The sequence below is a fragment of the Antedon bifida genome, chromosome 9 (assembly GCF_963402885.1).
Source record: "Antedon bifida chromosome 9, ecAntBifi1.1, whole genome shotgun sequence".
NCBI classification, from domain to species: domain Eukaryota; kingdom Metazoa; phylum Echinodermata; class Crinoidea; order Comatulida; family Antedonidae; genus Antedon; species Antedon bifida.
The window spans coordinates 5,279,442-5,539,349 of NC_136234.1; the positions used below are offsets into that span (position 1 = coordinate 5,279,442).

A 259,908-nucleotide genomic window follows, 5' to 3' on the forward strand; every position below is an offset into this window, starting at 1 on the left:
AATGCATACCAAGCATACATATATATAGGTATATGGCTATGCAAGTAGCATGTACAACAACATAGTATAAAACATTTTATAATTATCTAAACGACTGCATGATACAACACTATACACATCATTACCATATATGGTGTTATGTGTTTTTGGGGAGTAGAAATTTAACTACAAAGAATGTCAGCTCAATCCACCTGTAATTTGCATATTAAATTATGTATTAGTTCATCTGAAAATAAAGAACCAGTAAGAACTACCATACGTATTGTAAAAATTATTGTGGTTTTTATATGCGTATGCTAGTTTTAATGGTTCGGGTGGTTAGGTCTTACTATGTTTCTTCACGTAGGCCAGTTCTGAGCATCTTTAAGCAGAGGATAACGAAGCGTGAACGTCAAGCGACGCCAGTAGGTCATAATACAATTTGGCTAAATTAATTTTAAGCTTCGAAAAATAGCATGACTTACGTATTACGTATGACCTGAAAAAATTAAATAAATCAAAAAAAGTTAGAAATAAAGAACAAGCATTTTCAAAGCATTAAAACACAATGCATTTTTTAAAACTTAAAATTATTTATTTTTATAGGCATGGCACTATTAATATACAATAAAAAATGATATCCAAAAACATTTATAATAATATAATGTATATTATTTTATTGAACTCTTCGGCGCCACCAAATCTCAGCCTACCGTCCACATACCCACAGACAGGGTAGGTGCGTCGCACATCTTCCAATAAATTGATTAAGTTTGCTTTATAAAATTACAAACAAACAATACAAACAATAATAGCAAACAATAATAATGACCGTGTGATGCAATTTAAATAAAAAGTATTTCGAAACATTTTGATTTTGTGTGTTCACGTGTTTTAAAAGCAATTTAAATCACCCGCTATTGTCAACACCGTCTGCAGCAATCTACTTACGTCATCGGCTGTTTTAACGGTCAAGGAGTTTAATGAAAAACGCTCTCAAAACAAGATACTAGAATAGTTGTCACGTAATGTTTATTTCCACGGTGCAAACCGGGCCTCCATTACAAACCCACGATACATGATGCCTTTTAAACTGTTTATTACCTAATGTGTTCAGAGTTTTTCGAATAAACCGATAGATATTGAGTAAATTATATAGGCCTACACATATATTTATACTATTGGGAACGCTTTATTTGCTTTGTATACAATGTATGTACCTACCGACTGGCGACTCCATCAGCGCACGCCCTCCTCCGCTGCTTACTTACAAGATAATGACGCACAGTCATTGGTTTACTTATTCAAATTAACTCTGCTGTCGTCGACGGAATCGGTATTCAACACACCTGGATGCATGCCTAAGAAGGACACGTGACATGTTATGACGTAAATAATTTGCATCATAAGGTAATCTTGGATTTGGGTATGTGGGTTCATAATATCGCTTTATATATATATATATATATCGCCTACACTCGTCCACCGCTCTTGTGGACATTAGACGCCTACCAATTGTACTGTTGGGAAATTTAACAAATGCGCTTTTATTTCTTATTAAATCGTATTGCTGGAATAATGGGCCTCCTCTAACATAAATAATAATAATACCACCTGCTATAAATAATCAGCAGATTATCGGTACTGTATCTGCTTACGAAGTATCATAGGAACATTTGGTAATATAACATCACATGTGTTTCACATGTATCTAGTAGTATCCTAACCCTTAACCTAAACTGACATGATATAGGCACCACATGAGTGAGATGCTGTATTACCAAATATTCCTTTGATACTTCGGAAATAGATAGTATGTGTATGTGGAGATAGCACTGTGAATCCACTGGGGACTGGGTGAAATAATAGAGTTGGCCTACTACGATTTACATTACAACATAAAAATATTATAGTTATTAATAACATAGAGATATTATATATTATAGTGATTTATTTCCCATTTATTTTACATCTATATATAACATCTTTTAGACGAGTCTGTGTAATGGTCTATCCTATTCCTACCAACTCCCTACAAGAGATACACTTTGATTCTGTATCAAACACTGTTATAACATGTAGAAGCTGTGTAACCAATGTTCTTTGCAAGTATAATGGTAAATGTTATTTCTCAAGATTGTTAATGGAAGAAGCAGCCTAGAGTTAATTAAGATGTTTACAGAGTGTTCATGAAAAGTACAAACACAAGAAAGCTACATAAGATAATCAATACTACCAATTTAAAACAGACATTATGTTTTATATTGTAAACTGAACGTTGATCATTCAACTTGAAGCTAATGTTTGGTTTGACAGACAAGATGCACTTAAACATCACAGTCCTATTATTAGAACAGAAACAGAATCAATAGGTACAACTTTGTCATATTAGTTTTACATTTACGCTTGGCATTACTTCTTCTGATGAGCACGAACCGAGTTTTCTGTTTACCAAAATGTTTGATGACCTAGATGTATTTTATATTTATTCTGTTGGGCGTAATATTTCTTTACAATTTAAATGCATACCGGGCCTACATTCAGGGGTTCGATCCACGGGTAGTAACGGTTGGGGTCTCGCTACACCTCCACTCCGGCCTCTTTGACAGCTAAAATGACATTATGAACTACTTTTTGATATCTATATCACTACCATATTTGGGCATATCACTACCATATTTGGGCACATCACACATGTGTTGTCAAACTAGTTTGATAGTGTAGACAGAGCTTTACAGACTGATAAATAAAGAAATGTGTATAGCGCTCACTACGGTGTCAAAGTTAGAAACCAATTATATTTTGTTTACTCCACAGCAATCGCCTTAATGCCTGTGATAATGTATGTATCAGCCGGAATACGGATTTAATAAGATGATGATATTAATGATGATGATGATAATTTGATTGTGACGTATACAAATAATTCCCAGTATGCAGACTGCAAGAATAGGCCTATAGGCCTACATCCAGAGTTTAATTATGATAATGACGTTGCAATGATCTGATAATCATGTTGATTATTGATAACGAGTTGACATTAATATGATACTTATTATGACATTTCAACAGCAGCGTTTCCTACGTCCGAGAATTCTACTTTATAAGACAATTAAATATGTTTTTATCAAACGCAACAAGCGAAGACGTATTAACCGGATTTCGAACAATGTGCTTCAACATCGCACAGTCGGCATTAACACCTGCAGAGGAAATCTACTACTTTTTTTCAAACACGCGCACTTTTTAAAATAATTTGCATCGTTTATCATAAAAGCAATAGGATTAATAACTAACACGAATAATGAAATGTTAATTACACATTGACATTTCAATAAAGCATGAAAACTGTTGATAAAACAGCCGAAATGTCTACGAGACGATCTCATCTTCACCTACTTTCTTTTATGACGTAACGAACTTAATAATACCAAGACTAAACTATGGCTATGAGGATGAGCAATGTTCATAATGATACTAATAATCATGAAAATGATTGATTATATTTATTATTAAATTATTTAGCAGCATTGTTATTAACCTTTTTATTTTAGATCATGAAAAGACTAAATTTAATTTACGCCAAGAAAGAAAAATCGTCATCATTTTCATGTTACGGTATAGTGAGTCCTCAATCGATAGTAATCAGGTAAAAATTAACTACGCATGCGTGAGCAGGCGCGTTACCATGAATACGGTAATTATTAGTAATATTTCTATAGAAAACCGATTTCTATATGTTGGAAGCCTAGTATAGTGTTTGAATACGTTTATACCATTGCTGTGCTTTACCTATGGTGCCCGTGCGCCATTCTTTCTTATACCAATCTGACGTCGTAAAGATATTATATTGAAACATTTATTAAATTGGAATACGTCTACAGAAACAAGATGCAAACGCCGAAATCATTTTGGAATTATTTTTGCGACATTTGGCTGAGACAAAAATGACAATGTTTGCTATGTTATACGGACACTAATGTGAATCAGTCAACATGCCAGGATCGAGAAGGGGCTTAGTGGCCCCACAAAATACATTCTTGGAAAATATTATCAAACGTTCTGCCGCACAACGTAAGTGATCATTTTATATTTAGTAGGCCTGTTTTTTTACTGAACGAAATAAAATAGACGTCTATACAATAAACAAGTCTAAAATAAAATAGGCACTGTATAAGCTAAATTTGAGGTTTAGAAAAATGGCGCGAAACACCAGACTAAATGTATGCGTTATAGGCCTATACAACAAAAATAATAATGTTTCGCTTGTGGAATCGCACCGTGAATGGATTAATAAAACGGATTTGTTTTAATCATGTTCCGGAATAAAAGGAAGATATCTTGAGAGATTTTCTTTTATGCATAACCTTGATACAAAAAAGGTAGGCCTAAGTAATGAGACAACACGACATCGCAATTAGGCGCTAACGTACAACAATCATGATAATTAGGCCCAATCTAAAATGTTCGATAAACCAGTACAGGAGAACTACATCTTCCCTCATCCTCCTCCGGCTGTCACTCTCCAAACGAGGCCTACACATTTTAATTCACCAACTTAATTCGGATACATATTTTCACGTTCATATTTAATTTATATTACGGTATGCAATTACTACATTACTACACGTATAATGTTAAATTATAATATTGGCAAATTATTTATATTTTTTTCAATTTTCTGTCATATCGTCAGAAAATAACAAGAAGTATGTTGTAAGTATGTACTCGATCGCACAACAATTTTCCATCTTCTGTGATTTCACGGACGGTATATACGGTAACAGTTATAGCGTGAAAGTATATTTTGCTAATTTTACAAATTTAGTTAAGAAAAATTAAAGCTAAATTAATATTTTAAAAATAATAACGGATGGATGAATATTAACTAAGTGCAACACGAGAACATTCGTTAAAAAACACAAAAAAGTCCAAAATAAGTATTTTCAACTCGCCCTGGACGCGTGTTCCATAAACATCTACGCGAAGTTAGACCTAGGTCTATACATTTTGTAATAATATAAAGAACACAGAAATTAGACAAATAATATATGAGTTTTAACTGTTTATGATAGACCTAAGTGTACAAAGAAGGCGCTTGATACAGAAGATGGTTAATTGTTAATATGAATTTATAAAAAGCGGGAGACAAAATATGAAATACAATACAAAAACAATACTGTTTCATAATTTAAATTGTAATATGCTAAGATATAAAATTTGGATGTTATGAACGTGAAAGATAGGCTATAAGACAATGATTGTATAACGGCGTAGAAGTTAACACGCGTGGAGTATAAATTTCCTTAGGTCTTAAATGTCATTTCGTTTAACCATTCAATTTGTTTATTCTCTTATGTTTTGTCGATTAAATTGTACTATATCATTTTACATTGTGTATGCATAAAGATGCATAATATATTATTAAAATAAGTATAACACCCAACGTTGTGCAATCGTGTCACAATCGGCTACCGTAACACATCTTGTCAGATGTATGCCATTAGTCACGGTTCTATGAGGCAAAAAAAGCTATACGAAACTGTTACAAGTTTTACCTGGCTACCAGATCACGTATACAACATGTTAACGCGACGTACACCTACAAAACATCCGAAAGAAATCACTCGTAAACTTGTAAGATGCTTTTTTGTGTTACAGCTTTCGCACACGGACGAATAGATTTTGGCTAATAATTGTTTCAATCTTCACACACGAACAAAAACCATTTCTTGGTAATAATTCTTATAGTTAAAAATATCGTTTATAAAAGTATGTCGGTGTTGTACAGCGACACTACTTTCAAAAAGTCGACGCGCGCGTACTAAAATCGGGATTATTATTATTATAAATGTTTCACCGCGCGCGTACTATTTAATAAATGTGTATCATTATCAATATTTCAACGCGCGCGTAGCCTATTTACATATGTATCATCATAATCAATTTTTCAACGCGCGCGTACTAAATTCGGTATCATTTTTTTCAACGGGCGTGCTATAGTATTGTCTTTTCTAACGAACGGACTGTGTGGTTATAGGTTTACAAACGCTCGTCCAATAAATTAATTGAATTAATTACTGTTATTTTAAACTTTGTCCTTCGCTTTTGCTTTAAAGACTGTGATGAATTTATGAATGTAAATGAATGAAATCTAAATTTCGAATATTAGAATGAAATTACTGTCAAACTGCTTGGCCTCTATGGTTTAACAACGACACCGGAAGCTGTATGTTACTGTCTTTGGTAGCCAACATCTTCCAATAATCTTATTTAAGATTCAAAACAAAATATTTTGTGTGATCGGTAACAAATTAGATAATCAAGAGCCAGTTCTTATTTGATGAATTTGTCATTCTCGGTTTTTCTTTTGATTGAACTTAATTTGCTTTTGAAATTTGATCTCAACTTACAAAAAAATTCTAAAGAGCCGCATGAAAACTTCACAGAAATATAAATGGGTAATAGACGTTTTATGCAATGTGATAGCAGCCAACAAAGCAGCCGTGTCAAATGATGTAATGGCCAATTTACACAGACGAGCGGTAACGGTAAGCGGAAAACCGCGTAGCTTGTCCCGCGTAGAATCTGTATCTGAGCGGGTTTCCGCTCAATCGCCGCCCGTCCGCGTTTTGTGTAAATGGTCATAGGAAATAACAGATTCTATTTTTATTTTTTGCTTACCGCTTACCGTTACCGATCATCTGTGTAAATTGGCCTTTAGTAGTATTATTATATCTCTAAGCTCTTGACTATACTGGGATGAGTGTTTGAAACAATCCACATTGAAAAACAAAGCTATTCAGACATTGCGGTTTTTGGTTGTATTTATTTCTTTCACTCGAATTGGACGTCAAATTGTCAAATATTCTCAATTTGTTTGATCATAAACATTTCACAAATACACAATCACAAAGAATAAAACATTAATGAAAATATATAATATATTATTCAGTACATTATGATACTAATAAAATCTTCTCTTTAAATATTTTAAGTTTACAAACTGATTTAAAATTCATGACCTTTTGGCTTACGTTATTACAAATAAACACGAACATAAATCATTATCATTTATAGAAATACTCCATCAGATTTCCACAACATATCCTACATTTTTTAAATATTCAAAAAAGTAATGCTCATATTTGATATAAATATTTGATCGCGAGTAACATTTATTGCCTGTTAAAATATGTATAACTTACAAAAATAGCGCAATCAAACATTTTGTTATCAGAAAATAAACAGTTTATTTGAAATATCAAACTAATTTAAAATTAATAGTATTCAAATACGGTATAAAAAATGTATTCTCGATTCATGAAGGGCATCTGATTGTCATCTGGTGGCGGTAACATCAAGACACTGTTTGCTGGTGACATGTAGTACCGTTGTAGAATTTGTATCAGGGCAACTTTACCAACAACAAATAGCTACATTAATTATAAAGCCATTTATACCGTCATGAAGAGTTTGACGCGCGCGTCAAATACTGATACTGTTTTAACACGCGCGCGTACAAATACGGATACTGTTTTTGCACGCGCGCGTACAAATACGGATACTGTTATTACACGCGCGCGTAAACTGTTATCCTGTCTGTGTTGTCACTTCGGCCTCAGTTATAGTCTGTCTGTAATTACAAGCATCAATGTTTGCGCCTTACTTGCTTTCACATTAATGAGTATGTATATAAAATACGATCACCATTAACAAGTTGAACAAGACCCAATGTAACCGAAGACAAAGTTAAACAATGTTAAAACAATGTCATGTCGTCATGTCACTTGTACTTTCAATGGTCATTTTATAGGAGTGGACATCAGGTTTTGAATTAGGAAGATTGAAATTGAACGAGTACAAAGCAGCCGCTTATTTTACGAAGTGTAGATAGAATAATTTAATAAATTAGGCGTTGTTTGTGTTTTTACACGTAAGTGGATATTCTACAAATCTGTGTAAATATCACGTAACAAAAACTAGGCGTGATGTGAGATTGTGATTTAGTTATTGTTACATGATTATAATCACTAATTATGATGAGTTTTGATTAAGATAACACATAGTCGTCTGACGTAAGCCTAAGACAAGTAATTTGACCAATCGCCATTCACCGCAAATTACTTTCGTTGTCCATCGCGCGGTGATTGGTCAAATTACTTTCGTTGTCCATCGCGCGGTGATTGGTCAAATTACTTGCGTTGCGCTTACGTCCAAATGGGAAACAAGCTTTAGATAAAGTTTCCTATTCGTGGTGGATATTGTTCGTCGGTTTGAATATAGTTTGTCTATTATAATTTAGAAGGTAAAGTAATTATTTTAGTAATATGAGCCTGCTAAATCAATCCAAGATAACGTTCTAGAAGTAGGCCCTACACTTGTGCTTTCCAATGATCGTTAACAGAAATTTCCGTTTCATCAGTCTTTTCCACCTGACGGCCATCCTTTGATGAACTCGTTGAGCTAATGTTTAAAATTACTTCTAAAAATAGAACACTTTTTTTTGTTCAATGGAGCTAGAGAAGTACAGTCAACCAAAACCATTGTTATGATGTATAATTTTCTCAAAATGTCAAATGAAATAATCATCATAATTATGATTAGTAGGCCTAGAACTTTAACATTTATTTTACTTGCTTCACCCCCGTCTTTCCTTTCTCGGATCTCTCTATTAATGGAATGGTTATTAATGTAGATGGAGAATTACTGCAAAGTGTTTAGGCCAGGAGGCTCTGAAGTTTATTAATATTATTAACATTAGTCCCAACAGAACAGTTCTAGGCCTAGATCTTTGGAATCATACTGTAGCTAATGTTTTATAGTTACTTCAGTACAGTTCTAGGCCTAGATCTTTGGAATCATACTGTAGCTAATGTTCTATAGTTACTTCAGAACAGTTCTAGGCCTAGATCTTTGGAATCATACTGTAGCTTATGTTCTATAGTTACTTCAGAACAGTTCTAGGCCTAGATCTTTGGAATCATACTGTAGCTTATGTTCTATAGTTACTTCAGAATAGTTCTAGGCCTAGATCTTTGGAATCATACTGTAGTCAATGTTCTATAGTTACCTTAGTGTACACAAGGACATCTGAAGTTCAATATGCAAAGCCCATGAGGTTTGCATTAAATCTACGAATAAATTTAAAGTAATAGTAATTAAGTCGCATTTACTTAAGCAATTATTTAGAAAGAAGAAGCCACAAGCGACACCTTTTGCGAATAAAAAACCCCTTGCTAATTTGAACTCACAAACGGTTAGACCTAATCGATTATTAGAGATATAAATGTAATTCGTTCGATCTTCTGTTCTTACTGAGTTGAGAACCATTTATCTAAAAGACAGACAGCAGACACAATTAATACTGTAGTAAGTTTATTGTCGCTAGACATGATACAGAGGGAAAATCATCACATGATGGACACAACATTTGCTACTTTATCAAATATTGTTTAGTATCAAGGCGACTCAATTGAATTCATGGCAGTATACATTATTATCACGATTAACAAAATCTGCATATACAGTATTCATCGGACTCCTTATGAAAATCATTCGTTTTTATCCAGCCTGAGCATAATATTAATATATTAATAGAACATCACTTTAAAATCTTCTAGCACTTACAACCAAACAAAGGATTTCCTTTGAAAGGCGATGTTCATAAAAATTAATACCAGTAGTGTTACAATATAGGTGTTCAATTTCACGTTAATTTCCATATACTCATTTGTGGCAACAGTGGGTTGTTACAAAGATTCTATAAGATCAATATATCTTTATTTAACTCGTAATAAGCACGCTCATATACCATCAATTAGTTTATTAGCATCAATATTCTCAACGCTTTTATCTGCATCAGGTTGTGTCTTTTTTAACAATTGCACACGTAGTCTACGAGTCAAGTCTTTTAACTTGAAAGATCGACATTTCAATTCTTACTATTCATTGTTGTCGCAAAGGTTAGCAACAAAACAACCGCTCTTCTCTTGTTTGCACATTGGTAGTTCAGTTTGCAACTAGACCTACAAAATCCTAGTTTTTCTACTACAATAAAAACATGTAGTACTGTGTGTAAACTCAACATGTTCTAGATAAAATGTTAATTTTGAAAATCACTCTTTGAGATTGAAATAATCGTATTTACGTATGCTTGTGAAGGATTGAATCCCGATTGGATTCTCAAAATGTTAAGTCTGAAAATCAGTCTTTAAAATTGAAATAATCGTATTTACGTATGCCTGTGAAGGATTGAATCCCGATCGGAATCTCCCGAATCTTAAGTCTGAAAATATCATTCTTTGAGATTGAAATAATCGTATTTACGTATGCTTGTGAAGGACTGAATCCCGTCTTTGCAATGTACTTTTCCTTTTAAAACACATTATTTTAAAAAGAATATTTATTTAAAGACTATATATAGATAGTACAGTAGTGGACAACCCAAGGACAACTACTAAGTGTTTATTGATAAAGCCCACTAGTCATACTTACGATAATTAAAAAATAAAGTGAATTAATTTGTGTCATAATGATGGTAATGCTAATTTTATTTCCTCTTGCGTCATCGTATATTTTACTGCTGTTACACCTCTGCACTGTGGAATTATATTTCCAGTATCATAGGGAGGTTCTGTAATACAGCGTCACATATAGGCCTATATCACATGTAGCGCCTGTATTGTTAAGGTTATGGTTAGGCTTACTCTATATACCAGGATTATTTATAACGATAAAATCAATTCAAAATTAAAAATCGATTGTACAAACAAATCGAAAGAAAATCTATATGAATGCGTTCTAACGCGATTTGATTTCCATTGCGTCTTCATGGAGTAGATACTGTGTGTATTAATACGTATCGATTATAATAATAAGTATCGATTATACGTGCACGTATCGATTATTTTATTATGCAGGGATCAGTATTTGTCATGTTAAAACAAATACAAATACATCATACTTATAAATACCGTAAACCGTTTTCTATAATACGATCGATTATTGTACACGTATCGATTGCGTTATTATTATACGTACTGTAGGCCTATCGATTATTATAGGCGTATCAATTATTCGAATCAATGGCGAATCTTGAGAGATAGATGTCACGAACTTACTTCAAAATTTAAAATTCCAACAGAATTACTATAACAAATGTTGACATCTAAAAATAAAAAGATTTATCAAGATTTAAATTGAACGGCAATTGCCTCGGGATCAGAAATATATCGATAGCATTAAATATAGATAGAATATCTTGAAGTTATCAAATTCCAGATTTTCAGTCAGAAAAAGCACTGCAATATCATGTTCAAACGTATGGATCCATGTGAATATACGTAGTCGTCTGCAGTATATCTACTTTATTTTCGATGGTATGTCTATAATATGCTCAGACAAAAAAAAACTCTTTCAATTAAACAAACAAAATGAAAAAATACAAGTTGATACAATAAAGAGTATACCCAAAAATATGTTTGTAAGCATGCGTACAATACGAAGTACCATGGTTATCAGTACGCGTACGCCCGCGTAAATAAGAAGTAGCCATGATTACCGGTATCAACGTGTATACACGCGCGTACAATAAGAAGTAACCATGATTACCGGTAGAAATGTGTGTACACGCGTGTACAATGAGAAGTACAGCTGTACGCGCGCGTATAACTTGTGTTTCAGAGGAAATCAAGTTTGAAACTTCTCACATAGAGATTACACTATATTAACTATAGACTGATAACATTCGTTGGTCAAAACATTCAGATTGTTTTTAAAGGCTTGAAATAGGTGCAATACAATTAGGCCTACATAACATTTAACGTAAAAGTGTAATGTTTACATAGCATTCAGAATGCAAGTCACACCAAACGTTGAGTGGCATACTTTACTAATGTCAACAAGTCTCCACATTGATAATATTAACGCTAAAGGATCGATATGATTTATTATATCGAAGTAATGGAAAATCACCAACTCATTAATTGTATGATTCTACATTGACGTATTATAATTTTAAAATATTTTAGTTTGTAGGCCAAAGGAATACGCTACAAACACTTAAGATACATAAGCCGGGTATATCCAATAGAGAATAGTCAATAATAATTGAAGTTGCACAAACGGTTGGTATAGTTTGGAAACACGGTACAGGGTTTAACAGAAGAGTAACAAAAGAGCGAAAATAATAAAAAATACAAATGTAAGGAATATAGGTTCACCAAATAATGTATGCAAAGATGTATAGCTTTCCACTTTAATAAATTCGGGTGTGGTTTAAAAACCAGCAAGACGTTCATGGAACCCGACCATTTTACATCCACAACAAAAACTTGCTGATGTTATTCCAAACATTTGAATGCCAATTTAATGTACCTAAATGTGTCCAGTATAAGCAACCGTGATACAGAATCACATGTGATACACATGAGATGTGTATTACGGAGTTTGCATGATACTTGGGACAAAATTACCAACACGGAGATGCAGCTGATAAACGGGTGATTTGCATGATGTATTAAGCTCTATCTACACTATCACTGTCACTTTATGTGATGTGCCCATATCTGAACATGATGATGTCACATCACTACCATATTTGGGCATATTACTAGCATACTTTGGTACATCACATTTTTCCTCAAACTAGTTTGATAGTGTAAACAGAGCTTAACATGGTTGTTTGTTTAGAAGCATGCGATGTGTTGCTGCAGTGTTTCAACAAGCAATGAATCTGAACATTGCTTCTCTCTATTCTTGTCTCTATTCTTATTTCTTTGGTTACATCATTTTCATCGTCGTCATTTCTAACTCTTTAAATGTAAACTGCTTTTTAATTCATTGCCGTTGCCTCGAAGCAATACTATTAAATACGTTGTTTTTTTTTCAAAATGCCATATTAAAAATTATATAAATAATAACTGTCAAATTGTTGTTGACATGCTACAAATTGGAATTCGTTTTCAGTCAAACCTGTGTGCATAATACTAGTTTCTTTAAAACTTAAAAAAAAAAATACTTATTTTCTTTTATTCTACGCATGCCCTTATTTATCCTGGATGGAAGCTGGGCATGACAGGGAACGGGTTCGGCTTGGGGAGGCCTTCGTCCTGCAGTGAGCTGACAATGACTGAAATGATGATGATACCCTAATAGTCACTACTGAACGATCCACCACTGCTCACAAAGCAATAGAATACACTTTTTAGAAAGTAAAACCATGTCTACACTATCAAACTTTATGTGACAAAAATGTGACGTGCCCATATATGGACATGATGATGTCATATCACTATCATATTTGGGCATATCACTACTACACTTTTTTTGTCAGATAAGGTTGCAATATAGTTTCAGACAAAAATGACCTTAGACCTTCTCATATTAATAATAATTTCAATTACTCGAATATCAAAATCACGTATAGTGATCATTATTCACCATATATTTTTACACCATTTTCATTAAGTTTATACTAATTTAAGACAATATCAATTTTGAACACTATGGTAACGCACCCACTTGTGCGTCGCAATTGTGTCTGTAACCATAGTGATTGTAAACGCATAAAGTAATATCTTACTATCTATTAATTTTAGACTATTATTTTTATGACGTTGATTCTTTCCTTATACTTAAATATAATTATCAATCATTGTTCTATCATTTATGTTATCGTATTTTAGAATAGTATTTCTGAACAAAAATCGAAAAAGCGTGGTTCCTCACACAAAGCTTTCTCTTACGTCATCATCGTGCTTACGAACTTAAGTGTACACTTTTTGTTTTTGCAATATATTTTAATCTATTTTACCCACAACAAATACAATACTATTAATCAATTCATTTTGTGCTATTATGCTTGCTCACGTGGGTTAAAGTCACCTTACGAGTACTGTATCTACTATATTATATATACAGTCGAACCCTTCCTTTAGGACACTCCCATTCAAGAGACACACCTATTATGGGTTAATACAATATGTTTTAACACTACATCCGAGCCCTATAAAAGGAATACCAGGGAACTGTTAAGGTCCGAAGGTGTACCCTTAATAGGTGTTCTACTGTATCTGCATTGTCTGCATTCTTTGTACAATGCTATGCGCGTGTAAAAATTGAGAGATGATAGCTTGTACGCGCGCTTTTTGGTGGCGCGCGTACAGTAAGTGAGGATATGTTCTTATTTTAAGAACAATGTGTATACACATACATAGCGTGACAGAACATATTCAGCAAATCTGTGTGAAAAGAATAATAAAAGGAGCAGTTTGACTTAATCACGCTTCATGAAAGATGATTCGGATAGCAATTTGGTGACGTACGATCGGCTGTTACTAGGCAACGAAACGCGAAGGGAAGAAATCTGCATAGTGGTTGTAAATGGTTTGAGGAAAGGATTTTACCATTCGTGATTACACATACAAAATGAGATAACTGAGAACGAATGGAATTGCTTTATACATTAATAGCATAAAACTAGGCCTGTCCGTCATTTGCGTTATTTCACTAAGCAGATGTCAGTTAAAGAAATAATAATTTCAGTGAACGAATATGATATGTATAGATTCATATTTCTCTATTAATCATTGAGAAGTATGTTTGTTGGTATTGATAGCGAACGGCACCTGTTTTTGATACATAAACAACGCAGGTTGGTTAAAATTAAAAGTGTATACATAATACATAATACAATATCGGTTTGTGTGCAAATTGCCTTCCTGTGTTAGCATGCTTATCATGTACGGTAATTACTACTCATACATATTCATATAAATATAATTCTCATGCATATTCATGAATGTAACTGTTATTATCATATCATTATAATATTGTGCATTGTAATAGTAAACGCGCTACTTTTGGTAATTCTGATTATGACAATTATAATATATCATCATCATTACTTGCGACATGATGCTTTTAATTATTTCATGGACAGGGAGGATGCTGTTGCGGTTGATAAAGCTCTGTCTACACTATCAAACCTGACAGAAGAATGTGATGTGCCCATATATGGACATGATCATTTCATATCACTACCATATTTGGGCACACAAACTAGTTTGATAGTGTAGACAGAGCTTAAGAAATAGTCCTATTACGTGACCATGATGTTTACATTCACTGAATAATAAAGAACATACTCAAACTTTATCAACAGTCGTTGAGAGACTACTTTGTGAATGTACAAGAAAACAGAAACCGTATAGTTGATAGCAATCAAGCATTTAATGAGCAGTGTAAAGGCTTTTGCTTTATTTCATAAAAAATACAGATTTCTTTTTCGTTTGAATACATTTGACAGAGCCTCTTACCTCTTTACTTGGTTTCATAGAAATGAGTTAAATAATTGCATTTAAAGTCCATTGCTATAACATCTAGCAACAATCAAAAAGTCGATTTATACGAATAGAAACCGAATCCTACGAGAAAAGATGATAGTTGTGTTAACACATTCGATAGAATTAGAATTTGCTTGGTGTCTTGTCGACGTCATCATGTGAGGATAATGGTGTGGTTTAAGCGGACATTTGATACTTAGAAATTAACAAGTTTTTATTTATTAGAAAATAATCTATTGTTAGATATTTTGATGTTTTGGCATAGGCCTATATCGGTGAAAAACAATTTAGAAGCGGTGATATTCAACGCTTTGTGAATAACAAATAAATCATCAATAAGTTAATTAATTACTAAATTGAATTAATGTTTTTAAATTTGACGTGTTTGCTATTGTCGTGGGACACCACCGCGCAACATACATGAATATCATCTTTTGTCGTGTGTAACTGACGTTATTATAGCATCACGTTATTATCAATAGAACAGAACGTCGAAAAATAATCTGTATTTAAGTTGAATAAATTATTACCTGTACATGTTAACGATGTATCGCTAAACAAAAGGTGTGAAAAAACATCGCCTGTGGCTAATGACGGGCCACAAAATTCGACATGTAATGATGTCAACACGAATTAGTACGCTCACACAAAATAAGGTAATTATTAGGTTTGCTCATGCGCCATTAACATACGCAAGTGTGTGTACCGAAAGTAATTTTATAAATGTTGATATTATATATCGAGCTATTTATAGTAGATAATTCTTATATCGATTTTCTTTGATATTATGTGTAGTTAGAATTACAAATAAATGTCCCTCAACAGTCACACGTGTGTGTTGAAAATTGTTATTCATACGTCAGTAACACTTTCAGCAGACGAAAAAACAGTAACGCGCCCGTACAATTGTAGATAATCACATCACTCAAACATTAACGCGCGCGTACAATTGTAGATAATCACATCATTCAAACATTAACGCGCGCGTACAATTGTAGATAATCATATCACTCAAACATTAACGCGCGCGTACAATTGATGATCATGTCACTCAAACATTAACGCGCGCGTATAATCGTGGATGATTATGTCACTCAAACATTAACTCGCGCGTATAATTGTGGTTAATCATAGCACTATTTTAATCTTTGGACAAAATTTACATTGAAAGCTAAGGGTCATATAGGATCTTTTTTTTTTTTATGATTTTGATTTTTCTCAGTTAATTTAATATTGTTAGACAGTCTTAAGTAATAGGAACAGCTTCCGTTGCATTGCTGACAGTAGGTTCGCCTTATTCTAGGGCACTCTATTAAATGCCAAATGTACGGTGACTCAATATACATTATTGATAAAATGGAGCTGCATTTCCCTATGTTAAACTATAGTCTCTTATGTTAACTATGAACACAACATTGGGGTCAAATGAAATATAAGGAAAATTTTACTTAAACTGGGCATATTTCCTCACTTTCCATAAGAAATAAATGTCTTACTAGGTATTGGAAGAATTATTTTATTAAATCATACTACAAAATGAAGGAGGGAAAACTAAGTTGTCTGTTTCTGTACCAATCCCACATACAACATTTATGTATGTATAAACATTAGTATTTATTATTGTTATTATTATTTCAGTGACATAGGCCTAAACGAAAAAAAAAAGCAGACTTTATGGTAGGTGTGCGATTAGCTGAGCTCGCCTTTCGTTCCCCTTCTGTGCATAACATTTACAAAATAACCAAGAAAATAGTCAATTAATTAATCATAGAATGCTGGATTATACATTTTGTTTCAAGAAGTCTCAAAATACTGTATTTTAGAGAGATGGGTTGTATGCTTCTTCTTCGTGAAAACATACCATGTCTTCATCTCGAACTAGATATATCTAGTCATTTATTCATTATTCTTACAAGTATACATCTTTAGAAATTACTTGTGTTTTCTTTCTAAACAAAATTGAAATCGTACTGACGGAAAAGGTTTTACAGAATTTGGTTATATATTTTAAAATATTGATCTAAAAATAATCATTCAATACAACTTCTTAAAAGCTGAACGTAACATTTTATTTGTCTCAGTTCTTTTTCTTTCTATGAAATCCTTTGGGCCTACCAAGATAGCATTCTAAAGCATCCGTCCTGTTGTGAGTCAATGTCAGTAGACATTTCCATACATCGATTCAGTATTATAATTTCTAATGCAAAAACGTTTACATCTTTCCGGTGGAGTGCCGTTATAAATGCACATCGGTGAAATATCTATTTTATCGAGTCATGTTTGTAAAAAAGCAATGCAATCATAATGTCAATGTCTAATTTCATTTGAAAGTTGTACATTTTTTTTGCTAAACTTAGCTGATCAATGGTCAAGTAAAATCTGAATTTCTATTACCAGGTATCAATATTTTTCTTTCTTCTTTCTTTTTACAAATAGGGTTGGTTTAATATACCAAAAATCCACATTGCTTTTTACGCGCGTATAAACGATGATATCAATACGTTTTGTACGCGCGCGTATACTCTGTCCTTAGGCGGATTCTCTCAAACAATTTACGCATTACATGACTAGTATAAAGTCATGGTTTTTCATACGAGCTGTTAATTACAAATAAAAAGTATTCTGAATGTGTATATTTTTACAGGCAAAAAAACCAGGATTAGTTTGTGAGATGAACTGTGCATGCAGGCCTATATTATTTTGTTTATACCTCACGAAGTTTGTAATCAAACTTTGAATGACGCAGCTAACACGAAATCATGTCATTAATAATCACATTTTACTTGCAAAGGGGATTTAAGATTATGTCTTAGAGATTATGTAAATCGCAATATCATCATCATCATCGTCATCATTATATCATCATCGCCTCTAAAGCCTGTTTTCACAGGCGAATTTATTCGCGCGCGAACCAAACATTTCTAACTTTGATCATTGGAGCAGAACTACATGCTCTCCCTGCTGATTGGTTGCGTATTGCTTAGATTCACATACAAGATTAATTTTAAGATGATTTAACTTATAATCACGAAGGACACTTCGGTTTAACGTCCCACACTTTTTTTCTTTTTTTCTAAACACTATAATATAATTTGCAACGAAAAATGAGACGAATGAAATTTGACCAAAAGCTGCGAAGCAGTATGCTACTAATAGCTCTGTCTGTATGTGACAAAATAATGTGATGTGCCCATATATGGACATGATGATGTCATATCACTACCATATTTGAGCATATTACTACCATATTTAGGCACATCACACTTGTTTTTTGTCAAACTAGTTCGATAGTGTAAACAGAGCTTTATAATAGCTATAGCTGATCACTATTTCTTGTTGACAATAAAGTGATTATACTAACATATTTATAATCCCTCACCATAGATTAATAATATAGAAATTAATTAAGAGATACCGTCTCCGCCATCATAAGATATCTACATCAATTATTACGTGTATCTAGAGTATACAATATTTCTGTTTGTCGGTGTCCTTTCATTATTATTTAATAATTCACCGTTACAAATCATTCGACAAAGTAATTCAAAAATACTTATTATTATAAAATTGTTTTTTAATGCCAAGGCCAAACATCAAGAATGGGGCGTTTGGGATATATGAACACAATCAATGTTGCTGATGGTAACGGACGGTTGGTTATAGAGAAATAATGATTCTGCAGTCGTTGAAAAAAAAATGAAATGTTGAAAAAATAATAATAACGAAAATTAGAATAAAATAAGCTAACTTTCTCTTGATAACTACATTAATCACTGATGATTTGTAAAACGAAGGAACAGCAGATTTTGTCGATGACTATTGCGCGATACGCAACGCTCATTTAAAAAAAAGTCTAGGCCTACGGTATACTACTAGTAGAGATCAACGGGACGGGCATCAGTTGCATTCATTTTTTATTTACTCCATATTCTACAGCCCTAAAAGTCTAACATTACCAAACTTCGAATTCAGTCTCATTTTCTCACAGTGTTCCACAAATACACGAAGCTCTATAAATATCGCATATTGGAAAAAAGTTTGCGTTTACGTGGAAAGAGATTTAATATATGGTAAAATGATAATCACAGTAGTTTTGCACTGAATATCGACGGAATAATCAGTCTTTATTGAACCCCCATTCGCTCTGATCACTCAAGCAAAATCAACATCGATCTGTATTAGTATAATACCAGACAACATCTCGAGTGTTACTAAAAATAGATTCCGTAATTAACTAAGATGTTTCTAAGAATAGCTCGGCTTTTTGATAATAAGACTACGCGCGCGTACAAATGTTGATAATACGCACGCGTGCGAAATACGCGCGCGTTTACTTTGTTTGGCTGTTTAAGGTGGTTTTATAATTAATCATCTGACTTGAAGAGTAAAATTGAATCATATCATGCTAGTTTAAAATTATCTATTATTATTCTGATATTTTAATTACTACAGTGTACTATATTATTTTATATTTTAACATTTCTTTTACGCCATTGGATACTGTAGTTTGATTTCGATTCGCACTACACAGACGGCTCCTCACGACATTTTAGAAAATGGATAATTACTTTCGTTGCAGTATTTAACTCACTCACAACCTAAACAAAATAAAAGCTTTATTGTTGAATTTGTATCATTAGTTCAATTATTATACCTGTCTTAAATGACAAACGTACATGATGATGATGATGATGAAAATACTGGAATGCTACTGCAGTGGCAGTTGAGCAATATTACTTAATTATTTATTAGATTCAAAGGAGTCTGATAATGATACCTTACCAGGACCATTCACAAAGTAAGTAATGAATTACATTGATCTATGTACTGAATAACGTACATGTATTAGCTTTCTAGTTCCATTCGATAATAATAATAATTGTGCTGGATTTCCATCAGGTTTACTTATTGACTGCGTTTCCATGGAAACACATTGGCGTCACTTGCTACCACGGACGACGTCTCAAAAAGCCTCGGTAGCGAAAGTTGAAGTAAAAACTAAATCCCGGACGAATACACGAATACGGTTCCCGAAGGGAGGTTATGAAGATGCTAATTGGTTATGGCGCGTGATTATAACGAATAAATACACTTCATTGCTATCGTCTGCCTGGAATAAACCAACACGATTTCGGTTCGGTCTTTACTAAACGTGATTATATAACGAATGGCTACTTTATTCTTATCATTGCCTCCAACACATTTTAAACCAAGACGACATTTCGGTAGACGTGATTTAAATAGAGCGATTACACTTTATTTTATAATCGTTGCCTCGAACACGATTTCATTTCTGTCGTCAGTGTCTTATAGAACCTCCAATTTCTACGATTTATCAATGCTTTAATACTTATTTATTGTTAGTAGGCCTACGTCTTTTTCTTTTATTTACATATACTGTTTAAGTATACTTAATTTAGTCTATTTTTCCTCTTTCTAACGGAGTTATGATGCGTCTATTACAAGGTTATTGATCAAACTGTATACAGTACTTGTGCAATTTGAAAAAAATAAATAAAATTACCAAAATACATAATTCTAAGTAAGATTAAACCAATGCAATATAATAATTACGATTACGATTCAGGGCTAACGTGATCGGTATCGTTAACGTCATTGCTATCGGTATCGTTAACGTGATTACTATCGGTATCGTTAACGTTATTGCTATCGGTATCGTTGTCGTTATTTTCATTTAAATATAATACAGCTCTATTTAACAATTTATTTCATTTAGGCTTTATTTCTTATTTTATCATTGTCATTGTTGTTGACGTTATTGATGTTGGCAGTTGTTGACAAATATCTTATCTCTCGTGTCGTCTTTAATATATTACGTAATTATTTAACTAAAAATAAGCAAACTATATAAAGCTCTGTCTACACTATCAAACCTTATGACAACAAAAAAGTGATGTCCCCATACATGGACATGATGATGTCATATTACTACCATATTTAAGTATATCACTACCATATTTGGGCACATCACACTTTTTGTCAAACTAGATAGTGTAGACAGAGCTTTAAGTATACATTCAATAGCTTCCTTACTTTATCTATAAATAAATTTTACAATTCGGATGAAAACTTGATAAAGTAATTACTATTTTAAAATCTCTTGCTTTTCGCTGCTAAGTCGTCGAAAGCCGATCGGATTTAGCAACAGTACTTTCATATGTCGTATAACAATGTTATGCTGTAGGTTATACACTATATAAATTACAAGCTTGTTACGCTATGTCCATCTATTAGGCTCAGTATAGTCCCTTCAGGTTCAGAAGAACGACATTACGACAGCCTTAATCCCTTCTAAATGTACTGACTTGATCAGTCGGATAATCCCGAAGGATTTAGATATAATCCATAAGCTTGGTTTCACACTGAAAACACGACTTGTTTTATTATAGAAAGAAAGTAATACATTGTCTAATGGTAACATTTGTGATGCATACAGCGTAAAAAGGCTAACATGACATTACAACGCTTCGCCAACAGAGCGTTTCCAGTTTATGCAGAAATATACAATAGTATTAAACATAATATTATTGTATTTATTTTCACCCGATTCTTCTTATTGTATCTCCAAATTATCTGTAGAGTATCATATGAAAATTCTGTAATACACTGTCACATATGCTTCACATGTGACCCCGTTCAAATAAGACTTAGTTTATGCTTATTACCAAGATACAGGCTTCACATGTGATTTATATGCGACACTGTATTACATAATTTGACTGATGATACTGGACAAATTACAGTACCGAGAAAAGACAAATTATATAGTCTGAAAAAACCTCGATTATATATTATAACTAAAAATGTGTGCATGATATCGCCCTAATTCTGATTTTCGATAGAAGAGATAGACATTGTTGGAGGAGTTAATGCTTCACAATGATTCCAGATTTATTACATTATTATACAGACACACCTCAAGCATAAAAATGAAAAACAATTATAGAATTGTTATTGATATACACGAGTGGATATTGGTACTCTTTCTATTAATTTTCATCCAATTGAAATTTACTTTGATATGTATTATCAGAGTGAATAATTGCGTATAGTGTGTACATCACTCGTTGCACGAGTTGTTAAATTATAATTTATTATAACAAAATCAGGTCGATAAAAAATAAATTACTAAAACTGCGAAAAGTGATTAATGAATAATTTTGCTAAAAGGAGGAATATTCTGGAATTCGTGGAACACATTATTTAATTATTAATACGAATACTATTTTCGTATGGTTAAATTTACGCGTTAGAGAATAAATTAATCAATGAAAATTGTAAACAATTCTATAAGTTTATAACATTGTATTTTAACTGTTTTGATACGTTTAGGTTATTATTATTAAATCGAATTAAAAAAAATACTAATTTCAGTTTTAATTTAAAGATATTTAATTAATTTTAAAATTTTAAAAATGAAAGATAAAACTTAATATTATACATTGACTCGCGCGTTGAAACATTGATAGTAACATTTCCGCTTTAGTACGCGCGCGTTGAAACATTGATAGCTACAGTACCTCTTTAGTACGCGCGCGTTGAAACATTGATAGTAATAGTACCGCTTTAGTACGCGCGCGTTGAAACATTGATAGTAACAGTACCTCTTTAGTACGCGCACGTTGAAACATTGATAGTAACTGTACCGCTTTGGAACGCGCGCGTTGAATCTCCGCGGGGGTGTCACTGACACTATTGCATTAAGGCTTTCTTGCATACATTTAATGATGCATGACTTTTGTTGTTATTTCGACATGAAGTTGGTGACGACATGATTGTCGGGAGTTTTATGACAAATTATGAAAATATGATAAATTCTTTTGAAGGATTCTGTTAGGCCTGTCTATTTTTTGATGTTATAAAGAACGCAGATGAAACAAACATCTATACTCTTCTTTCTTTGGTGTCTTTTCATATTAGACTGTTTACCCATGAGTCTCATAATTGGATTTTCTAAGCGAAATTATCCTCTAAAACATCATTTTTAAGAAAAACTGATTTTCCTGTCTCTATTTTTGAATCCAATAAGAAATTAATTAAATCCCGGAGCTACCATAATCTCATAAAATATGTCCGTCATTTGTGTTTTATTCTTAATACTGGTTGCAAATGTTGGATATTTCGAGGGACACGGCCAGCCTCACACGTTATATACATATCTTTTGGATAAAAACTGACGGATTTGTAAGAAAGTGTTGGGCAATGTTAATGTTAATACAAACCCGCGAACTTTAAGAGCAAATTATATCGCTACAATTTAAAGGCAAGAACTTTAGGCGCAAACAAAATCGATTTAACATTTTAAATAAAATGTAATCTTTACGATTTAAAAAGAACTACACCCTCTCAATCAGATAAGCATGAAACATATAGTTTTAAAGTAGGCCTACAATTAGATAGATAAGTATAACTAATATTGCAATAGTGAAACAATATTTCTTAGGTCTATTTCATTATAAAACAATTATTTATGCCTATTACAAATTAAGTATTACCAATGTCAACATAATGTGTCTATAAAGTGATAAGAAAATTATCTACACAGCTGACAAGGTCAAACCCAATCAACATCTAATTTTATGTGGTTCATAAATATATAGGCCTAAGCAACATACAAAACACGGATAATTACATTTACAAATAGGAATGATTTCAAGATTATGTAAGATAATCTGTTGTGTTTGTCGCGCGTTGGAATGTTGTAATAAAAGTACCATTTTTTGTACGCGCACGTTGAAACATTGATAGTAACAGTACCGCTTTGGTACGCGTGCGTACCACAGAGTACCAATTATTGATATCAATATTGTGGAAAATGTTTCTGTTCATATGTTTGGTGTCCGATATGTAGGCATAATGTATATTGTCTTGGGAATTAATCAAGATTTTATGTAATATGTTATTTTAGTGGTCTGGAAGATGGGAGGGGTAGGCCTAAGATGGCGGGGGGGGGGGGGACACTGTTTCCAATCTCTTATCAATATGGGATGCCTGATTTGGCGTTGATGGTGTCACCTGAAATACGAAGCTAAATATATATAAACATATCACTAAACTTGGTACTAAAAGTAATTACTTTCAACAATAATTGACTCTAAATGAAATAAAATATTCCAGCACGTTTTTAAAATTGCAAATTGACACGGTTCACATACTGTGATAACTATTAATTTGCTTTATGTGTGATGCAATTTACTTCACTAACTTCACAAAATAAGATCCATACACTTAATGTTCATTGTTTTAAATGTTGGCCTGTTTATCAAAGCTACAATGTGCTGACTATAAAATATTGATACTGAATCACTCTCTCAATAATCGTTAAATTGAAGAGATTGATAAACGATACAATCAATTCCCTTCGAATGTTCACATTTAGATATTGTATTTCAGTAAATGACTATACGCCAGAATTCCGAATTACCGAAATTCAGAATAATTTCTGGTTATTCTGGTAAACGAATAAACGGAATTCCGAATTAATGAAGTTTCGAATTACCGGAGTTCCGAATAAACAGAATTCCGAATTAACGGAATTACGAATAAACAGAATTCCGAGTTAACGGAATTCCGAATAAACAAAATTCCGAATAAACAGAATTCCGAATAAACAGAATTTCGAATTGCCGGATTTCCTCCAATTAAACAGAATTCCGAATTAACATTCTAAAAACATTCAAACTGTACATTAAAATAAAACGTAATGGCATGGCATAATAATTTCAATAGTAAATATTATCGTGACACACGGTCGGATTCGGACCACCACCTCAGGCTTACATGTTGAGCGTCTACCCAACTAGATCACAGGTTTTTTAAAAAACGACTAAAAGAAGACTACAGCCAATGCCCTACAATAATTTATAGCATTTTAGGCCGTATTAATTCGGTGTATAGATTGAACGGACTTATGTTTAATATCTGTAAATGCACTAACTGAATTTCTGACTTATAATGTGGTCTCCACTTCAAAATCTACGCCTCCAAGCTGGCTTCTTTTAAAAGCCACAACTTGGTGACTGCACTGGAAAAATTAATGTAAACACGTATAACACAGCTTACATTCATAATGAATATAAATGTAGCATGCTTAACATTCAAAAACATATATTAATGTGTTTGTAATGAATAAGGTATTCAATAACGCCGAATGTTCATTATGATGAACTATAACACTTAGGCCTACATTATTTACTCTAGAAATGCTTTGCACACAACTCAGGCCTACATTTCAAAGATAATAAAATTTGCATGTGTTTTAATGAATATTCGATAAGTTCTAATAATATATGTCATATGTTTATAAAATGAACTTTAACAATTAAACCTACATTTTGAACTCTGTAACGTCTAGATGCACAAATAGACATAATAATATAAACATCTAAAACGTATTACTAAGAATTTACTTATATTGTCATTATGATATTGATTATATTTGGTCTTTTTTCCTATCTCTATTGTTTGAGACTTTTTAAATAAACTTACAAAGAAATAAATGAGGAACAGTTATTATAATTGTATTGAAAATGACTTTGAACAACGTCGTTTCATTCAAAGCATTTCATTCAAAACATTTCATTCACATATCGCGTCATAAAATTCACGTCATCGAAATGTTGCGTACACGGCGTGTAGGGGATTGGCCTAATTTTCCTACTGTATGCTTCGGTATTGTGTGGTAGGGTAACTAGTTCCTGTACAGCTGAGTTCTATATTTTATCAGGAATTGAACCCGGGTCTTTCTGTATGATAATCAAGTGTCTAAAGCTCTGTCTACACTATCAAACTAGTTTGACAAAATGTATTATAAGGTCAAATATGGTAGTGATATGACGTCATATATGGGCACATCAAATTTTTTTTTCATATAAAGTTTGATAGTGTAGGTACGGGTAGAACTTTATACTAAAATCGTCTATAAACATTGCATTGCAACATTAGTGATTAATGTCACTTTTTACACGCCATATTAGTGGAATACGAATTCGAAAACGTATCCTAAAGGCTGTCTTATACGTTATGTTTTTAACTATGCTAATCTTAATTTTGTTTTTACTTTGTGTATTCTATTGTGTAATTTCCAAGAAGAAGAATGAAACACACACATCCTTTATCAGTTTCCATAGCAACCATAAACAAACACCACAGTGAGCGTGATTACGAATATTAATCATTTTATAGATAATTTCATTTCAGATGACGTACCATAAAATTATTGAATTAAAATATTACTCAGCCATATATGACCACCAACATAAACATAATTTAGGAACAGTAATAATGAAAGAATATGTATATATACGGGGAGTTGTTGGTTATTGCTTGTGTTTGGGTGGAGTGAATTTAGGAATATTTAAAAAAACTGTACGATACAGTACACAATACTGTACTCAAACCACCATTGGGCACGGATCCAGGATTTTTAAATAGGCAACATGATGTCCTAACATTTGAAATATAATTTCCAAAATGTAGGTACCCAATCCCTCAACCCCCCCTTGGATCGTCGAAAATCTCCCCAGTGGTTAGGTGACGCGTAAAGGCCAATTTACACAGACGAGCGGTAACGGTAATAGAATCTATGTTACTCCTTATGAACATTTACACACACCGCGCGGAGCGGACGGGCGGGTTTCCGCTCAGGATAGATACAGATTCTACTCGGGACACATTGGATAATTAGTTACCTTAACCTTAGGACGACGACGACTTAATGGTGATAAAGTGTTCTTTTATACTATCATTAAGAAGTATTACAGCTATCGACAAGATTATTACTTTATATAAGAATTATCGACTTCATTCTTAGAATGTGACGTCATAAGTTGTTAAGGCAGACTTTAAATCTTGTCGCCGGTTGTGGGCTGAAGTTAACCAATGCTCGTCCATAATGTATGGTGTATACTTACAACGCCAACATTTACAGAAGGCGTAAATTGACTCAGAGGTTAATCAGTATTACAAACTGCGCACATTCAAACAGCTGAAGAGCTTACGTGCGCATGAGCAGTTTTCACGTATTGAGAACACCGCGACGTCAAACGCAAACGCCGGAAACTCGTCCCATCCAGCCGTCGCCGCGATTATATATTTAAACGCAAGAATACTGATATAAACCTAGGGTTAGTGTACACTGCTGGCGGTCATTGCTTTCAATTTGTTTTTCCCAATGAACAAATGTTAGACTGTGTGATTCCTACTATTGTACATCATAAGACTACTACAGGCTACAATTACAACATAATCGACGTCACGTTATTCAACCAAGCGGAACATTAACGCGCGCGCGTGCATAAGTACGGTACATACCGTACCGTACTTATGCACGCGCGCGCGTTGATGTTCCGCTTGGTGGAATAACGTCACAGGTTTGTTTGAAGATATAATATAAAATATGATTTGTGTATTTTACTCTAGGCTACGTTAAATCAAAATGTAGTTTCTTTCATTCGGAGTAAAGGATTGACCATACTAGACTAAACCACTCAATATCCTAACAAGGCCTCCTAAATGACCGAACAGACGCCTGTCTGATATATTCACTAGGACTAATTAGAAAGCGAACGTTTTAGTGAACATTTTACCAATTAGCCTGTCACTGTTTACAATAACTTGATTTTAATCTTCTCGCTTCTTACACCTTGATTAAGTGTCATTCTGACGACTTCTAAAGAACACTCAAATTTACATTACTCTTAACATTATTAATTAGCAATGTTTATTATTTAAATAACGGGCTATGTCAGCATGTGTTTGGAAGCTTCGATGATTCGCAAAATGGAGAACAAAATGCATAAACTAACAGGGTTGCCAACGTTCATTTTTAATCGTTGTCGTAATCTCTGTTCTGTATGGCGCGCGTATCGTGCCCTGGTAACAACAACAGACACTCGACACAATCGCGTATACTCATCATTTTGTGTACGCACGCGTTAATGTATTGTTTGTTGTGGTTTCCACTGATGTATTGCCAACTGTATTAGCTATGACAAGACTGATTATGTAACTATTTCTTTTCCCTGACTCAAGGTTCGTTTTCACACGGCACACGTGATTTGGATTTATATACAGAACGATCTGTAATTATCCTGACACTTCCCTATGTTGCGAGCTAGATCGATTCGTGTTATTCATTCTGTACCTGTACTATACAGTGTGAACAGAGATCATGTCATCTTTTCTCACGTATTCAAATGAAGTTCATTTTAAGTGTTGATACTGTACTTCTTAATTAAGATTCTCTTTGACTATGACAAATCGACGTTATTTTTTTTTATCGTAGCACAGTTTGGTGTGATGATGTGCTTGATGATAAAAGACAAAAACTCTACATTGAGGCGCGCGCGTACAAAAACTCTGCAATTATCCATCATCAATTTCACGCGCGCGTAACACTGTCGGTACCTTCTAAAGAAATAACTCGTATGCCTTGATGATGAAAGACAACAATTCTACATTGAGGCGCGCGCGTAAAAAACTCATCAATTTTACGCGCGCGTAAAATTGTCGGTCCTTCTAAAGAATTAACTTGTAAGCCTATACGTCCATCCTGTTGGTGAACGTGCGCGTGGCCTTGTCATCAGATTTCTTATTCTCACCTCGATTCCTTCTCAAACTCGATCGATGAAATCTTGCGATTCAAAGCCGTTGGTTAATCGGAGACGTTATTAACGCAGTCATTAATAATCATTACGTAATGTTTGTATAATTATGTTTCGTGAGTTCCATTTGTAAATGTCTGGTCAATATTGCCAGCGAGTGTATCAATTTCTATTAAAGCCGCGGCTGTTGTGTGAGTGATGGTCTTGCACGTTGTAAATTATTATTTAGTTCTGATATCTGTTTTTTTAAACATAAATAGGCTAATATAAGCATGTTTTCTGGTTAAAGAAACAGACATTTTTATTTGAAACCATTAACTTACCAACAAAAATATGCGTAAGTACCCAGTGGAATTCAATGTATTTAATTTTGTGATGTAAGTTCTTGGTCTTAATACATAATTATGCCACCAAAATGTACAAAATAATTTTGTTAACTTTGTGTGAACCTTAAAAATAAAACATGAATCCTCTTCACATACGTTTAATCTATAGTAGTATTGTTACACATTGTGTGCAGGTGATATCTATTATTTGAATGATCAATGTCACGTGGTATTAATATCTGAGCAAATGACGTCAGGTGCGAAAGTTCATCGAACCAACATCGACATTTTTTGTCGTTTGACATGGAGGAACTTGTGTCCGGTTTTTTTTTGCCGTCGTTTATTATTGACGACGACCCGAAAATTCTGCATTTATAATTGTTTGCCGTCGTCGTACGATGACGACGACGCGAAATAGAATTGTACGTAGTTTTAGACTCGGTTATAACGACACAAGAAGTGTTAAAGGTCAATTTACACAGACGAGAGGTAACGGTAAGCGGAAAACCGCGTAGCTTGTCCCGAGTAGAATCTGTATCTATCCTGAGCGGAAACCGCCCGTCCGCTCCGCGTTGTGTGTAAATGGTCATAAGAAATTAACATAGATTCTATATTTTTCTTACCGTTACCGCTCATCTGTGTAAATTGGCCTTTATTGCATGTAGTAGTTTATTTGAATTTGTTAATCGGAATAACTCGCTTTGAGAATTGTTACTATCTATAGATTGCTAACTGGAATTAGACCGTGTTATGCCATATCCACACCTATTTGAAGGTGATACTACATCGCGCGCTCATATCACTCCGAAGGCTGTCAAATTAATTCGAATTTAATCCCAGTGGGAGTGATAAAAAATGAATTCAATTGATACTCGGCAATAAACATTGTTTTATAGAATGGAGAATTTGAAAAATAAAATTTGAGGGTATTTGAAAAATAATATTTTCTCTCATTATTGCTTGGGATGTTTTATAAATGAAACGTGTGTGAATTCAATTACTTACTACAGTGTTATTATTTTTTAAATATAGAGATCACATTGTTTTTAATATATCTAAAGCCTTGTCTACACTATAAAACTTTATGTGATAAAAAAAATGTGATGTGCCCATAAATGGACATGATGATGTCATATCACTACCATTGGGGACATCACACTTTTTTGTCAAAATAGTTTGATAGTGTAGACAGAGCTTTAGGTTTTTTCATAATAGTCCTTGTTATTTGTTTATTCTCATTACCTCGTCCTCTTGACAAGACGATTTGCCGTTGGTTTTTGGTAAACGAACCAACGTGGGCAAACAGACCACAGGCCTAGCTGTTCCCTTCATGATGGGCCCTATATACAACAAGGCCGTGCTCAAGTTAGTGTATACCGACCAACCGACCGACCGACCGACCGACATAGTGAGCTGTAGAGTCGCGTTGCACGCGACGCGACCAAAAACCCAATATATACTTTCAGGTTTTTACTTTTTTCTAAACGTTTCTCTTTTTCTTCTTAATTTACAGACAGCAGCTTTGTACTTGGAAATATTCAAGTGGTGGACTATCCAATAGTGTACATAAATGAAGGGTTTTGTAAGATTTCTGGCTACAACCGAGCAGATGTCCTGCATCAAAACTGCTCCTGTAGCTTCATGTTCGGAGAACTTACCGACAAAGAAACTATTAAGAAAATCGAAAAATGCTTGGAAAATTTCGAAACAATGCAATCAGAAATATTATTATATCAGAAAAATAGTAAGTATTATATATTGTAAAGCTCGGTCAAACTATCAAACTATTTTGACAAAAAAAGTGTGATGTACCCAAATATGGTAGTGATACACCCAAATATGGTAGTAATATGACATCTTCATGTCTATATAAGACCACATCACAAGTTGTTGTCACATAAAGTTTGATAGTGTAGACAAGACTTTACGGTTAACTTTTCAAAGAAATTCAAGTTTCGCTTCTATTTTTCAGTGTATTTTTTGCAAATATATATCAAAATATCTTTGCTGTCATTACCACATTATGAAAATTGCCAGAAAATTGTTCCTTTTCACCCAAAAATGATATAGCTTTTGTACACTTTTAATTTCAGGAACGCCTCTTTGGGTCATGACTCAAATTTCACCAATCAAGGACGAGAATGACCAAGTTGTATTGATTCTATGCACGTTTAAGGATATAACGGCGTTGAAGCAGCCGATTGAAGATGATAGTGTTCGAGGTAACAATTATATTAATAACTGTATTACAGATGCATTGTCTTAAGACTTGCGCTTTCAATCCCGTAAAATTATCACTAAATATTGTCCACAGTTGGTTATATAATTATACTGTAAAACAACTGTTTGGTGAGACTAGATTGTTGTTCTTCATCGGCTCACTAGAGTCGATGTCGCATCGTCTTTCGGAGAAGACGTTACTTTAATAGCCATAAGTAACACGATGCTGTTTAAACAGGTGGCGACAAAACTGTCTTCCCTAAAGCCACATAAGTTCTTTTTAGGTCGCGCCTCCTCCTCTAGATCATAACTAATATATTTCATCTACACTCAAAATTATAAATCTTCACCGACGAAAACATAATTAACCTAAAGACAAAATATAATATACCAATAAAGAACACGGTAAAGTACCAAATTCGGTAGTTTTCTGTAAAATCATTCTGATAATACACAGGCATACTATGTAAAGTCATCACCGAAGCACAAATGTCTTTTGGGACAACAATATTCAGGGGAAATCCCTATTAAAGCGTGGTTCCCACTAGCGACGCAACGCAAGGACGTAAAGCAACGCAAGTGAATTGACCAATCACAAGCGATGGCTTATTATGTCTGGTCCAAAAGTGTTTCTTAATAGGGCTTCTATAATGTATAATATTTGAAAGAATGGGATGGGTCTTTGTGTCCTATTTCAAGAACAAAAAAAACATATTGTGAAAAATTTCATTAATCAAAAAAGAAAAAAATGACGTAATAAAACGACCTCTTACACCAACTAATTTGTGACCTACCTTGACATTTGACCTTATTGCGCAGTTAATATATGCACCACATTGGTCAAAGACCGGAGAGTAGCGTTGTTCTGCGCGTGTATATTAAAAAGCAATTGTTATTAAATTGTTATAAGTAAATCGATATTTTATCTTTTAGATATTGTATTAAAGATATTACGTTATCGTTTGTAGCGATCAGTTTTAACATTTTTGTTGTTACTGCGCAAATAAAGATGTTTAATCGCAGACTATATTCGGAGCGATCGTTTTTTATCGCAATGAACAAACAAAATTAATCGAAAATATCAAAATCATTAAATTCGTTGCTATGGTAATTAGTTTATAATGATGCATATATAGTTGATGATATTATGTATTTCAAAACTGTCTGACATTCAAAGCAATTACTTTTTAAAGGTAACAGGGTACAAGATGTATATAATATATTCTTTTTTTTTTATGAGATATGTACAGTATGTGTTGCAATAGCATGGACCAGTAGGACATTGACAACTCGATATATATTGTTAAAAAATCTATATTATATTATTACTGTATTCAATTTCTGTATAGATAAAACATTATAAAACATCAATAAAGAATTTATTATTTGTATTACTCACAATAACACTAAGCCTTGGTGATAAAACGGCCTTAAGCTCTGTCCACACTATCAAACTAGTTTGACAAAACAAATGTGTGATGTGCCCAAATATGGTAGTGATATGACGTCATCGTGTCCATATATAGGCGCATCACATTTGTTTTGACACATAAAGTTTGATAGTGTAGACAGAGCTTTAGAATAAACGTAATAAAGGAAAGAAAGATTCATAATGGGAATGATTATTATTCCTCTTATGCTAGATATATTAATTTAATGCTAAATATTAACATAGTAAAACCTTAAATATTGACGTTTTAACTTATTGAATTTTTGATCGCTTGAGAACTGTCAAAAAAGTTTTAGCTTTGATAGAGGGCGCAAATCTTTAAAAAAAATACCTATTGAATATTCATAATAAAGTTTCACAAATTTGCATATCTTCCAAAGTATGGTAGGCCTATAGCTTACTTTCATTTCAGTATTTTTTGGATAATCTTTTTATTTTATAATTATCATAAACTTTATTTATTTACGAGACTTATTTTAACTATGTACAAATCATGTATAATTGTTGTTTGAGAGCCTAGGCCTATATTCAATTCAATTCAATTCAATTTGCTTTTATTTCGTCCTACTGCAGCACAAACAAGTATAAATATAAATTTATGATGTAAACTTTTTTTTTTAAAGCGGGAATGGGGCGGTTTGCCCGGTTAGCTAGAAGTGTAACTCGAAGCCGATCTGTTCTCAATCAAGTATCACAACATTTGCCAAAGGTTGATGTGGTAAACAAGGCACAAATCACTCAGATATCACACGTACGTGTAGCACATGTTATAATACGTTAATCTCTGTCTGCACTATAAAACAAGCTTGAGAAAAAAAGGTGTGATGTGCCCAAATATGGTAGTGATGGCATCATCATGTTCATGTATGGATGCATCACATTTTTTTGTCACATAGAGTTTGATAGTTTAGACAGAGATTTACAATATATACAATATTATTATGGTAGTAGTTGCGTGGTGAGGGTGTGAATGATACCCAGTGGTTGTGGTAATGGTATAAAATGGTTGTGTAGTGGTATATTGGTTGCCACTTGGTTGTGGCCAGTGGTTGTCAAAGATGACACGCAGTGTTGGTGGCTGTTTATCGGAGATTTATACGGTTTGGTGCATTGTGGTACAGTCGCATGGTGTGGTAAACCCGGTAACCGTTTGTAATGGTAATGGTTGTTTTGTTGGTAATAGTGATGACGTGACAATGACGTGGGTGACGGTGTATGTTTAAAAAGGTCCATTAAAGAATATCTTTTATTAAAGTATACCTCAGATGGTTACCTAATTAATTAAGATACTGTATTCTTTTTTTTTTTTTTTTTTTACTGATATAATGTACGTAACGGCTAATTAAGATTAGCCTAAGTGTTGTATTATTATTATTATTTGTATTTGTATGTTTACTTGTATAATGTAAAGAGGGACTACAGCGACAGGCCCATCGGGCCTTTTGTAGTCTCTCGACTATATATATTATATGCTAACCATTGTTAATGTTATGCTAAAATATGGTCAATAAATGTTTCTTGAATTGAATTGGTATGAATACTTATTATACGATTTAATTACAATTATATATTGGAATTAAATCTGTGGCGTTAAAAAGGTGATACTTTTGAATTCACAAAATCTTTCTTGTCGTATTTGTTTTCAATTTTATGAAACATAAAAATGAGAAATTGTAGTTATATTTCCGTTCTTCAATTCAAAATGTAAGTTGATATGAGGATCGTATACGCTAAAATATTGAGGCAATAATCAAACAAATCGAAGTCCTGTTTGCATAAATGAATATTAGTGGCCAGAGGGCGTTCTGTAGATAGGTTAATGTAAAATATGTTTAATTACATCAATTATACAGTAACAATTTGAATTTTAAACGAGTTTTGGTATTGACAAAAACATTTATTGTCGTAATTTAGGTTATGTACATTAAAAAATAAAATTGCATCAATTAATGATGATGAATGATGATAACGATAATGGCGCTGTTGATGATGATGATGATGATGAAGATGATAATGATGATGATAATGATGATGATGATGATGATGATAATGATGATGATGATGATGATAATGATAATGATGATGATGATGATAATGATGATGATGATAATGATGATAATGATGATGATGATAATAATGATGAAGATGATGGTGATGTTGATGAAGATGATGGTGATGATGATGGTGATGTTGATGAATATGATGGTGATGATGATGGTGTTATTGTTGTTGATGATGATGAAAATGATGATGATGATGATGATGAAGATGATGGTGAAAATGATGATGATAATGTCAAGTCAAGTCATGATGAAGATGATGTGTATGTGTATGATGTTATTTACGTTAATAACTATGTTGATGAGTTTGATAATTGATGGTGGATGTGATAACGATTTTATGATTGTGACGAGGATGATAATCATTTTTATTTAAATTTATTATTTATAATAATTCATATAATTTCATTTTCTTTCCTTCATTCAAGATGATGAACATGGACGCCGATATTTTACCGCAATACAGACTGGAAGCGCCTAAAACACCGCCACACATCATTTTACACTACTGTACATTCAAAACTATATGGGACTGGATAATACTAGTTCTAACGTTTTACACCGCCGTTGCAGTGCCTTTAAATGTCGCCTTTCAGTCCAAGTCCACGGGAGAATACGTCGTGTTAGTCATAGACGGCATTGTGGATATAGTCTTTTTCATAGATGTTATATTAAACTTTCATACAACTTTTGTCGGCCCTGGTGGTGAGGTTGTTTCCGATCCAAAGATTATTCGTATGAACTATTTGAAATCGTGGTTTATTATTGACCTGTTGTCATGTCTACCGTATGACGTCATCAACGCGTTTGAAGATTCAGTAAGTTGATTATAAATTGATTGATTAGTAATTATCACAAAGTGTATGATCTATTGCAGTTGCACGGATCAATTAAAGGGATGGGTATAGAACTGACGAACTAAACTAAAGCTAGTTATTACTTGATGAATATATTGATTGGCAATATCCGATGTACCCTTACACATTCAGAACACATAGCACTGCGCTGCAGTAAATGACGCCATTAGTCACATATCACATTATCACACCAACTAAAGTATAAAAAAGTAAGACAGATATGAAGAAACAGAAAATAACGAAAAAAAGTAGAAAATTTACTGGATTTCATTATCATGTAAGAAAATATCTAAGATTAATGAATGGATAAAAGTGGTGGTAAACCACAAAAGAGAGAGCAAAAACACAAATTCTAAAACAAGACAATATTATATAAACACTTAGCATGCACTGCTGATCCTACAAAGGAATAAAAATCTCATTGACCAAACAATACCGTATTACTGACAATATAGCGTACGCACATGAGTTATGTTTTGATGGTGAGAAGATGGGTTTTACTCGCACGTGACGCCTGTATGTTAAATACGATTTAGTTAGGCGTTTGGCCTATGGTAGTCTGGGTTCCAGAAGGAGTTTTGACTTAATATTAGTAAAAAGATAATATTTTGGCACATATGGCGTTTCATACGTATACTACTTGAGCTTGTATTTTCAGACAAAACTCGAAACGTCGACTGGTGGACTAACATAAAATAGACAATACATACAGACTTGGGGCAAGTCTAGGCCTATGGTACAGTCGTCAAATGAATTTGCCTATATGATACTGTACAAATTATAGCACAGGGTTTTAAAAACAATATTTGCCAATCGCTACATTAGATAACCGGCTATGCAATACATAGCATATCTTACGTATTTTACGTTTAGGTATAGCCTTTCTCCCTATAACCACCACGATTGAAATGTTAAGGTTCAGCAAGTCATGAATCATTGTCATTTTTAAAGAAGAAAAACAGTACCGAAAATCTGACGTATCCCTTCTATAGTTGTCGAATTTGATAAAATTGTAAATTGGCGTAAACGAAGCGAGGCGATAATTTTGTTCCCGCGCTTTTTGTAATGTCTGGAGGTGCTTTTTCCTTAATCGGCTGCCATCAGTCGTCCGAAGAGACGAAAACATTCGAAATGTATACCCTGGAGTTATGACAACTCACTTTTGCAATTCTTGTTAAAAACAAAGTACACATTCATCTACTTAATTGCCATTATGTAAACAGTAATGATTGTATCCCAGCGGGCTTTGAAAAGGTTACGTGGTTATGGGTAGTAATTGTGGTTATGGGTAATATTTTGGTTTCAAATGAAGAGTGACAATTTAGCCAATATAAGACCCAAGGCTTAAAACGTGGGAGATTGTCACACATTCATAACATATTGCGTGAATATTGTTAAGATGTTATGATTGACCCTAACTAATAAACAGTAAACTGCTGGGACTCCTGTCAGAAAAATATCGTTTATTAAACAAAAACTACAATTGATTTTGATATATTACTCCCACTGGTTGCGCTCGCCCTTCAGATTGAATGTCAAACGGGTAGGTTTGTTAGCAGAAATTAGTATCAAACGGAAACCAATGTAATGCGTCGTCTTTTAGTATTAGTAATCGCTAATAACATGCGGGATAATTTGTCTATACAAAATTAGATTTTCGGTACTGTATCTATATTTGTCCAGTATATATTATAGACAGATTCCGTGATACAGAATCAACACATGCAAAGTCTAACCCTTAATCTAACCCTATGATACAGGCATCACAGATGCTGCATTATTGCATTTGCTTCTATGATAAACTGATACAAATTGTGTGGAGATAGGCCTACAGAACTGAGAATCGGGCGACACAAACGTGTTAGTGTGTAAACTTTCGTCTAGAAACTAAAGAACACACGATCCTGTAAATTCATGTAATTATACTATACTGTAATACTGTAACAACTGAACTACATTTGAAATTCCAAATAACACATTTGTTAATGCTGACCAAAGCTGTGTTTCCTTAGCAACCGGTCGATATCACCTTGCGGATAATCTTAATAATGCTTTCTTGACTCTATACAATTCACAGACGGTCTTAATTACAATTTGATATTGGAGGTTATCATTAACATAAGGTCAGATTTAACAAAATGTTGACAATGTTAATAATACACGTTTACACGTGATAATTAATATTAATCGAGGGTTATTGGAGGTTGAAGGTAACATAAGGTCAAAGGTCGAATTTAACAAAATGTTGACAATGTTACTAACACACGTTTACACGTGATAATTAATGTTAATCAAGGGTGATTGGAGGTTGAAGGTAACATAAGGTCAAATGTCAAATTTAACATTGTTGACAATATTACTAATACGCATTTAGGCCTACACGTGATAATTAATATTAATCGAGGGTTATAGGAGGTTAACGTAATGTCAAAGGTTAAATTTACCAAAACTTCACCAATCATGACGATAGTAATTGGTATGATATCAATGACGAAAAGATAAATGACGATGATACTAATAATTAAATACAGTATGTAACATAAGGTCAAAGTTTACATTTACCAAACTTCGCCAATCATGACGATAGCAATTGGTATGATATCAATAATGAAACGATATTGATAATGACGATGATCAAAATAATTGAATACTGTATTGAATTAACAAATTGTCTTCAGTCCATGCTGAGATTCACTAACACTTTACTTCACAAAGGTCAAAGTTGAATGCTTTTGGCGACGATAATCATTCTTTTCAAAGTTTAAATATCAAATATCAACAGCAACTTGTCTTAAATTAATAACATCGATTATTCTAAAAGTAACTATTCATACATCATATTAAATAAATTATTCATCGATAGATAATTAATCAACGCGCGGATGTTTTAATGAATATTGTCTGCGGCGCGTTAGGCTGCATTACGAATGCTGATGGCGCTGTTCTAACCAAAAATAGTAAAATATACATATGCCATCATTAATTCAATTATAAATTTGATTTTATTAATTCAATTTTAAATTTGTTTTTAATAATTCATTTATAATTTTGTTTTATTTATAAATATATAAATATATAAATTATAAATTTGTTTTTTGTTTACAATTTATGCAAAATAAAATCTTCTTTGGGTGTGGAATCACAAAGTAGACGCGCGCGTAACACGGAATCAATCGCGCGCGTCGAAGATGTGTCAAATGTTAAATGTATTATTCTTGGTCCTCAAGCTTAATTGGAAGCTGAGGAAAATTGGATTAGCCCCTCCACGGACCCACGGCAGCAGTGCCGCGCCTACCAGATTAGCATTTTCAACTTTATTATACAAATTATAAATGATTTTTATACGCGGAATTAACGTAAATTATGAACTAAAACTGCGTATAAACAACATGCCATAACGTCAATCTTTATTTTTTTTTTTCAGAATATCAGTAACATTTTTAGTGCCCTAAAAGTGGTGAGACTATTGAGACTCGGTCGAGTCATACGCAAACTGGACCACTACATAGAATACGGCACAGCCTTACTTATACTCCTTATGTTATCATTTACACTTATCGGGCACTGGTTTGCCTGCCTTTGGTTCACCATTGGGTTCAAAGAAAGGAACAATACCGCAGCCTGGCTTCACAAGCTCACGACTGACCTGAACATTGAGCTCACTGAAGACCAGAACCAGAACCTAGTAGCACCTACGATAGGGATGGCTTATGTCTCATCTTTATATTATACGCTTAGCAGTCTCACTTCGGTAGGATTTGGAAATATTTTTGCTACAACTGCTGCGGAAAAATTATTTACAATTATAATGATGATCGTTGGATGTAAGTATTGTTTTCTTCTAATATTAAATTACCAATATTTTTCATCTCTGATTTGTTTTCTTATTTTATTTGTTTCTAATATTTTATAACATTATCTTTGTATTGATGTTTACGCATCTTATCTATAAGATAATTTTTATTTCAGTAAAGGATTGAATAAAATAGAACTCAACGATTCAAGGGAAACCCGATTCAGGGGACATCGATATTAGGGAACACTCTCATGTGAAACGAAAGAAATAAAATAAATATATGTTTAGCACTATACGGCCAATCAGTTTTCCAGGGGACATCCCTATTAAGGGCACAATTTGTTTGGTAACGTCAATTAATTGGGCGCGGGGTTCTACTGTAAATAACACTCTGAACTGAGCATGTCACATCATACATTTGTTTTATATTTACCCAGACGAACTGAAAGTCTGCATTAACACAGTAACGAAGTAGATTTGCTTTCAATCCGTTAAAAAGCTGCTATTGACTTCAATCGCGATTTCCATCAATCAATTTACATATTTTGAAAGTACTGTATACAAAACCTTGAATATGCATACTAATCTCAGTAATTTGAAAGTACACGCGCTTCTCTGCGTTGGTAACCCGGGATACCGGTTTATATCCGGGATAATATGATTGTTTAAATAGAAAATGGTAAAATCAATAAAATATCAAACATTATTGAATAGTAATCAGACTTGGAGACTATTACTGTACTTATTTTTACCGGAATTTAGAACGTGTCTTTAGAAGAAAACAAATCTATAGAAAAGTGGAATATTTCTTGATCAGCGAACAAACTATATAATAAAATAGAACTTCTAAAAAGGTGGGGGTGGGGGGGCACCTTCGAGTGATACTATTAATATTGTCAGAGAGAGGTCGCAGGTCCGAATCTAGGAGGAGGCATTTAATTTTATCACACGATTAATTTATGGGAATATATCCGATGTGAGCTAAGTTACGCGTGTTGCTGAAAATCTACCGTATTGTTTAAATCTATGTTAATATTTCTTTCTTCGTTTAGTAATGTCATTTCTATATAAATCGCTATTATAAACATATGATTATTGTTATTATATATTATGATTTCGACAACAATGAAAACGCATGCTATTTAGAATGTCTAAAAGCAAATCTCGTAATAATATTCTTAACACCACAGAGAACTTAAAGCTGCTTTGTTGAGCCAACTTGTAGAATTAGTTTTACGTGACTCTATCATGTGTTATTAAAAGCTTCGAATTCATAATTCCAGAAAGAATTAAGGTGTTCACCTAAATACTCAATATATTACAACCAGCTATAAAAACACCATTTTCAATTTTCTGATGTTCTTTCAAGTGGAAATTGAATTTTCCATTTACTTATGAAACTGACCAATAAAAGATGTTTTCATTCTAAAAATGAGGATTTATGTGTTTCGGCCGACCTACATCTGAAGCCTCCAAGTTGAACAATGAATTGTGAAATAATATAAACAATCGATAAAGATACTGGCATATGCTGTAGAATTCCTATATCAAGGGAACACCTTCGGGACCGAACGTGTGTTCCAGGAATAGGTATTGGCCATAGTGTTAAAGAACACATCTCTCTTCACAAGTAGGTGTCTCCTTAGTGTCTAACAGTAATACTGTCTAAACCATTATGTTAAAACTAGACGAAATATAAGTCAATGAATTCAAGAGAAGTACAGTATTATTAATCAAATCAAAACAATTTGAAAACACTTAAATTTAAGAGAGGCGTCTAATTGTGTATACATGAAAAATAGTAATATTTTAAACAATATATTAGTTTTTGAGTTGTCACTAATACTGGCCGCGAGCTTTTGTTTCGAAACAGATCTGTACTTTCAGAGCGACCGAAGCAGATTCGTACCAGCACAACACGGCAGTACGACCGCGTTGAGCTAACGAACCTAAATGACGAAATTCGGACGCACTGCGTCTTATCGTGCCGAAACCGAGCCGAACATAACAGAGCTAGTTTGGTACAACTTGACTATTGCACGCGCAACGCGATTGCGTCACACGCGGGCTTTAATAATCAGATCTTTTCCCAAATTTACAAGCTTGCCACCTGAAAGAATATTGACGGAGTGGCAACACTAGTCACGTGGTTAATTCCGTGACCTTTGGAAGAAAGGTTAATAAAAGTCTAACCTTTATCCGCGTATAGTTCTCGAGGCCATTAGAACGATATTAAGACGGAGTGCACCTACAAACACCTCGCAAATTCGCAAATCTTTCTCACGGGCTTTTGTTAGAAAGTTAGTGGGATTGTGTTGTTCGTGAATCAATATACGCCTACGCGCAGCTGTAGCCGTTCGTGTCTAATTTGTTGGACTTATTGAATATACCAACTGCCTTTTTAATATCTCATCATCGTCTGACAATATATGTCTCATTTTCTTTTATGCGTTGTCTAGTAAAATTTCTTATAACACATTTTTACATGCCAATTAAAATTCTGAGAGCTTTTTGTTCTCTCTATTGTATTTTTTAGAATAGCTTAACATCATATGTAATTTCTTACGTTTACATCTGCGTTGAAAACATAATAGCTATTCTTCTGTACAGAGACATAGATAAACTACAGACGCATGCCTACGTTTGAAAAAGTAAAGCTCTCATCACTTGACCAATCATCTGTCGCTTGTGATTGGTCAATTCACTTGCGTTGTGCGCCTACGTCATTGCGTCCCATCTATGTGGAAATAAGACTTGTCCAATGATATGACGCGAAATTCCGAGTACAAAACAAAAACACCTAGCCTACATAATAGACATTTCTACAGTATTTACTTTGAATTGAATTACTTTTTCCTATAGAAAGCATTCTGTCTAACAGTTAACGTAATAGACTATACCAACTCATATCATCATGTTATATACATTTCTGTGTTTTTCTAGCGCTATTATATGCCACTATCTTCGGAACAGTTACCACGATTTTTCAACAATTTACATCAGCAACTGTTCGGTATCACGAGAATTTGAAAAACGTGCGAGAGTTCATGAAATTACATCAGGTTGACAAGGCTCTGAGTGAGCGGGTTATTGACTATACGGTGTCCACTTGGTCGATCACGAAGGGAACCGATTCGAAAAGGGTAAGTTGGATTGATCATCATGACATCATCAATGACCAGAAAATGATCCAGTCTTTTCAATTGATTACAATATAACATTTCGCAAAACTAAGCAAATTTCCCCCCTGATTTTTGGTATTTAAGACAGGACCACAATGCAAAACAGGTTTTCTTTTACCTGATTGTGTAATCCTGTATAAATATGTTAAATAAATGTTAAATCAATTAATCAATCAATCAATCAATCAATCAATCAATCAACACCTTAATTCTACTATAATTGTTTTCGTAGATTCTCGAGTTTTGCCCGAAAGACATGAAAGCCGATCTATGCGTGCATTTGAATCGGACAGTTTTCAGTGGCCATCCTGCCTTCCGATTGGCCAGTGAAGGTTGTCTGCGCGCGTTAGCCATCAACTTTACCATGAACCACAGTGCCCCCGGTGATCTGCTGATACACACTGGTGAAAGTATTGATATATTGTACTTTGTTGTTTCTGGCACGCTGGAAGTTATCCAGGATGAAGATATTGTTGCAATTTTAGGTAAGTTGTCAATGTTCCGTCTCATATCAAGCTTGGTTCCCACTTGGGTGAGCCAATCACAACCAACAATTCAGATGATCCATCGCGTCGCGATTGGTCAAATTACTTGCGGCGCGCTTACGTCATTGAATTATGTCCGAGTGGGAATCAAGCTTATTATCGAATTTCATACCATTATTTAAAATGATTCAAATCATTTTTTAGGGTACGGTTTAAAATGTGGTTTTCCGCTCCATATTGAGGTTTACTATACACTCAGGGAAAAGTGAAATAACACTATTCCCTGCTATTCTTTACTTTAAAAAAAAATTAGGCCTTAATGTAATGAAAAAACGCATTAGAATGAAATAAAATGTTGCCAGTGTACAAATTATATAAAGCATTAGTAAATTACTGCTGTGAGAAAACGGCGGGAATAATTTTATCGCGTATAGTCTGCAAACTATACAGTGCTGTTTCGGTGGAGTTTTACTCGTCCTTCCTTTTATTTTTTTAGTGTTATCAACTTTTGAAGGTATGATTTTAAAATGCGAATTTAGAATAATAGTTATTTATCATTACAGCAAGCGGCGATGTTTTTGGTGACTACTTTTGGCGGGAAGACCTGTTAGGACAATCGGCAGCCAACGTCAAAGCACTGACGTACTGCAATCTTCATAGCATCAAGCGGGAAGATCTGTTAGACGTTCTAGACTTCTACTCTGGCTTTGCAAAAACATTCGACAGAAATATGGTTCTTACATACAATCTACGGAATAGGGTAAGCTCAACATATAATCGTCAATGGGGAGCTTTCGATTTGGGAGATGTATTGTGCGCATTGGGACGTACGTGCTTTCTCACTAAATTCGTCGACACCGTTTTGGCGGGTTTTTTTTTAAGGCGACGACCAACGACACGATATGCGCAAGACATAGGTCGTCGCACAAATCCAAAGCTCTCTTGTAAGGAAACCCAAATTCGGAACGCACGCGCACGCAAAATGTGTATCTCTAAAGCTCTGTCTACACTATCAAACTTTATGTTACAAAAAAATGTGATGTGCTCATATATGGATAGTACGATGATGTCATATCACTACCATATTTGGGAACATGGCACTTTTTTGGTCAAACTAGTTTGATAGTGTAGACAGAGCCTTAGTGGCGTCTTTGACGTCGATGTTGCGTGAATGTGATTTAAATGGCAATAAAATATCAATACATTCATTCTGTTAAATCGTCTTATCCTTTACAAAGTACAGATTTGTGAATTTATTTTTAGTAAGTGTTAATGTAGAACATTATTCATGTTCAATGCAATTGATTCAGAGGAAATCAATATTGAAATCCTTGATAAATGTTGGCGATTTAAACTGAATGCTAAACCTTTTAAGATTGCCGCGTGAACTATACATAATAAAAATGTTTCTTAAAAAACAGAACATTAATAATCATAAATAAAATTGCATTTATCACTACCTACCTTTACCTAAATGTAATACCGAAACTAATTTTGCCTAAACATGATGGAGTAACAAATACTATGTTGTAAAACTACTATATATTTGTTTTTTTTACAGCGAATATTTAGACGAATTGCGGAGGTTAAAGCAGAACAAGAATCAGCGCTAAAAAGGAAAAATGATCCACCAATTGATAAAATTCTAGCACGAAAAGCTTTTACCAAATTTCGAAAACCAGAAAAACCAGCAGAAACGCCGCCGCCGCCTGCAGCAGTAGTACCACAAAACCAGTCCACTGCAGAAAGGGGAGAAGCCACGCCAAAAACAGACGGTGCCGGTGGAGAGATGCTTGGAAAGCTTTATCAAAAAGGGTCAAAATGGGTGGATGCGAACGGGAAAACCAAGTTTGTGCGCATGCCTGACGCAAAGAAACCTAGGCGGGACGATTCGGCAGACGATCCCGCTAAACTAGGTATATTTACACGTAAATCAAATTTACGAAAGACTGAATCCGGAGATAGTGGAATATTAAGGAGTGAACAAAAATTAGATGAAATTGGTAGAACTGAAAGTAAAGACAGTCCGTTGAGCACCTCAACGACTGACCATCAAGTACTTACAAGTTTATTAGAAATTAAAGTTGAACTGAAAGAAGAAATTGAAGCCTTAAGCGTCAAGATGTCACGCTTGGATGATCAAATTGCTGACATCATTAGATACTTTTCGCCTGATAGCTCACCGTATAATTCTAATTCGCCGAGCTCAAGTAGTTCTCGCGTAGGTTCTTTGAATGAAGTGTGTGAACAGGACTATGTAACTGCAAAATTACCGACTCTACTTCACGTCCAAGAGAAACGTAATGAACATGATAATATTGTTACAAAATGTACGAATGAGAAGGAAGCCGAAGCGAAATACAAAGGTGGCAGGAGTCCAAGCGGAGGAAGCGCGAAAGCGTTAGCTATGGCAAAGAAACAACCAAAAGCGCCAAAGAGTTCATCGCCAAAACAGGTACAAACGGGTGGACCTACACCTGTTGAAAGCCCTGCATTTAATAACAGTATGTACGGTGAAGAGGACACAGCTGATCTTGATGATATTGAATCACCACCAACCGCCGAAGAAACGCCTCAATTTTAAATACACATTTTCCAATATATAGGCCTATCTTTTATATAAAATGTATTAATTTGGTTTAAACTTAAAATACACTATAAACATTAATGTAATTTTGCCACCAAAAAAGAACTTCTACACCCGACTCCACAGCTGTCACTAGACGTTATACATTTCTGCAAATATAAAACGAGATATTTTCATGACAAGGTATTTAATACAGCTAGACTCGTATCTAGATGACTTGCAATAGTCGGTTAGAATTTATCTTGTGACAGTTGCAGAATCGAGTGGCTTATGATATGTTTCTATTTAAAGGCTTAAATGCATAATTAATTAATAATTAATAATGTTTTATAATTAAAACTGTTGCGCGCCGCCGACGCGTCGGCTCACTATGCTTTGAACTGAGCAATAAGAAACGCGTTACGTCCCAAGAAAACGTCAATAGGAAACGTTTTCAGTACAGAATACAATGTTCTGCAAAAAAATGGTTTGAAGCATGTGTGATCAGTAACTGTACATAAACGAATTATAATAACAATGCATCTATTAAATACAATACATTTATATTTACCATGGAACATACAAATCATCCTCAATGGGTTTATAATATTATTTGTTCCAGACAGACAATTATCAAGAATACAAATTATCGTGGCTTGGCTTACACGCATTTCGTCAATTACTTATAATAAACTGGGGGAGCACATATTAATATTACATATTTCATAATGCACTATTGATCCATTAGACTACAAAACAACACTTAAGGCAACTTTACAATGTAATGAGATAGTTATTAAGATATCAAATTAATAATAATATCCAAAACAGCCAATATTTCACAAATTCTGTTCTCTTTTCATCACGATTAGTATCTATAAATTCGATTCAAATTATTGAATTCAAATTAATTTTTTATTTCTATTATTTTTTTACTCACTTTATTATATTCGATCAATATCATATATTTTTACAATTAAACACGTATACTTTACGTAGACGAGAATGTTATAATTTCGATTGACATACTCAATTGTTTTCTACACCCTTTTTCTTTCTTTTACTGTTGAATACAAACTTGTTTCACAATCAAGTAATTTGACCAATCACGACGCAATGGGTTGAACTGCCGCTTGTGATTGGTTAACTCACTTGCGTTGCGCGTACCAACTTGCGTTGCGTCCACCAATGGAAACCGAACTTAATCAAGCTTACGCAGTGCTTACAGTTTAGTGTTTATTCTATTGAAAATGGATCTCCTGCTAATATTTCGTTTAATAATGATAAATAATGGGCGCTTTTAATCACAATCGACCAAAATAATAACCAGAATAGGAACAAAAGAGGGATATTAAGATTTACGTATGTAGTCTTGTTTTAATTGCCAGACACTTCGTTTCCTTTCTGTACGAACAAACTCAACGTCAGTGAAATCTATTAAAGCTATATCATATTTCAGTTGAGCACACCGTACGTATAAACCAGTGGCCGCTGTCGTCTGAAAAGACAAATGCTACTGACAATAGAATGTGTTTGCTATTTCCGCGTTTCTTGGTGATGAATGCGCGTTCTTGTGACGTAACATGGAGACGGTTCGATAACATAATAAGAAATGATTATGATCCGGACTCTATTATTTATTTTATTATTAAGCTAAAACATTAAAGTTTGGAAATTATCGATCCGTAAGATTTTAATTATTCAAAGAGGAGTGTTATAATTACTCAGGTGGTATTTCTTTATTAATCAAACAATATATTAAGCTTACTATATTTCACATCGATATAATGGTTACTTCTATTATTAATATAATTCGTAAAATTTGGTGGAAAATGGAGAAGATAGTTGTCATAATAAACCTAATTCTGTATCCAAAGCTACTTTGTTCGATAATCTAGCAATTTATATACTTTAACAAATATATCTATATGCCTGTGTTTATATCAAAATAGCAAAATTCTTATTTAAAATGAGGATTTAATGTAATGTGTAAATTATATAAATATAAATGTGCAGTTCCAAGATATTGTAAATGGCACGTGTAAATATTTCTTAAACTCGCATAAATATACGAAATAGTGTGTACATATTTACGTATACGCTAATTGTACTATAGAATATTTAATAATTTATCAATTTTTAATCTATTTATCTTAAATTATTTTTGTATGATAACCATTCCAACGGTCAAAGATATGTTTAAACTGTGCAAGTTACGGTATGTGTCCGAATTTCTCGGTCTCTTCAAATTGCTTTGTAAATAATTTATTATAAGCCATCAATATATATTATATTTATTGATATTATTATCGATAACTACTATATAACAATTGAGATCATTTTTTGTGAGATTGCACACATATTTTAATAGTATTAAGGTTTAATTTTATAATTTCATGGCGTCACATGACGTCAGTGACAAAACGAAAAGATAAAAAGTTTTGCACGCGGCAAATTTAAACGATTACGAAAATATACCTTTTTGTACGCATATCATCCGAACGCGCGCGTAAAAACCGTGTCTTGGTCACTGTCGAAAATGCGTCCTTTTAAATTTGCACTCACAACATGGTCTAGCCTATTACACTTATTCTTGTTATTACAAACTTAAATATCTACATTGTGCAACACTATAACGAGAGGCTGTGCAATGGTTGGCTGCCTTTTAAAGATTGGTTCCCACTAGGATGCAACGCAAGTTGAGTTGACCAATGACAAGCAACAATTCGAATAATTCATCGATTGTGATTGGTCAAATCACTTACGTTGTGTTGTGGAAACCAAGCTTTAACATTGTAATTAACAATTTTTCACATGTGTACATTATCTATGCAGGAACACATGCAATGATAATAATTTTATATATTAAAATATCAGTATGGTTACTTGACCCCTGACCTTTCAGTGTAAAAAGAGGTTGAAAGAAAAAACATGGTGATTATAAAAGTTAAACTAATGTGTATTCTGTGTTCACAATCAGTTTATATCACGTGATTCTTGTTTAATTGGTTGAGCAAGAACATTTGTAGCACAATAATAAATATTGATTTTTTGTTTTAAACAAGTTTGCAAATCGTACATGCTAAGACAAAGATGTTTAATATTAACTACAATGTCGAGAATTTTAATTTTGAGTACCTTTATTAATTTGACCAAATATTACGCAATACTTCATCAAAGTTTTAAACAGCGCCATTATCGTCTGTAAGTTTTTCTAAAAAAAGACGGTGTGTTTGGTTGTCATTCTTTTAAAGATTGATGTTTAAACTTTACCGGTTGTGGGCGTTTTTTAAATTATTATTTAAGTTAAATAAGTTATAATCACAAATAACAAACATTTTGTCCACTTATAACGAAACACAATGCCTATAGTAGATGGTAAAGAATATACGAATCTGGGGTAGAGTATAAATACGATTTGTTCTTAATTTGCTATTATTAGGTTGTGGTGGATATATCACATCACTTAAAGGCATACTACGAGATTTAACGAACACGGAAATATTGAGGTGATTCAACGTATACCGTTTATTTTAAACGGTTCGTTGGTTCACAAACTTGTGCAATTGTAATTCTTATTCTTATTACCGTATTAAACAAGAAAACTTACTAATTTCCGTCTTGTAGCATGAATGATCGTTTTATTATTATTTATTTTATCATTTATATTATTAACAATGCGTTTAGATTGTGCAAAATACTATATTGGCATCATGAGGTATTTATGCTCAATTATCACCATCAAGATGAACTGTAAATCCGCTTGTGACATTACGCGCGCGTACAAATTAATGTTTGTTCTCGGGATAGGCCTTTATAATGCGCTTATTCGACACTGTATGGATTTGACATACAAACTAACATTACTAACATGCGTACATTAATACATTGTGTTTCTTTCTGTTGTTCCCGCTATTGTTGTTTACAACTCATGTTCATTTTTTTTTAATCTTGCATGAATCTGTATGATTACCACAACATATCTTTTTTCCCTAAATTATTTAATTACATTCCATTAATTATTAATAAATACTAAATATTTCCTTCCAATTAAGGTATGGAACGCCGACTAACGCAAAAGGATTGCGCGACAGCTTCCAATTAAGGACCATTAATTTTAGGGTCAGAAAGATATGGAACGCCGACTAACACAAAACGATTGTGCGACAATGTTACGAACTACCTTCAAATTCGTAAGTTAAAAAGGTAAAATAAATAAAGATAGGCCTATGAGGAAAACACAATAATTACTGTCGTTAATGTTTCTAAAAACATTTTGATAACTTTCATAATCGCCCTAAAAGTACAGAACGAGCAAGAAATAACATTAAAATAACACGATATTGGCTCATTATTATATAACAATAGAATCGTGATGTTGTACATGTTCTCCTACTACGTACGTCATTCTAAGAACTAATCAATACAATCCAACGCGTAACCAATCGTTATCATTGGTTAAATATGTTTACATTATGTTGTTGTCCTAGCAACGCCGGTTAACAACGATTGGACATAGAATGTTTGAATGATGCTAAAATAATAACAGTCAAGGAGAAACATTCATTTTCTTTAAAGATAGAAAAAAGTTCGAGAAAGCAATAAACCAATAATCCCTCTTTAAAGATATTGGTGGTACAATGTTGTTTTAAATTATCTTCTAAATGTTACGGTGAAAGTGATTAATGTTAAAAATGGATTCCAATGTTATGTTAAAGATGTATTGTACCTCAAAAACATGAAAAATAATTAATTAATAAAATCAGACTTTATTAGGCCATTTTGCAGTTTTAATAAAATTATTCACTTCTTCTGTAAAAATCATTGTCTGATAGAAAATTTAAGTATTTTTTGCTTTAAATTACATTTTTTCAGGTAAATCATTTTTTTCCGACCCAGTTTTTTGGTCAAAGTGAATAAATATTACGTGACATTAAAATGGCATATTCAACAAAAAATTGGAGAAAAAAAATTTGTAGGGGGACAATATAATATCTTTAATGTAACACAACAAAAGTTTATGATGGGATAGACGGCGGGCATTTTTAAACAGCGCCATGAACGTTCAGTTATTGTTACTGTGGAGATTTTTTCTTCTTTTTTTTCTACAGATTAATATTTCTTTCAGAGAACCAGTTTACATTAATGAAATAAAACCGCTGCTGGACCCCCTCCACCCTTTTTTTGGGAATGGAACGAACGAGGGGCCGTACTACTACGTCTCACGGCGACTGCGCTAGCAACTCCATTCAATGGACACTTCTATTAAAGGGACAATTTCGCGTGAAACATGGAGCGCTGTATATAATGTTTGTAACACTGCCAAGCCCTAATCAGGAGACACCCCTATTAAGGAGACACTTTTCTGGAGGGATTCTGTAGGGGTTCTACTGTATGTCGCATTCTTTATCGCAACAGTTACTTAATTGTACCAGGGGCTTGTACAATTTGTTTACCCTAGATACGCACTAATAAAACATAACCGATGATGCACATTTAAAAGGCTAATAGCACTTAACTATACGCCCTAGATACTTAAGTCTGAAAGAAAAACATTTTACAATTATCTTTTACAACCACCACGCTCCTTCGGATCGATAATAAGACAGATAATATATTCTGACGCCAAAATTACAATTTCTTATATTCTAATGGAAATTGGATCATAGTTCTCATAAGTACCTTGTAGGCTTTCAATACCTTTTATTTAAGTTAAAATATACCAGATGGTGGGACGAGGTTGGGGAAAACCCCGGCAATAATTATCGATTAATTCAAACTAAGGCTTGGTTCCTACTAGGACACAACGCAAAGACGTCTAAACATTGGTTTCCACTAGAACGCAACGCCAGCGAATTGACCAATCAAGCGACAGTTCGAATAATCCATCGATTCTGATTGTTCGATTCATTGCGTTGTGGTTTAAATTCCTGCGTTGCGTCATAAGAACCACACTTTAACAGACACTAGAGGGTTAGAGGAAAGCTAGTTGCATGGTTGGATGGTTATTGCTTTTGCATCCCAGTCCGAAGTAAAGGGTTCGAACCCCGTTGGTTTTTGTACACATTATAGATTGATTAAAAAGTTAGGTTCAGTTTATATTAATTTGGATTGGTTCCCACTAGGACGCAACGTGGTGTAAGCAACAACGCCAGCGAATTGACCAACCACAAGTGACAGTTCCAATAATCTATCGCTTCTGATTGGTCGATTCGTTGCGTTGTGCTTTTTATCCCTGCACATCCCTGCACGTCCTAAGAACCAAGCTTTTGCATGGCTGAATGGTTACTGTTTTGGCATCCCAGTCGGAAGTAAATGGTTCGAATTCCGTCGGTTGTTTTTGTATACATAATAGCGGGTTATTAGGTTTTGGATGAAACAGCTCAGCAGTGTATTGTCTATAGACACTGTACGAGAATCTTCTCATAAATAATATGGCAAACTTATTTTAAAATGTTGGAAGTACAATGAACCTAATGAATAACGTGTACTTACTTATAAGGTATTAATTATGAGTTTATTGAATGATTCTTATTATAAGAGCTTAGGTAATTACACGTTAAAAATCCATCAACTTGTGGTAAATGTATACTATTACTGCATTCAATTTATCTATTGAAATATACATATAAATCGATATGGGTTGCCAAGGGAGCCGTCCACAACTGAATAATTCGTGTTCAACCATTTTAAATAGAAATAGAAATTCATGTCATCGGTTTTGAAGGTTAACGCTTGTTGGTGAAATTTTCGAATTGACCAATCAAAAGCGATAGTTTGAATAATCCATCGTTTTTGATTGGTCGATTCGCTTGCATTGCGGATTACGTCATTGCGTTGCGTTCTAGTGGGAACCAAGCATTATCACTGATAGGTAACATTTGAGCACTAATGGATATTTTTTGGTAAATGTTTAAACATTACTTATTTATGCATCGTTTACTAGACTAGTGTGAAAAATACAAATAAGGATTTACAAAATTAATTATCATTATAAATTAAACGAAACTTAGACTAATTAAAGGATTGTATCATATTATTATAAGAAAAAACATTTTTAAGGTAATCTTTAACAATAACAGTAGGCCTACCCCAGACATGGCTCGAAATATTTCCACACATTTTTAAAAAGGCAACAACAGAGGTAGCCAGCACTGCTGTAATCAGCCGGACATGTTATAGGCTACCTTCATCATTATTTTAAATATTATTAAATTTAACCAGAGTGTGAAGAAAATGAACACGGTTATATATATATTTCTGTAGGTTTATGTCATCTAAAAACACACAAATGCACAAAACGAAAAGTAAGTAGGTGAAAGAATGGACGGATGGATATTATGGATGGAGAAAATAGATAAATCCATAATATCGATAAAATCGATAAAATATATGTATAGAGAGATAGCCTGTAGACAGACAAATAATATAGGCCTAAACATAGAAATTAGATATTACAGTGTCTACAAATAGGGTGAAATTCAATACACAACACAAGAAACCAATATCGGTCGTCGTACCAACAAACATTTACTCGTCGGGCCATGATAATCAATCTATTTTGTTATTCCTACACTACTGGTTATATCGCTTGCTTCTTCATTAGACAAATTGGCTTGGGATTGATGACGTAAAGAAGGCTCACGTGACCTTGATCTTCGGGTTATATGAGGCTATAACCAACAAAGTCATTGTACGCTAATTAAAATGAGACTTTGGGAACAGTGGGATTGGTTTCAGCAGATGAGGATGACTCAAATAACAAATTGATGGAAATTATAAATTATTCAGTAATACATATACATTGTTTCTCTCCTTCATTAATTCAATATTTTACTTAATACAATTAATTATCAGTATATTAAACGAAACTTCGGATTTTATTATATAAGAAAAAAATATCTTTAAGGTAATCGTAAACAGGCCTCCTAATATACACATCTGACAAAAAACAATTCTTGGACGCAACGCAAGGACGTTTTGACCAACCAGAAGCCTACAGAAGTAGACAAACATAACATTTAACATAACAACTTCTGAAACTGGTAATGGTGGTTCAAGTAGGCCTACCTGTCTACATAGAGGCCCCTGTGGTAGCCATTGACGTAAAGTTGGCATTTAGAGTAATGCTACTTTTAGGTGGACACCATATTTAATATGGGAGACTGACATACCACAATAAAAAAAAATCCGTCGAATTCGTATAGAGATATACAAACAAAAATCATGGAATTGAAAATATAAACTTTCTAAAAAATTTTAAAATTTCGTTTAGATTTTCAAAACTGAAAATCGGGTGTATTTTCCAGAATTAGACATCATGTTTTCAATTTCACTGTAAGAATGGATGGTGATCGATACGCCATCTTATTTGTTTTTCTATTTTTTCAGCGCGTGTTGAATTCTTAAGTTGATTTTATTTAATGATGTGTTGCTTTAGTGACTGTGTACAGGTTACGGCACCCATGGGAAGCAGTATCTTCCTATTAACTAACATTAATGAATAAATAACGTATTATACTGATCGTTAAATGCCTTTCTGTCGTCGATTCCATTTGATTAGTTTGTTCAATTTTCTTCAGTCCGAGCGACCTGTGAACAAGACACTGACTTGAAATAAGCGGTGCCACTTAAGTATCATATGTATCGGACCGTGTTACACTCAAATTAAATCACCCAAAAGGGAGCATGTATTACCCCAAATGGTTCCACATCATACCTTAAGGATCAATCAGAATGAATCGTTAAAACAACAAATAATCATTTACAATATGAAACAAATCTTCAATTTCCAATAAACTATACAGAAATGGCGTAATTATTAATAAATAAACTCATTCGTTCTGCTTCATAATTTTTGGAAATACTCAATTAAATTTTCATCAACTAATGTGGTTAGCATAATTGCAACTGATTCGTAATGCAATAGTAATGATGCTCTAAGCTGCCGGTTTTTTTTCTATGTTTAGAGAGATAAAAATGACATGCCGATGGGAAGAATAAAACATGGTAATAAACCAAAGAAGAGATAATACACCAAGGCAATATGTGTTTGGGAAAAAAGGAAGGGAGAGGAAGATGGAGATTTGATGAGTGTGATTGTGTGTGTGTTTTTTTTATTTCTTGGCACATAGCCAATGATTGGCAAGTGTGAAAAGGCACTGTTCCCACATAGGTGGCAATCCATTAGAGTTTCAGAATACATTCGTTAAGCTCTGTCTACACTATCAAACTTTAGGTGACAACAAATTTGAAGTGCCCATATATGGACACGATGATGTCATATCACTACCATATTTGGGCACATCACACTTTTTCGTCAAACTAGTTTCATGGTGTGGACAGAGCTTTAGATTAATCATAAATAGTAATATCACGACAACTTGATGAGGGTTTAAATTATGATTATCATAGAAATATTTGGGAATGGGTTCTTTCATTTCCAAACCTCGTTGACAACATAACCATACTGATAAAGTTGACATCATATCAAACACAAATATACGTTCTTGTTGTATATAATTTAATTGATGATCGAATATAAAAATAGCGTCTTTCTAATAAATTATAGTCATGCTTAAAAAAGTATTTGAAGTAGCATCATGCATCGAACGTACTTCTACGTTCTCACATATAAGTCGCTCATATCGCAAAGAATCGCGTGAATAAACTTGGCAGTTTCAAAAGCAAATTTTACGGTTCCAGTAAGCCTCGTCTTATACTCGAGAATAACATTTTTCTTCCTTTCCGAGCCACAACCAACAGAGACAGCATATCTGCAGTTCAGTCAAAAGCTGTAACCTTTTCAATCCTGGCAAGAACATGCTTATAGACAGTGTGACAGAGTTAAATGGATAAATTTGACGCCACAATCCTCCTCTGACAAGAAGGTACTACTCATCGAGAGTAGCCAATTTGTAGTAGTTTTGTTTGATACTGCAAAAAACCTAAATAGGCATCATCGTGGTTTTGCAGGCAGTTCAGGGACAACACCAGAGAATAAAATGAAATTGGTGACAGGTACAGTTTTGAGATCTTCTCACGGTGAACTTCTTGCACTTTCTAGAGCAAGCAGCAACAGAGGAACGGAAAAGTTGGTTGGTTTTGCAAAAATGGGGTAGCTTTTAGACGATAGGTTATTTTCAGGAGTCAAACTTCGATTAGAGAAAGCTATTTTTTTGGCTCCTTTTCACATATATACTGTATATGTATATGTGAATAAGTTTTATATTGCATATTTCATAACATTTACTGCGAAGAAATGTTGGTTTTGGAAGATGCATCTTCTAATAAAATGTGTACCATACATAAAAACAGGAGAATCCACAAAGAAAGTTAATCCAAGTGCAAAAGATGAGTTGCTAACTTTCGCTATCATTGTAAAAAAAATCAGCTTGTTCAGATCGCGAGTAAAAAACTGCACCAACACGTAGCATTAAAAATAGAAAGATTCTAGCAAATTAAATATCAGTTAACAAATGAGTGCAGAAAAAGTGCAATTCAAATATTGGTTAATAATATTTCTTTTCACAAAAATATTTTTTACCACAAATCCGATGGCATTCCAAAATGAGTTGTATCATACAGTAGTAAAGAAGCAGCAGCACCAATGGACCAATAGGAAAACCTGAAAGGAGAAAATGAATATTCATAAGGTCATTTGACCTTTAACCATCTTATTCTAAAGATTGGTTCCCATTTGGGCGCAACAGAACAACGTAGGCACAGTGCAAGTGATTTGACCAATCAGTAGTGACAATTCTGATGATACATCGTGTCGTTATTGGTCAAATGGCTTACAGTGGGTTTACGTCCTTGTGTTGCGTCCAAGTTGGAACCAAGCTTTACCATCAGCATATCATAATATTTATGTGATAACTATATCATTTATTTCCTTATTTGGACATCTACATGGATTGATGACACATTATTACCATATATGGACAATTATGTCTATATAAGGTAGTAGAGCAAACTCATACCATTACCATTATATAGAAACTTCATGATTATATAAGGCAAATAGTTGTAAAATGTCCTGGAACATAATCTTAATAACTTCACAATCTCTTTTTAAAACATATTCTATTATATAATAAAACCAAAGTTTAGTTATATACATGAACTATGCTTTCCTCATTTTTCAGATAAACACATCAAGGGTAAAAAAGCATCTTAATCACAGTTCGAAAGGATTTCCTCTTTTCCTCTAACTAATGTGCTGGCTTATTGGTTTTTTACAAAACAAAATATAGCAAGAAGTATCGCTACTGAGGGATTATTGGTAAGCATTAACGGAAAGAAGATTTCATAGCGTGTCGTAAAACTCGCTAACTAAGACAGGGTCTTGACAGATAATCAATTGTACATAGCAGAGTTTTCAAAAAACAAATTGGTACAATTTTCAAAGACGGAATTTAATGCATTATTAAAAAGAAAATTATAAAATTAATGGTAAATTGATTTTTCCTTTTATACCCATCTATGACAGGTTAATAGACCCTGGCTAATTAAAGTTAATAAGCAACGATTTATTTATTAGATAATCACACTCTGAATAGACATGGGAAGGCAGACAAGACATTTCCGGATGTACAATCTAAATTAATCATTATTATATTTAATAATATAAAGCTGAAATATAAAAACTTTCATTTTTGTGCCCTAGGGAAAACCTATTACCCTAATTTAATAATTTGTTGATATAATTTATATAAACATTTTACTTGGCATCTTAAGGGCAAACCCATTACCTAGATTGAAAATTGATACATTGATACAACATTTTTCTTTCTATTAAAAAAGAATTTTGAAAAGATTCACTATCAATGAATTTTAACTCAGAACTTGGAAATTCTCTGAACAAATAATTCTTGAAAAAAAAATTGTTGAATATGCCATTTTAATGTTACATAATAGTTATCCACTTTGACCAAAAATTGGACCGAAAAAAAACATTAATTACCTGAAAAAAATGTAATTTAAAGCAAGAAATAGTCAAATTGTCTTTATTTTGTCATTTTATAAGTGAATTTCAAATAATTTACAACCTAAAACATCATTTTCTTCTCTATTCCCACTCAAACATTATTAAAAAAAACACCTAATAAAATAAAACTAATATCGCAAAAGCATACAATCTCCAGGCACCTTTATTACAATCCCAAGGCACTTTATTAAAATCCCCAGGCACAGTTTTTACTAGGATGGGAAATAAATTGATTTATAATAAAGAAATACTCACTGGTAATAATCAGCCGTTCAAAGTATATATAGCCCATACTGATACCAGATAGGAATAGAAGATTGGCAAGACTAAGGGCAATATATCCAGGCACTGAAAATACAGCAGTCACACGCCGCAAAGTAGCACCACTTAGATTCAATTTCTGAAATGTACAAGAAAAAGATTATAAAATAAGTTATTAGAAATAATATCCTCTGTTTTTCCAACATGAAATATCCTGAGTCTGAAAATACAGAAAAGCAAAAAGAATAGCAAAAAAACATATTATTTATTTTTGTGCTTTGTTAGACAATAGCCAGGTCTAAAAATACATTGCAAACTACATCCAGGGGCCGAAAATTACAAACAACATCCAGGGGCCGAAAATTGCGAACAACATCTAGGGGCTGAAAATTACAAGCAACATCTAGGGTCTGAAAATTACAAACAACATCCAGGGGCTGAAAATACATTGCAACCAACATCCAGGGGCTGAAAATTACAAACAACATCCAGGGGCTGAAAATCACAAACAACATCCAGGGGCCAAAAATTACAAACAACATCAAGGGGCTGAAAATGCATGGCAAAGAACATCCAGGGGCTACAAATGCATTACAAACAAACATTTAATTAACTTTATGTAAACAATGATGATAATTAGATTTCTTTAAAAGGCATACATCATTATTCCATTGTAAAATATTCAGTCAATCTGTATTTTTATGATTTAATAATATTGAATATACTTATACATTATGTGTGTAATGGACCTACAAAGTTTATTCTAAAATAAAAAAGATCTAATCTAAAAACAAATTGTAATAGCTTCATATCCATAAAGTGTGAAATTTAAATAAATCAAATCCAGTTAAATTCAAAATTGGAAACAATTTCACAGAAAATAATTTCTCACATTATAAATCATGTCTGTACATAATTCAAAATAGATTTCAAAAATTAGAAATAAACCTAGAAACTCTAAAATTGATCCTTCTGTCCAACATTAACCAATATAATCCTTTATTTAAATTAAACTAAAGCGATCATGTAACAAAAAAAAACCCCAAAATTTATTTAAAATAAATGTTCAACATATTAACGTTTTACAAATTGGAAACATTTAAGAGCTTTTTTAAGCTAATAATTTCCTTACATGTAAAGATGCAATAAAAATTGTAGGTATAATTGAGAAAGAAGATGACAAATTGTGCGAGAAGCCATCTTCTTCTGTCCTTGAGTAACGTAATTTATCAACAATCTCTTTTCACCCAGGAGTAGAAGTGGGTACTTGAGCTTCTTCATTATGCTGTAAATTATCTTAAAGCGCTTTCAGGAAATTGTAATTAATTTAATTAAAATTATTAATATGTAGAATTTAAACCAATTTTTTTTCTTCTCAATAGTATCATGATTTCCACAGGATTTTTCTATTCTAAAATGTCATCTTTACAAAATGGAATACAGTATTTAATTATTATTATTTATAAATTCCAAGGCATTCGCTGTGGAACATATTCCTCAATAAAGAATGAGAATTGACTGAACACATCATTCTCTTCTAATAAAAAAAAAGATACATATTCAATTATTCAATGAATTATTTATCCTTAAAAAGCAATTAAAAGCATCAATCAACTTCGATAAAAAAAAACCTGAAATGGGTGCATGTTCAATGTGAATTCTTGGAAAACTTCAACATCATTGTTGTATTAATGATGATTAATTAATTATTAATGAATTAAGTCATTAATTAATACTGTAATACAGTCGGTTAAATCCTGTAGGATGTAATGGATTAACACTGCAGTAGAAAAACTTAAAAACAAGTCAATCTTAATATTTAAAAAAGCATTTGAGAATAACACTCTGTCTACACTATCAAACTTTATGTGACAACAAAATGTGACGTGCCCATATATGTCATATCACTACCATATTTGGGCATATCACTACCATATTTGGGCACATCACATTTTTTGTCAAACTAGTTTGATAGTGTAGACAGAGCTTAATTTTTAGGATTATGTTATCATATCAAATTTGATTTCCCTGAAGGCGTTCAAATTAATTATTTTAATTAAACTTAAAGACAATAAGTATGTCATTCATTCTTGTTACTACTTAAATATTACTGGTTATTATATACTGTTAGAAGCCCAGTAGGATTGGTGGTGTAAACTATCCATAAACATCATAAATAAATAGTCTTTGTCCGACTTCGAGATATAATCTTTTTCTTACAATAAACTCTTTAACGTCTTTCTAGTTTCTAAAATAATGGCCACATATTCATACAATATTGGATAAAATTTGAAAAAACTGTAGAATAGAATAGAATCAAGCCAGTTTGACAAAAAAAGTGTGATGTGCCCAAATATGGTAGTGATATGCCCAAATATGGTAGTGATATGCCCAAATAAGGTAGTGATATGACATCATCATGTCTATATATGGGTACATCACATACAGTAGTTTGATAGTGTAGACAGAGCTTTACAATGCTAACAATACATACAAGAAAAGACTTTGTTCATGATGTATATTAGATGACTTTTAACATTAATGGTGTTAAATTTCCATCGTTTAATATAAAACATAATTGTAATCATGAATGATGATAAACAAAAGATATAAGTTTGTGAAATTTACAATTCATGTTCTGTTTTACCACTCATCTGAAAGAAAGTGGCATTATTACACCATGCACAAATAATACATAAATGCCAACCTCATCACCATTATTAAGACATTGTATGAAAAAGCCAAAGTAAAATGAAAGCACTGGAGATTGGTTTCGGACAACAGTAGGAGTTATAAATTATTTTATTATTAAATACATAAAAGTACCTATACTTACAAAAGATTTGGCCTTTTCAGTTTTTGAAACTTGGTTGACTATTGTTTCTATGACAACGCCGACCCAATTAAACAAAGCCCAGTAAAAAATATGTTCTTCCAGACCGTGCCAATAAAAGACAAATATGAAGCAGAGTAGAGACCCAATCAACTGTCGAAATGTGCCGCATCTTGAACCCCCAATAGGAATATATATGTAACTGCAAAAAAAAAAAAAAAAAAAAAATTATAAATTATTAGGTAATTGTAAAGCTCTGTCTACACTATCAAACTTCATGTGACAAAAAAATGTGATATGCCCATATATGGAAATGATGATATCACTACCATATTTGGGCACATCATAATTTTTTTGTAAAACTAGTTTGATAGTGTAGACAGAGCTTAAGGAATATCAGAGTAGGAAGTGAGAGGCATGGGTATCCTTAGACAAATACTTTACTCTCATCGTCCTTCAGATGGGATGAAAAGAAACAATACCATGTTTATCAACAAAAATTCACTTTTGGTTATAAACAAATTAAATAAACCAAGCCAGAGAGGTATGGGTTCGAGACCTGTCTGTGCCATATGGCTTGTATCTTTAAACAAGATGCTTTACTCTCATTGCCTGCCTCGTCCTTTAGGTGGGATGTAAAGCCGTCGATCGCCTAAACATACATTGCACATGTGCATAATAAAGTCGAAAAATTCTGCTGATTATGGTCCTGTACTGGGCCGTCTGGGAGAACAGTTTTAAGAAGAGGTAATCCAGTATAAGAAATAAAATAAAAAATACTGAAAATGTTATGCTTTATATTTGAGTAGTTAAGAGACACATCCACCTGGGAATTGGTTAATTAACACTTAAAGGTTGCCTCTGACAAACCTACTAAATCTCAAATTATTATTAATTAATCTAAATTTAATCATTATATCACAAAGTAAATTTCCATTAGTTAATTGTTATTCTCTAATACAAATTAACCTCCTCAGCATCAAAACAATTTTTGATCAACGACCCAGTATCGTTACGCTCTTTTTAACTGGGTCAAATGCCGATGGCGACTGCAAACAGTTAATGAAAAATCAATCGTAAGCATGTTTTTGTCGATGAAAGGTTTGTAGGTGCAGTTACGAATTAATTGATGACTTTTTAAAACTTCACGTTTTCACAAAAGGGTTGTTCATCGTAATCTATGAGTATTTCTGTGCAGGATTCATTAGCATGTAGTAAGTGACCATTAGCATTCAACTACACTCACATTTATTTAATTTAAACTTGCTAATCAAGCTAGTCAGTTGATCCTTTCCAAAAATTATTTCATGGTCAGTTGATCCTTATTTTGTTTCAACATTAAGCATAGTTTAAACAGGACCAAAATGTGAAACAGGTCTTATAACATATTTTATCCTTAATATGTTTTAAATAGGCCTAGGTCGAAGAAGAAGAATGTAGGTAGTTATAGGTTAATATAATAATATCCTGGATTTATATAGCGCTTTATATAGCTTACTGCAGTAATTGCAGAAGAAAAATGTAAACATAATGGTATGTAAACAGTATGAGCCTAGATCACTTAGTAATTATGAAAGTAGGCCTACAAAAGTGTATTATTATTATTATTCATAAAGTTTGACTTGTTAAAAGTAGTACAATATACAGGCTATATTGTGATTAACTGGAGGATGATGTATGATATGAATATTAAAAATCATCTCATGTGTTTGTATCTCTATTGTGCTTTAGTTACGGCAGAAAGTGGTAAGTATTAAGAAGATGTGCAAAGCACAAAGAATGGTGAGGAACAAAACACTTTATAGCGATGAAAAATCAATACCCATTTTTATTTTTGATATAATTCAAAGTGCAGACAGGTATATAGCATTTATACTATATATATGTTTATATAGGCTACTTGTATGTAGGCTACTTGTACAGTATGTGGACCTCAATCTTTAACAGTAAAAATGTATTATGGAAATAGGGTATTATAGCAAAATACTTTTGTATGAACTGTTTAATAAATAAAGTGCTTGTATTGTAAGCTACACTCTGGCATATCAATCAACAGCAATAGGTGTCTATCATGTAATAGTTAGAAAGAAAAGGGGTGGAGGAAAGGAGGGGGTGGGAAAATTGGGAGAAAAAAAAGTGGGGGAGAGAAGAAGGTTAATAGTGGATGTGTAGTTGGATGCAATAATTTAAAATGCTAAACATCTAATAACAATCTGATATTTTGATAGTACTGTATCATGATGTTACTTTCCACAATTTACTTCAAGGGCAAAAAAAAAGCGTTTTATTTTCTCAATTGATTCTCAAAAACATTACTAATTTTTAACTCATATTTTTTCACATGCTAATAATTTCTTGTGAATACTATGATCTTGAAGGCTACTTGTACTCACTTGAAGGTCAGGCAATTATTATTTACTACATTGTTTATGAGAGATAATAAAAAATATAATATAAAAAAAATATAATTTAAAAAAACTTATAACTTATATAAATAACAAATATTGATTAGGCTAACTTTTGTGTATTGTGTCACCGTGTCATTGCCATGGAGATGAGAACACTAATACTATCTGTATTATTTTAAGAACCTAGCTATACTATGGTTTATATACTGGAGTAGGGTGGAGTTGAGTAGGGTGGAGTTGAGTAGGGTGGAGTTGAGTAGGGTAGTTTAGTAGGGTGGAGTTTAGTAGGGTGGAGTTGAGTAGGGTGGAGTTGAGTAGGGTGGAGTTGAGTAGGGTGGAGTTGAGTAGGGTCAAGTTGAGTAGGGTCAAGTTGAGTAGGGTCGAGTTGAGTAGGGTCAAGTTGAGTAGAGTTGAGTAGGGTCAAGTTAAGTAGGGTCGAGTTGAGTAGGGTCGAGTTGAGTAGGGTCGAGTTGAGTAGGGTCGAGTTGAGTAGGGTCGAGTTGAGTAGAGTCGAGTTGAGTAGAGTAAAATTGAGTAGGTTCGAGTTGAGTTGAGTTGGGTTGAGTAGGGTTGAGTTGGGTAGGGTCAAGTTGAGTAGGGTCAAGTTGAGTAGGGTCAAGTTGAGTAGGGTCAAGTTGAGTAGGGTCGAGTTGAGTAGAGTCGAGTTGAGTAGAGTAAAATTGAGCAGGTTCGAGTTGAGTTGAGTAGAGTTGAGTAGGGTCGAGTTGGGTAGGGTCAAGTTGAGTAAGGTCGAGTTGAGTAGGGTCGAGTTGAGTAGGGTCGAGTTGAGTAGGGTCGAGTTGAGTAGGGGTTGAATTTCAAATGAGTAGACCTGTAGAACTGTTGAGCAACCTAAAATACTATGATTTAAGTTGGGTTGGATATTGATGTCAATTGATATTCCAATTAGTGCTGTTGGAATATTTATATATCAATTTACGACTTATTGTAAAATATTTTGACCTTGTCGTAACATCATTATCTTCTTCAACACAACATACAATAGAAACAAGCTAGGCTTTATCCAATAACTCATTATTTGAATTCACGAGAAGACAGACAATAGAGGAGAAAATTAAAAAACATAATCACCCACGCAAATTTTGTTAATGATTAAATTTAAGTTTCAAAGTCCTTAAAAAACAGAAAAAACTGTCAAAATAAAAATAGGATTCTTAATTCCTGCAAACCAAATATGCTTTTCTCTTTTTGATTATTCTCTAGAAATTAGAGAACGACTAGAAATAATGTACATATAACCTTAAATATACAGTACAAATTACACTTCAACATGGAATTTTTAAAACTCTAAATAATATTTCAACCTTCACATTTTTATTGGGTTAAAATGGCTGTGTTCAAAGCAATACATTTTGTGCGGCGTTTGAATGCGAGGCCACTAGCTATAGGAAGGCTACGCCTACACTATCACCAGAGCCAAGCAATCCAGAAGGGCCCCGCGCCGCAAGACAGAGGAGGGAGAGAGATACTGCTGGTCGTTGTCATTTTCGAACAAGGGTGCGTAACTAATAAAACTGCTATATCGACTGTATATGATTTTACGCTCTAGCGAACACAGGATGTCCGTTGTACTCCCCTAACCGTTGTGTTTCGTAAAGTCCTTAATTTCTTTTTAAGACAACGAAAACTGAATGGAGTTGAATGTTTTTCTAATAATTAGAATTCTGTAATATTGCATCCAGGATAATATTTGTTCTAAACACCTCGTAATGATCCTGGAAAATATTAGAATAAACAAACCACTATTTAGGGACGCATTATCAAACCGAATGAACACAAGTGTCATTGAAACAACAATATATTGCTTTCAATTTGACGGTTGCGTAAGTGTAAAGAACAATATTTCAATGTTGTTTTAAAGATTTTTTATTTTTAAATTCCTTACATGGTCTACAGCAAAAAAAAATTGTATTTCAGATGAGTTTTCTTAGTAGTTTATTTGATGCTAACAAAATATTATTTTGAAAATCTGTCAACCTTGTACGTTTTTTTTTACTTCAAGAATTGGTCACATGATCACAGCATACATATTGTACGATATCATGTTCTGATTTTTCATATAGAAAATTATTGTAATAATATTGTTCATGATAGTTGTCAAAATGACAAAATTTGTTGATTTATACTAAAATATCTCTTTAAAAATCTATTTTTCAATTTTATTTGTTTTGTTTCAACATAAATTATGACGTTGTTTCGATGAGTATGGTAAAATAATGAAAAAAACAATGACAGTGATACAATAATCTAATAATGATGATGTCATATCACTACCATATTTGGGAATATCACTACCGTATTTGGGAATATCACTACCATATTTGGGAATATCACTACCATATTTGGGCATGTCACATTTTTTTTGCAAGAGCTTCAGAAAAAATATGATCTATAAACCAGGAAATATCGTTAAATATTGATAGTAATAATCGATATCGATATTAATAATATTTTATGGAGTAGCTTTTTAGTCTAATTACAACCATTGTAATTAATTGTATTGTTAATCTGTTGCAGTAGAGGAAAGTGTTAGTTAATTAGAGATTGTCTTTAATAGAGAAACAGTAATTAATTAGTGATAATGGTTTACTTACTTAAGAAGAATTGAGTGTAGACCTCTATCAAAATACCTGTAGAGAAAGTGATAATAATCAAGTATTGCTAAATATATACAATAAATAATCCAATACTGTATAAGCATACAGACTCAAATGTAAGCCCAATGCTCATTACTTGAACAGGAGTTACCTACATACAGATTCAAATGTAAGCCCAATGCTCACTTGAACATGCATACATACAGATTCAAATGTAAGCCCAATGCTCATTACTTAAGCAGGAGTTGCATACATACAGATTCAAATGTAAGCCCATGCTCGTTACTTGAATAGGAGTTGCATACATACAGATTCAAATATAAGCCCATCCCTAACTAATTCATAAGCCCATTCTTTATTTATTAAATACAGGCTCTAGTATAAAATGATACGAAGATTTGGTTTAGGTATTACACCATACTAAAAAAACAAATATAAGTGGTTTGAATTTAAATGTTAATACAGAAGAATTATTTTACAATATTAAGTCAGCATAATAATGTAATGACAACATAAGATAAGATGTTTCCATTATGTATATGGTTACTAATAGTTACCATTTGTGTTTGGTTGCTTAGTTACGACACAGTCTTTGCATTTTTTAAAAGCTTTTACAGTTTACAAAAATATTCAATGAAAACAGTGATGAATTACCAAAACACTAAGTCTTACTATTGAGAATATTCTTACATTGCAATTAAGGAAATAGAAAATATCAATTTAACGAATGAGCACTTTGTAATTATATACAACAATGATCTAGTCTTATAGAAAACATCTCAATAAGTAGCACTATGCATTATCCGGTCTTGTGCATTTTGACTGTTTCTTATAAAAAATGAATCGTATTCATGCAAAAATGTGATCATTTAGTAATTATAGCTTTAAGCTCTGTCTACACTATCAAACTTTATATGACAAAAAAATATATGCCGATATGGACATGATTATGTCATATCACTACCATATTTAAGCACATCATTACTATATTTGGGCACTTTTTTTGTCAAACTAGTTTGATAGTATAGACAGAGCTTTAAAGACATATATATTTAGAGGCTATAAAACAGGTTTTTGCAGCCTCACAGATTACGAAAAAAAAAAAGCGCTCTTAAATAAGCAGAAGAAAGTAAGCAAAGGTTTCCATTACTATACCTCCACATGTCTGCAAATGTATATATGGAAAAGATGCAAACAGGTGGCTTGAATGTGTCCACCCGATCCAACATGGCTACCGCATTTGGAATACCAAACATGACTTGATACTTTAACTGGAAGAAAATCAGGTGGCACAGTGCATTGCCAGCTGTAACAGAAGAAACAAAATCTAAATTTCCTTTTTTCGACTTTTGTTAGGGTTGGTAGCTAGTGTTCTGATAGATGGGAGATGTGGATTCTGAAAAATGTCGGACACTTGGTGATAATGAGTGAGGCTAGCAACCAACTGGGACAACATAATACATGAAAATAAAAGGTACATCCTGCAGGGTTGATTTGATGCTAAATGCAGGTGGATCAGTGACCCAGGTCTGTCTACACTATCAAACTTTATGTGACAAAAAAATGTGATGTGCCCATATCTGGTCATATCACTACCATATATGGTCATATCACTACGATATTTGGGCATATCACTACGATATTTGGGCACATCACACTTTCTTTTGTCAAACTAGTTTGATAGTGTAGACAGAGCTTTACACTGGCTACAATTGGTTATCATGTTGGATACCAGAGAAGTGGGTGATGAATTAATGGCAATTAAGTTCCTCTTTTCCCTATTCCTGGTTCCACCACGGCCTTATCTCTCTGTAACTGACCAAATATATATTCCCTTCGCACAAGCAGGTAAACGTTAACGCTATTTCCCAACATGCAACACGCAAGCTCCGCCCAACTTTGTAAACAAAACGCATTGTAACCTTCTAATATTATATTGTACTTGCCTAACGCCCATATTGGAAGACCAGTCAGAATGTTAGCCCTTTGATGATAAGCAGCGAAGAATAGGAAGTGAAGTGCAATTTCTATGAGAATTATATATAACATGTAGCGAGCCAAATCTTTTACAACTTGTCCTATCTGGGAAGAAGATAATTTTTCGGACTTCTTTTCAATCTGTAAAAATACAAAAACACATTTTTTGTGCCATAAACGATCATGATGATTAATTATGATTACAATAATATTTTACTTTCTATGGACCAGAGATTCCAAAATAAAAAATTAATGAAGAGGACTCTGTCCTCTGTGCCTTCATAATCTACACTTATTAAATCAATAACAATAACATCCAATATAAATTCACGATAGCAATTACTTTAATCAAGATTATCTAATATTGGCCAATTCATAAACATATATAATCATAATGAAAAAATTGTTATTAAATTATCATAAAATTGTTTGGCCTCCAGCAAAAATATAAATTAATCAAGCAACCTTTTGCTACGAAGTTTGTCTGTAATAATTTCTGAATAATGACCAAAAAAAATGTTATGTCAATCAATAGTTGAAGGCTATGAATTATAGATACTGTAGGCCTACTCATGAATATTCATAAGCCAATATAACACTTGTTTAGCATAATACTATTGGAAACTAAACTATATCATACAAATACATCAGAGCCTTTGCTTCCAGCATTTTCTTGCTAAAGCGAACAGTTTGTTTACGCATTTATATCATAAATAATAATTATTCAAAAGTTTTTTATTTTTTTTTTATATATATTTAGGCAATTTGGAAAGGATAACCATAAGCGAATTCATTCACTATCCTTCTTAAAGGTGGCAATCCTGTTCACAAGACAAACCTATACACAAGATGCTCTACATTAACAAAGTCTTATTGCAAGTCTTTGAGAGTGGAGTTGTATTAATTATCATTAGAAAAATCCTGACATAATGGGATGATTGTACTAAAATATTCCACTAAATTACTATATACACAATACTTTGTAAGATTAAATAAAAAAAAAACATTCTGACACTGGAGCTGATTAAAATTAAATATTATAATCAATCGTTTTTTTTTGACGATAGAATTGTGGTAATGAACTCGAGTAGCATAGCGACATAATCAAATTTCATCAACTTTTTAATTCAAGGTAAAAGTATTTTTGTTATGATCATCAAAATTGTTTTACAGACACACTAGATTATTGAGATCAACAACGCATCATAGAGATAAACAAGCAATCATTTTTGTTATTGATGGTCAAGAATTTTTAAAAAGCGCAAAAAAAAAAAACCAGTTTTGGAGAGTTTTAAACAAGTAAAAGATCCATGCCAGCACCCAAAACGATGTATGGAAATATGCTATCGTTGCTAACTAGTGTTCATTCTAATAAATTGCGGTTGGCACCAGTGAAGTCGCGGTCTTCTCATGACACAGAAGTCTCCAATGGTAGTGTAGACAGAGCTTAAGTCACAACGTTATTAACCCATTTGAATACAGTACTTGGTACTAAGCTCAAAATTAATGTGATGTGTCCATAAATGGGCATAATGATGTCATATCACTACCATATTTGGGCATATCACACTTTTTTTGTCAAACTAGTTTGATAGTGTAGACAGAGCTTTACAACACCCTTACTTAACAGTTATTGAAAGTTTAAACAAAAAACAAACCTGGTGATGAAAATCTTTGTACATCATCAAAGGACCAAAGAAAAATAAAGGAAAATAAAATACATAAAGTAGAAAATCTTTATGGCTGAACTTAGTTGTATCTTCAATTCTACTACTGCAGTAATCAAGACAAAAACTGAGGAACCGGAGATTACATAAAGCTACGCAGAATATTGTCAGATGATAATCAAATGAATTCTCAATGAAATTGTTCTGAAAGAAACAAAATTATTGGAAATGACAATGTGATTTATATTCAGTGAAAATAAGCAACAAAAAAAAACACCAAAAAAAAAACCTAAAGCACTGGAATGATTAATATCCTGTATTTTATGGTTTGATAAATTCTTTCATAATGATGTAGCAATTTCACCAGCTCAACTATGAATTCATTAGCATATAAATTAATTTAATGAGAATCAAATTTACAATAGACAGGAAGTCTAAGTTATATACATTATTATAAATCTTTAAATAGATATGTTTTTTTCTTGGTATTATGACATCATTTCAGTTGATTATGGATCGTGAAAGTACACCATTACAATACATAATTTCCCCTTGGTACTACAGTACATCTTATTATATATAAGCTGGGAAATCTTCATCTTCGTTAATATCATAAAAGCGGACGCTGTCATCTATTTAGGTTAAGGGTAATTATGGCGCGGTAATAATTACTTTTAAAAGCACTTATGCGATGATAATGTTAAATTGGACTCAATATACACCAGAAAGCAATTTTCATTTACATTTAATGAAATCATGTTAAGTAATATATTATAGAAAAATGGCTTATCCTTTTGCAAGGCTCTTTGCTGATTAAGTAATTATGTCTGGTGTTTGCTGCAGTAATATTACTATAATGCAGCAATACATTTTTGTTATATTATGCATTGATTCAGATATTAAAGATATATTGTCCCCCTAAACTTTTTTTTTTTCAAATTTTTTGTTGAATATGCCATTTTAATGTCACATAATATACTGGATCGGAAAAGTCTGATTTAATTAATCTTCATTTTCATGTTTTTGCAATACATCTTTAAATGGCATTTGGTGAATCTGCCGTAATTACACTATAGATACTGCAGTAACTATCCTGGTTTTCTGCAGTAATTATAAATAATACAGAAAGTTCAAACTTACCAAGTAAAATATTAAAAAAGAACTTGTAATGGAGTATAGTTGAAGAAGTGCGGCCACCCAGACAACTAGCACCCTCTTGCTGTAGGAGGCTAAGTACATAAAAGCGGCATTCAAGAGTAGCACCAGCATACAGCGCCAGGTTGCCAGCAACGTGACTGATGACATCGACAGCACTAGCAGCAAAGTATTCCGCCACTAAAACAAATAACGGATTGTTAAATCATTTTCTTTTTTTCAAGTTTTGTTTTTGCTCAGAGAAAATGAATTTAAATAAATATATATTTGAAAATCATTAAAAAAAATTACTTTTATGATCTAAGCCAAAACCAGCTTTGGGAGAACACTTTAATATTTCTATTAATAATATTTGCATTAATAATTATTACCTCCGCCAAGGAGGTTATGTTTTCACCCCTGTATGTTTGTGTGTGTGTGTTTGTGTGTGTGTCTGTGAACAGCCTGGAGGCCACAGTTTTTATCCGATTCTCACCAAATTTAGCCACAATGATCTATACCCCAAAAGCTCGGACGAGTTCGAATTTGAGGGGAAAAGGTCATGGTCACAACTAACAAAATACTATTTTACTGCCTAGAGACCACAGTTTTTATCCGATTCTCACCAAACTTAGCCACAATGATCAATGACTCATCATATAATTTTGGTTAAATTTTGAAGGGTCAGGGTCAAAGATCAAGGTCCACAAAAAAAAAATAAAAAAAAAAAAAAAAAACTCTCAGCGGGACTTGAACCAGCGATCTCAACTGTGAGAGGCTGGATACATAACCATTACACCAAACTCTCATCCACAACTTAGTAGTGTGCAGTTAGCCTTTTTACACTTAGCACTAATAAAAAACATTTTTAAAAATATATATATATTTTCCGGAGACATGACAGACAGACATTTATGAAGGGGAATTTTACAGTAGGCGGAGGTTTGTACTCTCAGAATACCCTCTAGTTTAATAATTGTTTACCTCCGGACAAAATGTCTCTGCTAGCCGTCCAACTGCTATGTAAACAAATACTATAACACCAGCTTGTACAGTTACAAGCTCCCTCCAGAAGTTCCACTCAAAATCTCCCTCATCCTGTAAAAACAAATATTTTGTGGTAAATAAGTGAGAACAACAATTAGACTGAAAGAGTGTCGTAGCTACCAGTACGGTTGGTACAGTAAGGTTCAACCACTTTTTGACAGAGGCCTTTGACAACCCTGTAGCCAGCAAAAGCTTTTTTTGTGACAACCGCACCACTTTAATTCTCATGGCTACAGCTTTGTATAAAATTATTTTATTTTGAAAGCTTCTTTTTGGTGGCAAATACTTTTCATACAATACAGTACCTTCAAACCACCAAATAGGTCATATCCATCAGCCAGAACACCATAAAATCTAAATGCAGATGCTGAAAAGAGGATTGAAAATCAAATTAAAAAGAATTCAAACTACATATATATTACACATATTTTGAATGGAATATTTCTTGAAGCATTTCAATATTATGTGAAGTTTGCCATTGGTCTAAAAGGATAATCTTGTAAAGAAATATCTTAAGCATGTCAGATCAAACCCTACAGTATACATCCTTGTCACCAAAACCAGCACCATGGTCACCAACCACCAGTACCCTGGTCACCAAAACCACCCTTGTCACCAACACCACCCTCGTCACCAACCAGTACTCTGGTCAACTAAACCACCCCTTATTCTACCACTAAATATGGAAATAGCTACCTTGACTTTCTTTATAAAGATTGTACATTGGATAACCTATAAAACAGGTAACAGCAACAACGGTATAGATTAATATCTCAAGTCTAGGAAGCCTGGCTATACAAGGCTCCTCCTTTCTGGAGGCAACACCAGAGGCATCTTGGATTTCAGCTTCACTTTCTGAGATCTTTTTGTTCCTTCTGGAAGGCATTGTAAAAAATCTGTGAAGGAATATGAGTTTACACAAAAATAAAAATAATTAATTTAAATGTGGCTGACGAAACTGTCGCCTGATCTGAAAAGGCATAGCTTAACTATTGTTTATACCAGTGCTTCATTTTAGTAGGGCAGTTTCTTGAAATGGTGGTAATACTAATTTAGCCATCAACTCCATCTCCCTCCCCAGTTGGAAGTTCTATCTCATATTTTGTTATTCACATTGAGCTAAAAATATGTTTTGAATTTGTTTATGCAAAATTCTTTAAATAACATGCCTGATTGTTTGAACGATTATTAATTTGTAAAAAACCAATTTATTCGAATAACTTCTGATGCCCACACCCATGCTTTTTAAAATAATTTACTGCCAACGAAACCCAATCTTAAGACGGTCGTGGCACCGTTCTCAAGACTCAGTCAGTGAATGTGCTGGGCCTAGAGACAGACAATTTCTGTTTCCTCACGCCCGGTTAATTTATATGAATGATTATGATAAAGAATTACCGTTTTTATGATTTTATTATTACCACGAACTCATCTTGCTGCAAAGTAAGTAAATAAATGTTATTTGAATGATGTATTAAAAGGCCTTTCTTTCATCAGACATCGGCTGCTTTTTGTTGATGTAGAGGAAAGGTTACATAGCGCCCTCAACGCCAAGTACAATTCGTACTTTATTAAAGTTTGGTAGGGACTTATAAAATATTACTTTGTCTTTATAAATGTATTGTTCCTAAAAACATGAAAAACAAAAATGAATGAAATCAAACTTTGAATAGGCCATTTTTATTTTGTTATAAAGCTATTAAAAAAATAATATTAATAATAACTAAAAAATGATTTCGCTTATAAAAAGATTACAATTAACAAAAAAACACATTGACTTCCAGACAAATGGGTTAGGGTTGACTTTAAAAAAAACAGATGCAACAAAAATGGGGGACAATACATCACATGTATATTCCTGTACTTAATTTCCAGCAAATTTGAATCAATAGTCATTATGCATGGAGGCCAATAGCCTATAACCCATCACTGAATTTTCTTTAAAATAGCATAATGCACAAATTATGTTTAAAATGATTTGCTCCATTCCTTGTGATTGGTCAAATTACTTATTAAGTATGCACTTGTGTTGTGTCATTGCGTGTTTCCACATCATAAACTTATATTAGGAAATCAAGCTTGTGGTTTTATAGTATGACAATTGGAAGCCTGCTGTAACCATGACAACTCCTAATATTATTATTCTATCGCTTTTTAATCATGATGCTTGGAGAATTGTAAAGTTGCGCTAAAGCTGCTCATATTGTGAAATGATTCTAATGGATTTAATTACATTGAGTGTGATCAAATACCATGGTATCATTTACATTATTATTAGTTATATTGCGTTTAGAATTAGACACATTTTTTATTATAAAACTGTGAACATCCCTTAAACAAAATACATATTCGTTAATTAATATTCTATCAAATATAGATGAAAAAATATTTTATTTTAAAATGATAAATAAACTGCTCCTAATTAAATTTAAAACTTACGAATTTAAATACAGTACATTTATTTATTATAGCATTATACTTAAGTACGTATACATTAATTATATTATCATGTATAAATACATTCAAGCAATATATATATTGGAATGTACAAATATAGATGAAAAAATATTTTATTTTAAAATGATAAATAAACTGCTCCTAATTAAATTTAAAACTTACGAATTTAAATACAGTACATTTATTTATTATAGCATTATACTTAAGTACGTATACATTAATTATATTATCATGTATAAATACATTCAAGCAATATATATATTGGAATGTATCTGATTAGTTCCTTAATTACTGGTTCATAAAAAGCACATGGAGCGAAGTAGTATTCTCTTTTTAACTCGCCAATTACAGGATGGATAAACTATTTTATAATTTATCATGCTTATAAACTAGGAAGTGAAGTTTCAACCCTGGTACTAGGTCAGGATTGAACCCCGGACCTTGGGATTGGAAGGCAAGTACTTTAACCACTCCAGCACAACATACCACAACAGGTAATTCTTTTTTTTATTTTGTATGTAAAATATTACTTTTTTACTTAATAAAACGTATATTCTGAATAAAATGGAATTTTAGTCATTTTTATGCAATCCTGTAGTTTTTTTCACAAAGATACTTTTTGCCAAATTGTAAGTGACATTCTTTAATGATCTGTATCGTCATGTAGTACAAAAGCCACAGAAAGCAGCAGTTACGAGGAAAATCTGAAAAAAGCAAAAAATAATATAAAAAGTGTGATGTGCCCAAATATGGTAGTGATATAATATGCCCAAATATGGTAGTAATAAGCTTAAGCCCCGCTGCAGCTTGGTACAAACATAAAGTTTCTCACTCCTGAGGATGATCTCAGGAGTGAAAGTATAAACTCAACAGTTCTTTTTAAAACTATATACATGTGGTGTACCGCAAACTCAAAATATTGATTTCCCCATGCAAACCATATATTACAAAGATAAAATACAGCAAGGGTAACTTATTATGAATAAATAATAAACTAACCATTTAATATAAGCCTTTCAAAATAGATATAAGTAGTCCTTGTTCCTGCTAGAAACACTATATTTGATAAACTTAGACACACATAGATTGGCGTCCAGCAAAAAGCACTCAAGCGACGTTGCATTGCACGAGAAAACAATGAGTTCTACAGAAACAAGAAAAGTTTAATTTCTAATGTTTTATTTATCTCTATTTCTATGATGGAAAGATGAGCAGTACCCCAACAAAATCAGTTAACGTATATGACCTTGGGGCCTGATACAAAATTTGGTGAAGATTATTATAATTAGGATTATATAATACAAAAACAACAAAAAACAAAATTTTGTGAAGATGGGATTATACCTCTACAAACACAACAAACATTTATTTTTTCTATTATGTGTATTTATCTTATCAAATATATATACTTTCGCTATTAACCTAAAATAGGAGGTGGCAACATATTACATAATATTATGAATAATGAATATTAAATGTATTCTTACCATAAAGTTATTAAAAGACTCAGTTGATGTAACTATAATAACAACAGATTCAAATACTATGCCCATCCAATTAAAGAGTGCCCAATAGCAGTAATTACGGTTGAAGCCATGCCAATAACAGACATATAGAAAACACACCAAAGCACCAAGTAATTGACGTATGATACCATGTTTTGAACCACCAAATGGAAAATAAATGTACCTGATTAAAAAAGAAATAGATAAAGAATTGTAGCGAACTTTGTTATGAGATTGGGAGTTAAAATTTGAGGACAAACAGAAGATTTCTAAAAAAGGTGTTAAATATTTTCTTACTTCATAAGTATATGATGAAGTCCTCTATCAAAATACCTGGAAAAAAAAATCAACTATGCATGAATTATTAAAACCTAAAATGCATATTTTAAAAGAAAAAAATCGTTATCCTACTAGAGATCTGGTAAATGACAAACGTCACAAAAATTGAGCTTTTCATTTTCAGATTGCAAACAGGATTCCTCTCGTTTTTTAACCTAACTACATTTAAAATTAAGAATCAAGCATATATTTACCTCCACATGTCTCTATATTGATACATAGCCATTATACAGTTAGGTGGCTTGGGTGCTTCAACGCCGTCAACTAGAGCTAGGGTTCTTGAAAGACCGTAAATTACAACATACTTGATTTGAAAGAAGTACAGATGACACAAAGCTGATGCACCTTTTTGAAAAGATGATATGGGTTAGAAGCTGTCCTTGGTCAAGACACTTTAAGTCTGTCGTTCTACACTATCAAACTTTATGATGATGATGATGTCATATCACTACCATATTTGGGCATATCACTACCATATTTGGGCATATCACTACCATATTTGGGCACATCACACTTTTTTTGGGCACATCACACTTTTTTTGTCAAACTAGTTTGATAGTGTAGACAGAGCTTAAGAGTTTTATATATACTTACCAACTGCCATCGGTGAAATTGACATTAAAACAGATCGTTCATTATGAAATGCAGAAAAGTATAAAAAATGGAGAATCAGTTCTAGAAATACTGCCCAAAATATATAGTAGAACAGCTCTTTTAAAATATTGCTGTATCTGTGGATAACTGGTGATGAAATATACTGAAATAGAATAGAGAAACATATTTTATTTGAATATATGCTTTGTTTGTTTTTTGTTTGTTGCTCATTCATCAAATAAAATATTACAAATACATATACAAATGACAGGATGAGAGCAAGAGGATAACTGAACCTATGCCTATGAAATTTGAGGGAAACATGTTTACGACCATCCTACAGTGCCACTATTCAGCTTCTATTATAAGATGTGTGAATGGAACGAGGGAGAAGACAATTGATAGTAGTTTGTTTTGTTTATATATTTAGGCAAATTGCCAAGGATAACCATAAGCGATAATGCATTCACTATCCTTCTTAAAGTTGGCAATTCTGTTCACAAGACAAACATATACACAAGATGCTCTACATAAACAAAGTCTTTGGGAGTGGAGTTGTAATTTGTCATTAGAAAAAATCCTTACACTGACAGGACTTGAACCCAGGCCCCTGGGAATGGTAACCAAGCATCATAACCACCAAGCCACAACTCCAACAACTTGTCAGGTCTTGGACCTGGGTGTTGTTGATGTAATATTACAAAAAACACAACAACATTTATATTTAGTACCTGCTGATAAAATTGTTCATATGACATCAGTGGACCAGTTATAAATGTTGGCAAGTAAAACAAATAGACAAGATAATTGAAGAAAGTGTACTTCTGAATGGCTTGAGCAGACTCCTTACAGTAGTCAAGTCCAAAACTCATACTGCGTACACTCGCCATGGCAACAATAATAACCATGATGTAGTAGTCATCACTTTTGAAGTACTTTAGCTGAAAAATATTAAAATAGATAATTTTACAATGCTACAATTGGTCTTCTTTACCTATACGTTACTTTTGTTTTGTAACATACGATGTACATTTTTTTTTGAGACCCACATAATTCTCTTAAAGCTCTGTCTACACTATCAAACTTTATATTTGGACATGATGTCACCATATCACTATTATATTTTCGGCATATCACTACCATATTTGAGCACATCAAGCTTTTTTTGTCAAACTAGTTTATAGATATATAAAAACAACAAATCAAATGCAATACTTGTGAATAAGTGCATTTTGTAGGATTGTAGATAATAAATCATTGCTACGAAAAAGTATGACGTCACCTAGAAACAATAACAACAGATTTCCAGGAAGTAGCAGTGGACCGGATCACTTGTGATCAAGTCATCAGCCAAGATGGCGAAAGCTAAAGAATGTGAGTAATTTCTTTTGGATTTGTCAAACAAAACGATTTATTCAAATGCAATACTTACAATTGGAGACATCAAAAATGTATAATTTAATGTTGAAATCTGGAAGATGACGCCAGCCCATATGACATACACACTCTGCGTTTTTGCCAAGATGAACATGCCAATGACATGTGCACATATAAGCAGCAGAGTTGGTAGGCTGAGGGCAACAAGATAGCATACTATACTGTATACAAATAGACTCCATTGTTTATGCTGAAAAAGTGAGAACAATTTAAAGACACTAGACCTACGTTTTTTCAACCTAAATTTAATTTCAAACACTACTTTTTATATAAAAATACTATATGGACTTATTGGGATATTTTTTGTTGTCTTTAAACAGTTAAAAATGTGAAAAATAAGTCAATTCTAATCATTTCAGTAGCCCGCTATAAATACCAGAATACATTGCGCGCAGATTGATATTAGGTTACTTAGGTGGTGCAATAATTCTCTCTTTTTATCATAATTAACCATAAATGTACATTTAAGACAAGGAATGACCTGGTTTAATGTTTCTAAAGTAATATATACCTGAGGAAGATTCTGTTGCATTATGTGAGATAGTACAACATAACCAGCAATACCAAGCATGTTGACTGGATTAAACAGACTTATGAAATGTTTCCACTCTTTATCAGAACTATCCTGTAATAAGAACAATACGGTGTCAGATTTTAAAATATCCTTCAGATTAAAATGCCAATAAACAGCACTTTCACCTAGCATTATAACTACTAGCTACCATGAAAGTCAGCCTAGTTAAAGGGTCTTTCACACCTGTTATGGCACAGTTCCAGTCCAGTGTTTCGTGACATTAAAATATGGCATATTCAACAAAGACATTTAAAAAAATTATTCTTTTCTGAGGGTGGACAATATATCTTTAATGATTTTGTATGTGGGTCCGTTAAAGAGTTTTAAAAATTACATGTTTCTGGAAATTTGGTTATAGTACTCCGTCACTCATGTAAACATGAATGATAGGTCATGTTCCTATATTACAGTAGACATTTATACCTACTTTTTTTAATATGCCAAGAATTGACCAACCATCTTCAAAATTGTATCTCTTCAAGTTAAAGAAGTAGGCTAAACAAAAATGAATTTTGCGTTAAATTTTGTTAAAGAAATGTATTGACAATTGTAACATTTAATTGTTTAAATATATTTTGTTTTATATATTTTTAAATACAATTTAAATACAGAGGCACAAGCAATGTACTGATAGATAAAGTTTACATTTTCACTGAAAATACCTTTTGATTGTTGGTGTAGCTCGTTCATAACAATGTACATCATTACAGCTATGAACAGACAATAGAAGCCTACTTCAAACCTAGGAAGCGCTGCAATTTCATCTTTTCTTTTACCAACTTCGTGTGAGGATGAGACGGTCTTTGAATTTCTTGTTAGTTCATTGGTTTTCTTGTTTTCAGGTTGCTTCATTTGTTTGCGTCGTTTAGATTCCATGACTCATTCAATAAATCTGAAAATAATTAAATTATTTCATGTGGACATTATTTAACGAGAGAACCAAATAATCGACTCATTTTTACAAAATTAATACTTATTGTTTTGTTGTATTACTAGTCTATAGGCCTAGTATTATATTGAGTAATGATTGAGGAAACTCAATGTTTAATTAAAAAATGCAATCCAATTTATTAAGCCTAACCATCTTTCAAAATGTCATAATTATTATTATCACAAAAATGTATTTACAATCATTCATTTGTTTCGATCTAAAAATAGGGGGCCGAAACGTCCTAGGTTGAAACGTCCCTGCCCAAAACGCGTGGGACCGGCCTGGCTTTCCCTAACCCTACTCTTACTCTAATAATAATAATAGGCCTAGAAAAAAAGATATTTTTATATCATGGAATGCTACAACAACTGAATAGAATAACAGGGAGAGATTATTAAATGAATAAATTAGGTGAAACAATAAATATCACCAATATATACGTTTTAAAATTAAACAAAACGCTAGCGATGACGTCCTAGGCTAGGCCTGGCCTACATATACACACAGCTAGCGCGATCACACAAAAACAACATTATTTTTAGTCCGCAATTAAATTGTTATACTCACTTTGTTCTAAGATTATTAATAAAATATAGGTTTATACAAAAAAAATAACGATAACAGCTAAGTATATTTTTTATTGTTAAATACAATTTTAGAAGCAAGCAAATAAGTTTATTTATTTTAGTAATGCAACATAAATAACTTATTTGGAAATAGTTTTTTGTAAGTTCATAAAAACATGGCGGGATGATTGAAAATGTGAATTTTGTGAATTACAACAAATTAGTCCTGTAAAACCTTCCCGATGAGTCTTACATCTATGTATCCTATGAAGAAAAAAAGAAAACGTACAGCTGACAAAACACCAATTAGAAGAACTCGACGGAACTGGGGTTTCTGCACTATTTTAAAACAAAAAGCTAGGCCCTACAGAGCTAGCCTTCCTTACCTTATTTATAAATTATTTTTTTAGTTTAGAAGACCTTGCTTGTGTAGTATATAGCCTAGAATAGGCCTAGGCCTAGTGAAAAGTAGGCCTGACTCCGACTGTCGTACGTAGGCCTACTCATAGATATTATAGGTTACTACCAGGCCCTATAGGTACATTATAAACTGCCCTACTTAAATTACTATACTAGTAATTATAGCATAGCTAGGCCCTAGCCTAGCCTAGTAGGAGGTCCACATGCATGATGATGATGATTTTTTGTTTGCCATTTTTACTATTTTTATTTATGAATGATGTATCTTTCTTACAGATGCAATTAGCCCGATGGCTACATCATTCATAGGCACACCAAGTCCAAACAACTCAAGTATCGATGCTGATAAAGATATAATTTGGGACAACTGTTCTCCAACTCAACATCTACCGATGCGACTAAGTATGAAAATAATAATTTTGATATGGTGGGCAGGTGACCCTAGTCTATTTCCCAAATTTAACTATCTGAACATCAATCAAATCTTGAAGTTCTTAAAATAGTTGTGCCCAAGGTAGTGACATCATCATGTCTATATATGGGCACATCACATACAATTTGATAATGTAGACAGAGCTTTAGTGACTGTGATAAGTTTCCAAACAAGATTTCAATTAGTTTAAATGCTATCCCATGGATCTATTATACAATGGAAAATAATTTTACTTATTATTTATAAAGGAACTCAAGGCAGACAAGAAGTTTCTGACATCGCTCAGTTCATCAAGTTAGTTCCAGCTGAGGTATGTATCAAGTCATGTATAAATGCGTACACATCAAACATTGTGACAAAAAAGTGTGATGTACCCAAATATAGACATGATGATGTCATATCACTACCATATTTGAGCATATCACTACCATGAGCTCATTGATAGTCAAATGGACAGTGTAGACAGAGCTTAAGTTTTCAAAAGTTTCAAACAAATGATTATTGATACAATGTTGTTTCCATTTAGAATGCTGTTAATGTTGAACAAAAACTACCACCACTACTTGGATTATGGATGGAAAGAGGTCATGACCTTACTGATAATTTCAAATCATCTAGTACTCGCCGTAAAGTGAAGTAAGTAATACAGTCTAGCACAACGAAAAATAAAGTTCAGTGCCCTTCCGCAAGCCATTCTCTACACCAAGTTGAATTTATAAATGTTTTTGTGAAATAATGATTACGTTATATGTATAATAATAATCTTGTTTAATTTTGCAGAGGGAGAAAACCGAGGAGTAAAATTGGTCATCTCAAGTCTGATGTGTTTTCGTCTGAGCTCTGTAAGCTGGCTAAAATGATGGAGAACAGACAAGATAGTCCAGTAGCTAGAGACAAAATGAAATTAAGGTAATTTAGTAATTGGTCTGAGCTCTGTAAGCTGGCTAAAATGATGGAATGATTGTTTCAGTAGCTGAAGACAAAAATAAAATTAAGGTAACTGCTCTACATCTATATTTTCTTCTAACAGATCCAATGTACCCCATGAAGTTCCAGAATCCATATTTTGTAGAACGTCGACGCCAAATGAGGAAAAAACCATTAATTTTATCAACCGGAAAAGAAGTTTGAATGGTAGTACTGGTAGTAGTGAACTTTGGGGTCAAGACGAGTGGTTTGAAGATGAATCAATTCTTCAACAGGCCACACAAATTGAGCAAGTCATCTGCTCACAGATTAATAATGAAAACACGCAGAAAATACAAGAACAACCTAAAATTCTTCATCTTCCGAGCGATAAAACTCCTGTCACACGGAAAATGAAAAGCGGGGGAAACATATCCAGTAATAAGTTTAAACCCAAGAGAACAAATAATTTAGTTTCTAAGAAAACTGAAGATAAACCGGTTTGCAATGTTCCAACAATTCCACTCAAGCCACGACAACTCCATGGAACATTTCAGAGAACGGTTCGGGTAAAATCGGAAGAAATTGATGTCAGCCCAAACAATTTGTCTCCTGTTGTTGATGAGAACAATGAATTGTGGGATGATTTGGATGACAACGAGTTGGATTCTGTATTTGATAGTGTCGCTTGTAAAGATACAAAGGTGGATAAACCTGCAGGTCAGAGGTCAAACCGCGTTGTACAATCACGTAAATGTTTTAGGTTCAAGTCTAGTGAGCAGGTTGAGATAAAAAGTAATAGTCGAGCAGATGAGAAGCATTTCAAAACAACAAATGTTGGTGATGTTAAACATCCAGGTTTCAATTTTAATCCAGATGGTAGCAAGCAATTAGCATTCCAGAAGCTATGTTCACCTGTAACTAGGTCAATGACCCGGAATAGAATTACTGTTCAAAAACCTGAAAACTTTGGTAAGTTAAAATAACATTTCTGACCTTCTGAACCAAAAACAGTATAAATTTGAAATCAATTAATTGTTCACTTTTTCAGACACAAGAAAACATTTCACTAGGTGGTGGGAGGGGTTAAAGGTTAGAGGTCATTGGGCTATTAATCAACAATACAACCCAAAAGATAATATAACTTGGATCTTGAGTGTTCAGTTTTTCAGACACAGGAAAACATTGCACTAAGTGGTGGGAGGGTTAAAGGTTAGAGGTCATTGTGCTATTAATTAACAATACAACATTAAACATTGTTTATTGTAACTTCCTGTTCTTTACCCTGTTCTTTCTGATTGTATTATCATTGCAGATGTAGCAGCTACCAACAACAATAACAATCCACAATGCAGCCAAGAACAAATAGAACAAAAGAGGCTTTTAGCTTTACAAAGACGCAAAAACAAAAAACAACCCAGTAAGAGCCAAATCAATCAAAGATATTAAAATAAAAGATGCATTTTTGCAGAATTATAATTACTGTACTCTCTTGATAAAATTACAATTTTAAAACTCATTTATGCCAGCTTTTTTGGACGGTGATATATTTTGTAGAAAAGGTTTGATTTATTTTTTCCGCATGTTACAGGGCTTGTAACTTAAATTTTGTTTTTCTTTCTAAATACAAATTCTAGGTTTTAGCTTACTGCTTTGAAAACGATGTATATTATAAGTTAGGTGCATGCTCTGATCTTGCTAAATGTTCTATAAGGAACACATTTGCTACAGTTTTAGTAGTAACTTCAGTTAAGTTAAAATACACTGTAAGGTTGCCGCATTCAAATGTTTTGCTATAACAACACAATACTTAACAAAATACACATATAATTGTTACTAAAATAAAATACTGCTAGTGAATTGTATATTACCCATTGGTGCTTCAACTATTAAATATTATTACTTGAATTAGAAATAAAATCAAAGCTTCATAATTTATTGTTCTTTTTTATTTAAAAATGTTTTTATTGTCATTTCAAGAGATTTTCTTTGCACACAGCTGTTGGCTGTCACACATTGTAAAGATACTGAGAAAAAGATGCTGTACATCACCCTGTAATAATACTTGAGCTCTGTCTACACTATCAAACTAGTTTGACAAAAAAAAATGTGATGTGCCCAAATATGGTATTGATGACATCATCATGTCCATATATGGGGACATCACATTTTATACATACATTTACAGGCATAGAGAAACTGCAAACTGCCCAGTTATATACTGGGGATATATTACTTATTTTATAAACAGTGAAAATGAGGATAATTGTGAGAATAAGAAGTCACCCCAACCAAGATTTGACCCAGGAATCTTTTGCTTGTAATGCAGGAATCCTACCATTAGACCACTAAGCCTTCACCCTCAGCATACTGTAGTACAGTGGAACAACACTAGTTGTATGCATGCACAACAGAGATCATTTTGATACGCCCCAGCCATAACTTTCTTTAGGACTATATGTTTTACGTTCTTACAGATTTCACTTTGTACCAAGAACCATGACATATCATTTTCTCCCAAATAGCTATATAAAAAATAATATCCTAGATTTATAAAGCACCTAAAATGTTGTGATGCAAATTGAGAGAAAAAATAGTATATGCCTTAATATCAATATAGTCCCAGGCTATCACCTGGGGGTACGAAATTAGGTTGTGTTGAGTTATACTACAGTAGGATGCATTAACAATGTATTTGAGGGCTCCTTAAAATCAGCTTTCGCTGGCTGGGTCACCCTCTTGAAATATGGTTGAATAAATAAATAAATAAATTTACCAAAGTCTACTCTTGTGTCTAAATTTACCCTAAATTAGTGTGTGAGATTATACTTGGTCATATACTATCCTTTGTCCAAGTACAGATTTCATTTCAAACTTTTAACTATGAAAGTTACAGAAAAAAATCTAAAAATAGATATGATACACAAGAGATAAGAATTTGAAACAAGTTTCACATATAAATATGAAAACAAAGACCATACGCTGAGGTAAAATATTTGATTTGAAAAATATAAGTACAGTACATACTGTATATACAGTTAAATCCTCATCTTTACAGCATCAACAAAAACAACAATCTAAACAACAAAAATACTAAAACCTGTCTTTCTTTTCTAGAAAAATAAGATGTCTTAGTCTTCTTGAAACCAACAGATGCACTGATTATTTTTAAATAACATAGTTAAAACTAACTCCATATAACGAGAGGCAAGCCATGATTCAAGTCTTCTAAATCTTAGTTTTTTAGAAACCTATCATCGGATCTAGACATAAGATATCTTAGTTTTCTAGATATAGATATCTTAGGTCTTATTAGTCTTCTTATCTTAGTTTTCTAGACATCCCAAAAATACTACAGCATAACTAAAAATGAAGAAGATTTTTGGAAATCCTGTAGAATATGGGTATCTTTAAAGCCAGGATAATTTATGGAGGAGTGGAGTTGTGGCTTGGTGGTTATGATGCTTGGCTACCACTCCAGTGGTCCTGGGTTCAAGTCCCGTTACATGTCAGGATTTTTTCTAAGGACCAAATTACTCCACTCCCAAAGACTTGTAATAAGACTTTGTTTATGTAGAGCATCTTGTGTATATGTTTGTCTTGTGAACCTCTGAGGGTCCCTAATGATCAGCAATAGCTGGATGGATCACCCTCATTAAATATGGTTAAAAAAAAAAATATGGAAGGAGTGCCATACCTGGGTTCTTTAAAGTGTACATTAAGCTAGGTGTGTTTGCTCTGGAGGTCCAGCAAACCATGGAGCTATAATGGTTTTTGTCAAACTAGCTTGATAGTGTAGACAGAGCTTAAGGCTTGCCTTATTCATAAATCTGGTGGTAGAACAAGTCTTCTTGGATAAGGACTTAAAACTGGAGGTCCAGCAAACCATGGAGCTATAATGGTTTGCTGGACCTCCAGTTTTAAGTCCTTATCCAAGAAGACTTGTTCTACCACCAGATTTATGAATAAGGCAAGCCTTAAGCTCTGTCTACACTATCAAGCTAGTTTGACAAAAAAGTGTGATGTGCCCAAATATGGTAGTGATATGACATCATCATGTCCATATATGGGCACATCACAAGTTTGATAGTATAGACATGGCTTTAAATGAACCCATGCCTATTTTATATTTTAGTTAATATGATACAATCATCATCTGGTTTAGCCATGAAGAAATAAAAATACAATTTTTTAAAATGTTTAGTTTATGAAAAAAAGAAGTGGCTATACCCTAATCAATGCATTACATGTTATATCTGATTATGACATCATACAACCTAAAGTATAAGCTACTTAGGTGATTAGTTCAATCTAGGAGAACATGCAACATTCTTAAGCTCTGTCTACACTATCATACGTTTTGCGACAAAACAACTTGATGTGCCCATATATGGACATGATGATGTCATATCACTACCATATTTGTGTATATCACACTTTTTTTGTCAAACTAGTTTGATATTGTAGACAGAGCTTTAGAGGACACAACACTTCTTTCTGATCCTGATTTCCATCAAGGAACTTTTCCTAAAAAAATATAACATACTATAAAAAGCAACTCAATGATTGCTATGTGACCAATATTCTATACATGATATTTACATTTTGTTTAAATTTCTAGACTCATCATAGTCCAAATTGTTTTCTTAAAAACAAATAATTGTTTTAAATACAATACATTGTAATAAATAATAAAGTCAAAGAATAAACAGTGACATGTGGCCGTATTCACCATTCACACTTAGGCTAAGGAAAACACCCTTAAAATTAAATACAATTAAAGGGAAATACTTAAATATTTGTTATGTTAAGTTAAATACTTAATATTTAAGGGCTCTGCTTTCTAAGTGGGACGTTGATAGACATAAAATAATTTAATATCATTATTTAATTAAAATTTTTACTTTTATTAAAGTACTACTTATTCGTTCTGCTTTACTGCTGATAAAAAATAAGTAGGGTTATTATTAAAGATATATTATCCTCCTGAAAAAAAAAATAATTTTGTTCAATTGTTTAGAATCTTAATTTTTCATGTTTTTTGTTGTTACAAAGGCTGATATTTTATATTATATTATAAATTATACCATTCAAAATGAAAGAATTGTCAAACAAAATATTTCCGTTCTGTTTTCCTATGATCATTTTTTTCTGATCTTCTTTGCAAACATGTCTGACTTTGAGCTAGTACTCTGAACTTCTCTATGAGTTCGTTTTCTACTGCACGTATCTTTATCGTCGCCAGTCCTTTCATCCAACATGGCCACTTTGGCCGACAAATCCTCAAACATTTGATCGTATTGCACCTGTTTACTCTGTTGCTCTAAAAGTTTGCGTTCTAAGACGCCATTTGCCGTTGATAACTCCGCTATGAGGAGACCCTGTTGGGCTACCGTACGACCCTGTTCTTCGACCTTACGTCGTTCCTCCGCCAGTTGCGTTTTACAGTTCTGTAGTTCTTTCTTTAGCATAACAACGCTTGTCAGGGTGTACCTTTGTTTTGATTGAATTTTATGTATAGATTGTTGGTAACGGTCGACGCCTATATCAGATGAGTTGCTATCTCCTGACATTCGCACTCCTAAACAAGGATAAAGTGTACAATGTTAAAGGCCAGGTGCCAATTTCTATTGATCATACATTCCAATAATTATCGATCTATAGTTTCCCCTATGTTTCATAATTTTTGGGATTTTATTTGTGTTACACAAGCTTGTTGAAAATAAGCACTTTCTTATCAGTGGGGGGATAGTTCAAATTACACAGTAAAATCTGTATTCTTTTGTACACAAATTTTGTAAATAGAGAGGCATTTTAAAAAGCTATGAAAAATAAACGGTGTGGTAAATAATATTATCAGATGACTAAATATAGGTAATATAACTTGAATTTTACATTTCTGGTATTTTTATTCAACTTCAGATTTTTATTTTCATGCTATAGCAAAAATTATCCACCGTATATCCACCATCTTTTTTCACCTTCTAGGGAGTCACCAGACATGTTATTACATTAAATTAAACTACCTAACTACTGAAAAAAAGTCTTCCTGGTTTTTATGGCAGAATTTTGCAAAATTTTTTATTTGACCATATTAAGGGAAATTCATGTTTTTTCGTCTTGATTTCTGTTACAAATATTTGATTTATGTACAATTAACCAGATATTATATTTAAAATTCATGCCTGTACCTGAGCTTTAAACATAAAAAACCAATAGATGCACTGATTATGTTTAAATAACATAGTATAAAACTGACTCCAAATGTTCACATGTTTAACATGGTTAAAAATGACACTACTTTATTATGTACCTTGGAATGTTCGTACTCTAGTAATAAAACACCAGTTTTACCAATATAGACATGGTTGCCAGAGAATTGTTTACTTTCATGAATATTTACCCCTTTTACATCTACTACTACTAAAGGATATTTCTCAAACTTTATACTTTACTTTTGCATTTAACAAATTCAACTATTCAAGTTTCTTGTCTTTGTAAAAAATGTCTTTGTATTTGAGTATTCAATTCTTTGTTACTACTATTGCCGTTGTTCTTTAAGCAACACTATATAACTTACCTGAGCTACTAAACGTTTGGACGGGTGATTCGCGTGGCAGGAGTGATTTCTTCAGACCGGGAACAATTTTTTCATCAAAATGTTCCATCGCCATTGACGAGATATCCCGGAGTTCTTGAAGAAGCTCATGGGCTCTAGGGGGTGACTCGGTTGATTGTAAATATCGTAACACGTAATAGACTTCATCGATTACCTTTAAGAAAAATATTTCTGATTTAAGAAAATTTGAAACATCAAGGAGTAAATGAAGAAGGAAACGCCAAGAAAATTTTATTTAATGTCCAAATGAATACAAACAAAAATACTGTTTGCTTTGGAAACTTTCTATTTGTCTATAATTAATACAAACAGAATTTAGAGATGCAACAATACCACTACTATCTATTTAAAAGGGGGTGGAAGATGTTTTGAATTTAATTCTATACATTTTTATATTTTGTATCTAAATTTACAGACATTGAGAAACTCTCTAAGCCTTAATTAATTAAGATTATTTTAAGATGAGATTATCTGTGAAAATGAGACTCCAACTCCAACGTGTGAGTTGTGTACTGGGCACTCTGTAAGGAAGGTTTTTGTAATGGGAGGAGGTGGTTATCAATTTATTATAATAAATAAAAAAATATTATCAATTAAGAATAAAATAAGTTGGTAAACTTATTCTTATTTTTTTTGTTATTTATTGTCTAATATTATTCATTTAAAAGTTTTCTTGGACAACTATTTCTGTTTAAAAAATGGGTAGTAAATATTTTATAGTATTTTTATACATTCGCTTCGTTTGCACTTTTTGCGTTTCATACTTTGATGTGAGGTCACGTTATTTACCTTTCCTGGAATGAAGCAACATAGACGGAGGTCAATGTACTTAGAGTAGGTCATTGATAACAATGACATTCTTGTTTCAATAGCTGATAGAATGTCGCAGTGACGTGAAAGCGCATGGTTGCGCCGCTCTGATTCGCGTCGGGGGAGCAATGCCTTCAGTTTACGTGAGCATTGGTTGTGGTATCGCATAACCTGATGTAAACCTTGGTTTAATACATTTTGACAAACTTGATTGAAGAACTTACATACCTGAAAAATGAAGAAAAAAAATCTTTAAAAAATTATACATTTTATTAATTTCCTATTAATTATTATTAAAATATAGTTATTATTAATTTATTCATCAAAATTAAATTATTCAAACACGCACACAAATTAAATGAGATCCTAGGTCTATGCTTTGGAGATAATACAAGGGAACAGGCCATTGGGGCACACTGGCAGACATCACAATACTCCAGTGTCAGTAGCCTACTACTAGGCCTAAGCCACCGTCCTAGCTAGGCCTTAACTAAGCTAAAGTTAATTACAACTTACTAGACGTTTTTCACTAATTTCTGAGTACGAACAATTCGACAAAATAATCTCCACAACTTCTGTAGGTAATGATAGTAAATTTAGTTGTTCTAATACTTTGTTGTCATCTGTGTCGTTCGTTTCTTCATAAGATAAAGATGTTGACGGAACAATTTCAGAACCCTGCACCGACGGATCCATTTTGTTTTTCATACCAAATCTACGTAGGCCCAGAAGGCACGTTTTTTTAGTATTTTTTGGCTTAGTTTATATTGGTACTGTCAGAGCCATATATAGAGAGAGTTACGACTTCGAATGGATTAGAAGCCATGTTTGTGTCCAACTATTCCTATGTAGCGTATGGAGTTGAGTCTTTTGTTTTGAAAATGTATAACGTTCAAAAGGCTTTAATTATCGAATTTAATATCAAAACAATCAATTTGATTAAAGGTTTTTGTTAAAATAATAAAAAAATTATAAAGTTACTGCGAACATGATTAAAAACAACAAAAATAGCAATTTCGGAACGGCTCTGGTTGTGCGCTCCATGCACGCTCTACGCGTGCGCGTTTAGTTTGTACAGCGATTCTCTATAGTAATGCATTGTTTTTACATTTTGTTGTTTAAAAATCATGTTCGCAGTAACTTTATGATGATTTCGTTATTATCTTAACAAAAACCTTTAAACAAATTGTTTAAATTCGATATTTAAAGCCTTGTGAATGTTATACAATGATTTTTTAAGCAAATGACTCGACTCCATACGCTACATAGGCATAGTTGGACACAAACATGGCCGGCGTTCACACCACGTGACTTTCTAAAATCCGTGAACGCAAAGTCGTAACTCTCTCTATATATATGGCTCTGTGTACTGTACTTCAATAGCGCCACCATATATAATATTTTTATCGTAACAAATTCGTAGATATTTTTTTACCAAACAATACTAGTAGGCCCCCGAGTAGGCATATCGTATTTTTAGTTTTGGGTTGTCACTATTTGTGGCAATGTTCTGCATAAACCATTGCCAAAATGTATATCTTTTTTAAAGAAATCATTTTAACTAGTTTAAAAACTGTGTACACAAAAAATAACTCGCGAATTGAAGTTACTTTCTGAGCTCAATAAATGTATTGAATGTAAATGTAAAATTGTATTGTATTTATTTGTTGAAATAAACATCGCGGTTCTTGTTTTACTTTTTGGATTAAAAAAAAATCCCTCCCTCCTTCGCATTAAAAATAAAATATTTATTTATGTATTCCTTCAGTGAAACATAAGGGAGCACCGAGGAGAGACAAGAGCTGTCAAAGACAACTATGGCCAAAGGGTGTGTCTCTCCAACTCCAGACAAACCCCGAAACAAACAATACAAGCAAAATAAAATAAAGAATTACAAAAATAGTACAATATTAATGAATAAAAGAATTATTGTTGACTTTAAAAACATAGTTGTATCATATGGAGCTATAACATTTTATAGCTCCATGGTTGTATTAAAAGCCGTTTTAATCTGCAGTGCCAACTGGCAGTGCATAATCGATGGATTAAGAGACCTAGTGTAAATTCAGAGAACTGCAATCAATCAAATAACATATTTGTATTGTGTATTTATTTATTTAATCACACTCTTGTTTAAATTACCAGACCAGCCAATTATTCTATGTGTGCATGAATAGGCATATTGATTGTTCCCAACATTCTAGTATAATGTACATCACATGTTATGCGCGATTTGAACGATTTGCGCAATTTGAAATTGCGCAAAAAATTCCTTGCGCAATTTGAAATTGCGCAATCAACTTGCGCAATTTAACATACACATATTCCAAGGCACCACTCAATAAATGATATGGATCATAATCTATATCCAGTACCTGAATAATGCTGCTAACTGCTCGTGTTCTCAAGGTTACCAGTGCAGTAACAGATACATGGGCGGGTACCTATTTTTCTATTGGCTGTCGAACTGGGGGGAATTTCCCACATTTCCCCTTTCCCAGAATTAATCTAAAAACAGATTTTCGTAAATAACCTACATCACACTTAACAGGGCTCGGCTACACTGTGTGCACGTACAGAAAATGAATTGTCTACCGATTAGGTAAGTTTTCAACAATTGTCTACCAGGCCTACACGATAGAATAAATTAATTTTGAATAAGTTAAGCTGGCTAGGCCATAGTTTATTTATAAAATGCGAAATTCCCCCGGCAGGTCGTGCTGATGACGTGCATTATGGCTTGAAACTACTGCTGTGCAAGATGATAAATAAGCTTCATGCCTGGGAAGAAATATTTTTAACATTAAATTAACAAACATATCATATCTAATAATAGACATCACGTACCCTGCTAAATCTAAGTGTTGCTAGGCCCTATAGTATTAATTACATGGCCATGCACTCAGACTGTAATAACAAATAATAACTCAAATACAACTAGAGGTCTAGGTATATGCCTGCCTCTATATAGGTCTATACAGGATAATACATGTTTTTAATGTAGGGCTTTATCAAAAATGTTTGTTCATTAAATACTAATAAAAAATGTTATACTATATTTATTATTTAATATTTGTATTTAATATTTTTCTAGATGGGACTGTTTTTTCTACAGACAATGAACATTAAACGTCTTTACTTTAAAACATATCGACATGTCAATTTATTACCCGAAGAGGACAGTATACATGCCGATAACCATACAACTATTATTTTAAACCCATTTACGCCATTGAAACGAAAGAGAAAACAATGCAAAAAACGAACGGTTATGATACCGAACTTTTTATTGACAATGTTGAAGATGAGTACTTGTGTACGTTATGTCAGCACGTGTTACAGAAACCAATGCAGGCATTATGTGGATGTCGGTTTTGTGCGCCATGTGTCTCGTAAGTTGATTATACAAATATATTTGTCTCTTCTTTAGCCCTGCCCACCTCGACTCTCCTTCAATAGATTCTACAGATTAGCATGATTCCATGTTATGGCTACGTAATTACGGTTTCACTGTCTTAACCACTCGGCCACTCACTCGCATAAAAAATATAATAAAATAAAAAATAATTAAAAAAATAATACTAATAAAATAATAAATTTGAAGAAAAAGGTTGCTGAAATTTCCTGTGCTCAATTGAATTACAATTTATCAATAAAATTAATAATTAATTTTTCTTTTTAGGTCTGCAATTGGAACATGCCCATCATGTAACGGAATCAATAAACAGTCCGATTTTAACAATGATTTTTACGCTAGAAGCCAATTACGAAAAAAGTTGATGTTTTGTATAAATAAATCACTTGGTTGTACAGCAACTATTAAACTTTCTGAGTTAGAACATCATTTATCTGACTGTTCATATAAAAAAGTTAACTGTGTACATTTTAAGAGTGGATGTGATGCTAAATTATTTAGAACTGAATTACAGGACCATTTAAAAAATGACTGCGATTACCGTTTAGTGGAATGTAAATACTGTAATGGAACATATACTTTTAATGATATCAATGTAAGTACTGTATTTCAATATTCTTTAATTCTTTAAATTCTCTACAGTGGTGAAAAGCAGAGGCCTGAGGCCCCTGGTTAAGGGACATGAAGTGGCCCTCCAACGCCTTTTTTCAAATTATTTTGATACCTTTTTTTCTTCTGTAATAAGCTCAAGGGCCCTTGGTTTAGTCAGTGAGTGCTCATAGCCGTTAAACCACTAATTCTTGTTATCTTGTTGAAAATACCAGGGGCCAGATTCTGATATTGCATATTAATTATTAACAAAAACAAATTTTCTTGCCAAATTTGGAATTTCTAAATTAACATTTCTAGTCTAGACTAGTCTACTCTGAAAAATGATCCTTTTACGGTATGTTATTGTATTGTATTGTAATCTATCTATCAAACCATAAATTTATATAGCGCCAATTCTAAAAAGATGATCAAAGGCGCATTGTACCCTAAAATTTGCTCAAACTCAATGTTTACTTTGTGGAAACTCGCCAAATCGAGCAACGGAAAGTTTGAATGTTATTGAAGCGGAACATACATTGCAATTGTTGAAGTTGTTGATTTAGTTAGTACATATTTATATAATGTTTTTTATTATATACTTCCACAGAGCCATAAATGTAAAAACAAACCAACTGCTTGCCCAAATGATTGTGGAGCAGACAAGCTACTTTCTAAAGAGGTAATTGTTAAACACCTTTTTAAAATGTGTTTCCCCTTATATTATTATAATTTCCATTTTACACTCATACATATGGGATCCTCCTCTTCTACGTTGTAAAGCTGGAGTTAAAAACCCATCTTTTTTCTTTGTAATTTCTTTCTGTTTTCAGTGCTTTGGGACAATCTTTTGATTGTATAAGCGCTATATAAATTGAACAACATTACATTACATTTAATATTCAGCAATTAAATAGCTTACTGAGGTGTTCATTAAGATTTTTTTTTTCTTATTGAGTAATGGCTTCTTGCCTGTTTTCTAAATAAGATAATAAAGATTGTAATCCACGTATCACGATAGTACCATCTTGTTGGGACAGCAAACACCATCTTTTTTTTTGTAATTGATGTATTTGGTGCAGATATGACCAATATATCGGATATACTTTTGGAATATCCAAGTTGATAACATACAACTTGCATTATCCCCCTCTCCCCTTCTGTCGAGCTTTTGCTGGTTAGTAATGCAGTAGTCAGAGTGTTGACATGACACATTTGGAATCAATTCATAGAACTTTGCATGATCGACTTTTTAAAAAATATTTTCAATAAGGAAAAAAATGAGCATGAGAAGTATTGCTTGTTTCTATAAATCCAAACAATGATATCCTTATATTTCCCACAATTCAACCTAATTCAGGATGGTATCAACTAAATGAATTCATGGTCTAGACCACACAATGAATTATTGTCAAGTAATTAACAATTTTAAAATTACTGAGAACCTGGTAATGGGAAATGACAAGTCTTTATTAGGACAAACCAAACGCACTCAGTTTAAAGAATAACAAAGCCCATAGCCTGAAGGGGTGTGTCGGGCAGCGCTGGCGCCAGGATCTTCCTGACTGGGGGATATGCGAAGCAACGCATCATTTGTGCCGGGGGGAGGGATTCTTGATATGCCGGCCCTTTTCAAACTAGAGAACATATGGGTGTGCCGGGCAGTGCAGCGCTGGCGCCAGAATCTTCCTAACAGGGGGCTATGCGAAGCAATGCATTCTAACATAATTTCTGCTGGAAGTGCCCTTTTCAAACTAGAGGAACAGTAGGCCTAGTATGATAGGCCTAACGTAAACTAGATAACAAAAACCCCCTGTAAAAATCCTGACTACATGCTAAATAATGTACAGGTTACTATGGGCTTATTAACCTACTTGTGGTTTAGTCTTTCTTTTTTTAACTACATGAAAACAGAATGAGGATGTGAGTAATGAAAACACATTAATAATATTCTCAGAATTTCAGAAAAATTTTCCGTTGTGGTTCCTAAATCAGACTTAAAGAGATTGACACTTTATCACGACACGTGCACCATGCCTCCTAAAAGGTCCAACAGTCAATTAATCAACAAATAAATAAGTTGAAAATATTTGTTGTGTACGTGTAATTACTGAAATTTGTTTGAGAATCTTATATAAAAGTATTGACCATGATAATGACCAATAACGAACAATAATGACCAATTTCTGTGAAATCAACGTCATTGTACGTATATGACCTGATAACCTCTAGATACAGTATGTACATACAAAAAACCGTAATCACGTAGCCATAACATCGGCAGGGGTTCGAGGCTCACTCACTCCATGGTTCTGGTGGTAGAACGAGTCTTCTCGGATAAGGACTATAAACCGTAGGTCCAGTGTACACAACTTGCTCGTGTGCACTTTAAAGAACCTAGTACATCTTTCGAGACGAGTAGGGGGTTACCCCGGTGTATTAGTACATCACAGCCACTGATCACCAACTGGGCCCTCTGGGAGATCAGTCTTTGACTGAAGAGGTCACCCAGTATAAAGATAAACAAACAAAAAAAAAAAACAACTTTTGTTGATTATTGACAAATTATCTATCTGTTATCGAAAAGGTCTGTCATTGCGATGACATCGCAACATTGTCCAGTTTTGCATGATTCATATCATATCATATCCTTCTTCTTCTTTCATATCTATCAATTATAATATTAATAATGCATTGTGTTTTTTCTATATTGGGAAATTTTAAAATATAAAAATAAATATTGACTAATAACAACAAGCCAGATGTTACATAGGCTTAAAACAAATACAAACAAAAATATTGTTTTGATGATCCTCTCTCATTTTGTATGCTAAATTGCATTTAGTTTCTTATTTCTTATTTACATAAATCCTGCACACCTGTATGCAAAACATTCCCTAGGAATATCCAAATTATTCTGTTTCGTTTTCCCAGGTTCTAGAAATGTCAACCCAAAACCAGACATCCATGAAATTTATGCAAAGTTGTATACTTTGCATACAATGTGAAATATTACAATCAATAACTTTACAAGTCAATGTACTATGAAAAATTAGATTTTATGATTAAACCACGGCTTAAAATCTGCCGAAATTTGCTGCAATAATACCATTTAACTTAAAATCTTCACTTTCTTATTGTTCAAATGACCTTTAAAAGTGGAGAATCTAACAATAAAAGAGAGTTTTGTTTACTTGTCAGACATTTTTAACGCATGCAAGGTTTCATATTTCATTGATTGTTTTGTGATTTTTTTCATATATATCTGTCAATCTCTTTATAATAATTGGGGGTTGTAATTGAATAAATATATGGGCATATTATTTAGCTTTTATTACAAAAACCTACCTACTACTTACTTCATCTCCCAAAGCCCTATTGAAACATTTTTAGGCAGGCTATATTTCTATTAGCATTATTCTTACAGCTGTGTACACAATAATTGCTCACTATAATCATATGTAGGCCTATTGTATGGTAATTTTTACTGCACTTTGTATTAAATACAAACATGTCTGGACTCATAGGACATATTCTATTTTAGTACTTCAGTACAATACTAGGCCTATCTTTCGCAAATATAATTTGTGTAAGGCCTACAATGTAAACTGTAAAAAAAAGCAAGAAAAATAATAGCTAATTTGCCTGAAAAAATGTCTATGCTGCGTGTCTTATATAAAAGCTCTATTACACTATATTGTTAATCAATCTATGATAACTAAAAATAACTATAGGCCCAGAGGAAAACCTTTTCTATACTGTATAGTAATAGAATGTATTTAAGCAATTAGTACAGTACCTGCTTTGCTATGGTTACTACTATTGGAAAAATACTGCCCATGCATGAGCTTTTGAAAAAATACTGCCCACGCATGAGCTTTTGAAAAAATACTGCCCATGCATGAGCTTTTGAAAAAATACTGCCCACGCATGAGCTTTTGAAAAAATATATAAACATGTTCAGTCTCTTAATAATTGAACCAAAACAAGTCAGCCAACACACTACAATCACCGAAAAAGAAAAGAAAAAGAAGTTATAACATGGTTTGTTAGTTAAAATGTACAGAAAAAATTAATTTATTTATTAAGTTTTTATTCTATTTTTCAGGTAGATAATCATCTTCAAAATGAGTGTCCACTTGTCAGAGTGACATGTCCATTTCAACCAATGGGTTGCAAATCAATGGTGAGACTATTTTATATCAATAGTATTTGTGTTAATTGTATAGAATATAAGATACAATGATACTTATCCTTCAAACCGGTTTTGACCTTCAATACCACTTAACGTGTGGGCATAAACAGAAATATTTTATATACAAACTAATAAAGGAAAAAAAATCCTTGGCCAACAAAAAAAGATTATTAACATCAACACGCAATAGGGTAAAAGCTATGCCACATTGATTACCTATCAAATACAATAATGGTTTTGTACTTAAAAATTGTACTTAATTATCATGTGGGTGATAAAATTATAAGAAATTTGAAACCAATAAACCATGTTTCTTTTGTGTATTGTCGTTAGCCTCTGTAGCTTTAGTGTACCATAAAATTCAAATAAGGAAAACGGTTTGAATGCTTTGAATGTTCTGCCAGTGACTGGTGGCATGTATTGTGATGATGTCATAGTTACATTACAATGATAATATATGTATAATAAAGATAACAGTTGCGCAGAACTAACCATAGTAACATACACATAAGCATTACTTCTTCAATAAATCATAAACATGTTTATAGGCCTATCAGAATAACAGGAAGTATTTTGTAGTTGTGATTGTTGTTACATATAATACAAACATTGTTGTCAAAAGCTGGTAGTCCATATTAGGCCTATTAATATAATCTCTATAGGTGGTAAATTCCTGTTTTTTATACTTAGTTGAATCATGGACCTATGGTTAAATTCCCATATAGAGTAATATTATATCTTGTAACAATAGCCATTGTGATTTGATTTTATTTTGTATATCCCCAAATATCTTAAAATAGTATTTTCATGCACAGAAAGGTATGTAGGATTTGGGGTTGGGGGGGGGGGGGCGCTGTTATTTGCTGTTTGGGATTACCGCAAGACACTGTTGGCTCCCATTGTATTGACTTTATTATTAGTAATGTACATGAAAATATCAGATATATATAAAAAAAAAACACAACTCTCTGAATTTGACAGAATATAGTATGTATAAAGAGTTCATTAGCCTGTACAGTAATTGTGAAAATGAAATAGTTTTATATTATTATTATTTCCTGGTACAGTATAGTCATAAACAACATAAACACATAGACATATATCAGAACTGGTGAATTGCCAATGTGTCCAACATAATCATGCTTGGTTTCCATAAATATAAAACAAAAAATTCAAAAACTACTTAAAAATGCTAAATATATACAGTAACTATTCACTCTGAAGATTGGAACTATGTATAGTATGCCTACTTACTTTATTTACAGCCTCGTCGCCAAGAGGTTCATGTACTTCTCCGCCTGGAGCTCAGTGAGCACTCACAGCAGTTACACCAACTATCAAAACTCACATTTAAGACTCTTATTGTTTTCTCGAAGTGTTGGTAAATCTAGATTATTCATATTTTTCTCTAAAGATTTCAAGAAAAGATACAGCAAATCATCAAACAGAATCTACAAGTGAACATCTTTTTTTAGTTTTGGAAAATTTTGAAAAACAGAACCTAATAAATGCTCAAATTAGACGTGAGAATGAGGAATTAAAGTCTACCTGTCATCTACTGTTAAATAGGCTGCAACATTCTGAATTGGAATTGAAAAAATTTAAAGTAAGTATAATTTAAAATATTTCCTTTGTAACATTTATTTAATACATATGGTATATTATTATTATTATTATTACCGCCTTTCCGCTGAAAAGTCTGCCAACATTTCCGCTTGGGCTGCTCCGTAAATCTCTTTTACTAGTTTCTTCCAGTCTGATCTTTCATTGGCTAGTTCTTTAAGTTGTTTCATGTCTTTCTTGGTTTTCAATTGTCCGGGATACTTAATGTCTGTATTATGCTTATAAAGGGTGAGTAGGTCGTTGCTGAGAGTTATTGGTAGGGTGGTTCTCGGTCTTCCTCGAAATTTTATATTGGTAGTGTTGCTGAAATAATAGCTTATTGCTATGTTGGCTGGTGTACATGGGTCTTGTCTAAGTATGTGACCCAATAGTCTCCATCTTGCGTCGACTATTTCTAGTGAAATCGGTTTTGTTTCTGTCCTTCTGTATAAATTTATGTTCGATATCCTGTCTGGGAACCTGATACCTATGATTTTGCGAAGTTGCTGTCTGTGAAATGTGTCGAGTTTATGTGCTTCTTCTTTTGTGAGTCCCCATGTTTCAGAGTTGTAGAGTAATATACTTTTAACTAGTGAGTTGTACAGCTTGATACGTATTTTTAATTTGATTTTATCTTTTCGAAGCCACATCGAGTTTAGTTTGGTCATTGCTACATGCGCTAGTTGTTTTCTTCTAATTATGTCTTGTCTGTCCCCAAGGAGCGATCCTACTTTTTTCGTGTTTCTCCATTGTTCTTGTCTAATTTTATATAACTATATTCTGTACCTATTTCACCTTTAAGGGCCACAATGGAAATAAGTTTGATATTGGTTACTTTTTTGTGCTACCCTAAATTCATTGTGTGCTGTTTTTTTAATGTTATATTGTTTTGAATTCGAATAAAGAAATGAAAATTAAACCATAGTTTAAAGGTGCCAAAATTGTGAAAACATTCTTGAAAAATATACTGAAAAATGACATTAAAGATGAAAATAATGATTGATTTGATTTTAAAAAAAACCCCAAACATATCCCTTCCCATGCCTCAGTAATTCATCACAATATAAATATTTTCTTCACAGCTTACATAATAATGTTCATTGTTGTGTTAAAATAAAATTTCAAATTTGTTTTGATCGACATTGTGTACAGTAGTAGATTTCACAATCTACTGTAGCTAACAAAAATCAATAAAAAGAGAAAATGATACATGAACAGCAGAACACTTCTTTGTTTGAATGACAAATATGTTAATGATATGTATGGGAAATTCCAGAATAAAAAAAAAACATTGTTTGTCTTAATAGGCCACAAGCGGCTAATGTGGTAATAGATGAAAATAGTTAATTTGGAAATTTTGTAATAGGTTAGTGCATTCAACTCAAAACAAGGGACCTTTATGTTATTCCTAAGCTGCAGTTAATTGTTATAACAATTTTTTAAATATATTTAGAAAAATGTGTCATTTTACACAATTTTAAAATTATTCCCTCCCTTCCAATTCCATTCTCCCTTTTCGTTTTCAAGATTAATTATGTCTTGAATAATCATTAGAAGAATCATTATCATTAACACATAAGCTTTACTGATAAACATAAAATATATTTATTTTTTAGGACCTAACAGAACGCAGATTCAATGACTTACAGAAGAAAACAGAACAATCATCCAAGGACCTAACAGAACAGATTGCAATTCTAAATGAAGAGCAGAAAGATCAGCAACAATGCATAAAGGAAGTGAGTGCTAGAAATGTGAACACAAGACAAGCTTCTGCCCCAAGAGCAGGTGAGATTATAGACAATTGTATTTATTTTATTTCAACAACATTTTACGAGGGTGGTCCATCCAGCTGAAGCTGATCATTAGGAACCATCACAAAAATACAATATGACAAGATATAAACATGCAACAATTAAAATAAAATTAAAACAGAATTCATGAAGATAAATAATATAATGAATGCATAAAATAATTAGAACCAAAAGGGAAATAAAAACAAAACAAAGCTTTCAAAGATAACTGTAAGCGAATTCATTTTCTATCGTTCTTGGTGCTCTGCATAAACAAAGTCTTTAGCTCTGTCTATACTATCAAGTAGTTTGACAAAGAAGTGTGATGTGCCCAAATATGGTAGTGATATGACATCATCATGTCTATATATGGGCACAGCACATTTTTTGTTACATAAAGATTGATAATGTAGACAGAGCTTTAAACAAATTGTCTTTGAGAGTGGAGTCGATAATGACTACAATGATTTTTAATAAGATTGTTTAGGATGATGAGATAATGATGGTAATGAGATGAAAAAGATCACTATTATGTTCCTCTTTACTACAGATGTTAATGTCGAAACAAATATAATGAGAGTTGATATTTCCGAGTTGCAATTCAAAGTGAATGCATTGGAGCAAACAAGCTACGATGGGACTCTATTATGGAGGATACCAAACGTTGATAGAGCAACGAGAGAGGCCATCAATGGCAAAACAAATTCACTCTATAGTCCACCATTTTATTCATCCCGCACTGGGTACAAAATGTGTTTAAGATTGTACCTAAATGGTGATGGTATGGGCCGAAACACGCATGTATCACTCTTCTTTGTTATAATGCGTGGGATGTATGACGCTCTGCTTCCGTGGCCCTTTAAACAAAATGTAAGTTTTTATAACTATTCTTCAATTTATACAAAATGTATCTTGATTTGATAAAACTGCACATACTAGAACAAACCAGAGTAAGGTCTTCTACTTAATATTGCAGAAGCATATGTCTAAAAGGACTTATGAACTGATTTTACCCTTAACATGTTAGGGTTAAAACAAGGATATAGTAGATGTGATAGGGGTTTGACTTGGCAATCCACATTGCAGACCAATAACAATATTTTTACTATATATTTGCAGGTCACTTTGATATTGTTGGATCAAGACACTGGACAGAGAAGTTTAAGTGATTCCTTTCGTCCAGATCCAAACAGCAGCAGTTTCCAGAAGCCAAAAATTAACAGAGATATGAATGTTGCAACTGGTTGCCCGCTCTTTGTCAGTAAACAAGTTCTCCGAGACCCGACTTACGTTAGAGACGATACACTGTACATTAAAGCAATTGTGGAGCAAATGCCAGTAATATGGTAAAATGACATTTATGATTGAACGTGACAAGTTTAATTTTTAAAGTGGAATAAAGTTAGTATTAAGAAAAGATTTACTGTTGTATAATTAATTTAATTAATATGGTAGACTGTACAACAATAACGCTTTCATTTTTGCTCAATCATATGCAAATAATGTTTCTTAGTATTCCTGGTTCTTATTATCGTCTTAAAAATCAGCATCCAAGCATAAAGCCTTGTTTACACTAGCAAACTTCACCACATTTTTGTTTGCACACTCAGAATTTGCAAACTAAAGTTTGCCAAATGTAGACTTCTGCAAACTTGTTTTCTGCAACTTTTCTTGACAAATAAAAAGTTTATCAGTGTAGACTAGACTTATATAACAATGTCTCTTTTTTATTTACCTCATAATTATGTATTTTTGACATGCAAAATCGAGATAGATTGACAAACATGCAGCGACAGATTTGAGGCAGTGTAAAAATTCTACTATGTTCTTAATAAGAAATACAAACCTGCTGACATTTGGGGGAGAAACACTTTGCCAAAGTCTATCAAAGACAATAAACAAAATATTAAAATTAAAAGAAAAACTAGTGGAAGGTAGTAAAAAATTAATAAAGATAGCATAAATCATAGTTTGGCAGGTTGATGTAGTATGTATCAAACATTTAAAGTTAATTGAAGGTCCTGTTTATGTTTTAGAGGGCTGGGAAAAATATATACTAAAAAAAGCAACAAAAAGAAAAGATAAATTTGATTTACAAAACATTTGTTTGCTCACTTAATACAGCATTCTGACCCAGAAAATCATTAATATCATTTGAAATTTTAAAAATTGAATAAAAGCATTCTCGCACACGCATCTAACCGTTATCAAAGAGAACTAACCGTTAGACTAAGATATGACTTTCTAGACGCCCTAGTCTGAATCAGATGCATTGTTCCTATAAATATAATAACTTCACATCTCTGTATCTGACATGCTAGTAGATGTACTGTTTACTGTCCTTATCAGTTGCATTATTGCAGCCAAAGTTTAAGTCCTATCATGCCTACAGAATTCCTAGGGCCTTTAATATTTATCTAGACCCACTCGAGTCTTGATAACCATGTAAATAGATTTTCTCCTACCTTCTGTAAATTCTTATCTTTTATGAACCTGGATATATATATATATATATGTGAAAAAGCATTTTTGCCTATCTCTACGGTATCCATTATTAACTGTAAATAAATTGATATGGAATATAGTCAACCATTTAAATATCGGACAGCTGACACAAAATGATTGGTTTTCCGAAAAGTTTGGTTTTATTTATACAATTTGAAGAGTATTATAAAATGTTGGGACCCTTTGGAAATTCTTGTTTTGGGTAGTCCAGTATTCGAAGAGTTGACTGTGTACCATAAGTAACATGTAAATAATATAATAGAGTAAAAAATTAGTCCTAATTATTAAAAATGTTTATAAAATAAAATGTAAAAAAGATAATTTTAAAATGAATTAACATATTTTTGTAAAGAAAACAAAATGTAAAAAGCAAAAGTGCAGTGAAAAAATCCAGTTCAGGGACTTTGGAAAGTCTCGTTTTTAGTGATTTTCTGGTAGTCTAGTAGGCCTATGTAGTTGAATAGTTGATTGTGTACCATACTTCCTCTGAAAGTATATCCTATTAATTAGAAACGTTTATAAAAAAAATGGTTAAAAACAAAATATCGAAATGGAAAATGTGCAATTTAGTAAAAAGTGTAGTACTCAATGCAATCTTGCATTCACCTCTCGCAAGAGAAGTTGTAAAGTGTATTTAACTGAACAGCCAAGCATTTTCATAGGAAAATGGTTACAGTGGATTTAAAATCATTTCAGAGATTCTGGTTATCAATTAAATTGAAAGGTTTTTAGTATAGAGTGGCCTTTTTTTTTCTATTCTTCTTTTCCATTTTGTAGTATAATCATCTCATTTATTTCAACATTTAAAACATCTATCATTGTCAATTATATATGTCATGTATGTATATATGTATATACCATTTTATCATTTTATTATACCCATTACAGTATATACTGTAGACTAGTGTTTAGGCAGTATAAATTGTAATTACTTTGCAAGAGAGTAGGTCTGCCAAGGTGTATAATAAAGGTTTGTACAGGGAAGAGTATGATTTTACTCTTCCGTGGCCCATGCTAGATATGTCACAAACATAAAGTATGTTACTGTACCTCCAAAAGGCTTCAATATGAAATGTATTTTTTAGGTATAAATATAAATGTTTGCAAAGAAACAAGACCTGATTGAAATATCCAATGTTGGCTAACACCGGCTGGTATATAAACTGGGTTTTACAAAACATTTGAACACTTTGTATTTAAAAAAAATGTATATATAAGTATTATCTTTTTCATGTATGTCAGTTTGTTGTATTTTTTAAGCTCTGTCTACACTATCAAACTTTGTGACAAAAATGTGATGTGCCCATAATGCCATATCACTACCATATTTGGACACATCACACTGTTGTGTCAAACTATTTTGAAAGTGTAGACAGAACTTTTAGTTTTATTATATGTGATATTGTAATTAAGAATAGAATGTCAATTGTTAAAATTTGTAAAAAATGTTCAATATATAATTGTATTTTACTAAAACCATATAAAATGGTTTCTACAAATCTCAATATTGTATTTTAATTATCATTTTATGTAAGTAATTGTTGTAAATTGTTTTTTTTAGAATTAATCAATTAATCAAGAATGGAAACCTAATGGAATCCAATTGCTAATATTTGTTTTAGTCTTTCTAAATATTTGGTAAAGCAAATTAATGTATTGTTCAAGTATACCTGTATATTTGTATGTTACATTTTCTTTTCATTTGTTTTCCAACCTTATTATTACGTTTCATTGTTGTTATATGTTTCTATCTTTTCTGCAATTGAAGGAAATAAATGTTTTATATTTATTTGAAAAAAAAATAGCATAATTTGTACAGTATTTAGACAAATTCTATGATACAGCATTACATTGTAAATAATGTTGCCCTATAGTAAGCCAATACATTGTATTAGTTATTAATTCCAATAAAACACCTTTCTTTTTAAAAAAGCATTTTTATTTTTTCACAGTTAAAAAAACATGGTTCTTTTTTTTTTCTCAACATTTAAAAAATGTTCACAATTAAAATATCTCCAATGATTCTAACTTAATGTTATCATTTATCAAGAACAAACATAAATTCATGACGTTGAGAAATCAGAAATACAGAGTATACTGACTTTTACCGGACATTTCATAAAGATAAGGAAATGATATACTGTACATATAATTCCTGCGTTGATTTCATGCTGTATAAATTCATCATTGAAAAAATATGGATCTGGTTATAATCAATATACATGTACATCATTAACACTTTCAGGGTAGATTAATTTTAACAATGCTCTAATTTTAGACGATAAGGTAATTGAGCAAGAACTTTCGGTTTTTAATAACCAGCATGTTCAAAGAACATAAACATTGTAAATTCCCATATAATAATTACTAATGGTCCTTGACTTTCATTTTCATTAATACACAATACTTTTGAATTTTGAACTACCTTTTTTCCCCATCTGCATTGTCCAACATTATAAATAAATACTGAAGAATTCCCACAAAGGGGAGACTTTGAGACTGAAAGATTGTTTCCCTTTGGGGTATTCCAAGATAGTTCTATTGTAATAATGTATTTTCTCAGTTATAAATAATTATAATATCCTGGATTTATATAGCGCCTAATGTTGTGAAACCTCTAAGCGCTCAACATTATTACCCTAGTCATTTTTTGCACCTCCATAATGCAGCTAGTAATCAGCGCAAAGTTGTGTCTTGATCTAACCAGGTACCCATTTATACACCTGGGTGGAGAGAGGCAAACGTAAGTAAAGTATCTTGCCTAAAGATACAAGCAATACGGCGAGAGTTGGATTCGAACCACGATCTCACGATCAGTAGTCCAACGTCTAACACACTGCGCCACACACACTCACAGTACATGTTTAAGTACGAATACAACTGAAATAGCCACATTCAATTAAAATATACTCTACAGAAATAATAATGAAATGGTGAAGATGCGAGACATAACATTAGTATAAAATGTATTGTGATTTTAGAAATATTCACTGTGATATCTCTATACCTTATCAAGCACATTTATCCAATTTAAAAACAATATTCATTAACATATTTAATTACCGTTACAAATTATTTCCTTACAATCTAAATAATACAAATAAATTATATTTTTTATTTCTTTTTTTTAATAATATTAATATAGATAAATTGTAATAATACTAGCTAAAATAATGCTTACTTAAACATATACTTTTGGAAGGTTTAAAATTGAATTCAATCCTCAAAAGATAAAAAACACAAATATTTCAATTAGTTAAGCAATAAATGTCTCAAAACAATATATTAATACATTTCAAAATATATATACAGAAACACTTATAAAAAATGTGTTTTTTAATTTATAAAATCATGTGATTTGTTGCTTTGATATGAGTTGCAAAATAATCCAATTTGCTAATAATAAAGTGCACGTGAGTTATATAACAATAAACAATATAAAATCAAAACAATCAAATATGTATTAAAATAACTGTCCAAAAGTCAATAGTAATTGATTATGGACCAAACCATTATAAAGTGGGGGTGCTCTACAATCAAATTTTTATATTGTTATCATTGAGGAAGTATAAATTTATTTCCTTCATGGTTATATCAAAGTACATTGACCCCTTCTCCCATAAACAATAACATTGAGATATAACATGAAAGCATTGACAGATTAATGATGTGTGCGTGCAAGCGTGAATTTATGTCAAAAGCCTTCCGTATATGATACAAGTTTGACTGGCTTATGTACTATTGTACTACCAATCAAAGTGTATCATGTATCAAGGCATACCATTCTATTCTTTGTGTGCAGCAAAGTTTTTTCAAATGGAAGGAATCAGAAAAACCCAAAATTGCAATCAACAGTTAATAAATATTGTGATTAATAATACAAAATCAATAAAACTGTGTAAGAATACAGTAGAACTGTTGAGACACCCTTATTCAGGCACATCCTTATCCAGGGACACCTTTATCCAGGGACACCTTTATCCAGGGACACCTTTATCCAGGGACACCCTTATCCAGGGACACCCTTATCCAGAGACACACTTATACAGAGACACCCTTATCCAGGGACACCTTTATCCAGGGACACCTTTATCCAGGGACACCTTTATCTAGGGACACCTTTATCCAGGGACACACTTATACAGAGACACACTTATACAGAGACACCCTTATCCAGAGACACCCTTATCCAGGGACACCTTTATCCAGGGACACCTTTATCCAGGGACACCTTTATCCAGGGACACACTTATACAGGGACACTCCTACTAAAAGGGGACAATTTGGCATCCCCTTTATAGGAGTTCTACTGTATTATCAACATGAACAAAATGATCATACATTTTTACAAGTTTGTTTTATGCTCTTTGATATATCTTTTCCTTTCTTACCTATAGAAGAAATCAAATTTGACAAATTAAATATATTTTTTTGGCTAAATTTGTTTTATAATACTTCTTGATGATATAATCAGTCCGAATATAAATATATATCAACTCCCCCAATACCAGACACCCTTGGGATGGTTTCCAGATATTCTGGTATTCCGAATGTGTTTTTAACGGCAACAAAAAAATTGGACGTAAAGTATGGTTTTGGGAGTTTCCAGTTTTCAGGGAGTCCAGTATTGGAAGGGTTGACTTTATTGACTTATGCTACATGTGTAGCTTGCACTTGATAAATAAACACAATAAATGTGTGCATCTATTCTCTACACCTTCGAGATGATTGTTGATCACAGTACTGTTATCATAAAATTCATTTATTAAAAAAAGATCATAGCCAAAGGGAAATTCATAATAATATTAAAATCCTGTTCCACATATTCACCAACTATCTTTTAAAAATTAAACCAAAATATAGTCTTACAGCAGTAAGTTGTTTTTATAAGGTGGGTGTATTGGGGCGTTGGTTTGGTAAACAAGATTTGATGGTAGTCTATTGTATCGTTGTATTATAAAAGGTGGATTAATTTGCATACATTACCGTTGGTGGGTAGCGGCCTCAATGGGTTTATTTGTTCGAAAAAGGACCCCTGTAATGAATTGATAGAAATTATTAAATGTTGACATGAATTGGCTAAATTTAGTCCTAATAATTAAATGTTTGTATGTTCTTACCAGTTTGTCTATGCTTTATTTTGTACTTAAGTTGCACATTCAAAATGTATTAAATGCTTGAAATTAAGATCGCTTCTCTCTGGCTTCATAATCATCTATGATAACATACAAGATAAAATACATTACTTTTAGTGGATAATATTCTAAAATTAAAAATATTGGCTATGTTGAAGCTTGAAACTGAAGACTATGTTTCATTTCAAGTTTAACATCGATAAGATAAACCTCAGTGTTGAGATTTATGGTGAAACTCTGCAAATAACATCGAATGAAAATAAAGGCATTTGCCTCTTGGAAGTCACTATTTGCTTCAAGAATATTGTCCTCGTCTGTGAATTGCGCCCTCTAGCAATACATATCTCGCTATCTCGTGGAACATATTACTGGATCAATAATACTTCTTCTAAATTATAGCCACAGAAAGCTGACCAATATCTTGGAATATGATGCGTGCGAACATCCAATACGGGCTGTAAACATTATAAATATAATTCTGACAAACTAATCTTTTTTTTTTTTGTAAAATTTCAACATGACCAGTTTCAAGAAATGTTTCATAATTTGTTAGTGGAGCAGCACACATTATCTCTCATCTTGGCATTCATCTCATATTTCATAATTTAAAAAAATACTATTGTTTTAAGTGATTCATGGAAAACTTCCAGTTTTGTGTTAACGATGTACGATCACATTTTTGAACAACCAACGCTTGTCCTTTAGGGTTCTTACTATCAATACATAGATTACTGTTTAGGAATCGCAAATGACGATCTTGTCGCTCCCATTTCTGTTTGAAAATAAATATCAAAAATTATATGTTATTGTAGTATTTCTTTCAAACAGGAATAACGTTGAATTAAGTATTTCTGCTATTTCTCTCCATATTGAATTTTTCTTTCTTTTCTCTTCCCCACAAATAAAAAATATGTAAAAATACATATTCTGAGGTAGGTAGGTAGATGCTTAAAAGCACCAATAACGTACAGTTATAACATATTTAAAGAAAGGAATTTGCTGAAATTGATAGATTAAAAAAAATAAAAATACATCTTCGGAACTAAAAGAAGAAGTACTAAATAGAGAAGTATGGAGAAAGAAGACTGTCATGGATCTGCCAAATGGCAGATGACAAGGTAGACATTGAGTACCTCCCTCATCCCAAGTTTTCTCCTCTACTAAAAGACAATACATATTTTACTTCCCATCCCACCTCCTGAATCTTTCCCTTTTTACCTCCTCAACATACTACTTCTATATTACTGTATCATAGGAAAATTATGTGATACAGTGTTATATATGCATCACACACTCCTGTATCATAGGTCATAAGCCTAAAAATTTACCTCATCAAATAATACAAGGGTTATATGTGACACTGTTTTACATCTGCCTATAATACTATAATCAAGTAGAAATAAGTTAGACCTATAATACTGTGACTGACATATAATGCCATAAAACACAAAATAACATCATACCTGGTTTTTATTTCCTGACTGGCAACCATGTAATTTTATTTCAGATCCCGGATTTTTGTCCAGTAACGTTAAACACAAATCTGCATGTTTTATAAGTTTATCTTTGGTTAAAGAAAATTCCTGCAAATAACAAAAAATGTTTTAGGATTTTAGAACATACTTAACCCTGCCAGCTCCCGAATTAAATCCAAATGGCTGTCTTGATCAGTGACATAATGCAGGGGTCAAGGGCGCTGGTTTAGCACTTGTAAGGGCCCTCCAATGCAGGTTAGTTGCATTGGGGCTGCTTACGCGCTCATACAATACTGATCTTGATTTAGCTTACTTGATTTCCACCGCTATTGTGGCATTCATATACACCTATTGTTCCATCGTGTATGTGGCCTAATGTATCTATACATAAATTGCCCTGTTGTAGAGCTCCAAATGCTATATCTGATTTATCAGGTACCCTAAAAACAAACAAAAAAATTAATATTAACATTTGTATGTTTGTTGGTTACATTCATATATGTCAGGCACCAAAATGATCAGAATTGTACTGGGGAGGTTTTAAACTACATTTAAACACTGTTTTGGCCCTAGTATTTTTAATATTAGTAATACCTTATATCCCCTGGATGTAGAACATAAAATTGGACTGACTTTGGAGGGTGGGACTATACTTCGACTCAGGACTCAGGTTCAGGAAACAAATGATTGGTAAGCATTTCTTGTAAAGACTCAAACTGGCTAGATAAAGGCCTATACTCAGACCAATACTGGGACTATAACTGGAGATATGCCTGTTTTTTAAATCAGACATAAAGTAGGGAGTGGGATTAAACCCAAAGTGGGATTAAACCCGAGGATATACTGTATATATCTTGATAATTTAAATGTGAAACGTACCTTAATTCTGGATAGACATTTTCAAGGTACCATTTGAAAGGTTTGCAGTTTAGTTTTTTTCTTATTTCCAATCTACCTTGAATACTATAAGAACAAATTCAATCATTAATATTAGTAATCTTTTTTACTACTACTACTACTGCTGCTGCTGCTGCCACTACCACTACCACTACCACTACCACTACCACTACTACTACTACAAAATTTGGAACTGTCATCTGGTATTCTGTCTGATGTGTCAAAGCCCTGCCATTAGACTACTGGTTTTTATGACATCTTTAAATTTGACTATAGTTATATCAGAGTTCTAGTTGTATGATAGCTAGTTAAAATGAAGGTGGAGTTAGCATACACTTACTGTGTATGAAACTGAGGTGCATACACTTTTTTTAAACTTTCATACACACACAACCGCGAGCAACTCGCCAATTACAGGATGGATAAACTATTTTATAATTTATCGTGCTCATTTGAGGTTTAGGGAGTTGAAAGAGTTGTGAGCTACAACCCTGGCACTAGGTCAGGATTGAACCCTGGATTGGAAGGCAAGCATGTTAACCACCAAGCTACAGCTCCAATACAAGCCACTACAATTTTCTTATTTTTTTATTTATCATATCTAACTTGATACTGCTATTTGTGTATACTTTCTACAGATACAGTATGTTTATCTTTAAATTTTATTATTTAAGATATAAAATAAAAACGACTTACTTTCCAAATTGTACATTACGAGCCGACGGGACAGCGGCGTAATAAAATTCTTTATAATCATCCATCCAAACTTCTGCTGCGCGTCTTGTGTTTCTACGGGAAATTAAACATTATTATTCACCAATAAAACTACAAACTTAAATTTGTCTTTTTTTTCTTATGTTATGTAATGTTTTACACATTTTTTTATACAAAAGAAATGCGTTTTGCTTAACACAACAAAACGACATAGGCACAATGCACGCGAGTTGAGGTGACCAATCACAATTGACAGTTCGGATGATCTTTCACGTTGTGATTGGTCAAAGTACTTATGGTGGACTTACATCGTTGTGCCCAAGTGGGAACCAAACGTTCTGAAAACGATGTTTAAATTTGCTTATTTCACTAAAATTCTCCGGCAGACAACACATATACTTTTGACACAACTTAAACTAAAACGATGTTGACACAACTTAAACTAAAACTATGTTGACACAACTTAAACTAAAACTATGTTGACACAACTTAAACTAAAACTATGTTGACACAACTTAAACTAAAACTATGTTGACACAACTTAAACTAAAACTATGTTGACACAACTTAAACTAAAACTATGTTGATACAACTTAAACTAAAACTATGTTGACACAACTTAAACTAAAACTATGTTGACACAACTTAAACTAAAACTATGTTGACACAACTTAAACTAAAACTATGTTGACAGAACTTAAACTAAAACTATGTTGACACAACTTAAACTAAAACTATGTTGACACGACTTAAACTAAAACTATGTTGACACAACTTAAACTAAAACTATGTTGACACAACTTAAACTAAAACTATGTTGACACAACTTAAACTAAAACTATGTTGATACAACTTAAACTAAAACTATGTTGACACAACTTAAACTAAAACTATGTTGACACAACTTAAACTAAAACTATGTTGACACAACTTAAACTAAAACTATGTTGACACAACTTAAACTAAAACTATGTTGACACAACTTAAACTAAAACTATGTTGACACGACTTAAACTAAAACTATGTTGACACAACTTAAACTAAAACTATGTTGACACAACTTAAACTAAAACTATGTTGACACAACTTAAACTAAAACTATGTTGACACAACTTAAACTAAAACTATGTTGACACGACCTTAAACATTTGTTTCATAAATAATGCTAATAATAATTTCTACTAAGCAAAATGGTTGCTGCCTGAGATTTAAAAACGATCATATCTACATTTATTATGAATTATTATTCCTCTAAGACCAAGGTTACGTCCACATGGACCAAAACAAGATCAAATGTACAATTAAATAATTCTGTATTCAAGTTACTGTAAACATGATCAAAACTCAAGAACATAGGCTATACATAAAATAGATTTAACTAGAGGTAGAATGAATGAAATCCAGACAGTAATCCACAACATTAAGCTCTGTCTATACTATCAAACTAGTTTGACTAAACAAATGTGATGTGCCCAAATATGGTAGTGATATTCCCAAATGATAGTAGTGATATGACATCATTATGTCCATATATGAGCATATCACATTTTTTTTGACATAAAGTTTGATATTTTAGACAGAGCTTTAGTCTGTGAATCGTCCACCACATTGAATACAAAGATTTTTAATATACATGTATGCTTTTTTGCTTCCTTCGAATAAAACATTGATGTACAGTATATTTTACTATCGTACGGAAATGAAAATTACAGTAAAAATTAAAATCATAACATCGATATACGAATCTGACACTTAATGCATAAACATTTTTAAGGTAATATTCAACAAGAATTTTTTATTGGTCCACATAGTTTTCAAATAAGTATTTCTAACTATCATAACAAATTAAAAACTAAAGTAATACGATACATATGCTCTACCTTGCACCAAAACATTCATTACATTATCAACGCACACCTGATAATTATTAATAGTCAGCAATGACATGTAATTAATGTGGAATTGTATCCATCAACATGAACACATAACAAACGTCCATGGATTTATTAAACGTCAAAATAGATTATTAATTGAACACATAGACAGAGAATGTGTACAAAAAGTAACTCTTTAAAATAAGATATTGGTGTAGTCAACTTTGAACTACTTTAAGATGAATGACCAGTGTGTGTAAAGGCATACATCAGAGAGAATAATTGTTTATTTCTACAACCATATAATACTATACTGAAATTCAAAAACCATATTATATATTTACTCATATACCATATTTGGGCACATCACACTTTTTTTGTCAAACTAGTTTGATAGTGTAGACAGAGCTTTAAGCGATAAAAACATTGTATTAGGCACTATTAGACTATCATTATTATTACATTGTCTGTTGTAAATTACTTAACATACCTGGCAAAGACATTCCCACTTCCACCTGGGAATGTGTACGGATGTTGTTTACGGAAAACATGTCCTACACGACTGCACGGAATAATCTCTAATGTACCCCCACACTGCCACACACGAAATGATATTTCTGAAAAAAGAAAAAAACACAACAAAAATTATTGTTGTCATTAGGGTAAAGTACCTAGACTTTTGAGATTTGTAATGCATTACAGTAACTGCAGAGTATTTAGGTGTCATTTTTGATCCTCAACTAAATTGGAAGGAACATATAGACAAAATGTCTTGTAAAATAGCTAAACGTATCGGTGTGATTCGTCGTATTAAGATGTATCTTCCTATGTATACTTTAAAAATGTTAGCAAATGCTTTAATTATTCCATTATTTGATTATTGTTGCTGTGTTTGGTCCAATTGTAACATAAGTTTTTCAGATTCTCTTCAGGTTGTAATCAACAGATTAGGTAGAATATTGTTATCAGTAGACATGTATACCCCTATTAATGATATCTTAAGTACTCTTGGATGGAGTAGACTTACAGAAAAATGGAATGAAAATATTCTTATAATGCTATTTAAATGTTTAAAAGAAATAGCTCCAAATACTTAACAATATTATTTCAATTTACTGTAGATAACCATAATAAATGCACTCGCTCCCAAAGTAATAATGATTTATGTATTCCGTTATGGAATAACTCTCAGGGAAAAAGAACTTTTGTTTATAGATCAACTAAATTATGGAATTCTCTACCAAATAACATAAAATCAGAACTCCATAATATGTCTTTGGCAACTTTTAAATCTTCACTATAGAAAACATATATGTATTAACCTTTTTGCCTTCACAATTGTAAATAGTTTTATATCTGTTTTCTTTCTTTTTGTTTTTCTTTTATATTTTATTTTTGTTGTAAATATGTTTACTGAACCACTTTGGAAATCAGTACATTTGTATTGAAAGTGTATTTCAGTTTAAAGAAAGAACAAATAAATATATTAAATACCATTTAGTGATAAAGATCAAATATAATTCTTGCATTATATTAAAACCATTATATTCTGATTGAGAAATCTGAATTCACTTCTATGTTGAATACCCGGCACATACATTACTCATGTGCTGGGAGTAAAATGTTAAATTTAGGTTAATGTGACATGTTTCCGCATCAATAAGCATCCAGATAGGTAATTTGGGATTTAATGTGATCTCATCATCAACGCATTCTAATGTAGTGTCTTCATCAATGCATGTACTGTATGAATTAAAATTATGTTTAAAACCTTTTATTATAGGATTTATAATAAAATTAGTGAGTGGACAATTTGGACATTTCTCCAAAAAGTGAACAGGTGATTTTGGTCAAGCCATAAATGTGATACTTCTGTTTTCCCACCAGTTTTTATAAATTAGTCAATGTAACTGGGTCATTATCCTTTAAAGCTCTGTCTACACTATAAAATTAATAATAAAAAAAGTATGATGTGCCCAAATATGGTAGTGATATGCTTAAATATGGTAGTGATAGTGTAGACAGAGCTTTAGAGTGGTTCTTGTAAATGAACCAGCAAATAAATATTTCTTAATAAAATGAATTTTAAAGATTAGAAGAGAGAATTTGTGACCTTATAAGTTATATTGTTGTTAGATCAACAAAAGTAAATTTATAGTCAGAAAATGAAGACAGTAGGTAATAGGTAATGACTGTTATAATGGAGAATTCTTTTGTATGCATAAGAATTGCACATGTTATTTCTATTGATCTAGAATTATACTGTATTGTTGTTAGGAATCATTTGTTATTGTTATAATACTTTATGTATATAGATATGTAAACAAAAATGAAATTGAAATGAAGTAAATATCAACTTGAGATGAAATGTAATTAAAATAAAACAGTCATTAAAGCTCTGTCTACACTATCAAACTTTATGTGACAAAAAATGTGGTGTATCCATATATGGACACGATAATGTCATATCACTAACATATTTTGGCATATCACTAACATATTTGGGCATATAACTACCACATTTGGCCACGTCACACTTTTTTTTTGTCAAACTAGTTTGATAGTGTAAACAGAGCTTTACAACAAATTGTCATTGACTTTATACTATAGCAAACAAGATATATATATATATATACCACCTGCTGGAATGTATTGTCAGTCAACAATAAGTGAAATATAATAAATCTAAAATCAATATTGTTTTCATGGTCAACAACCATTTTATGCAGTAATGACAGTTTAGCTGTGTGAAAACAGATATCTATCATATACTATTGGAAGTAACTCATGTATGAATAAGGATGATTTACTAGGTTTTTTGAAGAAATACTTATTTTATAGTCAAATTTGATAATAATATGTAAGGTGATATTTATCTGTTAACTGAGAATTTAATCAAATTTTGTCAGTGGATGAAATAATTGTGAAAAAGTGATATGATGATACTACAATGGATTTTAGAGATATTCATATAAAAGTCTTACCAATACACCAATTGCAAATGACAATAAATTTTGTGAAATAATGTTTACCTAAATTTTCACCGCCCCATATATCCATCATCATATCGTATTTTCCGAGGTCGTCAAACCATTTTTTAGAAATTGTGAATAAACCACCTGCAATCATTGGTGTTCTGCAAGAAAATGTAAAAAAAATGTAAGAAATTATATGAAAAATGTAAGAAATTGTATGAAAATGTTTAAAAAATGAAAACAGATAAAAAATACCTTTAAAATCATGATAACAACAATAATGGATAATGATTTACTTTTGGGACATCATTGATGTTGAATTATTATGGTTACAATAATTTTCAAAATATGTTTTCTATCTGAAGCATGTCTACACTATCAAACTAGTTTGCCCAAATTTGGTAGTGATATGCCCAAATATGGTAGTGATATGACATCATTATGTCCATATACGGGCACATCACATAAAGTTTGATAGTGTAGACTGAGCTAACAAGCTATTCACCATCATGCAGTAGCATAATACTTCAGATTAAAATTGTCAGTACTAAATAATCTTGGCATTAAGTAAAAATACTGTTCATTGTTCAATTTTTTCAACCATCATATCATCACCAACCCAACCATCACAAGAAATCAAGTGTTCACAGATCACAAGAGATCATATTGATGACAAGTGTTATACCTGCAACATAATATTGTACTTTAGCCTACAATACTATAATAATACTACAGTAGTACCATTATTGCTCTCTCTTATACACATACACTATACACAACAGGTGCAAACAATGTATGGCCAATAATTACCAGACTAAACATAATGTAACATTAGTAAACCTATTAAAAAAGTATCAATCATAAATGGCAGGCAGAATTTATGAGTTCTATGTTTGAAGTACTTTTATTATAGATGCATTTGGTAACTTGCCATGATTAAATTGTAAGATTAATGGTATTGTAGCTTGGTGTTAACCAAGACCAGACTGCTAGTGGAAAATATTAGATCCCGCCAATTGAAGTTCCTGGGCCACGCGCTTCGAATGCCTGAACCATGCAAAGAGTACGCTCTGTATGTTCCCCAACATGGGAAAAGAAAACTAGGAATGCAGAGAACCAACTTTCTGAGATACATCCAACAGCTTTTGGGGGATGAAGAAGGCATGATTACCTCTGATAAGCTGTCAGAGTTAGCCAAGGACCGTTGTGGCTGGAGAAAGCTTGTAGTCGCCTGCTCCGCAGCCGACTGATGATGATGATAATGTTTGTCTTGTAAGACCAAAATGCTTTGTTCAAATCAGGACTGCGGTAGAACCAGCAGCATTGATCTACAGTATCCCATATGTTCTCATGGTCAACAAAAACCTTTTAGTAAGGGTTCTAAAGCTCTGTTTACACTATCAAACTTTATGTGAAAAATTTAAATGTGCCAATATATGGACATGATGATGATTTTGAAAAAAAAAACTACAAAAGCAAATGTTCAATTCTTGGCTGTGAATCTCTCACATCACTCGTCAATACCAAAGCTTTTTTATAACATTTGTTTTAAAAGCATACATACTGATTCTGTTAATTTGCTTTTGGACAATTTCTGACTTAAATGAAAAAACTGAATATGGATGAAGTGAAAAAGTGCTGTCACTAATGTTTAAATGTTAGTATGATTGACTATATGACATTTCAAATGTGTTTGAACGCCAAAAGAGTTCAACTAGCAGCTAGGTAGTCATTGCAATGCGGCCTATATTTTATGCAGAGATCCAAGACGCTGAATTTAATTTAACCAGAATTTTTGTCTTCTAAAACTCTGTCTACACTATCAAACTTTATGTGAAAAAAAATGTGATCTGCCTATATATGGACACAGTGATACAGCCCATATTTGGGCATATCACTACCATATTTGGGCACATCACACTTTTTTCGTCAAACTAGTTTGATAATGTAGACAGAGCTTTAAATTAAAGGATTTAAACTAACTTTATGTGAATAACAATTTTATTTTGTAAAAATAATTTCTGGTAAAATAAGAGAAAGAAATAAAATCTCCTAATTTTATTTTTGTTTAAAAATGTACAGTATTGTCCCACAAAAACATGACAAATGACAATGTATCTCTAAAGAATTATACACCATACTCTTTTCCACTGAATCAAACTACATGAATTTGGTGTTTTTTTAACTAAATATTGATTCATATTTACTATGACTTTATAGTTATTAATAAAGTCAAAATATTTACAAAATTATCTTCCCTTGTCACTAATAACTCACCAGAGCACATAACATTCCATCTACTTACACAATTTATTGATTAAATTAAGTATATTTCATTCTCAAAATAGATTTGAATTCATAGACATAAAAATTGCTTTTTTTTATAGTGACACTGAGACAAACAGTTTAATTTATTCAGGTGAAGAATTTGACAAAAAAAATGTCCATATATGCACACAATGATGTCATATCATTACCATATATGGGCACATCACACTTTTTTGTCAAACTAGTTTGATAGTGTAGACACTTTTTATTACTAGAATCAAAACAACCAGATACTACAGTAAATGTTGTACCATTTTTTCTACTTTGTTTCAAAAGGGTAGCTCTAACAGCGGTACTACAGCACCATGGAGAAATAAGTTAGGAGATTTTCCATGGTTGTACTGTATCTGACCAAGTATAGGGTACCAGTGGGGCCTGGGTACAGAATTTGTAGAAAAATAGGGGCTAGGATTATACTCCACTTATTATATTTTTTGTACTTTTACTTAAATGTTGAATGAAGATTGAATTAATAATGGAATTGATTATAATCTTGTGTCCATATAGCCTAAATTAGGTGGTGGGATTATTATACTCAGGGATGAGATAATACTTCAGCATGCGATTACACTCGTTCATACCGCCTACAGTATATTTAACACACAGATACCTTATTGGTGCAACTGGGTTTGATCGTCTAGAGTTTCTTTCCGTTGCTGTCATGTAATCCCACCGGAAGACTAGATTCCAATCAAAGCCTCCCTTCAGATCTGCAGAAGCTGCGACGTACTGAAAGGTATCCATGTTAATGACATCAATGATAGGGCTAACAACTGCTTTCCAATCCTAAAAAAGAAATTGTTGGTAGAATGAAATTTCATGCAATAGATAATTTAAACACTTGATGATATGAATATAACTGGAACTGCTGGTATTAATTGTTTGCAGCTTTATAGGGATGAAGTTTATCCCAAGTTTCTGAAGAACTCCTCTCCCAAAATTGGACCAGAGTGTTACCTTACCAGATGGGCACCAATAAAGCTCTGTCTACACTATAAAAAAAAAAGTGATGTGCTCATATATGGACATGATGACATCATATCACTACCATATTTGGGCACATCACAAACTAGTTTGATAGTGTAGACAGAACTTTAGATACCCTAAAATAAAAATAGCAAAAAAAAAAAAGAAAAAAAAGTTTTATGAGTGATAATCTAAAAGCTTTTGGTTTGATATCAACATCAGAAACGTTAATTTATTTAACATTTCAATCCTGATATCACCTCAGGCCTACACGAAATGATTATTAATCTATTATTTATACTAAATGAAGTAAATAGTTAAAATCATCTCCACAAAGGAGATACATTACATTTACATTAGCACATAAAAGTAGGTTGCACCCACTCATGTTAACCACATAAGTTGCAGGAATCCATTACTAATATACAACAATTAAGTTGTTAAATATAAAAAGGTGTAATTTAAACATAAAACATGAATGAATTTAATTTTTTGTGTTGTTGTGCTTACTGTATCTGTGTTGGTGCAATTTTTGTGTGTATTTTTAGTGTTTTATTTAAATATGATATTCCAGTTTTCAAAACAAATTTCTGTTAATTTTTAAAATTTGGACAAATAAAGATATGCATGGAGTTATCTACGTACATAAGACTATGATTAAATTGATAATATATTTCTGCAATACAAATGATACATAATTACATGTGGGTGGATAATAATTCAAATTAAATTATAAACTATTGTTATCATTGCGGGAATCTGGGACAATATTGTGTACTTTATTACAGCTAGATCATGTCTACTATCGTTTACACAGGAAACAAATTACCGTAAGGTGATACCTTAGACAAATAAAATTAGACAAAATGATTGTATATAATGATTGATTTGGTATTAAACAGTTTTTATAATTGATGACATATTGACGTAGCTGTGTTGTGTATGTGTTTTCTACTACAAAAGGCAGTAAAGACCTTCTCACTATATTTGTTTAAATATATAACTGTCAAAGTCTAAAAGAAAACACCAATGTCTCAATTTCCAAATATCAGTAAAGCTCTGTCTACACTATAAACTTTATGTGATATGCCCAAATATGGTAGTAATATGAAATCATCATGCCCATATATAATCAAATCAAATATTTAAAAGGCGATATATTCCAAGACTACCTACTTTTCTATTATTACTCAATAACCCAAGATAATTTATTCCAAAATTGATGAGATGGTAAAGAGGGGTTGCCTTAGTAAATGGCTGGAAGGTGTCATTGACACAATAACATAAGAACCTCCTTCACGCTTACAACAGTTGATATATGTTAAATTTGTTTACATAGACAATTTCTGACATGTAAAAGTGCTACTAAAATAAACTACATTGTATGTAGATTGAAGTGTTAAACTAACAGCTACGAATTAACACTTGACAGCAAACAGGGATATGGCGTAATGGTAAGGGATATCGGACTAGCGCGTGAGAGGCATTGTTCGAGCCATATTGCTTGTATCATTAGGTAAGATGTATTACTCTCATTGTCACGTCCTTCAAATGGGACGTAAAGTGGAAATAACTTTTCTATAATTCACAAGATGAATAAATATAGTATTACTGTAGTTCCTACATAGTATCAGACTTACTTCACACAAGAGCAAACTAAAGCACTATCAAACTCTAAGCTCTGTCTACACTATCAAACTTGATGTGACAAAAAATGTGATGTGCCCATATATGGACATGATGATGTCATATCACTACCATATTTACACATATCACTACCATATTTGGGGACATCACACTAGTTTGTTAGTATAGACAGCGAGCTTTAGAAGCATCATGCCAATGTTCTGCCAAGACATTTAAAAATGAATCTAATCTCATTCATTATGCATATCATTTTTATTATATTAATATAGTGAAAGATACATTTCATGTAATTAAAACGCATTGTTCTTTTTAAAACAAGCTTTTTATATTTAAAATCTAGTGTTCAGTTACTGAATACATTAAATTTATATCAAGCATTTGAAAGAAAGGAAGGTGTTGCTTGGCATTGTTTGTGGTAACATGTTACTAAAATCATTTTTATTTTAGGTGTTACAATTCTATATAAAGATTATTTTCAATAACAAATATAGACTGCAATTAACAGCATGTAACAAAATATTTGTTTAATCTTTGAATATTTAATTATTCATTCATATAAAAAAAATAGTTTTTATATAATCCAAATCACAAACTAATATTACAATATCATAGCATAACAAATGTGTTGGTGCCACTTACCTGGATAAAACAATATTACCCTTTCCCTCCATAGTGAGAGAACAATATGCAAAACACCCCTACCTGGAAATGGGACAATCTCATCATACCACATCATCATTTCATTTACACACTACCTAGATAAAGGAACTGAAGAACTCCAGTTAAGCTAGGCATGAAAACACTTACCTGCTGAACCCTTGAAAGGAGTGGTTCGAGCCAGTGTTGGTTGCATTCACAATGACTGTCTAGGAATGTAAGAATTTCTGCTGATGCATAGTCTGCACCTCTCACTCGAGATCTCATTAGACCTGCAAGATACAAGAAAATAAGTTGGTTTTTTTTCATACGCATCCAACAACGAGTAACTCGCCATTTACAGGATGGTTAACTATTTTATAATCTATCATGCTTATAAAACTAAGTCTTATTTGAGATTTTCGGTAGTATAGTTGAAAGAGTTGTGCGATACAACCCTGACACTAGGTTAGGATTGAACCCTGGACCTTGGGATTAACCACCAAGCTACAGCTCCACTACATTTGTTTAAAGTAGTATGCTCTGAGCAAACAAGTGTGTATTGGGGAGGAGGGGAGGGCTGAGGCCACACAAAGGTCGTCCAACTTGGCTCAATTTTATAAGTGCTCTTAACTGTAACTCCTTTGAATCTTCTTGATAACGTTCAAGTAGACTGTTGTTTATGGTTATATTCACTTTAATGGTTTTTAAAAAATTAATTTCCTCACAAATAAAGCAACACAATCTAAAGGGAATGACTTATACTGTAGTATAGTCCTCTAATAACTTGGATTTAAGAAAGGAAGATTATATCAAAATCATGATAAATGATTACAGTTATTATAATTCAATAAACAATTTACTACTACATTATTCATTCTTACCCTCCCTTCTCTCATTTCGTAATACTTTAACTTTCTCAATTTGTTGAAGCTGCTGGCCATCTTCAGCTGTAAGTACAAACATAATATAATAGCATCATTAACAAGTTTGTTTTGACAGAATCTATACAATTTGTGAATTTAATTTGTTTGAAAAAGAATAATATATAAGAACAATAATTAACTGTCGTCAGTGTTTAATGTATATTTAATGTAATGACGTTATATAATTAATTATGTAATTATGTAACACATAATTCAATACAAACTGTACACCTGAGACAATATTAATTGTTTTAATATCATTTTTGTAAATTAAAGTTTGCATTCAAATACATCTGTGAACATAGTACCCAATTATACTCCTGGTTGAAGGCGATAGTATGGCATGAACATAAGAAAAGGATTTGAACCTTTGACATTGTAAGCATAAGCACATCTGTGGGTCAGCAAGGTAAGGGTCAAGAGTGTGATGGGTCAGAGTTCAACTAATTGATTGATTGGAATTTCCATTAAGATTGAAACATAAGGGAATTCACAGAGCGTATGTTCTACATTGTAAAAATAACATTCACATTTTTTACAGATTTTGAAATATGGATTTATAATTATTAGAAAACAACATTTGTGAACATTATTTAATAAAATTGAACAGTCCTGAAGTAGAAAAATATAGTTCAAAATATTAAATCATAGTGGCTTGCCTCGTTGCCTTGTTTGTTTCATATTATCATAATTAAGTCAAGATGAATCGATGTTTAACTAACTGTCTAAACGTTTGACCTTTTTAAAATTATTGTTCTCAGAAACTGTCTTTCTGGGGTTACGCTCTATAAAGTTGAAATGTAAAAAAAAATTACTTCATGAAAATATTTTTCCCTTAACTACTATTTGGTTTTCTGTTTGATATGTACTATCCAATTGGGACTAACCTTCAACTATTGAGATACAGTATTCTAAACCGAGTCTCCCATTTTAAAATTTAAAAAAAAACAAGACAAAATTGCTACTAGAACAGTAGTTCTAGTTAAATTCCGTTCTCAACTAAATGTTGAACTGGATAATTGTATATTTAATGAGATATTTCACATTAATGCAGTGTTTGACTTCATTAAAATAGATTGTTTTAGAATATCAGTTCACACAGACACTTCACAAGTACAAAGTCCGTTTATTTCAAGCTTGCTTAACACCTTTTCACACCATCATCTTGTTATTTTTCACATCTTATCTACCAATTTATTGGCTGATAAAAACAGAGAAACACTTCTCTTGCAAACAGACCTAAACTTGGAATATCGTAATCGGTTAAACTGTATTTGGCATTGTTTAGCAGAGCAGTCATGATGTAGTGACATTAAATTAGCTGCCTGAGATAATTAGTAATTTAATCAACTTCCGTAAAAGAAGTTTCACTTCCTGTAAAATTATGTTTAAAACACAGTATATTGATGTTTAAAGCTGAAATTTTAAAGAAAAAACATAGGAAAAGGTACAGAAACGGACACTACAGAACTTAATTGACTTATTTTTGTTCATAAAGAGAATTTATACAGTAAAATATATTCCTGAACATCTTTTTTTTGTGTGATTTAGTTTAGATATCAGGGTTGTATACTGGGTTGTTAATGAGGGGAGGTTGTTGAACCTAGTTGTATTTTCTCAAAGTGCATAGACTTTTTATTATGGATGAATATTTGTTTACCAAGTCTATCATCTCACAGTCTTTGTTTTGTTTATTTATGTTTATGTAAAGCTTATGTAATTGCCAATTAAACATTTCTCAGTTTTGCAATCTGTTTTTTATACCTTTAAATGTTTTCTGAAATGGTTACATGATAATTGACAAACAGACAAACTTACGATCATCACTAAAATCATCAACTAATATAATTTCCTTGATTAGGTGAGGTGGGCTTCTTCGTAAAACACTATAAAATAAAAACAAAGTATTATTTATTTAAATCTTTTATAATATTTAGTGGCTGTATTTATTACATATAAATGTTAGATGTTTATATAATTTTAAAAGTATTACTACCAGTACCAGTTGAATTATCCAACAAGAAAAAAATGTATGAGTTTATAATAAACATCATTACACCAAATTCCGCAAATCGGCATCATTTATGACAAAAATCAATTCTAGTAAGAGTCGTTTTCTTGACTTAAAACCTATTAAAGATAAATGACCCACATGTTGTCATAGCAACAACATTCGCAATGAATACTTATCTATTTTAAGGTCCCTGCTACATGTTTTAGAAGCTCAGTAAGCAGGATGTCGACAACATAATCGTGAAATAACTGGCCTACGATAATGTGATGTTAGAAAATGAACGAAATTTAACATCTGATGCTAAAGGAATAATAATTATTACTACTTAAAAGAATAAGGCTCACTGCACTGATGCCTAAAGCTCTGTCTACACTATCATTATCAAAAACAAAAATGTGATGTGTCCATATATGGACATCTGCGGTCATATTTAGGCAGATCACTACCATATTTGGGCACATGTCAAACTAGTTTGATAGTTGTACACAGAAGACTAAACAATAATCATCTTTCATTTAAATTTATTTTTGTATACTGTACTGTATGTACTGAAGAAAACCTATCCAAATAATTCTTGTGTGGAACAGAATCTTTTACAGTACTTTGACAAACATGGAAATAAATTTGGAGTTGAAAGGATCTAACATAACTACGTCAGAAGATTATCTCCGACCATTTAATATAAATTGTTCTTAACCTTGTAAATGCAATACAAAACTATAAATAATACAATAAATAAAACTAATGAGTATTTCATTGAGTTTTCAATATTAGTTTGAACAATCAAATTACATTTTTATTTTGATTGGTATGGTAATAAAATAAAAATATTGAAAATCTAATCAAAATGATTAAAATGTTATGTGCAGTATCAATTATGGTTTAGAATTTAACCTGTATAGTAAAGTTCAAGAAATAAAAACATTTTTTCCCCAGTGAAATGACATGTATTTGTCTGGGCTCGCACTGGCCGATCGCCAAGTCGCCATGGGCGAAAACGTTTCCAGATTGGCGAAAAATAAAACGGCTACTTTAGCCATTTTGGCTATGACATATGATAAAATAGATAATAAAATAATCATTTTGGCGAAAGCATAAAGTTCAACTAAAAGGTCCATTTGTCGATCTTCAAACATTTATTTTGTTCGTTATATCATGTTGTTTACTTCAAGCTCCATTTTCGTCAACTTGTTTCGTTGTACCAGGCGTCTCTTTGTTTTTTCAATATGATGGAGATAGCAGCGGTAGACTGCACAGAGAAACAGACGTTACACGACACATGGATGATGGAGTCTACCCAAACTATCACGTGTTGCGCTGCACAAACGATCGACGACTCGACAGCCGACGGTCGGCTATTTACCGGGATTGTCTATTTTTCGATAAGGGTGTTCTTTTCAGATTAAAAAAAACATAGTATCTTCAATGAATGATCTTATCGAAATCAATATTCATGCGTTATGCATTTTAGGCTCCAATAATGTAGTTTCATATTTTACCCTTAATAAAGTTTCCTCGTGCGTGCAGTGCGTCAGTAGAGTAAACAAAACAACATTCGGGAAATGGTAGAGTCTAACGGGGATTTAGCTAAACACACACGTGCATTTATTGCGGACTATATAAACGGCGCGGCTTCTGTGTTGTTGGGTAATAAATAATCGATCGAGCCGGGATGGTATAAATTTCTCCCCCGACAGAAACGCCTTTTCCCTGTGCTTTGGCCTATATTATCTGCACGTTCAACAACGATACGAGTGTTCGTTTGCTAGAAATATTTTTAGCATATAGGCCTACGACGTACCGTCGTACATAATTTTGTAGGCCTAGGCGTGCGCTACTGCACTTTCGCACCTCTTGAGCATACCCAATTTAAAAACATTCACCCGCTGCGCGGCGGTGGGTGACCGTGAAAGTCTTAGGATTTTCGCGTGTTACGGAAGCCACCAGCCAAGCGTAAAAAACAAAAATAACATAGCGTTCAGGGGATTTCAGAAAACTGTAAAATGTTTCTTATTAAATTGATAACTGTATGAATGCTGTATGATTAAAAACAATTTGAACAATTGTTTTGATCATAAAATACAACAATTATTTTTTTAAATCAAATATACACAGTGATGGCTCTCTTTCCCCAAATGCCTTACAAAAACGTTCAGGGAACAGTGTATAGACCTATTGACATAGATAAATTAACTAAAACGTTTTTACCATTATATTTCAACAATTTTTAATTTTGGCTAATGACCGATTCATTTGGCTAAATAAAAAAATTGGACTTTAGCCATTTTGGCTATCGATAAACTGATTTGACTAAAAAAAATATTTTGACTTTCGCCAAATGGCTAAACAAAATGAAATGTTAGTGCTACCCCAGTTTGTCTAATGTATAGAACGGAAAGAAGTCAAGATTTTCAGGTCATCGTAAAGTCAAAGGTCAATTGATGATATGTTCCCTAAGTTAATCATAATATACATTTGTGATCAATGATATTTCTGAATACCGTAGAGATTTGCTTTGAATGAAGATACTTCCATTTATAGCACAAAAATGTCTGTTTAGTCTTGCTAAAGCTGTACTGTATACAAACTATAATGTATCATTTTACAGGTATATTGTACATGTATAGGTCAAATATTAAAATTCAAAATAAAAAGATTTTTTTTTAAATTATTTTTACTCATACATAATGTTTTTAATGTATTTTACTTGGTAATAATTACCCTAAATATGTTCATGGTTTTTAAACAAAATTTAAATTCTCATGATACTGTACAGATGAATAACAAATAATCAAAATATTCTGTAGGAATTGACTGACATGCAACAGACGAGAGATGTCGACATTTTCTAAATTAAATTTTTATAATAAAATACTCTAAATGGTAATTTGATGCATAGGATGAATAACTATACAATTGTAAATGAATCACTGTAATATGATGATGCAGATATATTTAGGTTTCTACAATTTACACCAAAAATGACAGTTTATTCAGTATTACAGTACAGGACAGAATTATTGCAAAAATCCCAACGCATTCAACATGTTGTCGTTGCGTTGTGTTTGCGTTGCGTTGAACGACTTTCAACGTATAGTTGTTTATTCAACGAAAGTCATTATCAGCATGTCAAGTAAACAATGAGTTATTTCAACGCTAGCTGCTACTGCAGCGCTAGACTGGCCGATTGCACGCTTGAACGATCAATAACAACAACAGGCAAAATACCTACCGGCAGTCACTACCAGATATTTTAATATAAATAAAATATATAATAATAATATGAAGCTTAGATATATTTTTATGTATTGAACGGACAGTTACCAAATAAAACACACAGTGATCCTCAGTGTTTATTTATTTCCCAGTGTTTAGTGAAGGAAAACATCGAATAATAAGGTCGATGCTAAGCCTAACAGTTAACACTGTACTGTCTCCCGCGAAAAACACGATATCACGTCGTAAAATCAAACAACCTGGTAAACTGAAAAATCAACACACGAGGCCGCCACTCCGGCTTCCGGTTCCTCAAGAAAAACACCACGTGTGTTATGACGTATTTAACAATCGTTAATGACGACGAAGTAAATAATTTTATTTAGGCCTACATTTGTTAGCTGTTCGAGATTCAAGAGGATTCAAGAGATAAAGTTAAAATAATGTTTCTCTATTTTGGTTTTTATTTTATAATTGTCCCATTGTTTTTTGTAATGTAATTTGAAAGAACTAAAAAATTTGACGTGTCCGACACCCTTGAACCAATCGAACAACATTACATTTTTAAGTACAACAAAGCGTTTTGAATACGTTAACAATAGAGCGCGTTGAATGTGTTGAACCCGTTCACCGTTCATTGACGACGTTAAACAATTGATTTCCATAGCGTTGAACGCGTTGAAAACGTTGCACGTTTTGAAAAGCATCAAACAATGCGCTCCCCTCTATCCGGTACACTGTAAGTGTTTGAAATGTTGACTGTTTTCTCGCATATTCTTGCAACTCCCATTCCATTCATACAGTTGCAGGCCAGTGTAATTAAGAAACAATAGTATTGGTGTGGTTCATAAGCTAATCTAGTATGTGTTCAAATTAAGGCCTACAACACTTTTTTAAAGATAATAATTAATAATTTTTCTTTGTTCAATATATTATTACTATTAAGAGGATAATATTAAGGGGACACATTTGTGACCCGATATTTGTGACCCAATATTTGTCCCTTTAATTGAATAGTCTGAGTGTCCCCTGAATTAAAAAATCTTTTGCTTCTTGTTCTTGACATAGGAAAGTGTCCCCTTAATAAGGGTATCCAAAGGTAGGTGTCAATCTATTTTACTTAGTGAAACAGGAACACTAGTAGACCAAACCCAGTACCGTTTTGATTACGATCATTCAGGAAATTACCTCACTACTTTATAAAGCAAACAGTATACAGTACAGTAGGCCTAGAGTAATTGAAATGATTTCTAACAAACAAATTTAGCAATTAGTAAAAAGAATAGACATAGAATTCAATACAGAAACAAGGACAGTATTACCAGACAAATTTGAAATATGATATACTGTTGCATGGTAACAGTATACAAAATATGTATTAAAGAAATAATATATGATGGAAACCTATGCCTTGAGGTCCCTCAAACTTTCTATAAATAAACTTTTAAAATATATTTTGTTGAAACTGACCTTTGTACACAGTACTATAAATTCAAAGTTTCTTACTTAAAATGCTATAGTAATATAAGTTTAAAGATGTATTGTCCCTTGAAACACAAAAAATGAAAAAAAAAATATTCTAAATATAAATTGGCCATATCAAAGTAATATTAAAGGTATTCACTTTAAGTCGAAAATTTGAGCCAAAAACAACAAGTTTACGTAATTAACAGGTAAATTAATTTGATTACATTTCGTCTGGAAAATCATCACAAGCGAAAGTAAACAAAGATTTCAAACCACGAGTATGCATTATACATGATGCTAATTAGGACTGTTTACAACTCGTCGCGGTTGAGAAGGTGTTTTCACACAGATCGCGAGGAAGTTTTATGATTATGCATATAGAGTAGCCAAACAAGCGCGTTGCATTATGAGATATGTTTTGATCGAAAACTTTGACTGGAAGTCAAAGTTATTTTTTGAACAAAAAAATGTCTGTATTTCGGTTAAATAATTTTTTTTTTTACTAATTTTTGGTGAAAGTTAATAACTATTATGATACTTCAAAATGACCCACTTTTTTTCTAAATTTAAAAAAAAAAATTTTTTTTGAATTGGTCAAAGGGACAATACATCTTTAAATAATGTGCTTTTTTATGTACTTGATATTAATTTAGCAAAATACAAAGTGTTTCTGTTTACTCAATCAAAAATCTTTTAAATATAGAAATATATAAAGTAAAGCTCTGTCTACACTATCAGTATCAAACTTTATGTGACAACAAAATGTGATGTGCCCATATATGGACATGATGATGTTATATCACTACCATATTTGGGCATATCACTACCATATTTGGGCACATCACACTTTTTTTGTCAAACTAGTTTTATAGTGTAGACAAAGCTTAAAGATTGGTAAACATTAGTATCCATATATCAAAATATTATGTTTATAATTAACAGATTTTTTTCTAAAAATGATATTAATTGTAACTTACCTAACAACTGTTCTTAAGAGTGTTGATCTAGCTTCATTGTGAAAAGTTATAATAACACTTGTAGTTGGTAATGAATCATCATTCCATTTTTGTGATTTACATCTGAAAGTAAAAAAAAATTAATTTATGATAGCAACTGTGATTACGATAGAAAAGCGCATTAACTAATATTAAAACCAATAATATTTGAAGAAATAATTAAAAAAAGGGGAAGGACATTCTTCATATTGTGCATAAACTGTGGTGTTGGTAATGTAGTCTATGAGTGCCACTTTATACCTGGATAAACAAACAATGGCCCACTCTCTCTGAAGAGATGGTACTTTTACAAAAAGAAAAAATCAAGTTGGACACCCTTACTGCATAATGAGGCAGTCCACTTACCATCGCCATCATTTCTATTCATCAATTTTTAAATAATTTAGGTTTAGCTCCAGTGTTGCCATTTTAATTTAACCTCGTCTATTTTGTGCCTAGCTTACCTGGATAAACCGACAATAGCCCATGCTCTCCAGAGGGAGGGCTTAGATACGAAAAGTTAAAAGTTCCTAGAAAACTCCCCAACCACATACCACTGTCATCATTTTGCGACTTGACTGCGAATCATGCAAGTGTTATTTGTGTATCAAAAAAATGTGGCTTAAAAAAAAGGGCTAATTTAATGTGATGTCCTGCCTGTCATTCTGTCTGTAGAACCTTAATTCCACTACAAATCAAACTGCGTTGACTTAAAATGTCAAAACAATACAAAGAAATGACATAATTGCCATGTGTGTTCATTCTAATCTTGGCATGACTTCATGACCACTGGAAAACTGGAATCCATGTTGGGTATAATTGACAGAATTTATTTTTAGTCTGTCCGACAAAGTTACTGGTGGTATAAAATGGTCTAAATTCAGTTTTTGTTTGTCCGACTACAAAGTTACTGGTATGATATGAAATGGTCTAAATGTGATTTTAAAGGCCAGGTGCGGGCAAAAAATTTCTATTGATCATACATTCCAATAATTATCGATCTATAGTTTCCCCTATGTTTCCTAAATTTTGGGAATTTATTTGTGTTACACGAGCTTGTTGAAAATAAGCACTTTCTTATCAGTGGGGGGATAGTTCAAATTACACAGTAAAATCTCTATTCTTTTGTACACAAATTTTGTAAATAGAGAGGCATTTTAAAAAGCTATGAAAACTAAACGGTGTGGTAAAAAATGTTAACAGATGACTAAATATAGGTAATATAACTTGAATTTTACATTTCTGGTATTTTTATTCAACTTCAGATTTTTATTTTCATGCTATAGCAAAAATTATCCACCGTATATCCACCATCTTTTTTTACCTTCTAGGGAGTCACCACACATGTTATTACATTAGGTTAACTACCTAACTACTGAAAAAAAGTATTCCTGGTTTTTATGGCAGAATATTGCCAAATTTTGTATTTGACCATATTAAGGGAAATTCATGTTTTTTTGTCTTGATTTCTGTTACAAATATTTGATTTATGTACAATTAACCAGATATTATGTTTAAAATTCATGCCTGTACCTGAGCTTTAAAACACAGAAAAAAAAGTGTGTAAAACCTCTTATATTTACTACTTTAATTATAACAAAAAAAAAAAAAATAATGGTTGGTTGTGTTGCTCCTACTTTTGGAAGGGTTCATGGACTATACCATTTATGAATAGGAGTATCAAATAAAAAATGAAATAGGTCTGTTTTTCTAGGCACAAACAGATGAATGTTTATATCGGTATCAAACAAATTATTATAAAAGGGTAAGAACATGTTTTATTACGTATAATAAATCATGAAGGTTGAAGGAGGATTTCTTCGAGCTTAAACATAAATGTCAAAAGTTGAAATGAATCTCTTAAAGTGAAGAATTTTGACTAATTAAACCTAACACATTTCAACACATAACAACGTATAATAAACAATTCTACATTTGAAATGTTTAGCATTCTGAAAATGTCGTTACCTTGTCGAGCACAACGCTTAATTGGTTAAAATGCTTTTAAAATCGATTAAACACGGTTGAATATAACACTTTCATCGTAGAGAATATTAACACAGACTTTTATTTACGTCAATATTTTTTAATGAAAAGACAATAACATTTCAATGTTAATTTATAGTTATTGATATTCACACAAACTGCTGACTAGTTTGATAAATGTTATTCAAAATTTAATTTGATTTGATATTATGTGGAATCTTAAACACTACAGTACGTCAAATCTGCTGAGTTAATCTGCAAGTATAATATAACATCCACATTCTGAAATAAAAATTAAATTTTTTTATATAAAATTTGAAAATATTATAAACATATTATATAAATCAAAGTTTAAGATGTGTACCATCTATAAAAACACACGACAGTAAAAACAAACACATTTTTTTATGTGTGAAAATAGTTTCATCTGGTTTAAATAAATAATACTGTTACTATGTTTTTTAATATGGTGTATTTTTTTTATATATATATAAATGTAGTTTTAAATGCTGGTTCCAAGAATCCAGATTCCTAGGGACATGTTGATCTGTTCTTATAGACATGAGACGGCATCAATATAAATTGAAAAATTATGTTTACATTTATTTATAGAGAAGTTGATAGTGTGTAACAGAAATGTTGGTACAGTTGAACGTATGGTCATTTGTTACGGATTAAAACCTACAGGAAAAGCAGGATGGTTTTGTGTATAGTAACCTTTGTTTAAACCACTGGGTGCAGTCCTGTCTATACATTCTAGTCTAGTAATATACACAGTACACCATCCCATAATAAGGTTTGACGGAATGCTAAAAAAAATTAAATCAGTTGTTCCAAGACGTAGATTTTTTACAGGCCTGAGGTTCATTTTTCCACAAGAGGGCATTTATAGTGGGGATTCTTCTTTTCGTAAAGGGAAAGGGCTAATGTCGGTTTATCCAGGTACAATAAGCAGGCACAAAATAGACAACGTCATTTACTATCAAATCTGCTGACTACTAGTCCCTACTTTAAAAAGGGCACCACTTATCTATTTTTTTGTAGTTTTAATTTGCTTAAATTCAATTTTTAAAGACTTTGTTTATCTATTCTTTTTTTGATAATTGTAGTGCATTTTAATGAACACAATGCTACCTACTCACTCTTTTGTCATCCACTCTTTAGTCTCATCCCTAGGACACCTAAACTTTTAAAAAATATTTCCATTGTTTGAATTTGAAGGAGTGTCTGCCATTCAAAACGATGGTATTATTGAAAGCAGACTTGAAACTATTAATCTAAACACATCTAACTTTCAATTAGACAAGTTTCCTTTGCACATAAATACACACAATTCAATATTTTGTCACGATCAATTGAACTAATTGAGTCACTTGTCTACTACGACTGGTTCTTCCACCATTAAGCTCTGTCTACACTATCAAACTAGTTTGAAAAAAAAAGTGTGATGTGCCTAAATAAGGTATCGTGATATGCCCAAATATGGTAGTGATATGACATCATCATGTCCATATATGGGCACATCACAAGCCACTGTGTCAATTCTAACACAGTGTGCAAATTCAAACTCTATCAAAGGAAGATAAATTAAAAACCAGGTGAAAAAACTGAAGTTGTCATAAAGAAAATACACTTATTATAATTACAAACTATTGTAAAGCTCTGTCTACAGTATCAAACTTTATGTGACAACAAAATGTGACATATGGACATGATGATGTCATATCACTATCATATTTAAGCATATCACTACCATATTTGGGCACATCGCACTTTTTTTTGTCAAACTAGTTTGATAGTGTAGACAGAGCTTTAGAATCTAGTGATGCAAAGTGTAACTGTGCCAAGGAAAAGGAGTAGGAAGGAAAGCAGGAAGAGGTATCCCACAAAATATAATGTTATTTCAAGGAATTATTTCAACCTGACAACCCTAAAATTAAAAGCTCTCTTTAAATATCAACGCCATTTTTTTCATGTTTACCAATTCACATTTGATTACAATAATTCACACACTGGCAATGCAAGTGAAATCTCAATCGTGTACAGATTAGCAAACGTTTCCCTAAATTGTAAATATTGCCTTACTTACTAGTAAGTTGGCTAGAAAGCTCTACTAATGTAATTATTGATTGTGAATTATGATTATTCAACCTCCAGACACATTTCAGTGACTCATTTCATAAAAAGCATGTTAATGTCGTCCAAACGTATGTATACTGTAGAGATAGGTTAAAACATTGTGAAATTAATTAATTTACATATACCACAGGCTATTGTCGGTTTATCCAGGTAAGCTAGGCACGAAATAGACTATGCAAACTTGTTATTACCTTATTCTACTAGCGACATCATCAATTAATGGCATAATAATATTTCAATAAAGAGGTTCCTCTACGGATGAACCGGCATGAAAGGAAATAAACAGTCATATGTACTTAAAGTTACAACATTGTAAGAACAAATAATTCAAAATGTCTAAGTCTGTATATTTTTAACAATAAGACTTGAATGATCTTTTCAGATGTACTTTTAAGTAGGAACACCTACACAAATAAAAAGTGCTTAATTGTTACGATTGAATTGGCAGAGAAAGCAAATAGTCAATTTTACCTCTGTTCACTATTTAGTATTACCAGGGAGATATTACAACTACCTGCTATTACAGTTTAAAGTATTATAAAGCTTTTTTCATAGCAAAACATTATTTCTTTGAATTGATCATTAAATTGACTTGCACGTTAATAGTCTCAAGGTGCAATAGCTTTAGTTGTAATAAAGTTGAAATTAAATTTGATCGTTCTAAGTTGTTGAGGAAAAGCAAGGAGTTTATAACGCTGATCCTATGATAACACAAAGATGGCTATACAGGAAGAGGTCTGAAATTAAAGAAAACAAACATTTTGAAAAAAAAACTCTCCTAAACTAGTCACAGATCACACACAACATAGCATGCAGGAAGTTTCATATACTCTGTGTCTGTAGGGTAGAAAAGCTTGTAGAAGGGTGGGAAGCATATTGGTAAGATGGTAGGATTTTAAATTCTATTTGTTTACAATCCTAAAAAACTAAGCTTAAACAAATAAAAAGAAACTTAACTTTTCAGCAAAAATACAAGGTCTTCTCAAATTTGTGTTAACAGATTTTGCCAAAAAAGGAAAGACAATTACAATTCAGCAACAAGACAACATCAGACTCTGTAGGCTAGCGTATGCATAGCTATGTTTTTACGTTACCTCTCTTTACATAGACCTACAAAACTACTGTAAGCCTAATTAAACTAGGCCTACATTTCTACGAGATTTAAACATTTGACACAAGCTACTTCGGTAGAGCATTTTGAACTGAATTAACTTTAGAACACACATTTAACACAAGAAATGACCTGGTTTAATGTCTTTAAACTATTAAAAGCATTTTTAGAAAATGTCAACAATTGTAGGTATATTGTTTTTAAAGTGAATTCATAGAGAAGGGTTCTAAGAACCTTTGTCACTTGTGGATTTCCAATTATATTTCCTATGTGAAATTCTATCTTACATAACCTTATTGATTGACAAGATGTACAACTTAATGTCACTAATACATCAATACAAAGGCGCAGTGCAGGTTTTCAGAAAGGAAATCATTTTTTTTTTAAATCAAGCAGTTAGAACTACGACAAAATTAAATATAAATATAGGTATCATTTCAATAATTGAGCCAATGATAAAGGGGTCATTTTAACCAACGACAAAATGACGCTGCTTTCGTTTTTATTTATAACGACCTTTACAACACAAAGTTTAAGGCAAATTACAATTCCTTTTCAACACAGAGTGTATTGCCTATAAAATTGTCAAATTTATAATTCATAGACAACTTTTGAATATTTCATTTAATCTATGAATCTGTTTGAATAAACCCAGTCAATTTGGCGGCTACACAGTTCGAAATAGTTTCAAATTTTTTATTTTTATATTAATCTAATTTAGAAAGACTAAAAATAATAGTTTGCAAATTATGTTTGTCCATTTCATGCCTAGCTTACCTGGATAAACCAACAATTCTTCCTATAATTTTAAAACTGTGTATTTGTTAAATAGGCAATTTTAATGTCACTTACAGTATACAGAAATAATATGTTATTTAATTTGTCCAAAAATAGGAGCGAAAAAAAATAATATAAAAAATATTATTTTATTTTTTTTCAAAGTAAATAACTTTCATAACATTTCAAAATGGCCTAAATTCAAAGTTTGATTTTACTCATCTTTATTTTTTATTTTGCCTTTGAAATAATAAATCTTTAGTTTTAATTGTGAGGACACAAAAGTCATAGAGGAAGTGTGGCACCGCACATTAACAGTAACCAACTAGCCATGGTTTCTAGGCTGTCAAAATGCAAAATGATGTTTAGTTACAAAAATTAGTATTCGCATAAATACATTAAATGTGATGCAAATACATTTTTATAATTTAATAACTGGGTTTAATAGATTCTTGGCTGAACACTAATGCAACATGACTATAGGACTGAAACCCATTTGCAAATATTATGTTATCAATCACCAACCAGTCTGTGTTGAAATCCCAAAGGGAATGGGTATATAAAGGGATGCAGTACATCATCCAAGAAGGGCATCAAAAATTTAACAGAGCTTAAATTAATAAATTATTCAATGAATATACATAATGAATATTCATAATGCTATTTTGAGTTTTGTTTAAGAATAAGCATCGGTGCATGAAATTAATTGTAGCTAGGCTCAAAAGTGATGACATTTCTCATTGACGATAGATACTGATAAATAGCAGGTTTCCCATTGACGAATTACAATCGCTATAGATAGCACTGTATACTGTAGGCTTAAAAATGAGGTACAGTATTCACTGACGACAGACCTGAATAAGCTTTATTATTCGCGTGTACTTTGCTTTCGTTTCTGGTTTGTAAATAACGAACTGGAAGAAGGTATTTTACTATTTTCTTAATTTGTACCATTGGTTTGATAAAAACAATTTTATAAAAATTCTACAAAAAGTCTACATGTACTTTACAACATAAGACCATATCTATAAGTAACAACAACGAAAGGTTTGGCTTTGTTTATAATTTCAATATTATTTTCTAGGTTAACCCTACCATAATGTACCAGCATATTTCTTTTATTAACAATTCACAGCTATGTTTTATATAGTCAATTTTTACAACAATAAAAAAAATATGTTACCTTAAAAATAAAAGATATTAAAAGCTGTGAATGATTAATATTTGATAATACATATTTCAATAGAGCGCCTGATATAAATATTAAATTGGTAAAGTACACAAAGGTACTTCTTGAAAGCTAACATGTTAATATGAATGCTTTAACAAAGTACCGAATAGTTAAAACATAACCAACAAGACACCGAAAGGAATTTACAAAATTTGACGCAAAAGAGCTGTATAAATCCACATGGAAATATTATCAATTATCCATGCAAATATGTTAAATTAAAGGATCAATGTCTTATCACCTCAAGACAAAAAAAATTAATTACATTTTGACAGTCAATAAAAAGTCCCAAAGTTCAACACAATCCTAATATAATTTTTGAAAATACTTTATAAATATTTATTTATAATTTAAAGACACCTTACCTACAATTTGTGACGTTTTGTAAAAATAATACATATATTACTTTAAAAACATTAAACCATGTCATTCCTTGTCTTAAATGTACATTTTATGGTAAATTATGATAAAAAGTGAAAAACAATGCACTACCTAAGTAGCTCGCGGCGATTGACCTCTCGTGGACGGTCTTAGGCCTAGCCTAGCTAGGCTTAGTTTTGTAGGCCTAGCTGGTAAACATTGGTAACGTACAAACATCGTACGCTAGCTATATACCTAGCCTGACGTATAGTTGCTGCATTAATTGTCTTTCTATTTTTGCCAGACTCCGTTGATACAAATTGGGGAAAACCCGGTATTTTCGCTGAAAAGTTAGGAGTCTTCCATTTGTTTTGGCCTCACGATTGATCGAAAAGTGGGTGAATTACAGTAGAAAAACAAAAATATCAATCCGCGCGCAATGCATTTTGGGATTTATAGCGGGCCGCTATAATTATTAGAATCGATTTATTTTTCACATTTTTAACCATTTAAAGACGAAAAAAGTTATCGAAATAGGACCATATAGTATTATTTTTACATTAAATATAGTTTTTGATCTTTAATTAGATCTAAAAACGTAGGGAAGGTGTCTTTATTAAATAACATTGGCAAATCAAAGCATTTATACTATCTGTGTCATCAACAGTATTATTAGGTTGTTACATCCCTAGTTAAGGTAATTAAATTATTTTTGTAGGAGTAAATGCGTTGAGCTTAAACTGGGGAAGGCTGTGTTAACAAAATCCTATAACAATTCGTAATAGCTGGAAATTCAAAAGTAGCAGATCTATGCATTACGCTAAGGTTTTCTATGGAATACTGTTACAACACTTGAAATGGTAGTATCTGGGCTTAAATGGTATCTACCTTAATGCTCTAATATATTTACTTTCTTTAAATTGTTTTAGTATTGATTAGTATGACCTCTCTATGACTTGTATAATCACCGTAACTGGGATAAGACTGTGTTAACAAAATTCAATAACAATTCATAATAGCTGGCAATTCAAAAGTAACAGATACATTTACGCTAAGGTTTTCTATGGAATACTGTTACAACACTTGAAATGGCATTATCTGGGTTTAAATGGTATCTACCTTAAATGCCCTAATATATTTACTTTCTTTAAATTGTGCTTCAAATTATTACAACATGATTAGTATGACCTCTCTACGACTTGTATAATCATCGTTTCTACTCTTTAAGCAACGAATGGATTGTAAAACACACAATACAATTTACATCGCAGGATAAAGTTCATTTTATTGGAAAGTATAAATGCCACCTGGGTGGATACACTATGCATGGTTATTATTTATGATTTAAGAGGGATAACAGATTGACATATATCCCAAAGGAAATTATAATTTATATAATTATTAAGTTTGTAATTATCTCAAAGCTGAATGCTGAATGTCAAGGTGAACCACTATAAGAAAATATGAGGTGTACTGTATGTACTATAGGCATAATGTTATGTATACACATTATCTATATAGACTAAGTGTATTATCAACCCAGGGTTCTTGTATAAGGAGCAAGATAAAGAAAACCTGTAGAAAAATAGGGGATAACGATTTGGTATGCACGGTTTAATAAAGCCTTTAGCCTAGGCCATTAAGCAGGCGTATCTAGAAGGGCCCAGCTGGCCCAGGCCCTGTCCCCACTATTTCAAAATCCTGGATATTCCACTGATGAGATCATAATATAATAGCTAGTGTAAAAGTCTCTGCTTATCTGCATACCGTTGTACAAAAACCCTGTTATTCTATTTTCTCTCATCTTTGCAAAGTAGGGTTGTTGAAAGATCAAAAGTGACTTCCCTCTTTAACTAATAACACAGCCTTTATAATTGAAAATTTCTACTTTTCGAGTTATATCTCACTCTTTGAGGAGAAAGGGCTATTGTCGGTTTACCCAAGTAAGCTAGGCACGAAATAATATTTTTTGCTTGCAAAAAAATGTATAAAATGAGTATACTATACTGTATTATATTTAGGCATGGGATACTTTGAATTGATTAATGCAAATATGTTAAAGAGTTTTTTTATGAATTTAATTTAGAGGAAATTCTCTTTAGTATGACTAATGTTTGCTTAAATCAATTATGTGTTGAAATAATAAAGTCTGTTCATAAATGTTAAAAGTTTAAATTGTTTCAGTCCAACAAATTCAACATTCAACATAAATAATAAATAATACTTGGGATTAGAGATCTGAATATGCAAAAAGCTTTCCATGAAATGGCCAATTAAAAACTTAATTTTATAATCTCTTATTTAATGAGAAACAATTTTAATTAGAGATCTAAACAACCGATACTTAGGAATTTGTAGACAAAAATGCAAATTAAGGGCGGAAGGCATAAAGAAGATAATAAATAATACTTGGTTGGAGAGGCTAAACTTGACTTGACTTGTTTTTAGGGTGGGCAAATGGGAGATCTTAAGATTCTGCCCATTCTGTAAACTTATTTCTTAATAAGAAATAAGTTTGTACAGAATGGGCAGAATCGGATTAATTTGCAAAATTAACATGCATACATAATGTTCTGTAAACCTTAAGTTGATGTGAAAAAAGATTTAACTAATGGGTTAGTGTAGAGTTTTATATATTTTGAGGGATTATCCAGCTATCTGATTGGACGACATCAAGACTCCACTTAAGGCATATTGACCCTTACTTAACCTGCTAACAATATAATGTTCACTTCCGATTCAGTGACTATTTTCATACAGTATGCTGTGCAGGAGTACTAGTACTACAGTACACACTGCAGGAGGTGTTTTTAAAAACCTGATTAAAATGTAAGAATGGAGATTTAAAATCCACCTTTTACTAAAGGCAAGCAGGTGTTCAAAACCCACTAACATTTTAAAAGCAGCTACTGTATATTGTTTTTAATTGTTAAGCTCTGTCTACACTATCAAACTAATTTGACAAAAAAAGTGTGATGTACCCAAATATGGTTGTGGTATGCCCAAATATGGTTGTGATATGCTTAAATATGGTAGTGATATGCCCAAATAAAAATACAAGACTACTGTATTTAAACCAACATCGCAACAAGTTACAACTAATACTAATTAATAGACTACTATATATATTACAGGAAAAAATAAAAATAAATAAAAAAATAAATAAAATAATAAGATTAATTAATTAATCAAAAAATAAAAAGTTATAAAATGAAATATACAAAATATACAGCAATGTAGGACATCATTTGATTTAAAATGCAGTTGAGTGAATAGAATTAATGTTACCAATAAATTATTGCTAAAAATATCTCCTTCTTGAAGACTCACACTATCACTACATTTTAGTCCGATCTATCATCACTAGTATGTCAATTTGGCATTAAACTCATACATTTATAATGAGGTTGTAAAAAGGCAACAAATTTTAAAGTCACGTTCTGGACAGAAGAAATATAAAACTAGAATAGATGAAAATAAAAAAGAGAAAATCTTATCTTTTTAAACATACTGTAGAAGCTAAATGAAATTCTTTGATGATTTGGAATTGATAATATTAATATAATAGTCACAAAATATTGATAATATTAATAAACTATACTTTATATTGATGAACTATTTTAAAAGAGAAATAAAATATAAAATTTAAAAAATATTATGATTATTAAAAGTAGAATACTATATGTCCATTTTTTACCATATAAAGAGAAATAAAATATTAAACTTAATGGAATATTCACTAAAAATATTATGATTATCTAATATAATAACTGTATCTCTATTGTTGTACTTAAAATCCACATAAAATGCATGAAACTAAAAAATATTATGATTGTGTTAAATGGCAGTCATTAAATAAGACTTGCTTATGAGAGATACTTGATAAAAATAGGCTATCCTGTGAACTCAATGTATGCTTTGTATGCAATGATTATTATGACTTTACGATTACTTTAAATGACTGATAATAAAATATAATTTTCTTTATGTCTATTGTTCAACAATATCGACTATAACGAGGCGCAGCAACGGATCTCGTTTTCTTCATTATTGTTGTAAGAGGTATTATTATTATAACTTTAAAGAATGCAAATTGAAATATAATAATAGAAATATAAAGTATCATAATTTTAGGCTTCAGGTTTTACTACTTGAAATAAAATTTTAAGAGAGTATTCGAACAAGGTAGTACAAGTTGAGCATACAATATGTGGGCGAAGAAATAACAAAGGAGACATCAAAATGATACATGCAAGCCTACAAGATGTTAGCCTACCTACTGTACTGTACATACTGTATGCTGTCTTCACAAGGAAATACATTACAATAAACATTATTTCAGTACAGTAGTTGGCTCAATGGGGTACATATGTACATTGTAGGAAATCATTTGGCCAGACATAAGCAAAGTAGATTGTTCTCAGACAAATCTGTACCTAGATTCTGATCATATTTGTATATATTTATCTATGAATTCAGAGCCTGAAGAAAGACCAATGATTGGCAAAATATTGTGAATAATACCAGTCAGTGGACTTACACTAGTACTACTGTTGTATTATTATTATTAGATGTCGAAAATATAGTGAAAATGAAGCAAAGTAACGCTAGCCATGTGGCTTAATTTTTGTCATCAGGCTAAAATTAAACGATTATGAAATAACTATTATATTATACAGATATTGACTGCTTAGAGGTTAAATATATAAATATAATCACGTTCACGTATTTACATAGGCTATGTAATATACAATTATATTTGATTTGTGTATTTAATATGAAATCTGAAAGAAATGTTGATTTGACCTGACTTGAACTATGTGTAAAATTGTGTTTGAACATGCGGTCATTGATCGCATGGTCAATGATCGCACTGACCACCTCAGACCAACAACTGTCTAATCTCAATAAATTCTTGTGATTTTTTTCTCACCTTTTTTGTACCTAAATCTACAAATGATACAATATTATCATCATGCCTTTTGGCAATTTCTTATTAAATTACAACACAGCTGAAACGGCACACAACTTTGGTGATGATATTGATCTACGGATCAATTACCAAACTGACCATTCATAGGTCAACAATTCTTGTACAGTAGCCTATAGTAGTTAATGGAATAAATAGATACTGCAATTACTGTACGGTATATTAATTTTCCTATAATTCAGGTGTACAGTACTGTAAGAGCCTCAAACAAATTTGGATTAATTTTCAAGCATTCAAGTTCACCCCACAATTTTGACCTTTATTGAAAAAAAACACCCCGGAGATAAGCCTTTATTATAGTATAGTAAAGAACCCAATAATAAACAATAGCTCTGTTAAATCCCAATACAGTAAAATTACTATTTATATCACTAGGTTGTACTCAAGGCAAAGAAAGAATGCAAAAACCTTTTATCTCCTCATTGATCTCATCTCTGGGATGATTACAATACAATGTAGCTATACTTATTGTCTCTATTGAATGGATAAATATCTATATCACTTGCACTGATGAAGGGCTAGTGTTGCCCGAAAGCTAATTTTTCTGGCTGTTTTACTTTATCGTTTTGATTTAGCTTTTTGCTTATTTTATATCTCCACTGAGATCCAGCCACTGATACCCTCAGCATTGTCATTTTTCAGTGCTTATTTTTTTTATTTTGTATCTCCATTTTAGATCCTTGCCACTGATACCCACAGCATTGTCATTTTTCAATGCTTATTTTATTTTGTATCTCCATTGAGATCCAGCCACTGATGATACCCACGGCATTGCCATTATTTTCATTAATTTGCCTTTTTTAATACCTTATGCCTTAATTTATATATCTCTATGTAAACTTTTATTTCAATATTCAACCAACTAAAAATGTTAATTACTTAGGTAATCTTAAAAATTGAAAGATATGTCATCAACGTAATTGAAATGTAAAATCAAGTTTAGTAGTTGCTCGTTAATTAATTATCAATTCCCATCAGATCAGCAAGTTTACAACTCAATTGGAACCCACGTTCTCTCATTCTACCCTGGGGACAGGTTGAATGCCATTAGCATCCGTCCGTAGATAGATTAATTTTTGCTCTTTTCCGATTCTATATCTCTGACCGGATGATTCGTAGCATATGGTCTTATTGGTTTTAGTCTGGTCAATTTTTAATTAGTAACATTTGTATCATTATGATTAATAATATATTATAAATGAGTTCAAGGCAAGTGATTTGTAAACAAAATTTATATTTCTATTCATTAGGGAGTTTATCTGAAACTGGATCTTTCACTAGTTATCTGTACAAACTATAGTTCATGGACTATACCATTTGAAAAGGAAAGGGGGATTCAATGAAAACTTCTACTTTTCGAGTTATATATCGCTCTTCGAGAAGAAAGGGCTATTGTTGGTTTATCTAGGTAAGCTTGGCATGAAATAGACTCTATATTTTTGCAGACAGTACAGTAACATAACAATGTTTCTTTCCGCAGCAAATGTTAGGATACCATTCTCCATAATAGGATACAATACCCATCTCCTCCTATACAGTAACTCCCTGGGACCATCACAATAAGGTTTATCACAAATAGCGTGTGCGACACATGGGGATTTGGGAGCAAACGTCATGATGCGTACGTACATGATTTGTTGTTTGTACGTACACTCTCAAACCCTTTCCCACCATGCATTGTGCAATGATGTTCTTCGCGAAATCAAGCTATTTGCGATAAACCTTATTACAATCATGATTCATACAATTGAACTTCTTTCCCAGATTAGTTTTTTTTATTATGATCAGTGGAAAAATGAATAATTTAATGGTTTGACAAATTAGGTTCATTTCCTGACAGGAAGCAAGTGACTGAATATGGTGCCAGTACACAGTACCATCTTCTATAGGTCACTTCATGTATAATGTTCTGAATATACAGAGTGTCTTCATTATAAGACAACAGGCCTATATTTCAGGTGTGCTACAAATTGCACTTCTCACCACATTTAGGTGGTCTAGGTATGAACACGAGGCTAGTGATCTGGAGGTCGTGGGCTCGAGTCCCACCCAAGAATTACTTCTCAATGTACTTAATATAAAGTACAAATTATGTCAGAGTAGGGCAAAACATCTGACCAATTACTCAACACCTGATGCAAAGCAGCTACTCCACAATCACATTTGGGAAATCAGACTGTGAAAAGACGGCAGTGATTCAGATTGACTATAAACATTTTGAAAACTAGACTTACTGTGAATTCCTCGAATCAGGAACGTCCCTACTTATTGGTGTTTTATCACTCTCAACTTGATTAAATTTATTTCGTATATAGGCATCCCCGCCCGGTTTTACTTTAGTTTTTGCTAAATACGTCTCAACGTCAAATGTCCTCCAATCGTTGTCACTGTGAAGAACTTTGCCGTTATCCCGAACACGGTCGGCAATTGGTAAGCTATAATCCTGCAAAAAAAAAACCAAAAAAACATTAATGTTGGAATTAAAGATGATAACGTTATAAAAACGATGACTACATTTACACTTCTTAGGTTTCACAGAACAGAAAACAGCGCCGTTTATTAAATAATGGAAAATTATTAAAAGAATTACGGTGGTACAGTCTTTGGTTCCGTGAAACTGAACAAATGTGGATGTAGCTTAAAGTATATTTGAATTTAGCAAAGCATCTTAAATAAGATTTGAACTCAACACTTTTGTGTTTTTGACAATGCAATATCTACCAGCATTAAGACCCACCCGAGTCAGTTATTGGTACTGTATATAGTACTATAAAAACATGATCGATACAGTTCCTCAGATACAACATTAAATGTTATTTGAGATGTGGTGACATATGCAGTATACCGCACTCTTAAACGTTACGGTCAATCACTGTCAAGCATTACTATCAGCTTTTAGAATTTAAGCACGTATCAACCTTTTGAACTTTGCATTTAAATCTTTTCTAATTCTGTTTTTGTAGTAATTTTAAAGACTAGTTTTGTTTTTGTATCTACCTATGTATGGTATATCAAACATGGGTAAGATTGTTAAAAAAACATAGCTCCTTGTATCTCCCAATGACATAGTGTCTTGCTAACTGACTGAGTCCAACATTATTTTTTTTGTAGCTACCTATATCTGTGTGAAAGGGGCTTATGATGGTATTGAACATGAGTGAGACGATGGTTAAAAAAACACAGCTTGTTCTCCTAAGGCAAGTCTTAGGCTAGAAAAACAGTAGAAAGATTAATAATATCTAATTCGTAACATACTGTACTCCGATCTATACAAAAAAAGTAGCATTAATTTGTCATTGAAATTGTTGCAAACATTTAATCTAATCCTTTAGCCCTCCTGCAAATTGCAACATTACATAGATTTCTTTGATCAAAAACTTAGGCTGTGCTCTTCAAATATTTGTCTCTCAACACTGCAAACAGGTGCCAGCCATTAAAAGTACATACATTGATACCTTAATACAAGGATCTGCTATGTACTAGTTTCTAGCATTAAGTTGGTAATATAAAAGGTTAATTTAATAAACCATGAAGCAGTCTAGTAGCCAGACGTGACAGTACTACATAACATTAAAGTATAGGTTTCTATGAATGAAAATTATGCTAAAATTGTGGTATAAAACTTCATAGCATTTGCAATCACAGTCTGTATTAAGCTCTGTCTACACTATCAAACTAGTTTGACAAAAAAATGTGATGTGCCCAAATACGGTAGTGATATTCCCAAATGTAGTAGTGATATGACATCATCATGTCCATACTGTATATGGGTACATCACATTTTTTTGTCACATAAAGTTTGATAGTGTAGACATAACTTTACAAAACAGCTTGGACTCAGTCACTTAACATTAACAAGCTAATCCTAATTATTCTGATAGAATTGTAATTAATCTGGACCACTTTAGTTAATACAAATTAGTTAGATAGGACCTGTAAGCAATACATAGCATGAACATAATTCTTAGTATCTTGCAGAAAACAATCCATGGTTATGGTTTATAAAACTTAGTAGCAGACTTAAATAAGTATAAATTGAAAATCTTTAAATCCAGTCTACCGGCCTAGTTTCTTTTGGTAGCAGGAGAAAACATCGACAAATGAATCGCTGTTAATGCTACAGATTTAGAGCAAGCTATGAGTGTTACTGTATGGATTGTAGATGATGAATTTCTCTGCGGGTCTCATAATGGACCTGGATTTATACAAAGCTGTGTAATAACGAATGTACATCACACATTAAAACTGAACATTACAATTGTATGTTTAAAAAAAATTAATAAGAATTTAAAACCTTATTTATAGCTTTTCTCATTAAGTTATTTTAAATGCTAAATTTTGAATTTACTACTGGTATGCTTGCTGTCATCTTCCAAAGTTTTAGTTTTTCTGTCTTTTTTAGAAGTTAGTTACTTAAGTTAGAACTTAATGCAATTTTCTGATTGACTCCACATATCTATCTGTTTGTGATCAGCTACTGTGCATGACTGTAGGACAATGTAAAACAGATGGAAAATGAGTACAATTAAAGAAAAAATGAGACAAAATATTCATCTTCCTCTCTTGGCAGATATTGTCTGGACTGACTACAAACAAGCATAGGCCTAGATACAAACAATGATTTATTTTATTTTTAAATACACATTTACTAAAACCTACTAGGGGCCTATAGGCTAGCATTATTAAATAACACAGTACATACTGTATATTCATACATAGGCCTATACACAGTACATTCATCATACATAAACTTTTTTTTGGAAAAATGTGGGACAATCACATTTATTTATTTTTATTTATTTTTTTTTTTTATGGTTTAAATAAAGTGAAACAATGTGGTGAACATATAATACAAGCTAGTCCTTTACCTACCCTAGGCTCTATTTTCTGTTTCATAATATAGCCTAGACTAGGCCTAGTCTAGTTAGACGCAATGCACCTGTTCTGTGTGCTGTATTTTGCTGAACTGAGGCTAGCCTAGCTAGGCTAGGCCTAAAAAAAAACAAGCAAAAGTTTGAAACTTCCAAACTTACGTTTGGCTCATCGCCAGAATTGTACATGTACACTATCATACCTAATACCCAAGCAGCTACAATTAGCAAAAGAAGACGGGATTTCCTACGAATCATGTTGTTTAAATTGCACTAAACAGAAATAAAGAATGTAATGTTTTATAGCTACGAGACTCGGTCTCCAGCCGAAGTAAACCGTGCCACTCACGGCGTCAGACCACGTCCTATTTCCGTTCGATGGATCAAACTTTGACGGTAGCAGCAGCCTTCACACACACGACACGAGTCGCGAGAGAGTATCGTCTGCTAACTCAAAAAAGAGGGCAGTGTTTACTTTTATGTTTTTTTGTTTATTTTCTCTTTCCTTATTTTACAAACAGAAAAAAAAAGCTCTCTGCCTACCGCCAAAGAAATAGAACATAATATTAATTGTCCTCCTACACGAAAAAAGAAAAATAAATTTAGACTTTGAATAGGCCATTTTTATCAAAATAATTATTTCACTTATAAAAAGACAAAATATACGGTTAACTAAATGTTTGGATAACTATTATATGTTACATTCGGGCATATTGAACAAGAAATATTTCTTACAAAAAACGCTGCTCGCTTATTGACGTAACAGTTTTAAAGATATATTGTCCCTCTGAAAAATATTTGTTATTTCAAATTTGTTTTTGAATTTGTCATTTTATTGTCACATAATAGTTATTTTACCTGAAAAAATGTAATTACAGTAAAAGCAAAAAAATACTTCAATTGTCTGTCAGACAATGGTTTTTGAGTTATAATTAAACGTTTCTTTTCTCTTTTTATAATGTGAATTTTGTTACAGAAGTGAATAACTTTGATATGAAACAGACTCAATTTAGTTTATTTTATTGCCAAGGTCAAGTCTGGAGGTCACTTCATCACACCTTAGATATTTCAAGTGTAAAGTATCATATTACAAACAAAAACTTTCCTGGACTGTTTTGATAATAATTCAATGATTATCTGACAGCAAAATACAGTATTGTCATGGGACTCATAAATACCAGAAATACAGTTGGTACCTATAAATTATAGTCGAGTTTCCATTTTAACAAAAATGTCAAAGTGTAGTACTAAACTGCTGCTTGATTTCATCTAATAAATGAGTCATCTCGTGTGACGTAACGGGCTAGAGCAGCAGCGTGAAAAAAATGTTAAATTATATTTTTCTGGGGAAAATCATCTTTAAATTCATATGTAAAAGTATATAATAAGGGTTAGATGAAATGTGAAAAATATATCCAGACGAAGAACATATAGACGATTACGAAAAGACGTTTTGGTTGTACGGTTGGTTATAATATTTTCTCCAGTAATATTATTTTTAATTGAATTAACATTAAAACAATAAAACATTGGTTTTAGTATGTTCTGAGTTCACCCATAGGTCTGAATTAATCTTATAATGCATTGCATATCACTGGACGAAGGGTGTAGCTTTTTTTGGCAAAATAATAATTATATGTACATTAAAAATTATAATTGCATTGGTCACACGCAACTCATAAACTACTACTAAATTGCAAACTGTGAGTTTGTTGTTCGTTTTCAAAGTTTTTGCTAATTTCGACAAGACTCCAATTTGGGGACATTTCCGATGCAACATTTTTAAAATTTGTACATCCTAAATTGGGTAGATGTGAATACGTCCAAAAATTACCATTTATCCAGTAATCCTGTATAGACCTAGTGTTTTTCGTGAGAAAGGCAAAAATGGCGCTCCATAACAGTTACGGTCGTTGAGTTCGTCAAAAACCAGTCTGCTGCCCTCTTTAAATAATCCATAACCTTTGACACTCATAAACAAAAACTACGGAAAACACACACACACACGAAATTATTTCCATTCATTAAATGCTGGTAGCTATCCGATTAGCCAGCAAAATTATAAAAAGTGGAAAGTCATGCGTGATTTAGAAGAAGTTTAATATATTTTAATATACAAAATTGGTTGAATGTATTTTCTTATCGTAAGTATTACTGTACATTTAATTTAAAAAATAATTATTATGCAGCCAACCACGTCGAATGAATGACGGATCGGAAACCCTTCTCTAGCATATCTATCTAGGCTAGGCCTAGGCCTAGTGTATACTCTAGACTAGGGCCGGCTAGTTTAATAAGTTAAGGCATAGATGCCCAGAGGGTAGGGATGGTAGCTAGCTATAAGCACTACAGTTCTCGCCTAAGTAGGGACTACCTATTAGACCATTGCCTTGTACCAGTACAGTAGCCTACTACTATTTAAGCATATTTATTATTATAATTAATTATTATGACAGGAAAGCCTTTATAGGATAAATAGGTTCCACATTTTAACAACAGACTCGACTTGGTCTGTGCCTGCATGCACGTACATATTGATATATTTCTTTCTGATTAAAATGATTTTTTTTCACTCTAACAGCACGGTACATCATTATTGGCTTATTGACCAATATTTGCTTGTCATATTTCGTCCTTGCTTGGCAGAGTCCTCAATCTCTTACTACGAAATGTCACTAATTTCTATGGAAATTCGGAAATTATGGACGTATATAATAGAGATATATATACCGTACAGAGATACATACAAAATTATGGGAAAACCCCATGGTAAAACACAATATTGAACAAGTCAATGACCCATGCCACGAAAAGCTCTGGTTTCCATGTCCGTATAAACAGCGTGATGGCCGTTTACTTTCATCCCGAGCATAGTACTACACAGCTGTTACGCACAAAAACATGTGCACAGCGTGTAAAAAGCCTCCTGAAATGTTCTATTTACGACAGAGATTACTGCCTGAATGAAATTTATTGTAACAAGTTGAGAAGTCTGCACTTATAGTTACTTACATAGTCTATTTCGTGCCTAGCTTACATGGATAACCCGACATAGATCTTTTCCCCTTTGAGGGGAGAACACAACTCGAAAAATAATAAAATTTCTAGGACTCCCCTCCAAGTGGTATCATCTGTGGACCGTCTGTCACTATAATTAATCAATTCAAAATATTGTCCCCCTGAAAATATAATTAAAAATTATGTTGTGTTTGATGTTATTATTATTATATTTGAATAAGGCCATTTTAATTGAACAGAACAGTTATTGACTTTGACAAAGAATCAGATTAAAAATCAAAAAATCAAAAAATGATTTTTTTTTATGATGAATAATAAAATATAGTAAATCGGAAGACCATATGTCTGTAAGTTAATGAATTTTTGATATAATTTAACTAAATTTATTTTGTATTTTTGTAAGTGAAATCATTCTTGTTAGTGAATAAAAATGAAATATACTCAAAGTTTGATTTGATTAATCTGTATTTTTTATGTTTTGGTGGACAATGCACACTTTACAACTAAAAGCAAGTTTATCATTTGTTGAAATAACATTAAATATAATAATTATGTGTAAATGTGTAAAAGCCAATTCACAATGTTCTAAATGTACCACCAGCAGATACTGTATCTAGCGTTAATTAAATGACCTGAAACCATAAATTGAAATTATCTCATAAAACTTGTCTTTCATTTATACCGGTGGATACATTGGTTTCCATTGTAGGTGCAGATTTAGTGACTAAGTAACATGGAAGCAAAAAGTGATGAGAATCAAGTTCCGAACTTAAAGAGAAAATGGGACCAATTCGTCATCATTCCTTCAAAGAGTTCACAAGAAACGAAGAAGGTAAGATGATCATTCATTTATTCATTCATTTTTCTTCTCTCACAATTCATCCGTATATTTTTCTAGGTGCGTTCATATTCAATTTGATTTTAGTTCATGTTGATTGGTTATCAACCATCCACAGTACGAGAAGAAATGATGTCGGTTGTACATGGGGATGGTCTGTCAAGGGGCATCGTAACAGACTGTCCCATTGATAGGTAGGGGTGTTCCAATAAAAAAATTTCTTTTCATATATTGTCTCCCACTTCATGGGAAAAGGGCTAATGTCAGTTTGTCCAGGTAAGCGGCACTCATAGACTACCAACACCATTTCTGGTTTGTGTATTTCAGGGAGCTAACTAATTACAATTCATAGTTATGGCATTAAGCCTTGTCCACACTATCAAACTTTATGTGACAAAAAAGTGTGATACTGTATGCCCATATATGGACATGATGATGTCATATCACTATCATATTTGGGCAGATCACTGCCATATTTGGGCATATCACTACTATATTTGGGTATATCACTACCATATTTGGGCACATCACACTGGCATTAGAATATCAAATAATTCCATCCTTGAAATATGCACACATACTGTACAATTCACTTTCAAGGTCCATTATTGTATTAACATTAAAAAGTAATTAATTAATATTAATTAAATAGATATATAGTATAATAATATTGTTATCCAATTTGGATAACAATATTACAATTATCAAGTTTATTAAAGCAAGCTGTTAGCTCTGTCTTTTATACACTATTTTAATAAGTTACTGTGAACTATCTATCTGTAAAATGATCTAGATGACAACGGTGGTTGTACTGTATTGGTAACAAATAACTTCCTATGGGCAGTATTCCTATCATATAAAGGTACTGTACATATTATATTATAATAATGTATAAATATTGTATACCTCCATTCTCTTATCAGAACAATACATTCTCTGTGCTTTATCTCCACAATTTGACAATATTTGTCCAGTATCATAGGCAAATTCCATAATACAGCATCCCATGAATATCACATGTAGTGCCTGTATCATAGAATGTGTAGGTTAAGGGTGTCTATGATACATGTGCAACATGTAAATGATATATCACAGAATTTGCCTCTGATAATAGACCCATTTTGATTTGAATTTGTTCATTATCAATCATAAAAAATATATGCGAAGTGATAAATTACTGACATTACAAATAAATACATATTTAATAAAAGATTTTCCAGAATAGCCCTAAAAGCTTATTAGCTTATTTCCATTGACTTTATATTAGGTACTGTACAACTGCCAACAATCAGTTAAAGATAATTCTTAAAACATTTTTTTTTAATATTCCATTTTAATGTAACATAATAGTTATCCACTTTGACCAAAAATTAGATCGAAAAAAAATGTATTTACCTGAAAAAAAAGTAATTTAAAGCAAAAAATGGTCAAAATGGCTGCCAGCCAATGGATTTTGGTTGAATTTAACCATTTATTTTGTCATTTTATAAGTGAAAACATTTTTTTTTCTATGGAAGTGATAAAACTATAAAATAACATATTCAAAGTCTGATTTAATTAATCTTCATTTTTCATGTTTTTGGGGAACAATACATAAGGTTAAGGTATCCAGCGATCCAGCGATCAATTCTAATTTCTACTTAGTGAAATTAATTGTATTGTAAAACAAAAAACCAAATTGTTTTATAAAGATTAATTAAACATTTAAAAGCTTTGGTTGATAAGGTCCAACCATGGACCTATATAATTTATATGTCCATTTTCCAACTTCGGCCTACACTGTCTGATCATGGTCTGATAGTGAAGAAGCCTGTCCCTGCTGACAAATTGTTTATTCACAGAAACATGAGGAAATTATCTAATCTAGTATATTTACCTAAATCAATTGGCACTGTTTGCTTTTGTGTGAAGGAAATTGATAGAAGGTCATGTGATACCAGTCAACAGGCAATCAGTCATGTGACAAAATTTAAACTTTAAAAACTCCTACTGTATATTGCGCATAAATTACCAAAATATTTTAAAATTTATTTAATAAAGTTGGATCAAACTATGTCCTGGTGTCTGACTTTTATATAATATTGTTCGTGTACAGTAAAGTAGAGAATTGTTTGTAGAGTAACTTGTGTAGTGTGTGTCTAACTTTTAAACCGATTGTCACTAAGATATAGAACGGTGACAAAAAGTATTGGGACTGAAGGTCAAGTCCAGGGGTCAAGTCTGGTGAGGGACCAGCAATACCAAAAGGAAAACAGTTTTGCCGCCTACCCTAAACTTTGTGTAATAAGGATACATCTTTGAATCTGTGTGTACAAGTAGAGAGCGTGTGTGTATACAATAGAGGGGGTGGGGGGCATGCCAAATGTTAGACGTATGAAATAAAATGGTGAGTACAGTAGGTGAAATGTCATGTTCTAGAAAATTAACAGATTATGTTTATCTATAAATTATGCATCGATAATCATAATTGTGGAATGATAATAATTTTAACAACCCAACAATTATATCTAGGGATGCTCCGATCAAATTCCAGATTTATAATAATAGTGTACAGTAAGTGTTTGCTTTATGTGCACGTAACATGTTTACGTTTTACCGCACCATTATAGTAAATAATGCTTGTGTATCCAGTAAAACGATTCAATCATTTAATTGACTAATAATGCAGGCTGCAAAGACTTCAAAGTGTGAGTAACTATAGTTTGTAACTACCTGTATATTTTTACAAAGGGATTATACCATTTAAATTATCATGTCTGATACAAAGTCATTTCTGGTATTAAAAGGTAAACCCCATGGTACAGTTGTAATTCTGTACTAGTAATCAGGCAGGCTGTATTCAGGGTTTATTTAAGCATAAACTGATTCAAGGTAGTCAGCCTTTTAAACAATAAAGTATTTTTGTCTTTACTTCCATTGTGTGTTCCTAATGCCTGGACTCTTTCCTCAAAGACCCTGTGGGTTGCCTAAACAATCACTGCTTACAGATCTCAACATTTCTATGTTTTCTTTTTAATATGTAGTAGAGCTGTAGCTCGGTGCTTAACATGCTTGTCTACCTATCCCAAGTTCCAAGGTTTCAATCCTAAGCTAGTGCCTAGTTTCATGACTGTTTTTGCCCAGTCCATGTGTGGGAAAGAGAAATATTTACTAATACTGTATAAATCAAAATATTTAAAAAAAAAAGTTTGTTGCTTTGATTTTTCAACTTTGTTTTGTCTATCCTATATGATAAATAAATATTTTGCATAAAAAATAATTATCTTTAGTTATATTAAAATGTAATAGTTAATTATATCTCAACTGTAAATTATGATAGTAAATAACGATTATTTATTTACCTGACGTTTCGGCCACTATCAGATAGTTATATTATTTTTATTTTACAATTTATAAATTTGTTTGTGTATTCCTAAAAGGTTACGGTGCTTTACCTTTTTCGTCAGCACACACACACTGTTCACTACATTCAAACTGAAAAATTCTATGTTTTCTTTTGAGTATAATGACTATTGTCATTGATATTGTCTGTTTAAATAAAGTGGCTTCATTCATAAATTTCTATTCTGGGACTTTTTTTGTATTTTACCACTCAATTATACGAAGGTCATTCCGTGACCTCTAAATCCGTTTATATTTACTATGATACCTGAGATTACCTTGCTACTTGAGATTCGTTTAAAGGTAAAGTCTTATTTCAAAGTCTGTGTTTTGTATTGACCTTTTTAGATTAAGATATTTTTCTGTCTTTACTGTATATTTTTGTTGGCAATGCATTAGAAATACTATCACGTTTATACAATTATTGTTAACATTGTCGTTTCCTGTACTTAACCACATTTCAGCACAACAAGCATAGCTGGCCTAGTAATTCACAAAATGATATATTTGTGGTTCTAACAAGGCCTTAATTAGCAGAAAATGGAGGATATGCTTGTGCCTCTCCTCAAAATTATAATATTTGGATGGCCTGGAAAGCAAACATTCCCACTCAATTTATAGGTAGTTTTTTTAGCCAGACAGTCTAAAACTTTGTCTACACAATCAAAATGTGATGTGCTTATATATAGACATGGTGATGTCATATCACTACTATATTTGAGCATATTACTACCATATTTGAACATATTACTACCATATTTGAGCACATCACTACCATATTTGAGCACATCACACTTTTTTTGTCAAACTAGTTTGACAGATATGATTTTTTTTTTTACCATATTTAATGAGGGTGATCCATCCAGCAATTGCTGATCATTAGGGACCCTCAGAGGTTCACAAGACAAACATATACACAAGATGCTCTACATATACAAAGTCTTATTACAAGTCTTTGGGAGTGGAGTTCTAATTTTGTCCTTAGAACAAATCCTGACATGTGACGGGACTTGAACCCAGGACCCTTGGAGTGGTAGCCAAGCATCATAACCACCAAGCCACAACTCAACTCAATTTTGAGACCCATTTGGAAGACATCATATCTATAAGTTGCCTTCTTACCTGGATAAACCGCCATTAGCCCTTTCCCCACACTGGCAATTATGAATAGAATAGTTTTTAGTGGAACACCCCTACCATATAATGTGACATTCCATCTTGTTTTCTTTTTTATTTATTTGTAATTTGTATTATTATCATTGAGAAAATCAAACATTTAAATTGAGGATTTTTATTTTCTTTTTCAGGAAAAACAGTTGTGTTTAGAAGATTTTTTACATTTATTTCTAGTCATGTCGTCAAACAAAGCAATTGATAGAGAGGACATAACAAACTTTTGGTGAGTAAAATAATTACATTGCTTTAGCTTTTTGAATTTAATATTTTTTTAAAAAACATAAATTGAGGGTTCTGTTTGAGACTCTTTTTATACAGTAGGTAATCGATGTACCATATTTTCAATTTTGTTTTTGGATAACATATGATATTATCTTTGTCGGCTATAACTTTTGTAAACTGTTGTTTTCGTTATTCTAGTACGGACATTCCAAGTTCGTTCAACATCATGACTCGGGAGTTTATGTCGGATGTTCACGAGCTAGCGACCAAAGCTCAGGCCAACGACAGCGAAGTAGATGAGAATGGGTACACAATCTTAATGCAGTATCTGATACAAGGAAGGGGATGGCTTATACTCAACACATTGCATAATCTAGCCACTCAGGTACGGTGACCCCACCCTCCTTATCTGATACAAGGAAGGGGATGGCTTATACTCAACACATTGCATAATCTAGCCACTCAGGTATAGTGACCCCACCCTCCTTATCTGATACAAGGAAGGGGATGGCTTATACTCAACGCATTGCATAATCTAGCCACTCAGGTATAGTGACCCCACCCCTCCTTACCTGATACAAGGAAGGGGATGACTTATACTCAACACATTGCATAATCTAGCCACTCAGGTATAGTGACCCCACCCTCCTTATCTGATACAAGGAAGGGGATGGCTTATTCTCGACACATTGCATAATCTAGCCACTCAGGTATAGTGACCCCACCCTCCTTATCTGATACAAGGAAGGGGATGGCTTATACTCAACACATTGCATAATCTAGCCACTCAGGTATAGTGACCCCACCCCTCCTTACCTGATACAAGGAAGGGGATGGCTTATACTCAACACATTGCATAATCTAGCCACTCAGGTATAGTGACCCCACCCTCCTTATCTGATACAAGGAAGGGGATGGCTTATACTCAACACATTGCATAATCTAGCCACTCAGGTATAGTGACCCCACCCCTCCTTACCTGATACAAGGAAGGGGATGGCTTATACTCAACACATTGCATAATCTAGCCACTCAGGTATAGTGACCCCACCCTCCTTATCTGATACAAGGAAGGGGATGGCTTATACTCAACACATTGCATAATCTAGCCACTCAGGTATAGTGACCCCACCCCTCCTTACCTGATACAAGGAAGGGGATGACTTATACTCAACAAATTGCATAATCTAGCCACTCAGGTATAGTGACCCCACCCTCCTTATCTGATACAAGGAAGGGGATGGCTTATACTCAACACATTGCATAATCTAGCCACTCAGGTATAGTGACCCCACCCTCCTTATCTGATACAAGGAAGGGGATGGCTTATACTCAACACATTGCATAATCTAGCCACTCAGGTATAGTGACCCCACCCTCCTTATCTGATACAAGGAAGGGGATGGCTTATACTCAACACATTGCATAATCTAGCCACTCAGGTACGGTGACCCCACCCTCCTTATCTGATACAAGGAAGGGGATGGCTTATACTCAACACATTGCATAATCTAGCCACTCAGGTATAGTGACCCCACCCTCCTTACCTGATACAAGGAAGGGGATGGCTTATACTCAACACATTGCATAATCTAGCCACTCAGGTATAGTGACCCCACCCTCCTTATCTGATACAAGGAAGGGGATGGCTTATACTCAACACATTGCATAATCTAGCCACTCAGGTATAGTGACCCCACCCTCCTTATCTGATACAAGGAAGGGGATGGCTTATACTCAACACATTGCATAATCTAGCCACTCAGGTATAGTGACCCCACCCTCCTTATCTGATACAAGGAAGGGGATGGCTTATACTCAACACATTGCATAATCTAGCCACTCAGGTATAGTGACCCCACCCCTCCTTATCTGATACAAGGAAGGGGATGGCTTATACTCAACACATTGCATAATCTAGCCACTCAGGTGACCTAGAACCTACACACATGATTGAAAAACTGTGTTGAAGAATTGAGTCAGGAAGTACATCCCAATGATCCTGAGTGCGCACACAATGAATTAACTAATTCCTAAGCCATTACAAATCAAAATCTTCCTTATATGAAGATAAAATAATTATAGTATTAAGTAGAACTCTACTTTGGGACACCCCTATTAAGAAGACACTTTTCCATGAAACTAATATATGTTTTAACAATACGGCTAACCCCCTTTCAGGAGACACCCCTATAATCATGAAACACTCTATTGGGTCCTGAAGGTGTCCCCTTAATAGGAGTATTTTTTTTCCCAAATATTGTTTCACTTCTATAATGACTTGCTTTAAATTCTTGTGGTCTTAAATCACCACTACTCAACTTTCATTATGTTTTAAAAATAAACACATGATCCTTCCCAGTTGGCATGATGCTATACTAGGTCACATGACAATGACAATAAACTTGGCAGCAATGCTACATATGCAATTGTGTATATTCATTTAGTATCATTATGCTGTTGGTTACAACCTTTTTTTTTGGTGTTGAAATATTTTTATTATCTAAGTATCAGCCAAGTGTTGGAAATTAGTACAATGTCACTACAGTTGATTATATACAGCAAAAGGTTTGATTTAATGTTTTTTTCAGTTGAATTTTCCAGTTTATACTGAGAATTGTTAAATTCTCTCATTTTTAGTTTTGTTACATTCCAATCATTTACTTGCATTTGTTCATCATTAAAAACATTGGATGGGTATCTTCCCAATTTTATATTTAATTATTCAAATTTATGTTTATATTTCTAGGCATTGTCGTGTATAAATGTTGATCTTGGAAATCTGTTAATTACCTTATTTCAAGAAACACTCAGAGTACCACTGAAGCAGAAAGTTAACGGTAGGTTTGAATTAATCAATTCAATTAATTTTTTTTAATAGTTTCTATAGATAGATAGAATCTATTTAGTGTTTTTGTTTTATTAAATCTATTTATAGGTTTTCTTTATCTTTCAGAAAAATCTCACTGGGTTCCCCACGTTAGCTGTTGTTTCCCACAGCAAAAGGGGATTCCCCATAGACGCCTAAGTTCAATCCATCAAGGCCGAAATTGTCGCAAGTTTTCATTTATGGCATCCGCTGGCTGGCAGTATGGCGCCCGGAGGAGGAAGTCCCGACAGAGAAAAGGAGAGGATAGCACTGAATCAGAAGGAGAAACCAAACAAAGAAGAATACCTTATGAATTATTGAAAGAACCATCGGGTCAATTCCTGCACACATGTAAAAAAAGTAGCGTCGTTCAACCGAATTACAAAGTGGATCAAAAAACAGGTGTGGTTCTTCTGGAAGAGACAAATGCTTTTGATCTCTGTCTGGTTTTGTTATCACTTCTGGAGAAACTCTGTGCCAACGAGTTGCTTAGCAACACAAACAGGACTAGTCTGTCAATTGTTCTTGTGCCACAGATGATGCAGATTTTGTTGTTTCTGAAAGAGTTTAATTTTGAACAGAAAATGAGTGTAGAAGGATTCGAACTTGGTAAGGGATGGAATCAGGATGAGGTCCTGCCAACATTACAACGATTAGTTTTTAGAGTTCTGCTGAAGCTCTGCCACACTGTTGGTTCAAATGTTGATGGTGCTACAAGAATTTCATCAACAAAAACATTAACTTCTCTTTTACAAATTGCTCAGCGAATTATGAAAGAGATCGATGGATCTAAACCATTTGAAAGCTCTTATGAGACATCAGATGATGATGCCGAGGTCTTTACTGATGCCAAGCAAGAATTATCAACCAAAAATGAAACGGTGTCATTTAACTTTGTGTATCTTTCGGAAATATTACAAGGAGTGTTAGAACTCATAACGTCATTATTGCGTAATTCTACGTCTAACCATACTGTCATTACACATGTTAATGTTCTCATGCAAGAGTTTGAAAATGAGTCTGGTTTTGATCTTCTTGCGAATGTGATCAAAGATCTTGATGAGTGTTTAGTTCTTGGGATCGATAAAGATGGTCAGATTAAAGATATGTTACGGGGACTTATCAGAGGATTATCTATGATGATTACGGCACTTAAGCGAGCTAAGTTAGAGTATATGCACAAAATGCAGTGCCTTAAAAGGACTCACAGGCAGTGTGATTACTCCACCTATATGCACCATCATCACAACATTTACGGCATGAGTTGTACAATTTACCAAGAACAATTACAACACGAACATGATATGCAAACTTTAAAGACAGACTTTGCAAAGAAAGAATCATTACGATCGCAAAGTCTGTCGTCAAACTTGAAATGTTGCGTTTCTCGTGTCACTGAAACTCTTCTCCAACTGTTTATGCAATCAAAATACAAGTTAGTTTTAGCAGGAATTTTATTTGCGATTGAGAACTCTGGGATTTGTTGTTGTATGACACCAGAACAGATTGTTGTGCCGCTTCTTGATAATCTTCCAAAAGTATCTGTACAGTTGAGACCGTACATCTTAAGCATTGTTGCCAAACTGATTTTAGAACAGTTAGGAGGAAATGAGAAATACGATCGAGTTAGTCTTGATATGTGTGCCGAGTGTCAGGAAAGAAGAATGAAAGTTTCATCTTCGATGTCAGAGTTGAAGACTCCTGAAGCATTTGGTTCATCGGACAGCGCCATCAGCAGTGACGGTAGTCTTCCCGAAGATGATACTATCTTCTCAAAATGGAATTTTGTTCACATGTACAGAACTTTTCTTACTCACAAAGACAGAGTATTGGGGATACAGGTTGCAAGACATTTATACCGTTTAGTTAAACTTGGTGACTTTTCGTTGAAGCAGAGTCTTTACAGAAAGGTTTATTTGCCATGCTTTGAGATGCATACCAAATTAGAGCAAGATGAGATGGACGGGTCTGAACTTGTCGGCACAGAGGTGTTGGAACACTGCTTCTGTGCATTGCCACCACTCCTAACAACCACATCTGCACAGAGTTTGTTCTTGTACCAAGGGGGACTCAACCAGCTTTTGTACCTTCTAAGATTAGAAAACACAAGACCGTATGTCTTGCGGGTTTTTGAGGTTCTGATAATTTCAGAGAGTAGCAATCAGAACCATAAAGATAGAAGTATAGGGAAGGTTACTCCAGATAACAGGTCACACGAAGAAGGATTGTCCTTCTCTACATCCTCAATTTCTGAAAGCTTAAGTAGTCTAACTTCTGAGTCGAATAATGTCATTGAAGCATTTGTTAACGTTCTTCTTAACGTAATTCCAAAAGACGAAGAATCCAAAACGACGGAGGATTTATATGATGCAGATTCACCATTAAACACCAACAGTATACCAAGCTCTTGCTCTAGCAGTAAAACAATGACACCGGTTAATGAAAGTGAAAGCAGTTCTCAAGGAATCCAATCCGATAACTTGCTCCTCTGTCGGAGTAAGAGTCGTTTAGAACAAGCAGCAGATATTTGGCGAAGTGCTATGTATCTGTTGACCCACAGTTCTGGGTTTCAAAAAGAATTTTTCCGATGCCGTGGACCTTGGACTTCGAAATTCCTTCTGCAGGAATCTTTGACTGCAATTGTGAAAGTAAGTCGTGATCTGGATGACATCATTGATAAGAATCCGGCGGAAGCGGACAATACACGGTTTAACATCATTCTCGACTTGCTTGGTTCAACTCTGAGTATTTGCTTAAATTCAGCCACAATCTTCAAAATCAGTTCAGTGGTAAGTCATTTTATTGCCAAACGTTTTAAATGACTTCTGTAGGCAGTAGGTTCTTTGTTGTTACGACATCACTGTCAGGGGAGAATGGCTGTGGTCATGTTACAATGTGAGTTAAAATTGTCAAAACAACAAAGACTATCAGACAATTTAATCACATAAAAGAAAGTAGGAAGCATTTTGCCATTCCCCCCTCCCCCCCTGATTTCTGTGAATGATTTTATAGTTAGGTATGATAAACTCTTTTCAGAATTTGTAGCCCCCATTAAGTTGCCCATTTTAGGCTTTTGAAATTTGTCTTTTACAGGATTTATCAACTACGAGTATCGTTCAGAGAATAAAGCAGACTTTGACGGTATATGGAAATTTACATACAACCATCGGAAAATCATTAATAGAGTGCGTGTTGAACACAGCGTTACTTGCGAACCTTGACCCTCACCGCTTTCAAAACAGTCGAATGTGCTCATTATCGAAGGTAAAGTTATTTTTAGGTCAATATTTGAAATATATTTTGGCACACATGGCATGTCATAGCTATATTTGTGTTGGAATGAACAAAAATAAAAAGAAACTATTCTTACAAGTCTCTATTGCTTATAGTTATTATAATACTGTAATTATATAATTATTTGATTACTTTCAATTACACTTTTAATTTGTACAGAAGAAAAGCCGAAATACATCGTTCAAATGGGAGGATCTTTATGATGTCAGCGACTCGCCCAGTGACTCTGGCGAGGCTTGGTTGACAGGAGCAGCAGGCTATGAAGCCGATAATGAAAAGGATGATAGTCATACAGGTGAGGTCAAAGGTCAAAGGTGAAATTAATATTTTCTCGTGACAACCAACATCAATGGTTAAATAACTTTGCAATAATTTAAAATATTATGTTTTAAGAATTTATTGGTATTGCAACCAGCAGTGTTGAAATATGTTTTAAATATTTATAATAAAAATCAATTAATAACGATTGACAAAATTCTTTGAAAAAACCACATTTGAGGATAATATCATGAATACTGATTGGATGACAACATTTTCACAGATGTTTTCACGTACAATGTTTTTGTCAAGTTTGCATATTTAGACGATTAATTGGCATACGCTTCAAATGGAAAATATTTTTAATAGCCATGTAAGAAAATAAAATATAGAAACTAAAATATTTAAAGAAATACTTTCTACGCTGATTATTAATAATTAATAATAATTAATGTTTTGGGGTGTTCTTGTAACCCAAGAACCAAAGAATAGACATGACAATACACATAGAGGACTGTTTTAAATACTTAAAATTTAGGGAGGACTATACCCCAATCTAATTTTCAAATTGTTCGCAGACTTTGATTCAGTGTAGGTAAAGACTGCTAATCAATAATTAAACCGTTTAAATCACCTTGAGAAATGCTGAAATATTTTCAATTTTAATATATATAAAAAAAATAAGAATGTTAAAACTAAATACAGATTATATCTATATAGACTTGCACTGATGAAGGGCTAGTGTTGCCCGAAAGCTCTGCTACTTTTTCTGGCTGTTTTACTTTGATTTAGCTTTTTGCTTATCTTATTTTGTATCTCCATTGAGATCCAGCCACTTATACCCACAGCATCGTCATTATTTTCAGTAATTTGCCTTTGGATTTATATGGATTGTGATATATACAATTTTTTGCAGAACTGTATTCTGTATTTCACAATAAGATCATATATTTTTATTATGTGTTTTATTATCCCAAGGATGATTGATGGTCCAAGCCATGTACTGGTTGGTTCCTAATCATATACATATACTGCGACTAACACTCTTTTGTTTGTACTGTTGTGTTAGGCGAATCATCCAAAAACCAGGACAATTATCCACAAAGTGGACGGCAACGTGCTCTTCTTTATCCGGAGGTATGCCGTATGGTTCTTGAACTCCTCGCCAATGAGGAAGATCCGGAAAGTCACGATGTTTTGTGTTACGCCCTCAGCCAGTTAGTGTACATCGCCAAAGGTGGCGACTCAAATCGTGTGAAACTTTATATCGATGGAATCGGCGGTACAATATTGCGAAAGTTTACGTGGATTCTCGAAAGGAGGGATAAAAATATACAAGGTTATGATTAATTTTTTTTTATACATTTTTAGTAATTGTTTGCTTCTGAACAGTACCTTTGAGTAAAAAATCCTTGTTTAAACATATGTTTTGTAAAAAATAAATTGAACATTTTGTTGTTGTTGAATAGGTAATTTTAATGATATAACATATTTTAGTTAAAACCAGTAAAACCAGAAAATAAATAGCAATCAGTTTTGTTTCTGACTAAAATGTATTTGTTTATTTTGTCTTTTTTAAAGTGGAATCATTGAAATAAATATGTTTACAACTTGATCAAATTTACAGAATTTAAAACAATATTTTGCATTAACAATATGTGAAATATGGTACAACAATGCTGGTATTGTTTATGAGCAACACCCAATTGCAAACATGTACGAAAATTCAACCCTCAAAATTACAATGGTTCTTCTTGTAATCAATATGGCAGATGGCACTTGTTTTATTACATTGGTTTCTGCATATTTACCACCATCAGCCTCACTGAATAAATACCAGTAATTTTTAAAATATTTTTTGGACTTTAAACACATTTTAGTATACTCAAATTTGTAAGCAGTAACATACGTTGTTTTTGGTTAAAATTCCTGTTTATAAAAATTTGAAATGTCCAATAAAAAATCAAGGTCATGTAATTCAATACTGAAAAATATTTGTCTAAAAAATTAAATTTTTTTTATTCATTACAAAAATTAATTTGATAAAATGCAGACTATATCAATTGTGATTGTTTTTGTTTAGTCGTTCAAGATCTTTTGTTAGAGCTGTTTGCGGTTCTTGTTCAACCATACATGTCTGCCGATGAACTACGTCAATTTCTGCACCTCTTTCAAACTGCAGATCCCCCAGTTGTAAGTTAAACAATTATTATTATTTGATAACTGTAATGTTTTTTTTATTAAATCAAAAATAATAATTTAAGTATTAATAGGCAGTAATAATATGCACATCAAACAAATTATCCATGGTTAACTATAAAACTACATTTATTTTGCCTATCACTAAAGACTTGGCCTAGTTTTGTGGATGGGCTTATAACTGAATTCAATATGATATTACTAATGTAGATAGAATACTGTACAACAAATGAAATCCCATATGAATTTACATAAAGTTGAACAACATTTAGTTTTGATAAATGAGTAAAATTATTTTTTTGCAGGAGTCTTTACTAAACACCTTATTGGAGGTGACAGATAGGATTATCACCCAGCCTACTCACATTCTTTGCTTCCCGGTCTATACGCATGATGTCGCACCAACAAGCTCACCTGGTATGTCGCTCTACCAGAATCCTAGCAGTAACCCTATCCTATGCCCAAGCCTAGATCCATGGAGCATAGCTCCATTGAGGTTGCCACTTCAAAGCCAGCTAAACTGGCCACCGGTAGGGAAAGGTTTTGGCTTAACGATATGGATGAGGGTAGAGGATAAGGAGGTTAAAGAAAAGCCTAATTTTAAGCCTACACGAAATAGACGAACCAACAGATCTTTTAGAAAGTCATCGTCTGATACCGGAAAAACTGACGCCAAGTCTCCGTCAACGCATAACAAGCAATCGTCGTATGAACAGGATGATGTGTCAACTACCAAAAACGTTCAACTTCTCCATATTGTGTCGATTGGGAATTCAGATGGATTAGTTCAAATGTGGGTTGATCCTAAATCCAACTCATTTATTATCAGGTATGTTTTTAATATTCAAAAATCTAACCAATCATTAATACTTATTTAAAGATGTATTGTCCCCTTAAAAATTTTTTCAAATTTGTTGTTGAATATGCCATTTTAATGTAATAGTTATTCACTTTGACCAAAAACTGGATTGAGAAAAAAAATTATTTACCTGAAAAAAATGTAATATAACCATTTCTTTTGTCTTTTTATAAGTGAAATATTTTTTTTTACAAAAGTGAATAACTTTATTAAAACTGCAAAATGGCCTATTTAAGTCTGATTTTATTAATCTTCATTTTTCATGTTTTTGGGGGACAATACATCTTTAATATTTTTTTTTCATTTCATCAATAAACATTTACATAAACAACTTACACAAAACAATCATGTTAAAGAAGAAGGAATTCTTTAATATTGTTTCTCTGTCACATTTTTTTATTTTTATGACAAATTTTTTACGAGAGTTTCGCATGTTAACTGATATTAATAGTTTCATATCATTGTCATATGATGCGTCATCTGGTTTCTATTGCCTCTATTAATATTTATCGTGCTAAGATATTCAATATTTATAGTTTACACATACTTAAGATTGTCAGTAGACTCTCATCTTACAGAATTACTTTACTGTAAGAATCGCAACTTACACCTAACAAGGTGGGAAGGGGGTGAAGTGCCCTTTTCAAACTAGAGATCAGCAGTGAAAATATGGTAGGCCTAGCCATGAAGATAGAAAAATATCTCTATGGCCTAAATAGCCAGCCTACAGTAGCTCATGATAGGCCTAACCAAAGAGATATCATATCTCTTTGGCCTAACTAGCCTAGCTCATGATATTTTCCTCTTTTGTAGAAAAATGAAGCCCCTGTAAAAATCCCTAGTTACAGGCTTGCCTAACCCTCTAGAGTATTAATAATATTTTATTTTTAAAGTCACTTAAAGGAAAATCTTTAAACACACATTGATAACTATTTTTTAAACACAATTGTTATTAATTGGTTTATGCTATGTACTTTAAATTATGAAAACATTTTGGAAGAAAATATATGTATCTTTAAGCCATTGAGAGCAAATTGAACTATGAAGGTCAACATTACGTTTGTACTTTTTCAGATAAATAAAGAATATCAAATACAAATATGTAAATCTAATAAAAACTGCACATATTTGATCTATAGTAACTTTATGACATTATTAATATTTAAGATAACATTAAAGCATGATACCCAACCAGATGTTATTTAAAATGTAGTCATGCTTTGATTTTTATTACGCAATAATGTTTTTTGTATCGTCGGCCGTTCACACTTAACTTAAATGAAAACCTTGTCCTACTTATCATTTCTAAATACGTTTATGGAAAATATTTAATTTCATTTTCAATTTATTTCCGCAATATAAGGTATTATACAATAACATTATGATAATATGGCTAGTCAATAGATAAATTGATAACATATAAATACAATGAAAAAAAAAGTAGTTTAGTCGTTGGTGAGGGGGGGGGGGGGTTGTGAGTCAGAAAAACAGAAAGTTTGACTCACCCCAATATATAACATTAAATATGAAAGGGGGAAAAAAATATTTTAAAAAGCGAATCTATTTAATCACTTTATCTGATCTTATCTGTCTTATGAGATATATTTTTAACGTTCAGTATGTTTTTACTTAAGTGAAATGCTTAATAATTAAGGGAAATATCACACATTTGTAAGTGTGATGATATTAAAGACCAATAATGTAGTTGTATGTAGTATATATGTTTGGTAACATGTGTTCACAGAGACAGATTACCCAGACTAAATGCCGTCATTTCACATTTGTTTCACATTAAATTTGTATCGCTATTCGATAAATTTTTATAGGGCATCGGAGACGAGGCAAAATCAATCAAAGTTTCTAGCAGAAAAAGTGATAGAGGTTAACATTAATCCTAGTTACTGGCATCATGTGTCGTTGGCGTATGTGGAAAAGTTTGATGGGCTGAAAGTGGCTGGACATGTAAGTATACTTATACTTTAAAGCTCTGTCTACACTATCAAACTAGATTGACAATAAAGGTGTGATGTACCCAAATATGGTAGTGATATGACATCATTATGTTCATATATGTGCACATCACATTTTTTTGTCACATAAAATTTGATAGTGTGGATAGAGCTTAACACAGTCTCCCCTTTCTCTTTACAACCACCAGTAGTGAGACAAACAAACAAAAAGGGAAAGACAGTAGAAGTCCTTAAGAATCCCATTAAGGGGAAACTTTTGGACCCAACAATTTTCCCTTTAGTAGAGGTATCCCATTTTAAAATAAACAAGTATTTTGACTATACAGGTATATAATGTTTGCTTTTTTTTTATAGATTCAATTGATTATTGATGGTCATAATCAGTATGAAACACTATTAAGATATGAGGTATCAGGACCAGTCAGTCCAGGTCCTGTTAACACATGTTGTCTGCTAGGCCACATGCTCCAGCCTAGTGCTGCCATGCCAGGCCTCTGGCAAATGGGCAATGTCCTCATCTTCAATGGTAAGACATTTCCATTCTATACAATCCACATTTGGTCCATCTATCTTTTAAATCTTATATAATTAAAAAGATAACTTCAATTTTGTATATTATTTATATTCTTTCTTCTTTATTTATCTTTCATTATTATATTCTGTGTTTCCTTTATTTAGATTCACATTTAATGACTAAAGAAACATGCTTCCACCTGCACACAATGGGCCCAGATTATTACACACTAGCAGCCTGTGAGGGCAGTAAACAATCTGCGATGTACAGCCGTCACATTTCGGAGGATGTGCTCAAATCGGGAATAAGTCACGATTTGTTAACAGAAGACCGAGAAATGGATCTCAGGAATCTTAGGGTAATTTTACATTACTAAATTATTTGAATGCTTTTGTTTTTTGTTTCCACTCTTTCAAATCATGTAGAGGTCGGCTTTACCTAGCTTTGTTGATAAGGGGTACACTGTCCTAAATGGTCTGACTGATGACATAACATAATCATGATTTCTTTAAATTTTCTAGGAATGTTTCTTGGCTTCGTTCTCACCATGTGATGGTAACATCTTCAGTTGCTACAAGGCTTCATCTCAGACTCAAAAACCTCTTTCTTGGATGCTGTCTGGTTCGAAAACTCTAACCAATGCCCTTCTTAAGACACCTGTTAGAGTTGAAGTGAACAAACTGTGTTCAATAGAAAGTCATGTTTACAGGGATATGCAGGCAGCTGTCCATGAGTTAGGAGGCATTTCTGTCTTCTTGTATTTGTTTGCCAGGGTAAAGGCAATTCTATAATACATTATTTTTAAGATATACACCTCTCTGAAGGAAAATGGAATAGCCTAGGTTCATAGTCATGACTCAACCTTTTTTTTCAACACAAATCAAAGAAGAGGTCTACTGTAAATTATTAGAATTTAAATTTAAACTGGGTCCCTTAAATAATTTGAAATGTTTTAAATCAAAAATCTAATTTTTCAGGTTGTTGAAAAAACAAGCGATGGTCAGGTTCAAGCCAAAGCTCTTAAAGTTTTATTCCAATTACTCAAGGGCAGCCAGTCATTAGCCAATGATTTCAGGTTAATCTCTGGACCAGCATTGCTAGGCAAAGTTCTTATGTCATCATCTTGCATTGTGGGATATCAGGTTTTGAAGGTAATTATTGTTGGTGAATTATCGTCTTTTTTAGGCATGAAGATTGATTCAGATATTGCCAGCTGCCGGTTGTGTAGACATTGAAATAGTCCCATGTGTATGTGTCTGTTAAGCTCTGTCAACACTACCAAACTTTATGTGACAAAAAAAATGTGATGTGCCCATATATGGACATGATGATGTCATATCACTACCATATTTGAGCATATCACTACCATAGTTGGGCACATCACACTTTTTTGTCAACTAGTTTGATAGTGTAGACAGAGCTTTAAGAAGTAACGATACCTTAATGTGTTAATTTTCTTCCAGATTTTACTGGATTCCTGTTGCAGTGACAGCATCCTAACATATTGTAGCTTAACCAACCAATACAAAGTAAACAAAAACAGCCAGGCTGTCATCAAGTCTAACCATCTACTGGTGTACCTCATTCTGGCCTGGAAGCTATGGGAAAATGCTGAACATGGTGTGTGGGAGACGCTTTACCACGTCATAGAGGTTCTGATACGTGAAGACCACAGACATAGGAGCTTCAACGTTGCTCAGCTTCAAAGCTTGAATATAGTGGATAAGCTTTTAATGATTATTAGGGTAAGTTTTAAAAAGCATAAATCTAATCTGTAGGTCCATGATGTTGATTGTTTATTGTGAATTTGTGCAAAAAAGAACATACACTGTGAACATAAAGACTCGGATACCATGCAGTTGGGATGTACTATAGTGTAAATGGTATTAAAAACTATACCCATTTGCGTGTCTTACAGGAGCAAAATAATGAATCAGTAACTGTGTTTCCGGGTGCTGTGTGTTTCTCTATTGTCAACATTATCAAGGCCATCATGGGAAGCCCACCAGAAACGCACCTCATTGCCGAAGTCTGCGACTTCCTTTTAGCGGTTCATCCAGCAATACAAACGTTCATCTGTCATGCGAAAGCTAGCTTCTATTTCACGCTACACACAGGTACAGTTTTGAAAAAATGTATAAATGTAGTCATCTTCTCTTTAGGAGGAAACTTCATTTTTGAACTTGGCTACTGCTCCACTGGCTCTAGCTTGTGCAATTTTTTTTTTGCATACACAATTTTTTTTTTGTGGCTCTGGTGGTTAAAATGCTTCAATACTCATTCAAAAAAATAAATCTCACTCTCTCAAATGTAGGTTTTCAACAGGATTCGAAGACAATCTTCCAACAGACCAGTCCTCATTACCAGCTGTACAGTGACAACTCCAGTTCACCGTTGACCAGTACTCCAAGAAAGTCTTCCTTAATGCACTCTGAAAGTGTCTCAGAAACTGATAGTAGTAGTTGGGCTCGACAGGAGTCGAATTCAGATGTGCCAGGAACACCTCCAGTAGATGTCAAAGAGAAGGAAGATACTGGCCTGGATGCAGTGGAGAATGGTGTCGAGGAAACTCAATCAAAAGTTGATGGAGATATACTGGTTTCATCATCTGATATAAAGACCCCATCAGGTAAATTTGGAGTGATTTTATGGAAGTTTAATTTCTTAATGTATTGTGTCATCTTAAATTAAAAGTTTAGAAAAAAGCTTTTTAGCTTTCTTGTATTCTTTCTTAATTTTTAGATTTTGTTCTTGATGAATTCCTTGTCATTGCAACTCCAGATACTAACTCTGTCACCTCTTCAGTAGATCTTGACGACTCCAGCAACCTGGTGAACCGTGCCAATTCCAGCTTTGACACCCTCGATGCCAGCTGTATGAAAGAGCTCCAATTGGCGCTGCTTTGTTCTGGTCTTTTGAAGCTTCTCTTCGGTGCAATCATATCGATGCCCGATGCCAGCCGTCAGAAGATCATCGGGATAATTATCAAACCAGACTTACTTCTGGTTCTTGCTCACCATGCCCATAATGATGTCAGAGTTAACATTGTTAAGGTACAGTCTCTCCTCACTCATTCATTCATTCGTAGTTCATAATTTATCTTTCCACCATACATCAATCCATTTACTACTTACCCACCTTTTCGTATTTTCAAAAGTCCAAATACTTGGTAAAAATGATTATCCTTTCCAAGATGTTGATTGGCCAGTTAACTTAAATTTATTTCTGTTTCTTTACTCAGCTTTTGGAGGTGTTCTTCCTCCGAGCTGATGAAGGACAACTTGAAGCTTTTCTAAAAATGCGAGGATTTAACTTATTAGCCAATCAGCTTCATCAATACCCAGCGACTCGGGAATTATTTGAAGCTTGTCTAACAATCACATTTGGTAAACCAGTGGATCTTAGCCAAAGGTATGTTGTATTCTTAAAAGCAATTAAATAAATGTCTTCTGTGTTTTTCTCCTCTCTTTATTCATTTTTTTTATTTCATACTCATTCAACAGCGAGTAACTCAAAAAACAGGATGGATAAACTAGTTTATAATTTATCGTGCTTATAAACTAAGTCTTATTTGAGGCTTAGGGTGTAGAGTTGAAAGAGTCGTGAGTTACAACCCTGGCACTAGGTCAGGATTGAACCCTGGACCTTGGGATAGAAGGCAAGCATGATAACCACCAAGCTACATCTCCACTATTTATGTCACTTGATTGGTTAATTTTGTTTTCTTATTATTTAAATTTAAATATCTTTCAGTTACAACCCAATGGACTTGCAAGACATTGACAACTTCCATCAGATGTCTCTGATCCCAGCTATTGCTCTTCTGGAAAACTGCGTTCATGATCCACCTCTCTGTCACAATGCAGTATGCATGTTCTTACATGTAAGCTAAACATAATAGAACTTAAAACATCATTTGAAAGATGAATCAGCTTAAATAAAATACAGAGGGCCCAGTTATGATCAGTGTGTACTAGTACACCGGGGTAACCCTCTACTTGTCTCGAAAGATGTACTAGGGTCTTTAAAGTGCACATGAGCCGGATGTGTTCACTGGACCTACGGTTTATAGTCCTTACTCGAAAAGACTTGTTCTACCACCAGAACCATGGAGCATGTGAACCTCGAACCCTTGCCGATGTTATGGCTACGTACTTACGGTTCCATTGTCTTAACCGCTTGGCCACTTACTCGCACCCATTCGCATTTATATAGTTTCATATTCATTGGCTTGTGCTTCTTTTTTCTGTTTGTTGTGTTGGTTCTCTTCCGCCTTTCTCTTTTTTTTGGTAAAGCTGATGCAACTTCTTTTAGACACTTTGCTTCGTTGTATCTCCTCTATACATTTGTTATGCCCCCACCCCACCTGAATTTAAATAAAGTGAATTTGATTGTATTACAATTTATTTTTTAAATAGTTGTTTGAAGGAGTGAACACTCTGGCTGTTGTTATGCTGGAAAATGGAATAAATGAAACGTTGTGTAATGTATTGACTGCCCTCTCTACTAAGCCATTGTCGCTAGGTGTTTGCAGTGAAGACTTGAAGCTTTTGATCTCTGACATCCAACATTTTCTAACCTGCATTGTAATACGAGCATGCAGGTAAGACAAAACAAGTGTAATATAAACTAGAACGGCACTTCAGAGAGCGCAAACCTCCGCCTAGGCAAATATGAAAGTCACAGAACCTTTATAAACATTAACATTTTATATTTATATAGCCTGAGTATTCAACAGAACATGGACTATTTTGACGATGTAATGACATTACTCAGCGGGGTAGAGCATGAGCACAACACAACTTATGGTAAGTTTCAAACTGTGATGTGCCCAAATATGGTAGTGATACACTTAAATATGGTACTGATATGACTAAATATGGTAGTGATATGATATAAACATATTTTGCTATATTGCCATACAATATGTCGACTGTTTCTGATTGATTCCATTTCGCAGGTGAACACAGCTTTCCGGTAGAGGTGTTCCATGAAACACAGTGTTACATCGTACGTGAGGTTTTCAGTCACATGCAGGCTACGTCCTGTCAACAGGAATCAGCTGTATCGCGTGTGTGGAAGTCATCTTTTATTAGGAGTATCAGCTATTCAGGTTTGCAATATAATAACAGAAATCATTTATTTATTATTTAAGAATATCAATTAATTGTTTTCAGCATTTTCTCATTTTGTATCTGATTGATATTTTCTTTCTAATCATAACTTATAATAGGCTTTTATACACTTCATATTATAACTTATAATAATCACATTCTAATCGGAGAAGCCATATGATATCCATATATGGTCATGCTCTACCATTTCAAGCCATATGATGTTCATGCTGTGATCATGACAAGCAATATGATAATCATGTGATGTTCATGCAGTGACCATGAAAAGCAATATGATAACTATGTGATGTTCATGCTGTGATCATGAAAAGCAATATGATAACCATGTGATGTTCATGCTGTGATCATGAAAAGCAATATGATAACTATGTGATGTTCATGCTGTGATCATGAAAAGCAATATGATAACCATGTGATGTTCATGCTGTGACCATGAAAAGCAATATGATAACTATGTGATGTTCATGCTGTGACCTTGAAAAGCAATATAAAAATCATGTGATGTTCTAATAATATGACAACCATTTTATCTTCTTTCAATTTCCTTTAAAAAATTTCATCTACTAATTCATGCTTCATCCATGTGTGTTAATTATTTCAGAACGAAAATATGAGGAATCAAAATTCCGCCAGAGGGCGCCTGTTAATACTAATGGACGACCAGGTCTATCATTATTTTCATTCATTCTAATATATCAGTATTCATTGTTTTTTATTTTTGTCAAAAGTTTAATAAGTTATTTCTTTTTTGTAATGAACTAATCATCACCATACTTCCGTAGCAAGACTTTTTTTTTTTTTTTGTAGCAGACTTTACCAGAGGCCATGTTACACATAGCCCATCCCGAGTAAGGTCTCAATCCCAAATGATCGGTTCATCTAAAGAAACTGTGCTGGAACCTCAGTCACAAATTGGAAGCAAGACTAAGGCTGCTCTACCTTTAAGTGAAGGTACAGGAATATTATTTGTACAGAAAATTATTATTTGGTTATGAAACATATAGTGTATGAATTAAATTATTATTTTTTTTTATTTGTGAGACAGGGTTACATCTGTATATGTACTTGCAGCGTAAATTAATACTAGTAGAATAATCAATCGCGAGGCTGGATTTCTAGGAATGGTTATATTTCAATTCAATTTTATTTTTATAAGATACATCATTATGTAATGACAAAAAAAGAAGCAGGGCTTGGAAAAAAAAATTAGAATTCACTTATGCTGGAGAAACTTAAATAAGCCCAGAGGGCTTTAAGGCTAGTTCCACACACATATTTCTCATTGTGTACTATTGTATGCTAACTTTAGTACAATTTGTTTCTTTCTTTCCACAGATCAAAGATACTCGGTCTACCTAGATACAATGTTAAGACTGCAGCGCAATGAAGAGGCCAAAGGTCACAAGAAGCATATTGGTCAACAAGTAGCATCTGAACAAGATATTGTAAAAAGATTCCAACATCTTTGTAAAATTGGTGTGAACCTTTTAATCATGACAGGTAAAGTTAAGAAGGTGTATCTAAAGCTCTGTCTACACTATCAAACTAGTTTGACAAAAAAGTGTGATGTGCCTAAATATGGTAGTGATATGCCCATATATGGTACTGATATGACATCATCATGTCCATATATGGGCACATTACATTTTCATAAAGTTTGATAGTGTAGACAGAGCTTAATGAAAGAGAAAATAAAATAAGTGTTTTCATGAAAGCGCAAGCATCTAATATTTATTATTTAATATTCAATCTAAATACACAAATGAAGAATTTTACTCTATTTTCTCTGAATGTTAGAACCAAAGTTAATTCTACCAAAGTCTCCAGATGCTTTGCTGTGGTCTTCAACTAAGAACCAGCTTGATACTTACCAAGATCTCTTACTTAGTGATTTGTATTCCTTACTGGTCAACAGTCTTATATCCACTATGGTAAGTATGCCAATCGTTAGGCTCTGTCTACACTATCAAACTTTATGTGACAAAAATATGTGATGTGCCCATATGGTAGAGAGAGTTTTAATTGACACAGTTTTAGTGCCAAAGTCCTGCATTGTCAATTACATAGTTTATGTATGTAATCTTTTTACTATCTATCTCTCAAATTTTGTAGGAGCAAAAACGAGGAAAACGATCGCAATGGGAGAGTGTTTTGTGGTCATCACGAGACACGATACGATTACAGCTCAGCCGTTTGTTTATTCACTTGTTGTCGCCACAGCAACCACTACACGCGAGAGTGCTCAGCTTACAAATTGCGACGAAGAAACGAGCCAAGGATTTCTTAGAATATGTCTTGCAACATGAGGTAAGATTTCATCATGAGGTAATTTCCTGAATGATCGTGAAATCAAAACGGTACTTGGTTTGGTCTACTAGCGTTCCTGCTCCCAACTAGTCATCCATACATAGAAGCACTGATGAAGAAAGCCTATCTGGTGGTGACTATAGAATGGTCCCAAGATAACAACTATACTTCGGCTTTAGTTGAAGATTTGAAATTGTTTGTTAGAAATAGAGTACACAATGTTTAACTATATTATTGGATGTAATGATCTTGTTTATAGGTTAGATTGTAATTCTGTAGTAGTTTATCTGTGCTCTTTTAAGTCATATTTACTGTGGTAAATGTCTCAATATTGAAGCAAGCGGTCAAATCTGTTCAACATGCCTATTGCTTGCTCTTGGCAAGATTTTGCTTGATATGCCAAATAAATATTAGTATTATTACTATTCCAAATTTCTCTTTTTCAGCACAACAACTTCACTCATCTCTTCTTATATGATCTTCTAAGTAAGTACAGCTCATTCTTAAGTCCGCAAGAATTACAGCTTGCTCTTACAATACAAAAAATGATGGCTGCCTTAGGATTCGAACATATCCCTCCAGAAACAGAAGACAAACGTGTGTTGGATGAAGTCCACAAGGTAAGAAGAATGAGCCGTTATACACTAAATGTTCTGTTTTATGTATTCTGTGTTATATATTCTGTATGTATGCTTTAGGTGTATGTTTTAGATATTTTATAATCAAACTACTGATTGGTTTTATTTGCAGAGAATGATGTTTGCGAAAAGTGAGATTCGAATTATTAAACATAAATACTTCAGGTCAAAATTATCAGCATTAAGATCAAGAAAGATCCCGAAACAAGAGAGTATACTGAAAGAAGTGTACAACTCGGCTATGGATGTTACACAGGTAGTGAGACCATGTTAAACTATGTATGATAATGCACTATACTTTCGTTAATGGAAAAATATATATGATACTATTCGACAAAATATTTTTTTACAGAGAATCTCCTCCTATCAACATACACTACGGAAAAGGCTCTATGATCATCTGCGTCACATGATAACTCGGACCCTGGATGCAAGGACAGGTTGGCAGGACATCATTCAGCAGCTTGCCCATGAGAGGTCAGTTTTACGTTAATATTAATTGACATATGCCCTGTGGTCATTGAATCGTGAATTAAAAAAAATATGTGGTCTTTCATAATATGTGCCATATAGCCTGAAGCTCTATCTACACTTTCAAACTAGTTTGACCAAAAAAGTATGATGTGCCCAAATATGGTAGTGATATGACATCATATTTATATATAGAAACATCACATTTTTTAGTCATATAAAGATTTGTGACTAAACAATAAAGTTTTTTGGTTTTTTTCAGAGCTGTTTGGTACACTCCAGATTGTTATCCCACTTCTTGGCAACTTGACCCCACCGAGGGTCCAGGTCGTGTTCGTTGTCGACTACAGCGATGTCATCTTGGAATCAGCGATGAGTTCATCTTGGAAGGTTCTCGGAAGAAGTCTAACACGGTTCCTGGATCTCCGCTTGAATACCTCTTTCAGGATGTCATCAATCCTTCTGATGCTGATGAACTGAAGAGAAAACTCCAAGAAAATGAACAAATTAGGTATAGCTTTTGTTTCTTCTAATTTTTCTTCAATTCTTCTGTGTTGGGTTTTTTTTTTGGGTAGATGGAAATCATATTTTATGTGTACTATATTACTTGCCTTTTTACAGTAGCTCATGTGCACTTTAGAGAACCTAGTACATCTTTCGAGACAAGTAGGGGGTTACCCCGGTGTACTAGTACATCACAGCCTCTGATCATAACTGATCCCTCTGGGAGATAAATAATTAGAATATTTTAGTTTTTTTTAAAAGTGTCTTAATTTAATGATTTACTTTAAAAAAATTTTTTTTTATTAACAGACACACTTGTCCCTGTTTAAATGTCACGCCAGCAGCTGAAACACAAGGAGAAATTTTGCTTGGTATGTATTTTTATCATTTTATTTAATACTCTAGTTATTTAGTGTATAGATACTGGAAATAAGTAGAAATGTTGTTTATTATAATCACTCATAATATGTAATGTTATCTAGAATATTTAACTTATTTTGTGTTCTATATTTTGATTGGTCTAAAGGTCTAAATACTATGTACTTTGTTGGAGATGAACCAATCATGGACACCAATGTAACACAAGTTGTTTTAGGAGATCGTGAAGTAATGACCCTGTCATGGTTGTATGAGGACATCAAAGAGATCCTACCTCGATGGAACCAGTTACGTGATAATGCTGTAGAAGTGTTTCTCATAAATGGCAAAACGTTTCTTCTCTCTTTTGAAAATCAAAAGGTATGTATTATGTATTTTAATGTGGATATACTGTACCATGCAAACATGTTGGAATTTCATGCAATAGATTCTGTACATGTGAATATAGCATATAAAATTTGTTATTTAATTTATTTACAATGTTTTACTCTAAAGCTCTGTCTACACTATCAAACTTTATGTGACAAAAAAAAGGAATTGTGTCCATATATGAAGGTGATGATGTCATATCACTACCATATTTAAGCATATCACTACCATATTTGGGCACATCACACTTTTTGGTCAAACTAGTTTGATAGTGTAGACAGAGCTTTAAAAGGCATCCTGGTTAACTTTGTATTATCTCACTTATTGTAGGAAAGAGACATTGTTATTCAGAAGATGATGGCTAAAGATTTACCAAACCTTATTGAGGTTAACGACATATCACTAGTGACCCAAATATGGCGCAATGGTCAAATCACCAACTACGAATACCTTACTCAACTTAATAAGACCGCTGGACGATCGTTTAATGATCTGATGCAATATCCGGTGTTTCCGTTCATCCTTCGTGACTACACGAGTACAGTAATTGATTTGGAGTCGCAGGAAATATACCGTGATTTGGTCAAACCTATTTCTGTACAAACCAACGCAATGGCTTCACGCTTCGTTGAACAATACAAGGTACAATATCTCAACTTTGAAATCTTTTAGCTCATAAAGCTCTGTCTACACTATCAAACTAGTTTGACAAAAAAAGTGTGATGTGCCCAAATATGGTAGTGATATGCCCAAATATGGTAGTGATATGACATCATCATGTCCATATATGGGCACATCACATTAAGTTTGATAGTGTAGACAAGGATCAATGTGCTACTTTTTCTGGAAACATGCCCCCCTTCTTTTAAAATGTTGATTTATGTTTATATTTTGTTAATGCGGGTCTGCTTACAGTACACGGAATATTTTGATAATATTAAGAATTTTACAATATTAATTAAATTGCTTCATGTTATATCCAGTTGCTGAAGGAAGAGTTTCTGAAACAAGAAAGAAATGAAGTTGAGGGCAACCTAATTGGACCATTCCACTATGGCTCACATTATTCAAATAGTGGTACAACCCTACAATACCTGGTACGACTACCACCGTTTACCAAGATGTTTCTACAATACCAAGGTAATCAATCTCAGCCAATCCAATCAAGCTTTATACATTTCAAAGGTCAAACAAGGTCAAAATATTGTAATCTTTATTCACACCGAATTACAGTTGCTCACTTCAAAAATAGTATTCTTTTATTGACTGTTTTTATAGACATCTTTTTGACTGTGTTATTTTTTTAGACAACCACTTTGATATACCTGATCGTACGTTCCACTCGGTTGAGACAGCTTGGCGCCTTTCATCCTTCCAGTCTGCCTCCGATGTAAAAGAACTCATCCCAGAATTCTTTTTCCTTCCTCAGTTTCTTGTTAACAAAGAAGGTAGGTTAAGGTGTTTTTTTTTGGAGGATGTTTTAAGCTCTGCCTACACTATCAAACTAGTTTGACAAAAAAAGTGTGATGTGCCCAAATATGGTAGTGATATTCCCAAATATGGTAGTGATATGACATCATCATGTCCATATATGGGCACATCACATTTTTTTGTCACATAAAGTTTGATAGTTTAGACAGAGCTTTAGGTTGTTTTTTTGTGGGATGGTCCTTAAAATGGAGTGGCCTTTAATTGAAAGGTTTCTTTATGTAGTAGTCTACAGTATAATTGGTGTGTCTATAATAATTGGATAGTTCTTCAAATGGAGAGTATTATTTCTACATATATTGGTCAGATGAACAAGATATGCTATGTATGTATTTTTCTCTTACAGGTTTTAACTTTGGATGCAGACAGAATGGGGAGCGAGTTGACGATGTGACGTTACCTATTTGGTGTCAAGGTAGTCCACGACTGTTTGTCCTCATCCACCGCCAAGCTCTGGAGTCATCTTACGTCTCGCAATTCATCAACAGCTGGATAGATCTTGTGTTTGGCTACAAACAAAAAGGAGACAGCGCTAAGGAGGCTATCAATGTCTTCCATCCGGCCGTAAGTGATTTTTCATCTAAAAAAATCATTCACAACATATAGCCAGATCGAATTAGTTTCCACTTAGTAATATAAAACTCTGTCTATACTATCAAATTGTATGTGACAACAAAATGTGATGTGCCCATATATGGACATGATTATGTTATATCACTACCATATTTGGGCACATCACACTTCTTTTGTCAAACTAGTTTGATAGTGTAGACAGAGCGTAATGAAGCTTGCTACAGTAAATGTAACAATTCAAGTTCTTCATAGTTTAATCTTTGTTTTTGTTTTGTGTGTGTATATAAATACAATTTTGAAAAAAGAAGTTGCTTCAACGTAATTATTTCTAATTTTGTATTTGTTTCAGACTTATTTCGGAATTGATACAACAAAGATGGAAGATCCTCTTAAAAGGCGAGCGTTGGAAACAATGATCAAGACGTATGGTCAGACTCCTAAACAGTTGTTCCGCCAACCTCACCCGCAACGCTTTGAGCGAGAGAAACTGTCTGAAGCAGCAAGTCTGGCAGGCCTAGCACATATGGCATCTAGGAGGATGGGCGCTAAAATTATGACACCTCCTCCCCTTGAAAACACTCAGGTAATTACCCATACAATTTACAAATGTAGTCCTTTCACATTGCTTTGAAGTTAACGCTCTGTCTACACTATCAAAATAATTGAAAAAAAAAAGTATGATGTGCCCAAATATGGTAGTGATATGCTTAAATATGGTAGTGATATGACATCATCATGTCCATATATGGGCATATCACATTTTGTTGTCACATAAAGTTTGATAGTGTAGACAGCTTTAACACACACCAGGGCATTATCACATGTCTTTTGTATGATGTGTGTCCCGGTGTGTGTATGTAAACTCTGGAATTTTGCTAGGCAGTGTAAATGAGATATTATAGTAAAAGTATAGATTTAGACACTATATTTTATTTAAATACTCAACATTTTATTCCTTCTCATAGAGCCCTGTGAGTAGTGTTGAGAACATTCGATGGGGTGGATACGTTGGATCACCAGCCCTCGGTGAGCCTGAAATACGTTTGCAACAAACTTACCCAGTACCAGCGAAACAACTTGTCCCGTTGCCTACAGGAGGCGTTTGTGGTGTATCGGCCAATCACTGCTTACTGGTTATGTACAGTAAGGAGAAGGGTAAGTACCAACTTATGGTCTTAAGTCGTAGTACATTTTGAATTACAAAGACATAAAGTAAAGTAAAAATGTTTACTGTGTGCAAGGCTATTTAGAATGTATGATCCAAGTTAAATTCTCATAAGCTTTGTCTACACTATCACACTTTATGTGATGTGTCCATTATATGGACACGATGACATCATATTACTACCATATTTGGGCACATCACACTTGTTTTGTCAAACTAGTTTGATAGTGTAGACAGAGCTTTATACAGTCGGATGTTTGTAGTATCATGCATGGGGACAAAACATGGTATGTATATACTCTGATTTATTTGATACTGAATGTTATATAGGAGTGAGTGGCGTGAATGCTGTGGATATCAAGTGGTCTGGTATAGCTAGCTGGGATCACCCTGATGGCATCCTACGTCTGAAGCATAAACCAAAGATGGCTTCTGTCAACCTGCTACACACCAACAAGAAAGACAAGGTATGTATTTGTTTCTCATAATCTTAACATTTTTTAATTTCTTTCCAATTCTGAAGCCTTATTCATGATCAGACCAGAGAGTAGACCAGAAAACATACTTTGATTCAGTCATAGTTTTGATGATGGGTGTGTCCTAATAATATAGTATATGTAAATTTGGGATATTGTATGTGACAAGAAACTTGTGATAAGAAATGAAAGAAATGTCCTAATTATATCATATATATTATTGTTATTTTGCCATTATTGAAATTAATAAGTGTTCTTGAAATGAAATATTTTTTTAAATATTCAGATAACATGCTGTAGTTCTGTGACTGATTGCCGTCTCTTACTGACTGGATCTACCTCTGGAATTATCACAGCATACAATACAAAGTATAACCCTGACAAGGTAAATACATAATAGGTCTTTCTATTGGTCATTTATAAAGCTCTGTCTACACTATCAAACTAGTTCGACAAAAAAATGTGATGTGACCAAATATGGTAGTGATATACCCAAATATGGTAGTGATATGACATCATCATGTCCATATATGGGCACATCACATCTTTTTTGTCACATTAAGTTTGATAGTGTAGACAGAGTTTAAGATGTGCATTTGAGGATCTGGTACTTTTTTACTCTTAGAAAAAGCAATGACATAAAATTGTGGTCCGGTGGACATATCTGACTCTGTCTATTATCGGAACCTAAATTATTATATTTTTTTTTTATTATAGCAAGCAAGCATCGAGATTGTTGGAAATAAAGTGTGCCTTTATGGCCACACTGACGTCGTGTCAAGCATTGTAATCTCGCGACCATTTAGCATCATGGTAACCACCAGTCTGGATGGAACTTGCATCATCTGGGATTTGAACCGCCTCTGTTATGTTCAGTCGTTATCAGACCACAACGGGGCAGTGACCACGGCTACCATTAGCAATACTCTAGGAGATATAGCCACAGTAGCAATCCAAGGTACAGTGTGACTATTAACAGCTGTGCTCTGCTTCAATACATTTTATTTAAACTGAGCAGAGAAATCAAACGTCCTGTCATGTATCATATGTATACAATTTTAGAATTTGCTCTCACTATTATTTATCTGCAATTAGTATCACAATGTTTTCTGTTTTTTTTTATAGTACTTTTTAGTAAAATCATTTCTTTATAAAGCTTCTGATATTGATATTTATATATATATGGATATTTATATATATATGCATATTTTAATTTTTTTAACTCTGAGCAAATGAATTTCTTCTTAGGAGATTAATAACATTATTCTGATTCTGAGTGCTATTTCAGCCTGCTGACATGATTGAAAGCACTCACTTACAACATGTGTAGGTTGGGGGATGGGTGTGGAGCCATGGGGTGGGGGGTTCTGTGTGTTGTGGCTTGTACACAAGTAACATTTAATAAGTAAAATCTAACATGCAACTTGATATTATTTCAGAATCAGGATCTTGCTCTCTTCACCTCTGGAACATCAATGGTAACCCAATTGGCAGGATCATATGTGAGATGACCATCTTATGTGTTGCCTTCTCCAATGCTCCCGAAGGCATCTCTGTCAACTCTTTAGCAGCTGGGTGTAGTGATGGATTGATAAGGTTTGTTAAAGCTTGGCTCCCACTAGGAGACAACGCAAGAACGGAAACGCGAGTGATTTGACATCACAAGCAATGCACTATTCAAATTGTCATTGTGTAACTTTCTTGCATGGCATCTACGTCTTTGCTTTGTGTCGCTTTATTCTTTTCTTTTTTTGTTAATGTCCTATAATATTTATTTCATTACAGATTGTGGAGCACATGGGACTTGAGCCTTGTAAGAACTATCTCTTCACCTTCTATTAATCCTATTATAAGGTAAGAATCACCATTATTATACTATTGAAATATTGTGTTTTAAATGATTTAAGTAGTTCAATTCTAGCACTATTTTGATAATAATACAGTGGTCTGGTGGTTTAAACATGCTTTACAATTCCAGGAGCATGGGCTCAGTTCCGGCTTGAGTTAAATACATTAGAAGTATTTAGTGGCCCAATAGCTAGATGGTTTACCGTTCCTAGATTTTGGCTGGCATAGTACAAAAGTTTTCCTCACTCTTTCATACATATTTGATTTTTAAATTCACAGTTTGTGTTATACAGTGGACAGCCATTACTTGTTTTCATGTGATTCTGACGGACTTGTGACTGTATGGGGGCGCAAAGATGAAAACAAAAATAGACTTCCAAAATTTGAAGCCTTTATGGGGTCAATTTAAATTTGTTAAGCATTGAAAATAATTATGGAGTCGAAGATAAGAATGTTATGTTACAGATTATGAGAAAATTTAACAAAATGAACAACGTTTTGAGAATTATTTTAGTATTCTTCTGAAATTATTCTTTCCTCTTTATGAAATAAGAAGTTAAATAGAAATAAGAAATTGATTTTAGGTTTATGAAAAATCTGAAATTTCAATTCAACATAAAATAGCTAACCATGATGTAGATATGATGATAGTCCCTTTATGGCTGTGTTTTCGCAGCCAAAAAAAATTTTCCATTTTTTTTTAACCAATAAAGTGCGCATGATCAGTCATTAACAAACAACTAGATGCCCAATCACATCGCAACAATTTGTCCTTCTGGTAAAAGGTTAATAATGATCCGATTTGAGTGAGATAATTATCTGTAATTTTTCTCGAGTGGAAACGCTTAAACCCTGTTTCCACTGGCAGATTATCGATTAATTTTTATCAGTTAATTTTTGGCTGCGGAAACACGGCCTATAACAGACAATTTACAAGCATCTGCTTTTAAAGTAATTAATAATTAGTAAACATTCAACGATATTTTCTTTATTTATTTATTACCATATTTACTGAGGGTAGCCTATCCTGCTTCAAAATAGAAACTGATCATTTAGGGCCGGCCCTCGATAAAACAAACACAAAACTTGACAAATTAAATGTGAAAATTACAAAGTAAATTACAATATATCCAGTACATTCAAAATTTGAAATTGTTAAAATCGCTGAAGAGGAAACATGTGAAATACCATATCTTACCATATATACATAGTCTACGGTTTTTTTATACCTACTGTTTCTATTCTATACATCACATGTCATGACAACATATTCAAGATAATATATTCAAAAATTTACGATAATTATTGCTCCTGGTGCTGTTTTGAAAACTATAACTTGTTAATACGAGTTTTTTTTATATTAAATATGATTATATAAATATGTATATAGATTGTATAAAATTGTTATATTATCGATTTTTTTTGTTGTGTAAATATTGTATTAAAGAATTATTATGTATTAATATTGAATATTATTACACTGAAAACAGTAAGAATAAATGAATACAGTGTACAATGCAACTGAGTGTATATCAATAATACATTGAACTAACGTCAGTAGACCTACAAGAAAATAAAATGAGTTCTAGGCATAAAAACATTTACTTGCTGTGTGTTGTTTGACACGAAACATTATACTCTGTCTACACTATCAAACTTTATGTGACAAAAAAATGTGATGTGACCATTATAATTATGGACATGATTTTTAAAAGTTTTTTAAAGAGGAACATTCTGTAGGCCATGCCAAAAGTTTTCCAATTATTGGTTGATATTATGTACTTACACGATAACAGAACTTATTCTGTCTTAAGCTTTGTCTACACTATCAAATTTTATGTGACAAAAAATGTGATGTGCCCATATATAGACATGATGATGTCATATCACTACTATATTTGGGCGTATCACTACCATATTTGGGTACATCACACTTTTTTTTGTAAAACTAGTTTGATAGTATAGACAGATCTTTACTCTCGACAATCGTAACTTTGTTTAAAATCAAATACACTTAACAAATGGTTCATTCTGAACAAAATAGTCGGCATGAATGTCATCCACTAAATGTTCACCATCTACCAAATCACTCAGTCTACATTCACCAGTCATCGTATTGAAAGAAAAAGACCGGCACTTGTTGTAGCCCTCCATGTTGTGACTCATACAGTATTGAGAACAGAATGCAGAATTGGCCACATTGTACGCTTTTACCATTCTCTCAATAGAAACATGTTTTTGAGTAGTAGATCGATTGTATGAAACCGACACTTGATTTGTATCTACAAAAAAAAAATAAAATAAAAGAAAGAAATAAATCGGGCAATACTAATGATTGATGCAGATTCTACATATTAAACTAAACTTAATGGAGGTTTGCTTTAAAGGTGGGCTCCGGGAATACAATATCTTTTACTTGTAATATTGTCTTATGAGAGGTAGAAATTGTGATTCCAAAATGAATGTGAATGCCCAATCCGAACAAGGCTTTCAAACTTTGCAAAACTAGGTAATTGGTGATATTATCGGAGGAATATTTTTAATTGCGAAATTAGTCATACCAGTAACAGATGAATAGCTAATACCATTTGAGAAATCTGAATCATTTATTTGGCCAATCACATCTTGATTGATCACCGAACTGTCGATTGTGATTGGTCAACTCAGTTGCGTTGCTAGTTTGCATACTAGTGGGACTCAAGAAGGAGATTTTCCAATCCTAATCAAATAGAATTTAGCTTACCCGAACTCTCGCAAGCATATGAAAATGCGGCGTCAAAACAAGACTTCCAGCCCCACTTTGGTGATTGGTTTTCGCCAATAGCAGCACAACTGTACCACGTTGATACATAGGTTCCATTTTCAAAGTTAGTGAAACTTCTGCTCTTTCCATCAACCCACTTGATATCAGGAAGGCCTATACCTTTCTTCAGGAGACCTAACCATGCAGAGTCTTCGCCCGCCAAACGTAGAACGTCAAACAAAAAGTCATTTTTTTCCTTTGAGTTGACGGTGACTAGTTGGCATGCGTTAGATTCTTTGTTACATGCGTCACGCGCAGTCCACCAATTTTCTGCCTCATAGATGACCTTGTGGCATTTACCATCCAGATAATATCCGAGAGACATATACACTTTTAAAAAGATAATGTATGTATCATAAATTTTCTTATAGATCTCCTCTCTAAATCTACAAAAGGTCATTCACGCTTATGACGAAAACGTCGTGTAGCACCAGCTCTATAGCTTGGTTCCCACTAGGAAGCAACGCAAGGACGTAAACGTTGACCATTGACAAGCGAGAGTTCGAATAATCCGTCGCTTGTCAACTCACTTATGTTACATTACGTCCTTGCGCTGCGTCTCTAGTGGGAACCTAGCATATACAGTATTTTATGACGCTCGTGGTTCTTCGCCGATGTCAAATTAGTTCGACAAAGGTGTGATGTGCCCAAATATGGCAGTGGTATGCTCAAATATGGTAGTAATATGACATCATCATGTCCATATATGGGCACATCACATTGTTTTGTTACATACAGTTTGTATAGCTAGTGTAGACAGCTTTAGTGGGGTTATATGTCAACACCGATACACCGTATATGTTGTTACAAACTGGTACTGGTAGCGTCTACAGAGACATCTGGTAGCCATTTGATATCCTCAAACTGGCATTTAGATTAATGCTATAAAAGTTTATATAACTATAAACATTTAAAACATGGAGTTACCCTTTAAGTTAGTTGCATAATAAACGTAACAATGTTGTAGGATACTTTATTAATTAATTTATTTCAACAATATTTACGAGGGTGGTCCATCCAGCCGAAGCTGATCATTAGGGACCCTCACAAAAATACATCATGACGAGACATAAACATGTAACAATAAACATTAAATTAAAATAAATATGGCCTAATACCTACTTGTCATATTCAAAGATAACGAAAGGAAAATGAAGAAAGATCTACAGCCCAGCATCACCAGAACCATCTTTGTCCACGTTTTAGAGTTGGCCAACGATACGTAGTTAAGAATAAAGACAAGTTTTTGATAATGATCGTCACCAGTTTGACAGACGGAGTCAATTATTACAGAAAATTACCTAACTATCATGAATATTTTATGTTGTCTTAATTGAAACATAACAAAATGTATAGGCTATATTCTTATCGATTTATTGTTAATTGAATATATTTAGGAAGTAACAAAGGAACCAGTACTTAAAAACTAGGGACCACTGAATGTTTACGTGTACTTGTATGATAATAACTTATGCACACAAATTAGGGCCTATTTTAAATTTGCGTGCGTAGTAGTACGGTGGTAAAGTGGTTTTTAATGGTAATGGTTTTACTGTGACTAAAGTGCGGGTTTCAAGGTGTTACGGCAGTTTTTTAAAACTATTTATAGACTATTGTGTGATAAACACGGTTGCCTTTATAGATGTAATAATATTGATTAATTTTTATTATAAGAATAAATATAAATGTACAATTGTGTGTTTTTTTTGGATCATAGAGAAGAGTGCACAACGATGAGACAGAAGGAAGAAGTACTAGGCTGCCTAATAAAAACTTTTTTTATAATACATTTAAAAGAACATTATGATCCATAATATGAATAATTTAATTATTAATATTCTAAAATCTGTTTCTAATTTAAAGTTTAACGAATAATAATCTTTCTTTAAATCAACATTTTGTTTAAATTTAAAAATGTTGATCTTGAATTCAGAAGGTACAAGTTGCAAATGGCTGACTCTCAATGAAATAGTCAGCATGTTCGTCATCCACTAAAGCCTCACTAGAAGCACTTAGTCTACATTCACCAGTCACTGAACTGAAAGAGAAGAAATGACATCTGACGTCATCCATACAATACTGAGAGCAGAAAGCAGAATTAATGACCTTATATTGCTGAATCGTTTTATCAGCTGCAACATGTTTCTGAGAAATATATTTCTTATGGACGATCACTCGATTCGATACTGAAAAAAGAGAAAACAGTAAGAGATAATAAACTGCGAAGATTGTTGTCTTATTGCGAAAGAAAATCGTATTTAATGGAGAAAATAAATGAGATATTGTATCTCCATCGTTTAAAGATGTATTGTCCCCCTGAAAAAAAAATTTTTTTTTTTTAAAGGCCATTTTAATGATACATAAAAGTTATTCACTTTGAAAAAAAATTGGATCAAAAAAAAAATTATTTACCTGAGAAAATCGTAATTTAAAGTAAAAAATAGTCAACCGGAAGTCGGTTGGCTGGCAGCCAACCGACTTCCGGTTGATTTTAACCTTTGCCCCTGGATTTGCTCATGAATATGCATATATTGTTCAATTTTCCCCATGCGGGGAAACACTGATCAAAACTTATATCGCACTGCCGGCTGCCGGAGGAACAACAACCTCTCGCGCGCGGGGACAGAAAACATTCTTATGATGGCGAGTCAGAAGGGTCAGAAGCGTCCTGGTGCGTTGGTCACAAATTCAGAAAAAAAGAGACGGAAAAGTAGAATAAATACCAATATCAATAATCGCAGAATACTGCTAAGTCCGGAAGTTTTTGTAAGATGGACAGCAGTTCAGGATTCAAACAATCTTGAGAGCAAGACTGAAGTTGCAACATTTTTACTCGATATGTGAGTATTCTGACTGTCAGTGTCTGGGTGGCGGTGGGCCCAGGGCCGTCCGTCCTACCTCCTCCTAGGCTAGGCATACTACTCTATCTAATAAAGTAGGCTAGCCCTTCTAACTGGGCCCTAGGGGCCTAACTCTTATTTATGATGAAATGCATGAAAAGTTCGCAATTAACAAACTAATATTAATAACATATGTTAAATTATTTAGCATATAAATAAGATAGGTAGGCATAGGCTAGGCCTATCTTATATAGGCCTAGGCATAGGCCTACTAGTTATAGGTAGTCATGGAGCCTTCACATTATATTTATTAGCCATCATGCATGTTTATTCTAAATTCTACTACTAGGCCTGTCTATATATAAATTATTAATACTATTATAGGTATGAGAAAACAAAGCAGTCAACGATGACAATGCCTTCTTCTAATGAAATGACTTCTACAACTAGTAGGCCTTGTAGTAGTACTACTAGTACTACTACTGCTAGGACTATGCCTAGTGGTACTAGGCCTAGTAGGAGTTTGCAACAAGTGGAAAAACAAGTATCTCCCCAGTTTGCAACAGCAATGACATCCACTCCAATGATGGCAGTGGAAACAAAATTGGTGACACAACATCATAGTTCAGATTCCACTGAAATTCAGTAAGATTCTATGATTTTCAATTTTAAAAGTAACATCAAATAAATAATGCAAAATATGATGTGTTCTAACTAAATATGATTTTTAATTAAGTTGGCCATTAGGCCTGTGCTAATTATACTGTAATACAAAAATAACCATGATTACAACAATTGTAATACATTGTTACTTGTGAATTGGTAATCAACAAGTCAATCAGTTTACAACACATTGTTGGTTTGCTTTCAGCCTTTCAGGTATATCTGGAATAGATCAATTAAGCACTACTACTAGTCATGGTTCAGCCAGTTCACCAGCACTTTCATCTTCTAATGAATTGTAAGTCAATGTTTAATTTACTGAATTGCTGAAATAACAGTAACATTATCAGATGGCATTGGTATATTATATTTGTTAAGAATCATTACATTTTCTATGTTTCTTGTGACCTGGGAGATGTGATGTGATACTTCTGGGAATGGTATGTGATGGTGGGCTTCAAAGGCACTCAATGTAAATTGTTAGTAAATAATAACTCCTTCTGTAAGGTCACTGACAAGTGAATGTACAGTAAATCTGTAATGATGCACTATACAATGTAATTTATTTATTTAAACAATATTTTACAATTGAAAAGGGTGAATATTCAATGGTTTAAATGATATTTTTTTATTTTTAGTGAAAGAGATACTGAAAGAAAGGCAGAATATGAAAGCAATGCTGGAAAGTCAAAGTAAATATATTTTGCAATAACAAAGAATGCATGTTGTACTGATGGTGAACAGTTTATGGTGATTGTACAGTACATAAACATTGAATTCAAATTCCATAGAAATCAAATCATTTAATATCCATCAACCAATGTCAAGTTAGGTAGACAATTGTATTGCAATTAAAACTGTGTTATGCTTGTTTTTCTAGTATGACTATTGAAATTGACATAAGTGAATCAGATGATGATGAGGATGAGTATGATGATGATGATCCAGACTACGACCCTCCTTTTAATATCTTCCTGTGGTAAGTTTACATGTAACATTGTCATTGTGTAATGCCTATTTTAAGACTACTGTTTAAATTTTATTCAAATGCAATTACTAAAGCTGTACTACATATTATTGCCGTTCATAATGCCAGTGACTTGACAATAGTGTGCTTTTATTTTTATTTTATAGTCGAAGGAAATGGTTAATTTATATTCCATACTATTCTACATAAAGAATCTGTGGTCAAAACTTAAAACTAAATTCTAGTCTACATTGGTAGTAAACTAAAATTGTGTATTAATTAATTGTAATTTGATAAAATAAGTAATCTTAATTTCATGAAAAGCAATTAAGTTTGAATAAAGTCTCATTGTACTTTATTATAGTCCTACTGCAGCTCTTGATCTGCAAGAAACAACTTTTTCTGAAGAGGAATTTGAGGAGGAATTTTACAGTGATGATGAGGAAGAAGAAGAAACCGATAAAGAATCTTCTGACAATATTAAACATGTCAATATTATGGAAGATTCTCCAATACTCCTCAATGATGAGACATGTTTGGTGTATGCAAATTGTTTAAAATCTTTGGCGTCCATGACTGTAAATAAAACCTGTTCCAAGCAAACGTGCAACAAGCCTGTCAACATGAACACAAAGTTTATTGGATCAGCAATATATTTTAAATGGGTAGGACATCACTTTCATCACTTTTGAACATACCATGTACATGATTGAATAGCAAAGAACAGTAAAAAAAGTTTCTGCTAAATTTCTTGTTCTAGTGGTGATCTCTCATAAAAGACACTATAGTACTGTATCTATTAATTAATACTTGTTATATTTTTAAGATATGTGTTAATGGGCATCTAAACAATAAGTGGTGTTCCCAACCAATTTTGAAGAACCATCTTCATGGAGGTGACCTGTTAACATCAACTGCTATATTGGCTTCTGGGAACAACTATGGAAAGATAGCTTTGTTTGCCAAGTTCATGAAACTGCATATAGTAAATTATAACACATTTTACAGAATACAAAGACGCTATCTGGTTCCATCTATAAACAAGTTATGGGATAAAACACAGGAGGAGATTCTAAAAAGTCATGAAGGAAAGGAGGTTGTTTTGCTTGGTAGGTTTTGTAATTTACACTAAATTCTGATATATCGAGGGTTAAATGGTTTAATTTGTAAACCGTGAAATCTAATAAATTTACTAAATCTTTATATTTAGGAGATGGCAGAATGGACAGCCCAGGCCATTCCGCACAATTCTGTACCTACACCATGATGAACAATGCAGACAAAAGCATTCTGTCAATTATAACCCTGGACAAGCGTGAAACCGGTGGTAAGAGTACAGCAATGGAAAAGGTCGGATTTCAAGACAGCCTAAAATTTCTTGAGGAACGAAATGTTAGGGTGATTGAATGTGTTACAGATGCACATATGCAAATTGGTGCAATAATGAGTATGTATTTCTTTTCTGTAAAATTTATGACATTAAACTTAGATTATACTTGATAATGCCAATGTTATTAAAGTAAAATTTTCACAGTATTTAAAATTGCATGAATTGTATATCCATTATATAAAATGTGCTATTGTGTATTTTTTTTTATCAGAAAAAGATTATCCAGAGATAAAACATTCTCATGATATCTGGCATGCTGCAAAAAATCTGGCAAAAAAGTTGGTTGCAGTAAGTTTGAATACTGTATTTATTATTTTTTGTATTTTGTTTTATTTATAGAGGGTAACGCTTCCAGCTGGACAGATTAATGCCAGGGGCAATCTTAAGTTCAACTAATACAAATAAATACATAGAAAATATGTAGTCATAAGATTCCTGCTGTAAACTCATGTTCTTAACTTTATTTTCTGAATATATGTTACTAGGCAGGACAGAAAAAAGAGTGCAAAGCATTACTAAGTTGGAGCCAAGACATTGTGAACCATTTCTGGCATACATGCGAGGTTGCAAACACATATGATGAATTCATGGTAAGTACAGTATGCCTATGGTTAATGTATGATGAATAACAGAAATGCATTTAACTGTACCAGGATGTATGATATGTTAATAATCTTGACAATTCCAGTGTCAGTGATTATAATTTTTTTATTATAATTTTCTCTTTGTGGTTTATACAATAAAAGGGTATTTGGTGTGGAATTATCCACCATGTCGTCAACGAACATGAATGGATGTTGTCGTACAGTGATAGTGGAACGGCCTGTTGCAGCCATGGCCCATTAGAAACAGATAGAGATAAAGGCTGGTTAGCAAAAGGCGATCCAGCACATAATGCATTGAGGAACATTGTTTTGGGCAAAAGGTTCCTCAACAAGATTCCATACTGGCTCAATTTCCGGTGAGTACTTTGTGTAGGATGTAGAAAAAAACTGTATTGAGAACCTACTGTGTTGAAATAGGATTTTTTATTCTTTTTACAGTAAACAATAAATGTTAAATTGTTCTATAAATTATACATTTAGTAATAATTAGCAATGTATTGTTTATATTTAGAGGAACAGCTGAATTGGAAAATTTCCACCAGTGCATTCTGATGTATGCTGCTAAGCGTTTTTCCTATAGCCCACCAGTTTACAAGGCAAGAAATCTAATAGCAGCATTGGATTATACATCAAACCACCAGAGACCCATAAAAAAGAATAATGATGGGACCACACGGTATACTTTCTAGTTAATTTAGTATTTGTTTCAACTGTCAGCAATTTGTGGATGTGATCTGCTTTCCAAATTCCATATAAACATGATCAATTTAACATTCTCACAATAAATGATACATTGTTATATACAGTGATAATTAAACAATGTGAAATTGTAATTCACTTGGCCCACAATATTCTGCTTTTCTTTATTAGGTATCAACGTTTATTTAACAAAAAAAGCAAAAGGTGGACAGTGGTACCTGTCAAAGAAGAGAAAACGTATGGGTACATCCAAACCTTGTTTGAAATGGTTGTTGAGCTGCGATTAATGGACGATACCAGTTTGAAGGCAGCATTGGATTTAGATGTAAATGATCCTAGAAGAATTTGCCCAACAATTGCTCAAGTTCAGCCACCACCAACACAGCAATTAGTTGATGACAAATTATCACGATTTTGAATAATCCAGAAATTCATGATTGATATACAGTAATATAATATATTATACAGTAGTATAATAGATATAATGATTACCTCATTTTTTATTATGTACTCATATTACAATTTCAAAATATTCCCTGTAATATTTTTTTTTTTCCCATTACATCATATATGAACAAAATATTTTTGTTTTATTTATAAATAATGTACAATGATTTTATATACGAGCTGGTTGGAACCCAACGTATTGGCCGAATTCATCAGGATAGCGGTCTCGTATTTTCCAAACGCAGCAACTTGGAATAGTCCTGCGAATTCCTATGCCAAGTCTGCCATGCTGCCACAAAATATACTGTCTGTAGGCAGTATGCCTATGGCCTCTGCTCCAGTTGTTGTCTAATGGGGCAACTAAAACATCTTGCCGGTATGCCCGCGCAATGTCTAACACTGCCTCATTCAGAACAAGCAGTTCAAAGTCCTAAAAAAATGTTGTTAAATGTTAAAAATTTCTTTACTATATTTATGTGTATTAAATATGTTGCAAAGTGATACAAATGGGGGATTAATTGTTTAAAATAAGGGGGTTGGTCATATTTCTTCTTTTTTTTTATGTAGTTGCTAAAACTAGAAATACCAAATCAAATAAATACTTGAATAATTAATATCAATGATATGTAAAGCAATGTGTGACATAATTACTTTTGGTTTGATCACAGTCAATTTCTATTGATTATGGTTTCATATCAAAATACCAAAGTATCAAATCAAATAAATACTTGAATAAAAATTAATATTAATGTAAAGCAATTTTTCTTTAAAAAAAATTAAAATATTGTACTTACTGGAAGTAGGGATGTGCAATTATCGGGATTATATCCACAACACATTCGCTCTACCTGTGTCGGCATCTCACGGCAGGCGTGGCACACACACCAGTCTGGTGCAGCTCCATCAGCATCTGGGTGATGTCCTCTTTCAGGCAGCTGTTGCCTATCCAAAACACTTAGAATCAAGCCAGGATTTTTTTTTGCTGCCTCTTTTAAAAGATTCCGGACTTCATTCTCATTAAGTGCATCTATTTTTGACTGCAAATTAAATACAGGCTGCATATAAATATAGTAATTTACAAAACCAATGTTTTCATTTTTAAAGCTATTTATTTGGGATGCTGGTATCCAATAACTTTCCTATGTTTTTGGTTTTCCATGATACATAACTTAAAAAAATAATCATAAAACATTCACGTTCTTAAATCTCCATTCTAGACATATATCCACAAAATAAAAAATTCTTACAGAAATGTTTTCTTCTCTCTGTTGTAGAACAATATGGGTTCCATCTTTCTTTCCTCTCCCTCTCCTTCCTCTCCCTCTCCTTCCTCTCCCTCTTCCTTTACCTCGTCCTCTTCCCCTTCCTCGTTGCCTTTGTCTTAAACCTACTTCTGGACTTGACGGTTCAGATGATGTACTTGAAAATAACTACAAATTATATTAGGTACAACACAAAAAAAATAAATAAATATATGCACTAGGCCTATATAGGAAACAACACAAGTACTTACAGTATGTATTAAAATAATATTACTGTATTTATAAAATTATATATGCTGCAAACATAATATTTGTACAGTTAATCCTAGCAAAGTATACCTTTCATTTACTTTAGGCCTAGTGTCTAGTACTTATTTAGCATAGGCAGGTTTCCTAGTTATCAGGACTCTAGCATAGACATATAAACCTAGGACTAGGGCCTACTAGAGTAGCCTAGTAGGACATTATGGATGGGCCAAACAGAATGGAGAAGAAAAAAAACGGATACAGTGTGACATGATTACTTTTGGTTTGATCACAGTCAATTTCTATTGATTATGGTTTGATATCAAAATACTGTATATTCCCTCCTTATTGGTAGGCCTCTACCTAGTAGAAAGAGTAGGCCTCTACCTAGTAGAAAGAGTAGATAGGCCTAATTGAGATGAGAGCCTATCGTCCTTGCTCTCCTCCCGGGACGGGACGGACCAGCCATTCTGTTGACTTGTGAAGAGGTGTTCTTCTTGATCCATTGGGGTCATCTTTACTATTCATCTAGGGCGCCTAGGAGTAGTATCTAAAGTGCGTATAACTAATGTAAACAATTCCACCTACCGATAAATCCATTTAGATTTTCAGGCTTTTTATCTTTTCGACAATCGGATGCAAAAACAATCTTTCACGCTCTAAGCGCACAAGTTTTCCGATAATCGCGACACTAGGCCCTAAACTTTTTTTCGATTACCGGCGGCCGTCGCTCAAAAAGTATGTGGTCATTAGCATATCGTGCATATTCATTAGTTGATGATTAAACGACAGTATTTTGAAATATGAGCGCTCCGAGTTCGAAAAAAATGATGATTTTAAATCGGTTTTTTGGTAAGTAAAATCGTTTTTTTTCCCGGATTTTTTTGGGCGAAAGTGAGTAACTTTAGTATAACTACAAAATGGTCTATTCAAAATTTGATTTTTTTCATCTTTATTTTTCATGTTTTGGGGGACAATACAACTTTAACCTACTTGGTCTTTTGCAAACATATGCAAATGAGTCTGTGCAAGATTCCCAGTTCCACTCTGGTGATTGGTTGGTGGCGCCAATTGCAGCACAACCGTCAGACGGTTCATTGATTACGTCATCAAAGTTAGTGAAACTCCTGTTCTTTCCATCAACCCACTCGATTAAAGAATTCTCCTTTTTGAAACCTAACCATGCAGATTTCACGCCTACCAAACTCACGACGTTAAACAAAAAATCATTTTCTGTTGTTGAGTTGACGGTGACTAGATTACTTTCGTCCGATTCTACGTCACACTTTGTACGCGCAGTCAACCAATCACTTGTCTCATTGACAACTTTGTAACAGTTACCATCCAGATAATACCCGTTATACCTTAGAGACATATCAACTAAAACAAACAGATAACTTAAATGAAAGGCTGTTAATCGAACATTTCTGAGCTCTGTTTTGGTTTACAGTTCACGTTATATTTGTTCCACGTAGTTCGACATCGTCCTCAAGTCCTAAACTTTGAGTACACTTACCTACAGATGACTTATACTGTGTCCAAATAAATTGGAAATTGCATTGGTCACTTATCACAAAAAACAGATATAAAAATATAGTATAAAAATATATAGTACCTGTTACACCATACACGTAGATTTCATAAAGGTGAAAAAAGCAAAGAAACGAACAATCTTCTTCTTGAAGGGATAGAAATTTCCCAAAAAGTGCTGTGTTTATATCTATATTTACTGCGTTATAAACGGTATCACAGATTGTGTTTTCTCGTATGTTACTGGAACTTCCAATCCGGACTGTAACGGGAACTGTTAAACAGTTTATCGAATGATGATTAGATAATAATAGTATACAATAATAGTATATAATAATATAACAATAGTATAATAATATACTAGTCTATACCATTTGACACGCATTAGGCCTAATATGTTTATAGAATTAGTATAGAATTCCTTCTTTTTATGAATTTTAAAGATAGATACATTGCCTGATGTGTGACTTACAGTGTTAGTAAAGTTTATTTTTCGTTAATTTACACGTATAAATGAATATGTAATAATGTAATTTAATGATAATATAAAAAGTAGTTCCATCTTCAATGAACGTTTCAATTTCATCGTACAATAGCCTATTATAACATTCAAAACAACAGCATTAGAATTTTGGTTGATTTATATTCAATATTCTTTATAAATTATTATATTCATATACATTGCTTCATAATTACAGTTGTGAGAGAAAAGCAATTAAACACTTTGAGAATTGAAGAAACTTTGTAAGAAATAATTAATATAATATATTAGCAACTTACATGGTGCATGATGAGTTTGTAAAAAAAATATCCTCACATAGGTGATAAAGACAAATTTGGAGAATTCTAAAACGATTGCCGGATCAACTTGATAATCTATAAATTAAAGTAACATAAATTGAATAATTAAGCTCTTTAAATAATAACTAAATCTAACGGTATATACACTGTTGAACAAAAATTAAATTATTTCTCATCATTTCTTCTGTCGTGATATTTTTTAGCATAAAAAGTTCGTCCATTGTGTACATAATTTAGAGTAATATTAATTAAAATAATGGTATGAAACAAACAAATCATTTCCAGCAACCAAAATTGAAGAATTGAAAATTTAACAGTCAATGTTTCACCAATGAAAACTGTCAAACCAGAAAGTATCAATCGTTTTTCCCGGGAGGTGTACCAACCAACAACAAGTATCGACTCCTCGGGAAAAGATGTTTACGCCTCCTCGGCAGAAAACCACGTGTATTCAATTTCAATTCAATGTGTTTTATTTCGGAAATTTCATCCATATCAACAAACGTACAAACAGAAAAAAAAGAAAGAAAATTCACAAACTATGAGGTTTAATATATAGGATACTTCTCTCCATTTACAATACATTTTTGAGTTATGGAGCATAATATGTTTGCAAACACAAGCAACACACATATTACAACTAGAAATGTACATATAATACCTGTGTTTGCAAGCGTTCCCTCATTTCCGTCAATGGCGAATTCTGCGTCGGTTATTAGTGGGCCTCCTACATTATTGTGATAATATATACGGACATTCGTCGAACTTAATAAATCAATAGCGTCTGTGGGAAAAATATAACATACGGTATAAAATAAAGATATGACATGCTGTGTACAACGTCTTTTGTTTTCTCTTTTACTTTATAAGCTCCGGTTCCCACTTGGATGATACGCGCAAAGCAAGTAGGCCTAGTAGTTTGATGATGACGTTATTATTGATGATTCCCATTGCGTTGTGATTGGTCAAATTACTTGCGTTGCTTGGTTCACGTAGACGAGCAACGCACGCGAGAGTTGACCACAACGACACTGTGTCGCTTGTGTAGTCAAATCACTTGATTTTCTTGTGTTGCGTCTCTAGTGGGAATCAAGTAAAGCGTAATGCTTGGTTCCTACTAAGTAGGACGCAACGCAACGACGTAGGCCTAAAGCGTGGTTCCCACTAGAACGCAACGCAGTGCGACGTATCGACGCAAAGTGCTGTATTGTGTAATCACTGGTGGGAACCGACGACGTAATTGATTTCACGCAGGCGGGGGCAAACACAATTATTAGAAGGGCATTGCTTAAGTTGCGTAGATTGCGTTACGTTGCGTCGCTAGTGGGAACCACGCTTTAGGCGTAACGTGAGTGAGTCGACCAATCACGACGTCATGGATCATCTGAACTGTCCCTTGTTATTGATTAACATTTCGTTGCGCCTGTCCTAGTGTAATTGCAGTATTGCTTCAGCAAAGATATTTACTTAAATTAGTTGTTGAATGATAAAAGTAAATGCAGTATATACTTACTTGTCATATTCCAAGATACCAAAAGTAAAAAGAAGAAAAACTTGCAAGTCAGTATCATCAAAACCATATTTTACAGTTTTCTTATACTTTTCAACAAGATCTCAACGGTACGATAAAAGTAACCGTTTGACGGATGTTTTTTGGATAAATGATCAACAATAAGCGGAGCAGTGGCAATTATTCAAGAAAATAGTTTTCTTCTCTAAAGCGAGTGGACAATTGTTCTGTTGTTAATTGTTCGTAATGACTTTTTATAGCATGTTATACGTATTCACAACAAAGACTTGCAACAGTACTCAAAAGTTTTATGTACAATAATTTATCGATTTGTGTTTATTGGTCTATTCATGTCCTAACGAGGTTAAATATATTTAAAATAAATACAAAAATATTAGTATGCACTGTTATCGATTGAATAAATGTACAGTAGTATGTATTTATAATATGTCAAGTAATTTGACACTAATAGTATTTCATTTAGATTAAAGCATTGATAAGACCATTTTAATGCGAGGCATAAAACGCACATTCCCAATTAAGTTGTGACGGCATATTATATATTGATTTGTGTTTATTATATTTATCGGACAATACAACAAGCAATTTAAAAGATAAATGTTCTGTACTTTTGAAACTTGACTACCATTGTGCAATTTGATCATTCCTGTTTTAACTTGAATTACCTTGAACTGTAGGACTTTAAACACTATGCTTGTTAGTCCTTCGTCTTCATGTATATGGGCTAAATTTTAAATGGTGATCAGACCAGTTTTTTTCAACCCACTTTTAATCTATTTATAGAAGAAGCGCAAACAACATTTTGTGGAAGTGAGTTCCAATCCTCAAATGCTCTTGATTTTTAAAAATGTCTCCTTATTTCCAGTCTTGTGAGCCTTGATGTAAAGGTATTTAGTGTTTTTCAAATAGTGTATTTCAATATTGTTTAGTAAGTTATAGTATTTTTGTATGTTTTTGCTTTTAACTGTTTTATCATGTTTTTTTAATTTGTAAAGCAAATATTACATATTGTATTTGACAATAAATTTGAAGTTGTACCGTGGAAGTATATACACAGTGATTGCCTTTATTGACTTATTGTTGTTAAATAATTAAGAATGAATATACTTTAGGCATACATATGAAGTAATATACTGTAATTAGAAAACCTTTTAAAATAGTTTTTAAAAAAGCATTCATCTATGATTAAATTTATTATATTCTAAAATCTTCTGGTAAAGTTTATCGCCTTATAATCGATTTAAAAAAAACAATGTTTTGTTTAAATTTAAAAATGTTGATCTTGAATTTAGAAGGTACAAGTTGCAAATGGCTGACTCTCAATGAAATAGTCAGCATGTACGTCATCCACTAAAGCCTCACTAGAAGCACTTAGTCTACATTCACCAGTCACTGGACTGAAAGAGAAGAAATAACATCTGACGTCATCCATACAATACTGAGAGCAGAAGGCAGAATTGATGACCTTATGCTGCTGAATCGTTTTATCAGTTGCAACATGTTTCTGAGAAATATATTTCTTATGGACGATCACTCGATTCGATACTGAAAAGAGAGAAAACAGTAAGAGATAATAAACTGCGAAGATTGTTGTCTTATTGCGAAAGAAAATCGTATTTAATGGAGAAAATAAATGAGGCATTGTATCTCCATCGTTTAACCTACTTGGTCTTTTGCAAACATATGCAAATGATGTGTTTGTGCAAGATTCCCAGTTCCACTCTGGTGATTGGTTGTCGCCAATAGAAACACAACCGGCAGACGGTTCATTGGTTACGTCATCAAAGTTAGTGAAACTCCTGTTCTTTCCATCAACCCACTCGATTAAAGAATTCTCCTTCCTGAAACCTAACCATGCAGATTTCACGCCTACCAAACTCATGACGTTAAACAAAAAATCATTTTCTGTTGTTGAGTTGACGGTGACTAGATTACTTTCGTCCGATTCTACGTCACACTTTGTACGCGCAGTCAACCAATCACTTGTCTCATTGACAACTTTGTAACAGTTACCATCCAGATAATACCCGTTATACCTTAGAGACATATCAACTAAAACAAACAGATAACTTATGCATAAATAAAAGGCCCTTAATCGAACATTTCTGAGCTCTGTTTTGGTTTACAGTTCACGTTATATTGTTCGACATCGTCATCAAGTCCTAGCCCTCGATTGGGATTTTAGTACACTTACCTACAGATGATCTATAGGCCTACTGTCCGAATAAATTGGAAATTGCATTTCTCACTTATCACAAAAAAAAACCACTGAACAGATATAAAGATATAGTATAAAAATATAGTACCTGTTACACCATACACGTAGATTTCAGAAAGGTGAATAACGCAAGCCGGCGAACAATCTTCTTCTTGAATGGATAGAAATTTCCCAACATGTGCTGTCTTTAGATCTATATTATTTCCCAAAAAAACCGTACCACAGATTGTGTTTTCTCGTATGTTACTCGAACTTCCAATCCGGACGGTAACGGGAACTGTTAAAAAGTTTATCGAATGATGATTGAACAGATAATAATAAGTATACTAGTCTTGATACGCATTAATATGTTTATAGAATTTTATAGAATTCCTTCTTTTTATGAATTTTTAAGAAAATAAATACATTGCCTGATGTGTGACTTAAAGTGTTAGTAAAGTAAATTTTTCGTTAATTTACACGTATAATTTTTAATATGTAATAATGTAATTTAATAATAATATAAAAAATAGTTCCTTTTTTCATATTAGACTTTCATAAATGTGCATTCCGTAACGTAGGCCTATAGTTTCACCCATTGGGTTTATCACAATGTATGAACGTCATTATTTATTTTTAACATATTTGTTTAATCATAAAAATCTATTTTTTAGATGGAAACCTTTAGGCCTATGCAAAATAAATTAGAAAGACACTCTTCCATGGTAAAACATTAATATGAAAAACTATTTTCATTCATCTTCTTATGTTCAAATGAACGGTTTCAAATCAATTTCATCGTACAATAGCCTATTTTATATATAACCTAATATTCCTGTCATTTGATTGGACAATTGTGGGTCACATGGCGTGCAATATATTAAACGATCGGGCCTAATATAACATTCAAAACAACAGCATTAGCATTTTGGTTGATTAATATATTCAAGCAAGAAATTACAATAATTTGTGACCGACCGGCTGTTAAAAATCGGCAAATAATACATTTTCTCAAACTAAATGATTCATTTTGTAAATGTTCCTGTAGGTAACGGGACGATTCGGCCCTGAGACGATTCGACCGCCTTATTATATTGATATACATTGCTTCGTAATTACAGTTGTGAGAGCAAAGCAATTAAACACTTTGAGAATTGAAGAAACGTTGTAAGAAATAATTAATATAATATATTATTAGCAACTTACAATATACATGAGTACTTATAGCCTGTATTCTCACATTGGTGATAAAGACAAATTTGGAGAATTCTAAAACGATTGCCGGATCAACTTGATAACCTAAAAATTGAATAATTAAGTTCTTTAAATTGTCTTTATTACCTCCGCCAAGGAGGTTATATTTTCACCCCTGCATGTTTGTGTACGGGTGTGTCTGTGAACAGCCTGGAGGCCACAGTTTTCATCCGATTCTCACCAAATTTGGCCACAATGATCTATGCCCCAAAAGCTCGGTTTTTTAGGGGAAAAGGTCATAGGTCAAGGTCACAATTAACAAGGAACTATTTTACTGCCTAGAGACCACAGTTTTTATCCGATTCTCACCAACCTTAGCCACAATGATCAATGACTCATCATTTATTATAATTGTGTTTAAATTTTGAAGGGTCAGGGTCAAAGATCAAGGTCCACAAAAAAAAGAAATAAATAAAAAAATTAAAAAAAATATTAAAAAAAACCTCAGCGGGAATTGAACCAGCGATCTCAACTGTGAGAGGCTGGATACATAACCATTACACCAAACTCTCATCCTCAACTTTGTAGTGTGCAGTTAGCCTATTTACACTTAGAACTAATAACAAAAAATAAAAAAATAAATACATTTTTTCCGGGGACATTTTATGTAGGGGAATTTTACAGTAGGCGGAGGTTTGTACCCTCGGAGTACTCTCTAGTTATTATTATTATTATTATTATTATTATTATTATTATTATTATTATTATTATTATTATTATAAAACCCCTATTAAGCGGACACCTTCGGGATCCACAAAAAATATAACAAGTTTCCAGAAATAATAACTAAATCCAATGGTACAGACACGTACTGATAGAACAACAATTTAATTATCTCTAATTTCTTCTGTCGTGATACTTTTGAATGTAAAAAGTTCGTCCATTGTGTACAGGATGTAAAGTAATATTAATTAAAAATGATGGTATAAAATAAACAAATCATTTCCAGCAATTTAACCAAAATTGAAGAATTGAAAATTTAGCAGTCAACGTTTCAATAATGAAAACCAGAAAGTATCAATCGTTTCGCGGGAGGTGTACCAACCAACAACAAGTATCGACTCCTCGGGAAAAGATTTGTTTACGCCTCCTCGGCAGGGAAACCAGTACGTTTATAAATGTACGTATAATACCTGTGTTTGCATACGTTCCCACATTTCCGTCAATGGCGAATTCTGCGTCGTACATTCCTACAATATTGTGATAATATATACGGACATTCGTCGATTGTAATAAATCAGCAGCGTCTGTAGAGAAAGGATTGTACTTGTTATTGTAACGTATTTTGTTTTCTCTTTCACTTTTTAAGCTCCGAGTTCCCACTTGGACGATACGCGCAAAGTAAGTAGGCCTACAATATACCGTAGTTTCACCAATGACGTGATTATTGATGATATTCCCATTATTGCGTTATGATTGGTCAATTACATGCGTTGCTTGGTTCCCAATAGAGAGACGCAGCGCAAAGGACGTAGACGACGCAACGCACGCGAGAGTTGACCACACACAGCGACACTAGGGTCGAATAATCCATCGCTTGTGTAGTCAAATCACTTGATTTTCTTGTGTTGCGTCTCTAGTGGGAAGATAACCAAGCGTAATGCTTGGTTCTCCTACTAGGACGCAACGCAATGACGTGACGTAACGTGAGTAGTGAGTCGACCAATCACGAATGATGGATCATCCGAACTGTCGCCTGTTATTGATTAACATTGCGTTGCGCCCGTCCTCGTGTAACTGAATTGCTTCAGCAAAGATATTTACTTAAATTAGTTGTTGAATGATAAAAGTAAATGCAGTATATATTACTTACTTGTCGTATTCCAAGATACCAAAAGTAAAAATAAAAAAAACTTGCAAGTCAGTATCATCAAAACCATATTTTTGTTCACGTTTTACAGTTTTCTTATAGTAGTTTCAACAAGATCTCAACGGTACGATAAAAGTAACCGTTTGACCGATGTTTTTTGGATAAATGATCAACAATAAGCGGAGCAGAGGCAATTATTCAAGAAAACAGTTATTCCTCTTTAGCAAGTGGACAATTGTTCTGTTGTTAATTGTTCGTAGTGACTTTTTATAGCATGTTATACGTATTCACAACAAAGACTTGCAACAGTACTCAAAAGTTTTATGTAGAATAATTTATCGATTTGTGTTTATTGGTCTATTAATGTCTTAACGATGTTAAATATATTTAAAATAAATACAAAAATATTAATATGCACTGTTATCGATTGAATAAATGTATTACATTGCTGATACGTTCACAGGTTTTGGCGATTTTGGCTTTCCATACTGAACCCTGACATGTGTTTTTCCAGAAAGTTCTCGGCGCGGGTGGATATCAAGTTCTTAGCTTTATAGGCCTAGCCACACTTTCATACGAACTCCCAAGAAATCGAGCTTAAACACTTTATAAACTACTATTATGGCTGATGAAAAAGCACAAGTAAGTGTAAAAACGGTAATTTATTTTTTGAGAAAATGTGATGTTTTTTTCACTTTATAGACAAATGAAATGATGATCTTTTTTGTTTTGTCTTCTTGTGTGGTGTGAATCCCCCCGCGCGTGCACACAGCGGCAAAGACCGTTGTTTCCGCATCCGGCCATGTGTCGGAAAGCAAAAGAATAGGCCTAGGCCTAGTCTAGATAGAAACCTAATTAGCCTAGCCTAGGCCTACCTCAGTCTAATCATAAATAATCAATTACATATAAAAATCAATGCAACCATATAACAGTTAGGCTAGGCCTAGGCCTCCTAGCTAGGTGAAAAATGAAGACATATATGCCTAGACCTACTAGGCCTAACTATCTATTCATAGAACTGAAAATCATACAAAAAAATATATGCTAGACCTATAGGCCTAGAGCCTAGTCTAGAGGCCTAGGCTCGGTATTTATCTAGGCGGTGAACAGACGATCGGGCCCTTTTTTTATGTGCCCGATCGTCTTATACGTTTGGCCCAATCGTCTTAGGTGTTGGGCCCGAACATCCACAAAGTTGGGCCCGATAGCCAAGTGTATCGTTTGTAAATCCGTTCCATTATAGTTTATAATTGAGTTCTCGGCAAAACAAATAAATGAGTATCGAAATGCACAATTGAATAATTGATCTGGAATCACAAAATTAAGAAATTGAAATTAGAGTCCCTTTTAAACAATGAATTTAACTGTCATGGCAGAGAAATTAGGCCTATAATTATTATGGTAACATACATTAACATACTAGCACGATAAAAGAAAAACTCATTAATATTATTTGTATGTACACAATTACATTTGTATCACAAACTCGTGGAAAGAACACCCTTAATTTATTTTATGGTGAACAATTATAAATCCATTCGTTTTCGTGTACCCGATCGTCTTTCCTTTATTTTTTTTGGCCCGATCGTCTTAGGCGTTAAGCCCAAACGTCCACAAAGTTTGGCCCGAATGTCCGCACGGTACCCGATCGTCTTAAAAAAAGCCTGATCGTCTGGCCCTGATCGTCTGTCAATCATCTAGGCTAGGCCTATAGGCTGGCTAGGCCTAGTTAGGCCTAAGCCTACTAGCTAGTAGGCTTAGGCCTATTTAAATATATCGTTTAGGCTAAATTAGGCCAGTAGTAGTACTTTGGACCTTGGTCACCAATTTTTTGAAAAATTCCGTGTACTTCTCTACTTCGAGTACTACTTCAATCTGATAAAGATTGGGCTAGAATAATTAAATTTATTTAGATTAATAAATAATAAAAAATTTAATTTGTAATTTTGATTGATTTTTTGTTGTGACAGGCAGTAAAGTTAAAGAATGAAGGAAACGAAGCCCAAAAGGAAGGACGTTTTCAAGATGCCATTACCAGCTATACAGAAGCCATTAAATTAGACCCTAACAACCACGTTCTTTATAGTAATCGTTCTGCTGCCCACGCCAACATTAAACAATACGAGAAAGCATTGACAGATGCTGAAATGACAATCAAAGTAAAACCGGACTGGTCAAAGGTCAGGTGTCTTTTTTATAAACAGAACCTCTATTAAAGGGACACCTTTGTGACCCAACAAAGTTTGTTTCATTTGTTTAACCTGAAATTGTCCCCTTAGTGGATGTCCCAATAAAGAGGCTCTTCTGTAGTCCAGTACACAGTGGATCAACTCAGACTGTCTTCTGAAAAAAGAGTAAAATTTGTGTGTTGATATTATTATACAGTAAAATAATAATTTGTGTGTATGTTTTATAGGGTTATTCAAGGAAAGCAACGGCGCTGCAATTTTTAAAACGTTACGAAGATGCAAAATCTGTTTATACTGAAGGCCTGAAAGTTGATCCAGCCAGTGATGCATTTAAAAAAGGTCTTGAAGACTGTGATAAAGAACTAGCAGGTATTAAAATAATCTCAATATGAGTTCCTCCATGTGTTTCATATCATTTACAATGATTACAATGAATGTCTACACTATCGAATTAGTTTGACAAAAAAATGTGATGTGCCCAAATATGGTAGTTATATGCCCAAAATTGGTAGTGCTATGGCATCATCATATCTATGGGTGCATCACATATTTTTTGTCACATAAAGGTTGATAGTGTAGACAGAGCTTTACAAATTCTGACAATCTTAAAACAGTAATAAAAAAAAGAATAGGCAAAGAAATTGATCAATTGCCCGGAAAGATGTTGATACATACTTTTTAAATTACCTCTTATCCTCTTGAAATCAAGCCACTGCTTGTTTAAAATAAATTGTAGCTCACTAAGTGGAGTAAATTTAATGATGTGATTATAACCAAGATTGAAATGAAAGATTTACACCATTTCTGTCCAAAATGTTATGGTATAAAGCTATGTCTAAACTATCAAATTTTATGTGACAAAAAAATGTGATGTCCCATATATGGACATGATAATGTCATATCATATATACCAATTTTGTGCATATTACTACCGTATTTGGGCACATCACACTTTTTTTGGCAAAGTAATTTGATAGTGTAGACAGAGCTTTAAACAATGTTATCATTTTTTTGTACATAGCTGCAGCTGGAGCTCGATCAATGACAAATCCCTTTGGAATGCCAGGGATTGAACAGAAACTGTTAGCTAATCCCGAGACAAGAGAATGGATGAAGGATCCAGAATATTTAATGTTACTGAAATCGCTAAAAAGTGATCCCAACGCAATTGGCATGTAAGAGCTTGTTTTTTTTAAACATTCCATGCTAAGTTTAAAGCTCTGTCTACACTATCAAACTTTATGTGATGTGCCCATATATGGACATGATGTGTCATATCACTACCATATATGGGCACACCACATTTTTTTTTGTCAAACTAGTTTTATAGTGTAGACAGACAGAGCTTGTACATTATTACCTGAAAGTATTTTGTTTGTTTTGCCTGGCTATAATATTTAAGTGCTTTGTGAAGAAATGAAGAAAAGCCCTCTAAAGCAAATCCTAGCAATCATATATCTCCTTCTCTGACTTGAAAAAATTGGCCAGGATTTCTTTACATTGTTTTAATAAGGTCAGTGTGCTGGTTCTATTTTTTTACGCTTGTTAAAAAGTCTAAAGTTCTGTCTACACTATTAAACTAGTTTGAAAAAAAGTGTGATGTGCCCAAATATAGTAGTGATATGCTCAAATATGGTAGTGATATGACATCATGTCCATATAATTATGGGCACATCACATCACATTTTTTTGTCACATAAAGTTTGATAGTGTAGACATGCAGACACGTACTGATATTAGAGACATAAATTTATATGTACATAAAACAAAATAAAAACAGACATAAAATGTACACAAATTTTATTATGTTTTTTAAAAATTTAATATATTTTTAGGAAGTTACAAGATCCCCGAGTTATGAAAACACTGAGTGTTCTACTTGGAGTTGATTTGAAACTCGGAACTGACGCTGATATGGAAAATGACCCCAGGTCATCAGCACCAAAGCCTCAGAAAACGAAGGAACCAGAAAAGATGGAAACTGACGAAAAAGAAATGGATCCAAACAAAAAGAAAGTTAGTATTATTTCAATTTAATTTATTTCCACAATATAATAACATACTGGATAATAAATACAATGAAGTAATCATGTGCGGGGAGAGTCATATTAGTCAGAAAGTTTGACCCACCCCAAAATATATAACATTAAATATGAAAAAGAAAATGTATATATATATATACATATAAACTTGACCAAAAACTGGATCGAAACAAATTATTTACCTGAAAAAAATGTAATTTAAAGCAAAAAAAAAAGACTTAAATTGTCAGACAATGAGTTTTTGGGTAAAATTAGCCATTTATTTTGTCTTTTTATAAGTGAAATGATTTTTTTTTTCTACAGAAGAGAATAACTTCATTAAAACTGCAAAATGGCCTATTAAAAGTCTGATTTTATTAATCTTCATTTTTCATGTTTTTGGAGGACAATACATCTTTAATAGTTGTGTGTAATTTTTTATATTTAATTTTTTGCAGGCTTTAGACCTAAAAACTGAAGGAAATGCTGCCTACAAGAAAAAAGAATTTGATGAGGCGATTGATTTATATTCAAAAGCTATTGAGTTAGATCCTGCCGAGATGACGTATCTTACCAACAGAGCTGGTATGTCGCCCTCATTTCTTTTTTATCTCCGTTCATTTTAATGCAAATAATTGTATCTCTTACTGAAAAAAAATAAATAACTTTTAATAATTATGATATGAAATAAATGTCATTTTAAAACATTTTTCAGCGGTTCACTTTGAGAAGAAAGACTTTGACGCCTGTCGGACAGATTGTTTGAAGGCCGTGGAAGTGGGAAGAGAAAACAAAGCTCCATTCAAAACAATTGCAAAGTAAAAATATTGTACTTTATTTTTAATTATTTACTTTAAACAAATTATAAATGATTCATTTTAAAAGTTGACTATTATGTGTTCATTTTAAAATATTGAATTCACCAATTACATTAGAAATCAACACTAAAGCTCTGTCTACACTATCAAACTAGTTTGACAGAAAAAAGTGTGATGTGACCAAATATGGTAGTGATATGACATCATGTCCATATATGGGCACATCACAATTTTTTGTGACATCAAGTTTGATAGTGTAGACAAAGCTCTAGTAACACGTTTTTGGCCACAACAAAAAAATATATAGGGGATTTGAACCCAAACCAATCACTAAGTAAGCATGGTAACTCATACACTCATGTACTATTGTTGTTATTTCTATTATAAGGGCGTTTGGACGAATAGGCAACACATACCTAAAAGAAAAAAATTACACAGAAGCATTGGTATACTTTAAAAAATCATTAACAGAACACAGAAGCGATGATATACTAAAGAAAAAACAAGAGGTACGTAAAAAGTTAAATTTTTAAGTAGACAATTAACATATTGAGTACTTTGAAAAAATAATTTTTAAATTCCTATCTAAAAATTAGGAGATCGGATTAATGTTTAAAATGTCTATTTCTGCCGTTTCCAACATGTGAATATTATTTCTCTAATGGTATTGTATTTTAGTGTGAAAAGATTTTGAAGGATCAAGAAAGGAAGGCTTACATCAACCCAGAGTTGTCATTAGAAGCGAAAAACAAGGGTAATGACTTCTACCAGAAAGGTAAGTTACCTAAAATAGGTGTATTCTTTTGCCCTATTTATTCTTCTGATTACTAGCTGCATTATGGGAGTATGTTTCCATACGTGTTTAATCCCAAAAAATGACCGGGGTAATAATGTTCAGCGCTTAGAGATTTCACAGCATTAGGCGCTATATAAATCCAGGATATTATTATTATTATTGTTATTTATATATTTATAGCCTAATGATGTGTATATTATTGAGTTTATTGGCTTCATGACTGATGTATGTTGAATCATTAATATCCATTCTCCACTATGCTTTCTTATATTTCAGCGGACTTTCCAAGCGCCCTCAAGTGTTACGATGAAGCTATAAAGCGCAATCCCGAAGACGCTAAGATATACAGTAACCGAGCGGCAGCATATAACAAACTGCTAGAATTCAACCGTGCTGTTAAAGACGCCAATGAATGTATACATCTTGATCCAACATTCAGTAAGTCTTGTGTTTGTCATGACTAAGTATAGTATTAAGACGCCAATGAATGTATACGTCTTGACCCAACATTCAGTAAGTCTTGTGTTTGTCATGACTAAGTATAGTATTAAGACGCCAATGAATGTATACGTCTTGACCCAACAATCAGTAAGTCTTGTTTGTCATGACTAAGTATAGTATTAAGCTCTATCTATCAAACTAGTTTTACAAAAAAGTGTGATCTGCCCAAATATGGCAGTGATATGGCCAAATATAGTAGTGATATGACATCTTTTTTGTCACATAAAGTTTGATAGTGTAGACAGAGCTTTAGAAACTAAACAAAAGAGTGTACAGTACTGTACTTAAAGATGTATTGTCCCCCAAAAATATGAAAAAATGAAGATTAATAAAATCAGACTTTGAATAGGCCATTTTTCCAACAAATTATTTCACTTATAAAAAGTCAAAAGAAACTGGTAATTTTAACAAAAAAAACATTTTTTTTTGCTTTAAAATTACATCTTTTTATCAATCCAGTTTTTGGTCAAAGTGAATAACTGTTATGTGACATTAAAATGGCATATTCAACACAAAATGTTTTAACAATTATTTTTTTAGGGGAACAATATATCTTTAACCTTCTACTTACTAGATTTACTATCCCTGAATGCTGCCCTCTACATGACTAGGGGATTTCCCTATTGGTGATGTAACTACTGTACTAAAAATAGTAGTCAAAATAGTCACATTTACAAAAGTATTCTTGATCTTAACTTTGTTTCAAATTATATAAACAGAATGAAATGAATTAGAATTATTTTTGCCAATAATGAATAACAATGGAGATGTTTTTATTTTTGTATTTATAGTAAAAGGCTACATTCATAAAGGTAGAAACTTGATGGCAATGAAACAATGGGCGCAAGCACAGTCTGCATTGCAGAAGGCATTGGATATTGATAGTAGTAATCAGGTACGCTATAACAGTACAGATACTTAGATCACCATAATCCTCAACTTTGTCCTGGGGTCTCCATGATTGTCCAGCAGTTTACCAAGATTATCCTGGAACTTCCAAAATTTCCCATTTTCTCCAGGCTAATATAAAAATGTGTAGATAACCACAGTAGAGCCCTATAAGAAGATACCTTCGGGTCCTAAGTCCCCTAATAAGTAAGGTTATCATTAGTGTTCAAAATAATTGAACATATATTTTCAATTGTTCGTTTCAAGGAGAAATCACCCCTGAATAAGACCCGAAAAGAGCGAATCTACTGCATACTTATGTATTTTAGTTTGTTGTGTAGTTTTTGATTATTCCCCCACCCCCTTATTTGATTCATTGGTTCAGGTAACCATCTACATAGATACATCTGGTGGCCATTGACATAATGTTAGATTAATGCTACTTTTGAGTGTACACATTATTTTGTTTTGGTTTTTTGAAAGTGATAACTATTTTTTTGAATTCAATTTCTTTGTTTATTTTATTTTTAGGAAACAATGAATATGTTAATAACTTGTAGACAGGAGATAAATAAGGATCCAGAAGAGGTAAAGAAAAGAGCAATGGCTGACCCTGAGGTGCAAGCGATAATGAGTGACCCAGCAATGAGGATGATACTGGAACAAATGTCTCAAAATCCAGCTGCTATGAGAAAGTAAGTTTGTAAAGCTCTGTCTACACGATCAAACTTGTCATTGTGGTTCAAGGAAGCACAAATATTTTTTACATTTTCGTCTTTGACAGTAATATGTTTTTAGTGACAATACATATTATGGTGGTAAAATCTTAGGATTAAAAACCTTGGCAGGTTGCCATAATATGTATTGTATATTGGTGCATTGGTTTTCAAAGCAATATATTACGACTTATGATCGTAATAAAAAACGGTACTGTGTTTTGTCTACTAGCATTCCTGCTCCCAACCAGTCATCCATTCATAGAAGCCTTGATGAAGTAAGCCTACCTGGTGGTGGCCATAGAACGGTCCCGAGATATCGATTATACTTCGACTTTAGTCGATAGAAGATTGAAATATTGTTTTAGATAGAGTATACGATGTGTGAACACAATCAATACATTACACATACTATATTTGTTTTTAGATGATTTTATTTACAAATGTTCTGCATCATACATGCTATGGTATAATTTATCAAATCATTTATTTTTATATGATAAAAGTTAAAATCTGTTACCTTAAAGTTAAAAATCTTATCTTGTTACAAAAATGAATTTATTTAAAAATTATTTCTTGCAGCCATATGAGTAACCCTGATATTGCAAGAAAGTTGTATGTACTACAAGATGCTGGCATCATTCAGTTCCGCTGATGACCTTTACTGCATTCATAGAGGGCGTGCTACTCTTTGTGATGCAATACTCTGCTGACAACAAGATTATGTACAACCACTATTATCAAAGAACTTACTGCTCATAACAAGACCAACAATTGTTTTTGCTGCAAGATCTCCGTATAAATATAAAACATTCTAATATTTACAAAAAGCATAATTTTGATGCGAAGCTATCACAGCGACTATTAGTTTGTAAGCATGCTCAGATTATTGTCACGTTGCTTTTATGTCATATTCTCAAAAATCCCTATTATGTGATTTAAAATTCCATCTAAAAATGTTTTTTATATTGAAATATTTGTCATATTGTCTAAACATCAAACCGTTAATGATAATAACATTTATGTCAAACATGAGTACAATAATATATATTTAGACAGTAGATTTTAAAAACCATCAAAACCTCATTTCCTTAAAAAAAAATTAGAAATATAAATAAGGGATTAAAATTAGTGATTGTAAATAGTAACAGAATAGATAATTACTGAAAGAAATGACATAACGTATTACATAACATGTGATGTTTTTAAATAAGTTAGTGATAATTAAGCCTAAACGTTCCCAAGATTAGCAAACAAAAAAATAAGAAATGAGGAGTTTTATAATTAAAACTAAATATGATATAATTCAGAAGAAAGTATGTACAAATTTGTGTACCCCCCTAGTGAAAAAAACCGTAAATATTACTGCATTAATTATATGTAGTTTACTGCAGTAACATATTGTACAAGTCTTGTGAAATGAAGGGTAATAATACAGACATAGTGTAAAGGACACTGCAAGGAGTATAGTTACTGCAGTCACTGTTGAATTTTTTACTGCAGTAGAATAACGTATACACAGTTTTGTATTCTACATTATTATACATTGCTTATCAAGTCCAATACTTTGTGAACTGTAAAATTCAAAGGAGAAACATTTGGATCAGTGCCAAGATCGTGTCTGTTGATGTGTATTCCTACTGGTATCCATTCATTGTTAGAGTTTCAATACTTTTATAATAAATATACTTTAAAGTGTAATCCACTTGGGCGCTACGCAACGACGTACGCGCGACGCATGGATGGTTGACTAATCACAAGCGACACTTCGTTTTTAATCCATTGCGTCGTGATTGGTCAAATTACTTTCGATGCGTCTACGACATCCTCTAGTAAACAAGACTTACATTGCGTCCAAATGGGAACCAAGCTTAATTTACTAATTACAATTCGTTATAGCGGAGTACTTTAGAAACACTGATACATTTAAACTCCTATGATACAGTAGGCCTATATCTTTTAAGTGCGTAGCTCCAATAATGATTATTAAATAGATATTAATTATTCAATTAATTAATTTTTATCCTGTCCTGCATATCTGTAAATGACAACTTGATTGTTTCATGCTATTATTCTTTATTCTGAATTTGTTTCTTCAATGCCGAATTTAAGAAAATCGGTAAACACGACACAACCGCCAACTTCTTGAATCGGAGGCTCATTAACAATACATTCTGCATTTGTTTCTTCAATGCCGAATTTAAGAAAATCGGTAAACACGACAGTACCGTTTTCGCCAACCTCCTGGATCGGAGTACTATTGATGACATGTTCGGCATTTGTTTCTTCTATGCCGAATTTAAGAAAATCGGTAAACACGACAGTACCGTTTTCACCGACTTTAAGAGAATCGGTACCGTTTTTGCCAACCTCCTGGATCGAAGTACTATTGATGACATGTTCGGCATTTGTTTCGTCTATGCTGAATTTAAGAGAATCGGTAGCGTTTTCGCCAACCTCCTGGATCGGATGCCTATTCAAGATACCGCTGTTTTCAACCAAGGCAATTGATGGACTTGTTTCAATATGATGTCGATCAGTATCATCGACAACACCACTGCTTTCTTGAATGGGTGTCCGGAAAGTACAGGCTGGACTACTACAAATTTCAGGGATTCTGAATTGCGTATTTTCAAATTCATCATTTTCTTGTTTATCGGCATTCATAGCTGCACAAATAAAACAATTTCCGTCATTTTAACTTTAATCTTTAAAATTCGACAAACATGTTGAATAGATAATATGTACTATTGAATTGAATTTTAAAACCGAAACCGTCTGTTACTGGCCTAGGTTATTTGGAATAAATCCTACTAATTATGATTGCGGCAAAAAAAAAAATGCTAAAATGGTAAAACTTACCTTTAAACATACAGCACAGGATATAGCAAGTAAAATATCGATAAAAGGACTTAGCTAATGTTATTCAATTGAACTAGTAGTCTAGTTTATAATCGTGAAAAGTTTCTCTGTAGTAATAAAGCACAAGGAAGCAACCATTTCTGATCAGGTAAACAGAATACCGAATTATTTCTTTTTAATAATAAATTTAAAGGAATATTAAAATATTTTATATAATAAGAAATTATTTGGCAAATAAAGTTTTTTTTAAAAATATGAATTCATTCAAAACCATTACACTTTTAAGTCAGTCATGGAACATTTTACTATTTTACCTACACGTTTCTGTCTCTGAGTCTGCCTCGTTTTCAATTCACTTTTTGTATTCTGAATATTAAATTGCGCAATATATGTACTGCTCCAATAAATTAAGTTATAAATAGCCACATTATTCCGCATAAGATTTTAGTATCGTGTTTTCGTATCGTGATATTGAAGTGGTTACTATAGCAATTTACACCGTGGTACAGTATTTAGTATTCAGATGTATATGTTTCCGAAGGGTCGCCCACACCAAGATTATGCATGAATAATGATAACAGATAATGTAATTCAGAAAAAGAAATTGAAAAAGAATAACAAACTGAACTTGAGTGAGGCCTACGTTTAATTGTCAAATCGTTAAATCTTCAGCATTGTGAGTACATAGTAGGCCTAGGCCGGAATACCCTAGCCATGGTAATCTTTATTTGTCTATAAAAAAACAACTGAAATATGTTTCTGGCAAAAATAAAGAACAATAAAAACAATAAAATACAGAATGATGAAAACAATATAATATAATATGCAAATATAATGAGAAATAATTAATTGTTTAATTTTGAACATTATAAATAGTAAAACACTTTTTTTTAAATGTAGATTAATATTACTAATAATTATTTGTTTAACAAAATAATACAAGATAAAGTTATTTAAAATAGATAAACAAAGTCATTATTCTCTATCAATTTTATCAATTCTTGAGCTGTATAATCAATCATGTTTTCAACAATAATATGAATCAGTGCCAAAAGGCCTGTCAGTCTACGCATGAACAGCTATATTATAATATAATACCCGTATACAGTAATAGATAGGTCATGTATATTAATAATGACTTCCATTGATATTCAGCGTATTTTTGAGCTGTATGAGAATTATGGTGATTCTGAGTATATAGGTGAAGCTGTATCACAGAACCAACATATGATACAATGGCTGAAAAGGAAGGACACCCCAAACGGGTTGGTATAGACTTGCCCCAAGTCTGTATTTATTGTTTTTTTTTTTTATTTATTTGTTTTCATTTCGACCGCGATTTTTGTCTGAAAAGTATCCAAACTCAAGTAATACACGTATGAAACGCCATATGTGCAAAAATATTTATATTTTTACAAAACTCCGTCTGGATGCCCAGACTAGGGTTGGTAGTGCGTGTTTAATTTCGTTATGGATTATACTCAATATTCCTGGTTGATTGAGGACTTAAGTAACGCATGGCCGGGCAAGCTAAATATTACCAATTACCAACGTCAGCATGCATTAACTCCGTTTAAGAATGTTAGGATGTTAGGGTTTTAAGTATAATGATCTCATTCACTAAAGTGTATTGGCGAAATCAAGTGTTTTGTGGCTTTTCCGGAACAACTTTTCCGAAACAAATTCACCTTGTGATCTGAGCATGGAGCTATAAATAAATGTATAGCTCCATGATAATAATAATAATATACCACATTTATATAGCGCCCTTTTCATGAAAAAACATGCTCAAAGGTGCTTTACATAGATACATAAAAAAACTGACAGAGGGAAGGCAGGCGCTTCTGAATCCGCCTATGTCCATAATAAACCGATTTTTGTAATGTTCATTAATACTATGTTGTCGCCTAGCTGCCCAAATCTTATCCCCTTTTCTAGATCATACTAGGTGCTTTATTTCACGACATAGGCCATCTAGTCGGCATGGCCCAAGGATTGGAAGGAATGGTTACGGAAGGGGTGAAACTGGGAACCGTTAATCATGAAACCGTTGGAGAAACGTTTTTGTTAGATCTGGGGATTCCCCAAGAAATTGCAGCCTTCGTTCGAAGTCACGTGGATGCTAAACGCTACCTCGTATATAAAGATAAATCATATTATGAAGGTAATAGGCATATAACAAGATTTTTATTTTGAAAATATGAGATTTAGATGAAAGATCTCATTTAAAAATTGTATTTAGATTTATTTTGTTTTTATGAACATTTATTTTATAGGTCTGAGCAGGTCTTCTAAACAAACATTGACACATCAGGGCGGTCCCATGCTCAAAAAAGAAGCAAAACAGTTTGAGAATTCTCCGTACTTTGATGCAATACTACGCATGCGTCGATGGGATGAGCTAGCAAAGGATCCGAATGCACACACAGAACCATTGGATAAATATAAACAACTCTGTCTGAGTTATTTAGAGCAAAGAAATACGGAAACATCTCGTAGGCCTATATAAGACAGGTGTAGAAAAATACTTTATACAAAAAGTAAATACTTTTAATAACTTTTAATTACATGCCGTCCGGAAAACCTAAGTAGCTCTGGATTTTTCCAGCCTCTCCGTGTGGACATTACTTAAATCTTGATTCATTTTTAACCAATTTGTTGACGTTTATGTTGTTTGAATGGTAAATGTTTTAAACTGGGCTAATTTTTGAATTATGATGCATACACATATTTCATTACTTTAGGAACATACTTTTATTATACACAGCATTGATACACAAACATTAAATCTTATATACAATATATACAGTATATACCATTCAGGAAAACCACTCAAAATCTCTGTGTAATACACTTTAACCATGGACCTATAAATTAATTTATAGGTCCATGCTTTAACCCTATCTGCTTGTCTGTCATAAGAATGTATTATAGACCTAAGTATCCATTTGTTAATTAATTTTCATTCTTAGTTTTTACACTTCAAAGTTCAAGCCATGGCATAGCTGTTTCTTTATAAAATGTTGGTAATATGTATAATTAACATGTTCTGTTGCTTTTTTATGTGTTTCTAGAAAGCCTTTATATCAATCATCAAGTTAACTTATTTTCTTATAACAAATGCTTCATGCTTCACTGCATCTATAACTTTTTCATTTTTAAAATCAGCTTTTGTTATCACTGAATTCTTGCTGCCTTTTTCTTTCAGCCATATTTTCCTGTGAATAAAATAAACAAATAGTATAATACATTTATTAAATAATGTGCTGTATATGATTGTTAAAATTGTTATTATTTTAAGAGCCTACATTAATCAAATGAAATATTCAAACAAACTTTACAACAAACCTACATTTCATTAACTTGTTCTTTATTTCCTTGTACTTGGCCTTCTACTGTACCATGTCTGGTATTCCTCACCCAACCAACAAGTCCATGTTTTTGCGCTGTTAATCTTGTGTTCTATACATTATTAAGAGAAGAAAATCACCATAGCATATAGGATAGGGCACTACTAAGCTACTCCAAGTTTTTACAGTACCTATTTAAACCAGATCTGATCATTTTGTCTGTCAGTAATGAAAAGATATTACAGTATTAACAAACAACTTTCTTTAAAATATTAATAAATGTCTAGGCCGGACGGACGGATAGGTTAGCAGAGGGATGGACATGAGCTGGTAGGTTGCCCTCGTTTCTTTTTTATCTCCAATCATTTTAACGTAAATAATTTAATCTCTTATTGAAAAATAAATAATAATTATATGAAATAAATGTCATTTTAAAACATTTTTTAGGGGTTCACTCTGTCGGACAGATTGCTTGAAGGCCGTGGAAGTGGAAAGAGAAAACAAAGCTCCATTCAAAAAAATTGCAAAGTAAAAATATTGTACTTTATTTTTAATTATTTAATCTAAACAAATTATAAATGATTCATTTTATCTGTTCATTTTAAAATATTGAATTCACCAATTACATTAGAAATCAACACTAGAGCTCTGTCTACACTGTATAAACTTGTTTGACAAAAAAGTTTGATGTGCCCAAATATGGTAGTGATATACCCAAATATGGTAGTGATATGACATCATCATGTCCATACAGTATATGGGCACATCACATTTTTTTGACATAAAGTTTGACAGTGTAGACAGAGCTTTATTAACACTTTATAGGGGATTTGTTTTTGGTCACTGTTATGTGACATTAAAATGGCATATTCAACACAAAATGTTTTAACAATTATTTTTTAGGGGGACAATATATCTTTAACCTTCTGCTTACTAGATGTACTATCCCTGAATGCTGCCCTCTACATGACTAGGGGATTTCCCTATTGGTGATGTAACACTAAAACGTAGTGGTAAAAATAACCATAACAATTTGTTCAACGTTTACAAAAGTATTCTTGATGTGTATTTTGTTTAAAATTATATAAACAGGACAAAATGAAATGAATTCGAAATTATTTTTGCCAATATTGAATGACAATGAACATCTTTTTTTTATAGTTAAAGGCTACATTCATAAAGGCAGAAACTTGATGACTATGAAACAATGGGCACAAGCACAGTCTGGACTGCAGAAGGCATTGGATATTGATAGTAGTAATCAGGTACGCTATAACAGTACAGATACTTAGATCGCCATAATCCTCAACTTTGTCCTGGGGTCTCCATGATTGTCCAGCAGTTAACCAAGATTATCCTGGAGTTTCTAAAATGTCAGTGGAACGTCCAAAATTTCCCATTTTTTCCAGTTTCTAATATAAAAATGTGTAGATAAATACAGTAGCGCCAACTTGGTAATAATATAGACAATACTCACACAGATAATACAACTGAATAACCGATACTTGAGGTATAACAATAATGTAACTTTATTAAAGATGTATTGTCCCTTGAAACACCAAAAAATGAAGGTCAAAATATTCTAAATTTAAATTGGCCATATCAAAGTAATATTAAAGTTATTCACTTTAAGTCGAAAATTCGAGCCAAAAGCAACAAGTTTACGTAATTAACAGGTAAATTAGTTTGATTACATTTCGTCTGGAAAATCGTCGCGAGCGAAAGTAAACAAAGATTTCAAACCACGAGTACGCATTATGCATATGCTAATTAGGATTGTTTACAACTAATCACGGTTGAGAAGGTATTTTCACACAGATCCTGAGGAAGTTTTATGATTATGCATACAGAGTAGCCAAACAAGCGCGTTTCATTATGGGGTATGTTTTGATCGAAAACTTTGACTGGAAGTCAGAGTTATTTTTTTAACAAAAAAACGTCTGTATTTCAGTTAAATGATTTTTTTTTTCGACAAATTTTTGGTGATAGTTAATAACTATTGTGATACTTCAAAATGACCCACCTTTTTTCGAAATCTGTTATTTTTTATTTTTTTGGAATTAGTCAAAGGGACAATACATCTTTAACAAAGCAAACAGTAAACATTCGTATGTAGAACAACAAAAACGAGAGGGCTCATATGGAGCGCCGTACGTGACATAACAGCCAAACTGGCGTAGAGCCCTATAAAGAGATACCTTCGGGTCCTAAGTGTCCCCTTAATAGAGGCGTCCCCTGATAAGTAAGGTTAGCATTAGTGTTTAAAATAATTGAACATATATTTTCAATTGTTCGTTTCAAGGAGAAATCACCCCTGAATAAGACTGTCCCAAAAGAGCGAATCTACTGTATACTTATGTATTTTAGTTTGTTGTGTAGTTTTTGATTATTCCCCCACCCCCTTATTTGATTCACTGGTATTGGTTCAGGTAACCGTCTACATAGAGACATCTGGTGGCCATTGACATAATGTTAGATTAATGCTACTTTTGAGTGTACACATTATTTTGTTTTGGTTTTTTGAAAGTGATAACTATTTTTTTGAATTCAATTTCTTTGTTTATTTTATTTTTAGGAAACAATGAATATGTTAATAACTTGTAGACAGGAGATAAATAAGGATCCAGAAGAGGTAAAGAAAAGAGCAATGGCTGACCCTGAGGTGCAAGCGATAATGAGTGACCCAGCAATGAGGATGATACTGGAACAAATGTCTCAAAATCCAGCTGCTATGAGAAAGTAAGTTTGTAAAGCTCTGTCTAACACGATCAAACTTGTCATTGTGGTTCAAGGAAGCACAAATATTTTTTACATTTTCGTCTTTGACAGTAATATGTTTTTAGTGACATTACATATTATGGTGGTAAAATCTTGGGATTAAAAACTTGGCAGGTTGCCAAGTTTAACAATAATTGTATTGAATCATTATTTGCGATTATTGAAAAGTATTAAATCTTTCCAAAAATGGTGCTGTTTTAACAACTTTTTCTGTTTCAAGAGTTATTAAAAGTTTAAAACTATTCTCAAAAGTAATATTAAAAGTATAAAAGCGAAGAGAAATATTATTTCTAAATGATTGGATTACACTTGCCCCAGTTAAAGCTACAAACAATTAAGTAAATATTTCGAATATATAGGCCTAGTTATTGTAAAGTGAAATATTGGTTGGTACAAACTTGCAGGAAGAATTTGGGTGTTTTCTTTGTTTTTAATGTAATTGTTTCCTGTAACAATATAGAAATATCTTTAATTCAATATCGATACAGTCAGATAATTTGAGACAGGTAAGCTAATCAGCCGGAACCCTGTCAACTCACCTGTCGGCATCGCCTCAATGAACAACTTTAATTGATTTTTGTTTCTTTTGTTATTATCACTATGAAACGACAGTGCCTTTGAAACTGTATATCATTTGTTTTCAAAGAAATATAATAATAATAATAATAATAATAATAATAATAATAATAATAATAAATAACATTTATAAAGCGCAAGAGACAAAGGTTTCAAAGCGCTGTGTTTTCCAAGATCTGTGCAAGTAGTAGCGTGTGATTATGCTTCTCTGAAGAGATGAGTTTTGAGTTTAGTTTTAAATGTGATAACAGATTTTGATGAGCGTATTTCGAGGGGTAGAGTGTTCCAGAGTTTTGGGGCTGCGACAGCGAAAGCACGATCACCGTAAAACCGAGTTCTGGAACGGGGTCCAGGTTTTAGAAGAAGTCTGCAGGATGAACGAAGCGAAGAGTTGGTTGACGGAGTAATGATGTCACATATGTAGGCTGGAGCACATCCGTTGATGGCCTTATATGTCAGCAACAGGATTTTAAAACGAATGCGCTGAACTACAAGCAACCAGTGTAAGTCACGAAAAACGGGAGAAATATGTTCATGTCGTTTAGTGCCAGTGATAAGTCTTGCGGCGGAATTTTGGATTCGTTGAAGAGGAGACAGATAAGAAGTTGGTAGGCCGTACAGAAGCGAGTTATGACAGTCCAGACGGGATGAAACAAAAGCATGAACAAGACGTTCAGTTGATGTTTTGTCAAGGTACTTACGAATCTGGCCGATCTGGTAAATTCCAAAGGAAGCACCACGACAAACATTACGAATGTGTTCTTTTAAACCGAGGCTGTTGTCTAGTTGGACGCCAAGATTTCTGGCTGAGCTGGAGGTAGAGACACAAGTATCTCCGATATGGACCAAAGGAAATGATGATGCCTCACGGAACTTTGAATGAAAATGGATCATTTCAGTCTTGGAGTCGTTGAACACGAGTTTATTTTGAATGGCCCATGAGCGAACATCTGCGATGCATGATTCAAGGCTGTTAACAGATTCAGAATGATGTGTAGGTTTCATGATTAAATATAGTTGAGTGTCATCTGCATAGATCATATGACGAACTTCCGGGTGGGAATCAATGATGTTGCTGAGTGGTCCAGTGTATAAGATGAAATCGAGTGGACCTTTTACGGATCCCTGCGGTACACCCCAGGGTAGAGCGAACTCATCAGACATCGAATCACCCACAATGATTGCTTGTCTACGATTCTCAAAATATGAAATAAACCATTTCAATGCGGTTCCGCTTATGCGTACGACTTATGAATTATTAAAAACTATACTGTCATGAGGTAATTTCTGATCGTAATAAAACGGTACTGTGTTTGGTCTACTAGCATTCCTGCTCCCAACCAGTCATCCATTCATAGAAGCCTTGATGAAGTAAGCCTACCTGGTGGTGGCCATAGAACGGTCCCGAGATAACGACTATACTTTGGCTTTAGTCGATAGAAGATTGAAATATTGTTAGAGATAGAGTATACGATGTGTGAACACAATCAATACATTACACATACTATATTTGTTTTTAGATGATTTTATTTACAAATGTTCTGCATCATACATGCTATGGTATAATCTATCAAATCATTTATTTTTATATGATAAAAGTTAAAATCTGTTACCTTAAAGTTAAAAATCTTATCTTGTTACAAAAATGAATTTATTTAAAAATTATTTCTTGCAGCCATATGAGTAACCCTGATATTGCAAGAAAGTTGTATGTACTACAAGATGCTGGCATCATTCAGTTTCGCTGATGACCTTTACTGCATTCATAGAGGGCGTGCTACTCTTTGTGATGCAACACTCTGCTGACAACAAGATTATGTACAACCACTATTATCAAAGAACTTACTGCTCATAACAAGACCAACAATTGTTTTTGCTGCAAGATCTCCGTATAAATATAAAACATTCTAATATTTACAAAAAGCATAATTTTAATGCGAAGCTATCACAGCGACTATTAGTTTGTAAGCATGCTCAGATTATTGTCACGTTGCTTTTATGTCATATTCTCAAAAATCCCTATTATGTGATTTAAAAATCCATCTCAAAATGTTTTTTATATTGAAATATTTGTCATATAGTCTAAACATCAAACAGTTGATAATAACATTTATGTCAAACATGATTACAATAATATATATTTAGACAATAGATTTTAAAGACCATCAAAACCTCATTTCCATAAAAAAAAGAAATATAAAGGGATTAAAATTAGTGATTGTAAATAGTAACAGAATAGATAATTACTGAAAGAAATGACTAGGATGTAATGTATTACATAACATGTAATGTTTTTTAATAAGTTAGTGATACTTAAGTCTAAACGTTCTTAAGATTAGCAAACAAAAAAATAAGAAATGAGGAGTTTTATAATTAAAACTAAATATGATATAATTCAGAAGAAATTATGTACAAATTTGTGTACCCCTTTAGTGAAAAAACCTGTAAATATTACTGCATTAATTATATGTAGTTTACTGCAGTAACATATTGTACAAGTCTTGTGAAATGAAGGGTAATAATACAGACATAGTGTAAAGGACACTGCAAGGAGTATAGTTACTGCAGTCACTGTTGAATTTACTGCAGTAGAATAATGTATACACCGTTTTGTATTCTGGTGCACTATACAATGTAAACAGCAGGGATTATTATACATTGCTCATCAAGTCCAAAACTTTGTGTTGTTTAAGTGTTACTGTCTTCAATATAATACATTAATTGTAAAATGCTACAACAAAGGAAAATTTGGATCAGTGCCAAGCGTTTCAATGTTGATGTGTCCATTGTATCATTGCCAGAGTTTCAAAACTTCCATAAGGAATACCTAAAAACTTAGTCCACTTGGTTAGGCGCTACCAAACGACGTACACGCAACGCATGTATGGTTGACCAATCACAAGCGACACTTTGTTTAATCCATTGCGTCATGATTGGTCAAATTACTTTCGATGCGATTACGCTTTAAGTTAAACTAGTGGCAATCAATTATAGCGGAGTACTACTGTAGAACAGATACGTTTCACTCGTGTGATACAGTATATCTTTTAAGTGCGTAGCTCCAATAATGATTATTAAATACTATAATAAGTTTCTATCCTGCCCTGTGTCTGCATATCTATAAATGACAACTTGATTGTTTCATGCTATTGTTCTTTATTCTGAATTTGTTTCTTCAATGCTGAATTTAAGAAAATCGGTAAACACGACACAACCGCCAACTTCTTGAATCGGAGGCTCATTAACGATACATTCAGCATTTGTTTCTTCTGTGCTGAGTGTAAGAAAATCGGTAAACACGACTGTACCGTTTTCGCCAACCTCCTGGATCGGAGTACTATTGATGACATGTTCGGCATTTGTTTCTTCTATACCAAATTTAAGAGAATCAGTAGCGTTTTCGCCAACCTCCTGGATCGGAGTACTATTGATGACATGTTCGGCATTTGTTTCTTCTATACCAAATTTAAGAGAATCGGTAGCGTTTTCGCCAACCTCCTGGATCGGAGTACTATTGATGACATGTTCGGCATTTGTTTCTTCTATACCAAATTTAAGAGAATCGGTAGCGTTTTCGCCAACCTCCTGGATCGGAGTACTATTGATGACATGTTCGGCATTTGTTTCTTCTATGCCGAATTTAGGAGAATCAGTAGCGTTTTCGCCAACCTCCTGGATCGGATGCCTATTCAAGAAACCGCTGTTTTCAACCAAGGCAATTGATGGACTTGTTCCAACGTGATGTCGATCAACATCATCGACGGCACCACGGCTTTCTTCAATGGGTGTCCGGAAAGTACAGGCTGGACTACTCCAAATTTCAGGGATTCTGAATTGCGTATTTTCAAATTCATCATTTTCTTGTTTATCGGCATTCATAGCTGCACAAATAAAACAATTTCCGTCATTTTAACTTTAATCTTTAAAAATCGACAAACATGTTGAATAGATAATATGTAGCCTACTATTGAATTGAATTTTAAAAACCGAAACCGTCTGCTACTGGCCTAGGTTATTTGGAATAAATCCTACTAATTATAAGATTTCGGCAAAAAAATACATAAATAAATAAAAGCTAAAATAATAAAACTTACCTTTAAATATACAGTACAGGATAAAGCAAGTAAAATATCGATAGGCATATACTGCCGTACTTTGAGAAAATGGCATGGCTAATGTTATTCAATTGAACTAATAGTTTAATCGCAAAAGTTTCATAATACACCATTAAAAAGCAGTACTAGAGCCTATGGACGCAACCATTCTGATCAGGTAAACAGAACACCGAATTATTTCTTTTTAATAATAAATTAAAAGAAATATTAGAATATTTTTTAGGTTAAGAAATGATTTGGCGAATAAAGTTTTTAAAAAAAACAAATGAATTTATTCAAAACCATTACACTTTCAAGTCAATCTTCGGATATTTTACTATTTTACCTACATGTTCTATCTCTGCCTCGTTTTCATGTGCTTGGACGCAGCGATGCTTTGTGACTTTTTTTTTACTTCCTGCCGCACATCATATCATAATGATGGCATACAACCGTTTTTCCTAAATTATTTAAGTCTATCATTAGGCCTGTATTTGAATACGCTTCACCTGTCTGGTTTCCATTTCTGCAAAGCACCATCAATCAGATTGAATCTGTTCAGAGACGCTTTACACGATCATGCTTCCCACGTTTTTTTCACATGGATTATGACATGCGGCCGTCATACGAACAAAGGTTACGGACTCTAAAATTACCCACGATTTATAATAGACTTAAATTCATCCGTGTTAAATTTGTTGTGAAGTGCCTCTGTACAGATTTCCTAATTGATGGTGTTTTGCTACCTAAACCTGTTGAACGTAGAAGTGAGAAACTTGTTTTTAGACATGAGAAGTCTCGTACAAATGCTTTTTTTAATTCTGTTTTTATTTCATTTCCACGGATGTGGGATAAGATTCCGGTATTTATCACAGACATGTTTATTTATAATGATTGCAATTTTTATTCTGTTTTATATAAATTCTATGTTACCGGATTGTTAAATGTTTAACCTTGTTTCTGTTATTTTGCCACCAGCACTATCAGGAGAGTCTTCTATAGCGATATTTTTTGCTTTTTGACAATCCGCCAGGATAGTTTCTGCGTTTTTTTCTATGCTTGTTTTTGTTAATGTAATTTATGCTTTTTGTATTATTGTTATTATTTATCTGGATAATAAATGAATATGAATATGAACCCACATTGACGTAAGTCTAGATCAATTATAGCGGAGTACTGCACTTACAAGCCTCGTTTTCAATTCATTTTCAGTGTTATGTTCCGTCATAATAGAGATTTACTCACCAGGATTGATTATGTCATTACATCATAGTTATTAGTAAGCAATTATGATTATATTTAGTATTCAGGTTTATATGTTTTCGAATACTAAAAGGCCACCCACACCAAGATTATGAATGAATAATGGTAAATTGACAGATAATGCAATACAGAAAAAGAAATTAAAAAAGAATAACAAACAGAACTTGAGTGAGGCCTACGTTTAACAGAACTTGAGTGAGGCCTACGTTTAACAGAACTTGAGTGAGGCCTACGTTTAATTGTCAAATCGTTAAATCTTCAGCATTGTGAGTAAATAGTAGGCCTAGGCCGGAATACCCTAGTCATGGTAATCTTTATTTGTCTATAAAAAACAACTGAAATATATGTTTATGGCAAAAATAAAGAACCATAAAAACAATAAAATACAGAATGATGATAACAATATAATACAATATGCAAATATAATAAGAAATAATTAATTGTTTAATAATTGTAGACAGGATCTAAAAGGATCCAGAAGAGGTAAAGAAAAGAGCAATGGCTGACCCTGAGGTGCAAGCGATAATGAGTGACCCAGCAATGAGGATGATACTGGAACAAATGTCTCAAAATCCAGCTGCTATGAGAAAGTAAGTTTGTAAAGCTCTGTCTACACGATCAAACTTGTCATTGTGGTTCAAGGAAGCACAAATATTTGTTACATTTTCGTCTTTGACAGTAATATGTTTTTAGTGACAATACATGGTGGTAAAATCTTAGGATTAAAAACCTTGGCAGGTTGCCAAGTTTAACAATAATATGTATTGTATATTGGTGCATTGGCTTTCAAATATTGTCGTGAGGTAATTTCTGATCGTAATCAAAAATGGTACTGTGTTTGGTCTACTAGCATTCCTGCTCCCAACCAGTCATCCATTCACAGAAGCCTTGATGAAGTAAGCCTACCTGGTGGTGGCCATAGAACGGTCCCGAGATAATGACTATACTTCGGCTTTAGTCGATAGAAGATTGAAATATTGTTAGAGATAGAGTATACGATGTGTGAACACAATCAATACATTACACATACTATATTTGTTTTTAGATGATTTTATTTACAAATGTTCTGCATCATACATGCTATGGTATAATTTATCAAATCATTTATTTTTTTTTTTATGATAAAAGTTAAAATCTGTTACCTTAAAGTTAAAAATCTTATCTTGTTACAAAAATGAATTTATTTAAAAATTATTTCTTGCAGCCATATGAGTAACCCTGATATTGCAAGAAAGTTGTATGTACTACAAGATGCTGGCATCATTCAGTTCCGCTGATGACCTTTACTGCATTCATAGAGGGCGTGCTACTCTTTGTGATGCAATACTCTGCTGACAACAAGATTATGTACAACCACTATTATCAAAGAACTTACTGCTCATAACAAGACCAACAATTGTTTTTGCTGCAAGATCTCCGTATAAATATAAAACATTCTAATATTTACAAAAAGCATAATTTTTATGCGAAGCTATCACAGCGACTATTAGTTTGTAAGCATGCTCAGATTATTGTCACGTTGCTTTTATGTCATATTCTCAAAAATCCCTATTATGTGATTTAAAATTCCATCTAAAAATGTTTTTTATATTGAAATATTTGTCATATAGTCTAAACATCAAACCGTTAATGATAATAACATTTATGTCAAACATGAGTACAATAATATATATTTAGACAGTAGATTTTAAAGACCATCAAAACCTCATTTCCATAAAAAAAAAAATATAAAGGGATTAAAATTAGTGATTGTAAATAGTAACAGAATAGATAATTACTGAAAGAAATGACTAAGATGTAATGTATTACATAACATGTAATGTTTTTTAATAAGTTAGTGATACTTAAGTCTAAACGTTCTTAAGATTAGCAAACAAAAAAATAAGAAATGAGGAGTTTTATAATTAAAACTAAATATGATATAATTCAGAAGAAATTATGTACAAATTTGTGTACCCCCCTAGTGAAAAAAACCTGTAAATATTACTGCATTAATTATATGTAGTTTACTGCAGTAACATATTGTACAAGTCTTGTGAAATGAAGGGTAATAATACAGACATAGTGTAAAGGACACTGCAAGGAGTATAGTTACTGCAGTCACTGTTGAATTTACTGCAGTAGAATAATGTATATACACCGTTTTGTATTCTAGAAACACTGATACATTTAAACTCCTGTGATACAGTAGGCCTATATCTTTTAAGTGCGTAGCTCCAATAATGATTATTAAATAGATATTAATTATTTAATTAATTAATTTTTATCCTGTCCTGCATATCTGTAAATGACAACTTGAATGTTTCATGCTATTATTCTTTATTCTGTATTTGTTTCTTCAATGCAGAATTTAAGAAAATCGGTAAACACGACACAACCGCCAACTTCTTGAATCGGAGGCTCATTAACAATACATTCTGCATTTGTTTCTTCAATGCCGAATTTAAGAAAATCGGTAAACACGACAGTACCGTTTTCGCCAACCTCCTGGATCGGAGTACTATTGATGACATGTTCGGCATTTGTTTCTTCTATGCCGAATTTAAGAAAATCGGTTAACACGACAGTACCGTTTTCGCCAACCTCCTGGATCGGAGTACTATTGATGACCTGTTCGGCATTTGTTTCTTCTATGCCGAATTTAAGAGAATCGGTACCGTTTTCGCCAACCTCCTGGATCGGAGTACTATTGATGACATGTTCGGCATTTGTTTCGTCTATGCTGAATTTAAGAGAATCAGTAGCGTTTTCGCCAACCTCCTGGATCGGATGCCTATTCAAGATACCGCTGTTTTCAACCAAGGCAATTGATGGACTTTTTTCAATATGATGTCGATCAGTATCATCGACAACACCACTGCTTTCTTGAATGGGTGTCCGGAAAGTACAGGCTGGACTACTACAAATTTCAGGGATTCTGAATTGCGTATTTTCAAATTCATCATTTTCTTGTTTATCGGCATTCATAGCTGTACAAATAAAACAATTTCCGTCATTTTAATTTAATCTTTAAAAATCGACAAACATGTTGAATAGATAATATGTAGCCTACTATTGAATTGAATTTTAAAAACCGAAACCGTCTGCTACTGGCCTAGGTTATTTGGAATAAATCCTACTAATTATAAGATTTCGGCAAAAAAATACATAAATAAATAAAAGCTAAAATAATAAAACTTACCTTTAAATATACAGTACAGGATAAAGCAAGTAAAATATCGATAGGCATATACTGCCGTACTTTGAGAAAATGGCATGGCTAATGTTATTCAATTGAACTAATAGTTTAATCGCAAAAGTTTCATAATACACCATTAAAAAGCAGTACTAGAGCCTATGGACGCAACCATTCTGATCAGGTAAACAGAACACCGAATTATTTCTTTTTAATAATAAATTAAAAGAAATATTAGAATATTTTTTAGGTTAAGAAATTATTTGGCGAATAAAGTTTTTAAAAAAAACAAATGAATTTATTCAAAACCATTACACTTTCAAGTCAATCTTCGGATATTTTACTATTTTACCTACATGTTCTATCTCTGCCTCGTTTTCATGTGCTTGGACGCAGCGATGCTTTGTGACTTTTTTTTTACTTCCTGCCGCACATCATATCATAATGATGGCATACAACCGTTTTTCCTAAATTATTTAAGTCTATCATTAGGCCTGTATTTGAATACGCTTCACCTGTCTGGTTTCCATTTCTGCAAAGCACCATCAATCAGATTGAATCTGTTCAGAGACGCTTTACACGATCATGCTTCCCACGTTTTTTTCACATGGATTATGACATGCGGCCGTCATACGAACAAAGGTTACGGACTCTAAAATTACCCACGATTTATAATAGACTTAAATTCATCCGTGTTAAATTTGTTGTGAAGTGCCTCTGTACAGATTTCCTAATTGATGGTGTTTTGCTACCTAAACCTGTTGAACGTAGAAGTGAGAAACTTGTTTTTAGACATGAGAAGTCTCGTACAAATGCTTTTTTTAATTCTGTTTTTATTTCATTTCCACGGATGTGGGATGAGATTCCGGTATTTATCACAGACATGTTTATTTATAATGATTGCAATTTTTATTCTGTTTTATATAAATTCTATGTTACCGGATTGTTAAATGTTTAACCTTGTTTCTGTTATTTTGCCACCAGCACTATCAGGAGAGTCTTCTATAGCGATATTTTTTGCTTTTTGACAATCCGCCAGGATAGTTTCTGCGTTTTTTTCTATGCTTGTTTTTGTTAATGTAATTTATGCTTTTTGTATTATTGTTATTATTTATCTGGATAATAAATGAATATGAATATGAACCCACATTGACGTAAGTCTAGATCAATTATAGCGGAGTACTGCACTTACAAGCCTCGTTTTCAATTCATTTTCAGTGTTATGTTCCGTTTCATAGCATCATAATAGAGATTTACTCACCAGGATTGATTATGTCATTACATCATAGTTATTAGTAAGCAATTATGATTATATTTAGTATTCAGGTTTATATGTTTTCGAATACTAAAAGGTCGCCCACACCAAGATTATGAATGAATAATGGTAAATTGACAGACAATGCAATTCAGAAAAAGAAATTAAAAAAGAATAACTGAACTTGAGTGAGGCCTACGTTTAACAGAACTTGAGTGAGGCCTACGTTTAACAGAACTTGAGTGAGGCCTACGTTTAACAGAACTTGAGTGAGGCCTACGTTTAACAGAACTTGAGTGAGGCCTACGTTTAACAGAACTTGAGTGAGGCCTACGTTTAATTGTCAAATCGTTAAATCTTCAGCATTGTGAGTAAATAGTAGGCCTAGGCCGGAATACCCTAGTCATGGTAATCTTTATTTGTCTATAAAAAAACAACTGAAATATGTTTCTGGCAAAAATAAAGAACAATAAAAACAATAAAATACAGAATGATGAAAACAATATAATACAATATGCAAATATAATGAGAAATAATTAATTGTTTAAAGATATATTGTCCCCCTAAAAAAATAATTTTTTAAATTTTTTTGTTGAATATGTTATTTTAATGTCACATAATAGTTATTCACTCTCACAAAAAAATTGGGTCTGAAAAAAATTTATTTACCTGAGAAAAATGTAATTTAAAGCAAAAAATGGTCAAATTGTCTGGAAGACAATGAGTTTTTGGGTAATTTAACTGTTTATTTTGTCTTTTTATAGGTGAAATAATTTTTTTCCCCCGTTTTTTTTCTTATGGAAGTGAACAACTTCATTAAAACTGCAAAATGGCCTATTCAAAGTCCGATTTTAAAAATCTTTATTTTTCATGATTTTGGGGGACAATACATCTTTAATATTGAACATTATAAATAGTAAAACACTTTTTTTAATGTAGATTAATATTACTAATAATTATTTGCTTAACAAAATAATACAAGATAAAGTTATTAAAAATAAATAAACAAAGTCATTCTTCTCTATCAATGTTCTCATTCTTGAGCTGTATGATCAATTATGTTTTCAACCATGTTGTATGAAACCCTAAATAAGTTTATCAGAATTCTTTTGTGTAATCAAGTAGATCTGACTATCATCGTATCAGTGCCAATAAGTCAATTGTCTACGCATGAACAGCCATATTATTATAACTGTACCAATAATAAATAGGTTATGTATATTAATAATGACTTCCATTAATATTCAACGTATTTTTGATCTTTATGAGAATTATGGTGATTCTGAGTATATAGGTGAAGCTGTATCACAGAACCAACATATGATACAATGTGCTATGTTGGCAGAAAAGGAAGGACACCCCAAGCAGGTCGGTAGTGCGTGTTTAATTGCGTTATGATTAGGCCTAATCAATATTCCTGGTTGATTGAGGACTTTGGTAGGCCTAAGTAACGCATGGTCGGGCAAGCTAAATATTACCAATTTTACTGATTGGTGCGATTCGTCAATTATTAAAAACATTCTTCATTTGTCTAATATGTCAACGTCATGATGCATTAACTCCGTTTAAGAATGTTTGGAAAAACAAATCGACATTTTTTATGTTAGGGTTTTAAGTCTAATAATCTCATTCACTAAAGTGTATTAGCGGCGAAATCAATGTTTTGTGGCTTTTCCGGAACATTTTCCGGAACAACTGTCACCTTGATAATAATAATAATAATAATATACCACATTTATATACCGCCCTTTTCATGAAAAAACATGGTCAAAGGCTTGGCGCTAGTTCCGTTTCGCACCTGTCATTTATTTCGACTCAAAATTTGTTAAGAAACTTTATCGTGAGTACCACACCTTAGAATTAGGCCTCAAATATACTTTTACGAAGGAGATCACATAAAAAGTGACAAATAAATGCTTTAAATTGATGAATTTACAGACGTGTTTCTCGCACATCGGTTCGTCAATTTCGCATACGCCATGTTCAATGTTGTTGTTTCTATGGAGCGCCAAAAGAGCAATCATAATAGAGAGCTAAAAACTCAATATAATGCGTATATTTAATGCATTTATTGGTGAAAATTACGTTCAATTTTAATATATTTTGTCAATGCAACAAAACCCTAGGCCTAAATCAGCATCACTACCTAGCCTAGGCCTGAGACTAAGAGGAATATTATTTAGATCATTGAGGTATAAAAACTACAGTACATGTAATGATGATGAACTTGTCGATTTTCATTCTTAAAAGTTAACGAAAACTGCGAAAACCATGTACTGTATCAACAGTAACATTTTTGTTGCATTGACATTGACAAAATATATTAAAATTGAACGTAATTTTCACCAATAAATGCATTAAATATACGCATTATATTGAGTTTTTAGCCCTCTATTATGATTGCTCTTTTGGCGCTCCATAGAAACATCAACATTGAACATGGCGAAGGCGTATGGAACCGATGTGCGAGAAACACGTCTGTATATTCATCAATTTAAAGCATTTATTTGTTACTTTTTGTGTGATCTCCTTCATAAAAGTATTTTTGAGGCCTAATTCTAAGGTGTGGTACTCACGATAAATTTATTAAACACATTCTGAGTCGAAATAAATGACAGGTGCGAAACGGAACTAGCGCCAAAGGCTTTACATAGATATAAACAGACTGAAGGCAGGCGCTTCTGAATCCGCCTATGTCCATAATAAACCGATTTTTCTAATGTTATTAATACTATGTTGTCGCCTAGCTGCCCAAATCTTATCCCCTTTTCTAGATCATACTGGGTGCTTTATTTCACGACATAGGCCATCTAGTCGGCATGGCCCAAGGATTGGAAGGAATGGTTACGGAAGGGGTGAAACTTGGAACCGTTAATCATGAAACCGTTGGAGAAACGTTTTTGTTAGATCTGGGGATTCCCCAAGAAATTGCAGCCTTCGTTCGAGGTCACGTGGATGCTAAACGCTACCTCGTATATAAAGATAAATCATATTATGAAGGTAATAGGCATAGAACAAGATTTTTATTTTGAAAATATGAGATTTAGATGAAAGATCTCGCTTTAAAAATTGTATTTAGATTTATTTTGTTTTTATGAACATTTATTTTATAGGTCTGAGCAGGTCTTCTAAACAAACATTGACACATCAGGGCGGTCCCATGCTCGAAGAAGAAGCAAAACAGTTTGAGAATTCGCCGTACTTTGATGCAATACTACGCATGCGTCGATGGGACGAGCTAGCAAAGGATCCGAATGCACACACAGAACCATTGGATAAATATAAACAACTCTGTCTGAGTTATTTAGAGCAAAGAAATACGGAAACATCTCGTATATAAGACAGGTGTAGAAAAATACTTTATACAAAAAGTAAATACTTTTAATAACTTTTAATTACATGCCGTCTGGAAAACCTAAGTAGCCCTTGATTTTTTCCAGCCTCCATGTGATTCATTTTTAACCAATTTGGTGACGTTTATGTTGTTTGAATGGTAAATGTTTTAAACTGGCCTAATTTTTGAATTATGATGCATACACATATTTCATTACTGTAGGAACATACTTTTATTATACACCGCATTGATACACAAACATTAAATCTTATATACAATATATACAGTATATACCATTCAGGAAAACCACTCGAAATCTGTGTGTAATACACTTTAACCATGGACCTATAAATTAATTTATATGTCCATGCTTTAACCCTATCTGCCTGTCCATACGAATGTATTATAGGCCTAAGTATCCATTTGTTAATTAATTTTCATTCTTAGTTTTTACACTTCAAAGTTCAAGCCATGGCATAGCTGTTTCTTTATAAAATGTTGGTAATATGTATAATTAACATGTTCTGTTGCTTTTTGATGTGTTTCTAGAAAGCCTTTATATCAATCATCAAGTTAACTTATTTTCTTATAACAAATGCTTCATGCTTCACTACATCTATAACTTTTTCATTTTTAAAATCAGCTTTTGTTATCACTGAATTCTTGCTGCCTTTTTCTTTCAGCCATATTTTCCTGTGAATAAAATAAACAAATAGTATCATACATTTATTAAATAATGTGCTGTATATGATTGTTAGAATTTTTATTATTTTAAGAGCCTACATTAAACAAATGAAATATTAAACAAACTTTACAACAAACCTACATTTCATTAACTTGTTCTTTATTCCCTTGTACTTGGCCTTCTACTGTACCATGTCTGGTATTCCTGACCCAACCAACAAGTCCATGTTTTTGCGCTGTTAATCTTGTGTCCTATACATTATTAAGAGAAGAAAATCACCATAGCATGCATAGGGCACTACTAACTAGGCTACTCCAAGTTACACTTTACAGTGTCAGTACTTATTTAAACTAATCAGATCTGATCATTTTGTCTGTAGAAATGAAATTATATTATTAACAAACAGCTTTCTTTAAATATTAATAAATGTCTAGGCCGGACGGACGGATAGGTGTTTAGCAGAGGGATGGACATGACAGCAGGGGGCGGGGGTAGAGAGAGGAGGAGAGACCGGTTATTTACCCTGCCAAGGACTAGCCTGGCCCTACCTAGATAGGTTGTTTGATGGCTAGCTAGATTCAACTGTCAATTTTCTTGCAAGACTATTAAAAGTTACCTTTCGAAAAAATACACCCTGAACTTTACCATGAATTTCAAAATTTACAGATACATATGTTTTTTGATCAGAAGATGCCATTCGAAGTCCCAAAATGTCAATGTTGTTGACAAACATTCGCGAATTAAGCGACCGAAAATAAAATTTAGTAAACATTTTTCGACCTTTGGCCCTTGACATGGGTAATCTTATTTTTTCAAATGGGGAAATGACTATCTAGTGGCAAATGTATTTATTTGTTTTAATCACCCTAAGATATCGCTTTAAATGAATTTGAATTCATAAATTAAATTCTTCTTTTATTATTGTAATTGTATTTACAACCAAGTTTATATACTAATATATTACTTTAAACAAAATATTAATATTTATTCTTGACTTTTAAATGGACCTGTCTAAAAATGATTTTGACGAGTCACACTCACACACTACACAGCAGCCAGAGCAAGGATCGAGAGGCCTAGAAAATGATGTGATTTTTGTATAGAAAATATAGGAAAATATGATTTATTCAACATAAGATTATTATAAAATACACCAGAAAGTTGAGCAAAATGTCGTCTAGAAGTGACAAACTAGGATTTTCACCGCAAAAAGAAATTATTTACAACAAAGTTTTACCGTATTCTGAATCAGTGGATGAAGAATCCAACAGCCAGATTGCGGACATAAAGGCTAATTTGGCCAGATCGGTTCAGTTGAAAGAGCTTCGACCGGGCGTAGCGTACTGGACAGCAAGGCTACATACGTAAGAATAGATAGCCTAGATTAATTTGTGAATTTTGCTTTATATAGGCTTAACTAGCACTGCAGCAGTGCTTACTACTAGCTAAAGTACTAGCTGCTAGACCATCTGGTAGATGCCAACCTAAAAAGTTAAGTAAAATAAAGAAGTATGAATGATGATGTCTCTTAGTCTTAATCTTATTTATTGATTAAAAAAATAATTTCAATGACAAGCAATTATTATTATTATTAATTTGTATTATTAATTAGAGGTTCAGCGATTATCAGACGATCAACCTAGACTCTCTCTAGTATAGCCTGGGCCGGATTATTATATAAACTCCTAATTAAATCCAACATAAACAAAATTAGGCTAAACCTAACCCTGTATTACTGTAAATAATCTTTCCCAATCAGCAATCTGCTGGGCCCTATCATCTCTTGCTTGGGCTCAAAGGTACATGGCTATGATCATGTTCCCTGATTCCAGAGACATGCCAACTACAGTAATATAAAGAATTGTATTTCTTCATTCATGGAAACATACTTTTGACTGTATGTACCTAATTTCACTATATTAAACTAGAAACATTTATTACAATTATTATAAAATGCATCGTATACTATGATTGATAATTTGTGTTTTTTTAGATGTACAGATATTTAATTCTTTATATTATTATGACTTGCAGGAATTAAATATCCACCATTAATTTTGTTTACTCTTCTAGTAAATAAAATATGTAAGCAATGTTTCTATTGGTGCATTGCTACTACAGGTCATTTATGAGGTCATGACTGAGCAATTTTGAAGCTCTAGGGTATTCCAGAATCTACATTCAGGTTTAGGATTAGAAAATTAGTGGTGCATATCATTGATAAGGACGGAATACTGTGATATTTCCAAAATAGATTGGCCTTTGTCATTAAGATGTCGTAGATAAAGTTTTATTATGCCTCGATTGTACCCAATAATAAAAACATAAAGCCATCATACAAGAGTTATTGTTTATTATTATAATATTTATTAATTTTTATTATTTCAAATTTGGGTCTCGAGATAATACTGTTTTATAGGTAACTGTATTTATTTACTGATACTGTACGAATGGTTTTATTTCTGGGTTTCCCACCCTCAAAATATTGTTGAAATAAAATAAATATGATTGTCTGTTTTTCAGGTACATCAATCTGTATGGTCGAAAGTTTAGCAAGGCTGACCATTTAGCATTTATTCACCTTTACCATGAACTCATTACGATTCCTGATCTGGAGTTTAAACTTGTTGAGAGGTTTTCAAAGATTCTAAATGTTCTTCTCAAGTATGTAAATTAAATTAATTGTTTATGAATATTAAACCAAACTACTAAATTTTCAATAATGTATAATTTTCTATACTATCCTACTGTAGTGAACTTCTAATTATTTTACTGTTTATATAATTAATTTTTCTGAAGCTCTATCTACACTATCTGTGTGTGTGTGTGTGTGTGATGTGCCCATATACTGTATGGACATGATGATGTCATATCACTACCATATTTAAGCATATCACTACTTTATTGTGGCACATTTTTTTGTCAAACTAGTTTGATAGTGTAGACAGAGCTTAAGATCTCACAAACTAACTAGCAAATTCCATGTATGCTTTTAATAATATATGAGTATTCTATCTGATAGGAAACGTAATATTTTATCCCGAGATGACCTAGTATTGCCTTGGCGACCACTTTACGAGTTGGTAAAGCGTATTCTTTACTCATCTTATGAACAGTTGGGAATGCAATGGATTCCAGGGTGAGTATACATCTACCACAGGCTGTGCTACTGATTATTTGTATTATGACTTCATTGGTCTAAATCCTTATCCGAGGTAGTTGCTTAGCAAGACTAGCTTTCCCCTGATACCAGAACTGATTTCATTCAATGATCTTATCAATGGCAGTTTACACCATAGTCACTGAGTTAACCAATTTTAACAAGAAAATCTGCTATTTTTTAAGTCTACAGTAAATATTAACTATATACAGTACCTGTAGTTATGTTTGATTCTCTGTACTTTATGTTTATTGACATCCTACTAAATCTATTGTATTGTTCTTCCAGATCTATTGAAGGCTGTTTAAAGAATTTGGTACAAAGTGCAAGAGTGTAAGTTTTACAATGGCCTTTTAGGTATAATCTCATAAATAAGAATGATATAATGCTCTGTCTACACTATCAAACTTTATGTGACAACAAAATGTGATGTGCCCATATATGGACATGATGATGTCATATTTCTACCATATTTTGGCATATCACTACCAATTTTGGGCATATCACTACCATATTTGGGCACATCACACTTTTTTTGTCTAACTGGTTTGATAGTGTAGACAGAGCTTTACTTATAATGCATACAGTTAATAAAACACAGTCAAACAGAAAAATGAACCCAAAAAATTTTTTGTAGCTATTTTTCTGATGAATCAACGCAGGAGATGTTGGATGAATGGCGCCCTCTTATGTGTCCGTTTGATTACACAATGGAGGTTGCGATAACTTACTTTGTGTCGTTCTTACCAACGACGTTACCACCAGAGAAACATCACATGGGCTTTAAGTGAGTATTCACATTATCAGAAATTGCTGGGGAGAATTTTGAGCGACGATATATATGTTTTCCAGTTGCTATGCTTCAATTGATTTTCATCTAATAATTTTTTTTTTTTTTGCAGACTTTGGATAGATGAGTTTTTACAAATTTGGGATAGTTATCATAATTCACCCCAATGGGAAGGGGTAAGTATTTTCCAGTAGCAACATTATAACAAAAAGTACAACATGTGAATAAAAACAATCAGTGTAGAGTGTCAGAATAACATATTTTGTTTATTTTTCAGACATTGTTAGAATTATTTGCGAGAGTTGCTGAAGATAACATTGGGTATATTGACTGGAAACCTTACATTGAGAAAGTTAGTATCTAGGTGTCCTAGGTTCATAGTACTATTCAAAATATAATCTATAAACCAGTTTCAGACAAGTTGACATATGTTCCCTTTTTTTTATTTCTTCACTAGTTTTTGACGTGTTACTTAAGAGGTTTTAACCTGCCTGTGGGTTCAAAGAAGTTACAAGTCGCACGTCGCACAAAAGGTTACGCAAACGGTGTCATGGCAACACTCATCGTCGCAATGATGGTTGGTTTATTCTTATATTTGTCATTTTATCTTTAGCTAGAAGCTGTTTAAAAAAGGACAGATCATCAAATTGAAGAATTCTAATTTTTTTTATCACCCCTGTAAACTCTGTCTACACTATCAAACTTAATGTGACAAAAAATGTGATGTGCCCATATATGGACATGATGATGTCATATCACTACCATATTTAAAAAATATCACTACCATATTTGGGCACATCACACTTTTTTTTGTCCAACTAGTTTGATAGTGTAGACAGAGCTTTATATCTTTCATTTATCTAGCTAAAACCTGTTTAAAAAAGGACAGATCATCAAATTGAAGAATTATAATTCTAATCAGCCCTGTTAGTGTATATTATTTATCGGTAGTAAATATGTGTGTATGATGAATTGATTATTTGTTAAGTTAATTCTGTTATAAATATATATATATATCTTTTATACAGGGAAAAGATCAAGAAGCATTGACCCACCTGAAGACGTTCTTCAAAGCTGTTGAATCGTTCTTTCATCCATCGAATGCGGGAAAATTTACAGTAAGTTCAGCTATCTTATTAATTACGTTTGAATATTAACCAAAATAAATAGTGAGGATAGGTACAGTACTTCCTACACATGTTTACACACTGGAATAGCATGAGGGAATTTCTCAAATAATTGCAAAATCAAAACGGTATTTAGTTATAAATCCACTGATATCGTATTGCCGTTGTTGTTTTTATTATATATTTTTAATATTAATTTTTTCAGTTCAAGTTACAGCGGGTACTCCACAAAATCCCTCAAGCATTTATAAATCGTTTACACAGGTAAATTAAAACAATTATTTATAAAAATTGTATAATATAAATCCTTTGATGTGAAATTGGGTGAATTGTTGTTCAAAATGTAATGGATCAATTTTGTATGAAAAAATCTGTTATTCTTTGGAAAAACTTAATACCCCAGAGCTTCTTATGTGAGAGTCAGTACTAATTATCATGTACTATAGATACTACTTTATGAGAAGAGATAACAAGTTTTTAATTAAGAGGAATTTTAATTGTATTTATCAGGAGACGTACACCAACACTCAATTTAATTTTGTTACTATTCATTTTTACAGAGAGCGATATGCACCTGAATCTTGGCAAAATCGTATCCCAGAAGACTACAGGCTGACTGAGAGTGACATTACGATGTTTGTAGAGGCTTTCAAACCAGTTATTTTCCTGGCTATCTTCAGTAAAATGGGACACATTGATGCTGCTGTGGGCCTACAGTGTCTGTCACTTGTTAGACCTGAGCTAGTTATACCACAACTTCTAGAAAAGTAAATAGTTTAATAATAATGAAAATAAAATTTATTTATTTATACTTTAATATTAGATATAATATTTGGTTTGCTTTAAATTTATTTAGGGAACTTAGATTCTTATACCCTTTTTACGAAAATCCTAGAAAAAACCCCTAATATACCAATTCTCATTTCAGGACATATGCAGCTTTGGAAACGCTCACTGAGCCTCATCAATTGACTGCAACTCTGAGCTGTGTGGTATCAGTTGCACGATCCATGTTGAAGGGCCGCAAGCGGTTTCCTGAGGGCCCCACTCATGTATTGCCACTGATGATGGCGGTCTTACCTGGTATTGATCCCAATGATTTTATCAAGTGTATGGTAAGTGCAATAAGACCAAATATCAAAATAATATAGATTCTTAAGTTTATCTTTATTGTGTATTTTTATATATATTAATTCACATACAGATGCTATTACAATATATACTGTGAACTTGTGAATTATCTTGACCAAGCCACTTAGATTTTGTCCCCAGTAGCCCACCATAGCCATTATGTTTTAACCAACCTTTCCAACTGCCTTTAGATAACATTTCAAGCCATCTCAACGTTCGTAGCCCTAGTGCCCTTAGTTGACTGTTCACAAGCTCACTTGCACTGGACGGATCTTACAGAACAAGAGCGTGAACTTTGCTCAGCTACAGCAGCATTTGAAGACTTCATCACGCTCTTCATGGAAAGGTATTTAATACATTTATAAAAATGTATTTCAATTCACCTTTTGTTCATGTGCACTTTAAAGAAGCTAGTACATCTTTTGAGATGAGTAGGGGTTACCCCACACACAGCCATTTTTCTATGGAGCCGCATGTCTTTCAGACGATAGTGGGTTTCCTGCTATTGGGCCAAATGAATAAAATAAAAATAAATAACAAATTTAGTTGCTGTTTATGGGATATAATAAGAAATAAACATGTTTCTAAACACAGTTTTGAGAATTATTAACTACAGACAAGTTTTGATTGGAAGGACACAAAATCATTACATCATCATCATTATGATTATAATTCTTCATTTTCTTCAGGTGTTTCATACTGATTGAGAACAGCACATTTGAACACACAACATCACAAGACTCTACTCAAGCCAAGGTGAACCGGCAGGAGAACCTTGTTGAGGTAGGGCTGGCATCCACCTTCAGTACCATGCTCAACCAGTGCTCTCCTCAAATCTATCAGGTAATTATAAAGTCAAAGGAAAGATTGTTAAGCTCTGTCTACTATCAAACTAGTTTGATGTGCCCAAATATGGTAGTAATATGACATCATCATGTCCATATATGGGCACATCACTTTTTTTTATCGCATAAAGTTTGATCGTGTAGACAGAGCTTTAGGGTCTTGACTCTTAGCATTTCAGTCAACTATTTTTCCCTTGGCCTTTCTCATATTTTCCACTATTTTACAGGTTGCGTTGGACAAGCTGTTTCGCTACATGTCATCCCGAGTGTTTGAAACCAAAGTAGCGGGCAAAATGTTAGCAAGTTTGTGTAGATCTACTGTGAAGGTTAGTACTAAGAGAGGTCACCATTTCTAAGAAAGGTCACCATTTAAAGACCCTCTCAAAACCCTCTTGGCATTTTGCCACTGTGGCAATATATAATTTTCATCCTGCTCTTCATTTGATATTTCTTTGATTTCTTTCTTGTTTAACTTTATAAAATTACTTAAAACAATAAGGCTGCAGTAAAATGCATTTTTCGGGATGAAGTGTGGTAGTATTATTTTTATAATAATTTTTTTAAAGGTAAGCCCAACAGAAGCACTGAGCAAGTTCATCCCTCACTGTAGCCGTATAGTGTTGTCACTGACGTCATCAGAAGAGGTACAGAATGAAGTGGAGCTTGACAATGAACTTCTATTTAACCTTCAAGTGTTGTCAGAGGTACTTGGCTTCATCCTATTTGTTCTTTTAGTCATTAAGCTTTATATTGCCTTAATGCCAATTACCATAGTATGATGTATCCTTATATTATCATAATCATCAGTATCATTATCATCATCGTTATCATTATCATCATCTTCATTATCATCAGTATCATCATCATCATACATCATTATCATTATCTCCATCATCATCATTATCATCATCATCAGTATCAGTATTATCATCTTCATCATCATCATCAACATTATCATCATCAACATTATCATCATCATCAGTATCATCATTATCATCTTCATCATCATCAACATTATCATCATCATTATCATCATCATCTTCATCATCATCATCATCTTCATCATCAGTATCATCATCATTATTATCATCAGTATCATCATCAGTATCATCATCATTATTATCATCATCAGTATTATAATCTTAATCATCATTGTCACTATTATAATCATTATCTCCATCTCTATTCATCTTAATCATCATCAATATCAAAGAAATTCTATTATTATTGAAATGTTTCTATATTTTAGATTGTTCGCTGTGATAGTGCAGTGCTGCTAACCTACAAGAGTACAATCTTAAAGGTTCTACGCGCCACGTTACATTTAAGATGTAAACAGGGTTACCAGTTAGCTAGTACTGTACTCAAGTACTTTCTTAAGGCTATGACAATCATCTACCCACTAGAGTATTGCAGCATTGCTGAAGGCCTAAGTAGACCTATATCAGAGTATCTCCCAATTAGGGTAAGTAGAGAGTATGACTGAACACATGCAGAAGATAATTTTTTTGTTTTGTTTATTGATTTTCCACAAATAATACATACGTTTTCTTGATAAATCATTAAATGAATATGGATATAGTGGTCAAAATAAGTCTAGAAATAGACTTTAAGCAGAGACCACCATTAACAAAATAGAAAAAACATTACAATGAGATTCCAGCTATGTGTTTGTGGATACCTTTTATATTATTTTTTCAACTTTCAACATATTATTAGTATTAATTTGTTTATTTCTATAGCATTGGGGTACAACTGGTGATGTCGAATCCCTCAACATTCAGTGGCATATTCCAACTCAAAAAGGCGTAGAGGCGGCCAAAGAATTTTTTGATATCTTCTTTCGTCCAGAAATTGAAAAGATTAAAGGTTTTGTTCAAGGACAGCCTCTTACCAGGTAAATTATGTTTGTATACATGTCATGCTTACCTTTTGACTAATATTCATCTGATTTGACAAATTTGAATTTCTTTATTTTATTTATTTCAACAACATTTTACGAGGTTGGTCCATCCAGCCAAAACTGATCATTAGGGACCCTAATAAATTATAAAATGACAAGACATAAACATGCAACCACTTAGATATCATCAATTGAATATGCGTATAAGCATAATACCGAGTATAGTCCCAGAGTACATGGGTATGAAATTTGGGTAATATTGTATCTAAATTTAGCTTAGATTAGTTGGGTTAGATTACACTCGGACATGGGATTATACCATGGAGGATTACTTATTGTGATATAGGGCACTCAAGCTTCAAACATTTTTTAACAGTCCCTCTGTATTATGTATTTTTACCCAGGAGTATAAACAGGTATCTTATTTATTTCAGAGATGAATTGTTGCAGTCGTTGACAATCATTCTTAACACCATTGTTGGAATGGCATTCATTCTGCCTCGGTGGAACAAGGAACCATTGGCTGATGTGTAAGTTTAATATTTTCATTCATTTGTTTCTTAATTTTGGATAGTACATCCATATACAAATCATACAAAAAACAAAAAGAGAAACAATTTCACCAGAAAATTAACAATATAAGCAACTTCCACAAAACCAACCTACAATATCCTAAAATACCAATTTGAACCAACGCTGGTGTAGGTTGGATTGTGAAAGTATGGTAACTATGGTTTGAATCAGACTATTGTAACTGTCATGAATTCTGTTCTTAAAAATGTGTGCCATAGACAAAAATGACGTTTTCTAGACGCGTTGCTTTGTTTGTTTCTAGCACAATAGCATCTACAAGTTATTGTCCTGAATTGTTGGTTGTTAATACTGTAGGTATATACTTACAGAACACAACAAGAAAATTGATATATTGGTCCCGTCACAAAAGCTTATTTATATTAAAATCTGTCTTGTATCTATCATATGAGATATTAAATAGCACACCCTTTGTATTCTTTTAACATGGAACAAAATATCAAGTAGTTAACCCTCTCTCTTTGAATATAGTTTTCGCTGATATATGTGTTGCCAAGTACTTCACTCAGTTTCTGAGTGCTTTCTTATATTATGTTTTGTATTGTCATTTTGATGTAATAAATGTTCGTAAATAAGTGCATTTTGTAGGATTGTAGGTAATAAATAAATCATTTTGTTTGACAAATCCAAAAGAAATTACTCACATTCTTTAGCTTTCGCCATCTTGGCTGATAGCTTGATCACAAGTGATCCGGTCCACTGCTACTTCCTGGAAACCTGTTGTTATTGTTTCATACTTTTTCGTAGCAATGATGTGTATACGTGATCGAGATATACAGCCCCTTCGTCGCGGTTGATTGCGTTAGCCCCCCTCTTTCTGATTTGGATTGCCTCTCTGATTCTACGCTTGAATGGGTTAGAGTCTCTGTCAAGAATTTTGGCCCCCTCCCAATCGATGATGTGGTTTTCTTGCGCTGCATGGTCTGTGATGGCGGATTTGTGGATTTCGGATGTTGATTCCTTTAACTAGAAAGGAATCAACATCCGAAATCCACAAATCCGTATATTTCTATCACGTATACACATCATTGCTACGAAAAAGTATGACGTCACCTAGAAACAATAACAACAGGTTTCCAGGAAGTAGCAGTGGACCGGATCACTTGTGATCAAGCCATCAGCCAAGATGGAGAAAGCTAAAGAATGTGAGTAATTTCTTTTGGATTTGTTAAACAAAAGGATTTATTTGTAATAAATGTTTCTTGAATACAGAAATGATTCAAGAGCGGACTACAACGAGATGCATCTTACAACTGGTGTACCTGACACTGGAGGTGTATTCAACAACACAAGAGAGGAGGTTGCAAATCTAATGAATGACTTACAAGCGTACATGTTGCACCATCATGCCGACGATACCAAGTCAATGCTGCATATCATTGTTGTGAGTCAACAATTTATTTTATTTATGCTTGGTTCCCACTAGAGACGCAACACAAGGACGTAACGCAACGCGAGTTGACCAATCACAAGCGATGTATTATTTCAACCGTTGCTTGTCATTGGTCAACACGCTTGTGTTGCGTTTATGTCCTTGCGTTGCATCCTAGTGGGAACTAAGCCTTTTCCAAAGTAAAAATAATCTGTTTAACAACACATTTTCTGTTCATAGCACTACTTATAAGAAGTCTATCTAAATTTGTTAAATAAGAAACTAGTGTTGAAAAACCAAAATGTAATAGGTTATCTAATGAACAGAAACATTTTGGAGATATTTGGATAGAAATGTGCACAGATTCACAAGCTGTACATACTTTCTCAGAGTTTTAAACTCCACCCTGTCTATTAGTTATCAAAATGTTATGAATAATTTTTCAGTATTCTATGATTTTATCTGAAACATTTTTTTTCTTCAAGATTTACTCTAATCTTGTGTCATACTTTGGATGCAGTAAAGAAGAATACAACTCAAGAAGCCATAGTTTTGCTTTGGTCAAGCGGTCAATGGAGGACAAGGTATGAATCAACAATTACAAATTCTGTATATGGTCAGTTTTCAACAATGATATATTTTTGAATAACAATTTTTTCATTTCTTAGACATCCAACAGCGATTTACTCGCCAATTATAGGATGGATAAACTATTTTATAATTTATCTTGCTTATATAAACTAAGTCTCATTTGATTTATAGCTACGAAAAAACAAGAGGCACCTGCGACCTCTTCTGATTGACAGGATCTACCTTCAGCATGACCTCCGCAGGATCAACAGTAGTAAAGGACTGTATACTGCTAATGACCGGGTCATAGTTCACAACCTTGTGACCTTGTCTACAAGTCATTACAGCGTGGTAAGTTATGAAGACAAATTCTCAGCAGTTTTTATTTAAACTCATGATTGAACCCTGAACCTTGGATTGGAAGGCAAGCATGTTAACCACCAAGCTACAGTGCCACTGCTGTGTTTGCTTTTAATACCATGTATCATAGACCAAATAGCAAAGGACCAAACTGAGACATGTTTACTTCTAGGGTGGTCCTCATTTTTATGCTCTGTATTATTTGTGTGGCATTTGATGAAATATATGTTTGTTGAATTTGAATACAGTTAGTTTTTACATTATTTATAATATTTGTTGTTTGCCTTCCTTAAAGGTACGTACCAAAGCACAGGAGGTGTTGCTACAATGTTATGACTATTATAGCGCCTCAAGGCGAGACACTGTAAGCAAGGTTTTAGCAGGCTTGAAAGAGGATAAGGATATTCCACATCACCAGTTTAAGGTAAAAGATCATTGCCAAATTTGTTGAAGACATTTTAGCAGCTTAGATTTTAAAATGTTTTTTTGTTTATTCTGTATATATATTTATATATTATGTTTCATAAATAAAACCACAAACTCGTGGGAGAATGCCTTTTGGTGGAGGAGGGTTTTATCTTGTATGCTATACATTTATGAATAAATAAAGATTTTTTATTTTGATGTGTATACATTCAAATGCCCAATTGTGAGTTATCTCAATTTCCAATAAACTGGAAACACTTGATTTTCTGAAATTACTACAAAAGAGACTTATTCAACTGCACATAGATACTAATTGCTATTATTGTTTTTTTCATAGGGTTCTCTGTACATAATGGTAGGGCATGGTCGTCCACCATTTGCATGTTTTCACAGGTGGAAGGTGCTACATGACTCCTGGTTGGCAATCATCCAAGCTGGACACTCGGAGAAGCCATCTATAACAGCAGTTATGGACAAACTTATGGTGAAGATACAAAAACACTTCAGCACAGTTGCAGTCAACTATCAGGTAATCTAAAGCTCTGTCTGCACTATAAATAAAATGTGATGTGCCCATATATGGACATGATGATGTCATATCACTACCATATTTGAGCATATCACTACCATATTTGGGCACATCACACTGTTTTTGTCAAATTAGTTCGACAGTGTAAACAAACCTTTAAAGTACATTTCTAGTTTATTTTATTAATAGATATAATCTATTTTGCATATTTTCCATCTAATTTGCATACTGTCCATCTGCAGTGGAATTTATTATGTGTTGCATATAATGCTACCATAATTAAATTGAGTTGCATATTTTAACCATAGGTAAGGTAAGCATAATTTGCATAGTATTCAATCTAATTTGCATATTTTTCAGGTAACTGATGAATGTTTAAAGGCTGTTGATCCACTGCTTGATTCTGCAGCAATCCCTGCAGCAAGCAAACCTGGGCTATCACCAGATGAATTGAAAGAAGCTACGATATGGCTTGAAGGAAGGAACCAAGACAATACTAGGTAGGTATTAAGATTTTAGTAGCCTAGGATTTGAATTTGAGTGGAATAGTACTTGTTTATCTTTATTTTTACATATTTTGTATGTCAATTGTATTTTTATATTAGTGATTGTGCCTGTCATGAATTTCCGCAAGGACCAAATAAATCTGAATCTTAAATAACTCTGTTTTTTTGCAGGATTTATAACAATTTAGTGGAATCTCTTGTTAACCTAATTGAAGATGGAAATCTGTAAGTTATTATTTTATATTCTTATTTACGTTTTTAAAATATGAATTTAGAAATGAATACTTATGTTTTATTTTTTTCAAACTCTGACAAAAATAGGAAAAGAATAATAGGTCAGAGAATGAAGGCAGATGCGTGGCAAGATAAAGACAAACATCTTGTGGTGGACGAACCTTAAAAAAAATAAATACTATTAATTAAAAAAATAAATAAAGATACAGTGTTAGAGTAACCATGTGTTTTTTTCACATAATATATCAATATTCTTTTCTATTGTTTATGATAGACGTTGGAAGTTTTCCCAGCTGGCACTAGGGTTTCTAGGATTGCTTATACGGACGGACATTCCATTTCCACCGAGTGGTGTTCGTCTTATGGTCAATAGTCTAGTTCACGAAGCATTAACGGTTCGCAAGGTAACCTTTTTTTAATTTTCTAGATACCATAAAATTTTTTTTTTTCCTTTTATTACTAAAAATATATTCGTTTCATAATATTCATAACTTAACATATACAGTACATCTATTTAAAAATGTTAAGTTTTTAAAACATTCACTTAATAAATTAATTTCTTAGCGTATTAATTTTCTTAAACATATTCATTTCTTAACCATATTCATTTCTTAACATAATTATTTTAGCATACATTTCTTAACACAAAATGAAAATACTTATAAAACTTATAAAAAATAAATATAAAAGCACTTATATTTCTTAATTAAACATTATGTTTTTATTTCTCAATAGATTGCTATCGCGACAGTAGGTGCAATTTTAAAACAGCAAAAACGGCCTCACAAAAAGATGGTCATAGACCCAACTGCCCAGAAATTATCAACATCATCTGCATCAGAAGAGGGATTGAACCCAGGTGTTCGTTCCGATAATACCTGGCACCACTACGATTGTACCCATCCACCCACCAAAGAAGAATGGGAGAAGATGGTGTTTGTTGAAAAAACACACTGGGGTTATTACCAGTGGCCAAAGTAAATGTTTTGCTTGTTTTATCAACATGACATACTATAGTGAACTATTAAAAACCACATTCTGAATACTCCTCAGAAAATCAAACATATTATTATCCAAGCCCTAGGGATATTGGTATTGGGTTGACTGTTGTCAGTTGTATCAATTAAAGATATATTGTCCCCAGAAAAAAATTCTTTTTTAACATTTTTTGTTGACTATGCCCTTTTAATGTCACATAATAGTTATTCACTTTGACCAAAAATTAGATCGAATATTTACCTGAAAAAATTTAATTTAATCCAAGAAATAGTCAATGGGTTTTTGGTTGAATTTAACTGTTTATTTTGTCTTTTTATAAGTGAAAAACATTATATTATTTCAGGTCATTTGAAGTGTATGCACCAATGAGTGAACAACCTAAGCTAGGAAGAAGTATAGAAGAGTTATCACCAGTACGTATACTCCTACTTCATTTCGAAGACACACATTTCAACAGTTAAATGTTAAGATAAATGAATATGTTTAATAAAATATAATAATATATATATACAATAAACAAAATATAATAATATATATATACAATAAACAAAACAGGCATAGAACATGAATTCTAAACCGCCTGGTGATATACTGAAATGTTAATTAATAAATAATTTGAAACAATTAAGATGACGAAATCTGTGAAAATGAGAATAAGTAATCACCTGGATAGAGTGCACGATACATGGAGGTAGAGCTAAATAAAATAAAACAATACAAGATGAACTAAGATGACTTCTTATTTAGTCATCATCTTGTATCGTTTTATTTTATATACAATATTTTTTTTTTTTATTACTTTTAGGGGGAACTTGCAATATACACAGCTTTCAGCGATGCAGATTTTGTAGAACGCTTAATACGTTTCTTGTCGCTAGAAGAACGCAAGGGAAAGGATAAATTCCAAAGTAAACGTTTCACACTCTTCAAGGTCAGTATTTTAATTTTTTATATTGTTTTAATATTTTATACTACATTGTAGTTTAAGATAAAATGCATCAGGCATGATTCGAACCCAGGAACATCTGGATTTAGGCATTAATAGCGCAAACCTACAACTCCATTCATTTAGTGTATATTGAATTTAATTTTTTTTTTGTGAGCGGTATGTGCGCTATATAAATCTATATTAATATTATATTGTTTGATACTACATTGTAGTTTAAGATAAAATGCATTAGGCATGACTTGAACCCAGGAACATCTGGATTTAGGCATCAATAGCACCAACCCACCACTCCATTCATTTAGTGTATATTGAATTTAATTTTTTTTTTTTTTTCGTGAGTGGTATGTGTGCTATATAATTCCATACTATTATTAATATTGTTGTTATTATTATATGATACAATACTCTATTGCAGGGATTATTTCGTAATTTTGATGATGCATTTCTACCGGTTCTTAAGCCTCATCTTCAAAGACTCTCGGAGGACACTCAGGAAAGCAGCCAACGATGTCTTTCTGAAATTGTATCAGCTCTTATTAGAGGCTACAAGCACTGGCCATATGAAAAGGTAAAGTACGGCTGGACTTGTTATATTACAATAACAAATATATCGTGTATATAAGATTGTTGGTTAAAAAGGTAAAGCTCTGTCTACACTATCAAACTTTAAGTGACAACAAAATGTGATGTGCCCATATATGGACATGATGATGTCATATCACTACCATATTTGAGCATATCACTACCATATTTGGGCACATCACATTTTTTTGTCACTTAAAGTTTGATAGTGTAGACAAAGCTTAAAGTTTCTTTCACCTATAATCTGATTCTCTAGAATATTTTATTTCATTTGTTTATTTGTTTTTTAATAACTATTATTATTATTTCATTTCCAAAAACACAAACAATTGGCCACCAGCTGTGGCATCAATACAAAAAAAGATTATCAAAATTTATCATTGTTTTTTTTTTGGTGTTTTATTTCATTTATATAAATAAAGAGGCTGGTGTTATGCTTATGAACCCAATATACAAAAACGTTCAGAATGCCAAATAAAATAGATGCTGTTTATTAATATAGATTGAGAAGCTATGGGAGTTCTTAGTACCAATCCTTCGCACAGTACTCGGTCAAATGACGGTGGAGACGATACGAGACTGGAACACTTGCTTCACTGCCGCCAGTGAGAGTCGTGACCCTCGTAAACTCTACTGGCTGTTAGAGACACTCATGGAAAGCCCCATCAGAGGAGACGGTGGCTCTTTCAGTGATGCAAGCCGGCTGTTTGTCCTACAAGGATGTCTAGTACAACAGGAGTGGAGAGTACCGAGCCTACTTCATAGGTTGTTGGCCTACCTTGAGCAACACCTTACACACACTTATAAGAACGTACGGGATAGAGTTGGAAAGTAAGTAACTGGTCGCCGCATATAAACTAACATACAAATTTAGACTTGTGCATTATTTGTTTTATAACATGGATCTATGAACTAATTTCACTTATACCTTTTTGGGTGAATACACCTTAACCTAGCCTAGAAAGAAGTTACACTCATTTCAGTGCGTCTGATTGGCTACATCCTTGAACCCATGTTATAATATTATGTTGACACTACAGTCAACTCCTATTCAGGGGACGCCTATTAATGACACTACTAGTATTTATTATATGCTTACTTTGTAGTTGCTACATTAAATGTGCTAGTTGATTAAATACTCCTTTGCTTTCTAGTGTCTTGTCCTGGATTTTCCTGTTTGATTACACAATGCCTAATGGAAATGTACCTACCTCACCACACACACAAGACTTTGCTTCCAAGTTACTACCCAGGCTAACAGCTCTAAAATCGCTGGTGATAGAGGGCGGTGCATCAGCGAGCAACATGGAGGTGATGGAAGTGCAATCAAGTGAAGATGAAGCCAGACAAGATATAATTAAGCTTAGTAAAACAGGTACATCACATTTCAAAATGTACATATCAATAAGGCCATCTCAAACAGCATCGATAAAGTTAAACATTTTGGATGTTCTCCCCAAGACTTGTCTTGTCCGGTTTCAATTCAGACAGCGCAGACGAGTCCAGACGTTTCTCCGGGCCTTGTTGTATGATAAGGCACGTGCAGGTTATTCTGACTCAATGGTCATACATGATATCTAATGTGTATAAAATGTATACAATACAGTAGTGCCTCTGTGGTACATTATAAGTTTAACTTGTTTTCATACTGTATTGATGCAAAAAATGACCACGGTAATAATGTTCAGCGCTTAGAGGTTACACAACATTAGGCGCTATATAAATCCACGATATTATTATTATTATTGTTGTAAACTTTATACACCAATAATTTACTTTCAATATAGTAATGAAATGGTTGATTGGCAGTATAGGAAAAATGTTTTCGCATGTAACACCTGAAATGCTGCAATTTTTACCAATGGTAAGTATCTATTTGTTTTTTCATAAATGTAGAGACTTTCAATGCTGCAGTATTATGTACAATTTAGACTTTATACATTCAAGATTCTGTAGTAAATGTTTTACATGTATTTTTGCATAGCTTGCACCTCTAGAGACGGTGGAATCAGATGAAGAACTGAGTGAGTTAGCCTGTCTGACGTTAGCCTGCATGGCGCAAAGCCTCATGCCCTCTCATATTATTCCACATGCGATAAAGGCTCTGGAGCAGGTTAGTAAACAACCAACATTTGAACAGTAGGCCTAGTGGTAAGCTAAAGCATGTAGAAATAACTTTCTCATTGGCTAATGCTTAGTTTAGTTCCCACAAGGACGTAATGCAACGTAAGTGACCAATTACAAGCAATGGAGTAAACTGTCGCTTTTGTCAGTGGTCATCTCGCTTGTGTTGCGTCTCTAGTGGCTGAAAGCTGAAAGTAAAGCGTGGTTCTCACTAGCAATGCACCGCAACGTAAGAAAATTCCAATAATTGTGTTTGCCACTGCCTGCGTGAAATCAAACCTGCATATTTCGCGTCAAAGTTGGCTTCCGTGGACTGACCAGGTTCACCCCGCATAGTTGGCTACGCTCTGCACTTTCCAGTGTTCTTGGCTTGTATCATTGCGTGAAATCAAACTGATTTGATTTCCCGTAGCGATGTTTGCAGCACTGTTGCGTTGTCGGTTCCCACTTGTGATTACACAATACAGCACTGTGCGTCGATACGTCACTGCATTACGTGCTAGTGGGAACCACACTTACACGCACTTTGGCTCACAGTAAGCAAAGAATAAGACATCTGGTAACCAACATACTGTACCTATGTTCTCTTTATCAGGTTGCTATTGGTACTTCTTGGCATGGTAAATGTAGCATGCTACAATACATGCAAGTGATGATCTTCTACAACCTGTATGCCATCAGTCAGCCACAGTATGTTGAACAAATTAAGAACCTCATTGTTGGCCTGCTGAAAGATGAGCGACTTGAGGTAATTAGCATATATTCAAGGTGTTCATTATTTACTTGCCTATCATTACCAGTACATATAAATGAATAGTATTATTTTACAATATCAGGTACGTGAAGCAGCCGCTACAACACTGAGTGGCCTATTTCACTGCGGATTCTTTAAGATAGACTCCCAACTCCAGAAAGACTTTGAGAAGTTATGTAAGACAAAGCTGCCTGCAAAGAGACTAAGACTTCAGGATCCACAGTTTAATGCAGAAGGTATTTACCATTCAACTTAATACATGCATCAGCCTACCATTCCACTTTTAACCTGTAAGTTCTCCTGACCTTTGAACTTTGACCCCTGTAATCATGTTTTGTGTTTTCTTTTCAGCTTTCTATTCTTCTATCATACAACGTCATGCCGGTGTACTTGGGCTCAGTGCCTGTATACAATCGTGTCCATACGATGTCCCTATCTGGATGCCACAGATCCTTATGGACTTGACTGACCATCTCCATGACCCACAGCCAATAGAGGTAAACATTTTGTTCCACATAGGGTTAAATATTTTATACAACAAATAAAATTTAAAATAAACTTCATCTGTTAAAACTTATTTCTTATTTCCCACAGTTAACTGTTCGAAAGACTTTCTCAGATTTTAGACGGACACACCACGACAACTGGCAGGAGCACAAGCAACAGTTTACGGATGATCAATTGGTAATTTTGACTGATCTACTTGTATCACCGTGCTATTACGCATAGGTCTCAATGAATATGCAGGTTATTCATATGACCTCATTGGTTATGCATCAATGGATAGGTCATTGGCCATTTCTCATGACCTCATTGGTTATGTATCAATGGCCGATTGGTGATTTTGACTGATCTACTTGTATCACCGTGCTATTACGCATAGGTCTCAATGAATATGCAGGTCATTCATATGACCTCATTGGTTATGCATCAGTGGATAGGTCATTGGCCATTTCCCATGACCTCATTGTTTATGCATCAATGGCCAATTGGTAATTTTGACTGATCTACTTGTATCACCGTGCTATTATGCATAGGTCTTAATGAATATGCAGGTCATTTACATGACCTCATTGGTTATGTATCAATAGATAGGTCATTGGCCATTTCCCATGACCTCATTGGTTATGCATCAATGGCCAACTGGTAATTTTGGCTGATCTACTTGTATCACCGTGCTATTACGCATAGGTCTTAATGAATATGCAGGTCATTCATATGACCTCATTGGTTATGCATCAATGGCCAATTGGTAATTTTGACTGATCTACTTGTATCACCATGCTAATTATGCATAGACGTCAATGCATTCATTTGACCTCATTAGTTATGCATCAATGAATTTGTTTTTGTCCCATTGGTTATTATGCACTGGGTCATTGGTTGGTTATGGTTAATTTAACTCTTCCCTGTCTTTGGTAAACCTTGATACCAGTTACTCATGAATATTCATGAATACGATAATCTTCATTTTGGTTTATAAAGTTTATCATGCATAAATTAGCAAAGAGATCATTTGCTGTGTTAATTTTGATATGTATTATTTATACTTAATTTAACTCAAACTGTGTAGAGAGAGAGAGGTAACATGTTTTAAACCAATTTTATCACTTAAAACAGTTAAAATATTTAATAATTATTTTATTAATATTTATTATATTATTATTAAAGGTTTTAAATTACATAATTTTTTAATGTAAAACTAATAATAATGGGTAAATTTAAAGGAACTCTCATCAAATTACATATTAAAGAATGAAACAACGGTAAAATTCTTGTTTAGGTTCTAGATGGCGATTTTGTAAAAGAAACACATTTTGGCACACATGGCGTGTTATACTTAAATTTGAGAAAACATCCGCAAGCTTGTAAAGAAACGCTAAAAACAAATAATATAAACTTGGCTATGTATAGTAATATTCCAAACTATTCTGGTATGAAAACTTTGTACGGATTTGAACCTGTGCTGTTTGTCGAACAAGCTAAGCACCAATCTATAGTGCCACTACACAGTTTGTGACACGTATGTAATGTAAACTATTATACAGAGTACCTTGTGATGTTTAACTTGTTACTAAATATGCAGTGATATATATTTTAATCCTTGGAAACTACTACTAGGGACGGATCCAAATTATTAATTGCAGGAGTTTGCTTGGTTCTGGACATGTTTGAGGCGAAGTGAAATAATAATACTACTGACGTACTATTAAAGCGCACATACCACCGATGATGATTCTCAATTATGAGATAATAAACGCCAATTGCAAATAAATAAATAAAGCGAATTAATTACATTTGCTAATTATTATTTGTTTGAACAACCAATTGTATACTTGGTTGTTTATTCCTTAGAAATGATGTTTTTCTTTAGTTTGTGTTTTCTAAAAAAATAATTTTGTAAAATTTGCCAATTTCTTTTTATATACAATATAGATAAATCCAATATGTAACAGAACGAATACTTTCTATTACATATTGAATTAGAAATGAGTGTATAAAATGATTGTACAGTGTTCATTTAATAATAGAATAAAAAGTGGATTTTAAAACCGTAAACTTATCAGAATGTATTACGTTTTGACGCTTAGCTAAGAACTATCAAACTAGTTTGACAAAAAAAGTGTGATGTGCCCAAATATGGTAGTGATATACTTAAATATGGTAATGACATCATCATCATGTCTATATATGGGCACATCACATTTTGTTTGTCACATAAAGTTTGGTAGTGTAGACAGGGCTTTAAGCTTGGCTCCCACGTAAGCGCAACGCAAGTAATTTGACAAATCACAGGCCGATGAATGAAGATCCGCATTGGTTCAATTTGGTTACGTCCTTGCGTTGGGTCTCCTAGTGGGAACCAAGCTTTATTTATTAATCTTTAGGAGTTAGTTGTGGAAGAGGAGTCAGGGCCGTAACCAGGTTTGACGGCGGGGTGGATCGTTAAGTTCTTTAGTGGAACCCAGGGGCGGATCCAGGATATTGAAATAGGGGTGGCGTTCTAGCGCATTGTAAGTCGTTTAAAACGATTTACAAACATCTCATAATGTCATTTACCAAACACTCTAAAGCTCGCAAATTACGACATGTGGAACATGCAGCTGATACTTACCTAGGGTACCAAATGCAAGCTAACAACTTGCCTGTACTTTACGCCCCATACGCCCCCGCTAGATCCGCCACTGGAACCATACCCTCGATTTTTTTTTCTCTATAGGCCTATGGCCGCAAATCGCATTTCCGGCTATTCTCTTTTGTTTATGAACTATAAGTTGGTGTAATTACCAGCCCACAAATTTCAATTGCCGACCTTATATTGTCAGAGGACGGCATTCTCTTGCCGACCGAAATTAGGCTAGATCCCTCCTCCTTTCAAGCCTCCTAGCAACAACATGGTACATTAGGGATCGTATCATTGAGACTTTAACAGGCATATTCACCATCATGTGGTGTTTAGGTAAAAAACCATGGAATTAAGATGATCTCTGAATTCACTCAACCGTTGCATCTTGCACTTGCGTGTGAGCTGCATGCTTTCTCTATCAAGCAGCTGGCTGGGCACGTCACACGCACGCGGAGACCTGTGTAGGGGAATACCCTGTTATGTCAAGCAAACAACTATGCTCTGTGTACAGCTCGCTAGCTCCAGAACCACGATGTTCAGCAGTTATCAAATAGAACTTATCTTGTAAATTTTAGTGTTAGGTTTTTATATTTTAGTTAAAATATATATATATATATTAATTAAATTTATTAATGCTTGACTAGGCCTGTAGTGAACAATCGTCGTGTTGTGTTAGTATGCCCAGCAAAAAAAAAGTGGGAGGCCAAGCGGAACTCGCTGTTCAGCGGGGGGGATCGTACGATCCCCCCGATCCCCCCCTGGTTACGGGCCTGGGAGTGGTGTATGGAATCACCTTTTTTTACACAACTCCATCCACCACCTTATGCATCAAATCAACTTTCGCCTTGGGTAATACAATTAGGAAGCGAAACAAAGTATATCTTAGGAGGGCCTTAGTATAAAAGGTAAGCTTATAGTTAGTCGTGTGTGTGGATTGATGTATTCAGCTCATGAAGGCTTCCGAATGAACGTTCCCTTCTGTATAATTTTCATTGGTGTTATAGTGTAAATTAAAGATGATTTTTTTTAAAATCTGAAAAATTCATAGCAAATAAATTAATATTTTGTAGACCTACAGTATTCCCCCAGCATAACAATGTATTGTTTTAAGTATTATTTAAAATTACTTGGTGGAAAATTGACTAGAGTATTTTTGCATGAAATATTTAAAAGGAAAAAAGGAGTGCTGCTAAAAGGCGTGCGTCTATCGGCGCGGAGGATGGGCGTCATGCTTGTATGATGAACGGTGTCGGTTCGATCATTGTAAAGTGTACGGTTGATTCTCAT

General features: G+C 33.0%; 19 protein-coding genes, 2 long non-coding RNA genes and 2 pseudogenes across 26 annotated transcripts; 14 read left to right on the forward strand and 9 right to left on the reverse strand.

The window, feature by feature from the left end:
• The first annotated feature begins 1,358 nt into the window (after positions 1-1,358).
• On the forward strand, positions 1,359-3,380 carry LOC144852812 (uncharacterized). Its single transcript, XR_013614338.1, has 3 exons — positions 1,359-1,405; positions 1,972-2,096; positions 2,797-3,380. It is a non-coding gene; the product is annotated as an uncharacterized LOC144852812 (long non-coding RNA).
• A 396-nt stretch (positions 3,381-3,776) lies between these two features.
• LOC144851362 (voltage-gated delayed rectifier potassium channel KCNH1-like) lies at positions 3,777-46,262 on the forward strand. The gene is made up of 10 exons (XM_078708773.1): positions 3,777-4,053; positions 30,791-31,021; positions 31,371-31,499; positions 33,571-33,698; positions 35,436-35,825; positions 39,289-39,688; positions 42,604-42,803; positions 43,075-43,327; positions 43,891-44,087; positions 44,889-46,262. Exons 1-10 carry the CDS (start codon positions 3,975-3,977, stop codon positions 45,909-45,911), a joined length of 3,030 nt encoding a protein of 1,009 aa, XP_078564899.1. The 5' UTR covers positions 3,777-3,974; the 3' UTR covers positions 45,912-46,262.
• A 9,143-nt stretch (positions 46,263-55,405) lies between these two features.
• Positions 55,406-73,347, reverse strand: LOC144851367 (protein-cysteine N-palmitoyltransferase HHAT-like). Its single transcript, XM_078708779.1, has 12 exons — positions 73,226-73,347; positions 72,524-72,723; positions 72,133-72,194; positions 71,765-71,878; positions 70,787-70,981; positions 69,638-69,850; positions 67,949-68,120; positions 67,158-67,308; positions 66,000-66,035; positions 60,980-61,178; positions 58,138-58,282; positions 55,406-56,520 (listed from the first exon to the last, which is right to left on the reverse strand). Exons 2-12 carry the CDS (start codon positions 72,711-72,713, stop codon positions 56,405-56,407), a joined length of 1,593 nt encoding a protein of 530 aa, XP_078564905.1. The 5' UTR covers positions 72,714-72,723; positions 73,226-73,347; the 3' UTR covers positions 55,406-56,404.
• A 1,034-nt stretch (positions 73,348-74,381) lies between these two features.
• On the reverse strand, positions 74,382-80,182 carry LOC144851366 (protein-cysteine N-palmitoyltransferase HHAT-like). The gene is made up of 12 exons (XM_078708777.1): positions 80,105-80,182; positions 79,396-79,625; positions 79,161-79,228; positions 78,671-78,784; positions 78,155-78,349; positions 77,454-77,663; positions 76,723-76,885; positions 76,323-76,473; positions 76,087-76,122; positions 75,772-75,973; positions 75,284-75,428; positions 74,382-74,988 (listed from the first exon to the last, which is right to left on the reverse strand). Exons 2-12 carry the CDS (start codon positions 79,607-79,609, stop codon positions 74,867-74,869), a joined length of 1,620 nt encoding a protein of 539 aa, XP_078564903.1. The 5' UTR covers positions 79,610-79,625; positions 80,105-80,182; the 3' UTR covers positions 74,382-74,866.
• Positions 80,183-80,405: 223 nt separating this feature from the next.
• On the forward strand, positions 80,406-83,923 carry LOC144851372 (uncharacterized). Its single transcript, XM_078708792.1, has 7 exons — positions 80,406-80,560; positions 80,927-81,052; positions 81,332-81,393; positions 81,610-81,719; positions 81,864-81,992; positions 82,114-82,961; positions 83,305-83,923. Exons 1-7 carry the CDS (start codon positions 80,473-80,475, stop codon positions 83,436-83,438), a joined length of 1,497 nt encoding a protein of 498 aa, XP_078564918.1. The 5' UTR covers positions 80,406-80,472; the 3' UTR covers positions 83,439-83,923.
• Positions 83,924-86,199: 2,276 nt separating this feature from the next.
• Positions 86,200-90,114, reverse strand: LOC144852361 (uncharacterized). Its single transcript, XM_078710147.1, has 4 exons — positions 89,935-90,114; positions 89,398-89,646; positions 88,570-88,762; positions 86,200-87,570 (listed from the first exon to the last, which is right to left on the reverse strand). The coding sequence occupies exons 1-4, from the start codon at positions 90,112-90,114 to the stop codon at positions 87,131-87,133; spliced, it is 1,062 nt and encodes a 353-aa protein (XP_078566273.1). The 3' UTR covers positions 86,200-87,130.
• A 1,726-nt stretch (positions 90,115-91,840) lies between these two features.
• LOC144851370 (TNF receptor-associated factor 3-like) lies at positions 91,841-105,034 on the forward strand. The gene is made up of 9 exons (XM_078708786.1): positions 91,841-92,020; positions 92,513-92,810; positions 93,101-93,428; positions 94,032-94,103; positions 97,530-97,607; positions 99,031-99,222; positions 100,835-101,006; positions 101,562-101,881; positions 102,131-105,034. Exons 2-9 carry the CDS (start codon positions 92,671-92,673, stop codon positions 102,359-102,361), a joined length of 1,533 nt encoding a protein of 510 aa, XP_078564912.1. The 5' UTR covers positions 91,841-92,020; positions 92,513-92,670; the 3' UTR covers positions 102,362-105,034.
• Positions 105,035-106,391: 1,357 nt separating this feature from the next.
• LOC144851365 (polypeptide N-acetylgalactosaminyltransferase 2-like) lies at positions 106,392-148,623 on the reverse strand. Its single transcript, XM_078708776.1, has 14 exons — positions 148,409-148,623; positions 145,610-145,818; positions 130,764-130,865; positions 124,908-124,975; positions 123,048-123,113; positions 122,335-122,456; positions 119,525-119,700; positions 116,644-116,747; positions 114,102-114,228; positions 111,720-111,812; positions 111,006-111,089; positions 110,440-110,566; positions 110,115-110,234; positions 106,392-109,423 (listed from the first exon to the last, which is right to left on the reverse strand). Exons 1-14 carry the CDS (start codon positions 148,502-148,504, stop codon positions 109,268-109,270), a joined length of 1,650 nt encoding a protein of 549 aa, XP_078564902.1. The 5' UTR covers positions 148,505-148,623; the 3' UTR covers positions 106,392-109,267.
• A 1,633-nt stretch (positions 148,624-150,256) lies between these two features.
• Positions 150,257-157,275, forward strand: LOC144852362 (uncharacterized). The gene is made up of 4 exons (XM_078710148.1): positions 150,257-150,390; positions 151,974-152,096; positions 156,791-156,882; positions 157,080-157,275. The coding sequence occupies exons 2-4, from the start codon at positions 151,998-152,000 to the stop codon at positions 157,273-157,275; spliced, it is 387 nt and encodes a 128-aa protein (XP_078566274.1). The 5' UTR covers positions 150,257-150,390; positions 151,974-151,997.
• Positions 157,276-158,756: 1,481 nt separating this feature from the next.
• LOC144851359 (lysosomal-trafficking regulator-like) lies at positions 158,757-185,796 on the forward strand. The gene is made up of 45 exons (XM_078708768.1): positions 158,757-158,810; positions 159,631-159,721; positions 159,838-162,539; positions 162,844-163,014; positions 163,204-163,339; positions 164,372-164,641; positions 165,386-165,495; positions 165,807-166,330; positions 168,187-168,322; positions 168,685-168,856; positions 169,009-169,202; positions 169,366-169,617; positions 169,822-169,995; positions 170,308-170,589; positions 170,763-170,961; positions 171,159-171,473; positions 171,587-171,897; positions 172,086-172,255; positions 172,598-172,727; positions 173,263-173,447; positions 173,567-173,652; positions 173,805-173,957; positions 174,581-174,643; positions 174,787-174,930; positions 175,315-175,479; positions 175,777-175,910; positions 176,092-176,286; positions 176,733-176,906; positions 177,037-177,180; positions 177,277-177,401; positions 177,658-177,906; positions 178,209-178,270; positions 178,426-178,637; positions 178,977-179,288; positions 179,630-179,786; positions 179,954-180,094; positions 180,481-180,698; positions 181,057-181,290; positions 181,673-181,862; positions 182,203-182,339; positions 182,635-182,733; positions 183,066-183,306; positions 183,788-183,944; positions 184,134-184,202; positions 184,476-185,796. The coding sequence occupies exons 3-45, from the start codon at positions 159,951-159,953 to the stop codon at positions 184,603-184,605; spliced, it is 10,311 nt and encodes a 3,436-aa protein (XP_078564894.1). The 5' UTR covers positions 158,757-158,810; positions 159,631-159,721; positions 159,838-159,950; the 3' UTR covers positions 184,606-185,796.
• A 233-nt stretch (positions 185,797-186,029) lies between these two features.
• Positions 186,030-202,408, reverse strand: LOC144851375 (C-type lectin lectoxin-Phi1-like). The gene is made up of 3 exons (XM_078708799.1): positions 202,287-202,408; positions 201,646-202,032; positions 186,030-186,478 (listed from the first exon to the last, which is right to left on the reverse strand). Exons 2-3 carry the CDS (start codon positions 202,025-202,027, stop codon positions 186,201-186,203), a joined length of 660 nt encoding a protein of 219 aa, XP_078564925.1. The 5' UTR covers positions 202,028-202,032; positions 202,287-202,408; the 3' UTR covers positions 186,030-186,200.
• On the forward strand, positions 189,422-191,198 carry LOC144852259 (uncharacterized). The gene is made up of 4 exons (XM_078710037.1): positions 189,422-189,839; positions 190,224-190,484; positions 190,711-190,800; positions 191,141-191,198. Exons 1-4 carry the CDS (start codon positions 189,547-189,549, stop codon positions 191,196-191,198), a joined length of 702 nt encoding a protein of 233 aa, XP_078566163.1. The 5' UTR covers positions 189,422-189,546.
• LOC144851363 (uncharacterized) lies at positions 191,400-194,608 on the forward strand. Its single transcript, XM_078708774.1, has 9 exons — positions 191,400-191,481; positions 191,845-192,134; positions 192,296-192,578; positions 192,680-192,916; positions 193,071-193,147; positions 193,345-193,449; positions 193,606-193,820; positions 193,976-194,140; positions 194,335-194,608. Exons 1-9 carry the CDS (start codon positions 191,415-191,417, stop codon positions 194,579-194,581), a joined length of 1,686 nt encoding a protein of 561 aa, XP_078564900.1. The 5' UTR covers positions 191,400-191,414; the 3' UTR covers positions 194,582-194,608.
• On the reverse strand, positions 194,780-195,686 carry LOC144851379 (P2X purinoceptor 7-like). Its single transcript, XM_078708804.1, has 2 exons — positions 195,405-195,686; positions 194,780-195,040 (listed from the first exon to the last, which is right to left on the reverse strand). Exons 1-2 carry the CDS (start codon positions 195,669-195,671, stop codon positions 194,780-194,782), a joined length of 528 nt encoding a protein of 175 aa, XP_078564930.1. The 5' UTR covers positions 195,672-195,686.
• Positions 195,792-199,064, reverse strand: LOC144852260 (snaclec agkisacutacin subunit A-like). The gene is made up of 5 exons (XM_078710038.1): positions 198,990-199,064; positions 198,429-198,524; positions 197,734-197,922; positions 197,112-197,498; positions 195,792-195,823 (listed from the first exon to the last, which is right to left on the reverse strand). The coding sequence occupies exons 1-5, from the start codon at positions 199,021-199,023 to the stop codon at positions 195,792-195,794; spliced, it is 738 nt and encodes a 245-aa protein (XP_078566164.1). The 5' UTR covers positions 199,024-199,064.
• Positions 202,409-205,748: 3,340 nt separating the features above from the next.
• Positions 205,749-215,183, forward strand: LOC144851364 (stress-induced-phosphoprotein 1-like). Its single transcript, XM_078708775.1, has 13 exons — positions 205,749-205,883; positions 207,212-207,421; positions 207,658-207,799; positions 208,452-208,605; positions 209,266-209,446; positions 209,910-210,036; positions 210,167-210,269; positions 210,658-210,778; positions 210,948-211,044; positions 211,342-211,503; positions 212,358-212,461; positions 212,986-213,149; positions 213,753-215,183. The coding sequence occupies exons 1-13, from the start codon at positions 205,863-205,865 to the stop codon at positions 213,823-213,825; spliced, it is 1,659 nt and encodes a 552-aa protein (XP_078564901.1). The 5' UTR covers positions 205,749-205,862; the 3' UTR covers positions 213,826-215,183.
• Positions 215,184-217,166: 1,983 nt separating this feature from the next.
• On the forward strand, positions 217,167-219,003 carry LOC144851383 (2-amino-1-hydroxyethylphosphonate dioxygenase (glycine-forming)-like; annotated as a pseudogene). Its single transcript, XR_013614174.1, has 3 exons — positions 217,167-217,297; positions 217,971-218,196; positions 218,309-219,003. The product of XR_013614174.1 is annotated as a 2-amino-1-hydroxyethylphosphonate dioxygenase (glycine-forming)-like (transcript).
• A 38-nt stretch (positions 219,004-219,041) lies between these two features.
• On the reverse strand, positions 219,042-237,337 carry LOC144851381 (acylphosphatase-1-like). 2 transcript variants are annotated; one of them, XM_078708808.1, is made up of 3 exons: positions 237,159-237,337; positions 219,385-219,494; positions 219,042-219,250 (listed from the first exon to the last, which is right to left on the reverse strand). In XM_078708808.1, the coding sequence occupies exons 1-3, from the start codon at positions 237,312-237,314 to the stop codon at positions 219,136-219,138; spliced, it is 381 nt and encodes a 126-aa protein (XP_078564934.1). In that variant the 5' UTR covers positions 237,315-237,337; the 3' UTR covers positions 219,042-219,135. The 2 variants fall into 2 exon arrangements, with proteins under 2 accessions (XP_078564934.1, XP_078564933.1); XM_078708807.1 differs by lacking the exons at positions 219,042-219,250; positions 219,385-219,494 and adding exons at positions 236,066-236,550; positions 236,684-236,793 and having other exon boundaries at positions 237,159-237,326.
• Positions 220,553-224,484, forward strand: LOC144852261 (stress-induced-phosphoprotein 1 pseudogene; annotated as a pseudogene). The gene is made up of 3 exons (XR_013614281.1): positions 220,553-220,647; positions 221,958-222,121; positions 224,412-224,484. The product of XR_013614281.1 is annotated as a stress-induced-phosphoprotein 1 pseudogene (transcript).
• Positions 228,555-230,218, forward strand: LOC144851382 (stress-induced-phosphoprotein 1-like). The gene is made up of 2 exons (XM_078708809.1): positions 228,555-228,683; positions 229,298-230,218. The coding sequence occupies exons 1-2, from the start codon at positions 228,592-228,594 to the stop codon at positions 229,368-229,370; spliced, it is 165 nt and encodes a 54-aa protein (XP_078564935.1). The 5' UTR covers positions 228,555-228,591; the 3' UTR covers positions 229,371-230,218.
• LOC144851376 (2-amino-1-hydroxyethylphosphonate dioxygenase (glycine-forming)-like) lies at positions 233,679-235,978 on the forward strand. 2 transcript variants are annotated; one of them, XM_078708800.1, is made up of 3 exons: positions 233,679-233,891; positions 235,298-235,523; positions 235,637-235,978. In XM_078708800.1, the coding sequence occupies exons 1-3, from the start codon at positions 233,694-233,696 to the stop codon at positions 235,861-235,863; spliced, it is 651 nt and encodes a 216-aa protein (XP_078564926.1). In that variant the 5' UTR covers positions 233,679-233,693; the 3' UTR covers positions 235,864-235,978. The 2 variants fall into 2 exon arrangements, with proteins under 2 accessions (XP_078564926.1, XP_078564927.1); XM_078708801.1 differs by lacking the exon at positions 233,679-233,891 and adding an exon at positions 234,963-235,086.
• A 191-nt stretch (positions 237,338-237,528) lies between the features above and the next one.
• LOC144851360 (proteasome activator complex subunit 4-like) lies at positions 237,529-256,804 on the forward strand. 2 transcript variants are annotated; one of them, XM_078708770.1, is made up of 40 exons: positions 237,529-237,906; positions 239,066-239,206; positions 239,565-239,681; positions 239,991-240,035; positions 240,340-240,489; positions 240,605-240,668; positions 240,770-240,844; positions 240,950-241,069; positions 241,521-241,610; positions 241,825-241,883; positions 242,180-242,386; positions 242,548-242,734; positions 242,942-243,096; positions 243,440-243,593; positions 243,823-243,921; positions 244,162-244,299; positions 244,845-245,060; positions 245,338-245,492; positions 245,933-246,028; positions 247,302-247,473; positions 247,947-248,045; positions 248,224-248,382; positions 248,687-248,815; positions 249,155-249,346; positions 249,707-249,846; positions 250,024-250,077; positions 250,361-250,490; positions 250,822-251,063; positions 251,429-251,498; positions 251,891-252,016; positions 252,450-252,602; positions 253,119-253,447; positions 253,771-253,991; positions 254,404-254,480; positions 254,601-254,729; positions 255,336-255,488; positions 255,577-255,730; positions 255,846-255,991; positions 256,089-256,255; positions 256,304-256,804. In XM_078708770.1, exons 1-39 carry the CDS (start codon positions 237,713-237,715, stop codon positions 256,221-256,223), a joined length of 5,472 nt encoding a protein of 1,823 aa, XP_078564896.1. In that variant the 5' UTR covers positions 237,529-237,712; the 3' UTR covers positions 256,224-256,255; positions 256,304-256,804. The 2 variants fall into 2 exon arrangements, with proteins under 2 accessions (XP_078564896.1, XP_078564895.1); XM_078708769.1 differs by having other exon boundaries at positions 256,089-256,804.
• On the reverse strand, positions 256,333-256,896 carry LOC144851384 (uncharacterized). Its single transcript, XR_013614175.1, has 4 exons — positions 256,814-256,896; positions 256,612-256,717; positions 256,458-256,563; positions 256,333-256,409 (listed from the first exon to the last, which is right to left on the reverse strand). It is a non-coding gene; the product is annotated as an uncharacterized LOC144851384 (long non-coding RNA).
• Positions 256,897-259,908: the final 3,012 nt, after the last annotated feature.

Coding starts and splice junctions, on each gene's coding strand:
- LOC144851362 (XM_078708773.1), top strand. CDS start 3,975: ATGCCAGGATCGAGAAGGGGCTTAGTGGCCCCACAAAATACATTCTTG. Junction 4,054..30,790: donor CAAACGTTCTGCCGCACAAC/GTAAGTGATCAT, acceptor CTTAATTTACAG/ACAGCAGCTTTGTACTTGGA. Junction 43,328..43,890: donor AGATATTGTTGCAATTTTAG/GTAAGTTGTCAA, acceptor TTATCATTACAG/CAAGCGGCGATGTTTTTGGT.
- LOC144851367 (XM_078708779.1), bottom strand. CDS start 72,713: ATGCCTTCCAGAAGGAACAAAAAGATCTCAGAAAGTGAAGCTGAAATC. Junction 70,982..71,764: donor CAGAGACATTTTGTCCGGAG/GTAAACAATTAT, acceptor TATTTGTTTTAG/TGGCGGAATACTTTGCTGCT. Junction 68,121..69,637: donor ACAAAGATTTTCATCACCAG/GTTTGTTTTTTG, acceptor GTATTTTTACAG/ATTGAAAAGAAGTCCGAAAA.
- LOC144851366 (XM_078708777.1), bottom strand. CDS start 79,609: ATGGAATCTAAACGACGCAAACAAATGAAGCAACCTGAAAACAAGAAA. Junction 76,123..76,322: donor CAATATAGAGACATGTGGAG/GTAAATATATGC, acceptor TTTTTTTTCCAG/GTATTTTGATAGAGGACTTC. Junction 74,989..75,283: donor TGAAAGGCTTATATTAAATG/GTTAGTTTATTA, acceptor TGCTTTTTTCAG/ATTTTCCTCGTAACTGCTGC.
- LOC144851372 (XM_078708792.1), top strand. CDS start 80,473: ATGAGTCTTACATCTATGTATCCTATGAAGAAAAAAAGAAAACGTACA. Junction 81,053..81,331: donor ACATCTACCGATGCGACTAA/GTATGAAAATAA, acceptor TTATTTATAAAG/GAACTCAAGGCAGACAAGAA. Junction 81,720..81,863: donor AGTACTCGCCGTAAAGTGAA/GTAAGTAATACA, acceptor TTAATTTTGCAG/AGGGAGAAAACCGAGGAGTA.
- LOC144852361 (XM_078710147.1), bottom strand. CDS start 90,114: ATGGATCCGTCGGTGCAGGGTTCTGAAATTGTTCCGTCAACATCTTTA. Junction 89,647..89,934: donor AAATTAGTGAAAAACGTCTA/GTAAGTTGTAAT, acceptor TTCATTTTTCAG/GTATGTAAGTTCTTCAATCA. Junction 88,763..89,397: donor GTTGCTTCATTCCAGGAAAG/GTAAATAACGTG, acceptor TTTTTCTTAAAG/GTAATCGATGAAGTCTATTA.
- LOC144851370 (XM_078708786.1), top strand. CDS start 92,671: ATGCAAAAAACGAACGGTTATGATACCGAACTTTTTATTGACAATGTT. Junction 92,811..93,100: donor TTTTGTGCGCCATGTGTCTC/GTAAGTTGATTA, acceptor TTTTCTTTTTAG/GTCTGCAATTGGAACATGCC. Junction 99,223..100,834: donor TGGAATTGAAAAAATTTAAA/GTAAGTATAATT, acceptor TTTATTTTTTAG/GACCTAACAGAACGCAGATT.
- LOC144851365 (XM_078708776.1), bottom strand. CDS start 148,504: ATGATTCGTAGGAAATCCCGTCTTCTTTTGCTAATTGTAGCTGCTTGG. Junction 122,457..123,047: donor ACGAAATGAGAGAAGGGAGG/GTAAGAATGAAT, acceptor TGTATCTTGCAG/GTCTAATGAGATCTCGAGTG. Junction 109,424..110,114: donor AGTCAGGAAATAAAAACCAG/GTATGATGTTAT, acceptor ATTTTCAAACAG/AAATGGGAGCGACAAGATCG.
- LOC144852362 (XM_078710148.1), top strand. CDS start 151,998: ATGGAAGCAAAAAGTGATGAGAATCAAGTTCCGAACTTAAAGAGAAAA. Junction 152,097..156,790: donor GTTCACAAGAAACGAAGAAG/GTAAGATGATCA, acceptor TTTCTTTTTCAG/GAAAAACAGTTGTGTTTAGA. Junction 156,883..157,079: donor GAGGACATAACAAACTTTTG/GTGAGTAAAATA, acceptor TCGTTATTCTAG/TACGGACATTCCAAGTTCGT.
- LOC144851359 (XM_078708768.1), top strand. CDS start 159,951: ATGGCATCCGCTGGCTGGCAGTATGGCGCCCGGAGGAGGAAGTCCCGA. Junction 177,402..177,657: donor CAGCAGCTTGCCCATGAGAG/GTCAGTTTTACG, acceptor GGTTTTTTTCAG/AGCTGTTTGGTACACTCCAG. Junction 183,307..183,787: donor AGCCACAGTAGCAATCCAAG/GTACAGTGTGAC, acceptor ATATTATTTCAG/AATCAGGATCTTGCTCTCTT.
- LOC144852259 (XM_078710037.1), top strand. CDS start 189,547: ATGCGGGGAAACACTGATCAAAACTTATATCGCACTGCCGGCTGCCGG. Junction 189,840..190,223: donor GCAACATTTTTACTCGATAT/GTGAGTATTCTG, acceptor ATACTATTATAG/GTATGAGAAAACAAAGCAGT. Junction 190,485..190,710: donor TCAGATTCCACTGAAATTCA/GTAAGATTCTAT, acceptor GTTTGCTTTCAG/CCTTTCAGGTATATCTGGAA.
- LOC144851363 (XM_078708774.1), top strand. CDS start 191,415: ATGATGATGAGGATGAGTATGATGATGATGATCCAGACTACGACCCTC. Junction 192,917..193,070: donor GCAAATTGGTGCAATAATGA/GTATGTATTTCT, acceptor TTTTTTTATCAG/AAAAAGATTATCCAGAGATA. Junction 193,450..193,605: donor ACACATATGATGAATTCATG/GTAAGTACAGTA, acceptor ATACAATAAAAG/GGTATTTGGTGTGGAATTAT.
- LOC144851379 (XM_078708804.1), bottom strand. CDS start 195,671: ATGCAGCCTGTATTTAATTTGCAGTCAAAAATAGATGCACTTAATGAG. Junction 195,041..195,404: donor ATTGCACATCCCTACTTCCA/GTAAGTACAATA, acceptor ACATTTTTTTAG/GACTTTGAACTGCTTGTTCT.
- LOC144852260 (XM_078710038.1), bottom strand. CDS start 199,023: ATGGAGAGAAGTATCCTATATATTAAACCTCATA. Junction 198,525..198,989: donor CCTATATATTAAACCTCATA/GTTTGTGAATTT, acceptor TTTAATTTATAG/ATTATCAAGTTGATCCGGCA. Junction 197,499..197,733: donor CTACGTGTATGGTGTAACAG/GTACTATATATT, acceptor TGTTTGTTTTAG/TTGATATGTCTCTAAGGTAT.
- LOC144851375 (XM_078708799.1), bottom strand. CDS start 202,027: ATGTCTCTAAGGTATAACGGGTATTATCTGGATGGTAACTGTTACAAA. Junction 186,479..201,645: donor ATATGTTTGCAAAAGACCAA/GTAGGTTAAACG, acceptor TTTTTTTTGTAG/ATACAAATCAAGTGTCGGTT.
- LOC144851364 (XM_078708775.1), top strand. CDS start 205,863: ATGGCTGATGAAAAAGCACAA. Junction 207,800..208,451: donor CTGTGATAAAGAACTAGCAG/GTATTAAAATAA, acceptor TTTTGTACATAG/CTGCAGCTGGAGCTCGATCA. Junction 208,606..209,265: donor GATCCCAACGCAATTGGCAT/GTAAGAGCTTGT, acceptor ATATATTTTTAG/GAAGTTACAAGATCCCCGAG.
- LOC144851382 (XM_078708809.1), top strand. CDS start 228,592: ATGGCTGACCCTGAGGTGCAAGCGATAATGAGTGACCCAGCAATGAGG. Junction 228,684..229,297: donor AATCCAGCTGCTATGAGAAA/GTAAGTTTGTAA, acceptor TATTTCTTGCAG/CCATATGAGTAACCCTGATA.
- LOC144851376 (XM_078708800.1), top strand. CDS start 233,694: ATGAACAGCCATATTATTATAACTGTACCAATAATAAATAGGTTATGT. Junction 233,892..235,297: donor AGGAAGGACACCCCAAGCAG/GTCGGTAGTGCG, acceptor CCCCTTTTCTAG/ATCATACTGGGTGCTTTATT. Junction 235,524..235,636: donor AGATAAATCATATTATGAAG/GTAATAGGCATA, acceptor TTTATTTTATAG/GTCTGAGCAGGTCTTCTAAA.
- LOC144851381 (XM_078708808.1), bottom strand. CDS start 237,314: ATGTTTACTAAATTTTATTTTCGGTCGCTTAATTCGCGAATGTTTGTC. Junction 219,495..237,158: donor AGGGTGTATTTTTTCGAAAG/GTAACTTTTAAT, acceptor AATAATGTATAG/AACACAAGATTAACAGCGCA. Junction 219,251..219,384: donor AAAGAACAAGTTAATGAAAT/GTAGGTTTGTTG, acceptor TTTTATTCACAG/GAAAATATGGCTGAAAGAAA.
- LOC144851360 (XM_078708769.1), top strand. CDS start 237,713: ATGTCGTCTAGAAGTGACAAACTAGGATTTTCACCGCAAAAAGAAATT. Junction 242,735..242,941: donor ATGATTTTATCAAGTGTATG/GTAAGTGCAATA, acceptor AACTGCCTTTAG/ATAACATTTCAAGCCATCTC. Junction 243,594..243,822: donor GCTCTCCTCAAATCTATCAG/GTAATTATAAAG, acceptor ACTATTTTACAG/GTTGCGTTGGACAAGCTGTT.